Genomic DNA, 276,395 nt, shown 5'->3' with positions numbered 1-276,395 from the left:
ATTTAAAAACACGTGTGGTCAAGCTCAGTGAAGGCTCACAGCTCCCCACTCCCCTGGGCTGAAAATCCCCTGTCCTCTCTCCCTTAATCCCCACATCCTGTCCATTCTCTCTCTTGGAGGCCTGAGCTCTGGTCCCCTTCTCTGGATTGCTCCTGGCTTAGGCTGGAGCCCTGAGCGACCCTTGCCTGGACTGTCACCTCACCGCCCCTCTCCCCTGCCCAGGCACCTCCGTTCTGATGCTGGCTTTCAGGGTGATATTTTTAAAAAGAGATGGGGTTTCCTCATGCCTGTTTCAAATATATCCGTTGCTCCTGGGGACCTAGAGGAAAAACCCACACTCTTCAACCAGGCTGAAATCTGTGGTCCGTGTCCCCCTCTGGCGTAGAGTGCTGACCCCCACACCCAGCATCGATGGTCAGGTCTCCTCCCACCCCAGATCAGTGAGTGTCCACGGAGAGATGGGAGCAGAGGTGGGGGCGGGAGAGTTGGAAGGGGCCAGGGAACAAGGCCAGCTACACATCTCCTGCTCCCCTACCCAGCCAAAGCTAAGTTTACATCCGAGCTCTGTTACCAAAGCTGTGTGGTCTTGGTCAAGTGCCTTCTCTTTCTGTTTGGAGACTTTGTTCCTTCATTTGATTTCTCTCTCTTTTTTATTTTAAAGGGTGATTTATTTAAAAAAAATTTTTTTTTTTAATGTTTATTTCTTTTTGACAGAGAGAGAGAGACAGAGCATGAGTGGGGGAGGGGGAGAGAGAGAGGGAGACGCAGAATCCGAAGCAGGCTCCAGGCTCCGAGCTGTCAGCACAGAGCCCAACGCGGGGCTCGAACCCACAGACCACGAGATCATGACCTGAGCCAAAGTTGGACGCTCAACCGACTGAGCCACCCAGGCGCCCCTCCTTCATTTGATTTCTTGTATGTCCAAGGAGAATGTATGGGAAGGGGCCCAGGCTCCTGATCTCATTAGCTGCCTCAGCCCCTCACCCTGTCTTGTGGCAACAACAGGCCCCCAAGCCCTGCTCTGGTTTGATGGCTGTGCCAAGAGCACGTCACACTTTCTCCGGGGGGGAGGGGGGGTGGCAAGAACAGAGGGGACTCCGGAGCCACGGCCGCCCCTCCAATCCTAGTCCTTTTCCTCTCCCCAGCCCCCTCCACATTTGCACAGTTTATTTCCAGAGGGCGTGAAGTTAAAATGAATAGGCTCATCCTGACACTACGTACCAGAAAGAACCTCAACCCACTCCAGAAAAAGCCAAAGCTTGCCCACTTTCAGGGATTGTTTTTTAATACAAGGTGCACTGCCCTCCTCCCCAACCCTTTCCACTCAGAGCAACGCAGCACCTGACTGACCGGCTTGTGTTCCACTTCCACATATTTTTAAGAACTAGAGTTTCAGATGGACCAAACTCTGAAGTTATTTTTCAAACGGAGATAGGAGACTAGCCACTTCTCTGCCCATGGGAACCAGGCCCGCTGTGGCCTGACCAGCATCCTCCCCAAGCCCGGGGTACCAACTCACTGCGCGGGGGTGGGGTGGGGTGGGAAATGGTCAGATTGGTGAGGCTTCTCCAGCTGGAGGACTGTCGTTTTCTTAGAAACCCTCCCCATCTGGCCAAGGTTTGGTGGGTCATCACGGACAGGGCTCTCAGGGCAGACTGAGGGGAGTCTGGAGCTCCAGTCCTGGGCTGTGCTCTGTGGACTGTATGTGCGGGGCCCAAAGCAGCTGTGGGCACAGGAGATGGCGGCAACCTTTCAGCTACAAAGAAGACGCGTGCGGGGGGTCCTCAAGTCCAGTCTGAGGAAGCAATGGTGAGCCCCATTCTCAAGCCTGTCCCAGTCTAGTCTGGTGAGACACAGGAACACTACTCACCACTGGGCTTGGGGCAGCCCCCCCCCACCCACCCAGACCTGGACCCCCAGCCTTGGATGGAAGAAATGGCAGGGCTGGGACAGAGGGGAGGAGTATGGGCTTAGAGGCCCCAATCTTAACTGAGCTTGGGAGAGGTGTGAGGTAGAAGGCACCCAGTTTGTAAAGCCAGAGACCTACATATCTGGATGAGTGAAGGTCAGAGCTTGAAGAGCAGGGAAATGCTTGGGCCCAACAATGGCGGCAGAGGCAGGGGGAGCCAGGCAGGAAGCGTCAGTCCTCACCTCACACACTTTGGGCCCTCCAACCCCAACCTTTCCACTCAGAGAAATGGTCTTTTTAAAACTTATCAGTTGAATAACTGGTGGGGATGCCTGGGTTGTCAGGGGCAAAAAGGCCAAGAATAACTCCTAACCCCCCAATACCCTGAATCTTCTGAATAAATGGGTGGTTTAGGGTGCCTGTGCGTACGTGTTGATAATAAACCAGAGAAGGGAAAGACTGCTGAGCCGGTCAAGAAGCTAGGTGTCAAAGACAAACAGACATTAAAGGGGCGAAGACAGATTTTATTCAGGAACCACTGACAGTGGGGCAAGTTTCATTCGGTCTGTGCAGAGGAGACTGGGCATTTCGAGGGAGAATGAGGGAGGAAGGAGGGGGCGAGCAAGGGCTCCAGTAGGCAAAGAAGTGAAAAATTACAAAGGATTGGCCAGTGTAAATGCAATGAGGCATCAGGGGTGCCTGCTAGCTTGCAGTGATCAAAGTTGGATCCTGTCCTCCCACAGAGCCTGGGAGACAGGCCCCAGCCTTCCTGATGATCACATTTCAAAGGAATGGCTTCCAGGTCCTTGAGGAAGACACTCCTGAGTGTAGGAGACACGTGTATACCTCAAAGGGACAGAGGAAGGAGTCATAATTATAAGCCCTTTCAGGTAAATGCTCTAAGAACGGTAAGTCAGGAGCCCCTCATCAGGTGTTTGCGAGGAACAAACACTAAATTCTCCAGGCAGCACTGAGCTCTCTCAGACAGGCATCTTAAAGGGGTCTCCTAGGGACATTCTAGGGACACGGCCCTGTGCTTCTGGAAGCCGTGCTGGAGTTTGGTGAGGGGATTGGATTGATTTGTTATGTGCTGGGTTCTGCCACTCTCAGGGGCACTTCACGTTCCCTCCTTGAGATCAGGGTGAGGGCCTGATCCCCCTGAAGCTGGAGTGCCTGTTTAGGGCGCGGAAGGAGGCCAACAGGCCAGCACTTGCCTCCCTGCTGAGGTGGATGGGGTGGGGGCTTTCCCCCACCCGCTCTGCAGCAGACAAAAGGCAATCAGTGGGGTCAGTGGTGGGTGCCTACAGCCCCTGACCCACGCCATGGTATAAAATCCTCAGTTTGCAGAAAGGACCCCCTCCATATACATCAGGGTACTGGAAGCATCTTTAGCAACCTCAGGTAAGTCCAAACCGTTGTCACTTTGCCCCATGATGCCCGGACCCCGGGGATGCTGGATCTTGCTGGTTCCTAATATGACAGGCCTCTCAAAATGATGGGTGGGCTGGGCTATGGGAAGGGTGTGAATAGAAGAAGAAATTGGATTAGGCAGGAGAGAGAATGGGGATGAGAGTTGGCTTCAGAGTCTGGGCATCTAGGACCAAGGCGGTGAAATTCTTCCAGCACCCTCAAGAGGGCGCCTGCGTCTCTTGAAAGGACCAATTCAGGCACATCCTGAGCCCACCTGGCGGATGCCTGCACCCACTATCGGCTCAGATTCAAAGGCCCCCAAGAATCTGGCAGTGTCTGGGTCCCAGCTGGGCAGTGATAAACAACAGTGGAGACACTATCAGCCCACGTTCCTGCGGATTGTCAGTGTGGTCAACCACTGCCCACCTACACTTTTCAGACGACACACTGGGGCAGGAAACTCCTTCTCTGGGAGACCCAGGTGTCCTCAACCACTCCTAGAGACTGCCCAGGAGGGCCGGGGGAGGGTGGTCAGGCTCCGTTTGCCTCCTCTCTTGCCAGGTAACAGCCGGTCAAGGACAACGGGTCCAGGATCACACTCCCACACCTACACACACACACACACACACACACACACACACACAAAGCCTTCACAAGAGAACTTTTCCCTGGGTTTCTGCTAACAGCCCTCCTGCTTGTGCAGCCCCCAGAGCTATCACACACTGGGACAGGAACCATGATGGTGCCTCAAGGGGCTAGGATCCGTGGGTACCCGGAATTCCTGACCAACTGGCTTCCAGGTCACAGCGCAGGTATCTTTCCCAAGTACACCCTGCCGGAGATTGTGCCGGCCACTGCCTTTACCCCCTCCCAATGCATGACAGACATGGGGGTCAGCCATTGGCCGGGGGCCAGGTCTCCCTGCACTGGCCAGGAGCTCAGAGGAGTGTGAGAATTCTAAATTCCAACCAGGCTTTTCAGGTCCTAATGAAGTTATATTTTGCGAAGGCTGGAAGACAGAACCTATTTTAAGCTATTAGCTTGGTTTGTAATCTTTAAGTATTTAACATATGGTGTATGGGCTCGTGTTTGTACTCCTATCCTGGGCCCTCCAAATGTTAGGGGCAGGGAGGGAGGAGAAGATTCTTTGCCGTGTGCTTCTGAAGGGTATGGAGGCAGGGGGAGCGGTCCACCTGTGGCCTCCCGGGAGGGATGACATTGGGAACGAGAAGGAAGTAGGCCACAACCAGTTTGGCAAAGAGGTCTTGGCTGATGTGGGAAGCCATCTCACAGAGGGGCCCAGGAGGTGGGAAAGGCAGGTCCTATTTGCCCTCTCTCCCTCCTCTGTCATTTAACAAGGCACTCCAGGCCCAGGGTAGCCTCTCCCCTCCTCCCTGGACCACCAGAGGTCGCCATACTTCTGTTCTGCTACCTGCCAGGCAGGGTGGTCTGGGAAGAGCACTGGACTAAGAGCCAGGAGATCTGGCTGAGGCCCGGAACTCAGCTCTCCCGGCTCTGCCGTTTCTTCCCTGTTTCCCCCTGTGGGCATAATCCAGTGGGCATAATCCACTGCGCAGTGGAACGACCAACAAAGGTGGCTTTAGAGGATGTGGGCTGGCGTCACCACGGGCTCTGCTGCCCCCACCGGTCCCGCCTTGTAGGCAGGTCCTCCTGGAGAGAGGGGAGCAGAATTGAGGGCGCGAGTGTGCAGACACCAGCGGGTGCCCTAAGTCTCCCAATACTTTTTTTGCCAAAAAAGGAGTACAAAGTATCTCCCCAAATGGTGAGGGGGTTCACACACCGGTCCAGGGGTGAAGGGGCAGCACCTTTCATCTCTGTGGTCCCCTCACCATCAGTCCCTGAGACAGAGCCCAGCATCCTTCTGTGAGCTGACTCATCCCCTCCCTAGTTAAGGAGCGTCGGGGCGCGGGAGCTCCGGCCCCACCCGCCTCACAAGCACCGGGAAACCTGGCAAAAGGGGCCAGAAGGTCCTCGAGGCCAGGAAGTCCAGGCTGACAAAGTTGAAGGTCGGGGGAAGGGGCGGAAAGGGGCCTGCGCCCCCAGGCATCGCCTTCACGCGCGCTCCCGCGCCGACCCCGGCGGGGGGCGGGGGGCGGGGGGGGCCGGGCTGGCGGGCGGCCGGGGAGCGAGCTGACTACCGACTTCGCAGGAGCCCGGGGACCGGGGACCGGAGCCGCGCCGCCCAGCCAGGCGATCGGCTGCAGCGGGCCCGGTGGCCGCGGGGCGGAGCCCGAGGACCGGAGACGCGCGTGCGCGGGGCCTCGGCCGCGGGGTGGGAGCGAGCGCGCCGCGTCCTCTGTCTTCTCTGCCCGGAGCTGCGCTGGCGCCCCGCTTCCCATTGACCTGCACTGCCGGGCTCGGGACGCGTCCTCAGACCCGGTGGCCCGCTGCGGGGAGCCCTCCTGGGACGCGGGACGGGAGGGCGCGGGGAGCCCGGGCTCCGGGGCGGGACCGAGGGGGCCGGAGTCATCTGCGCACACCAAGGCGGGTCCCCTCCCCTGCACGGGCACCCGGGACCCTGCCCCCCCCCCCCCCCAGCCTGCAGAGACAGCAGGCCCCGGGCACCCCTATCCTGGATGGCCTTCCCCAACACAGCATCCTCTGCCACTAGCCGCCTCCATCTCAGTGGGTTTGCGATGTTTCAGGGGATAAGTATCTGGAAAAAGGTGTCTTGGCTGAGCGGAGGATGGAGAAGGGGAGGCACGGGACGGAAGAGCCACAAGGGGTGAGAACAAGAGGCTGGAGGCAGGGATATCTGAAGGCAGAATAATTTAGGGCCGCGTGTCTGGAGAGGTGGTGACTAAGTTCTCTTCCTAGGTTGTCAGTTTCTCCTTGTATTTCTTTAAAACAGCATAGCACACGGGGGTGGGAGGGAGAGGGAGGGTGGGTGATGGGTATGGAGGAGGGCACCTTTTGGGATGAGCACTGGGTGTTGTATGGAAACCAATTTGACAATAAACTTCATATATTGGGGAAAAAAAAACAACATAGCACAAGTTTTTTGTTTGTTTTTCCCCTCCTCGTCCCTGTTAAAATTAATGCATGTTCATTGTTGGACAGTTACAAAGTAACAAAAAAGAGTAAAGCAAAAATACAAATGGCTCACAATCCATATCCCAGGGACTGACTTTCTTTCTTTCTTTCTTTCTTTCTTTCTTTCTACTTTTTAAATTTTATTTTTAAGTAATCTTACGCCCAACATAGGGCTAGAACTCCCAACCCGGAGATCAAGAGTCAAAAACTCCACTGACTGAGCCTCCCAGATGCCCCCAGGGACTATCTTTCAAAGATTAACATTTTTTTCCATAAATGTTACATGATCACACCGTATGTGGTTTTGCACCCTACATCAGGATCACATTCCCACATCCTTCAAAAACATGATTTTTAAAGTATGTGGAATATTCCATTGGAAAATAAGAGGCTTAGACTTATAACCTTTAAAATATATCATAATATAGCAATGAAAGTCCTTGAAACTTTGTCATCTGATTTTTTAGGCTAAATTACTGAAAACAGAATTATTAAGATCTAATGCAGTGGGTTTCAAGCCTGGCTGAACATTCCATTGCTCTGAGAACAGGTTTTACAAAGACCATGGCCAGAGTGGAGCCAGTTGTCACATGTTCTACTGACTGAGCCAGCCAGGTGCCCCTGGGCCTTGCTATTTCCAAAATGTTCCTCAGGGCACTGGGCAGCTCAGTCAGTTAAGCGTCTGACTTTGGCTCAAGTCTTGATCTCAGGGTTCTTGAGTCCGAGCCCCGCATCTGACAGCTCAGAGCCTGAAGCCTGCTTTGGGTTCTGTGTCTCCCTCTCTCTCTCTGCCCCTACCCTGCTTGCATTGTCTCTCTCTCAAAATAAATAAACTTAAAAAAATGTACGTGATGGGAAAACGGCATATCAGGCAAACAACAGTGCCCCCCACCCTTTATACAAATAAACAAATAAAAGAATACATACTCATTATAAAACAAATCAATAGTATATACAAAACAATATAACAAGCAATATAATAGTATAGTATAATACAGTGCACCCCGAAAGCGATAGATTCAGGCAGCTGAAAAACTGAGCCCATTACTGTTGAAACGAGACCACAATTTCAACCATTATCAGAATTGCATTTTGAACACTGGGTTTTGTGAGAAGGAGTGAAGGTGGACCACAAAGGTTTTGGGGAGAGCACCAAAAAAAAAAAAAAAAAAAAAAAAACAGAAAAAAAACAAGCTGTACTACTTCCGGCAAAAGCTAACACTCGCTTGGCTGGTGCTATAAACTGAATGTTTATGTTCCTTCTCTCCAAAATCCATATGTTGAAACCCAATCCCCAGTGTGATGGTCTTAGGAAGTGGGGAGGGGTTAGCCCCTGGCTGGTTCAGTCAGCAGAGCGTGTGATTCTTGATCTCAGAGTACTGAGATGGGGCTCCACTTTGGGTGTAGAGATTACTCAAAAAAAAAAGAAGGAGGAAGAGGAGGAGAAGGAGAAGGAGAGGAAGAGGAAGAGAGAGGACGAAGAAGAAGGGCCTTTGAGAGGTAATTAGGTGGTAAGGGTGGAGTCCTCATAAATAGGATTCGTGCCCTTAGAAAAGAAACCTCAGGGGCGCTCGGGTGGCTCAGTTGGTTAAGCGTCTGACTTTGGCTCAGGTCATGATCTCACGGTTCCTAAGTTCGAGCTCCAAGTCGGGCTCTGTGCTGACAGTGTGGAGCCTGCTTGGGATTCTCTCTCCCTCTCTCTCTGCCACTCCCATGACTTGCACTCTCTCTGTCTCTCTCAAAATAATCAAATAAACTTAAAAAAAATGCTGCGATAAATATATGTTCCTCATTTGTGCTTTTTATATGGGTAGTTTCAAGATCGGGGTGCCAGAGTCAAAGGGTACTTCTCTCCATGAGTGAGTGAAAGGCAGGGGTGAAGCTTCAAAGCCTGAGGGACCTAGTGGGAATGAGTGCTGTTGGGGACAGCAGCAGAGCTCTCCTTTGTCACCCCTCAACCCCCACCCCGCTCCCCAACCCCCCGCCTTGGAGAAAATCAAGACTTTTCCCTATTGCCTGTCTTACCCTAGTCAGGCCCAGAAGTTTTAGTAACACTGACAATTAGTACATTTGCTGCAATTAAAGTAACATTCATAACGTTTTAGCGCTTCTGTAGAATATAAAATTTTACATCACTATGACCCCAGCAAGGAAAAATGAATGCACTAAATGGAAAGAAATTACCTAAAAGGCAGCGTTTATCATGGTCTTTGGTGGCAGGAACATGAATGGTCATTTTCTCTTCTATGCATCTCCACATTTTTCTATATATTAAGAGAATCAGTGGGGCGCCTGGGTGGCGCAGTCGGTTAAGCGTCCGACTTCAGCCAGGTCACGATCTCGCGGTCCGTGAGTTCGAGCCCCGCGTCGGGCTCTGGGCTGATGGCTCGGAGCCTGGAGCCTGTTTCAGATTCTGTGTCTCCCTCTCTCTCTGCCCCTCCCCCGTTCATGCTCTGTCTCTCTCTGTCCCAAAAATAAATAAACGTTGAAAAAAAAAAAAAAAAAAAAAGAGAATCAGGTTATGTTTTAAACCATGGAATAAATGAAAAGTTGTAGGCAAATTTATAATGGAGACTTTGAGCTGTTACCAACAGAAGCCACAGGTCAATGTTGGCATCACTAAGAATCGGACAATCTGACATAATGTGCCTTGTGGGGACATGTGATGTGAAGTACTTAGCACCACCACTCAGCACCACCGAAATATCCTTATCCAATAGAAAAGTTAAACATTAATCGTCTTTTTTCTTTAAGTTTATTTATTTTGAGAGAAAGAGAGAGAGAGAGAGAGAGAGAGAGAGCAAGCAGGGGAGGGGTAAAGAGCCAGACGTGGGTCTCGAACTCATGAAATGAGAGATCATGACCTGACCCAAAATCAAGATTCCCACCCTTAACCTATGGAGCCACCCAGGTACCCCGCTCATCAAGCCTTTAGATCTAATTTCATGTTCACAGGAAATACAGAAGATAAGGGACAAGTTCAGTACCATCACAAAGTCACAAACAGACAAATCTAGAATATGGGACATTGTATAGGAAAACCAGCCTGATGTCTTTAACAAGATAATAGTATGAAGAAGCGTGAGAGCAAGGAATACTCTCGATTAAAAGTGTGTGGACTTAGGGTGCCTGGCTGGCTCAGTTGGTGGAGCATGAGACTTGATCTCAGGGTCATGAGTTCAAGCCCTACATTGGGTGTAGGGCTTAAATAAATAAACTTAAAAAAAAAAAAGACTATTTATCACCTCCAAAAAATTAATTAAAAAAATAAATACATAAAATAAAAGTGTGTGGACTTGACCAGACCCAGATTCAAATGGGCCAACTGCAAAAAGACATTTTTGGAAAATTTGGAAAATCAGGAAAGAAATGGACTAGGTGTTAGATGGTTAGGTGATATCAAAACATTATTATTATTATTATTATTATTATTATTATTATTATTTTAGACATCATAATGGCACTGCGGTTTTGAAAAAAAAGTCCAGATGTTAGAAATGTAGGGTTGAAAGATGTAAGTTCTGGAGTTTAAAACAATAATAACAGGGGGGCGCCTCGGTGGCTCAGTTTATTGAGTGTCTGACTTTGGCTCAGGTCATGATCTCGCATCGGTGAGACAGAGAGAGACAGAGCACGAATGGGGGAGGAGCAGAGAGAGAGGGAGACACAGAATAGGAAGCAGGCTCCAGGCTCCCCGCTGTCAGCACAGAGCCCGACACGGGGCTCGAACCCACGAACTGTGAGATCATGACCTGAGCTGGTCAGACGTTCAACCGAACGAGCCACCCAGGTGCCCCTATATGGTCTGTTTTATATTTGCACAAGGAAAACATTTTATTTTTAAAGGTTTTTTTTTTTAAGTAGGCTCCATGCCTAACGTGGGGCTCAAACTCACAACCCGAGATCAAGAGTCACCCACCCCACCCACTGACCCAGCTGGGCGCCCCTATACGTTAAAAATTTGTGCAACAGGGGCGCCTGGGTGGCTCAGTCGGTTGAGCGTCCGACTTCAGCTCAGGTCACGATCTCACGGACCGTGAGTTCGAGCCCCGCGTCGGGCTCTGGGCTGATAGCTCAGAGCCTGGAGCCTGCTTCCAGTTCTGTGTCTCCCTCTCTCTCTGCCCCTCCCCCGTTCATGCTCTGTCTCTCTCTGTCTCAAAAATAAACGTTAAAAAAAAAATTAAAAAAAAAATTTTGTGCAACAGGTGGTTACATCGTGCAGGTCACAAATAGCTGGCGGGTCTCCTGGGATAAAATTTCCAGGAACACCGTCCTACGTGATGCAAAAATTGCTTATTTTCAAGTTGCTCAGATGAAAGTGCTCAAATGGTTAGTTCCAGTGGTGAAAACAAGAAGCATGATACCAAAGGAACAATTTGGATCAAATAGTTTCATAGAACAGGAGAGCGACAAAGCAGTATTTTTAAATGTCTGTAATACCTTGCCTTATTCTGTGTAGTGTCTTGCAATAAAAAAGTGTAGTGAACCTAGCAATAGAAATTATGAAGCTACTTTAAAAATGTATATGGAGGGGCGCCTGGGTGGCTCGGTTGGTTGAGCGTTATGACTCTTTTTTTTTTTTTTCAACGTTTTTTATTTATTTTTGGGACAGAGAGAGACAGAGCATGAACGGGGGAGGGGCACAGAGAGAGGGAGACACAGAATCGGAAACAGGCTCCAGGCTCCGAGCCATCAGCCCAGAGCCCGACGCGGGGCTCGAACCCACGGACCGCGAGATCGTGACCTGGCTGAAGTCGGACGCTTAACCGACTGCGCCACCCAGGCGCCCCGAGCGTATGACTCTTGATTGCAGCTCAGATCGTGATCCCAGGGTTGTGGAATCGAGCCCAAAGTTGGGCTCCGCACTGGGCTTGAAGCCTGCTTGAGAGTCTCTCTTTCCCTCTGCCCCTGTTCTTTTCCCCTGTTTGCTCTCACTCTCTCAAATAAATAAAATGAAAAAAAATTTTTAATGCGTATGGAATGGTTTTGAGGTAAAGACTACAGATTGAATATATGCACATATTTTTCTCCTTGCCAAAGCACTGCTAAAGGAAATGAAATGGATTTATTTTCGCAATATTTGGTTGAAGTGTAATTATCATACAAATTTACTCTTTTTAGATACAGTTCTGTTTTTTTTTTTAAGTTTATTTTTAAATTTATTTTGAGAGAGATAGAGAGTGAGGGGAGGAAGGGGCAGAGAGAGAGGGAAGAATCCCAAGCAGGCTCTGTGCTGTCAGCACAGAACCCCATGGGAGGCTCAAACTCGCAAACCGTAAGATCATGACCTGAGCTGAAATCAAGTCAGACGCTTAACCGACTGAGCCACCCAGGTGCCCCGCAGTTCTATTATTTTTGACAAATGCATACAGTTGTGAAACCACCACCACAGTCACCTCCCAGAATTCTCTGTGTGTTTATGTTGTCAGTTTCCCCCCAGCTCCCAACAGCCACTGATCTGTTTTATGTCCCTATAGTTTTGCCCAATAGTTATCCCGAATGTCATATAAATGGAATCATACAATATATAGCCTCTCGAGCCTGGCTTCTTTCATTTAACCATAATGTGTTTGAGATTCATGCGATTGCATATATCTACAGTCGATTTCTTTTTGTTGCTGGGAAGTTTTCCCTTGTATGGGTGTGTCATAATTTGTTTATTTATTCACCAGCTGAAGAGCATTTGGGTTATTTCCAGTTCTTGGCAATTGTGGATGAAGCCACCATAGACATTCTTGTACAGATATTTGTGTGAACTTAAACTTTCTCTTCACTTGGATAAATACTGAGGGGAATTGCTGAAACTTACACTAGGTGGGTGTGTGCTTAGCTTTACAAAAAATTGTTAAGTATATGTTTAATCTTATTAGAAACTGCCAAACTGTGGTTTTTAGCTATTTTATTTATTTGTTTTTGTTTATTTTTGAGAGAGTGCAAGCAGGGGAGGGGCAGAGAGAGGGGGACAGAGGATCCAAAGTGGGCTTTTGCGCTGAGAGCAGCCAGCCCGATCTGGGGCTCGAACCCATGAACCACGAGATCATGACCTGAGCCATAGTGGGATGCTCAACCAACTAAGCCACCCAGGTGCCCCTGTTTTTAGCTATTTTAATAGACATGTTAGTGGTATCTCATTGTGGCTTTTTAAATTTGCATTTCTCTAAAGAGTAATGATCTGCGAATTTTTTCATGTGTTTGTTATCATGAATACATCTCCCTTACGGAAGCACCTGTTCTTGACCCTTTTATTATTAGGCTGTTTGTTTTCTTATTATTGAGTTTGGAGACTTATTTACATATTCTAGGTCCAAAGCCTTTATCAGATACATGTTTTGCAAATATTATCTCTCAGCCTATGGCTTATCCTTTTTTTCTCTGAACAGTGTCATCTGAACAGCGTAGGTTTTTAGTTTTGATGAAATCCAGTTTTATCAATTTTTTTTTTCCTCTTATGGATCATGCTTTTGGTGTGGTGTTAAGAAGATTTCTGCCTAACCTAAAATCAAAAATATTGTCTCCTGTGTTTTCTAGAAGTTTTATAGTTTTACACTTAGGTCTATGATCCGTTTTGAGCTAATCTTTATAGTAAGTCTCTTTAGAGAGATTAAAAATAAGGAAAAAATAGATTTTACTGTCACTTTCATTTTTACCATCACCACCACACTTGATTTCTTTAGGTGGAGCCAAGTTTCTGTTTATCACATCCAAAGGGACATTTACAGACATTAAAAGACAAGCATGGTGATTGAGATAGGACACAGGATCCACAAAATTTTGGAAGCTGGAAACAAATGGTGAGTGATAACTGACCTGAAGAAGCTGCCTGTGAACCTAGTAGTGGAAAGAGCCTAGGGCAACCCTGAGTTTTACATGGTTCCCTCTGGTATGGAAGGTGCCAGATACGTCTGGAAATGGGGGAGAAGGTAAGGTTGGAAAAAAAAAGGAGGGGAGGAAGGAGGGTTATTTAAGATCCTTTTTAAGAAACAGGTTCGTCCTCAGACTCTTCCCATTCAACACAGCTGAGCAACCTTCCTTTCCAATTCCCCAAAGAAAACTGGGGGTTTATCTGATGGAGAGGTTAGAATACATGGTCTCTGAGCCACAAGATGTCAGGTGTAGCTAAGGGCAGGACCACTGTTCAACAACCAGGAGGATAAGGGATATTTACATAAGTTAAATTTTAAGACCACCTTCCCAAACCTCTTCTTCCACTTAGTGCCCAAACTCCGGCCATGACGCTTCAGCCCCATGGGCGAGAGGTCAAGGGGTCCTTCTTAGAGAATCCAACTAGCTCATGAGGAAAGATGCACAAAAGATCCAGCCTGACTTCTACACGAGTCCACTGGAGATAAGCCCACTCATGAACTCAGCTATTCCAATACGTTTTTAGTGCCCCATTCTCAAACATAAGCAGAAAGGGTCACTCGCTCTCTGCCCCCCCTGGTAACAAGGCTTTCCCGAGCGATAGCCCATCGCCAAATGTGGATTTTGAGCATTTCCGGTTGGAGCGGACCACAAGCTTTCAGAAGAGATCTCTTCAGCAAAGATAAAATAGATTCATATCAAAGCACAGCATCACAAAACGCAAATACTAGTGATCCAGAGAAGACCCTACAAGCTTCCCACGAGAGAGAGAGAGAAAAGTTCACACATGAAAGATCAAAAACCAGAAAGGTTTAGACCTCTCAGGAGCAACACTGGAAATTGGAAGACCGTGAACCATAACTTCTCTGAGGGAAAGTTATTTCTTAGATTTTTTGTGTTTATTGTGTTTATTGTTGTGTTTATTGACCAGGAAGCATTTCTATGATTTCCTCTTGAGTAAGAAAAGCAAATTTCATAAGTAATGTCAATTGTATGATCCAATATTCATTATTATAAAGTGAAAAGAAAAAATCATGACTCTGGGTATATATTTTTATGTTTCTAGAAGCATAACGAATGGTATGCAAGGGTACATACTAAACTCTAAACAGTGGTTGTGTCAGTGGGATGGAAGAGAGGGAAATTATTATGATGCCTTTTGCATTGTTTGACATGTTATTATGAACAGATACACATATTACTTTTGTAACAAAAAATGTTAATGGCATCTTTGCAACTTGACAATGTGATTCTAAATGTTACTGGTATTCTTTTTTAAAAAAAATTTTTTTAACGTTTATTTATTTCTGAGACAGAGAGAGACAGAGCATGAACGGGGGAGGGGCAGAGAGAGAGGGAGACACAGAATTGGAAGCAGGCTCCAGGCTCTGAGCCATCAGCCCAGAGCCCGACGCGGGGCTCGAACTCACGGACCGTGAGATCATGACCTGAGCTGAAGTCGGACGCTTAACCGACTGAGCCACCCAGGGACCCCATAAATGTTACTGGTATTCTTAAAGAATAAGCACACGAGACCATATAAGAAAAAAAATTGAAAAATACTTTTTATTTTTTAATTTTTTTAAATGTTTATTTATTTTTGAGAGACAGAGACAGAGCATGAGCAGGGGAAGGGAAGAGAGAGAGGGAGACACAGAATCCAAAGCAGGCTCTAGGTTGTCAGCACAGAGCCCGACCCGGGGCTCGAACTCACAAACCATGAGATCATGACCTGAGCGGAAGTCGGACGCTTAACCGACTGAGTCACCCAGGCGCCCTTGAAAAATACTTAAAAAAAATTTTTTTAAGTTTATTTATTTAAAAAATATATTTAATCTTTATTTATTTTTGAGAGAGAGACAAAGAGTGCGAGCAGGGGAGGAACAGAGAGAGAGGGAGACACAGAATTCGAAGCAGGCTCCAGGCTCTGAGCTGTCAGCACAGAGCCTGATGCGGGGCTTGAACTCACAAACTGTGAGATCATGACCCGAGCCAAAATCAAGAGTTGGGTGGTTAACTGAGCCATCCAGGTGCCCCTGAAAAATAGTTTTTTGCCCCCAACCAATGTTTAATTCCCAGGCCTTCTGCGTGTGATGTTATCTTGCACCCTGTTTCGGTCTTTCGCTGCGGTTTAACAAACTACCCGAAACTAAGTGGCTTGAAACAACTATGGCTCGTGGCTCATGGTTCTGTATTCTTGGCAGGCTCAGTGGGCGGTTCTGTCGGTCTTGCTGGTGGCCCATATAGCTGCATTCAGCTGGCAGGTCAGCTGAGGTGGGGTCAGCCGGGACAGTCAAGCTTCTCTCTCTCCGTGTAGTCTAAGGGCCTGTGTGTTCCGTCTCTCTACTTCATCTGGCCAGCAGGGTACCTGGACTTCTTAAATGGTGATTCAGAGCTGCCAAGAGCACAAACAGAGAACATAAGATTTAAACCTGGAACTGGCACACTTCTGCCTCCATGCACCAACTGAAGCAGGTCATAGGCCAGCCCAGGGCCAACGTGAGAGGGGACCACCAAGGACACGGACATCAGGAGGCGTGGGTCGTTGGGACCTGCCCACGTGTCTCACTGCCGGTCATCCTAATTGAACTAATTGTACTCCTTCACATGTCTCATGTTTGCTCAGTTAACTCTCAGGACGTTAGAGCTTCCACTGGCAGGACGGTGCACCGCCAGAAGGGATGAGCTGGGAGTTCGTCTTCTGCGTGCGAGGACATCTAGATCCTTCCTTCCCAGTCATGGGGCCCACCCTCTGTGAAAACATTTCTGCGAGTGTCGCTCACAGCCTGCTGCTCAGCAGCAGTGACTGAGGGGAAAGCCAGGCACCGCTCCCTGCTCCAGAGGCAGCCACCCTGACTCATGCTCCAGAACAGTCTTCTACAGAAATGTGTGTTGTGATTTTCTTCCTCGGGAAGGCCGTTCTTGACTGATCTCCGTATTATAGGAATTCTTCGGCATTTCTGTTTTTGACATAGTATGAAGCCGGCACCCCACCTTTCCTGTCGGTCTGTGGGGTTTGGTGTGAAAGAAGGAGCAGAAGCGTGCTTAATCTACCATGCCGGTGCAAATCCAACGCACAGATTTGCCATAATATATGTGATCAGTTTCCTCCACAAAGCCCTGGCTACAGGGACCCCTGGGGCAGTCCGTTTCTCAGCCACATCTGGCCCAGCCTTGAATCCTGATCCCTCCTCCCACTCTCCCTCAGGAGGGACAGAGATGTCTAAGAGGATGGTGATACTGACCAGAATATAAACTCTGGGGTGCCAGGGGCGCCTGCGTGGCTCATTCGGTTGGGCATGAGGTCGGAGGGCATAAGACTTCGACTCAGGTCATGATCTTGCAGTTTGGGAGTTCCAGCCCCACATCGGGTTCTGTGCTGACAGGTCAGAGTCTGGAGCCTGCTTGGGATTCTGTGTCTCCCTCTCTCCCTGTCCCACTCCTGCTCATGCTCTGTCTCTCTCTCTCTCTCTCAGAAATAAGCATTTAAAAAAAGAATTTTTTTTTTTTTTTTTTTTTAACTCTAGGGTGCCCAACAAGCAGTAAGTGCGCTTTAGGAGACACAAGACTGAAGATCTTCGAAGCCTGGCCAGTGCTCCGTTCTGCTGCCCAGCACGCCTCCCCATCAGGCTCCCATTCCCGCTGGTGGTCAGGCAGGGGTACCCAACCCCGGCTTCAACACAGTGCGCTCCACGGAGAAAACACAACATCCTTCCTCCCAATATCCTAGTTTGTCCTCTCCCTAGTTAAGGAGCCTCGGGCCGCGGGAGCTCCGGCCCCACCCACCTCACACGCACCGGGAAACCTGGCAAAAAGGGGCCAGAAGGTCCTCGAGGCCAGGAAGTCCAGGCTGACAAAGTTGAAGGTCCGGAGGGCGGAAAGGGGCCCGCGCCCCCAGGCATCGCCTTCAGCGCGCGCTCCCGCACCGACCCCGGGAGCGGGGGCGGACTGGCGGGTGGCCGGGGAGCCAGCTGACCACCGGCTTCTCGGGAGCCCGGGGACCGGAGCCGCGCCGCCCAGCCCGGCGATCGGCTGCAGCGGGCCCGCTGGCCGCGGGGCGGAGCCCGAGGACCGGAGACGCGCGTGCGCGGGGCCTCGGCCGCGGGGTGGGAGCCAGCGCGCCGCGCCCTCGGTCGCCTCTGCCCCGAGCTGCGCTGCCGGGCTCGGGACGCGTCCCCAGATCCCGTGGCGCCGCCGCGGGGGAGCCCGCCTGGGACGCGGGACGCGAGGGCGCGGGGAGCCCGGGCTCCGGGGCGGGACCGAGGGGGACGGAGTCATCTGCGCACACCAAGGCGGGTCCCCTCCCCAGCACGGGCACCCGGGACCCTGCCCTCCAGCCTGCACCCCCCCACACACCCCCCTGCAGAGACGGCAGGCCCAGGGCACCCCTGCCTGCCGCTGGGAGTGACCAAGGCGGGTGGGGAGACCATAGGAGGACACGGAAAAGGCACCTCAGGCGCCACAAATTAAAGGACGACGGGGCAAGAGGCGGTTGGATTAGGGGAGCGGGGACTTTGGAAGAAAAGGGCGGTGGGGTCGGTGGGAGGCGTTGGAGGCGCGAGCCACTGCAAACATCATTTTATGGAGGGTCTGTGGACCCTTTCCGGGCTTCAATTCTCTTTGCGTGCGTTTGATTAAATCGCTGCTGGTTGTTTCTTGCAGATAAAAGTGATGCGAATCGATTGTAGAAAGTCTGAGAATTTGCAACACAATTCAGAAAATTAGAAATGGCTCCTAATGTTATCATCCAGGGACAGTCATCTGTAACCAAACTGTATGTAAATGGGTATCCTGCTTTTAAGCTGTAGCATTCTATCAAGGTCGCTTTCCCATACCCTCAAATAATTTGTGAAAGCATTTTTGAAGTTGTATCATGTTTAAGTGGAAGAGGACATGCCCACTCGTTCAGCCAATTCTTTATTTGCTGGAAGGTTAGGCTGTCAATCTCTAAATAGTCTTCCCAGGCTGCAGCCAACATCCTGGCACAAGAGTCTGTGCCAACACATGCTTCGTCTTTAGGATCAGAACTAAGAGTAGAATCATTGAGTGAATATACAAATTCTTTTTCTCAAATGTATTTGAATTCTAAAAGAAGCACCAGGTCCTTGCAAAAGATTAAAGCAGTCCTCAGGATACAAGAGAGAACACTGAGCTCCTACCCCCACTCTGTCTGGCTGCCCTCAGGTGACACTCACTGTTCCAAGCTTTTTTTTTTTTTTTTTTTTTAATGTTTTATTTATTTCTGAGAGAGGTGGGGGAGAGAAAGAGCAGTGGAAGGGCAGAGAGAGAGGGAGACACAAAATCCGAAGCAGGCTCCAGGCTCTGCGCTGTCAGTACAGAGCCCGATGTGGAGCTCGAACTCGTGAACCTCGAAATCATGACCTGAGCTGAAGTCGGAGCCACCCAGACACCCCCACGGCTCAAACTTTTGTACTGAAGGTTCGAGATTTTCCCATATGCACTGAGAGAGAAACATACCCTAAGGTGAATATGTGTATAGCATAGGGGAACAGCAAATCACACAACCAAAGCTCAGATTTGTTTGAAATCAAATAAATCACTGTAAGAAAAATACATATTCCCGGTAGACAAAACCAGCTAATCAAATAATATTAGGAAAGAAAAAACATAATTGTTATGATAATGATGAACACCTGAGCACTTAATTAGGCACAGACTGAGACTTTTAATCACATGCCCTTTCATGTGCTTCGTTGTGGGGGGGGGGACCCTAGGGGTTCACTGGGGGGATGTCAACTCTGCCCTCAGATCTAAGGAGGGAGGGAGCCCACCTCATCAGACCCGCGACCGTCAACAGGCAGTGTGAAAAACACATCTCTGCAAGCACTGTCATAGGCATCATCTAAAAGTCCCTTAAGTAGGAGGTGGAAAAACATTCCAGAAAAGGAACTCACTGGGGAGGGGCTGAAGTACCTTACATGACTTGCTGTTTCCAATCCTTGTAACAGTCTACATGGTGAACACTATTGCCCCCTTTTACAAAGACAAAAGTATAAAATCAAGGCACCTGACTCCCAGGCCAAGGTTCTCTCCCCACACCCGGGACTAATCCATCTTTCTGTATTGTTATCCGTCTTGGCACCTCACCAGAATATAAGACCTGGGTGGCAGGGCCCTGCCATCCCTGAGACCAGAGATGATGTTGTCCCATCTGTGATGGAACAGGGCCAGGCAGGGACACCGGGGACCTAGTGGATAAGGGGATTCAGTGTAGGCTTCTACGAGGATTTCTGGCCTGAAGGATAGGTTGGGGTGTAGTCAGAGCCGGGGCTGAGAGGGCTTCGCAGGACATTGCCTTCTGTACTGGCAGAGGGAATGAGACCCGAGGCACCCTACTCAGCTCTCCACTGGTCCAGAGCCAGGCCCTTGGAAAGGCCTGTGGGAGGGCGCTGTCCTATATGCAGTGAGGCCTGGGAGAAGATGGGCACTCCTTGCATAGACACAGACACCGACAGTCGCCACCCCCACCATGTTAGAAGCCCAGACTTGCCTGTTGAACGTGGGCCCACCTGCACCGACACTCAAAGCACAGGGTGCTGGGTAGCCCCTGGCTGAGCTCCTGGACATCTGCTTCCATCCCGGTTCCTTGATGCAGATCCTGAGGTCAGTTCAGGGTGCGAGAGCCTGGGGGTCCCCTTCATTGGTGACCCAATGCTTCGGCCTTCCCCAGGACCCTGCTACATGATCTCTCAGACTTCTGGCTCATCTCAAATGATCTGTAACCTTTCTTTGCCCACATGCACCAAGCCCTGTGGTTTCTCTCAGCTCAGCTCTGAGGGCTGGCGTCAAGAGTGTCTTTCTGTCTGGGGGAAGTGGAGGAAGCCTCCGGGCTCTCATACTACCGGGGGAGGGTGAAAGGAGAGGCAGTTACCCCCAGCCATATGGAGGGGAGCTCTTCAATCCAACAGGGCCGTGGGAGTCAGGGATGGCCAGATCTGGGCAGGGAAGACACCTCTTGGCTTGGAAGGCTAGGCTCCCAGGTAAGCTGAAGACCTCAAGTCTTTGCTCCAGGTCCCATCAAATAGGCCACTCCTTCCTCGGGCCCTTGGGCCCCTGTCCTCCGGAATCATGGGCTGTAATGGCACTGGCATCAGGGCTCCCATTCAACCTGCACCAACCCACTCTGGGGCCTCCCAACCTCAAGGGTCTGAGGGCTTTCCGCTCACAGGGAGTACGCCAGGTTTTTATCCCTGTGACCACCAAAGCAGACATGGGGACAGTGGGAGACAAGACCAGGCCCTCAGTCCCGACATCGTTCCTGATGTTATTTGATTAGCTGGTTTTGTCTACCGGGAATGTGTATTTTTCTTACAGTGATTTATTTGATTTCAAACAAATCTGAGCTTTGGTTGTGTGATTTGCTGTTCCCCTATGCTATACACATATTCACCTTAGGGTATGTTTCTCTCTCAGTGCATATGGGAAAATCTCGAACCTTCAGTACAAAAGTTTGAGCCGTGGGGGTGTCTGGGTGGCTCCGACTTCAGCTCAGGTCATGATTTCGAGGTTCACAAGTTCGAGCTCCACCTCGGGCTCTGTACTGACAGCGCAGAGCCTGGAGCCTGCTTCGGATTTTGTGTCTCCCTCTCTCTCTGCCCTTCCACTGCTCTTTCTCTCCCCCACCTCTCTCAGAAATAAATAAAACATTAAAAAAGAAAAAAAAAAAAAAGCTTGGAACAGTGAGTGTCACCTGAGGGCAGCCAGACAGAGTGGGGGTAGGAGCTCAGTGTTCTCTCTTGTATCCTGAGGACTGCTTTAATCTTTTGCAAGGACCTGGTGCTTCTTTTAGAATTCAAATACATTTGAGAAAAAGAATTTGTATATTCACTCAATGATTCTACTCTTAGTTCTGATCCTAAAGACGAAGCATGTGTTGGCACAGACTCTTGTGCCAGGATGTTGGCTGCAGCCTGGGAAGACTATTTAGAGATTGACAGCCTAACCTTCCAGCAAATAAAGAATTGGCTGAACGAGTGGGCATGTCCTCTTCCACTTAAATATGATACAACTTCAAAAATGCTTTCACAAATTATTTGAGGGTATGGGAAAGCGACCTTGATAGAATGCTACAGCTTAAAAGCAGGATACCCATTTACATACAGTTTGGTTACAGATGACTGTCCCTGGATGATAACATTAGGAGCCATTTCTAATTTTCTGAATTGTGTTGCAAATTCTCAGACTTTCTACAATCGATTCGCATCACTTTTATCTGCAAGAAACAACCAGCAGCGATTTAATCAAACGCACGCAAAGAGAATTGAAGCCCGGAAAGGGTCCACAGACCCTCCATAAAATGATGTTTGCAGTGGCTCGCGCCTCCAACGCCTCCCACCGCCCCCACCGCCCTTTTCTTCCAAAGTCCCCGCTCCCCTAATCCAACCGCCTCTTGCCCCGTCGTCCTTTAATTTGTGGCGCCTGAGGTGCCTTTTCCGTGTCCTCCTATGGTCTCCCCACCCGCCTTGGTCACTCCCAGCGGCAGGCAGGGGTGCCCTGGGCCTGCCGTCTCTGCAGGGGGGTGTGTGTGGGGGTGCAGGCTGGAGGGCAGGGTCCCGGGTGCCCGTGCTGAGGAGGGGACCCGCCTTGGTGTGCGCAGATGACTCCGTCCCCCTCGGTCCCGCCCCGGAGCCCGGGCTCCCCGCGCCCTCGCGTCCCGCGTCCCAGGCGGGCTCCCCCGCGGCGGGCCACGGGATCTGGGGACGCGTCCCGAGCCCGGCAGCGCAGCTCGGGAGAGAGGCGACCGAGGGCGCGGCGCGCTGGCTCCCACCCCGCGGCCGAGGCCCCGCGCACGCGCGTCTCCGGTCCTCGGGCTCCGCCCCGCGGCCAGCGGGCCCGCTGCAGCCGATCGCCGGGCTGGGCGGCGCGACTCGGGTCCCCGGGCCCCAGAGGCCCGTCGCTCCTTAACTAGAGAGGGGATCCGTCAGCTCACAGAAGGACGCTGGGTTCTGTCTCAGGGACTGATGGTAAGGGGACCACAGAGATGAGGGACCCGGTCTTTTGAGAGGGAACTTAGGTTTGCACTCTCGGCTCTGTTCCCGCCCCAACTACACTGTTAGGTCGTTTTAGGAACTCTTTCCATTCCCACCTATGGCTGGCAGGATCCCCGTTCTTCTCAACCTTCCAAGCGCGGTTCCATCTCCTGCAGGAACCAGTCTGCCACTGCGTTGCCCGCCCGAGCTGGGTGGCATCGTGATCCCCACCGTACAGATGAGGGAACAGGTCAGGGAGATGCCTATGCCAGGCATAGAACCCGGGTCTCTTCTAGAGCCCAGGGGTTTGTTCCCTCCGTGTGGGGGAGTCCTGCCCGGCAGGGGGCGGGAGTGATTCTGCCCTCTCTGCGCGGGAAGGCTGCGTGCTCACATCACTGCGGGAAAGGTGGCCTTGGGCCTGGATGGTGGGGAGGAAGGGAGAGGAGAGTTTGTGCGACTTCCCTTCCCTGTCCTCTGCCTTTCTTACCCGTTACTAGGGCGACCCAGGGGCAGTGATGTCTCTGCTCTACAGAAGCAGGCGCTGGGCATGTTCTCCCCCCACCCCAGCTGTCACCCTCTCAGCTGGCAGAGGGAAGTCTCTGGTCCCACTACCTCCCCAGCTCCCTTACATTTCCCTCTGAAAAGCCATAGGTGAGGATCAGAGCTAGACTCAAGCGACCAGCCTAGACTCTGGTCAGGCTGGGGTAGCTAGGGGAGGGGTTGGAGAGGGATCCACCATGGTGTGAGTGTTGGTACCATTTGAGGGCCCAGTGGGTGATGCTAGTGTGTGTTGGGGGGGTGGGCAGGGGGTCTGGCTCCCAGGGGTGGAGGTCGGGGTGAGCGGACGAGCGTATCTAGGCACAGAAGCACCTGACCCTCCTTTTCCTGAATATCCAGACAGTCCTCAGAATAGCAGATGCAGGGACAGCACAAAAGGCTGGGGATATCTGGGTCTCTGAGGAGTAAGAGGTGGTGTTTACTGGGGCACACACAGCCTGAATTTGGAGATGTTTCCATATGAGTCATTCATCATTACCGGGCAGCACTGTCAGCCATTATCACCACATTTGTGGTCTGGGTCTGACCTGTTTTGGTACAGATCCTCAAACCCATGCGTAGGCTCTCCATCATGAAGTGGGTTCTTTTGCACCATTGGGTGCCCTCTTGTGGATACTTGAGAAATTTCACTGTATCTTTTCCACACACCCGCCCCCTCCCCCAGCTGCTTCCATGACCATTTCCACCACCGCTGCCTTCACTCCACCCACAGGGGTCTCTTTATGAAGGGGGAAAAAAAAAAGTGTTCTGGGATCCCAAAGTTGGATTGCAATGCCTGAAATTCTACTATATTCTAAATAAGCTTGGACACAGCGCTTATTATCTACTTTACAAATATCAGCTCATTTATTCCTCACAGCTACCCTATATCATCTCTACTTTCCGGATGAGGAAGTTGTGGCCCAGAGAAGTCAAGTGACTTAGCTAAGGTCACACAGCTACGCTGGATTCTAGACCCTCGTCATGTTGCCCCTCACTGGTGTGGGAAGCCTCATGCAGCAACACAAAGGCACACTCAGAGGACGTGTGTGTGTACAACAGGGAAAATCTCCCCAGGCTTCTTCTCCAACTCCCCCAAAGCTCACCGCGCACTTCCTGGGGATGAGTCTGCCCCACCATGGGAATAGAGGGTTGGGAGATTTCCAAGAACCCCCCCACCTTGTTTTTTTAACCTTATTGGTTCTTTCTAACACTACTGGGAGGTGGAACGCGAGGGAGGAGGCAGGGCTGCTCAAAACTCAGAATCTCGCGGAGCATCAGAGTTCTCTAAAACACTACAGACCCATCACTGAACCAGAAGCCAGTGTAGACGCAGGCCAGTCAGGTGGCATCCACACTGCCTTCCCACTCTCCACCCTCTTAGCATGGAGTGGGTCCTGTTGAATGATCATAGGACTTGCCTCTCTTCCGAAACCTGAAACGTGGGGGTGTGTGGGGTCAGAAGAACTCTCTTCCTAGCATTTACAGATAAGGAAATGAAGCCTCGTCCTAAGACCTTCACTCACTCACCACATGTTAGCTGATAATCCACCGTGGGTAGGGGGAGACAGGGCTACAGAAGTGGGTGAAGAGCAGCCCTCTGCCCTTAAGGAACTCTGTCTAGCAGGGGAAGGAGAGATGAGGAAATGATCATTACAGTCAGTGTGCTGGTGTATAAGGTGGTGACTGCTACAGCAAGTGAGGCTGGACTCTGCCTCGGTGGGCCAGGGAGGCTGGAAAGGAGGTGCCCCTTGAGGTTGGTCTTGGAGGGTGGATTGGGATTCACGGAGGGTAACGAGAGCAATCCACGTTGGGGCTCATACACAGATGCAGCAGTCTGAAACGACAGGGCATGTGCAGACAGTGGTGAACGAGCATTTCTCTGGCACAGAGGCTGCTGGGGAGGAGGGCAGGACGTTGGCTGGGAGTTGGGGTCAGCTTGCAAAGGTCTCACTTTCCAGGCTAAGGAGTTCCAACTTGACACCCTAAGTTCAGGCCAAGGGTGGTATGGCCCTCTCCAAAGAACATAGAGGAGGAGGCGTCTTGACATGCTCAGAGGGAGTGAAGGTCAGGGAGAGGGGCACTGGGGATGGTCCGCCTTGTTTGTTAGGGTTTTCATTAAACTGCTACAGAGTTCTCCATTAGTCAGAACTAAGGTACTGCGAGAGCCTAAAGGAGTGAGGGAAGAAACACAGAAGCCAACAGAGCTGGAACTCGGGACTCAAGGCCACCAGAACTTCATCCCTGCCCTTGTCTTTTCTCCACTCATCTCTGCCTGGCTCTGTTCCGCAGAGACTCTCTTCATGTAGAGGGAAGGTGGCCACCCACAGCCCCGGGCCTGTTTCACCTCAACTAGCAATCCCAGCATGAAGGGGACCTCCTTCCCCTGTCCGTATATTAACCCCAAGGAAGGGTCTGATTGGCCCCGCTCAGGTCAATGACACCTATTGCCAGGGATGTGGGAGACTGTGATTGACTCTGCCCGGGCCACACATCCACCTCTAGTGAGGAGGCAGAAGCAGGATGGAACAGTCCAGCTTATAGCTCCTCAGGAACATGTGGAGTAAAGTAGGGAGTTCCCCCAAAGGAAAAGGGGTACAGTTATCAGGAAGTATGTGGGGAATGAGCCAGACAGCATAAAATGGAAGATATACCACTTCTGTGTGCCAAACGCTCTACTAAATGCTGGGGATTCAGAAACAAGATCTTGTCTTTGCAGTCAGATAACTCACAATCCAGACGAAGGTTTGGATAATTCGAAAGCATCACGATGATGATGGGATACAAGGACTCTCCAGATACTCTGGGAACCCAAGAAAGGGGCACCCCTCAGAGACTGAGGAAGAAAGAACCCAAAACGTGTCCCTCAACCTAGTTATGTAAGATGAATGGGAATTAGCCAAGGGAAGAAAGGAAAGAGGAAATTCAAGAAGAGGGAGGGACATATAGAGGCATAGACCACACAAAAGTGGCAGGTTTCTATCATGGGTGAAAGGGCAAAGTGTTGTGCAGTTCCTCGAAAGAGGGACACAGAAGGACGTTCCATGCAGTGAGAGGAAGTGGTGAGTTTAGATTGGCACGTGGGGGTGGGGGTGGCTGTGGGTCACTCATATCCGTAGATGATTAGATTGTTTTGGATCCAGAGGTTGAAGAAAAAGATTAAGCCATGGAGATAATTGGGATTCATCCCAACTGGTGGGAGCCAGAGCCACAGGAGGACACCGTCACCCTGGGAGAATGAGAGGGAGACTGCAGACACAAAGCTGGCAAACACCCACATCGGCTGAGCGGGTGAACACGGAGGGCACAGGAAGGAAGGCGTCTGATAAAAAAAACAAGTGCAGGTTAGCAGCAAATGATTTGTCCTCTGCATGTGTAATTCTCTCTCATTTGAAACCACCCAGGGGGAAAGAACAGATTCCCTTCAAAGGAATGAAAATCAGATCGTCATCAGATATCTCATCAGCAACCCCGTTGCAAAACCTGCAGACGGCGAAGGGAATGGCAAGACTACTCTTTGTCTCCAGCATCCGTTCCCCCAGAGGATGGGGAACAGGAGGGCAGACAGCCACTGCAACATACATGTAACTCTTCCTCAGTAATAGAACCTTGGGATTTTAGCTGGGCGCATAGCTATCCAGAATCAATGTTGCATTTCCAGCATCCCTTGAAGCTAAGTGTGTCCATGTGATTAACTTCTGGCTGTCGCTTCCTTCTTTGCACCTTCCTCCATCCATCCTGCTGCTGGAAAGCCAATATGACCCCATCAGTTTGGACGTGAGGACAAGGACCATATCTTACATGTAGCAGAGTAGAAAACTGGGAGGAGCCTAGTCCCCAGAAGTCTTTTACATGAGGGAAAAAAAAAAAAAAACCACTTCAATTTGTTTGAGCCACTACTATTTTGGGTCTCTTATTTATAGCTAAACTTAATCCTAACTGATATTAGGGAGAAATCATACCCAGCTAAAATATCAGTCAAGTATGAGAATAAAATAAAGTCATTTTTACACATGTAACAATCCAAAGAAGTTGGGAAATAAACGTTTAAATATATTATTAAATTCCTAAAAGTAGGGGTACATGCACTCCGATGTTTATAACAGCATTATCAACAATAACCAAACTACGGAAAGAGCCCATCAGCCCACTGACTGATGAATGGATAAAGATGTGGTATATATATATATATATATATACACAATGGAATATTATCCAGCCATCAAAAAGAATGAAATCTTGCCATTTACAATGACAGGGATGGAGCTAGAGTGTATTATGCTAAGCCAAATAAGTCAGTCAGAGAAAGACAAATACCATATGATTTCACTCATATGTGGAGTTTAAGCAACAAAACAGATGAACTTATGGGAGAGGGAAGAAAGAGAGAGGGAAACAAACCACAAGAGACTCATAATGATGGAGAACAAACTAAGGGTTGATGGAGAGAGGTGGGTGGTGGATGGGCTAGATGGGTGATGGGTATTAGGAGGGCATTTGTTATGATGAGCACGGGGTGTTATACATACATGAATCACTGAATTCTCCTGAAACCAATGTTGCACTGTATGTTAACTAACTAGAATTTAAATAAAAATTAAAAAGAAAAAAAAGCCCTAGAGGTAAATGGTAGAAGAAGTAAATAAATATGTGACTGGCAAGGATTAGGGAAAGAAGGGAAACAGTGGAAGCAAGCTAAATTCATCACCTTTCATTGCAGTGAGTCAGGACATGCTGTTTAAATTTGATGAATTAGGCACAGAGATATTAACATATGTTCTGGCATTATGGAAATACTATCAGAAGGTTAAAGAGAGAAGTGGTTGAAAATGATTCCTTCTGAGGAATGGGCCTCAGTGTTGATAGAGGGAGACCTTAATTTTTCAATTTTACTCTCGTGTGCAGTTTAGGTGTATGTTTGTACTTGTATGTATGTAGGGTAACCTCTGAAGGACACATACCTAACTCTTTAATGGATTAACCTTCTGAGAGTAGGAGTAGACCCAATGGGGGTGGGTCTGGGAAACAGACAAAGGTCTCACTTAATCTTTTGTTTATTTTATTTAGTGTTATAAAAGTGAGCACTTAATATTTTTGTAAGAAAAACTTTTAACATATTTTTTAAAGAGAATGAGGAAAGGAAAATAACAGAGGTCTACAGTCTAGAAAATACCACAGGCAGAAGGACAGGACCTGCAAGGACTCACTTCCTTGGCAGTGAAATCAGGTGTCTCTTAGCACTTCTGATTGCCCCTAATTTTGGCCGCTGCCTGGATATACCTCATCCGTTGTCCTTCATGGCCAGACCTGAGAGGAGTTTAAAGAGAATTCCCCTCTCGGGAGGTGTCCTGCTCAAGTGCCCCACTTCCTGCTGGCATAGTTAGAGTTGGAATTATCTCAGGGCTGAGCAATCAGAGGCCCCCATTTGCCAGGCTTGGGATTTCTCTAGTGATACAACTCCCTTAAATCCTAGTTGGCTGTCTGCCATTTCAATTCCTAGGGATGCCATGTGCACAAGTCACCAATGCCAGAAATCCTGCCCAGTCATGAAACTTGATTCTGAGCCTGTCTCTTGTGGTTTGTCTCTTAGCAATGGGCTCTGACTGTCCATCTAGGCCTTTTAAGATTCTTCCTTGGTGTGTGGACTTCTGGGGTTCACTATCCAGCATCCATTCTGGACTGAGACCTTGAATTTCGTTTGGGAAACATCTTCCTCCCCCAACCATTCTTTGCCAAGACATTTAATCTTGGATTGCTTTCTACTCTCATAGCTAGGTGTGCCAATCGGTATGTTCTAATTTACCTAGTGGAAATGATTGCTCAGGGAGGGGTACATGATCTATAGCATCCCAATCAGAGTGACTCACAGGACTTTTGCTGAAAATGCTGGGACATTGTCTTGCTCTTTCTTGATGATATTGAACAAGGAAGCTTGTAGCACCAGGAGTGGCTATCAGCCAAGAGAGCTGTCGGGACTATGAGGGGAGTTACCCAACACTGAGGTAGCAGAAGAGAAAGATGGGAAAGGTGGGGGAAAAAAACAATCAGATTACAGTTATAAAGTATTGTTTTCTCTGGTTCCTCCTAACTTTAGCATAGAAAATAAAATTCAGGGGCACCTGCGTGGCTCAGTCAGTTAATCGTCAACCGACCCAGGTCATGATCTCACAGTTCACGAGTTTGAGCCCTGCACTGGGCTCTGTGCTGACAGCCTAGAACATACTTCGGATTCTGTGTCTCCCTATCTCTCTGCCCCTCCCCTAATCATACTCTGCCTCTCTCTCTCTCTCTTAAATATAAACATTAAAAACAATTTTTTTAAGAAAAGAAAATTCAGCTTTTGCAATTACATGTAGCACAGAACTGTCTCTCAGTGGTCTTAGGCCATTGGTCACAAAGACACTAGATCTTTCTTAACAAAGCTAATTATCCAACTTCCTCCGATGGGCCAGTTTAAAAGAAAGATTTTTCAAAGGATATAGGAGTGTTGTTTCAAAGGGGCACATGCACCCCGATGTTTATAGCAGCACTATCAACAATAGCCAAACTATGGAAAGACCCCAAATGTCCATTGACTGATGAATGGATAAAGAAGATGTAGTATATATATGTGCAATGGAATATTACTTGGCAATCAAGAAGAAGGATCTTGGTATTTGCAACGACGTGGATGGAACTAGAGGGTATTATGCTAAGCGAAACAAGTCAGTCAGAGAAAGAAAAATATCATATGATTTCACTCATGTGGAATCTAAGATACAAAACAGATGGACATAAGAGAAGGGAAGCAAAAATAATATAAAAAACAGAGGTAGACAAACCATAAGAGACTATTACATACAGAGAACAAACTGAGGGTTGCTGGAGGGGTATTGGGTGGAAGGATGGGCTAAATCGGGCAAGGGGCATTAAGGAAGACACCTGTTGGGATGAGCGCTGGGTATTATAAGTAAGTGGTAAATCAGTAAACCCTTATTACACCATATATTAACTAACTCGGATTTAAATTAAAAAAAAAACCAAAAAATAAATAAAAGGAAAGAAATATTTTTATCTTGTAACACCATACTGAAGACCACCAGTAGTATATCACATTCAATATCTAATGTTTTTCTATCAAATCTCCAATGACTTCAATACCATTTGGCACATAGTCTGAGCCCTAAAGTACAACAGGAGATTAAACTAGCTGATCCAGGAGGATGTGTCTGGCTCAGTCAGTAGAGCATGTAACTCTTGATCTCAGGGCTGTGAGTTTGAGCCCCACATTGGGATTACTTAAAAATAAAAAATCTTAGGGGTGCCTGGGTGGTTCAATCGATTAAGCATCTGACTTCAGCTCAGGTTATGATCTCGCGATTGGTGAGTTCAGCCCCACGTCAGGCTCTTTGTTAGCAGCTTGGAATCTCCTTGGAATTCTGTCTCTCCTTCTCTCTGCCCCTTCCCTTCTCTCTCTCTCTCAAAATAAATAAATAAACTTTAAAAACAACAACAACAAAACCAAAGTAATTTAAAAAAGAGGGGGCTTATTGGCTCATGGGATAGGAATGACAAGGGTATATTGGAAACAAACACAAACACTGCTCTCTCTCTCCGTCTCTCTCTCTCTCTCTCTTTCACTCAATTGTCTTAGTTTCAATACTCTGTTTCAGTTTCATTGTCTTCCAAATTAGAATGGCTTTTCTATGCAATTAGAGAACATCAGCTACTAGTGGCATCCACAATTGTATCTGATAACTCCATGATCAGAGAAGAAACAAACCTCTTCCCTGTCAACTAGAGCCAAAAACTCCCAGAAAGGGTCTTGATTGGCTTGTATTGGGTCATGTGCCCACCTTTCATCCAGGAACCTGAGCATGTTGTGATTGACTTGTATCAGATTACATATGCACTTTAGAAGTCACTCAAAGAAATGAGGTGGGGAGTTACCTGAAAAAATGTTACCAGAAGAAATGTGGGAGAGGGGATGCTTGGTAGAGGAAAAAGACAATAGTCAATGAAAGAATTACAGAAGAGTATAAATAAATACATAAATAAATAAAAGGAAAAAAGGAAAAGATGAGGGGCACCTGGGTGGCTCAGTCGATTAAGCGTCCGACTTCAGCTCAGGTCATGATCTCATGGTCCGTGAGTTCGAGCCCCATGTCAGGCTCTGTGCTGACAGCTCAGAGCCTGGAGCCTGCTTCAGATTCTGTGTCTCCCTCTCTCTCTGTCCCTCCCCCATTCATGCTCTGTCTCTCTCTGTCTCAAAAATAAATAAACATCAAAAAAATTAAAAAATATAGTTAAAAGATGAGTACAGTGGCCAGATATAAGATAAATATACAGAAACTGATGATTCTATATACACTAACACTTAACAAAGTGCTAGTTAATATGCCATTTACAATAAAAAAAAAAAAACCTGTGTAACTATGTAAGAATAAATCTAACAAGAATTGTACAAGAAAACTATGAATTTTCAATGAGGGACATGAAATACAGCATGAATAAAAGTAGAGATCTTGGTCTTAGTTGGAATGACTCAATATTCTAATGTAGTACATACTTCCCTCCAATAATCTATAAATTAACATAATCCCAATCAAAATCCCAATGGGATTTAAAAAAATTTTTTTAATTTTTTTTTTTTTTTTTTTTTGAGAGAGAGACAGAGAGACAGAGTGCAAGCAGGGTAGGGGCAGAGAGACAGGGAGACACAGAATCTGAAGCAAGCTCCAGGCTCTGATCTGTCAGCACAGAGCCTGATGAGGGGCTTGAACTCACAGACCATGAGATCATGACCTGAGCTGAAGTTGGATGCTTAACCCACTGAGCCACCCAGGCACCCCACGATGGGATTTTTAAGAGGGAATGTGAAGTGCTGAGTCTAAAGTTAATCTGGCAAATATGTGCATGAGTATAACCAAGATAATTTAAAAAGGAAAGGAAAGGAAAGAAAAGGAAAGGAAAGGGAATGGAAGGGAGGGGAAGGGAAGGGAAGGAAAAAAGGGAGGAGTTGCTACCATATGTCAAAACATAATATAAAATACTGCAATTAAAAGTATGTTATTGGGGATGGTTCCATTTCCAGGTAGATGGAGGAGACATACTTTTCTTTATTCCTCCCACTAAATATAGCAAAAAACCGCTGGATCTTATATATAAAACATACATTAAAAGGCTCTGAAAGATGGAAAGAAGAAGGCAGACTAGCATAGGGATATTGTGGCCTGAAAAACGACACAGGGGTGAGGTCTCTGGGTTTTCTTTTTGTTCCATATATCCCAGACTAGGTGCTGGAGAAGCCAGCAACCTGAAATGGAAACACCAAGAGACACAAACAAACCCTGTGAAAGCCTGTTCTCTTCAGTGAAAGGCTATCAGGAAAAGGATAATTTAGCAATGCAGATAGTTGTGGGCAAATAGTCACTTTACTAGAGCCAAACAGTACAGTAAAAAGTGTGGCCTAATTCCCACACATGCCAGCAAAGACCAAATGGGAAGTCTAGACTTCTAACCTTGCCAGGCTGTAAAGAGGTGACTGACTCTCCCTTCCTCCAACCCATTGGATTGGTGTCAAGGCAAAGCTAGATATAGAGGCAGAAATTTCATCCCCACTGAGGGCAGTCCCACCACCCACCCCAACACACAGTGTCAATGGAAATGACAATCTGGACTTTCACCTCCATTTGGAAATAAGGAAGGGATGCCACCTCTTTCCTTGCCTGAGCAGTGTTAGAAGGAACCAGATAGAACAAAAAGTTTAAATAAGATCCAGAGTATCACAACATGATGCCCAAATGTAGGTATTTCAGGGATGTCCGGGTGGCTCAGTCAGTCAAGTGTTCTCTTGATTTTGGCTCAGGTCACAATTGCATGATTTATGAGTTTGAGTCCCATGGGGCTCTGCACTGAGAGTACAGAGCCTGCTTGGAATTCTCTGTCTCCCTCTCTCTCTCCTCCTCTCCTGCTTGTGCATGTGGTCTCTCTCTCTCTCTCTCTCTCTCTCTCAAGAATAAATAAAGAAACATTAAAAAAAGAAATTACAATACAAAGTCACTTGTCATATCAAGAAGCAGGAGGTTGTCAAATTTAATAGAAAAGGAAAATCAATAATAGCAACACAGATGACAGGCATGTTAACATCATCTGACAAAGATTTTAAAGTGGTCATAGTAAAAATGGTTCAACAAGTACACTTGAAATACATGAAAAAAATAGAAACCTTCATTAAAGAAATAGAAAGTTTTAGCAAGAAATAGAAGACATGAAAAAGAACCAAATGGAAATTTTAGAACTGAGAAATATAATAGAAATTCTAAAAACTCAATGGATGCATTCAATAGTAAAATGGAAGGAGTAGAGGAAAAATCAGTGAACTGGAAGATAGAAAAATAAAAATTATCCAACTGTACAACAGAGATAAAATAGACTGAAAACAAAAAAACAAACAGAACCTCAGGGACCTGTGGGACTATAACAAAAGAGCTAATGCTCCTGTCATCACAGTCTCACAAAAAGAGGAGAAAAAGGACAGGGATGAAAAAGTACACAAAAAATAACAGCAAAAATGTCCCAAATTTGTCAAAAGCTTTAAACCTACAAATTCAAGAAGCTGAGTGAACTTTGAATAGGAAAACTCAAATGCACAGCAAGACACATCACAGTCAATCTTCTGAAAACTAGACAAAGAAAATCTCGAAAGCAGTGCAAACGAAATGACATCTTTACTGCAGGGGGAAAACAACTCAAATAGCAGTGGATTTCCCATCAGGAACCATAAAGTCCAGAAGGAGGCGGTATATTTTCTAAGTGCTGAAAGAAAAGAACTGTCAGCCTAGAAACTTATTAGTCAGCAAAAATATCCTTCAGGAATAAGGAAGAAATCAAAACATTCTCAGATAAAGAAAAACTAAGAGAATTTGTTACCAGCATATCTGCCCTAAAAAAAGAAAGAAAGTTCTTTAAACAGAAAGGAAACTAAAAAAGAAGGAATTTTGGAACATCAAGAAGGAAGGAAGAACACAATAAGCAAAAATATGAGTAATTCAGTAATCTTTCCTTCTCTGCATGAATTTTCTAAATTATGTTTGATGGCTGAAGCAAAAATTATAACACAATCTGATGTGGTTCTAAATATACATAGAGGAAATCTTTAAGACAATTATACTAAAAATGGGAAGAGTAAAGGGAAGTAAGTTTTCTAGATTTCATTCTTTTTTTTTTTAATTTTTTAACGTTTATTTATTATTGAGAGAGAGACACACACACACACACACACACAGAGCATGAACGGGGAAGGGGCAGAGAGAGAGGGAGACACAGAATCTGAAGCAGGCTCCAGGCTCTGAGCTGTCAGCACAGAGCCCAATGCGGGGCTCAAACTCACAAACTATAAGATCATGACCTGAGCCAAAGTCGGTCGCTCAACCAACCGAGCCACACAGGCGCCTCTAGATTTCATTCTAACTGGTAAAATAACACCAGAAGACTGTTACAAGGCATACATAATATATAAGGTAATAATTAGAGCAACTACTAAAATCAAATTTATAAAGAGATATGATATAGACAGCATAGATCAATCAAAATGGAATTCTAAAAATATATTCAAGTAACTCAGGAAATTAGAAAAAAGAAAGCAGAGAAATGAAAAAAGAGAGAATAATCCTACAGCAAAAGATAAAATGGCAGATTTAATTCACAACATATCAGTAATTACATTAAGTATAAATGGTATAAATACACCAATTAAAGGGCAAAGATTGGCACAGTGGGTGAAAAAATATGACTCAACCATATACTCATATGAAACCTGCATTTTAATAACACTTTAGTAATGCTTAGGAATGACAGGATCAACCTTCTCATGGATCATAAAATAATTTCCACAGGGGCAAAATGAGGATGTGGTCTCTCTCCCCCCACCCTAACCCACTCCTACACCTTTTCACCTTTTTTCCTAATCATCTGATATTACTTTGGTGTGAGCTGGATACACATCCTCCTACTGTAGGAACTGAATGTGCTGCATTTCTTCATCCTCTTACTCACAATGACGTGATTTGCCTATTATAATTGGAAATGGATGTCTTAATCAAAGCTCTCTTAGTAGTCCCAGACTCCCACTCCAAACTAAACGGAAACTATCATTAACACATGGGTGTGGCTCAGAGGAGAAAGAGAGGAAGTTTAGTAGGAACTTAAGAGGAACTAGAACTAGGAAGTTCTTCCTCACTCTCACTTTGGCTCTTGCTATCACTCACTCCCTCTCTCATATTTTATTACTTTATCTCTTCACACATCTGCTCCTGTCTTCCCAAAACTGCCTTCTCTGAATCTTCATATACTTGGCTGCCCCACTGCACCACAGTTTATACAACCCAAACTTAAGCAATATCCCAAACTTAAGAATCCCAAATGATTCTTCAACCCAATTCCTTCATGTATCAACCTACTTCCAATCAGCTATGATGAGGTATGAAGCAGAGCAGGGCCACATTGTATAAACATGGTCTTCAGGGATTGACCCCTGGAAAGAAGAGGGTGTGGGTAGAGTTTTCATAAAGAAGAGTATGGTCTAAAAACACAATATCTATTATTCTACCCCCAAAGTGTTATAGTTCAACTATTCATTTAACTGATTTATAGCTAATAATCCCAATTAGTAAATTGCTTCACACAATTACCTTGCCATTTCAAGATCCAAAAGAAAACTCCAGGGAACTTTCCAGCATCCTCAAAGAAATAAGAAATCTGTTAAGAGAGAATTGAGATACAATAATATAGGCCAAGATGAAGGGGAGATAGATGAGATAACATGAAATTGAAAAGAAAACTAAAATCCAATGGCAGAATTTAAACTCTCAATGAGGGTTCTAAAGAGCACAATTGAATTGAAGGAAAACCAAGTTAGTGTTGTGAAAGATCAATCTGATTTGGTGTGTTAGGATATGATTCAGCCACATATCTATGCCACAATTTCTCCTTCATCACATAAAGATACTTATCATAGGGTGCACCTGGCTGGTTCAGTTGGAAGAGCATGTAACTCTTGATCTCAGGGTCATGAGTTTGAGCCCCATACTGGGTGTAGAGATTATTTAAATAAATAAAACTTTTTTTTTAAATAAAAGGGTACTCGTCATATAAGGATATAAGCATAGGCAGTTGTGTGTGTGTGTGTGTGTTTAGATATTTCCTGAAATAATTCCTGTGTTCCTCTTCCCTACTTGGAGAAACCATTGGTAATTTAAGTATGAGTAACACAAATAAGCTGGGTTTTGCTGAGTCTGAGAAAAGATTAAACTTGTGCTTAATCAAAATTCACATCTTAACCCCAACAGTTACTTTCAAACCCAGCTATTTGTAACTCTTGTCATTATTAGCTCTTATAAAACAACATATAAGACATAGCTGTAGGCATAGACTCTCGCAAAGCATTCATGTAAATCATAAGTACAAGTATTTAAACTTCTGGATCACTGTCTCCTTAGAAATTAGTCTTCAATCATCCCCAAGTTAATATTCCATTACTAAGATAAATTTGAAAATTTTTCCCAGAGCACATAATATATGTTTTAAAAGATAAAAATAGGAAGCGAACAAAGGATAGAGACAAAGCCAAAGAATTACACACATCCTAGAAAAATAAATACTAACTGAAGGTAATCAGAGATAAAATTAAATAAAAATTTTCCTAAAATGAGGAGAAAGGGTAGTGCCTGGGTGACTCAGTCGGTTAAATGTCTGACTCTTGATTTCAGCTCAGTCATGATCTCATGGTTCATGAGTTCAAGCCCTGCATCCGGCTCTGTGCTGACAGTAAGGAGCCTGCTTGAGATTCTCTCTCCCCATCTCTCTCTGCCCCTCCCCTGCTTACTCTCTCTCTCTCTCTCTCTCAAAATAAATAAATAAACTTTAAAAAATAAAATAAAATGGGGAGGGAGGGAGGCCAGCTTATGATGACTAAAAGATTTACAAGTTTTCATTCAAAATCAATGAAGAGTATTTAGTTTAAATATGTATATTAGTTATTAACATGATAATATAGAGATTTTCTTGGGGCGCCTGGGTGGCTCAGTCGGTTGAGCGGCCGACTTTGGCTCAGGTCATGATCTCACGGTTTGTGAGTTCGAGCCCCGCGACGGGCTCTGTGCTGACAGCTCGGAGCCTGGAGCCTGCTTCGGATTCTCTGTCTCCTTCTCTCTCTGCCCCTCCCCCACTTGTGCTCTGTCTCTCTATGTCTCTCAAAAAATAAATAAATGTAAAAAAAAAATTAGAGGTTCTCTTAATGCATAGAACCACAGAAGCAAAGAGAATAGCAGAGGAAAAGGCAGACAACACATTTCAACAATTTTTTGGGATATAGGAAGCAGAAGGAGGAGGAGTATCTGATTAAGCAAGATGGAATGACAACCTAAAATGCAGCTGTACCCTGAAATGCCTACAAACAGGATTAGCAATAGGTGAGCTGATTTACCACCAAATAACCTAAAATAGACTCAGGTGTTGGGAGTATCAAACACAATGGCAGGTGGCATTGAGGCATGGTGTTGAAAATTGGTGGATTGGCTACAAATCTGAAATCATGGGTATTGAGCTTCCCCTGACTGCTTCCTACCCTGAGCAGTCGCATATGTCCTGAAAGAACACTGTTGTGGGGTGCCTGGCTGGCTCATTCAGAAGAGTGTATGACTCTTGATCTCAGGGTCATGAGTTTGAGCCCCATGTGGGATGTAGAGATTACTTCAATGAATAAAAAGAAAAACAAACCTTAAAAAAAAAAAAAGAACAGTGTTATTCTCTGAAGAAAATGAGAATAGACATGGGACTTGGGTATGTCACAGACAGTGGCTAAGAAAGGTGAGGCAAAACTAAAGGCAGAGAGCGTGTAAAAGAAAAAAATTGGACCCCAATTTCTCTTTTCATATCCCATTCTTAGAATGCTGTCAGCCAGGGAGAAATTTGAAAGGAGAACTTAAGAGAACTGAATAACATCCTAGGAGAGAAGACCTCTCTAACTCCTCTCAGATTTCATTGTGAGTGCCCCAACTTAATAAACCAGCTTCCAGTGGTGTGGCAATGAAGGTTTAACAAATAGCAATCTGGGAAGAAGTGCACCCTCACTTGTGGCACTTGCCGTACCCGTTGAAATGTCCCATGGACAATTTCAATCTACCAACATGATGGTGAAGGGAAGAAATCCTAGAATAATGGTTAGGCAGTACATGCTACCCCTATCATCCAACTGAAAAATGATTCCCCCTCTCATTATATATGGGCTGGCCTTGACCAATAGAATGTAGTAGAGTGATGTTCTAAAGGGTAGGCCTGGAAGCTTCTGTCTCACTCTTTTGGAGCCCTGAGCCAAGAAATTTGACTACATTGCTAGAGGGAAAAGTCCAGCCATAATTTGGTGTTCCCCATCTGTTGAATCAGAGGCAACATCTGTGGAAGAAATTTTCCCCCAAGTTAATCTTACAGGACATCCATGGGTTAAAAATCAAACATGACCTTACAAAGACACCCACGTGTGCAAGAAGGCAAATCCATTGTGAGTGATAATCAGAAGAATCAACATGTTTAGACAACACTACCACCACACCCCCCACAAACAACCTCCAGTATTATCTGGAATTGTCAAATACAAAATACAGAATGGTTGTGTGTAGAATATTTACAGAAATAAAGAATGTAGTTATAAGGGAAAACATACAACAGGAAATTATCAGGATTGTACAATTTGGAAAAAAAATAGAACTTATAGAAATGCGAAGCATGAGGTGCTTGGCTGACCCAGTCAGAAAAGCATGAGACTCTTCATCTCAGCATCATGAATTTCAGCCCCACATTGAGTGTAGAGATTACTAAAAATAAAAATAAAAATAAAAATAAAGAAATGCAAAGCATAACATTAAAAAAACTTAACGGAGATGCACAAAATAACTATGAAAAGTACTTTGTAAACTGTGAAAAAAAATTTTCAGTGAGTCGGCTAATCAGCATTTTAGATTCTGTTGAAAGTAGAATTAAACTAAAAGATATATCTCAAGAATTTATACAGAAAGCAGCAAAGTGAGACAAAGAGAAAAAACATAATAAAGAGTTGAGAGACGTGAATAATAATAGAATGAAAATCTCTGACATCTATCTGATTAGAGTCCCAAAGGGTGAAATTGGAAAGAATTAATGTTTAGAGAGATAATAATTAAGAAATTTCAGAATTGATGAAAACTATGAATGCACAGTTTCAGGAAGTACAATATATCCCAAATATGATCAAGAAAAATAAATTCATACTTTGTCACATCATAATAAATCTGCTACACACCAAATATAACTAGAAGATCTGGAAAGCAGAAAGAGAAAGACAGATGACCTACAAAAGAATGACAATTAGCTGGGGCACCTGGGTGGCTCAATTGGTTGAGCCTCTGACTTCGGCTCAGGTCATGATCTCACGGTTTGTGAGTTCAAGCCCCACATAGGGCTCTCCACTGTCAGCGCAGAACCCACTTCAGATCCTCTGTCCCCCTCTCTCTGCCCCTCCCCTGCTTGCTCTCTCTCAAAAATAAATAAACATTTTTTTAAAAGAATGATAATTACACTAGTAGCAGATTTCACAACAACAGAAGCCAAAAGATGACGGAATAGCTTCTATAAAATAAGAAAAAATTACTATCCACTTAAAATTGTTTACTCAGCAAAAAAACCATCCAACAACAAGGAGAAAAATAATAATCTTTGTAAGAAACAAGCTTTTAAGGAATTTACAAAGATACCTGTTTAAAAGAAGTTGTAAAGGATTTAGTTGAAGAAAAAAAGAGGCAGAAATGAAAAGAGGAAAAGTGAGCAAAAGAATGCTGACATAAAATTAAGCCCAAGCAAGTATTATCTCAACAAAGTAATACAGGAGTATCATCTGTGTGGATGAAAAAAGAACTGAAGGGGCACCTGGCTGGCTCAGTCAGTAGAGAATGGGACTGTTGATCTCAGGGTTGTGAGTTAGAGCCCCACGCTGGATGTAGAGTTTACTTAAAAATATATATATGTGAAAAAAACAAAACAAGCAAACCAACCCCCCCCCCCCCAGATAGATATGTGTGTATATGTATTTGGAAGTGTTCAAAATCAGTAAATTAGGAGAGAAAACAATAGTAAATCAAGAGGGGGGAAAACAAGAGCTAATCTAAAATTGTTTTATTGAACAGAACACAGGGTAAAATATCATTCAACATTAGGATTTTATTAGGTTAAAGGCACCTATTAAGATGTATGAAGTAGCCACTAAAATAATAGAGATGTCAAACCAATATGAGGGAAAAAGTGGAATAAATAGGAGGGAACGAATCCCCCAAAAGGCAAGAAACTAGCACTTGAAGTTCTAGCAGGTGCAATAAGCTAAGAAAAAGAAATTTGAAGTATAATGATTAGAAAGGAAGAAATAAAACTGTCATTATTTTTTTTTAATTTTTTTAAACATTTTTATTTATTTTTGAGACAGGGAGAGACAGAGCATGAACAGGGGAGGGCAGAGAGAGGGAGACACAGAATCTGAAACAGGCTCCAGGCTCTGAGCCGTCAGCACAGAGCCCGACGCGGGGCTCGAACTCACGGACCGTGAGATCATGACCTGAGCCGAAGTCGGACGTTCAACCGACTGAGCCACCCAGGTGCCCCAAAACTGTCATTATTTGAAATAATCCAATTGGCCATAAAGAAAGTAATGAATTTATAGCAAACCACTAAAAAATAATGAGAGTTTAGTAAAATGGCTGGATCTTACGATTGGCTTACAAAAATCAGTTATAATTAACAATTAGAAAATACGTATTTTTATTTTTTTTAATGTTTATTTATTAGAGAGAGAGAGGGCATGAGCAGGGGAGGGGCAGAGAGAGGGAGACAGGGGATCCTGAAGCAGCCTTTGCACTGATAGCAGAGAGCCTGATGCAGGGCTTGAACTCACGAGCCCTGAGATCATGACCTGAGCTGAAGTCGGATGCTTAGCTGACTGAGCCACCCAGGCACCCTGAAAATATGTATTTTTAAAAAATGCCCTGTATAGAGAAAAAAACCTTAATACTTAAGAATAAATATAAGATATACAAAAGCTATACCTGTAAACTATAAAACTTTACTGAGGACCTTAAGAATGACCTAAAGAGGGTCATCTGGGTGGCTCAGTTGGCTGAGCGTCTGACTTCGGCTCAGGTCATGATATCACAGTTCGTGAGTTCAAGCCCCGCGTTGGGCTCTGTGCTGACAGCTCAGAGCCTGGAGCCTGCTTCGGATTCTCTGTCTCTCTCTCTCTCTGCCCCTGCCCTGCTCACGCTCTCTCTCCCTCTCTCTCAAAAATAAATAAACACTAAAAAAATTAAAAAAAAAAAGAATGACCTAAATAAATGAAGAAATGTCCCATGTTCATGCATAGAGAGATGTATTTTAGTATTTTCAGTATTTTTTCTTTTCAGTAAAAGGTACATTTAGTAGAGAAGGAATAGTAGTAATGAACCTTTATGAGTCAAATAAAAAAGCATCAAAACATATGCCCCCACACTTTTGGAAAAAGATAATAGAGGGTGTAAATATATCTAATGAAGTGAACAAAATCATTTAAAAACAGTGTGGGATGGGGCGCCTGGCTGGCTCAGTGGGAAAAGCATGCAACTCAGGGTGGTGAGTTGGAGCCCCGGGTTGGGTGTAGAGATTACTAAAAATAAATAAATAAACTTAAATAAAAATAAAAACAGTGGGGGAGAAGAGTACTGTAATTACAACAGTTCCCAGAAAAGGAAATAGGCCTAATTTTATACCAACACTTAATAACTCCAGGGAGTGATAGCCTAAGGGGTGGGAGGAATAATCTGCACTTAGCGCAGGATGACAGAACCACTCATGTCATTTACAAAATTATGAGCTTCCAAATCCAAGGAGGATGGAAACAAATATGTCTTATCTTTTCCTTCTTCTAACTAGAAGGTGATGAAAATGGCCTCTGGATAGAGACCAGGAAAGGAGGGGATGTGAACTGTGACAGAAACGGAGATTTCCAAGCTCCAACAGAAGTGAGAGAACACCCAAGGGCCCATGGTGACACCCGCCTCCCCCATTGGAGTGGGGGATACCCTGGATGGGACTAGGCAAATGGAGTAATTTTAACTTCTGGACATTTCCCATAAGCTCCTTTCTTTTTCTTTTTCTTTTTTCTTTTTTCTTAAGTTTATTTATTTATTTTCAGAGAGAGAGAGAGAGAGAGAGAGCATGAGTGGGGAAGGGGCAGAGAGAGGGAGACATAAAATCTGAAGCAGGCTCCAGGCTCTGAGCTGTCAGCACATAGCCCGACGTAGGGCTCGAACTCACGGACCGCAAGATCATGACCTGAACCGAAGTCGGACGTTCAACCGACTGAGCCACCCAGGCGCCCCAGTTTTTTTTTTTAAAAAAGCATTTTCAGTATGATTCCAACGTTATAAAAATATACTTCTGTCTAGCTATCTAACCCAGTTAGCATTTAATGATAATTATTGATGGGTGGTAAGATTTGGGATAATTTAGTGCTTTTTACTTTTATGCATTGCTTACATTCTTTAAAAGAAGCAGGTGTTATTTTACAAATACAATTCAGTATGTGTATAAAGAGAGAGGGAAAGAGAGAAACAGAGCTAGAGAATTATAACAATAATTTACAGATTGAGTGCTTACTGTTCATCAGATACTGTTCTAAACCCTTTACATGTGCTAGTTCAAATCATATGAAATTGCCATATTTAGCTGTTCTTGACCTACAAAAACAGCAATTTCATGTGGTTCAATTTATATTTACTCCTTTAACCTTTGAATAACCCTAAGAGGACGATGGAGAACCAAAGCTGCTAAAACTACAGAGGTGCCCCTGCGTGGCTCAGTTGGTTGAGTGTTCAGGTTAAACTCAGGTCATGATCTCGCAGTTTGTGAGTTCGAGCCCCACATCGGGCTCTGTGCTGACAGCTGGGAGCCTGGAGCCTGCTTCGGGGTTTTATGTCTAACCTGTCTCTCTCAAAAATAAATAAACATTAAAAAAAAATGTTTTTTTAGGGGACGCCTGGGTGGCTCAGTTGGTTTAGCCTCTGACTTCGGCTCAGGTCATGATCTCATCGTTCGTGAGTTCGAGCCTCGAGTCAGACTCTGTGCTGACAGCTCAGAGCCTGGAGCCTGCTTCAGATTCTATGTCTCCCTCTCTCTCTCTCTGCCTCTTCCTCGCTCGCACTCTATCAGAAATAAATAAACGTTAAAAAAAATTTTTTTAATCTTTAAAAAAATGCAAAGAGAAATCAAGGCTTCTCCCCACAGAGCTCCCAGCCCCCACCCAGCCCTGTCCTGGGGTCTCGCCCTCCCACCCCTCCTCCGCAGGTCAGGCAGAGGAACCATTCATTCTCTGTCCCAAGGTGCCCTACAAGGTGGAATCAACCATCAACCTTCAGGACATGTGGTCTTGCTCTGTTTATCCCCTGAGTGAAGCCACTCTGGGTTTCTAGAAGCAGGCACAGGTCCTTGGGAACTGCAGCTGCTGTTGGAGAGCTTCGGTGCACCTGCAAATCCCAGCGGGGTGAGTCCCCATCCACGTCCCCCTCCAGGGCCCTGAAGCAGGACACATTCTCCAGTTTCATGTTTATTTGCAGAAAGTGATGAAGACAAAAGAAATATATCCAGACACCACTCTCTGTACAATAAATAGCCTCCCCATTCCAAAAAGGAAAAAGAAAAAAGCATGCGTGCCCCCATAATCACCACCCCAAAGACTTCGCTTCTTGAGGTGTGCACCAACCCCCCCCTTCCCCGCCCTTCCTGGGGACCCCACTGTCTCTGCGCAGGTGGGGTCCGGGCCAGCCGCCCAAAGTCCTCGGCGCAAACGAAACTGCGCAAAGTTAGTTCTATAAAGGAAGACGGTCTCCAGTTCCCAGCCAGCCCCACCGGACCCCTACCCAGTCCCAGAGAAGAGCGGAAAGCTCCTTTGTGGCCAAGACCTTCTTGTTCTCCGTTCTCTGTTCTCCAGCTGGGAACCCACAGCCAGAAGCAGCACCAGGGAAATGATTGTAGTTGGGGCCGAGGAAGGGGCAGGGGACACTCCTCTCAGGTTTCATCGTGGGCCGGAAGCAGCAAGTGAACCCCAGAACCCCCTCTTCCTCAACCAACTACAAAAAGGGAGGAGACAGAGGGAGCTGGGGCCTCTCAGTCCTGAGTCTGTTGTCTGCATTAGTTGGTGTTCTCCAACCTGATAACACTGTTTCTGTGCCTTTCCCCATGTCATCCCCTCAGTTGGGAAAATAGCTATAAAACTGGCCTTCGGTTTCCTTATCAAAAGGAGAAGGGGCCCCAGCAGGGGAGGAGCTATCACCACTGGAAGGATAGGGGGACACACGCCTCCTCTTAGAGTCTCCTTCACCCAGTCCTGAGTCACTGGACTCCGGCCGCAGCGGGGTGATCTCAGTCCACACGGAGGGGGAGCCCTGGTCCTCCGGGCCCCGTCCCTCTGAAGCTCCGGGACCGGGTTCCACGGGCAGAGTCCGCATGGGGCGGAACCAGCTGCCTGGGCCCATCTTGGGAGGGTACTGGGGGGCCACAGGCCAGCCAGCTCCAGGCGTCAGGACCTCTTGGCCTCGGTAGTAGGACACGGTGGGCCCAGGGGCGGAGGGCAGGAATGCAGGCTTCATGCTGACCGCTCGAAACTCGGCCTCATAGCTGTGGTCCCGGGGGGGCCCCAGCCAGTAAGGCTGGGAAACCACATCCTTGGCTTGCCCAGGAAGGTCGGAGTAGAAGCGACTGGGAACGGGATACTGGTTGGGTAGGAGAGGAGAGTAGTGGTCTCCCCCAAGCAACTGACAGTTGGGTCCAGGCGGGGAGGGGACGCTGGTGTCAACAGAGGCATACATGCTAAAAAAAAAAAAAAAAAAAAAGGAGGCAAGAAAAGCGGTCACAAACAGAACCACTGACCTGTAAGCCTGCCTACTGCACGTCCCTCCCTGGACCCTCTCGCCCTGCCGGCCCTCCAGCATCCACCCCACCCCTGCCCACCCCCAGGGAAGGAGACGTGCTCAGCACCAGTCTAGAGTCAAGTCCCAGGAGGAACCAAGAGGAGGCCCTCGGCAAAGGTGAGCTGAACCCAGTGGCACTTACGACTCAAAGTTCTCCCGGAATCCTTTGGCAAAAGGGTTATTATCAATTTTCAGCTGAGTGATCTAGAGAGAGGGGAAATAGAGGCAACTGAGTCCCGAGTCTGGTGCTAGAGAACTTCCGGACTCCCCACCAAGGAAGCCTGTGGGCCTCCCTCTCCCCTCCTGTCCCTCAAGGCTCGGCCCCGCCCGGCAGCCCTCACCTCTGCATTCTGGTAGGCGGTCACGGCAATGAACTGGGTCTCTTGGAAGGTGAAGACATGCGTGTTGGAGGTGTTGCAGGCCGCCTCCGGCTCCCCATCGTTCACCTCGACGATGTGTAGCCGAGGCTGGTACTTATGGAGGGACTGGAGCACGATCATCTGAGAGAGAGCCACATGCTTGTGGGGGTCTATGGGTCCTCTACCCCCACCCACGGCTGGTCCTGTGGCCAGGCCAGAAGGGACCCTGAGGTCATAGCGTCCATTCCCCTGCCCTGCTACCACGTAGCTTCCCCCAGGCCTTCTAGCTCCGGTGCCCAGCCTCTCCAGGGCACCACTTCTGCCCTCTTGCCCTGTGTCCTACCCACAGATGTCCGTTGTGACCAAGGTACTAGCACAAGCAAGGCTTCTCAAGGCTCTGTTCAACTTAGACTCCGCGCCCATTTCCTGAGGCCGCGGGCACCAACCCTATGCCCAGCATGGCACACAAGTGATGGCGGCCTCGGGTTTGATGAAGAAACCCCCAAGGCCAGCTCGGCCCATGTCATCCTGAATGCAACCCCGTGTCTGCCCCTGAGACGCAGCTTCCTCCCACCTCATCTTCCCCGCACGGTGCATGGAAAAGAACCAGAGTCAGAGAGGAAGAAAAGTGACTTTCACAGAACAGAATCAGCCAGGAGGGGTGGGGCGTGGCGAGGAATCCCACCTGGGTCACATTGTTAGAGGCCCCTTTGTTGTTCGTGAGCTTTAGTTTCCCGAACGAAACTTCCTGGCGCATCCAATGGGCTCCGGTATTGGGGGAATCTGGGTGGACGTACAGGCGGTTTCCTGTGGACAGTTAACCTCTTTGGCATGCAGCCCCCGGGGGACCAGAGCCCTGGTGAGATGGGGCTTCTTTGCCTGTTCGGAGGGGGATGTCAAAAAGGCTGCAGGGGCAGGACTAGATGGGTCAGGGCAAGGGGAGGTGGGCACAGAGGACTGAGCAGAAGACAGGCTAAGGCAGAAGAGAGAAGAGAGGACAAACAGAACGGGGGGTGAGAAGTGGGAGGGGACAAGGGTGGGATGGGGAATTAAGGCTTAGGTGTAGCGGGCAGTGCCTCGCGGGTTCCTCCTGGGTCCACCAGGGGGCGCTCAGTCTCGGCGAAAAAGAGCATCCAGGGTTCTCCAGGGGGCTTCCTACCTGGCATGTTGCCCTCAGCCTTGCCACACTGCACCCACTTGCCGCTCTGATACCGCCAGTGGTGCTGGTCCACCAAGACCACGTCCACGAACATCCGGTAATGGCTGGTGGGCTCCAGCCCCGCCACAGTAAATGACAAGAACGGGAACATCCGCCTAGGGAGAACAGAAAGACCCACCAACATCCATCAGCCCCCCAACGTCGCAGACAGCCACCCCTGTGCCAAGGCTTTCAGCCATGTGCTGGAGTCAGTTTCCAACCCTCAAGAGAGCCAAGCGGAAATGCCAGCCAGTCGCTAAACAATGCCATAACTAAACTGAAATTATATCAACTTACAATTAAATACATTATCAGCCGAGGTGATAAATACTCAAAACTCATCGCTTCTCAGTTCGTTTACTACATTTTCCTGTTATCTCTGCTCTTGAGGTTACTTTTTTTCTTTTTTAAAGTTTTTAATGTTTATTTATTTTTGAGAGACAGAGAGCCAGCAGGGGAGGGGCAGAGAGAGCCGGCGACACAGAATCCCAAAGCACACTCCCGGGTTCCGAGCTGTCCGCACAGAGCCCGACATGGGGCTCGAACTCACCAGCCGTGAGATCATGACCTGAGCTGAAGCCAGACGCTTAGCTGACTGAACCACCCAGGCGCCCCGTCTTGAGGTTGCTCACATCTCTTGTTCCCATCTGGCGGAAAATACTAGATAACCGTGCTACGGCACGTCTCCTCCCAACTCTGCATCCAGGGATACCACAAGCGTAGCTTGAAATCAGCCACCATAGGGATAGTTACACCACGGAAATCAGCAAACACTATGAATCAGGGCTTTTTCGCTGTTCTTCTTTCAGAGGGTCAGTTGATAGACACTGTCTCGAATCTTAGTTTGCTTCCTAGCCGGGAGCAAAGCCACAAGCCAGCCCCCCAGAGGCACTTGCCCATAGGCCCTCATGCCTCAGTCTCCCAAGCCCTCGTCCGGTCTCAGTCCCCGCCCCATCCTCTCCACTATGGTCCTCACGGTGCCATGATGCTCCCAGCCCTGTGGCACCCAGGCTCCCCCTGCCCCCCCAGGGCCAGATGTCTGTGGATGGCCTGCCCCAGGCCTCAGCCTTCAGAGAAGTAGCTAAAATCCTAGGTGGAACTTCCCAGCCACCTGGAAGAGGACTCTGTTGAGCACAGTCCCCACTCTCAAAGGCCTGGCTCCCAGGAAAAGTGGAGGAAGTCGAGGTTGGGATGCGGTATTATCCTCTATCGCGCCAGAGCAAGAGAGCCGGAGAGGGAAGCAGTTTCATACAACACCCATCTCGCCACTTCCACCGTCACCCATCCTGATGGCTTGGCTTTTCTTTTCCAGCCCAAGCAGGAAGAGCAGATTTTGCAGGATGGCGGAATCACACCCTCATCAGAATCACGTTTCATTCCCACACACCTCTCCCCTCCTCCTACAAGAAGTCATGCAGGGTGGGAAGAAAGACACCAGTCCATGAGTCAGGAGACCTGGGGGAGGGAGGGTGCCAGAGACCTAGGAACACTTTTGGGGGGCATCCTAGTCCTCAGGCATTCCCAGAACGACACCCTTAAGAACCTTGGGAAGGTGTCCCGACATCCCTGTCTTCTCCGGACTCTCCTATGCTGAGAAAAAAAAAAAAAAAGAGGTTTACTGGCCCTATGACCTTAGATAAGTTAATTCCCAAACCAAACCTCAGTTTCTTCACCTGTAAGTGGGGACAGTAACTCCTGTTCATTTTTCCTCTGAGAGCTGTTAAGAAGTTTGAAAGATGCGAAACTCAGCTCATCCGGTCCCTCCTCCACCCCACCCTCTCCCAGGCCCCGAGCTATCAAAGCCCTCAGGCCCTCAGGCCGGGCTGAAGGACCCCAAGCAAGCGTCCAGAGTTCTGGAGCCCAGGGGCTCAGCAGGCCAGCTGACTTGAGAAATCAAAGGTGACGGATGAGGCCTTGAACAATTAAGGTTGGGGCGGTATTTTCAGCTCGTCTCTACCACCAACTCCTTCTATGACGCAGTCAGGTCGCACACGTTTTTGGTATCATAACCAGCTCCCCTTCAAACTTGTAGGAATAAAGGAAGAGAAGGAACGTATTCATTGTGTCTCTACTTAGCAGTAGCCAGTCCTTTGAAACGTAATAAAAATTTTTTTTTGTTTGTTTTTTATTAGTTATTTTTGAGAGAGGGAGAGCGTGAGCAGGGGAAGGGCAGAGAGAGAGGGACACAGAGGATCCGAAGGGAGCCCGACACAGACAGCCAAGAGCCCGATGCAGGGCTCAAACTCACAAACCGCGAGATCACGACCTGAGCCAAAGTCGGATGCTTAATCCACTGAGCCACCCAGGAGCCCCTGAAATGTAAAATGTTACTTCCAAGTTTATACTTGAAGCAGCCAAGGACTGGAGAGCCGTGTTGACGGATCCTTGGTGGGAGAACAGTGTCGGGGGCTCCTGACTGCAGCATACACGCCCTGGGGTCCATCTCTCTACCCTGCTTGGCTCTGGTAGAGGGAAATGCAGGAGAAGCGGGAAGAGAATGGGGGAAAGGGAGAAGAGAAGGGAGGTCTCATTTCACCCTGAAAGTCTAGAATCGCCACCAGCTGGAACCCCAAAATAGCCCCTGATTTACATGACACTTTGCTGGGAAGGAACACGGTCTGATGCCAAAGGAAGCCCTTCAAAAAGACCACTTATGGGGCGCCTGGGGGGTCTCAGTCGGTTAAGCGTCCGACTTCGGCTCAGGTCAAGATCTCACGGTTCGTGGGTTCGAGCCCCACGTCAGGCTCTGTGCTGACAACTCAGAGCCTGGGGCCTGCTTCGCATTCTGTGTCTCCCTCTCTCTCTGCCCCTGCCCCGCTCGCGCTCTGTCTCTCTCTCAAAAATAAAGTAAACGTTAAAAAAAATTAAAAAAATAAAAAACCAAAAAGACAGACTTACCATCCATCGTGCCCTCAGAGGACAGGGCCCGAGACTCTAAATTCCTGAGCTAGGGCTCAGGACTATCCCATCTTGAAATGACTCGCAGGGTCACCACACCCTCCACCCCATCCTGAACACCTCTGATAAGTTCCAATTCACCGTCATTACGTACAGATTAAAAGGAGGTGATTTTTCGTCAGTCACGTTGGCAAAGTGGTTCACAACTGATATCCATCGCTGCTGAGTCTGTGGGGAAAGGGGTCCTCTCACACACTACTGGTGCGGGTGTAGATTAGTATCACCTTTTAGGAGGATATCCCAGCACTACCTTGTACCTATCGAAATGCAAAATGTGCTCAGGCATCAGAGGATCTCCCCTCCCCCCCCCCCAACCTCAGATCCAACTTCATGGAAATTAGACAGTCACTAGCAAACAGCCGATGGAAAACAAAGCTGTTTTCACCTGCCCCAAGGGAAATTAAGCCAGTGAGTCCAAAAAAAAAAAAAAAAAAAAAAAAATTGTCTTAGGGGCACCTGAGTGGCTCAGTTGGTTAAGCACTGGACTCTTGGTTTCAGCTCAGGTCATGATCTCACGGTTCGTGAGTTCGAACCCCGCGTCTGGCTCTATGCCGACAGCTCAGAGCCTGGAGCCTGCTTCGGATTCTGGGTCTCCCTCTCGCTCTGCCCCTCCCCTGCTCACGCTCTCTCTCTCTCTCAAAAATAAATAAAACATTAAAAAACATTTTTTTTTTTTTTAGTTGTTCTAAAGATCTAAGAAGTTCTCCGAGTCGGGAACGTAGAGAAGGGAAAACCACCATGGCTAGGAGGCCAGTGATCCAGGATCGGTTAGCACTGAAATTGTTTTATCAACCCCTAAATTCACACATACATACACAAATGCAAATTGAGCTCCTTAACAACAGAACTACCCAGAGTTATCTTAATTATAATAATCAACTAATCACACCCAGAAAAGTGGGGATTGCCAGCAATGAATGCACACCCACACACCCACACACACAGACACCGGCCTCTCTCTTCCTCTGCTGAGAATATCTACCATCAACTATTCTCTGCACACCAACACATTCACAGCACACACACACACGCTGCCACACAGAAATACAGCGCAAGTCCGGTGTAGGCACCCCGAAACTTCACAAACACACAAACTTCAACTCCAACGTCTCCACTTGGTCGGTCCAACATTTTATCTCACTTTCCCCTCCCAGTCCCACCCGAGAGGCCTGGGTCAGTCTCTGGCGCTGGGAACTGCCATCCCCACCCCCACTGCCGCTCCCCACCTTGCTGTTACTGCCCATGGAGGAGAGAGTGACTGTCGCTTGTCCATAGTGCGAGGGATGGGTCTAGGGTGGGTGGGAGAGGAAGGATCTGGGAGGGAGTGAGTCAGCCCAAGGCAAAAGGCTGTGGGGCTGTGGGTGGGCCTGGGCTGGAAGGATTTTTCAAAAAGGAAGAAGGCCGTGGGTGATGCGGTGGTGACTGGCAGGTCACTGGAACCCACGGGGGGACAGGCCAGCTCTCCAAAGCAGGATAGGAAGGGTGCCGTTCTCTGAGCCCAAGGCTTACTTTTCAGAAGTCAGTAGCGCAAGGAAATGGCCGCCGACTTCCCAGATCGCTGGAGCCCAAGTTCAGGTACGGGGCTGAGTTGGGGCCAGTGGGACTGAGCTGGGGATGGTATGTTCTCTGTCCCTTCCACCCCACCATGGGACCCCTGAGGCCTGCTCCAAGGGAGGCATCAAAGGAGGTGGTGAGGTCCCCTTCTAACAGGGACCTCAGAGTGTCCGAAGCTGTCCCTCAGGATGGATCGAAAGCGTGAGGATTGTGACAAATACAGTCACACACAATTACAAAATGATCTGGGAAATTTGATACTGTGTATGAATTTCTTCTCAGGTTTGCTAATAGTATCGTGCTCGCTTTTATTTTATTTTTTATTTTTTTCAACGTTTATTTATTTTTGAAAGAGAGAGACACACAGAGCGTGAGTGGGGGAGGGACAGAGAAAGAGAGAGACACAGAATCCGAAACAGGCTCCAGGCTCTGAGCTGTCAGCACAGAGCCCGATGCAGGGCTTGAACTCACAAACGGTGAGATCATGACCCGAGCCGAAGTCTGACACTCAGCCGACTGAGCCCCCCGGACGCCCCGTGTTTACTTTTAAAAAGCCATTTTTAGACGCGCATCGAGAAATTTGAAGGATGAACACTCTTCCGTAGTGTCTAGGATTTACTTAGTAAATACTTAACACCATCACTGATAAAGCTGCAGACTGGGGAGTGGGAGGCGGAAGTGAGGTGAGTGAGAATAAAGAAGAAACAAGATTGGACCAGGGGTGACAAGGGCTGAAGCTGGTGATGGGTAGGTGGAGGCCTGTAAGGTTTTTCTCTTTGCTTTTGTATATATTGGAACTTTCGTAATAAAAGAAAGTAAGCGTATGGATCTCGAAGGGAGACAGCAAAACTCATCAAGAGAGAATTATTCAGCAAGAACATGAAGGAAAGAAGGAGGCCACAGGGTAGCGATGGGGACCCGCAGAGACACATCCCTGTGAGACACCTCCCTCGCCAGGCCGCGGGCAGCCCGCCGCCAGTCCGGCGCCCATTGGGTCCCTGAAGTTCTGGCCAATGCTCCGTCCACCCCAGCCCTCAAGGCTGGAAGGGCCAACTGTAGGGAGGCCAGGGCCTTCCCCCAGGGTGGGAAGGGCTTCCTGACCATCTGAGGAGAGCGGAGGCCTGAGTTCAGGTCTGCTGGGTGACAGAGTGCGAGCCACTCGGTCCCTAGGCTTCAGCACCCCTACCTATAAATGGGGAGACGGCTTGACCTACGTAGCATACTGTAAAATAATGGAAGTGAAAGCACTCTGAATGCATCAATGCCTTTGGACAGTATAGGCTGCTGTTTTTACTCCTGGCCGTGAGGGGCCGGAGAAAGAAAGCCAGGCGGGTACCGTCTGGATTCTGGTGCCAGTTCTGCCAGTGACGGCTAGGAAGAGTCTCTTCGTGTCTCTGAGCCCGCTTCCCTGTCTGTGCAGGGAGGGGACTGGACAGGATCTTCTGGGTCCCCTCCAGTTCAAACTTGATGGGACTAGAAGCCCGGGCTGTGCCTGGGAGCACTCACAGCGGGCCCGGGTTGGGGAGGCACAGAGAGGAACCATCAGAAGGTTTAGGGGATGAAGGCCAATGCCATAATAACAGACAATGCCAACTTCCCTGGGTTCATCCCAGAGAAAGAGAAACAACTCAGCAACTTGAAGCTGTTTGTGATTGGTGGACAGGTCCCTCAATCCCAGGCCACCCCACAGAAATCACTGGGAGGGAAGACTATCCCAGCAATGTCTACATTGAATGCCAACCCCCCAACCCTGGCCCAGCATGGTGGCCTCTCCCTTCTCCCTCCCCAGGCCCCACACCGGGTATCTGCCCTTCAACACCTCCCGGGCGCACTGATGACACAGCCCCTCCACACAGAGGTCCTCCTTGGTCCCCTGCCCACACAGGCCCCCACTGGGAAGGGTGGGTGCACACTCTCACATGCCAGACTCAGGCCGGGCCCACTCGGTGTTGCTTACTAAACAAATAACGCACTAACAGCAAGTTTCTCTTTCTTTCCTCACGCAGGAGGCTCTCTCCGGAAGCAGCACCCTCAGCCCCAAACCCTACCCCGCATGCTCTGGGCTCATAGGACACTAAGCCATGGAGCCAGGGGTTCCCCAGGCTGGATGGTAGACTGGAAAGCATCTGGACAGCGATGAGGCAGACTTTCAGGGGACAGACCTCACGGGGAGCAGAGTGGGACTGGTGGCCAACTGGGACCTGGGGGCTCAGCGTCACCTGCTCAGGCCCATGGGTATGTGTGCTTTCCGTCAGGGCCTGTGCCTGGAAGGGATCTGTGCCCCCCACACACTTTACCACATCCCCCCCCCCCCAAACACACTCACACCAGACATATGATCTCAAAGTACTACCGGAAGGGAAACTTGGCGACTGCTTCCCCGTGTCACCAAATCCCAGTCTTACCCACCTCCCAAAACTGACCTGTGCACAACACTGGCAAAAGGGCTGGGAGTGGGTAGGGAGCGGGGGGAGGATAGGAGGGGTTGGGTACAGGAAGACCCTGCCCTCTCTTCCATTTCCCCACACATAGGCGCTAAGAGGGGTCCTGCCCTGTCAAACCCAACACACATGTCCCCCTCTGCCCACCGTGACCCCCACTGAGGCAGAGAGTGATCCAAGGGCGCACCCCAATTCTGGGTGAAACCATAGGTACCCTCCCCCCTAACCCACGACAACTTCTCATTGCACCCACTCTCCATCTCCCTTCTGACTTCTATGTCCTAGGAGAAAACAACACTCAGACCTTTCCTGTCCCCACTACAACTCCCTCCCTGCTACCCCCAAAGTCTAAGCCAAACTGTGAAGGGCTCCGACGCGAGAAGGATAAAACAAAACAAAACAGAACACTTGTTCCGGGCGCGCGTCTCACTCACCGTCCCTGCTTGGTGATGATCATCTCCGTCTGGTGCTGATTAAACTTGGACCACAACAGGTGGTTGTTGAGCGCGACTCTCAGCTTCCCGGACACCTCCAGCCCGGCCGGCAGCGCGTAGTCCTCGCGCGGCCCCGGGTAGAGAACCGAGCGCGGGTCCGGGGCCCCATAGCCGTCCCCAGGCTGGTAGCCCTCGGCGCTCGCCGTCGGCGGGAAGGGCTCGCCCACCCCGGGGAAGCCGGCGGCCTGGGGCCGGGGCGGGTAGGCGTAGGCTCCGAGGAAGCGGCCCGGCGGAGCGGGCACCAGGGCGCCCCCGGGGTACGGCGCCCCCAGGCTGGCGCCCCCGCGACGGTCGGCCGCGTCCTGCGCGCCGGGCTCCGGGTAGAAGTAGCGGTTCTGCGGGTCGGCGCCGGGCGCCCGGCCCTCGTCGCTCGCCGGCATCGGCTCGGTGCCAGTCAGCATGTCTCCGCAGCCCGGCTCCACGATGCCCATCCGGGGCGGGCTGGCACCTTCCCGCAGCCGTCGGGGACCGGCCCCTCTCCGCGCGGGGGCAGGCGTGGGGGGTCTCGAGAGTCGGGGCGGGGCCCCGGGGGCGGGGGCGGGGGGGGGCCCCACCGGAGCCCGGGCTCGGACGCCTGGGTCCTGCGCCCGCGTTTGGCGGGCGCGCAGCTGCTCCCGGGCTCCCTCTCCAGCGGGCCGCTGTCACTAGCGTCGCGGCGCCTTTGCTGTGGCTTTATGAAGCTCTCTGGGCTCCCCCCCACCCCCCCACCTCGGCCCCGCCCCGCCTCACCCCGCCCCCTCGTGGCTAATCCTCGGCAAATTCGAAGCAGCCGCCGAGGACTGGAGGCCCCCACGGTGTGGCGGGTCCCCGCGCGCCGCCAAGTTCAAGCTTAAAGACTGCCTTCTGGAAAAGTCCACCCGTCCACCCGAAACGCCAGCCTGTTTCTCTCCTCTGGAGCCTCGTGGAAATTCCACCCATCCTTCCAGGCTCAGCTCAAAGGTCCCCTCCTACAGGAAGCCTTCGGTGATGGCCCAGATGCGACTCACAGGGCCTTGCGGCCGGCCGCACTCGCCGCTCGGCGCAGCAGCGGGGTCTGCACCCAGTCCGAACTGCTTAGACCGCGAACATTCAGCAGATCACTGATGCCCACTGTGTGCCCAGGCTCTGTGCTAGGTGGCTGTGCCTGAAGTGTTTGCGCTCTTTCTCGGGGGGCCAGAGACCCAGCTGGGCTGTGTCCCATGAATCTCGTCCCAACAGCCCCAAGGCGGAGCTGGAAGCTGGGGGCAGCGGGAAGAGCTCCTTGAAAGGGATTGCACCCGCTGCAGCTTCAGGTTTGCAGGGCCGGCGGGGGCGGCCAGGGCACTGGAAGCAGCCCTGGGCTGCCCGTGCTCAGAGTCTCGTCCCTGGCTCTGCCTGTCACTCAGGTATGTGTGACCTGGGCAAGTCACTTCCCTTGCCTGAAAGGCAGCCTCCCAACCATAGAATGGGGGAAATAAGCTGATTTCCTTTTCAGAGGGGCTGTGAGCCTTACCCTAGAGGGTGGACCTGTGCAGCACTCTCCAGTCTATTCTTCCCTCTGCTGGGAAGGCTGCTGGGAACAGGTTCAGAGCCCGCTGACGGGGCAGGATGCCCCCCCCCCCCAACTTGTTCCGCAGGACTGCCTGCGAGATAGGACCACTACTAGGGCTTTTCTTTCTCTAGTTTGTTTTTCTGTTGAGTAACAGAGTCGTCTTAGGATGAAAACAATCCTTTCCCCCCCAGTTGAAAACAGCATCATTGGGAGTTTTCTTGCACATACGGATAAAGCACACTCCTAGAAAATGTAAGCAGTAAAAATGGGGCTGTTACAATAAACCACCCCAAACTCCATCCCGCAGAGGCAAACAGGATTCGCATTTTGGTGAACACCTTTCCAGACGTCACTCCCTGCACACAGCCTTTCTGTCTTATGCGTGAACACACACACACACACACACACACACACACACACACACACATTTTATATAAACACCACATGTGCTGCTTTGTAATGTGTTTTTTTTTTTCACTCAATAAGGTGTCATGGAATTTTTTGCATGTCAATATATAGATGAAGATTTACATTTTAAAGAGGGTTTTGAAAAATACTTTCATATTTTCATCATGTTAAAGGTTAACCTCTCCTCTCCCCGCACCCTCCCAGCCCTCCTCACTTCTCCCCTGGGGGCTGGCCCCATCTCTATATCGCTGTCCCAGCCCAACAGGGCTCCACCCTTAGGGCTCCATGGGGACTCTCTGCTCCCAACTAGAGCTGAACCGAGAGGCAGGTTGGCAGGTGAAGGAGAAGCTGGGGACCCCAGGAGGCGGGCATGACCCAGGGAGGGTGGAGGGAGGGAGAATCAGCACATCCCCTGAAAATGGAGACCCGATAGGAGACAGCACCAGAACTGGGGACTGGCCCCTCCCACCCCTTTACCCACCATTTCCCCATGCTTCAGGGAGGCGGGAAGTTTCTGCCTGCTGTTCCGAGTGGGGCAGCATTGTCTGAAAGAGATGGTGACCTTGGGACCCCTGGCTACTTTTTGAGAAACACGACACATTTCAGTAACACTTCCCTGAATGACTAATTTCCCCAGGAGACTTGAATGCTGACATCTCTTTTGGGGGACGTTTTTTGCTAAGTACCTGACTGTGGAAGGCCAAATGGAGTTTTGTTCCTCCTTGTCTCTCTCCCTCCTCTCTTCCACGCCAATCCTCAGGTCAAGAGATCCATCTCCCTGCCTCTGAACTGGATGACCTGAGCTCCCGCCCTGGTTTCCAGGGCAGAAGGGATTATGAATCTCAGAGTCAGGTGGACCTGGGGACAGTCCCTGGAGGAAGGAGGTGATTGGAGGCAGTCTCTCTGTAACTTGATGGGCCGTTAGGGGGTCATCAACCCCAGATTCCTCACCCCCTCACTCCAATTTCTTCCAAAAAAGAAAGTGCTTGTGAAAAGCGGGGGCCGAGTGGCCCTGGCGTCACCACCGCCAGTCCCGCCCCTCTGCCAGCTTGGGTGAGAACCCTGGCAGTGACACCTCCTCCTCCTGTTGCCACCTCACCCTCTTCCCAGGCCCTGAGGCTGGAGGCGTGGGAAAGGGGGTTCAGGACACCAGGTCCCCTGGGATCCCCTCACTTCCCCATCACTGCCCCTCCCAGTCCCTCCCCCATCCCATGCACCTGCTGAGCATCCAGAAGGCTGGCCCTGGGGGGGCGGGGTGGAGGCGGAGCAAAGACACACAGGGTCTGTGTCCAGGATTTGAGAATCATGGTCTCCAACAAAGATCCCATGTTAGGAGACAAGCTGGATGGTGACTGTGGGAAACGGAATGGCCCGCCAAACTCACACATCCCGTTGGCGGCCAAGCCAGGGCTGGAGCCTTGGTGTCTTGACTCCTGATCCAGTGTCCTTCCCACAAGAGTGTCTGCCTTCCCATTCTGAGACAGAACAAGAACAACAAATGAAAAGTCCGTGCAATCGCACTGGAAAACAGAAAAGAAAATTGCCCCTAACCCGCCAGCTTGGACACTAGTTTTCTTCACCCTGTTGTTCCCTGCATGTATTCAAGGTTCCTTGTCAGGCCGTTTCAAGACTCGCCACACCTGTGGGTCAGGAACTGTGCCAGAAGTCCACACGTGCCCCACTGAGGAAATCTCAAGTCAGGCAAGGGGGGGTGGGTGCGTGCAAGACAGAAGAGAGGGCAAGGGGCGAGTGAGAGGGAGGTCTACAGAGGCAGAGCTGCCTGTGGGTGCTGGGGGTGGGGCAGAGGGAAATGGAAACCCCAATTCCAACCCTTGATGGCTGTGTGGCCTGTTCGAGCAGCTTAACCTCTCTGGTTTCCTTGTCAGCAAAAAGAGCCAGTAGCCCTTTTCCAAGGACGAGCTGGGTGAACTGCACCTCCAGGGAGTTGTGAGGTAATGTAAAGGGGAGGGGTTTGCCCGCCCCGAGGCAGGCACAGATCTGAGGCACCTCTCTTCCTCTCTTCCAAGCTGTCCTCTCTCCCCTGTGGTATCCGTGGGTCCCTCACAAAGGGTCCTCAAATCCAGCCTTCAGCCTTCCACTAAGGGCCCTGCCTGAGCCTAATGAGAACCTCTCCGTAAGACTCCAGCTCAGAGGTGACAGGTTTCCCCTCCTGAAATGCCCAGCCACCATTCCCTGGAGACTCATGTCTCTGAGATGGGCCAGACCCCAGGGATCCTGGGGTCCCAGAGATCAATTAGGCTCAGCCACTGCCCCTGAAGAGCTCCTAGCAACGTGATCCCAGGGCCAGAGTTCTCGAGCCCCTCATCCCACTTGCCCCTCGCAGCCCAGCAGCCTCTGTGCACATACATGACCCATGTGTGCACCCACACACAGCACACAGGGCCATGCTGCACAAACCCTGTGACAGTCCCCACAGCCACACCTCTTCTCTTGTCCCACATCCAGCCTCTCTGGGCTCCTTGGGTATCTGCCTCTGCTCACCCCTCACCCGCCCTGAATGCCCTCCCCCTTCGGCCCAGATTGCCAGTCCTTCAGAGAGCACAGCCGGAACCATCGGATTAACAGCCAGGGAGGGCAGAAGGGGAGCACCTGTAGAACCCCTCCCCCCATGACAGCTGCAGGAGTTGTGTGTCCCCAGCACCCAGCACCCAGGGGTCAGTGTGGGCTCATCTCAAGGTCGAAGGCTCTGGGTTCTTGCCCCCAGGCCGGCTCACCCTTCCCTGCCCCACACCCCCTCAAGGCTGGACAGCCCTTACCCTTTGGCTCCAGGCCATGCCTGGGTCTTTCTCCATTTCAGTCCTTCACCCTCTATGGGCACCTATCAGGGACCATCTCTTTTGGTCGCTAACTGTTCTCACCCCCGCCCCAGCTCTTCACACAATACCCACACCCCACACACCCCACCCCCGCTGCTGTGCCTCCATACAGCACCCCCACCCCCACTGTGTTCCAAGGCCTGGGCTCCTGTGTCTTTCTGAAGGGACGCTAAGATGTTGGGTACTTGAGCAACTCTGTAATCACGGGGGGCAAGCCAGGTTATGGATGGGCAAGCCCAAGCTTCAGGGAGGCCCCGGGGGAGAGGCTGTGTCACCCCCCCCCCCTTCCCGGGGGGAATCTCAGCAGACAGGCCCTTAATCTCAGGCAGGAAGCAGGGTCCGGTTACCAGGAGGGGAGGGGAATACCCTGGGCTAAGGGTAAAGGGAGCTTGGGGTGGGGGGGCACTGCCACAGGGAGGAGAGGGAAGAAAAAGAAGGGTGAGTGGGATCTAATCAAGTTAACCCCTTCACAGCCAGGCTCTCCTCTTGTCATCCTGCGCTCTTTGGGACAGCTCCTGGTCATAGGCTCTGCTGGGTGAGGTGTCTCTCATATAAGGCCACCCCCAGGGCCTCTGACCATAGGACAGCAGACTCCCTGCTGGGCCAGGCTCTCTCCAAGGCCCTCTTCTGGCTTCCTGTGAGCCCTAGGCATCCTTGTTTGTCCCACGACTCTCTTTGTCTTTAGGGCTTCTGGTCTCTGTTGCTCTGGTATGTTTGCCTGATTCTGGGCCCCTCGGGGTCCCTATGTCTCTGCCTGCGTTCCGGTGGGTCTTCCTTACATCCACCTCTGTCTCCAGGATCTGTCAAACCTCTGTGTGCTTGTCCTGAGTGCAGGCTCCATATCTACCTCATCTGCTATCTTTGGGCCTCTGAGTCTATCTGTCTCTGTTTCTCTACATCTATCAGGGTCTTGAGGTCTATCTCGATCTCAGTGCGCCTGCTACACGTCTCTCTGTCTGTCTGTCTGTCTGGGACCGGGCCTCCATCTGTGAGTCCGCTCTGGGCCTGTCGTCTCCGGCCTGAGTCCTTTGGCTTGTCCCTCTGCTTAACACTGTAGGGTGGAGACGAGCTGGGGCAGGCTGATGGGCTGGACCAGGGATGGACAAAAGAGGAAGGGAAAAGGGGACGTGGGTGGTAATGGGGGTCAGAGATGAGGGGACAAGTCCCATTCTTAAATGGTGCCGAAAGCAAGCTGGATAGCCCTGAAACACCAGATGCAGCTCTGCCAGGCCACGGCAAGGGACATGGCAGGGGACACACCTGGTCAGGGGTAGGGGCAGAGTTGCACAGAAACTGAAACAGGCATCAATGGAGAGGACCCAGAGGCAAATAGAAAGACAGATGGGGAGCTCTGGGTTCTGATCCGGGCTCCACCACTAGTCCCCAGTGACCCTCTCTGTGGGGCGGAAGCAGGGGTGGGGTGGGGAGCACAGAGGAAGATTTCCCTAAACCCGGCACAGGAGACTGCTCGGCCCTTTCGGTCCCTCAAGGGGTATCCCAAAGTCCCATCCGTTACCAGCACCCTCTGTGTCTGTGACTGGGCTAGGGGCAGGTCAGAGGGAAGAATGGAGGTTAGACAGACGGAAGGACTTCCTGTTGCGCAGCAGGAGGGTGAGGAGGCCCAGATTCTCCTCCCAGCGGTCCTGGGCCCCTGTGTTGGGGCTGGGACTGGAGGGGCAGGGGGGTAGGGGCTCAGCAGCTGGGTAATTAGCCATCGCTCTCAAGCCCTGGGGGAGGGGCCGGCTGGACTGAGAAACCAACGCAAAGTGACAGGGGCAGTTTTGACACGCCGTGGAGCTGACGGGCCCAGGGGGCCAGGGCTTTGGGTTGGGGTGGGGGGGTGGGGTGAAATCCCATCAGATGATTAAAAAATAGGTCAGAGGGAAGAAGCTGCAGCCGGCACTGGGTCCGCGGTGAGAACGCCATGTAGCTTCCCCCGGGGGGCTTTGGGCCAAAATGGGGTGGGGGAGCTGGGGAACATTTGCAGGGGCGGGTGAGCTAGGAGTGAGGACAAGAAGGCTTCGGGCCCAGCAGCTGGCCCTCTGTCTCCCTCAGCGCTGTGTCATGGGGACACTTTGGGACCCTACCTGCAGTCTACCTTCTGGCCTTCCTGGCCTTCCTGTTGCACCATCTTCTTCCTCGAAGGCAGGAAGATGCAGCCTCTGTCCACCCCACCCCGCCCACGACATATATACACATTCTATTCTAGAAACCGAGACTGTGGCCCCCTCGGGAAGCTGTCCTTACCTTCTGGCCTCAAGCCCTCCTGCTACAAAGGCAGCCTGCTGACTTATCCCACGTCTCTTGCCCGGCTGAACAAATTCACCTACCCCTGCATCCTGCTTGGGGTCCACTTGGCCCTCCAGCCTGTTCTCAGAGCTTCCATTTCCCTCTTTCCGTCCTTTTCCTCTTTCCCAACTCCTGCCATGAAGCGTAACAGTGTCCCAGGAAAGGCACAAGACAAAGAAAGGGCAAGGAGGAGTGAGGTAGGGGACCCGGGAGCCCGGGACAGGTTGATGATCTCCAAGCACTTAATAGATGGAAGATCGGTGACTGCCTGTATCAGACAGAACTCGGAGACACCACTGAAGTGTGTTCATTCCATGGAAGCAGCTTAGAGCCACCTCCCACTCCACCTGCTTACGGTTGGGAAGTTCTTTCGGTTGTCTTCCCACAGCCCCTCGGATTGCAGCTCAGTCCCATTTCCTTTTCTGAGATCCCTCCAACCTATGCAGTAGCCCTGCACTGTGGGAGTGGAATGGTGGCTCCCCGTGCCCTGCTCTGTTCCTCGGAAACCCCGGGCACAGGCGGAAGCCGGCCAGGAACCGGTGTCCGAGCGGAGGGACAAATCAGGCATCAGCAGTCCCATCCTCAGCTCAGTGGACACCTGGGTCCCTCCCACGGCAATGGAGGACACCCGAGGCCATGTTGGCATGAAAATGGATTTGGCTGGGTCTGACCTTGAGTTTAACCCCACTTACCACCCCAGACAAAGATCCGCTGTGACACACAAGTCTGAGATTTCCCCGGGAGCCTGTCGTCTGCTGCCCACCCCCCTCAGTTACCCAGAAAGTGTCACAAGGCGTCCTGCCAACCTTCTTCCACTACGGCCATGGGCAGCTGGCACTCTGTGCGGGGCCCTGAGACAGCCCCTGGACCCGCATCTCCAGCCACAGGGGGCACGAAGCTGGTGTGGCCGCCCATCACTGCCCCCCTCCCATGCCTGCTTCCATTTCTTTCCAATCACTGGACCAGAGCCTGACGTGTTCTGTGGGTTGGGGAGGGATGGCTATGGTCAGGCAAGTCCTTAGTAACTGGACAAGAGGCTGTGAATCGAGATACTGGGTCCACTGTTTTCACCTCTCCCTCTCTCTCTCTGTCTGTCTGTCTCTCTCTCTCTCTCTCTCTCTCTCTCTCTCTCACACACACACACACACACACACACACACACACACACTGACCTAAGGCCACCACCCAAGGCTCAGGGCCCCAGGAATGAGCTGTGTACCAGGGTTCCCAGGCTTCTGCTACCCAAGACATTGTGCTGAGTCCAGCTTATATCTTGTCCCATCCCTGAACTTCCAGTGAGTTTGGAAAGTGGAAAAACCTGAGTCCTTCCTGATTATCCCACTCTCCACACTGTTGCTTGGGGCAGGGAGGATGAGACAAGGGGACACCCCAAGCAATTCATGCCTTTGATTTCTTTAGCCGGCACAATGCTATGAGGTCAGCTGGGCAGGGATCATTGTCCTTGTTCTGCAGAGAAGGAAACTGAAGTAGAGAGAAATTAAGTACCTTGTCAAGGTCACCCAGCTAGTGACCCGACCGCCTCTGCAAAGAGGATACTGTAGTTCTGCCCATTTTACAGATGAGGAAAACCGATGCTTAATTTCCCCCCAGGCTCTGCGTTGTTTTGATTCCTTATCCTTCTGTTCTCCCAAGGTATCCTACCCAGCCCATTTGTGGCTCAGAGTCCTTTCCCTTTCTCTGGAGAAGGGCGAGACCCTAAGGCTTCCCCAGTCACCTGGTGGGCGTTCCCCTGTACTTTGGGAAGTCAGTCCTTGTGTCCTTTTCTGTCCGATGACCCTGCAGAAATGAACCCCATTCCTCAGCAAATCCCATCCCACTTATGTTCAGAAGGGGTGGGAAGCAAGACTTAGGAACTGAAAGGGGCAGGGACCGGCTCAGATGCCCAGCCAAGGCCGGGTTGGGCCTGGCAGCAGTGGAGGAAAACGGAAAACGGGTCCAGACAGGAAGAATCCAGGAGTCCTGGTTTCCAGGTGCAGGATTGGGGAGCAGGGGCATGCTTCACTTCTCTGAACTCCCTGCCCCTGGCAACCGGGCCCACTGCCAGACATCCAAGCTGTTAGGTGTTTCTGTCTGAGTTGGGAGGGGACCTGGGCAGCTCTTAGAAATGACGGGAGGACTCCACTGCGCACGCTCCCTGCCAGGCAGTGCTGTCTCCCGCTCTCTGCCGGCTCCGAAGTTCGTCACACCTTCAGCTCTGCCCTTCTGCTAACAGAACCCGCACTCACTCTCCCTCCTGCTCTCACCTTGGGACCTGTGAGCCAGTGGCTGAGAGGGGGCAGCAGAGCCAGCTGGAGCTGCCCCCGCTCCTCCTATGTCACCCCGACTGTCTATGGTTCTAGAGAGCTCCGCCACAGCCTCGGCAGTAGCTCTGAAGACAGTGAGTGTGACTTAACAACTCCTGTTCTGGGGAGCCTGGGTGGCTCAGTCAGTTGAGCTTCTGACTTTGGCTCAGGTCATGATCTCACAGTTCCTGGGTTCGAGCCCCTCCTCCGGCTCTATGCTGACAGCTCAGAGCCTGGAGCCTGCTTCGGACTCTGTGTCTCCCTGTCTCTCTGCCCCTCCCCTGCTTGCACTCTGTTCCTCTCTCTCTAAAATAAAAACATTAAAAAAAAAAAAAAAGGGGGCGCCTGGGTGGCTCAGTCGGTTGGGCATCCGACTTCGGCTCAGGTCATGATCTCGCTGTCCGTGGGTTCGAGCCCCGTGTCGGGCTCTGTGCTGCCAGCTCAGAGCCTGGAGCCTGCTTCGGATTCTGTGTCTTCCTCTCTTCTCTGCCCCTCCCCACTCATGCTCTGTCTCTCTATCTCTCAAAAATACCTAAACATTAAAAAAAAAAAAAATTAAAAAAAAAAAAAGAACTGTTCTAGGCTGAGAGTGGGGAGCGGGCTTTCTCTGACAACTTATTTGGGGAAATCGAGGGTCCCATCCTCTGGCCCCAGCTCTTCTCAAGAGCTAAACCGCCCTGAACCTGCCACCATCCTTCTTTAACAAGCCCAGGGAAGATTTCCCAAAAGATAATCTGAGGCAGAGTCTCTTCCTTGCCTACACTCTTCTTCGAGTCTAACCTTGGTCCCTTGCAGAGGGGTGGAAGGGGACAGAGATGAATCGCAGTTTCTTATAAACCTGGTGGCTTCTTGTTCCCCGACGACAATATAGCAGAGGAGCTCTGTGGTTCTGGCTCTGAGTCAGGACCCACCGCCTGGGCGTCCCCAGTGCCATATCCCTCCGCCCCGCCCCAGACTGGAAAATCAGGCTCATGCCTCTGCCCGAGTCAGTGCTTCCCCTGCTTCCCCTCACGATCTCGCTTTCCCCTAAAGGGAGGTATTTCCTCGAAGCTGGGAAAAGTCAAGGGGGCAGAGACCTTGCCAGCTATGGGGAGATGGGGAGGCGGGGAGGCGGACAGCGGGCATGGGGCATGGGGTGGGGGGTGGAGCTAGCCTGCCCTCCCTGCCCTGCCCCTCCCCCACTCAGCCCAGCTCCCCGGTCCGCTCCTCTAACTCAGGATGTGTGCTCCAGAGCACAGAGCGTTTGCGCGCGTGTGTATGTGTGTGTGTGTGTGTGTTCACACACTCAACACACGTCTATGGCTGTTTCTGGGGGTTGGCTCCGCGCTAACCTCCAAGGGTGAGGATGGGGTGGAGGAGGACACATGTCATGCTTCTGGCGTGTCTATGCGTGACACACATTTTTTCCGTGCATGTCCTTCCTATGTTTCTTGTCCACATGCACTCTGCATCCCTCCCAGAATCACACGTCCTCGGTAGCCTAGGTCAGGAAACAAATCCCCTCCCCCTCCTAAAGTGAGAAGAAGCCCCCCCCCCCCCCTTGGACCTCCCCAGAAGTTGGGGGATTCAGGAATAGGTGAGGAGGTAGGCACTTCCCATTTCAGAAAACTGACTTGTCTTCCGCCCACCAGGGGACCCCCCCAGCCCTCAGCCAGTGGGGGGGGGGGGGTCTGTTCCCAGACAGGCTGTGCAGACCCTCCACCTTCCCACCTGCATAAAGGCTCAAAGGGACAAGAACTGGGGTCGTGATGACCCGGTTCCCAGACCCTAGGTGAGGACAGGGGAGTTTGGGGAAAGCGAATCCTGGGGAGAGTGTGGTTAGAATGGCCTGAGTCAGCAATCTAGAACTCACGTGTGCCCACCCCCAGCCTAGGGCAGGCGAGGGGAATGCAGGCACCGAAACAGAAAGAGAGAGATGGGGAGGCAGAGTGAAAGCAGGAGACAGAGAGAGACTGAGACAATGGCCAGTCAGAAAGAGAGTGAGGGCCAGGACGGGGACGGGGCTGGGCACTGGGGGCTACGAGGACCCAGGTGATGGGGTGAGGGCAGAAGGGTCAAGGGTACAGGTACAGTTGCCCTTTCTCTTTCTTCACTGGCATCACAGAAGTGCAAAGGGTCAGCACTGAAAGGATCCAAGCCTTTCATCTCAAGAAGAAGAAATCAAGTCTTAATGAGAAAGTCACCAAAGAAAGAAAAAAGAGCAGGGGTAGGACCCACCCGCCTGCCTCCGGTTACTTGGCTCCTTTTCTAAGCCAGGAACCGGAATCCGGAATCGGGAGGACCAGGCAGCTGGGATACTCCGTCTCACCCTTCCTCCATAGGTGAGGCTGAGGGTGGCATGGGGTTGGGGGGAGGGGTCTGGATACTTGTCTTGTATTTGCATGGCAAGTGCACTTCTTCCTTTGGGATGTTACAGATCAATAAAAATAGCAAAACTTTCTAAAGGATGCTTTAACCTCACTTTGCATAACATTGAGATGAAGGGATGCCACTTCCTCCCTTGTGGATGCACAGAAAGGAGGAGGGAGGAAAGGGGGCCAAGAGTTTTAATAGCCAAAGGCAGGAGCGCCTGGGTGGCTCAGTCGGTTAAGCATCAGACTTTGGCTCTGGTCATGATCTCACGGCTGTGAGTTCAAGCCTCTGTGCTGACAGCTCAGAGCCTGGAGCCTGCTTCAGTTTCTGTCTTCCTCCCCCTCTGCCCCTCCCCTGCTTGCTCTCTCTCTCTGTCTCTCTCAAAAATAAAAAAACATTACAAAAATTAATATCCAGCTCTTACCTGCCCTACCTCCACCTGGAACCCAGGATCACCTGGGTTCTCTCTCCCTGACTCTGGGAAGGATGGAGAGGTCAGACCCTGTCCAACTCCAGAACTATCTGTCTACATGACACTGACTGCGGGCCCGGGGCTGGGCGTTTCCCTTCTCAGCCTGGCCTCTCCCATCTCTACCACCCTGCCTGAAAGACCCTCAGCAGAACTTGGCCCAGAGAGCAGAGGGGACTGTTTCCAGGTCACATGGCCACCTGGGGGTGGGGGCAGGGAGGGGAAATTCCAACTGAGCACTCTGGTCCCAGGCCCAGGCACCACCTGGGCCGCCAGGCTGATACCCAGGCCCTGCCCAGAGGACCACTGTGCTCTGTCCTGCCCTCAGCAGCAGCTTGGCTCCTGGCTCCCTTGAGAATTGGAGCTGGAAGACGAAGATTGAGAGGACACTTTTAGGGGCCCTGAGTGTCCTCATCCTCAGCCCCTCCCTGCTCCAAGCAGTTGGATGAAGCAGCCCAGGAATTAATAATGTTACCTCCTACCTTGGTGACCCCCCCCACCCCTGCAAACCCCAGGGCCCACAGATATGCTGGGACACAGTGCCTACAGCCCTGCCATGCGGAAGCTCGGATCCCAGCAAAAGTTTCCAACACAAACCACATTTCCATCTCTGCCTCTGACTCCTCTGAAGATTTGGGGGGCTATTAAGGTGGGCTTCCAACCCCTTTAGTCATCCTAGGAAGCCAAGCTGAATAGCAGTGACTGATATTCACCCAACCGCAAGCCAATTTTGTGGTTTGAGTTGTTTTCAGAGGAGCAGCACTGCAGGGGCAGGAGGCCCCGGGCACAGGGAGGGGGTGCCTCCTGGACCCCTGCCCCTGCCCCTGCCCAGGGCACTGACAGCCCAGCTCAGGAGGGCCTGGTACTGCCCCCACTTCACAGATGCACATGGAAGCCTTCATCAACCACCAGGAACACCTCTCTCTCCTGTCACCTTCATGCCACCTGGCAACTTTACTGGTTAGGTTGGCTGCTTCCCTGGATCCAGGGTGAACACTTTTTTTTTTTTCCTCTTCCCTTTTCATTTTGTTTCATTTCATCTTTTTTCTCCATTCCCTTCCCTTCCCTTTCCTTCCCTTCCCTTCCCTTTTTTTCTTCCCTCCCTCCCTCCCTTCCTCCTCCCTTCCCCCTCCCACACCATTTCCTCACCCCATTTCCTCTTATATATTCCTCTTCCTCAGGAATAATTTAGGAGCTGTAGCAAAGGCAGCAGAGCCTGCTGGAAGCTTCCCCAAATGTACATGGCTTGCCCGGCCCCAAACCCAAACCTACAGACACCCAGGCCCAGTCTCCAGCTCCTTCGGCTGTGGTACCCACTGTCCCCCGGTCCCGAACCACACCTCTTCTCTTCCCTCATGAGCTGGGAAAAGATCAGGATTAGCAATAAGGGATACTTCCCACAGAACGGATTTTAGAAGACTGTCAGAAATACAGAATGCCAAAATGTCAGAGCCAAGAAGGAAATTAAAACCACCTGGTCCAGACCCTTCCTTTTTTTTTTTTTTTTTTTTTCCTTCTCAAATTGAGAAACGGAAGCTCTGAGGAGTGATTCAATGTTCCCAGAGCACGGTTAGATGCGGAGGTCCTCACTCTCAGAACACTCTCAGAGGAGAGGCTCTCCCCACCGTCATAGGCCCGCAGTTGGGCAGGTGGTGGTGTAGGTGTGGGTGTGTCGATCAGACCCTTTGTCCTGATGACAAGGGAGAAGAATAAGTCAAAGGGGGGCAGGCCAGGCGCAAGGAGGCAGAGAGGTTTGTGTTTTTCTGGAAACACAGGGCATCTCCTTGTCCTCCTCCTGGAAGCCTGCCTGAATTAGCTATGGGCCTGTCCCCCTCCACATCTGGTGGCCACTGCCACGGGAGGGAGAGGGGGGAGCAAAGGTGAAAGTTGTGTGCCTGAGTGCCAAACACAGCCCACAGCCCCGGGGTGACAGAGAAAGAGGACAAGTGAGGGGACAGGAAGTGGAATGTGGACAGGAGTGGAGGGGGTGGGAGAAGGGAGGGAAAGGAGGCACCCCCATGGGGAAAGCATCTGCCCCAGGGTGAGTCAGTGCAGCTCAGGTGCAGGCCTCCTGGGGGCTGCCCATTTGTGGTTAAGCTTTATCATGTGATTTCTATGAAGGATAACAGGGTGGTGGGCCTGTGCTGGCTCTGGCCCAAGCCAGCCTGAAAGAGCAGATTATGTTCACCCCTCCCCAGGGCTCAGGGCCGGCACAACGGCAGCTTGGACTGGAGAGCCGGTTGTTAAACACAGACCAGCACACCACGGGGTAATGGGGTCAGCTTGGAAACCAGGAGCGTGCGTGTTGGACCTCACGCGTGTGCTGGCGCGCACCATTCCCAGGGGCCACGTAGGTCATATGTGAATGCGAGGCAGTGTGTGACTGTGTCCCTGTGGCACCCGGGACATACCCGTGTGGCACTGTGTTCCCGGTTGTGTGAGATTCTGTGTGTGTATGCCATGTGTGTTGGGAGAAGTGCGTCTCTGCGGGTGGGTGTCGCTGGGGGCCTGGGAAGTGAGGAAGGGTGTGTGTGTGTGTGTGTGTGTGTGTGTGTGTGTAACTGGGACGGTCATGTCCTTTGTGCACCTGGAGCTAAGCATGACAGGCTGTCTGCTGGCTGCTGGGGAGGAGACCCACACGTGCTCACTGCAGGGGATTCGGACAGTGCCCGAGACCAGAGACACATAAATCCCAGAGTTCTGAGGACTCAGGGTGGGTGGTGGCTGAGAACCCCTCTGCCAAGTCCCACTCGGCCCTCTGCCCCTTCCAGTCCCCGCCTGCAGGGAGTGGGATGCCAAGGCAGGCAAGGGGCTCTTTGACCCCAGGGGGAAACTGTCCTCTTCCCTGCCCCTCACCCGTGCTTCTGGGTGAACTATCCCCTTCACACCATCTCCCCATCCTCCCTGTCACCTCCCAGCCACAGTTTGCTTTTGCTGTCTGGGGAGAAGGAGAGCTCAGCGCCTGCACTACCCACAAGGCCCGGGGTCCCAGGAAGAGGGAGGGACACGATCGATGGGCACACGATCAGCCCCATCCACCTACTTCCCTTCGGGCGGGAAGACTGGGCTGGGTGTCCCTCTGGAGCAGGGGGCTCTGGCTGGGCCGACACGGGCTCTCTGCCTCCCCCTGCCCCTCTGCTGAACACCTCCACCCAGTCAGTCCCTCTACCCCGGGGGAGTTTCGCTCCCCCACCCCCTCCCCCTGCAGGCCTCTGGCGCGCAGGGGGATGGGGCCAGTGCCCCTTCACCACAGCCACTCTCCGTCCTCCCGTCCCTCCCTGGTCTGAGGTCAGAAGGAGGAAAGCGACATAGGACAGGGTGGGGGAGGACTGAGGGAAGAGACAGGTTTTCTTCACCTGTGGCTCTCTAACTCAAATCCCATACCCGTAGTCTGGCTTGAGGACATATGTCTTCTGCCCCTGAACTCACCCTCATCCCTGGAGCCTTCAGACCCCCACCACCTACAGTGGCTGATGGCTCATCTCCTGCCTCTGGCCTGCACTGCCCAATGCCAGCCCCAGCTCCCAGGCTCAGAGGGAGGGCGGCATCTACCGTGGAAAACATCTAAGGGACCAGATCCCTGGGTTCACCTGGGAAACGTGGTTCAGTGTCTTCACACGGGGTTCTTCCTAAAGTCTAACCTAACGTTCCCTCTCTTGTGCCCTCACTGTGCACCTCACTGGCTACAAGTCGGGCCTTCCTCCCGTCTCAGCCAGCCTGGCCCCTTCAGGTGAGGCTGGACTGTCAGGCAGAAAAAGAGCCAGGCTCCAAAAACGAAAACAAAAGTCTCCGCTGCTCGCCAGGCTCGCCTGCTCTGTGCACCCTGTCCGCCCCCTGCCCCCAGCCACCACAGAAACCCACAGGGCATTGGAGCCTTCATCCCAAAATGAGTCAAGGCCCCTCAGAGGGGTTGAACCGGGGCGCAGGAATTTCCCTTCATGTCAAGCAAGGGCTCTACTTGACATCAACCTCTGTCCAGTCTTCTTGGCCCAGAAGGGGCAAGACTGGCTCCCGCACCTGGAGGGGTCCGCTCGCGCCTTCTGCCCTGGTCTCTTTTAACACCAAGTTCGCTCCCTAAGTGTGAGGTTGGGCGGTGTGTGTGTGTGTGTGGGGGGGGGGGGATCCATGCAGAATGCCTAAGTAGGGGCTTGGGGGAAAGAAGTGCTGAGGCCCACGAGCTATACTGGTCCCCTGCTTCACAGTACCCTCCACATTTTCTTTCCAAGGAAGGACTGGAAATAGAAGCTTCTCCCTAGGTCTGAGGCCTCAGGAGACCCTCAAAGGGGTACCAAGGGGCCAGCTGCTAATCTCCTAGCTGCTGCTTCTTTCTCTTGTGTTCAAGAGAGCAAGAAGACTTTTCCGATGGGGAGGGAAGTGCTTGGAGGCGGGGACGGGTTCCAGGGCCAGTGGAGACAGCTGGCAGGAGAGTGGAGGCAGCAGGTGGTCTGGCTGACCCTCGTGGAAGCCAGCAGACTCCCCCTGCCTTGCCCCCTGCACTGCATATATATTCTCTCCCTCCAAAATAGCATCTCTGGAGGGGGGGAAGCGGGGGGAGTTCTCAGTTCACCGTTCGCTCCTTCCCACATCGTGTTCACAGCTCTCTGGGCTGTCTCTCGCGACCTGGTTTCCCTGCCAGGCCCTTCTGCTCTGCCGCCACCCTCACCACTTGGCTCTTCCAGGTCCAGGACCCCTCTGGCCGAGAGGGAGCCTCCTTTCCTAGCTCGGCCCGTCTCCCACCTTCAGGCTGTGGCTGCCACGCGGCATTCCCTATCCTGTTTGGGACAGAAGTGAATTCAATGCACATCAATGAGCACCAAATGCGCTTGTGTGTGTTGGGGGGGGGGGGGCGGGGGGGGACGTTTACGCAGTACTCACTGAGGTGGGCGAGAAATATGTCTAGATGCCACAGTCCTGGTCCTCTTCTCCAAGGAACTCACAAAGGAGAGGTCTGGCACGGAGACTCCCTCCAGGTAAAAGTGGACCACGGGCCTCTCACAGAGCTGGGGGTCCCCGCTCCCTCCCACCCAACAGCCCTCGCACTGGACCCTGGTCCACCTCTGGCCACTGCTAGAATCTACTCACAAGCCCCCCTGCTATTGTTGGGACTATTTGTCATGCAGAATGTTCCCTTGAGCAGTTCCCAGGATAGGCCTGCCCTGGGAAATGCCCAATCTGACAGGGTAGCAGGACGCAGACTGAAGAGAACAATGAGGGCAGAGCTCGGCTCACGATGTCTTTGAGAAGGGCCCCCAGGGAGAGGGTTCCTGGAGGAGGGAAGGGTGAGTGGACTATGCTCCAAAGAAGGACTGAGGCAGGGCTGGGTGTCTGGGGCATCTGGGGTGTCTGGGCCGAAGGAAGTGGGAGGTCAGGATGGGGTGTCTGCCCACTCTGAGGAGGAAGGAGCTACAGTGGGTGCACTACCCCCACCCCCAACAGGGGCCAGCTGTGGGCCTGGAAAAGGCCTGACCTCCTGCCTCCCTCCCTGCACTGTGGGAGTGATGGAGGCAAGGAAAGGGAACCTCAAAGAGCCCCCCAGGGAACTACCTCCCCCCCCCCTTGTTATTTCTAGCTCCATTTTCTTGGTCAAGAAGGGTGTCAGTGGTAATGCAAATTAGGAGGTGTTGGCCAACACCCATCCTGTCCCCACTCCCAGCCTCTCCCCTCCCTCCCCCCATGCCCACACTCTCACAGCCAACTGGAACATCTGTGAGGCACGCCTGGTGCCCTTGCCTTTGGCAGAATTGGCATGGACGGGCGGGGGGGGCGCGGGTGAAGCTGTGGCTTCTCAGGGGCTTCTGTCTCTGCCACAGGGACAGGGCAGCCAGCTGATGCCCGGGGCCTCCCCTCTGCCCCAGCCCCCTCTTGCCCTCCCCCTGGCCAGGCCTCCCTGGGTCATTAACATCTGTATAGACAGTGCCCCAGACCAAAGCCTCCTCTCCAGGCTGCCTTGGGAGGGGGCGCTGCAGGCTGGAACCTCCTCACGGCCCTGGGCCTGCAGACACAGCTGGACCTTAAAGGCACACGGGCAACTAGGGGCCACAGCCCCGAGAGCCAAGAATTTCTCTGGAATCCACCCAGAGAAATTGGAGGAAGGGCAGGAACAGGGGCAGGGTGCTGGAAGATCCCTCAGTTTTCCCCACAAGAGCTGGCCTCTGCTCCCAGACACCCTGTCCCACCCTGTCCCAATGAGAGAGCCCTCCTTGTGTTCATCCTTGCGTCTGACCTCAATTCTTCCTGCAGAAGCCAAGGTTGCTCTGCTCCTGTCCTTGCTGAGGGAGAAACGGGACTGCGGGAGCTGGCCTGTTCACCCCTACCCTATAAAGATGTCATTGAGTGAGCCCCCCACCCCCTCTGTTCTGCATTAGTCCTAATCAGCAGGGTGAGTCGTTTCTCATTAACACGGCTGACTCACCCACACACCCCTCCTCTTTGTCAGCGATCAGCTTCTCCCCTGACACACACACACACACACACACACACACACACACACACGCACCCACACATTCCCGCACATGCACATGCGTGCACGCACACACACCACCAGCTTCTGAAAGGAGCTGTTTCGTTCCTCAGGGGATCACCTGACAGCCTCCACGGGGACCCCGAAGAGGGACAGGGGTCTCCATGGCCTGGAAGGTCTGGCTAAGGAAATCCTGGTGGGGGAGGGGCAGGACTGCAGGGTCCCCAAAGACGAGGCAGGCAGGTCGTGGGTGAAGGAGGGACTGAGGGCAGAGCAGCTGGAGCTGGAGAGAATGTTGTTGGGCGCTGGACCTTCACTGGGCAGTTGGAGACAGACCCACGGCAGCTTGGTTTCTGTGAAGTCCTCCTGACCCCTATCACATCTGGCTCTGGGTCTGTGCTGGCGAGAGCGAGCGGGTCCCTTGGGCGTCTTCTCCAGACGCGGCGGGGTCTTCCCTCCACTTTGCCCCTATGAAAGTTGTGTCATCCTCCTCACTTTTCCAGAAGCCTGGTGATCTGGATCCCTTGCCCCCACACTCTCTCAGCCCCTCATGCCCCCCCCGCATTACTCCCACAGAGCCACAGGTAGCCAGAGCAGCCAGGGTCCTGTCTGATCACCATCCCACTTGGGAGGAGAGCGTTCTGGGCAGGGCTTCTCAGTCCTCCTTCAGCACCACCCCCCACCTCTCACGTCCTCTCCTGTGCGGGGAGGGGGGGGGTCATTAAATGAAAGCCTGCAGTTCTGAAGGACCTGGGCTGGGGACACTAGCTTTCCCCCCTTCCCTCCCAGCCCGTAGCAACTTTCTGCCCTGTAACTGAGCCAGCCCCTTCCCAAGTCCCTAAAAATCAAGGAGACAAACTGCCAGAATATGCACCCTCTGTCCCCATGCACCCTTCACCCCAGTGACCCGGAAGATGTCTAGGTGTGGGATACCTGGGTTCCCTTGCGCCTTTAGACATGCCAAGGACCGGAAGTGGCTACCTAGGTCATGCCCCTACCTGTAGCTCATTCCGGGTCATCCTTTCCCCCTTTCCTCAATGACTGGGACTTCTCTTTGCCTCGTGTCCCTGTACCACCCCTAACTCACTCATGCCCTTCTAGCAAATGTTTCCAGAGATCCAAAGAGGACCCAGACCCAGAAACCTGGGTGCTGCCTTCTTCCACAGGAGCTGACCGAGATGGAGGAGACCCAGGTTGCACTGAGTGCCTATGTTCCACAAGTCTCCGGAACCTTCTTTCCTATGGCTTATGAAGCCATGTCCCATAGGGATGGCTATTCTCACCTTTCCTGGCACTCAGGATTTGGCTGCAGATGGAATCAAGGCTGGAAGGACTTTTAGAAGCCAGCTGTAGTCGTTAACTGCAACAGAGGAGCAGGGGAAGCTGGGCCATCTCCCCACTGGGGTCTGGACCTTGGTGCTGAATGGGGAGGAATCCTGCATCTGGAGCTGAGCCTTGGGACTTCGATGAGCAACTGTTCCAGCCTTTTAAGTGAATCCTGGGCCTGAAAGGGTCACATGGAAATGAAAGGCACCCAGAGTTGGTGAATACAGCTGAGGCCTTTCCTGCACACAGAGGGCACCGCCCCGTCTGGGGCAGAAGTCACAGGTTCATGGCCTGGCTTTGACCTCCCAGTCTGTGGGGCTTTCAAGGCAGCTGCTGAGCCTGGGGTCCAGTCCCTCTCCTGCTCTCAGAACCACGAGGACATGGAACACGGATGTTCTTTCTCTTAGAGGCCCAGCTTGGTTCCTGGCATGCAAAAATCATTTGATGAAGAAACAGCTGCTGCTGAAGCCCCCAGGCTTCAGAACCTCTACTTGCCAGACCTGCTGGGAGGGAAAACTCGAGCCCCAGACAACTGCTCAGGGCTGGGTGGCTGGCTGCATTGTCACAAAGACACCCTCTACTGCTCCGGATCTCTTTTAAATACACTCCATGTCAGGGTGCCTGGGTGGTTCAGCCAGTTGAGTGGCCGATTCCTGATTTCAGCTCAGGTCATGATCTCCTGGTCTGTGAGTTCGAGCCCCGAGGCGGGCTTGGCACTACATGGAGCCTGTTTGAATTCTCTCCCTCCCTCTCTCTCTCTCTGCCCCTCCCTTGCTCTCACTCTCTCTCAAAATAAATAAACATCAAAATAAAGAAAACATGGCCCACCCTGCCATAGTTGTGGTTCCTGGGGTTTTGCCAGACCTCCCGCGACCAAGGGTTTTCTCCCCACCCCAGCCACGGAGGGCACAGACCAAGAGCAGATGGAACAGGTAAGTTTTATTTGGACTTTAAACTTGTTCAGAGAGCTCAGGGGCCCCCACCTCCCCTCTCCAGGCCCCCTTCTCATTTCCCCTCCCTGGGGGAACACTCAAGGTACAATGCCATGTGTCTCTGGAGTCCTTGGCCCCTTCCTGCCTGATACACCTCTTCACTCCCCTGCACTGAGGAGGGGAGGGGTGTGAGGAGGCGGGGGTGCCTGGAAGTGTTGGATCAGAATGGTACATGCACTGACGGTAGCGCCCACTGCCACCAGCCCGGGGCTGAGACCTGGGAAAGGCTCGCAGTGGGGGGGTTGGATTCATCGTGGGGCAGCAGGCTCTTGCCATAGGAAGCTCCCCACCTCAGCCCTGGGGACCCCCTGGCCTCCTGCTTACCCATCCTTCTGAGGGTACGACTCTGAGGTAGATTTCACAGAGGGAATGTGGGTCGCTGGGGTGTGGGAAGGGGGTTAGCTCTTTTGAAGTTGATCTCCAACAGCACCCTGGGCCCATCCACAGGTTCTGGCCTGGGAGGCAGGGATGATGACACCCACCCAGCTATCAGAGGCCGAGTCACACACGGGCTCCAGGGCACCTGTGGTGTCAGGGACTCGAGAGGGGTAAGGGTGAAGGGGAGCATCTGTCTTAACAATCTGTGTCTTGGTGCTAGGGGCTCCAGGGGGAGGCAGGGGCCTGGGAGGCTAGCACAGATACTCCCCTGGCCTGAGGGTCAAGTTGCAGGATGGCCCCCGCCTCTCATCCCCACCCTCAGGGCAGCCTCTTTAGGCTGAATCCCTCCAGTCCTCCAGGGTCTTCCCTCTCCTCTCCCACCCTCCTTATTCCCCAGGGGAGCAGAGGAGAACAAGACCGGCCTGCAGGGAATGGCAAGAAACAAGATGCCTCCTTCCCCCAAGGGGGAGGGGCCCATGCCAAGAGCCCGGAGCTGGCCATGGGACGGAGGAACTGGCATCAGTGTGCAAGGCAGGCTCTGGGACCCCACAGGGAGGCGCTCCCTGGACAGAGCACAGCCTGAGAAAGATGGACATCCGGGGAGTGGCTAGGGGAGCTCCTGGAGTCCTCTGATACCCTCCCCCTCCCCCAGGCCCAAGCAGCGGGCAGGCGGGCAGGCGGGTGGCGACGGATCCAACCCTGTCTGAGAACAGAAAGGCAGAGAGAGAGGCTGGGTGGGGTACGCCCCTCCCCATCTCAGCCCAGACCCCCACCTCCCCAGTGGAAGCCAGGGAGCTGGGGACAGCCTCGGCTGGCCTTCCAGGAAGAGCCAGGGCTGAGTGGTGCCTGGACCAGGGAAGACGGCACACACGTTGACTCGGTAGCTAGTGGAGGTATCTGGGGGTCGCAAGGGGCAAGGGCCCCCCACGAGATTCATGCAGCATTCAAAGTGAGTGAGTGAGTGGGGGTGATGAGAGAAGATGGAGAAACAGCCAGGGGGTGGGGGAGGCACCCTAGATCTTGCTGTTCTCCAGGTGGGAGTCAATGTGTTTGATGAGGGCATCATCCGGGTACCCAACAGGGAAACCTAGCTGGCAGAGGGGGCAGCTGCGGATGTCAGAGCCCACTGTCTCCATCAGCAGCTGTGGAGAGAGAGGGGAGTCACCTAGGGTCCCCAGCCCTCCCTCACGATCCCCACAGCCCAGCCTGCCCTTTCCCGAGACCCAGGGCAGGGAGGGCTGCAGCATGCAGAAAGGGTCTGGTCACCCTCTGTCCAGCACCACTCCTCCTTCTCCCCATTCCCTGCCCACCTCCCACCAGCTCAGCATCCACTCCCCCAACCCAGGGCCTATGGCCCCAGGAGGTGCGTATGCTGAGCCTGCCAGGTCATCTACGGTAATGAGGGAAGCCAAGACCCAGACATGCCCCCAGAGTGACTAAGACACAGCTCCCAGATAACTCAAAGCAATGGATAATCCCAAACAATGTACAACCCAAAAATAATTTTCTGTCTGGCTTTAGAATATATTTTGGTCCTTCCAGGTGGCAAGGGTTGGCTCTGACATTCGGGAAACTCATTATTTCAGGGAAATGATAGAGCCCTGAGATAGGCTGTCTTCTAGGACAGCCGGAAAAGAGCAGGGGCTCTGAGACCAGATGGAGGGAACTGGATGAGCAGGCCTGGCCCTGTGTGGGCCCCAGACCTGTGGCAGTCAGCACGGCCTCCATCACCAGTCTAACAGGAGAGGGCTTCGGGCTCACTGCCTCCCTGTTAGGAACCCTCCAATGGAATTAGATCATATAATCACTGCCCTCATTTTGCAGATACGACAACTGAGGATCAGGTGGGATAAGTGACCTGTCCGAGGTCCCACAGCTGCTAAGCGGTGAAGTCCCGGATCAAAGCTGGGACTGTCACTCTGAAGCCCATGCCCTTAACCGCCGCCCTGAGAGAGAGGTAACGGTGCAGGCCCCACCTACGCAAGCAAAAGGCCCGGAGAGAGAAGTAACGGGCCTAGGCTGCCCCTGAGAGGCGAGGGGCCGGGGGCCGAGGCAGGCGGCCGGCCCTCAGGTGACAAGCGGGCGCCCCACTCACGTTGATGGACGGCCAGGACTGCGCGTGCTCGGCGTGGGCGTAGGCGGTGGCGGCCGGCGACTCTGGGATGGGGAAGCCCGCGCAGAACGAGGCGCAGCGGATGGTGCCCGCCTCGGGGCTGGGCGGGCTGGTGGGCACGGCCCACTCCTCCTCCTCGGAGGGCTGCTTCTCGAAGCGCAGCCGGATGCCCTCGAAGGCGCGTCGCGGGCTGAGCGGCCGGCCGGGCCCGTAGAGCTCGCCGCCGTAGGCCCGCGGCTTGGGCAGCGTGGCCGCCTCGGCCTGCAGCCAGGGCGGCGAGGCCCCCGCGTAGCCCGCGCCCTCCGCCATCTCCGAGTAGCTGCGCCGGCCCTGGAAGCCGGCCTTCACGTGGTGGCTGGGCGGCTTGGCGTAGGCGCGCTCGGCCGGCGTCCTCTCGCCCGGCGGCGGGGGGCGGCGGGGGCCGGGGCTGCGGGGCGGGGCAGGTGGGGGGCCCCGGGGAGCGGCGCTGCGGGCTGGGAGACTGGCACGGCGGCGGCACCGGCGAGCGGCGCTGCGGGACGGGCGACGGGCAGGAGGGCGAGGCCGGCGAGCGGCGCTGCTGGGGCGAGGGGCACGGGGGCCCGGGGGAGCGGCGCTGGGGGGCGGGGGGACTGGCACGGGGGGCACGGGGGCGCCGCTCGGGCGGGCGGGGACGGGGAGGGGCACTGGGGGGCCGGGGAGTGGCGCTGCGACAGAGGCGAGTGCCTCTGGCCTGGAAGAGAAGCAAGCCGAGGGGAAGGGCAGTGGTGGGGAGAGAAGGCGTCAGCACTGGGGAGCCATGGGCGTGCCGGCGCCCGACGCCCACCCTACCCTCTCTCCTCGGAACGCGAGCGGGTGAAAAACGACCCGGCAGGGAAAGGAAGGCAGGGGTGGCCCCAGGACGCGAGATGGTAGCCACAGCTACCCCCCCCCCCCTTGGGACCCAGCTCCGGGCCGCCCCTTCCAGGCCCCCTCTCACCGCCACTCCGGGCCTGCTCCTGCAGCAGAGTCCTCAAGATCCTCCCCTGCAGGGAACTCAACTCCCGAAGCCGGCCCAGCTCCTCTGTCAGCTCCGTGTAAGCCAGCGCCAAATTCACCCTGAAGGACACCCCAGCCCCCGCCCAGTCAAGGCTGGACGCCAGCCTGCCCTGACCCTGAGGTCAGAAGGCAGCGGGTGAAGAAGAGGAGAAGGGAAGGGGGCTTACTGTCACCGCGTGGAGGGAGAACTGGCTGTGCCCGAGCAGCTGGCTCTCCCTTCCCTCCAGGGCTCTCCTACCCCAGCTGCAGAATTCTCTTTGGCCTTAAGTTCTTACCTCCAACACGACCTCTTCCAGGGAGCCTCCCTCTCTTCCCAGTGAACCTTACCTGGGGCTAGGGCAGTGGCTCCCAGACTATAAGGCTGAGGCTGGGGAGCTCAGTGATTCCAGGGGGTCCCTGAATCCATGTGTTCATCAAGCATAGTCTATGGCCTGAGCACATCTGATTCAGGGATGTGTGAACATTTTTCTAATCTGTCCAGAAGCTGTGGTGACGAATAAAACACAGATTCATCAAAAAAAAAAAAAAAAAAAAAAACTGCGCCGAATTTATAGTAGCTTTCGTTACTGTGAATTTTCTCAAAGACCAACCAGTAAAAGTGTAGGTGCAATCTGTGGTGTTGGGGGGCAGGGGATCCATGAGGAGTCCTCACCTTGGGAAGACGGGGGACCAGTGTTGTACAGCCTAAGAGGAGCCCCCGTTCCATAAGTGAAGACACAGCCTTCTGGTTCGGCAGAGGAACCACCTGGTAAACTTGAACCCAAGTCAGCCAAGTTTCAGGTCCACTGCCCTTGCTTTCACCTCAGAGCTGCCTCTGAGTGTTCAGTCTTGCACCTCCCAGGGCCTCCAGGGAGCCCTTTAGGTGGAGATCTTTGTGAACAGCCGCCGTGTACTGCACACCTCCAGAGGGCGCCCCCACAATAAGCACTTACAGAAGTTGTCTTGTTCTGGAACTGCCCTGGGAGTTCCTCGAAAGGGAGCATTATGTGGCTGTATTTATATTCCCAGCGCCTTGCCCAGGCCTGGTACCCAGTAGATGTTCAGGAAGTGAAGAATGAATTGAACCTCCCAATCCATGTGCCTTTCTGCTTCCCTTTCTTCCTCCCACTTCCTCCTGGGCACCCACCTGCATGGAGCTGGAACAGACTCTGAACTTAGCCAAGACTTAACCCACTTCCTTTTCTCTTCCTTTCTCTGCGGGTCACTTTGACCCAGAACTACGGAAGGTAATCTCTCTCTGCACTGCCCCTCCCCTCTCCCAGCCTGGGCTGCATACCTCCAGGGAGCCCTTCCAGACCTCACAGGCAGCTCTGCGTCGCCTTGGGTCACTGCTTTCATCTCTGTTCAGGGCTTGGACAGAGCCTGGGAGACAGCGGTTTTTGTTTCCTCTGATGTCTCCACCCCCTTACCAAGTCCAGAAGGGACTCCAGAGCTTTGTGGAAGTTGGAGCTGAGCTGGAGGGGAGTGGCAGGCAGAGACTCAGCCACTCTAGATGGATCTCCTCCCAGGGGAGGCGCTCTTGCTCTTGGAGCTGTAGGGTGCTGGGCATGAATGGAGGGGCAGGTGTCCAGACCCTGTGGGCCCTGTCCCCATCCTGAAGATGGGAGAGAGGATGCATGTGGACAGGAGGGAGTGCAGGTAAGAGCGAGGCCAGTATGAGCATGAGGAACAGTGTACTAGAGGGTGAGAGAGACAGAGAGAGACACGGGGGGGGGGGGGGGGAGAGAGAGAGAGAGAGAGAGAGAGAGAGAGAGAGAGAGAGAGAGAGTGTGTGAGAGAGAGAGAGAGAGAGAGAGACCCTGGAGGAGAGCAGGGGAAGTCATGAGGTTAGGGCTTCAGAGGGCAGGAAAAGCCGAGGTGCAGAGGGTAGATAATGACCGAGCTCCCTTGCTCTGCGCTGTCTGCTTGCTGGCTGATTCTTGCTAATCCTGGGGTGAGCTGGGTGATGGGGGAGACAACAGCCCCTCCCACAACAAAACTATTTTTAACTCATTTGGGCCAAAGCCAAATTACTGCAAAGAGGCTGGGATTCTGGGGGGCAAGCCCACTTCCCAGGGAGAGGGAGCACTCATTACCCATCTGAGGGTACACAGGGATGGACAGGAGCAGAGAGGAAGGAGTCCCTTGGGGGACGAACTCTGGCCAAGACGCTGCAGCCCTCAATCCCATCATATCTCAGCCCTTGTGTTATATGTCCTGTGTTCCCCGCATCACATCTCAGCCCTTGTGTTATATGTCCTGTGTTCCCCGGCTTTGATCTCATGTGTCTGTGGGAAGAAATGGCATCTTCCCCATCAGACAGGAGGATCTAGCCTGTGTGTCCCACATTAAACTGGGGACTCTCCAATGACAGGCTCCCCGCTTCAGACTGAGTGCAGGAGCTATGTCTCCCCTATCAGACTGGGGGCTTGAGAGCATCATACTGACCCCTGAGTGGTGGGAGCAGGAGGGGCTCTTAGGGCACTGATGGAGCGCCCTCTCTGGCCAAGCAGCTGCAAGTTTCTCTCCCCATCCGCCTTCACTGCTGTATCTCAGGTGACAGATACAGGTCGTCGCCTTCACACCCAGCCTTAGAGATCTCACCTGCCACACTCAGTTCCCAGGCCCCTATCTCTCCCCTACATGCCTTCCTCCCCTTGTCAGGAGCTACCCCAGTTTCTACCGCCCTGCTCCTGGCACCCTCCTCATGGAAAAACAGGACAGCAGGAAATGGAAGGAAGAAGCCCCTGGCCCAGACCACCCAGACCTTCCCCCAGCTTTGACCAGGTGTGGGGCAGGGGGAGTGGGATGGGGGAGGGCAAGTGACTATTGTCCTCCTGGAGCCCCAGGCAGCCTCACAAAGACCCCTAGGACCCTGGGCCAGGTGGTGGGGCCCTCAGGACCTCCCCCCTTCATCAGGCGCCTCTTCCCACCTCAAGATGCTCAGGCCCAGGGTGCTAAATACACTAACGACTTGAATGACTCACATTAGAAAACACTGCCAATTCAATGGAAAAAATCTCAACTGCACTACACAACCAAGGGTTGCACACATGCACCTGAACACACATTCCATTTCCTGGCTTCCTGGCCCACACCTGAATGCTATTTTCCACCATCGAGACTGTCTGGGAAGGGTCAGGTGAACGGCAGCAGATGGCTAAATTTGGGCACTTCCCGATTGCTTACATTATGAGAGAAAGTTCTGAGTCTCTCAGAACCTGGGAGAGACCTAGAGAGAAAAGAACGGTAGATAGCCTTTATGAGCGCTTACCATAGGCCAGGCATTATGCTAAAGAACTTTTCTGAATCTTCTCAACAACCCTACAGTGTTGCCACTATGATCTCCATTTTCTAGATAAGAGACCTGAGGCTTGCAAAGTCATAAAGCCTAGTAGCAGTGGAGTTGCTGAAACTGGGCCCTGGCCTCCTGGACTGTAAAGTCCAGGCTACTGACCATTAGGCTATATGCTGCCTTCCAAGATGATCAGGAAAGGGAGGAAGGAGAGACAGGAAGGTAGCAGAAGGGAAAGAGAAAGAGGAGGAGGAGGAGGAGGAGGAGGAGCAGGAGGAGAGGGAGCTGGGGAGCTTTACAGTAGCCTGGGCATCACCACCCTTGCCCTGGGAGGGGAGAGGAAGGTGCCAGACATATGTGGGGGATCGGAGCTGTTAAGAAGCTGGCTCAAGGTCACAGAGCGGAGATTCAAACCTGCTTTTGGCACCTCAGCCTGCTGAGCTGGCACCTTCGGAGGAGCCAGAGTGCAAATGGCAGAGCTGGCAGGAAGGAAGGCTCCCTCCACTGCAAGTCTTTCCACCCTTCATTGACTTATCCTTTCATTCATTCTTTCCATGAATAATTCGGGGATCTCAAATTTTCATCTAGAAACAATAATCTTCACTGTGATTGATAAAGCAACTGAGCTGAGGAAGGTTAGAGACCGAAGCACCCTGCTCTGGAAAGGGGCTCTTTCTACCCCGAACCAGCTGTGAGGCACACAGACCCTGTGGCATCTTCCCCAGGGAAGTTCACTGGGTGCCTCTGCTGGGCTGGGCCACAGTGAGGGCCAGTGGTTGGGCCACGGGATTAGAACTAGGGATGGCCTTGAGGTCAGGATCGAGGCTGGGGTCAGGGTCAGATGAGGGCTGGGGTTGGTAGTTCATTTCCTGTCAGGATTGTGGACACTGCTTGGGACAGGATGAGGGGCAGGGTTCAAGTCTCGGGGGTGGGATCGGCATTAGGGTTAGGATTGGGGTCAGCATCCGAGCTGGTCATGTGGTCAGAATCACCAGCTGACTCAGAATCAGGAGGAAAACAGAAATCCAGCATTCCCGGCTCTTCCCTCTTTGCCCATTGCCGTCCCCAGCTGTCCCCGGCCACCTCACTCTCGTGGGGGAATTTAGGGACCAAACTTTCCACCACCCACGGGCACACCCAGCAGCAGCCTTCCCGCCCGACCCTCGGGGAGGGAACCACAGGCACCGGGCCGTGGAGCGGACTTGAGGTTGCGGGCCAGGGGAGGAGGAAGTCACTCTGCAACAACCCACTGCTGTACCACTTCCTTTTAGGCGCCTTGAGCCCCTCCACTCTCCTCGACCAGCTATGACTTGCGGTCCCCAGAGCCCGGCTCTTCATGGCAGCCCCTGCCATGCTCCCAGCACAGCTAGAAGTTCACAGTGTCAAGAAAGCCTCCCCAGACACAGCCAAGCTGAGCACTCACAGTGGGACTGGGAACCAAGGTGGGGGGCCGGGGGGGTGGGGAGGGGGGGAGGCAGGCATCCCAACTTGCCCCGGACCGTCCTGGCTCCCACTAGCGGCCCTGGCAGAATTACTAAGATTCTGACATTTTAACATACTGAAATTTCCACTTTCAAAATTGAGCAGGTTGGGCCAATAATTCACTGGTCACCCCTCCCAGAAGGGCCCTCCTACCTGAGGAAGAACCTGAACCAGAGAAACACCACAGAGGTACTATCGCCCCATCTGCTGAGGGCCTGCGGGGTATTCGCACTTAACTTCGCGCTGAACTTCTCTAAGTACTTCACTTCTTTGTACCTCAGTTTGCTCAGCACTAAAAGGGGACAGAACTGTCACCACATCTTCTGTGAGAAGGAAATGAGATGGTGTAGGTAAACCGCCTTCCGTGGTGTCTGGCATATGGACGAAGAGTTGGGAATATGCCCAAGAGAAAGAAAGAAACCCGTTTTGATCCTTCTTTGGAGACGCCAACCAGCTCAATGGCTTTGGTTTAAGAACGAGGAGGAGAGGATGTGCAGTTTCCCTTCTAGGGAGAGAGTGTGGGTAAGAGCTGCTCTCTGCCTTCCTAGCAAAGGAAGAAGCAGAGGCAGAGGCAGATTCAAAGCCCACCAATCCCTCAGACCACAATCAGGTGGGAGTGGTGGGCCTCACCTTCCGAGCCCCTCCCCACCCTCGGGGAGTCCCAAGGCTGCAAGTGCTCAGGGGTTAATTCCTGTGAGCACCCCTGCCTTGGCTGAAGGAAATTTGAAAGAAAGGAAGTAGGGAGGGTGAGAAGCGTGAAGGGGGAGGCCCTGGGTCTGCTGGTTCTGGGGCATGAAGTTAAGCTCAGGGTACACGGGGGTCTCCGACTTCCGTCCTGACCCACCCCACACTGCCCTTGACCTCTGTGCAGAGTTTCCATCCTCTCTCTCCGAGTTCACACTTCTCCCCCACCACTAACCGCAGCCCACGCAGAGGCTTGTGGGCGGAGAGAGGGGTGGGGGGGGGGGCGGAAAAGGGCCAGGGCTGCAACACTGAGCCCCCCACGTTGGGGAAAAAAAGCAAGCCCTATCGTTCTCTCCCTCATCACTCATACTAAGCCCCCGTCTTCTCACAGGGGGGCTCCCCTCCTTCACTGGGCCCTCACCCCCTTCACTGAGTCAGCCCGCCTGAGCCCTCAGCCCCCTTAAGGAACCCCCTCTCCACAATTTCCCCTCCACCCTCAGCACTAGCCACACCCTCAGAAAGGCCACACTCAGGACCTGTGACTCTGAGCTGGGCTCAGAGGGGAGGGGGCCGTGGGTTCTGCACCCCCCCACCTCGGCTGAGACCCCCCCCCAGGGTCCTTACCTCCCTGCACATCCTAAGGAGCAGGCTGGTCTCCACTGCCTCTCCTCCCTCATCCTTGCTTTTGGCCCCTGACTGGCCTCCAGCAGCTCTTCTTCTGGGACAATCTATCCCCTGGGCACCAGCCACCAGGTGCTGGGCTGAGCAAACAGCGGGGCAATCTTGCCCAGAGGTCAGCCATGGAAGGTGGCAGAGTGGCCTGGTCGGGGTGCCCACTTTTGGAGGAACACTGACGACTGGAGCTGGTGGGCTGGGGGCTGGGATGGGAGGGACTGGAATCCTTGGGGCCAGGGCTGCCTCCCAGGCCTGTCCACTTAGTACCAGTAGGACCACTGTGCGGTGGGGTGGGGATTAACAGGGGCAAGGGCACTACGAGGGGGGCCTTTGTACAGCCAGGACTCCCACAATAAAACTGGCTGCCCTGGAGGGGTCCAGACTGAGACAGGTAAGTACTTTCAGGAACACACACGACTCCCACATTAGGGGTGGCCTGGATTCAGGAATCTCTCTGACCCCCTCTTCAGCTGTCTTACCCCGATCTGGATAACCCAGCCCTGCATTCCTCTCCTGGGAAAGCCCACAGGTAAAATTCCCACTCGCCTGGAGGGTCTGGACCAAGTCGAAGAAAGAGGAGGGGCTGGTGGGGGAAAGTGAGCTGAGAGCAGGTGACTGAGGCCTCAGGTGGGAGGACAGGGGAGGGAACACTCGGGAAGCAATTACCAAAAGGAGCTGAGTTTATAAGAAAATAAAACTGCCGGGGGAGTGAGGACTTCCTCTGAGAATTAACTCTTGCCAAGCTGGGGCTGTCCAGAGATGCTCTGCCTGAAAAGTGTGAGGCGGGGCAGGCAGAGCCTGACTGGCACCGGGGAGAGAGGTCCAGGAGGCACCCATGCAGAGTCCCAACGGTGAGGACGGAGGGGAGGAGCTGGAGGTCACCTCTGGTAAGAGTGGTCTGGCCAGCCCCTGGGCAAAGCCACTGTGGCCAAAGGAGCTGGGTGGAGCAGGTGCCTTGGGGGTGGGAAGGGAAAGAGGCTGTTCTGGCCCCAATGGCAGCATGGATGATCCAACCTCCAAAGGCACCTTATGGGAGTTCTCCTTCACTCACTCACATACAGCTTTGGTCCCTTGGGGTCCTCCACTCCTTCTCTGGCCCTCCACCCCCTACGCCTTCCTCTCACACCTCTCATTAATGACTGACCTCTGAGCCCATGAAGGATACCTGGGGCCACAGAGGTGAAGTCATTAAAGCAAAGCCACTCTGCATCCCTGGAAGGATTCAAAGTCTGGCTGTTCAGATTCCAGCCCTGCCAAAAAAGTCCTTTCTCTGGGTTTAACCGGTTGGAGGGAGCCTTCACTGCCGGTCTGCTAAGAGGGGGCTGGACTCAGTGACCCATAAAGAGCCCTACAGTATAACTTCTGAGGCAAGCTAGGGTTCTAGAATGTGTGTGTGTGTGTGTGTGTGTGTGTGTGTGTGTGTGTGTGTGTGTGTTCTGGGTCTGGGCACATGGGCTAGGATGGGCTCCGAACCTCAGCCACGAGCTAAGGCAGACCCTCTCCACAGGAGCCCTCAACACTCCTCAGCAGCCTAGCTGAGGGATCCCACCCACCACTCCCACAAACTGGTTCTCACCGCCCCCCACCCCAACTATCACAGCTCCACCCAGGCCCTCACCCCAGGGTGCAGAGGGAGGTGAGGGGTATCCCCAAGTAGCCAGAAGCTGGGAGGAAGGTGAGAAGGAAGCCCGCGGGAAGGAGGACCCTGGGGTCCCATAGCTGCGTATACTGTGTGACACAGGGTTAGTTCCTGTCCCTCTCTGGGCCTCAAGCTTCCCCTCCAACGAAAGTAGGGAGTCTGTGCCACACAACTGGTCTCAGGGGAGAGGGCTTAGGCGGAAGGAGGTTTGCTCTCTATTTCTCAGAAAGTGGGAGAGGAGGAGTTCAGGGTGCGGATGTGAAAAGCATCAGGCTCACTGATGTCAGGCTGCCGCTCACCCTCTCCCTTGCTGCCCAGTGCTGCCCCAGAGGCCACTGCTATTAGACTCCCCACTGACATAGCTCCCTCCCTCCTTCCTGCTGCCCTTCTTTCTCAGCAAGATTCTACAGGGGCCACCCAGTGGAGCCTGTCCTAACCCCCCTCTCGGCTGCTGTAGAACTCAGGTAAGCCCCTGTTCTCGGCCTCGGCTTTCTCCTGAGGTGGGAAACAAAGCACAGACCCTGAAAGACGCCACCTCCTTCCTCCTCATCAGTGAGGGGGCAGTTAACCCAACTAACTGGCCTTGTTACTGGCACAGAAAAAATGGGGCTTCAGAGAGGCCCAGAAACTCACCAGGGGACCCAGAACATAGCAGCAAAGCAGCTGAGGAAATGCCTCAACCCCTGACACCTCAAGGAGATACGAGCTTGGGTGTCAGAAGAAAGCGGGGGGCACATCCCAGAACCTCACCTCCTTCCTGTGAAGGATGAAGAGCCACACAAGCAAGCCAAACCCCACAGGCCTGATGCTGGAAGAGGGGCCCTCCAAACAACAGAGGGGAGAACTGACCCAAAACAGGGACCTGGGAAATGCCACCCTCAGGGCACAGGGGTTAAGATGGAGAGGATTTCAGATGTGACTTACTGATCATCCCCGACTCTTTTCACCCACTCCATGTCCCGCTCTGACTGGTTGGAGGCGAGATCCTAGGGAGGAAGACCGGGAGGTCAGACGCCAATGTCACCTTGCCCAGACCCCCCTCTTTACCGTTCCCACAGCCAGTCGAAACCCAGGGAGGACGTCCTGGGACTCTAACGGCTATTTCCAGCAGCTCTCAGACCTCCGGGGAGCGCTGGCCGGGGTCCTTTACCTGGGCCCGGCTCTCCTGCAGCTGCTTCAGCTCTCCCTGCAGCCGCTCGCACTCGGCCTGGAGCTGCTCTTCCCGAAGCTGAGCCCCCCGGGCCTCACCCTGGGCAGCCTCCAGAGCCTCTTCCAAACGCCGTCGCTCCAGCTCACTCACACTGGGTGTGGGGCCCGGCCAGCCTGCTGGCAGGAGAGAGGATAATGTCAGGTTGGGTCCAGCTGCTGGCACCCTCCACCGACTCCCAGATCAGCAAAGACTGAAACCGGTGAGGACTGCCCCATCAGAGATCCAGAAGATAGCCAGAGGACAAATACCCCGGGGAGGCCTCTACTGAGGGCAGTGTGGGAGGATGGCCTGAGCTGCTTTTTTCTCATCTTCTAGGAGACCAAGGACAAAATAAGATGGCCTCCTGAAAGGATTCCCTGGCCACATTCAAATCTCCAAGCATCCTCTGGCCTCCGCTAATCACCACTGTTAAGACCGGCTGGGGGACTCTGAGTGGAGGTGCCCTCTGCTGACACACATAGGAATTGCATGGGGGTAGCCAGAGAAAGCAGGTGGTAGAGGGGGGTGTCAGTGGGAGAAACCGCGTAAGAGTAGATGAAGTGAGGGAACGGGTGGCAAAGAGGCATAGGGTAATTATGGGAGAGATTTAATAAGACATTATAATGGGGTGCTCACCATCAATTCCAGAGTAGTACTGAAATGGGGGTTAGTCTAGGGGACGCTGGGGTAGGGATATCAGGGGTCGCGGAGATCTCACCGTGACTCAAGCCAGATCCCCCTCTCAGTGCCAAGTAGTGCAGGTCCAGATCAGTACAAGGTGGGGCAGGGGCAGGTGGGGGGCTCGGGCTGGGGAAGGCTGCGTCCCGGAGGCCTTGCTGCTGCCGTAGCTGCTGTTCCAAACCACAGATTTGCCGCAAGTGGGTCTCCACCAGGGCCCGCTGCAGGGTGAGACAAAGGGGTAGGGTCTGCACAGGACCAGGGTACCCCTGTGGGCCCCCCAAAGCCAGGACTTCCCCATGTCTGGGAAGCCATCACCCCTAAACGGAGCAGAGGCCCCAGGTCACACATCCCAACTGCACTCTCAAGTGGCTATGAGTGTGAGGTCTCCTCTCCCAGCAACTGCAATGCAGATGTTTCTGGCTATTGCCCCTTGCAAGGTCAGAGTTAACGCCTCTTCCTTGCGGGACACTTCTAAGAACACACAGCCCCTCAGTCCAGACATAGCTACGCCCTCAGAAGCATAATAAGTTCTATTTGCACATGTGACAACCACTCTGGGCTTCACCTACCTCTCATCTATAACACGGGGATAACCACACTTACCTCTTAGGTTTGTTGCAAGGATTAAAATGAGTAAATATATCTAAAGAGATAACAACAGTGCCTGGCACATAGTTAAGTGTTATGTTAAGTGTTTATGATTATTAAGGCGAAGCATTCTTACACAAACGTCCCACAACAACTCAGCAGTATTGTTATCGTTTGCCCTTTTTCGGAGGAGGGACAGAGGCTAAGTGACTCGACCCAACTCACAGGTAGGAGCTGGCAGAAACCACGTGTCCTGATTCTGACACCTGCTCACGCGCGTGGCCATACCCCTACTCAGAATCACACACATGCCAGGACCAGTCCCAGCAGCCACAGAGACCTGATTACCTCTACCCTCACCCACACAGCCTTCCAGACGCAGTGTATACGCACGGACTCGACCCAGCACGAGACACAAACATTCGCCCGGAGACACGCTGTCGACAGGGTCACTCACATAGTCACCTACTGTCACCAGCGTGGCCAGGGTGTCCTGAGGGTCACTCACAACTTGTATGACACACTCAGCCCCCCCTCACAAGGGCAAACGGGCACTCAAACCCACTGGGGTCCACACCACAAACACACACACATGGGGTCACACACAATCACACAACAAAGGTCCCAGCCTCAAGCACCCCCGGCTCCCTGGGCCTCACCATCTCCCCCAGCTCTGTCTCCAGGTCGCTCTTCTCCACGCAAAGTTTCTCATAAGCCTGGATCATCTCCCCAAGCTGTTCTTCCTGCTCCTTATTCTTCTGCAACTGAATGGGGCCCAGAGAGGATGGAGAGCACACCATGGTCAGGCCCATCCTTGACTTGGGGGCCAAGCAGCTCCCCATACCTCCCACCCACACATCCAGCACCCAATGGAAGAGGGGTGGGAGAGGCTGCAACCCATTCTAGGGAAGACTATGGCCATCGCTGACCAAGGAGACAGAGGCTGGGGGGGGTAGAGAGAGGGGACTGTCAGAAATACACTGGAGCAAGGGGTCCAGGAAGCCCAGTCTGGGCTGGGAGGCCAGCGAGGGACTCACCTCATGCTGGAACTGGTTGAGCCGTTGCTGCAGGCTGACCTTCTCCATCTCCAGCAGGGAGCCATCCTTGATTTCATACAGAGAGAAGCCATGCTCCTCTCCAAAGTCATTGATCAGCGGGTACTGTGGGCAGGCAGGTCCTCAGGAGAGCTGGTGCCCGGCTCCCTGCCCAGGCTTCAGCCTCGATTGGGCTCCCACCTCACAACCTGCCTTGAAGTCCTCGCCTCTCCCTCCCCTTGCTCAAGTGGGATCCACACGGCCTGGAGGCATCTCCCGCCAACCAGATCTTTTTTAGATGCAAGGTCCCACCCTTTGGCTCAGGATCCTTTCCTGACCCTTCCCATCCAAAGCAGCCACATCTCTCACGGGGGACCCTCAGGTTCCCAAGAGTGTGCATCCTGATCCCTCTTTGCGATTCCTGGGATCCCCAACCCCCACAACACACACACAGCCAGACCCCCATCTTCTCCAAGTTCTGACCTTGATCTCGTAGACTTTGAGACGGCGGCGGAGGGTGGCATTCTCCCTCTCCAGGCCCCCCAGCCGCTCCTTGATGTCCCCATAGGCTGTGATGAGGGCAAAGTGGGAGGCAGAGCACATGTCCCCTCCCAGTGAGGGGTCTCCTGGGGCATCCAGCCACACCTCACTGGGCCCCAGTGCCTCCTGGGTCAGGATGCTGATGTCATCTTCAAACATGGACTCCATGGCAAGGGCCTGGGCCTCGGCCCCCACTGGGCCTCCTGGGAGAGCAGGAGCAACAGTGGAGAGGGCAGCCTGGAGGTTGTCCCCCATACCCCTCAACGTGGCCCAAGGAATGCTATGACCAGCTGAGAGGAAACTTGGAAGCTCCCACCCCTGCCTACCCGCAGACTACTCAGCCCTGTTTTCTCTTCTCTGCTGCCTTTGGGGGAAGGGGCTGTAACTAGATGAAGACTTCTGGCAGGGAGGGCCTGACAAGTAGGGACAAGTAAACCAGGCCAGCAGCAGAGAAGAGTTCCTTCCAGAACCCAGGGAGACCTGTGGACAGGAAAGGACTGCCTTCCCAGGCTAGGGCCCAGACGGGGCTGCCTTGATTCACTCCTCAGCCCCTCTCCACCCCAGGCCTTGCTTCCCCAAATACCTCTCTGCCACGCTCCTCATCCCCGGCCTCTGGCACCCCTGGCTCCTCACTAAGGCCCAGTGCTTCTGGGAGAGTCAGCCCCACCACTGTCAGCACGTCCTCTGTGGGGGCCCCCGCCCAACTTCCCAGCTTCTTCCTGCAGGATCCCAGAGTTCAGGAAAAGGAAGTGCCTCCCCCACTCAGACCAGGGTTGTGGCAACCCTCCAGGCCCTCCCGGCCCCTGATCTGGGACCCACAGGAAGTCCTCACAGAGCGTCAGAGGGAACACACAGAGGGTGGGGGGCCCTGGAAAGGGTCCACCGAAGAATTCCCCAGCCCGCCAATGTGCCTGCACACAGGGAAGTGAGGAGCCCTGGGAGGGGGCAGGAATGACTCAGGGCTCCGAAAGAGTACGCGCGAGAGGGTGCGTGTGTACTTCTGGCCCTGTTTATGAATGTGTGTCTGTGGTTGGCATGTGTGGGGGGGAGTGTGTGTGTCTGTGAATGAGTGTAGGTGTGTCACAGTCAATGAGTGCCTTCGCAGGGCTGCGCTGGGGGTGGCTGGGGGTCGGGAATGGAGTTGGAAAGTGGCCAGGAAGCCGTGTGTGTTTGTGTGTGCGCGTGTGTGCACGCGTGCGTGAGCGTGTGTGAAGGGTGGGCACGTTCGGGGCCGTGTGTCACGTGAGGCACTATGGGAATGTCCGAGGTGTGTGCGCGCGCGCCGGAGCGTGTGTGCGCGTAGGAGAGGGGGCTCGGCGTGAGGTCTGAGTTGAGACAGCGGGGTCCGCGACCTCCCAAAGCCGGGCAGCAGGAGCCTGGAGTGAAGGTGGCTCAAGCCCGGGCCCCAGCACCCCCCCCAAACCTCCCCCATTAAGTGCCAGGGAGACGCGTGTGACCGGGTGTGAGTAAGGAGTGTGTGCGCGTGTTTGTAGGGCTGGCCCCACCTTTAACCCCTTCCTCTCCAGGCGCATCCCCTCCCCCCAACTCCGCCCGCCAGCGCTCACCACACCCCCCCAGACCCCCAGCCCGCCACCTCGGGCCCAGCCCCAGTGGCGGGGGCTCTGTCCCCTGGGCCGCCCGGACAGACGCTCCCTTCCTCCGCATTCCCCCCCGGCCCGGCGGCCCCGGGTGAGAGCCGCGGAGGGCGGATGGGGAGGGGGTGCCTCCTCCGCCCCGGGCCCCTACTGCGGCCCCTTTAAGAGCCGCCCTTTAAACCCCTTTAGCTCGGCGGACAGAAATTGTCGCCCCTCCCCTCTCGGGGGCCGAGACCACGCAGCCCCCTCCCCCACCGCTGGCCAAGCCCCGGGCCCCCAGTCGGCGGTCCCCGGGCCGGGGAAGGGGCTCCCGAGGCGGTGCGGCCTGAGCAGCGGCGGCGGAGGGGGAAAAGGGGGAACGCGGGAGGCCGGCGCCGGACCCTTCCCCTCTCGGCCCGCCAGGGCCAACTGCCCGCCAACCTCCCGTCGCCTCCTCCGGCCCACCCTGCGACCCCGGCCGGCCCCGGGCGCCGCTCCCCTCCCCCCCCCCCCCCCCCCCCCCCGCCCCAGCCCCGCCGGGGACTCACAGCTGCTGCCGGTTCCTGCTTGTAATCGCAGCTTACCCCCTCCGCCTGCTCCCTCCCCAGACGGGCACCGGTGCCCCCACCCCCCTGGCACCGCGCTCCGCTCTCGCCCTGTCGCCGCCGCCGGGTCTCTCCCCACCCCCCACCCCTCCCCCCAGCCCCCCTCCCTCCCGCCCGCCCCGCTCCTCCTCCGCCGCCGCCGCCGCCGCCTCCTCCTCCTCCCCGGCTGCTCCGGGTTTCTCCAGCTGGGAAGGCGCCCGGGACCCCGCCGCTGCCACCACCACGTGGCGAGGGGCGGCCAGCCCCCGCGGTGCGGCGCGGCCTGGCAGCGCGCCCGGCGCCCCCCGGCTCCCCGCCGCGCCCGGCCCGCGCTCCGCGCCCCCTCCCCGACGCCTCCCTAACGCAGTGTGGCGTGGCGTGGCGCGTGTCGGGGCGCCTGCGGGCCGCGCAAGGGCTCAGGTGGCGCTTTGGGGTTTGCTTGGGGGCTGTGTATTTGGGGGGAAAGTGAAGCTATTTATTTGGATTTGGATTTGGGTTTGGGTTTTGGTCTTTGCTCTCTCGAGAAGGAAAATACTCGAGTTACTCTTCCTTGCTCTTGGGGATGGGGGCATTGCTCTGATAATAGAGACACGGACCATAGGGTCTAGTCGGAGAGATTAGAGTTAAATTTGGTAAGTTCTTCGGAAGTGAGAGTGAACTAAGGAGGTCAGAGGTTCGTTTAAGAAGGGAAGCGGCTTTCCTCCCCCTGACACAGTCCCCTCACCCACAGGCCAGTGAAGTGAAGGAATAACACATTTCACCCTTTCCACAAAGATGATTTGAGCACTTGCCAAACTGCTGGGCAGGAGGCACAAGTTTTTGTGTGCGTTTCCTTTCGTTTTGTTTTGCCACTTTCCCACCGTGTGACCTTGGGCAAATTACTTAACCTCTCTAAATAAAGTTGGAGATCTTTCCCAACCCAGGCACCCCTGGGGGAAGAATGGGGAATCAGAACTAAAGGTGCTGGGTGAATCCTCAGGAGGTGTTCATGAGTCATTTTGATTATTCCTTGGTGGATTCAACACCGTGGGCAGAGGCATGGTCAGCCTTGGCTGCAGGTATTGAATGATGAGAGGAAACTCTGAAGGACTCTGGCTAACTTCTGACAGGCCAACCAGGGAAGCAGGTTTATAGGCTTGGGGTAGGCTCAGCATTTAGCTGTGAAGCCTCCCATCTGGAGGGAAGGTTCAGGCTGCTGGGAACTGGAGCCTACTTTTCTGGCCCCTGGGGGGAGGAGGGATGAATCTGGAAGCGGGAGAGGAGGAAAGAAAAGGCGTTTTCCTTGTTGTGAGCTTTGAGAAGCCGCGACAGCAGCCATCTTGCCCCACTGTAGCGAGAAGATGGCTTTAGGGGTGAGCTTCCCCTCCCAGGAGAGCCTGCAGGGACTGTGAACTCTCTTCAAAGAAGGGGATCCTCAACTGGCTTCCTTCCTCCTCTTCCTGATGGGTTCCTTCCTAGTCCAGAACAGGAAGGCAGGTCAGCCACTTGCTCTCTGAGTCACAAGCTTTGTCAGAGCCATGTGGAACAACCCACCTGTCCTCTAGATATGAAGGCTACCGGGCTAGGACATCCATCACCCCACTAATCCCCGGGGGTAGACAGGTTTCACCTTCCTTACTGCTGCACAAGTTCTCTTCTAAAGCAGAAGAGCAGGCAAAAGATCAGAGGCTAGGCTGCAAGGTGTGGGGTTGTCTCTGGGGACTGGATGGGCATGAGCTTGACTGTGAAATGGGCACAGCCTCCCTCACTGGAAAGGGTAATGGTTCCAGGTACCCATCTGAGCACTCACTCTACAGAATAAGTTTTCCGCCCTTGCTGCTTCTGGGCCGCTCAGGGTACAGGCCTAAGTGACAGCCAAAAGGTTTATCCTGGGCTCTAGATGGCTGGTGGCAAAAGCCCAGCAGAGATTAGGCCTGGTTTAGGTGACCCTAAAATACACCCTCCCACCCGCCCACCCCCGCCAATCAGGACCTGATCTCATTGCGTTCTCCCTGTTTCCGGTTCTGTTATTCCAAACAGTTCTGAGAGCAGGGACTGTATCCCATCCATCTTCATATCACAAATGCCCCGATGGTGATGGTACTTACCCACCATACATTTATTCATCAAAGACTTCTTGGACACCTGTCAAGGGCTGGGTACTGAGACTAGCGATGAGCAAGGCTCTGAGTGACAAACATGTCTTTCTTGCCTTCACGGAACTTCTATTCTAGTGGGAGAGTCAGACCAAAAAAATAACTTAAAAATTATGGATTATGATAAAGGGTAAAAAGGCACAAGGGGGGAGCAATGGAGAAAAATGGGAGTCGGATCTGCTTTAGGTAAAATAGAGGTCTCCGGTGAGGTGACGTTTAAGCTAAATCTTGTTTTCTTCTTCTTTTTGAAGCTCCACCCTGCATATAAACCTCATAATGGCCTATCTTTTCTTTACGATGCACGGTTTCTATTTTTATTTTTATTTTTTTAAATTCCAGTGTAGTTCACATACAGTGCTATGTTAGTTTCAGGGGTACACTATAGTGATCCAACCGTTCCATACATCACTCCATGCTCATCATGACAAGTGTACTCCTAACCCCTTCACCTGTTTCATCCATCCCCCCCACCCCCACCTCCCCACTGGGAACCATCTGTTCTCTATAGTTAAGAGTCTGTTGGTTTGTTTGAAGATTTTACTTTTAAGTAATCTCTACACCTAATGGGGCAGAGGGTTTTTTTTTCTTCCAACTTACAACTCCGAGCTCCAGAGTCACATGCTCCACTGGACTGAGCCAGCCGGGCACCCCAAGAGTCTTGTTTTTTTGGTTTGTCTCTCTCCCTTTTTTTCCCCCTTTGTTCATTTGGTTTTTTTTGTTTGTTTGTTTCTTAAATTCCAATATGAGTGCAATCGTATGGTATTTGTGTTTTTCTGGTTTATTTCACTTAGCATTATACTCCTTAGATCCATCCATGTTGTTAACAAGTGGCAAAATTCCATTCTTTTTTAATGGCTGAATAATATTCCATTGTGCGTGTGTGTGTATGTTTATCTATATACACACATATATATACATATATATGTATGTATGTATATGCATGTATATGTATATATATATCACATTTTCTTTATCCATTCATCTATCAATGGACACCTGGACTGTTAAGCTACATCTTTAAGGGTAAGAAGGAGTGTGCTTGGTTGAATGAATAAATGAATGAGGCAGTGACTTTGGATTAATTAGCTCACCTCTCCAGGCCAGTTTCTTCATCTGAGAAAGCTAGAGATTGGTCTGAATGATCAGGGCTCATCATAACAGGGACAGGAAAAGGTAAAAACCTTTGGTGAAAGGGGAAGTGAGGTGGGAGAAGGAGAGAAGAGGGTGTGGTGGTCAGGCAGGAGTGGTAAAACATTTCTACATGGCATTCACAGGCCCAGCAGGAAAGGACCACAAAAGCAGGGCCGAGTCGCCCTTGCATGTTTCCTCCGTGGAAACCATCAGGGAGAGCCTGTCTCCCATTCCCAGGACTCTTGCTCTGGAGAAAAACTTTGTCATTCCTGTCCCAACCTTGCCTGAAAAGAGTAGGAGGAGGTGGCATTAGCAGCCGGCAAAGAGAGTGAATCAAAATAAAACCCAGATGACTCAAATAGAAGCAGGCAGGCAGGAAAATTGATTAGACACACGTGACAGACAGTGCAGGGTCTGGGTGCCACCTTAGCCCTCAGGTTCTAAACCTTAGAAAATTAGGGTTTGCTGCAGAACCATCCAGGGACTGGTCTGCCATCAAGTCAGAGGTTTGGGCAGTGATGGAAAGACTCATTCCTCTGGGGCACCTGCCTGGCTCAGGTGGAGCATGTGACTCTCGATCTCTGGGGGGTTGTGGGTTCAAGCCCCATGCTGCGGGTGGAGATTACTTTAAATTAAAAAAAAAAAAAAAAAAAAAAGACTCATTCCTTCAACAAATTCCCAAATTCCTGTGGCAGTAACACACGTCCTGTAATCACATTAAGCAAGACTTGAGTGGAAATAGTTGTGTGTGGTTTTTGTTTTTTGTTTTTTTTTTAATGGCTTCATATTCTCCAAGACCATGTTCATATCTGCTCTTTCCCAAACAGAACTTTTTTATAGAATTTTTAAAATTATTATATTGAATTTTTGAATACTTAATATTTGTCGCTATTCATTAGACCGTGAGCCCCATCAGAAGGAGATGGGGCTCCTTATTTGCTTCCTTCACTGTTGCATCCCCAGTGCCTTGAACAGTGCCTGGCACATAATAATAGCTGTTGATCAATTAATTAGTGCATGGTAAGTCACTGTGCTAAGAACTTTATATGGGCTACCTTTCACTGGGATCTCTGTCTTACAAATGACAAAACTGAGGGGTGCCTGCGTGGCTTGAGCGTCCAACTTTGACTCAGGTCATGATCTTGCAGTTCGTGGGTCCCAGCCCTACGATCGGCTTGCTGCTCTTAACGTATAGTCTGCTTTGGATCTTCTATCCCCCTTTCTGTCCCTCCCCTGCTCACACTCTCTCAAGAAAAAAAAGAAAAAGAAAAATGACAAAACTGAGGCTCAGGGAAGTTGAAGAATTTGCCCACGGTCATACTCAAAAGACTGTACAATATTTTGAAGGGCAAAGCTCAGAAAATAACAGGGAGAGATTATTCATACAGAGTCATTTCTTCATTCTCTTTCCCTCAGGATGGTGACAGGCTGCCCCCCTGCAGCCCGAGCTCAGTCCGGGTGCCAGAGCTGAGATGTACTTTCAGCTGAGGTCCTTTTCACGTGGAGGAGAGCTCAGCTCAGGAACTTACAGCCTAGGGGCTCCTGGGAGAGGGAACAGCTCTGGCTGTGCTGCCCAGGATCAGCTGACAGCGCCCGGGTAATTCAGATGTAGAGCTTACTCAGCAGCCCTGTGGCCTTTCTGGCCGCCAGGCACCTCTAACACCCTTCCCCCAACCCTGGTTCCCAAAAATCTTCTGGCTCAGTGGGAAGACGGGTAAGTACGAGGAGACGGTTCAAACTCCCAATTGGGAGGAAAGTTGATTTTAGGAGAAAATGCCACCCCTGACCCCTAAATTAAGACTTTGACCACCGTCAAAAGGTCAACAGCGGACCTCATTATTGAATCAAGGCAACGCGGCTTTGCTGTTTAATTCCAAGAACGCTTCATCCAGGGATCTCCCTGCTCGCACGGTGTAAGCTCGCTGGGAGCAGAGGCTCCACTGCATCCCACGTGGTTTGCAGCCGCCCAGTGGGACAAGCACCGCCTTAGCCCACGTGACTTGCGGCAAGGTTCTTAGCCCCTCCCCTGTGCTTGTTTCTTCATCTATAAAATGGGACTAAGTTGGTACCTTGGTTACAGCGTTGATGAGGATTACTTCTACCACTCTACATAAGATGCTTATTATAAGCCTGGCACTGGGTAAGTGCATGAAACAGACACCATATAGCGACTACTGACTAATCTTGTTCCCATTCCTCCAGCTAATTCAAGGCTAAGAGGCTAGCCTGAAGTCATCCAGCAAATGAGGAGGGGGAAGAGCTGGGAGCCTGGTATCCTGAGGCCCTCCTTTCTCAGGTTTCTGGATACTGCTAGGTGATGCATTTCCAGCAACTCCCCGAACTGTACTGACAATTATTTATTGAAGGTCTGCTATATGTCAGGCACTGCTCTAGGCTGGGGATACAGTGGTAAGGAAGACAGCCAAGGTCACTGCATCAGGGAGCTTACGTTATAATCGGGAAAACCGGCAATAAAAAATTTAAAATAGACTTTTAGATAGTGCTGCGAAGGAAATGCATGGCACATTACAAATATGGACAGCACAGACCCTCGTTTTGTATCGCTAAGGCACTGACAGCATCTGTCTAGGGCAAATGTGAGACAAGCTTGGGTGTTGGTATCTGAGACACCTGGCTTTGAATTCGAGCTCCACGTGGTCTGATGAATGTCTTCCTGCGCCTCTTTTCTCATTAGGAAAATGAGAACAGTGATTGCTAAAGTTGGTGTGAAAATTGATACAACGGGACACATAACATTTTCTCAGTGTTAAGTGTTTTTCACCTCCGGCAGGTCGGAGCTGGAACCCTTAGTGAGGCCAGGTGGAACCGTAGCCTCGTACTGTGTGTGCTTCTTGGGTGTTTGTCGGGGAGGGGTATGTGGGAACGGGGAATTACCTGGAGAACTCCTGAAAAGGAAGAAAAAAATTCCTGGGAGAAGCAGCCCCTCCCTGCGCCACGAACCGGTATCATTCTTTTTCTCTCGGTGCATGTTCCCTGGAGAAATGTCCTTGGTTGACTGCCATTGCCCAGGATTTAATGTCTTAGAAGAATTAGAAGTTACCCTTTATAACCCAGTAATCTCCAAAATTGGGCATAGAAATAAAATATTAGAACTTCTATTTATGTATTTTTCATATAATCGCTTTTTAATATCTATTTTTGTGTCTTATGTTACACAATATAGGGGTACAGTAGTACAGGTATATAATTTATAAACACATGGGGGTATGCATGATCAAAACTTTCTGACGGGGGTGCAATCAGAAAAGTGGAAGGCCACATGGAGGCTAAGGGAGGAAAATTACGGTCAGCCCTCAGTTCACTTGCCCAACATAAACCCAGAAAGTAGCCTGCAGGCATCACTACGCTAATAAGCAACAGTGAAGAACGTACCTAATCTCTTAAATCCCAAGTTAGTGTTTTTCCCTCTACAAATTTCGGGGGGGGGGGGGCGGGATGTGGAAGTAGAAATTAAATACACACTGCGAGCCATGTCAAAAGCCAGTTTTGGAGGAGCCATTAAACCAACCAGATTCGCCTGAAAAATATGCACAAGACAGAGACCATCTCCTGCGGGTTCAGAAGCACTCGGAACAAAAACCTCCTCCCCACCGCTTTGTAGGCCAGTTATTTTCACTCATTTCCCATCACACTACGCAGTGTCTGTTTTTAAGACCGATGTGTCCTTCCTTTCCCCAACTCACACGCACATCACCACCACACGTTCCAGCTTCTTTCAAACCATTCATTTCGCCTCCAAGGTGACACCATGTGGAACCAAAAATGAAGCAGCAAAATGTTGAAAATAAAAATAAAGCGGACTTTATTTAGAAGATAAAGATGGTGGTATCAGTTTTGGTTAATAAAGTTGGGCTCAAGTGTTTTAACAGGTCTTTAATGCCATCACAGACTGGCATGCCAAGGGCATTCTGAATGCCAATTACAGACTGAAGTTGTTTCAAAACCAAGATGCTATCAAAAGCTGATGGAGTTGAGATTTCTCATAAAAGTCGGACTAACACACTTCTTAAATATCAGAGTGACTAGATTACTTGGTTCTGAAAGTGAAAACACTACACTGAGCATTTCCCCTCCCTTTCTCCGCAAGTCCCTAAGGCAAGATTACAGTTGCCTCCGACAGTCCAAAGTTCAACATTTCAACAGAGGGGAGCTGAGGGGAACCAGGAAAATGAAAAGCAAAATTAATAAATGTAATCGTAATTGATATAGGCAGCTGCCACTTACGGCAAACCAAAGCCTAGTCCGATGCCCATTTGCTTCACATTTGCACTGACATCTTCCCAAGCAGACGGTAACTACATTCTTGAAGGAATGTGCCAAGACTAGGGTGGGGAAGGCCCAGACAGTGAGTGGACTGAATGCATTTTGCACCCAGTTACCTTAGGTGGTACAATCGATTAAGGGTAAAAAAGCCCAGACTCTGGAAAACCCACTAGCCAAAAGTAACTAGGAAAGAGGATTAAATGCATAACCAGTGTAGAACGCCTGCAAGGCACCAAGACCACAGTCCAACCAGCCCATTTTCCTCCTCTCCATCACTGAATGGATCTGGGAGAAAGCGTTAGTAACAGCACTTGTCAACTGCTTCCCTGGAACAAAACATGACAAAACACACGGAAGGTTTTGTTTCCATTATGGTTCTCGGTGTACTTTATTCTCCTGCTGTCTAGCTAAGCAGCCCACACAGGACAGAAATGGGTAGCACTGAGGAATGATCAGATTTTTTTTCTCCCCAACATTCCTGCCCCCTCCCTAAGCCCTGACCAACCCCTATCTATCAGGAATGGTTAGTGTATCACCCTCTCCTCAAGGGACAACTAACATTTAAACGGGATTAGAGGGTCAGGTCTCTTCTTAGTAGGGCTTAGCAGGTGGTACAAACTCTCTATTCACAACGGAGTCTTTCCTTCAAACACCTGTTTTTTGTGTTTTGTGTTTTCTTTTTTTTTTTTTTTTGTACACTGGTTCATAGATCGGCACTTGACTTTGAACCTGGCACCAAAAGGCACAATATCTGATACCCTGTACAAGAGCGATTAGAGATGCTGCCATATGGATGAGCAAAACCGAGCCAATCCCACTTATGAATGGAAGGCTTGGATGGGGAGGGGAAAATGGCAAAGAGAAAAATGTAAGCCCACATTTTTTTTTTGCTAGAATGGAAATGAAAGTGGGAATTTAAGGTCTTGTTTTTTAATCCTCCAAACACCAGGAAGCAATTAAAGATCTTCCTTGGTGTTTTTGAAAGCAGCATATTCAAAATGCCAGCAAAAAACTACTAGTAACTGCAAAAACCAAAAGGGGGTCAAAGCTCACCGACATCCCTCCTTATTGCTGAAAGATTCTAAACCCAAAATTCCGGGTGCCCTGTTCCCTTGTAAAAGGGAAAATAGCGAAGTCTGCTTTATGGTTCTCATAGCACATCACACTTTTAAAAAAATATTAAAGTGTGTGACCAGGGGAATGTCTGACACCATTTTATTAATCTTCAACTTCAGTGGAAAAATAAAACCTTTTTCAAGTGCCATTTTCATCACAAGAGTCCTAGTATATATATATATATGTATGTATATATATATACTTTTGTTTTTTAAGTTTTATTTTGTTGATTAGTTGGTTTTGAAGTGCAGCAAGAGACCAATACCGCATTGTAGTCAATCAAATAAAAGAGAACAGAAGGCCAAGCAGTTTCCAAATGGTTATTTTATCAGATTGTTTGAACATTAAATTTATCCTCGTTTGCAATCCAAAATAGTTACCTGAAGTTTGCTCTGTGTGTGTGTCTGTGTGTGTGCGCGTGTGTGTTTACTTTTATTGTGTATTTGTTTTTAAACTCTTTGGCACAATTTTCTGGGGGTGTTCAGACTGCCACCATACATGTCAGGAGAGACCTTTTCTTTTGTGCTGCTACTTCTGAGCATCTAAATTTTGGTTTGTTTGGGTTGTGGCTTTCTTTTGTTTTGAAGTCTGCATTCTTTATTTGTAACAATTGTATTTTAATTTTTTCTAGATCCTCTAACTCCAGAGTTTTCTTTTTCTCCCCCCCTCCCCCCCACTTCTACATTCACAGTTGAACCATATTATTAGGAAAGGCGCCTTGATGAAAAGATCAGGATACGGGAGCTCTGACCATTCGTCAGTGTTTTCCCTAGAAGGTAATTAAAAAAACAAAACAAAAAACAAAACCTAAAGAGCGTCTTTCCTTTTTTTTTCTTTTTTTTTTTTTTTTTTTACACATCTCTTGTGCTGCATCAGTAGACAGGACTTCGGTTAGTTTTATGAAATGCAACATCTAACCCCTTTTTTTCTGGGAAAAAGAAACTGCAATGACTTGAAGTTGAGAATGTGGATACCGCCTCACTCACACACACTCATTCTCAGACCGTAAAGAATCCCTCACCCTCCTTTTAGCCGGCACGCGTACAGTACCGTGTGGCAATGGTACACCAAAGGTGGGCTTGAGACCCAGGCTCCATCTTTCTTGTCAGTAGCAAAGGCCAGACTGCCTTTTACAACAAAGCACCACAGCTGAACCCAGTCCCTCCTCCTCTCCCAAACCAGTCACTCCACTCGGCACCGGCCAAAAGACAGAAAAGCTAGTTCTAGCCTGTCCTGGGAAGAGAGAACTTCCTTTTTTTTTTTTTTCCTAAGCAAATACATCCATCGTTTTTCTCTTTTCCAAGATGGCCGACGTTATGGTTTTCTACGAAGTCAGTGCTTACTTAGCTCACTAACAGCGCTGCTGTTGGCGGCTGCGGCTGCTGCTGTGGCAGGATTTTCAATGTGGTGTGTTTTCAAGCCTCACTCACTCATCCTCTCATTCCCAAACATTCAGCATCCGTGCACACTCCTCACTTCCGGGTTTTTCAAAAGATTGGAGATTTCCAGTGGGGGTCTCAGGTTATCATCCCAATGGTAACAGATCTAAAAACAGACGGAAAACAAGTCAACTTTGAGATCACATACAGTCGGAAGAGTCAAACGCTTCTGATTCCCACAATGAAGTGCTCACCAGCCTGAAATGAATCGGTCTAGTTTGTCCTAATAAAAGGACTAATTGTTTTTCTTGTCTTCCTATGTGCCAGCTACCTGCTCTCATTACCACCTATACTAAGAGGGTAGGAGGGAAGCTAACAAGATAAAACTCAAAATAGCCAATTTTATCGAGATCTTTGGAGTAAGACAATGAGTATGTTGAGAGTTGAAAAAATAAAGACTACATCTGAAAGCAAGGGTCAGGGGTGCCTGGGTGTCGACTCTTGATTTCAGCTCAGGTCATGATATCACAGTTAGCGAGCCCCTCTATGCTGACAATGCGGAGCCTGCTTGGGATTCTCTCTCCCTGCCTCTCCCCTCCCCTCTCTCAAAAATAAATAAAAAATTAAAAAAAAAAACAAAAAACAAAAAAGCAAGCGTCACACAACTCTTGACTTTGGATACCTTCTGCAGAGCTATGCAATGTCTAAAAGCGCTGCAGTAAAAAAAAAGTATAAAGAGCAGGAGGAAGGGAATAGCGAGTAGAAAAGAAAATTCTGGGAAAATGCCATTACCGATGACTTTATTAGGACCCAAAATCATGCGGGGCCTTCACTGAATTCTAGTTACATAAGTGCTGCTCTTCATCACCACAAGGAATCAAGTATTTGGCTCAAGGAAAGATTGAGGATGCCCGACCCTTCCACTAGTACAAGCCTGAGGAACAAAGGCTTGGCTCAAAAGCACTTATATGGGAAGGGATACAAAACAAAAGGCCATGAGACAGGCAGCCCTTGTCGGAACAGTCTGAAGAAACTGTGCCTCCTCCCCAAGAGAGTAGAAGGAAGAGGGCAATGGAGATGAGCTCTTACCAAGCTTGGTTCTTCAGTTTTCTCAGTTCTTTTGTTGCCCATGTAGCAAGGGTTTTTGCTTTGTTAGTCTTCGATCTCCGTCCTTCAGTTAACAGTTCATGGATCATTGGCCTAGCTTCTACTAATTTCAGTACGTCCTTCCCAAATGCTGTACACAAGTCCCTGTGCAGAACAAACACACCTGACAATGAGCTCCTTGGCCCGACACTGCTATCACGTTTTGAGCCTTCCAAACCAGTGCTAAGCAAGTTGTGGGTTTCTTCATATTTACCTGCTTTTTAACGTTTATTTGAGAGAGAGAGAGTGAACGCGAGCAGGGGAGAGGCAGAGAGAGGGAGACAGAATCCCAAACAGGCTCCAAGCTGCCAGCACAGAGCCTGACGCAGGGGTCGAACTCCCGAACCGTGAGGTCACGACCTGAGCCGAAATCAAGAGTCGGACACTTAACCAACTGAGCCTCCCAGGTGCCCCTGGATTCACTTGCTTTTTAAAGCTGGAAGAAATTTTAGGGATAAGTTGAGCACCTACCCTCAACAGATGCACAAAATGAACTCTAAAGAGAGAGGATGACTACTGCAGGTTCCACAACTAACTCATGGTTCTCTCTTCTAATGATGCCTCAGAAACTCTCAACAGAGGAGGCTAAACATAGGCAATCTGTTGCCCAGCCTCAGAATATGGGATGGACACAGATCTGATGCTGCTCCTATACCTCTGAGAACTCACTTCATAGTTTAGCGAAAAGAAATTAGAAACCTGGAGTCTGGAATAAGACCCAAGCTAAGGTTTGGAGTAAATTCTCACCTGTGAGAACTCGTAACAGGACACCATGGGTTCTATTAAAGAAATACCAGGACGCCTGGGTGGCTCAGTAGGTTAAGCGTCCCACTCTTGATTTCAGCTCTGATCACGATCTCATGGTTCATGGGATTGAGCCCCATGTCGGGCTCTATGCTGACAGGGCAGAGCCTGCTCAGGACTGTTTCTCTCTGCCCCTTCTCCCTCCCTCTCAAAATAAACAGACACTAAAAAAAGAAATATCCATGTCAAAGAAGTACACAATCACCATCCAGGCTACCCTCAAAATTCTTTACCACATGTCTTCGGATTTTCCAAAAGTTCTATTTAGCTACTGGAAACAGGATATAACCTACCCTATCAGTCCAGCAGCACAAGCTACTACTCCGTCTGTATGATCCTCATCTCCAGCAATGTGGTCAATGAAAGACAGAATAAATTCTACTCTGGGTTGTACCAGCATCACATCCGCTATAAAAGAAAGAGAAAGTCTGATGAAACTGTCCCACCCTGGCAGGACTGTACCCCCCATTTCAAAGTTTCCAAATACACTATCCCCCTCACAAGGCTGGCTTCAGGTGGGAGAATTAGCTGCACATAGTTATACCGAACTGTCCTTTCGCAGATTAAGATGTCATTCTTCACATCAACACAAGAGGCAGACAGTCCTTTTATTACAAGCAGAAATAATACAGAAGAGACTAATGGGACCTTTCCTCTAAGCCCATGGTATCAAAAGAGGTAAAGGACAAATACTTCCCTAGTCAGTAACAGAAATATCAGGTGACAGAGGAAATCTGATCTCCCAGTCCTTCAATTCAATTGCACTAGGGGTGTGTATGTGCTCACAGCTGCCACTCAGGGTTGGTGTAGACGCCAACCAGCACCACAGCCTTGCCGGATCCCATCCCTTACAATGCCCAAGAAAGGGGAGACAAAGCAGCAGAGGAAGAGGGAACAGAAATACGAAAGGCCATATTCTCTCCCAAAGCAACTCTCTTCATCAGGGCGCTTCCTTCTCCCCTTCCTTTCCATTCACAAGTGACAGAACTAGAGGCACAGCCCCTTTGGCTAAGTGAACTCTGGACTGAGTCAAGTGGGTTGTATACTCAACGGTGCACGTTCTCCTGGTCTCCCTTCAGTCCCTGGACAATTCCGGTATAGGCTTCCAAGCAGCCTTCCCTTAGCTCATTCAGGTAATCCACCATGTCATAGTCTGACTGTAAGAGACAAAACAGCACGTCCATCACTCCAAGAGCCTTTAGTTGCACGACTGTCAAAAATCCCCCTCATCCAATCAGGGCTGGACTTAAAGATAGCTTTAAGCCTACCTTGTCCACCTGGGCTTGGGAGGCCTGCTGAAGAGTATTCAAGACGACCTCTAGATATTTTTTAAACTCTCCACCAATAGCAAGGGCAATATCACCAAACACTGACAGAATCTGTGGCTTCACAGACCTGTGGACGTTTTCATTCTGATAAAGAGAGAAAAGCAAATGAATAAAAGTCACAACGTGTCCCGCCCAAAGGCTATGACGACTACTAATACGCTGTGTACAGACCACATAATCTCTGAAAAGAGGGATTATGTATGCACTTTACTGGCTTCCCTGCACCACCCCCACCCCTCCCCCCATTCCATGCAGCGAGCACATGCGTTCCTTTAACTTTACAACCTTACTTTATGGAATGACTTTGTGAAAACGAACAATTCCTTTCTTCCTAAGCCTACAGCCAACATTCCAGCAACTTAAAGAGTTCCCTCTCACTGAGTTTTTAACCATGTTTCCAACTGACGATTTCTTCAGATCCTAGTAGACTGGCTTGTGCGTGCAGACACTCACCCCCAGGTTCTCCAGGAGGAGCTGCATCACCTCGTCACAGAAAGGTAAGATGTTGGACTGCAGGGCACGGCATAGGTCTCCCACTAAGCCCACAGCTGCCAGACAAACCTGCAAAGAATCCAGGAAATGATCTTCCGAGCGGAAAAGGCCAACTGCGGGGTAAGGCATTATTTTTACTTAGCTGCTGCTCCTTTTATCACCTGAGCCTAGAGTGCAAGAAGAAAACATCCTCCCCTCTCTGAGATCAGTTCATTTTAACAACCAGTACATCAGGAAAAAAACTAAGGCCGTCCAAGGTTATCATTAAGAAAGGACAGAAATGACAGTATTCCCCAGGAACGATGGTGGCAAGAGCCAGGTGGTTTAAAAAAAAAAAGAGAGAAGGAAAAAACCCGGCTCTTAGGGCGCCATGCTGGTGCAGCTAATATCTTGGTTTTTTTCACGGACTACTTCTGGGGAGTTGCCCTGAGTTCAGACACTCAGGGCAACAGAATAAGTTCACACCCAGGGCCAGTGCACCGAGACTGTCTGGACTTTGTACCGCAATGACTGTCCGGTATAAGCGAGAATATAAACGTGTTCTATTGAAAAGCATGGACTACCTGGTACTCAGCATAGTTTTTCAATCCAATGCCCAGGAAGGGTTTAAAGGCCTCCATGTACTTTAGGAACTCACCACCCAACACTGCAAAGAAGCAAACTGTTAGCACCACAGGATATCACAGAAGTGAGCAAAAATAACCATCCTGGCTCTCCCAAAATGTATTCGCTCCACACAACACGTTGGGTGGAGCGTGCATTAATTACCAATTCTCCAGTGAAGATGTTAAGGCTGTCTCAGACAAGTCAAATTCCTAAGTGCTGGAAGGGCCTAACTCTTATGCCCCGAAGATAATGCCAAATCCCCACGGAGCGGGATTTCACTTTGGCTGAAAAAAAACCCAAGTGGTTTTTTTCACGGAACGTCAGGGTTAATTTTGAATTGGATGAGCTAACAATGCTGCCTCTTGGCCACCTCTTCACCTGGTTATAACATGTCTTCTCTGGCAGCCAGGTTTAAAACAGGGTCCATCCCTGGGCAATCCCATCAAGGACTTATTTAACAAGCCAGTCAGGGAAAGCAGACCAGGCTTCTTTCCGAATTCACCGCTCCGGGAGCCATAATGAACCGCCAGGTCCTGTCAGGGTGGTTACATGTGGCCAGATCAGTTGAACATATGCTTCTTATGCTAGAAATAGGTCTGCTCCTTGGAGAAGTAGTCCTCTGGTAATGGCCTTGGTAATACACTTTACAGGCCATCCCTGAAGAAGCATTCCAGGTTTCTGAAGTGCTCTTTAATGTGCTTTTAAATGGCCGTTCGAAGAGTCTTAAGCAGACGTGGCTCCCCCAAAGCAATTTTGTATAGTCAGACATATAACAACCAGAAAACCAATTAATTCCTAGAACCCTCAATGTTTTACTCCATCCCATACAAGGGACCATGCATGATGGGTCAACCCGGAGTCTGAAGCATTACAACTTGAACCAGAAGGTAGCAAGTTCCAGCAAAGAAAACAGAAACCTTTCCTTCCTCCATCCTTGAAAGGAACCAAACTTCAATAAAGCAAGTAGACTTTCAGGGTTAAAAGGAACCTGACGAACACGGGGTAGATGATAATAGTTTCTTCCCCAGAACAGTTGCCAATCTGAGATGCAAACTGGCCCCCCGTTTATTTCAGTGAGAGTGGCAAAGCAGTTATACACAAAGTTATGCTTATATTCAACCCAACTTTGCACTCCAGTCATGCCCCAGTAAATGAGAAGACAGGACTATGCTTTCTCTGGTCAAAAATTTCCCATGGCCATTGAAACTCCCATACCCTAAAGACACTCCCTGCCCAATCTTGGCTCACTGACCTTCCACCAGTGTGCTAACTGCCATTAGGGCATCCTCTTGCACTCCCCCAGACCCAGCTGTGCTTTGGAACATCCTTAACAGGGAGGCCATGACCACATCAGAGATCTGCAAAGCATCTTGATGTTGCACTTTCCGGAGAACATTCTGTGAAATGAACAAGAAAGAGTTCAGGATCTGTTGATTCTAAACCTTCCAATCAGAACACTAAACATACCTTCCTTAAAAAAAAAAAAAAAAAAAAAAAAAAAAAAAAAAAAATTAATTAAATTCCTTGACTTTCTAGCTTTCTTTTTTTTTTTGGAAATGCCAAATACACTTTTTGTAATCAAAAGCTTTCACAGTGTAAATCACCTGCAACAAAACATGCATTTTAAGATCCCTTCTATTCCCCAATTCAGAATGAACACAAGATGATCTTCCATGGTACATAAACTCATTTCTTCTGCATTTCATTTATGTCTGATAAACCCATCAGTAGCCTCCATATTCCAATCTTCCTGGAATGGCACTTGAATTTACTTCAGCTTTAAAGAAGAACAGGTTATATTATAGTTCCTACTCATAAAACAAAAAAGCAATCCTTCCTATATCCTAACCTATTTACAGATGATAGGAAAGAAATAGCTTTGATAAAATAAAGCCAACTGAATTATCCTAATTCAGTACTCCTCAAACCTCCCTCCTTAGCCTTTAATTTGTTTCAACTAATGTTACCAGATCATTCCTGCATTTGTCGGATAACTCAAGAAAGACCTTAACAGTCAAGCTTAAACAAAAAAAATTAAGTTTGGCTAAGAAAGAAAAGAGAGTTCATAGGGAAGATGACCTAGTTAGCATCACTGAATACTAAAACCTAGTACCTATGTAAGCATTAGACAATTTCCAGGGTTTTCCTACCTTTGGTTAAAAAAGGGAATAGCACCTCAGCCACTCCATGAGCCCAGTCATGAATGGGTGATGTTGGATTTAAAGATTCCCGGTCTCCCCTCAAAAGACTACTCTGAGTAACAGGTACTATAAATGACATAAATTATAATAAAGCTTCCAATAGGAACTGTTGTTTCAAAAGATGATGGCAGAAAAACTCAAGGCTTCATTTTTTTAGCCGAGTGAACCACAGCTGGGAGCCAAATCTGGCTGGGCTGCATTTGGACAACCCACTAAAAAAACCAAGACTGGAAGCTGCCAACACAACATAGCTGTACAACATCATAAAACGAGCAGTTTCCTCCCCTAAACTGGGCAAAAGACAAATCCTGTCTTTACGGACAGAGAAGAAAAGAGAACACTTTCTGATCGGCCTCAGAACTGGTAAGCGATAAAGCACCACTGTACCTGAAGAGTTGCGCAGAGCAAAGACTGAAGGTCATTGAACTGGATCCTATCCGATGTGCTCTGGATATGTGACTACAAAGAAAAGAAGATCATCATATTCTGAATAAACACCTTCTAAAAGAGCGCTGAACTTCCTCAATGCTTCCATTTTTGCTGGGTTTAGCAAGACCATTAAATAATCTTTACTGATTCTAACGTAGGAAATAAAAAACTTACAGATGTATATGATGTGATGTGTCTAAGTAACTGGGATGAGCAATGCAGATTTAAAGAGGCAACATTTTTTGTATAAGCCTTACGTCGTTCTGAGAAAATATATATTTACACGTAAATGCAAACACCAAGAAGAGAGGATGGGCCTCCCACCTCCGACCCAGCCAGGAAAGCCCAGTCTCACCTCCATCTGGAGCACCTGCTGCAGTCGCTCCATGATAACCAGAGTAGTCTTCTGAACCGCAGGGTAACAATCCTTGGCACTGTTTTTCACAATTTCCATCAGAGATTCATATGCAGAACTCCTCAGGTTGTTCTGGTGTCCATCAGGTCTGTAAGGAAGACACAACAACAATCTTAAAGTCTCACCTGAGAAAAAGAATAGAGTTGTTATGACATAGACCTTGTTGCAAAGAAAATAAGGATCCTATGGGGGGCGCCTGGGGCGGGGGGGGTGCTCAGTCGGTTAAGCATCTGACTTCAGCTCAGGTCATGATCTCATGGTTCGTGAGTCTGAGCCCAGAGCTGTCAGCACAGAGCCTGGAGCCTACTTCAGATTCTGTTTCCCTCTCTGCCCCTCCCCCACTTACAGTCTCAAAAATAACATTTAAAAAAAAACAAAAAGGGAAGAAAATAAGGATCCTAGAACTGGTACGGTAGCAAACGTGGTTTGAGTTTGACAACACAATACAACCAGGAAATAAATTTTCAACTGTGAAGCCAACGGCTATCTTCATTATGGGTCTCCAGAGCTGGTTAAACTTTAGAATAACTCTTTGGAAATGGGCTGAAATTATAGGGAAACAAATTAGTTTAAAATGCTGAAGGGTGCCTGGGTGGCTCAGCCAGTTAAGCATCCAACTTTGGCTCAGGTCATGATCTCACCGTTCGTGGGTTTGAGCCCCGTGAGCTGTGCTGTCTGTGCTGACGGCTTAGAGCCTGGTTTAGATTCTGTGTCTCCCTCTCTCTCTCTCAAAAATAAACATTAAAAGAAAAAAAAAAAAAAAAAGAATTTAGGTTTATGGGGGGAGGGGATAAAAATAAAATGCAGACGAAAGCATGTGGACAAATGAAGACGTTGCCTGAATAGCTAAGAAAAAGATAATTTTCTTCATTCATCTGTGAAAGATTGTATTATATATACTCTTGATCAGAGAGGTAAAGATAAACTAAGGAAGCATGGAAGAGTTTAAACCCAGCCTTCTTCCTAATGGTTTCTTTTGAGCATGGCTTTAGGTATAGCTCACATACAACCAAAATTAAAGGTCGTTCCAACTTATAACCCCTTAGAACTACATTTCACGGGCGCATGGCTGGCTCAGTCGGTGGAGCATGTCACTCTTGTTCTTGGGGTTGTTAAGTTCGAGCTGCATATTGGGGGTAGAGATTACTTAAAAACAAATCTTTATTTTTTAAAATATTTTCTTTTAATTTTTAATGTTCGTTTACTCTTGAGAGAGACAGAGCACAAGTGGGGGAGGGGCAGAGAGAGGAGACACAGAATCTGAAGCAGGCTCTGGGCTCCGAACTGTCAGCACAGAGCCTGACATGGGGCTCGAACCCATGAACCACAAGATCATGACCTGAGCTGAAGTAGGACACTTAACCGACTAAGCCACCCAGACGCCCCTAAAAATAAATCTTTAAAAAATTTTTTTCAAAAGCTCAGTTCTAAAACAACTGCATTTTAATGCCAAGTTCTTCACCTATTTTAAAAAGTAGTAATTAATGATCTGGTGTGGCAATTAAATCCATAATAAGAGCTACGATTTCCTTTATACCATAATCAAAGGCTCCTGTTACCAGTAGACACTGAAAAATGAAGGGACCTCTCTAGACCAATTCCTCTTTATATGAGACTATTTTCTGACTTCACTTGTAACCTCAACATTCTAAGGTAGACATAGTCTGTATTTTCTTCTTTTTTTAAATGTTTATTTTTGAGAGAGAGAGGGAAACAGAGTGTGAGTGGGGGAGGGGCACAGAGCCCAATGCGGGGCTCAAACCCACAAACTGTGAGATCGTGACCTGAGTCGAAGTCAGACGTTTAACCGACTGAGCCACCAGGGCGCCCATGTATTTTCTTCTCTTATTTTTTAGCCCCAACATGGGGCTCAAACTCATGACCCTGAAATCAAGAGTTGCATGCTCTCACGATGGAGCCAGCCAGGTGTCCCTTTCTCTTATTTAAACAAATAGTGTACCAGAAGACTCTTTTAATGTTTCCTGTTACTATGTTCCCATGATTAGGTTATACAGAGGCGCCCCCCACCACACACAAGGCAAAAGGATTTGGATGCAAAGATACCACCCACTTCTGTATATATCAGTCACCTGTCTGTAGTTTCTAGAAGCTTCTGAACTATGAGTTCAAAAGAAGAAGATAAGCAATAGGTAGCTGGTTCTTCCTGATCATCAGCCACATCTGCAGCTTCATAAGCAGCTTCAGCCAGACTGGAGAAAGCCTTAAACAGAGACAGAGTCAACATTAGTCCTGAAAAGAACCCCTCCCCAGGACAACCTCATTTCTCCTTAACATACTATGGGCAGTGTTCCTTTCCAACTGACCTAAGAATAAATCAATGCTAGTGAATCCTCAACTTTTCCTGTCAAAGTCCTAAGACAATCACTTAACAAGAGGTATCCTTAAAATTAAATATTTATGTATTTGTTTATTTATATTGTTTGTCCCACCCCAAACTCTCTCAGCAGCAGAGTTCTTTCATCTGCCACAAATACCTGCCACTACGTCATTTCTTTTTCCACTTACAGAAAGGCTTTTTAGCCCCACTCCTTCCTTGTCTGAACTTCCTCCCCCACACCCCCAAAGGTCCCTCATGAACTACCTTCAGCCTGCACTGACTCAGCACTTGGGCCGCCTACCTTCCTTCTCTTTTGCCCCCTTCTCAGCAATGGTACTTTTCGTAGCTAGCAACTCTCTACCTTAATCAAAATTTCTTGTTCCCCAAGCAACTGAAGAAAGAAAACCAGGTCCAGATAGTTTTCCCACCGGGTTAGCATGACTGTTCTAAATGGTTTGGGAACCAGTTCACCATGAGTCAACAGCTCCCACTGGCTCATGCAATTGGCATCCCCCACATTTTAATTGAAGAAATGAGAAAGGAGATGCTATTCAGAAAAGGCCTTCCAGTGAGGTAGACCCATTTCTCTCCCACACTTCCTACCTCCTTGCCCATGGCTCAGCCCAGCTCCATATCTCAGTGGAAAGAAGAGCCCTTACCCAGCACACGTTTGAAGCCACTCTGGGTTCAGCACTGAGGCCCTCAATCAGACACTGCAGCAGGGGAGTTAAGTAGACATCATTGATGGCAGCTTCAGGGAGCAGTTCACAAATTCGGCCCACAGTCCACGCGGTTGTATCTCGAACAACTACACTGGGGTCTTTCATTAATTCTATTAGGGTGGGCATAGCCTGCAAAAATAGCAATTAGCAAAGCGAAGCAAAGATTAAGATTCATGTCGACTGACACCTCGGAGGGGGAAATGCCGATGGTTGGGATTTTTCCTTAAAAATTTTTTTCAGTACTCTCTACACCCAACATGGGGTTCCAACTCACGACTCCAAGACCAAGAGTCCCACGGTCTTCTGACTGAGCTACCCAGTGCCCCCTGATGGTTGGGTTTTAACCCAAAGCATCAAGACAGTGTGTCATTTTAGAAGATACGTCTGTCCTGTATCCAACAGTGTGATCAAAACAAAAGGAAAAGTGAAACAGTCCTCTCTTCACCAAATCCCAGCAGAGAGTTTTATTAGAAGTCTAGCAAGAAACGGGCGCCTGGGTGGCTCAGTCGGTTAAGCGTCCGACTTCAGCTCAGGTCACGATCTCGCCATCCGTGAGTTCGAGCCCCGCGTCGGGCTCTGGGCTGACGGCTCGGAGCCTGGAGCCTGCTTCCAATTCTGTGTCTCCCTCTCTCTCTGCCCCTCCCCCGTTCATGCTCGGTCTCTCTCTGTCTCAAAAATAAATAAAACCTTAAAAAAAAAAAAAAATTAAAAAAAAAAAGTCTAGCAAGAAAAAGCTTCCAGCAGACTTCCGCCGAATCTCTCAGGTGGTGCACCTCCACGCAGTGGCGATGGCGTGTGGCTCCACTGGGAGAGGCCGAGTTCCACCGCACTGCGCTCCGATCCAATGGGCTCTCGTAGCGCTTTGTAACAGTAAAATAAACACCCTGTTTCCACAAGACTTTTCGTTACACAGATATCATTGTGTCCCAAGGACAGAATCATCACATAAAAATTACGGGGAAGGTTTATGACACAGCAGGTAAGTGAAAACACAAGTCCTGAGACTGCTGCACAGGAAGATGCCCATCCTGCCGCACACACATATGTGCACACAGAAGACAGCGACACAGATCAACGCTAAGAGTTAAGAATGTTATCCTTCAGCACGTGATTAAAGGGGACTTTTTCTGCCTTTCTGTCAAGTCCTGAGTTTTGTTAACAATCCAGAAATTACCTTTGTGGAGGACTACGTACAGTTTCGTTTTTAAAATAAAGGCACACTCTCAAGTAAAAAGCTCAAGTAATAAATATCCCATTTAAAAGCCCCCAGCCTCACCTGTATAACTAGTGGTTTGAGCTGATTGGGCTCTGGTCCTTCCAAGATACAGCCAAAAGCCATTACTGCTGCATCCCGGTACCGCCAATCCGGGTTCTTGATGTGTTCTTTAATGAAGGGGAGGACATGTGGGACGATGTCATCTTCACAGCAGGTGGCCAGAAGCATGAGGCACACGCCTGCTGCTTTGCAGGGGTTCCAGTCGTCGTCGTCGTCATTTTCGTCCTGATGAAGAGAATGTGGCACTAGTTCAGTTTTTGTTCAAAGAATCACTTCAACTCAAAAAAAAAAATCCACTACCTCCAAAGGTCTTCTGACTACTCCCAGATGTCACTGGAACTTAAGTTTTGCGGATGTACATAAAATATAAAACCTTTCCACGTACAAACGTATATATACGTATATACAATATTAAAGTTTACTTATTTATTCTGAGAGAGCACACAGGCACGTGAGCAGGGGAGGAACAGAGCGAGAATCCCCAACAGGCTCCACGCTGTCGGCGTGGAGCCCAACGCAGAGCTCGATCTCATGAGCCAGGAGATCGTGACCGGAGCCGAAATCAGGAGTTGGACACTCAACCGACTGAGCCACCCCATGAAAACCTTTCTGTTTGAATCTCTTCTATAAAGACTCATCGCAGCATAGCCTGTGATGCAGACAGAGGGAAGTCCCACTTCATACTACACAAGGACACAGACGACTCGCGCTACATGCAACAAGAAGGATGAAACTGGGACACACGGCAAGTGAAAGGCAAAGCAAGAGTATATGCCGTATGATTCTAGTTATGTAAAGCCCAAATTCAGTCAAAATTAATTTACGGTAGTAAAGGTGAGGGAGTGAATGACTCGGAAGAAGCCGTGAGGCGGCTTCTGGTGTGCTAATAATTATTACAGTTCAATGAAAAGTTAAACCAAAACCAACGTCAAAACCAAGATTCCATTCGCATTTCTCCGGAAACTAGAATTCAAGGCCTAGCTTCCTGACTGTGGCTACTCACACCACACAATCAATTTAAGGTAGGCTGCCTTAGGCACCTTCAGGATATTACACACCTAAAGAATGATTTGTTCCCAAATGCGAAAAACACAACAAAAATGTACAAAAGCGAAGACACTAAGGTCAAAAGATAAAAAGTGGCTGTAAAACTCAAAGATGAGACGAAAATTTGAGAGAGAACCCAGTCCACTTCAAACCAAATACGTCTCTACTTATCTTTTGAGATTGTTGTATTGAAAGTCACGTACTTTCCTAAAACCAAGTAACCTCCCTGCTTCCAAGGAAATTCTGCAGTGCTCAAAGTGACAACAAGGTTTCCTCAGAGCACTCCCAGCCCTCTGGTAATATTTTACATGTATCAGGAGGGAGGAGATACACAATCTTTCCAAACACCACACCAAGAAAGACTGTCATGCCCCAAATCAAAAGGGAACGATGCCAAGATACACTCCTTATAAAATACACTTCTGTATATATCCCTTATACCCCCATCTTTATGAAGTCATTACTTTTCCTTTGTCCTGAATCTTATGGATGTTAATAATCATGAAGGATCAGAAATTTCTTCCACGGGTTGACGTCCTTCACTGGGATGTGAATAATTCTCAGCCAACCTCACCAACATTTGAAAAGTGTACACACGTACTGTGAACTCATGAGAACAATCCAGATGTTAGCAGATAAATTAAGTGGCCTAAACTAGTACATCTCTCTCGCTAACCTTCACTGCAACTTTCGTAGCGTAGGTCCCCCCGCACGCCTTTGGACAAGGCTCAAATCAGAGCAGCAGCGGATGTAGCTCGTCTGCCATCAAGACCGAAACGGTCAGACCCAGTCCTCCCTCACAAACAACTCAGAGTCCAGAGGATCTTAGAGATCTGTTTGGTTGTTCCCGAGTCAAGCGGAACAGAACGCCAACCGGCTGCAGAGTTGCCGAGTTCCCTCACGGAAACTGTTCCGCAGCAAATCAATCCTCAACAAGGTTTCACGGCTTCCCCGGCTAGATCTGTGAGGTAACTCACCTGTTTGGTTAGTGTCTGTGTGAGGATGGGAACCAGGTACTGGAGTGCTCCCTTGGCATAAAACTTGCTGGTGTGCTCAGGAGGTCGTCCTTGTTCGGCTGCCTGAGGAAAAACATAAAAGCAAATTCTGGACGGCGGCAAACAGGCGGATACTAGAGGCATACAATAAGAGGTGCCCAGGGGTCTGTACAGAAATACACCTAGCAAATGTAACATTCGCTGTGATCTCTGGAGGCGCTCACTTTTTGGTCTACTTCAATGGGATTCTTTTAGGCCATACATATAAATCCACCTTAAAGGGCCAAGGCAATCGTAAGAACTACATTCCTTTTTCACAAGCTCAATTCATATTAACAAGATGTCATCTAACTAACCTTTGGATCAAGAGATGTACTAAGTTTATGTAATGATGCCAAAAATAAAACTGTTTCTTAGTGTGCAAGACAGTGAAGGCTGGAAACAAAGCTTGAGTTCAAAGACTGCAAAGTGCAGAACTAGCCCCTCTGTCTAGATCAAATTCCTTCACCAGAGTTAGTAAACTGGCAATTATGCATCCCGTGCTTGCATAAGGACTTCCAAAAGGAAATAATTCGGCGTCAGACATCACCTCATTAAATGGTGACTGCCAGCTGCCCCCTTGTGTTCACGGTACTAATACCAACATTTATAATAAATCCTGTCTGGCTGATTGGTAAAAGCATGACATGCCTCACTAAGGGTCTGTCTCCCTCCTGAGAAGCTTTGGCTAGCAGAGAAAGCAAAATCTCTACAAATGGAGACGCCCTCTAAGCCGAGTCAAAATAAGGCCTTCCCAGAGGAGAGTAATGCCCATAAAGGAGCTACGTCCCGAAGCCCAAAGAGAAACAGCCCTCTCCCCGCGGCACCGACTTTCTCCCAGGCTCACCTCAGAAGCCTCAATGGCCAAGTCCATTTCCTCATCACACACATTGGACCAGAATTCTATCCCTTGTAGGGCCACCTCATCAATGTCACTTTTCATTGCTTCAATTGTGATCTTAAGAGGAAAAAAAAATGACACCGCAGACCCCGATTAAGTGCTAGTTCAAGTTAGACCCCTGCTTCTAACCACAGACACTCAAGTGTCAAAAACGTAGATTTATGAACGCTACGTCTGGAAGGAAAGGTAGAAACAGGAAACTGATTTAAAAATACACTCTTTACCAGCACAAAGATAGTACAAGTCTGCTTAGTACATTAGTGATGAGCGTCAACATTAACACTCAGGACTCCAGGAGTTTTCTTGATTTCAGAACATTAAGTAAAAAAATTACAGAAATAACAAGACAGCAAAAACGATGGGCTTTGCAACTAGCTACATGCTGAAATACATAGAACAGAAATACTTACAGCAAAAAGAGCAGGACCCATATACGTCTCCATGTACTGATAATATAAGGACATTATCTTTACCAGATTTTGTAAGGCAGCCACTCGTACCTTTTAAGAAGAAAAGATTACTTTGCTATTTAGTTTAACAATGTAGTCTGACAAAGACATAGAACTACTTCACACAAATGGGACAGTAACCTAAAGGGTCAGTTGAGGTACATTTGGGTAATGTCATCATTTCCCAAAAATCAATCTCTTCCCTTAGTTTTTTTCACTAGCCCTATTTATTTTTCCTCTTTCCTTTTTCCTCTTTCTTTCAACTTTAAAGGTGCCTGTGGAGCCTATGGTGGGACTAAAGTCACAAATGCCACTGAGACTGGATGTTACTCCCACCTGTCTCGAGGGTCAAGGTTTAGGTTACAGCAACAGCAAAAGCTGTTTCAATGGCTACAATGGAAAACAATCACTTGTGTAATTACAGCAATTAAGTAGCAAAGGGGACCAAAAACCATTTCTTCTTAAACCTTTTATAAGACCATAGCAACTTACATTATGTTAACTTTCCAAGTACTGTTTTTCCCTCTTTTACTAAAAACAATGTTAGATGTCAGCCAAACCTTATTTCTGAAATCACCTGATTCCCAACATCTATTTATTTTTTATTTTTTAATGTTTATTCATTTGTTTTGAGAGGGAGAGAGACAGTACAAGCAGGGGAGGGGCAGAGAGAGAATCCCAAGCAGGTTCCGTGCTGTCAGCACAGAGCCTGACGTGGGGCTCAAACTCACGATCCAGGGGATCATGACCTAAGCTGAAACCAAGAGTCAGACGCTTAACCAACTGAGTCACCCAGGTGCCCCTGATTCCCAACATTTCAAACTACTATGCTAGAGACGGCATTTCCTAGGAAAGATGGAAGACAGATATTATCTGACCTCATACTTACCCTTGTATCTGGACACTGTGTGGCTTCACAGACCACCTGCATAATAAAGTGCCTCTCGGACTGTAGGAAGAATAAAAAGAAGAGAATAAGATTCTTCACATATATGAAGATCCTAGACTATCTCTTCAGGGAACACCTAGCACTCCCATAACCCTGACCAACTGAGCAGCTTTGCCCTGACATAGTAATGGCACTGTGAAAGCTATAAAAGAGTTTGCCCCCAGTGTCTATTATATGACCTGCCCTCTAAAGAGGTCCCTAATCTTTTAATCCCCAAAATGACCTTCACTAACAAGACTCCAAGGAGGAAGTAGAAAGGAAAATGTAGGTCACAGAGTTTAAATAAAAATGGTTACAAACAAAAATCCCTACATTAGGAAAATCCATTTCTTTATATTTAAAATTTGAGAATTCAAAACATCTGCTTTACTTAGGGGACAAATTTGTTTTCCGGGAGGTGGCAAATCCCCATCAAATGTGGTACGATACCGGAGAACAGAGCAATGAACTTATTTGCTACTATGCTAAAGCTTCTGAAATGTGGAAGGAAAAAGCCTACTTCCTAAACAATTAGAATTACAATTTGCTTTGTCTTCTTGGACCTCCCTACTTTGTCCACAAGACCAAGAAATGGCAAAAAGCACAGCTGAAGTGTCAACACACACAGATACAAAAAAACTTTCAGATCATATAATCCAGCAATTCCACTTGAGTATATATGTCCCAGAGAACTGAAACCAGGGCCTCAAAGACCTAGTTGTATACCCATGCCCATAGCAGCAGTATTCACAACAGCCAGAAGATGAAAGGAAGCAGCCCACATGTCCACCGACAGATGAATAAACAAAACATGATGTATACCCACAACAGAATATTATTCAGCCTGAGAAAGGAAATTCCGACACACGCTGCGACATGGATGAACCCAAGACATTATGTTAAATGAAGTAAGCCGGTCACCAAAAGGCAAATCAAATACTGTATGACTGATTACACTTAAATAAGGTATCTAGTGTAATCAAATTCATAGAAACAGAAAGTGAAAGAGTGGTTGCCAGGGCCTGGGAAGGGGAAAACATAGAGTTGTTTAATGCATACAGTTGCAGTTTTGCAAGATCAAAAAGTTCTGGAGACTGGTTGCAAAACAACGGGAATATGTTTAACACTACTGAATTGTACATTTACAATGGTTAAGATGTAAATGTTAGGTTACTATAGATTTTAACAGAACTTAAGTAATAGGGGGAAATACTTTCAGGCAAGATAAACTTTCTTTATATATTAATTTTCAAAAGCACCCTTCTAAGGAGGTGTGAAATAGTTCAACTTCTATAATTTTTTTTTCAAGTACATTCTATGGCCAACGTGGGGCTCAAGCATGTGACCTCAAGATCAAGAGTTACATGCTCTACCAGCTGAGCCAGCCAGTTACCCCCCAACCCCCTGCTTTCTTTACAGAGAAAGAGAGAGAGCGAGAGAATTTTAAACAGGCTCGACGCTCAGCACAGAGACACCACAGGACTCTATCCTACGACCTGGGATCATGACCAGAGCTGAAATTAAGTCAGATGCTCAACCCACTGAGCCACCCAGGTGCCCCCCGCCCTTTTGAAGTAAGCTCTACAACTTCAGTCGTATTTTTAAAATCTCAGAGCACATCCACATTTTGATCTGCAGAAGGAAAAACCTAAGCTTAGAAACACTTCAGATCACATTTTCCCCAAAGCCTCATGAAAAAAGGCAAACACCTACTCCAAGACCATTTCTTACATAACACAAATCTTGAATGGAAATGAGTGCACCTAGTAGTGCACTAAATCACAAAACTTAAAACAAAACAAAACCAAACAAAACCAAAAGCCCTTTCATTTGATTGTTACTCCGCACCTTCTAAGCCTTTTTGTCGAAAGAGACTCACCTCTTTGTCAAAGTTTGCTTTGGTGAACTCCAATGAGTTCAGGAGTGCATTAGTAGCCGCCAGCTTCACATTATTACTGGGCTCCTCTTTCCTCATCCCCTGGATTATGGCAGTCAGAATCTCATTGGATTTATCCTGTAGCTGCTCTGGGTCCTGAAACGAGCAGAGAAGCGCAGTGAGTAAAATAATGAGCTCATGACTAATCAGCAGTCCTTTTAACTGTGAAATCACTCGAGTGAGTATCATGACTTTCTCTGATCTCTTTCCACACATTTCCATTTAGGGACAAATCACCTGCAAAATATCCCAAGGTCTAGTCGTCCAAAATCAATCTGAAACAAGTTAAACTCATCAACTTCATCTGATTTCTTAGCACGATGACTCTGGACATGAGGTAATGCTGACTTTTTCTTCCCCCTCTTGTGAAAGGGAAATGGCAGGCTGGTGTTTTTTCTAGTCTATCTGTACCGACTGAAGTAAAGCTTCTGAGGACCAAGGATCAATACCTAGGCACACCATCTAGGCAGTCTAAGTCCAGGTAAAGTGCTGTGGACGTCTTTGCTTCATCAAGTCTGTATATGAAAACAGACACCAAGGGTGGTAACCTCAGCAGCAGCCAGAGTCCCAGGAGGGCTGCATTTCACAAACTATGCTGTGCCTATGGTGGCTAAGCCAACTACAGCAAGGGTTGGCAAACTGTTTCTGTAAAAAAAAAAATAAACGAAGAAAAATAACACAGCATCCTTGGTACACTGAGGATCTTGAGAAAGGGATCCAGGTCAGGGATGTTCTAAGGCAGAGAATATCTTCCTTTAAGAGTCTAGAATCTATACCTCTCCAAGCATACAGATTTCTACTTTTGAGTTTGCAACCCTCAAGTCTCTTTACGTTAGGGCATGATTAGCAATATGAGGATAAGCCAGCTATCCAAATATAGAAGTCTAGATTACAAAAAAGCAGTCCTACTTGCAAAAACACTCTGTAGTAGCTTGGTTTCCTCCATCGTATGATAAAGAACAATCGTAGTACCATGCATGGGACAACCGGGGGAATCAGAGCTATGTATGTTAGATACAGAAGGCAGTACTTACTATATCTTGGCAAATGTAACCAATAGCTTCCAATGTCGACTCTTTCATGTGCTCTGTGCTGTTGGGGTTTGTGACATTGGCCACCAGCTGAGGAATGAGCTCTGGCCATTGGTTCACTGGGATCTCCGCACAAGCAATACCAGCCACACATTGTGAGGCAGAACTAGGCCGGTAAGTTTCTGTGCCCAAAGTCTGCAAAACCTGCACACACACACAAAACAAGATGAAAGATATCAATTTCTAATAATATTTGAACACATTTTGCCTACCGCCAAACCTCTTATATCAGTCTCAATTTTCTGCAACATGCGAAAGTAGAAAAGGCCTAAGTGGTATAGTCAGCTGTCAAAATACAAAAACAAAACCAGCCTCAGTACTAATACCTGCATAATCAACATTGTCCCAGAGCCTAGAAACAAAACTAACCGCCCCCTGCTTCTAAATGGAATTCTCCAAAGCCAGACAGACACCTCACGTCAACGTTCAATGCAACGTAAGAAAACAACAAACAGTCAGAAGGGAGACAACGTTAGAAGGCAAGGGATGACAAAATTCACCTTCCAGGCTCCTTGTCGGTGGTACAATGGGAGGATGCTCACGGCCTTATTTTGTGGACACAAAATGGGGGGTTTTAGAATGAGGCTAACTCTGGGGCATTCAAATGGGTCTGATTCACTGTAGATCATGGTCTAGCCTGATTCAGGGAAGAGAGCTTCCCACTCGTGAAACATGGAACATAGCCTCTTCCCTCTGGTCATTGACAATTTAGCACCCGGGATGACTTTCATAGAAAGGCCTTGGTCAGGGAACATCACTAAGCGCAGACACAAAGTTAATGATGTTACCAACACCTAAGAATGAATCCTTCTTTAACTTCCAATCTAGAAGGATTTGTTTTGTTTGCCCAAGAATCAGAGAACTCTTCTCTCCGCTTTCAACAGATACCAAGAACTAGTTAGATACGCCAATTAAAAGGAGATCTGCTTATCATTAAACTGGTCTTCTTTGAAATGATAATCATACAAGGATTTATGTAAAGGGTAAAGGCACAGGTACAGATAAAGGATGAAGCCACAACTGACCCAGAGTTAATCATTACCACAATCAGCTAATTCAGTCAATGAACTCACTAAGAATCACCAGTGCACTCAAAAGGCAAACAGTTAACTGTTCCTGGCATGAACACAGGACAAAGACTAGCTGCCAGATATTCAGGCCAGCTCTGCTGACTGGGTCAGGTCACTTAGTATCCTGCTTTGTAGCTAATAATAATGAACTCCCCATCCTTCCCCTATACAGTATATCATCCCCTATCCCCACTGCCAACAGCTCTGCCCAGTAACAAACTGTTCTGATTGATTCTAAAGGAAGGCTTTGCTCTCTAGGGTTACCAGAGCTGGAATGGCACGCCGAAAAACTGCACACCGAAGACATGGAGTGGGCGAGTGGGGATGAGACGACCGGTCCAAAACAGCAGGGGCCGAACAGGTATCAACCCAAGTCCGACTAAGAGTTCCAGTTCAAAGTGCCTTTCCACTATGCCACACCGTCTCCTAGTACAGATGCAGAGAGCACCGAATCCCATTGTAACTTTATCTTTTCTCCTTTAAATTGCTTCTGGAAAACTCTTAATTAATACTACTTGAGGTGATTTAGGGGTCACAAATGTCCAACTCCTAAGTACAGAAATTTTTTTTTTTTTTTGACCTGGGGTAATCCTAATGATTATATTCATTATCAGAAATAAGAAGAATAACGAAGTAGCTCTCAACTGTGTCCAAGACCCACATTTCAAAAAAGAAATAACCATCAACACTGAGAAAGTACTAATTACCAGAGGTGCTACGAAAGGGAAAAAAGGCCCTATCAGCTGGTCTTTTTTTTCCATGCAGAAGGGTTCAACAACGCATATACAAAATTCACCCAAATTTAAAAAAGTGTTAAAGGAGTGATGTGCCAAAAAGAGTCAATTACAGTTCTAATCAGGTCTCCTCTCATTTACTACTGCGTAATTCAAGGAAGAAGAGAAACTGAATGGGCACTACACGCACCAAGATTTCCAGTGACTGATGAATGAGCTTCATTTGTATCAAATTACTGAAGGGAAGATTATAATGTTATTACATAAGCAGACCCAATGTGGATAGAAATAGCTCTACATATTCCAAAAAAGATTCAAAATAAATTGGCTTTCATAATCTAGTTCCCAGTCATAAGTACCTTCGTGTAAGACTGGAGAGGGAAGGGATATATAACTTGAAAGAGAGCTCATTGCCTCAAGGGGCACATATTTACCTAATGCTGACACCTAAAACCAGGAAACAGTAAATATGATGTGTAGAATCATGACATGTACAAGCACACATTTAGGAATCCCGCCCCCCATCCCCACCCCCACCGGTTTCCCCCTAAATACCAAGGACCAACTGCTTGACTTACCGTTTTTGGTGCCTTATCCACATTAAGACAGACCACTAAGAACCTCATTAAGTAGGGTGGGTGGGGAGGACATCTGGCCGTATATTTTGAATGTTTCGCTGCAGCTAGAATTATGGATTTTAATTCAACAACAAAGTCACAAGAACTCCATGATGCAAGGGACATCCTACTTTCCTCAAACCTCATCAGTCCACTCTTTGAACACCCTGATTAAAGGCCAGATGTTTCTTAAGGAAGTTTTCCTAATTTGCTAAGTAGATAAAAGCATCATTAACATCATATTCTTATTTTGCCAATTCTTTGGGCTTGAAAGGCCCAGGACACCATTTAGTTCCCCTTTGAACCCCACACTGTGTCATGCCTTATATCACCAAACAATGAGAATTATCTACAGCAGAACTTCAACACGAGCAGGGGCTGGCTGTGAAAAAAAAAAATCATGTTGGAAGACAGGAATATTTACAAAATACTCAAGCCTAACTCCAAAACAGAATCTCTGGAGGGAGCTTGGAAATATACTACTGTTATACATTCCTAAGTGATTCAGATAGTTCAAGTTGAGGAACCACCAATTCATATACTATGTCAATTCACAGATTCTACAAGTTGTGGCATCTAATGCAAGTTCCCCAAACCGCTACAGTTTACCTTAGTTCTGAAAAAAATTCCAATGCATTCATTAATGGGAAATGATGGCACAGTACAGACAAGCTGAACTGAGAAAGGAAATTTTAATCACATACAATTTTTATCTTTAAGTGAGGCTTAGATCTCAGAAACCTATTACACTGTCAGCTCCATCCTATGTAAACGACAGAACTGATCAAGATGTTTCTTGCAGGGGGTCCAGGAGGAAAGGATGGGGTGGGGGTGAAGGGATGTTTCTTGTTCCCAAGGGCTAACACAACCAAAAGGAAATGAAGTTACTTACGTAATTCTTGACTTCCCGTCGAGCATTAGCATCAATTGCAAGCCACCTCTGCTGATATTGTGCCTTGATATCTGGGTCTTTAGACGTCAAAGAGTTCTTGATTTGTAGACCAGCTGCAACTCTGGCAACCTGACTGTTTCCTGGATTTGCCAGCACTCTGGACAGTTCCACAAGGAAAGTGGGCTATTAAGAGAAGATGCACGTGTGAATGAAAATCTCTTTGGGGAATTTCACCGATTGAGGATAGCTTCCAGAGCACCACAACGCTGGGGGAAACTTAAGTTTTTCAGGACATATCACGTCTCAGAAAATGCTACAATACTACTTCAAGATTTCTATAAAAATGTTATATGGTACACAAGGAAGTCATCCATCTTCCCTTGCAGACTCAGCACTTAACAAGAGTACAGATTTTCCTACCAACATAATTCTTACTGCCTGAATCTTCCTATTAGGTCTCCCAGAAAAAAATAAGTTTGACAGTCTAGTAGTCAAAGGATTCTTCTAGGTAATAATGCCTGATACTCAATAAACACTTATTAAATGAACCAATATGTTAGGACAGGGTAGAAAGTAAAATTGTCTCTCTAAATCAAAAAAAAAAAAAAAAAAAAAATCTTAGTCCAAGATGAATATTCAGGGTGGCTTTTGATCTCACATAGGCAGGTAATCTTGTATAACAGAGGTAAATACTTAAAAACCTAAAACACAGATTTAGAAGGCTAGTCCTCTGTTTTATAGCTTGAAGTGCTCAGCAAGAGGGGAACAATGAAAAAAGACAACTTGGAAAATCTCACAATATTTGGAAACAGGAGAAAACTGAAAGATGAAAATGTCAAGGCAAATTTGCCAAGAAAAATGATTTTATGTTTAAGAGTCAACAGTTAACACACGAAAGGCTCCTATATATTTTGGACTTGAGCTGTCCACCAAACATAGTGCATTTCTGAAAAGCGTACTCAATCTTCTGTAACGCATAGGACCCCTAAACTACCCCCTGTTTACAAATTTTAAGACACACTCCTCTTCCCTACAGAGAGCTCTGTCCAATTGGAAAAGTTTTCCAATAGGAAAAACCAAAGCAGACAATTTCTTACCACTAACAAGTTCTGCAGTCACAGCAGAAGATAATTCTTAAAGGTTTTATTAATTATATACCACTAAAAAATATTAGGAATGTCGGAAATAAAATGTTAGGAATAAGACAAAACGCTTATCAATTAGCAGAGGCAGAAACAGGAACATACCCCAAATGGACGTATTATTACTGGTCTTGACTACTGAAAAAAACCCTTTCTATGAAAAATTTAAGGATAAAAAGAGTAGTAAAAACTAGCACATAAGGGGGGGGGATTTAAGACAGTTTGTATAAAATAAGCCTCGTCACTTTTTTTGCTTATATTTTGTCTGAACAACAAAGGAACACATTTGGTTATGGCGTTATTTAGGCTTATTTTCTATTACCTTTAAAAGATGTCAAGTATCAACTACCTTTCCACCTGCTCCCCATCCCCCCCAGTAAGAGGGACATCAAAGAGAATCGTTACTGCCACAGAGGCTGTTTCAACCCCATCCATCACACGTTTTTTATGCAGAGATCCAGTCTAGTGGACTCATCTTCATTTTTTCTATACCCCTTAAACTTGAAAATATTAAAATGAGGAACTTTCCTCTGTGATTTCATCTGGAAACAGGCCCGATCAAGGATGAGCCTCAGCCCGCTGTATGGATACAGATCAGTCTCTACCGATCGAAGTAAAACCAAAAAAACCCAAAACCCCCAACCCCCTCCGAACCCAAAACTAAATAACCCATGGAGGAATAACCAGGCAGAAAAGGGAGAAACATTGCCGGAACGGGTTAGGAGGTATTCGGGTACCAGGCCTGGCCATGAGCACACAACCAAGGGACATAGGAAAGGGTAGACTCTGGGAAGTAGGTGGAGAGAATCATAGGGGGCACGGGACTGGAAGGAGAAGCCGGCCCGGGTCAGAGCAGGGCGGGCAGCTGGGCTCCGATCTTCCACATGGCCCCTAGGCCCGGCTCCCCCACCCCCACCCTTGCTGAACACGCAGCGCCGCGCAACCTAACTTCCCTTCTCTCCCTCTTTCTCCCTCCCGCTGCACCGCCGCCCTCAGGCCGCGCGGCGATTGGGCGGCAGTCACCCCGGCGCGCCGCGCCATTGGCCAGCTGCCGGGGCCCGGGGCGGGACACACCCACCGGCTTCCCGACGGCGGGGTTAGGTTGGACGGGGGGGGAGGGGGACGGAATGGGGCGGGGTGGGTTCCCGAGGCCTGGGCCTCCGGGAGGGCGGGAAGGCCCGCACGCAGGGGATGGGTGGACGGCGGGATGGGGGACGGCGGGGTGGCACGCACCAGGTTTTCCACGGCCGCACGCTCCAAGAACTTCTGCGCCGCTTCCAGTTCCAGCCGATCTGGGGGGGAAGGAAAGCGGGAAGGGGACAGGGTCAGAGGGGCCAGGGTTTCCCCTCCCCCCACCCGGTCACCTCAGCCCGACCCCCGGCCCCCGCGTCCTACCGGGAGACACGGTCTTCTCGAGGATGGTGATCAGCTCCATGGCGGAGGTGGTGGCGGGGATTCCTCCTAAGATGACGGTCCGGCCTCTCGGGCGGCGGCTCTAACTGGGGATGGGGGTTGGGGGTCGGGTGGGAAGGGAGGGTGGGGTGGGGGGCGGGGGTCACCACAAGCCCATTCACCGGCTCCCTCTTGGTAGTCGCCCCGGCTCCCTTTCCTTCCTCCTTTCCTTCCTTCCTCCCTCCTAATTTGCTGCTGGCGGCGGCGGCAGCTGCTCCTCTGGCGGCGGGGGAGGGACCCCGGGGGTAGCTCAGAGCGCGGCTGGTGCTCGGGTGGCGGAGGGAGAAAGAAGGAAGGGAGGCAGTAAGTGAACGGCGGCTCGCAGGGAGGGAGAGAGAGGGAGGGAGGAAGGCGGAGGGATATTCGGGCCGGACCTCTCCGCGGCGGCACCGCGCTCCATGTTGATTGGCTGCCCTCCTGGCCACGCGGAATCCCCAATTGGCCAGGCGGTCAGCGTTGAAGGGCCGCCCTGCGCCCATTCGCCTGCTGGTTTCAAGACCCGGGTTGGCTGGGCGGGCAGCGGAATGAGGCGCGCGGGTTGGCTGAAGAGAGGGAAATTGGGGTGGGGCAGGCGAGAGCCAGCCGCTGATTGGGTTGGCCTGGTAAAGGCCTTGAGCTCAGACCGGCTGAGCGCTGGGAGGAGGGTGGACCAAAGGCGAGACTCTTGGCCCGCGTGATTGGCTGGGACACGAGACGTTGATAGGATAGGGCGCCCGGGAGAACTGGGGAGAGGAGTTCGGGGTCGGGGCCGCGGAAAGGCGGGAGGTGCCCCGCTGCTTTAGGAGCCCGGCGCGGGGCACGATGGGACGCCCCCGGGAAGGGGCGGAGCCATGTTCGGGCTGCGGTTGGGAAAGCGCCGTCACTCCAAGGGGCGTGTCGAGGAGGGTTTCGCGGGCCCTAGCGGGGGAGGCGGGGGGGACCGTTAAAGCCCTGCACCGCGCCCACAGGAAGCTGCTTTCTTGGCCAGGCCTACTTGGTACCAGGCTCTCAGCTGGGAAGGACCTTGAAGACCATGCAGCTCAACTTCCAGTTTGCAGATGTGGAAACTGAAGCCCAGAGAGGGTATGCAACGTGTCCAAGATTACGCAGCCGGTTAGTGGCCTGCTGGGGACTGACCATAAGCGCTCCTGACTGCCCTTGGCCTTACACGCAGCCTCCCCTTCCAGGAGGTGAATGCTAATCCAGTTCCCTTAGCCTTATGTATAGGTTTTGAGGCCTAACTAAAGTGGGGTGGGCATTTGGATGCCCTTATTCTTAGCTACCAGGTGTTTTAACCTGGGAAGGTACCCCTATAAACGCACACTCTTGAACCAGAAAGAATGTATTTGCAGGCATAAAGGATTGTAGTTCTTAGCCTTTTTTAGTTCAAATCCTGCAAGAAACTAATGAAAGCCTTTCTGTAGCAAATGCACATAAAGAAAACGTGCATACACTGACTCCTGGTGAAGAATTTCCTGAATTACTACATTTTCACCATATTGAGTTTGGGCTCATTGGATGTAGCTAGTTTGTGGAGCTCTTTACCATATAGCTTGAGCTTGCGGAATAATTACCCTACTCTAGCCAAACTGGGAAAACCTAGGAGGAACTCTATCCTTCCTGAGAGGTTCCACCCTAGAATTAGGGAAGGTTGGTTAGCTACCTTTAATCCCTAAAAGAAGAAGAGGTCTTTCTCTGCTAGAGCTATCTTTGCAGTTCAGAAGCTGAAAGTGTGAAACCAACCAGTCACCCCATCCTGTGACTGGTTGGTTTCCTATGGCTTAGCAGCCCACCTGGCCCCAGCCTTTGCTTTATCTGTTAACTGAAGGAGAACTGTACTGTGTGTGTAACTTTATTAGGAGTCAGTGGAGGTTAAGTAAGACAACGTGCATGAAAATCCTTTGAGTTGTCCTTATGTGGATTATCCATACTGCAAATGATCCACAGTTTTGCCTCACTCCAATCCAACTTTCTCCTGCCCTCCGGCAGTTTGCTCAATATGATAATACCAGTGAGGGCAAACACATTTTTAAAGTAGCTGGAATAAAATGCTGGGAAGCTACACGTTTTGCCGCAAAGTTCCAGTCGTTTGGTAAGATCCTTACCAAAACCCAAGTGAAATAATTTTTTTAATTGAACTAAGGTTACTGATGGCGCTGTCTAGTCCCTATCGAAAGCACTCCACACTATCCTGCATTCAGCAAATACTAGTGAGGCACCATAACATGAGAGTTTAGCACACAGACTCCAGAAACTTCGTGCTGCGTTCATATTCCCAGCAGTGCCACATTTTCGCCTATGTGACTTACTTTGCTTATATGTAAAATGGGGCTAATCGTTGTACCTACTTCATATAGGTTTTTTGGGAGATCTTAAGTGAGTTAATACGTGTGAAATGCTAGGAACCCTGCTTGGCCTGTTATATATGTTATATATGCATTGGCTATTACCTATTAAGCATTATTTTGTATTAAGCAAGCGGTTCTTGGTCTTTGGCTTATTAGGAAAGAAAGACTTTAATTAATGAATCTCATAAACAAATGTAAAGTTGGAAGAGTGATCCAGTCAGAGGCTCAGGGAAAGCTTACCTGAGAAAGGGAAGAGTTACTCAGATGGAGAAGGGAGGAACAGCATGTGCAAAGGCCCTGTGAAAGGAAGGAGCACGGGCATTATAAGGAACTGCAAGAAGGCCAACACCCCCAGAGCACAGAGAGCAAGGGATTGAGATAAAGTTGGGAGTGTTGAGTAAAGGAAAAAGCATATGAGACATTGTGTGCCATGCGTATGATTTTGTCTGTATTCTAAGAGCAAAAGCAGCTGTTTTAAGGTCTTAAAATCAGTGGTTATAATGTGGAGATTAGACTGGAAGGAGGGGAGAGGAGATGCAGGGAGACCAGTTAGGAGGCCATGGCCATAATCCAGATAAGAGATGATACATGTAGAAGCGAGAAAGGGAGGTTGTAGTGGAAATAGGAATAGATATCAAGATTCATTGAACTTGGTAATTGATTGGAAGAAGAGGGAGGGAGCACTGGTGCCTACTTGACTTCTGGCTTACACTAGGGAATGGATGATGATGTGATGGCATCTGCAGTGTTTCCCAAGTAGGAGAAATCGGAGGCCATGTGGTCTGGTAGAATGGAGAGGTACACAGGGGCTTCAAGTTTCCTTCCTTCCTTCCTTCCTTCCTTCCTTCCTTCCTTCCTTCCTTCCTTCCTTCGTTCTTCCTTCCTTCCTTTTTAACGTTTATTTATTTTTGAGAGAGACAGAGACAGAGCATGAGTTGGGGAGGGGCAGAGGGAGACGCAGACACAGAATCCGAAGTGGGCTCCGTGTTCTGAGCTGTCAGCACAGAGCCCAGCGCAGGGCTCGAACTCACAGATTGCAAGATCGTGACCTGAGCCAAAGTCAGATGCTTAACTGACTGAGCCACCCAAGCACCCCATTCGAGTTGTATTTCTTGAGCTGTACTTGGTGTCCGCAGGTTTTAATATGTTATTCTGTGTAACCATTTGAACGCCAGGAATATTCACGTCCGATGGACAAATTCTGAAATTAAAGAGAACTGGGTTTTCGTCTTACTCTGCCACTTCCTGCCGTGCGCTCTTGAACACGTTACTTAACCTCTTGGATCCGTGAAATGGGGGGAATCTGTGCGATTTTGAACATAAATGGGAACCTCTCCTCAAAGTGCTCGTTGCAAGTGTCTTGTGCCAGGAGACGCTAACCGGCGTCTTTGAAGCAAGTGTGTTCGTGAAGGGACAGACCTGCTGGCGTGTCCCCACCCAGTCACGCAGCCCACGGTGCCTGTGGGTGAGAAGACTGGCTGCAGGGGGAGAAGCAGTCAGGCTGTGGCCTGATGCCCTTTCCTCCTGAGCAAAGCTAACTGACCTCAGAGGGGTCAAACCGTGGCTTCCTCAGCACTGAGAAAGAACAGAGGTGAGTACAACCCCTGGAGAACTGAGTGCCCCCTGCTTAGTAATGGGGCAAAATATTATTGCCATCTTCCTGACTTGCCACATCACACTTCTTCCAAGTACTTTAGAAAAGAGATCATTTGCACGGAAAAGCAGGGCAGAAATACTATTATCATAAAACACCTCTCTTGTTGCCTGTGGCCGGGCCCTTTGCTCACTAGGCTCTAGCCTTCTTGTGGTTCTTTGGACACACCTTGATCTGCGAGTGTCAGGACCTTGGCATTTGCTGTCCTTCTGCCTGGGTCACTCTCCCCCGGTCGTTCCTTCTCGTTCTTCTCAGTTCAGATGTCACTTCTTCAGAGAGGTGTTCCTTGATCACCCCATCTCAGGTAGTTTCCAAGATACTCGTGACAGGACCCTACTTGATTATCTTCAGAACTTCTCGATACCCGGAATGATCTGTTGCTGCTATCTGACCCCACCCCCGCCAGAATGCGTGTTCCACAAGAGCAGGGATCATGTCTGTCTTGTTTGTTGCTTAAAGTTGTGTCTCATACTGTGGTAGGTGCTCAAATATTTACGAAATGGATGAAGCATGCAACATGTTCTTCTGGCCTGTGAGAAGTGACTGTCTAGTTGTGTTACAACGTGCTTTATAACTTACCTCACCCTCTTTTCCAGTGTTACTCATACTGGACCGCATGCGTTACCTTTGGTCCAATCAAGCCAACCATGTCACTGTATCCTGCAGAAGTAGCTCATCACTGTCGCAGGCCTGTCCCAGGCCTGTCCCCCACCTGGAATTCCCTCTTCGTCCCTCTCTGTCTTCAAGGTGGTACTCTTGTTAATTTGTTCATTGGACTACATTAATTTTGGGGCTCCCCTCCCCTGGGCATTTCAAGTTTAACATGGGACTATGAAAATGGCCATAAGAACTGTATGGAGCTAAAGTCTCAGAGAAGGAAGAGAGATGTGTTTCCTGGCTTAGTTATGAGAACGCTTAGTAGACAAGGGAGGATTTGAGCCAAACCTTGGAGGGTTGGAGAGGATTAGAGGGTGCAAGGAAGCCTTCCCTAGCTAAGGTTGCTCTCTCTGCTTAGTGATCTTGGGAATGTTTACTTGAGACCTCTGTGCCTCGGTCTCCTCACCTGTAAAATGGGCGTAAGAGTCTTAGCCGTGGGCATGAGACCTGTACAGTCACACAGGCACTTACAACGTCTGGCCCCTCACTTGGTTTAATGCTCTGTTGTCACCATGTGAAATTCTTAATGATTTTTGAACAAGGGGCCCCGCGGGTTGTGTTCTGATCTTGCCTCCTAGAGTTACTGAAAAGTCCTAGGAAGTAGATACGTGTACATTTTTAGAACAGTGAGGGCCTGGCATATAAAGAGGGTTTAGTAAGTGCTAGCTGTTATTATTGTTATTGGTATATTTATTCTCAGAACTCTTGTAACAGTATAGCTCACCGCGCACCTCAGGTTAGCATTTAAGCAACCAACAAATACTTTGAGTGCCTGCTCTATTAAGGTACCAGATGGGTCACCAAGATAAATAGTGCAGCACTTCTATCCTGGTTCAAAGAACAAAACATGTATTTTAAACATACTAGTGGGGTCCCTGGCTGGCTCAGCCAGTAGAGCGTGTGACTCTTGATCTTGGTGCCATGGGTTTGAGCCTTATGTTGGGTGTAGAGATTACTTAAATAAACAAATATTAAAAAAAAAAAAAATAGGGGTGCCTGGGTGGTTCAGTCGGTTAGTCTTCTGACTTCAGCTCAGGTCACGATCTCACAGTTCGTGAGTTCGAGCCCCGTGTCGGGCTCTGTGCTGACAGCTCAGAGCCTGGAGCCCGCCTCCAGTTCTGTGTCTCCCTCTCTCTCTGCCCCTCCACTGCTCATGCTCTGTCTCTCTCTCTCTTTCTCAAAAATAAATAAACTTAAAAAAAAATAAATATACTAATTAGTAATAAGTAATACATGATATGTGTCAAATGAAGACTATAAGAATTTTTAAAAATCGAATTTGGGGGCCCTACCTTCAGATAGTAGCTCTGGTGTGGGGCCTTAGATTCTGTTCCCCAGGTGATTTTATTTATTTATTTTTTTTAACGTTTATTTATTTTTGAGACAGAGAGAGACAGAGCATGAACGGGGGAGAGTCAGAGAGAGAGAGGGAGGCACAGAGTCTGAAACAGGCCCCAGGCTCTGAGCTGTCAGCACAGAGCCTGACGCGGGGCTCGAACTCACGAACTGCAAGATCATGACCTGAGCCGAAGTCGGTCGCTTAACGGACTGAGCCACCCAGGTGCCCCTCCCTAGGTGATTTTAATGAACAGGCAAGTTTTGTAACCACTGGCATGAACTCTAGGGAGGCCTTGTGGAACAGAAGTGAAAGTCTGGCAATGGAATCTATCAGACCGGGGCGGGGGAGGGGTTCAAGTCCTGCCACCTGCTAGCTCTATCACATTGTAGAAGTTCCTTAGCCTCTCAGTTGCCTCCTCTGTAAACATTAAAACCATACTTTAAAGATTAAATTTTAAAATGCTTGAAAAAGCTGAGTGTACATGTACAGTGGATATTTAATTATGGGTTACTTCCTTGAGAGGGGGAGGGGAAAGATGGTATCCTAGGAAGGGGCAGTCTTAGAAGGCTTGCTGAAGAAGATAGTTCCTCCCTGCAAGCATTGTATTTGGATGGGAACAGGGTTTCTGATTACACACTCCAGCAACAGTCAAGAACAGTCAAGATATTAGGTGGCCCTATTAGAAGAATGCTAAATCCCTAAGTAATTGATGGGATTTAGTGGCTTATTAGATACAGAGGAGAGGAAAGATGGAGGTTGAGTCCTGTGTCTCCAGCTTGAGCGAGAGCGGGTCATTTTCAAACCAAGGTCAGGTATAGAAGCTGAGTTGGTGTAGCAAGGTGGGGTAGAGGTTGGAGCAGGGGTCGTGAGTCCAGTTTTTTTTTTTTTTTTTAAACACCATTCGTTTTTAAATTTTTTTTTAATGTTTATTTATTTTTGACAGAGAGAGAGAGAGAGACAGAGCATGAGCAGGGGAGGGGCAGAGAGAGGGAGACACAGAATCCAAAGCAGGCTCCAGACCCTGAGCCATCAGCACAGAGCCTGATGCAGGGCTTGAATTCACAGACCGCGAGATCGTGACCTGAGCCGAAGTCGGATGCTCAACCGACTGAGCCACCCAGGCGCCCCAAGTCCAGTTTTAAAAACATTTAGTTTTTAACATGAGGAGATATCCAAGGGAAACTAGACATTCTTGATTGGGACTTTGGGGAAGGGCTGGTGCTTGGGGTTAGAAGTCAGTAGATCAGAAACAATCATTGAGGTCCTAAGAGTAAATTATGTCTTGAAGGACGTTGCGTAAAGACAAAAGCAAAACATTTGGGGAATGGAAATGGGGTTGCAAACTAGTAGTCACTAAAGTAAGGGAGAAGAAAAGGAACACCAGAGGTAGGAAAAGAAATGGGTGAGTGGACTGTTGATAGTTGTAGGAGTCTGAATAATGTTCCCCCAACGATGTCCCCATGCTAATCCCTGGAACCCGAGAATGTGTTAATTCATGTGGCAAAAGGGACCTCGTCCATGTGATTAAATGAAAGATTTTGAGACGGGGAGATTTTCCTGGATTATCTGGGTGGACCCAGTTTAATCACAAAGGTCCTTACAGGAGGGAGGCAGGAGGATGAGCCAGGCAAGGTGACGTGATGACAGAAGTAGAGGCTGGCATGATGGGCCATGAGCCAAGGAACGTTGGCAGCTTCTAGAAGCTGCAGGAGGCAAGGAGCAGCTTCTCTCCTAGAGCTTCTAGAAGAAAACAGCCCTGCTGACCCATTTGAGACTTCTAACTTCCAGAATGGTAAGAAGATACTTTGTGTTGCTTTAAGCCACTGCTTGTAGCAATAGGAAACAGATACAAGAATAACAAATAGAAACAATCTACATCTCTAAGAATGATAGATGGATTAAGCAAGCTGCTATATGTTGGTATGATGACCGCTATACTGGTAGTTAGCCATTAAAAATTATGCTGTAGGGGGCGCCTGGGTGGCTCAGTCGGTTAAGCGCCCAACTTCGGCTCAGGTCATGATCTCGCCGTTTGGGAGTTTGAGCCCTGCGACGGGCTCTGTGCTGACAGCTCAGAGCCGGGAGCCTGTTTCAGATTCTGTGTCTCCCTCTCTCTCTGACCCTCCCCTGCTCATGCTCTGTCTCTCTCTGTCTCTAAAAAATAAATAAATGTTAAAAAAAATTTTTTTAATTATGCCATAGAAGACCATCTAATCGTGTAGACAATGTTCACAATAGATTGCCAAGTACAGAAAACAAGTTATCATATTATAGGTATTTATATTAAAAATTCATCAAGCTGTACACTTTTAAGACTCGTGCATTTTATGCACTTGACTACAGGCATGATATATGTCAATAAACACACTGAATATTTTTTTGCACATTGAATATAGATGTCCGGTTTTGTTCAAAGAAGAGAAGCACATGTTCTGTCTGTGTATCCATGAATAGGAAAAAGACTGGGAACGTATAAACCAGATGTTAATAATGGATGTCTCTGGATGGTAGTACCAGAGATGATTTTTATGTTCTTTTTTGAGTCTTCTGTGTGTATTCCAATTTTTCGTCAGTGAACAGATGTTACTTATTTTTGATCAGAAAGAAAAAAAGTCTTTCAAATTAGTTTGTTTGTTTTTTTTAAATCGAGGATAAGGGGTAGGGAGAAAGTTTGAAGGTGTAAGCCCATGGGCACGGCCCCTGTGGCACCTGGCACAACCAAGCCTCTATAAACAGTTTCTGAAAATAGGTGATGGTTTTTTGCACTGCCCCCCCCCCCCCCCCCCCGCATCCACCAAAGCAGAAAGGGACTCAGTATAGGAGACACGGAAGGAAGAAGGAGAAAAGCATGAATGTAGAGGTAGAAGCTTTGTGAACCCTGAGTCGGAAGGGCCTCAGAGAAGGGTGGAGGGGGAGCAAATTATTTAATCAGTTTTACCCCTGCCCCCTACTGTGTCTGTGGGCACACTGGACACCCGCACCAGACAGCCTCTGCCGCTTTCCCCTTTCATTTAGTCAGTCCTCCTTTGTTCCTTCCTTTTGTTCTTTTTTTGATTACCAGAGTAATACATGCTCCTCACTAGGGAAATTTTGAAAAGCATCAAAAGATAAGCAAAAACCACCTGTAATCCCACATTCTACCCACTGGTAAAACATTGGCATATTTTCCCCAACATAGTTCAGTTTTAATCGAGGACCAAAATATTACCATGTAACTTTTTTTTTTTTTTTTGTCACCACCTAAAAATGTACTTTCAAGATTTCTAAATTGGCTCAACTCTTTATCAGGTTGCATTAAAAAATAGTAGGGGGCACCTGGGTGGCTCGGTCGGTTAAGCATCCTGCTTCAGCTCAGATCACGATCTCACAGTTCCTGGGCTCCACATCGGGCTCCACGCTGACAATGCAGAGCCTGCTTGGAATTCTCTCTCTTTCCCTCTCTCTCTCTCTGCCCCTCCCCAACTTGTGCTTTCTCTCTCTCGAAAATAAATAAGTTTAAAATAGTATCACCTGCATGTATCTGGACTGGCTCTGAATGGGTTTTCACACTGATCATGTAATGCAGAAGTTAGTGAAGCCTTTCAACTTTTAAAAGCTTTTGACTTAAGCTTTTGAAATACCAATAGAATAAGCTAAAAATTGAAGATCACTGAAGTATGCCCACTGGGTCACAAATCCGGAAGCTCACTGAGGCTTCTCTTCCTGGCCAGGTGTTCCGGGGAATCCTGCATTCTGGGCCCAGACTCTTGTAACCTTCCTGTTCTTGTCTTTATTTGAGTACGTACTTCAATTTTGATTATCTGCTTTGTTGTTTGGGGGGAAAACCCGGCTCTTTTCTGCCTGCGTGTGTCCTTTATTCCCACATGACTGCCACACTCACAAACTTCTGACAGCAGATGTGGGCTCCCCCCCCCCCCCCCCCAGCAATTCTCTGACACCAGCGGGGTGTCCTACAGTTGAACTCCATTCTGACACTAGCTAATTGGAGACGCTGTCAGACCCCACAGGTTAAGGGCTCAGTCCCACGAGCCTGCCCCCACCCTACTTAGATGCCAATTTGTAAGGATAGGTCCCCAGGTTACCCTCAACTTCTGTTTGGCTACAAATCAAAGGTTCGTTCCCACAGTCCCCTCGTCTGGTTCAATTACTTTGCAATTACAGCTCAGGGAATTGCATACATTAGCCACTTCATCAAAGGCTATGACAAAGGATACCGATGAACAGCCAGATGAAGAAATGCATAGGGCAAGGTCTGGGAGGATCCTGAATGCAGGAGCTTCTGTCCCTGTGCGTCATGGATGTGTTCACCCACGTGGAAGCTCCCTAAAGCCCCTGCTATTGGGATTTCTAGAGAGGTTTCCTCATGTAGGCATGATCAATTATTAGCTCCATTGCCAGCCCCTCTTCCCGCTAGAGAAGGGGGAGGGGGCCAAGGCTGAAAATTCCAAGCAGCTTCTTATGTAAGGCTTTCTCTTTCTGGTCACCAGCTTCCATCCGTGAGCTCATCCACAGGGTACTAGTGCTCCCATCACTTAGGCATTTACGAGGGTTTTGGGGGCTCTGTGTGGGGAACCAGGAGCAGATACCAACAACATGTTTTTCCCTATTATCTCACATTTGCACATTTTGTATGCACATATCTATCTTTTTCCCCTGTTGGGCCCTAACTCAGAGTTGCTCAGTTACTACCGATACTTTGAGCCTAATAATTATTTGTTGGGGGGGGGGGGGGGGAACCGTCCTATGCACCGCAGGATTTTTTAGCAACATCCCTGGCTTTTACCCACTAGATGCCAGTAGCACACCCTTCTTGAGTCATGACAATCAAAAATATCTCCGGATATTTTGCTTGATGGTCCCTGGTGGCAAAAATTGCTCCTTGCTTCACCGCCCTACTCCATCCGCACCCCCCACCCCCCGCGCCGCCCTGGCAACTGAGAAACAGTGCTATAGCTTCCTGAGGTCAGAGTGTATGTCTTATAAATTCCCGTATTCCTGGTCACCTGGGTGGCTCAGTCGGTTAAGCGTCCGACTTTGGCTCAGGTCGTGATCTCACGGTTCATGAGTTCAAGCCCCACATCAGGCTCTGTGCTGACAGCTTGGAGCCTGGAGCCTGCTTCGGATGCTGTGTCTCCCTCTCTCTCTCTCTGCCCCTCCCCTGCTCACGCTCTGTCTCTAGCTCTCTCAAAAATAAAAAAGCACTAAAAAGAAAAAAAAGAATTGGACACTCAACCGACTGAGCCACCCAGGCGTCCCAGTGCACATTTTTATTGTCCAGACAGTATCATTGTCTCATGAAAATAATAGCTAACGTTTATAAAGTCCTTACTATTTTTATTGTTCTAAGCTCTTCACCTGTATTCACTTAATCCTCATGACAATCTTAGGAGATGAGTACTATTATTATGCCCTTTCTATAGTCAAGAAACTAAGGCTCCAAGAGGTTAGAGCTCAAGGTCACCTAGGGAAGTAACACCTCAAATTTGAACTCAGGCAACAGGCAATCCAGTGGAGATTCTGGGTTCTAAACCATTTTTCCACTGCTTTAAAAAAATTTTTTTTTTTTTTTAATGTGTGTGTTTGAGAGAGGGGCAGACAGAAAGGAAGGCCGAAGATCTGAAGCAGGCTCCGTGCTGACAGCAGAGAGCCAATTCTGGGCTTGAACTCAGGAACCATGAGATCATGACCTGAGCTGAAGTCAGACGCTTAACCGACTGAGCCACCCACGCACCCCTCTATCTACTGCTTTTAAATATACACACACAAAAAAAATCAACCCACTTAAAAAAAAAAAAAAAAAGCTGGACATTATCCATCTGCCTACAGAATTTGCATAGGCAAACACATGATAAAAATAAAATTTTCTGTTCTGCCTTTTTCACAAAACATGATACAGCAAAGCATTTTTGCCATGTTGCTAAAATCTAAGTTGTTTGAATGGCTGCATCATAACCAGTCCCTTCTTATTGGGCACTTTGGTTGTTGTTTATATTTTATTTGAGACATAATCAAATAAATGTATTTTTTACAGTATAATTTACATGTAATAAAGTGCACCCATTCTAAGGGCACAGTTATCAAACTGTTCTGATAAGTGTATAAACCTATGCTCCCACCAGTACAGTCACAATACAGAACTTTTTGTTTATTTTTGAGAGAGTGTGTGAGCGGCAGAGGGGCAGAGACAGGGGGACAGAGGGTCTGAAGCAGGCTCTGTGCTGACAGCAGAGAGCCCAGTGCAGGGCTTGAACTCACGAGCCGTGAGATCATGACCTGAGCCGAAATCAAGAGTCCGATACTCAACCGACTGAGCCACCCAGGCGCCCCAAAAGTTCATTCCTTGTCATTGCATTACAATGTATGGATATACAGCACGGCCAGAGCCTCTGTTGTGGCTGACCCAGGAAGGAACAGAGGAGAGAGGTCAAAGGGGTTTAGGATTGGTTAGTTTAACAATTTCAGTGGGCCCTGGGTCATAGGGACTGTCTCTAATTGTCTGCTGTATGGCCTCAGGTGATTAGGGCAGAGGAATAGTGGCCCCTGTGGGAGCAAGGTAAAGTAGGTAGTTGAGGTAAAGGTTTTGGATTGGTTGGCTTGTAGATCAAAGGTACACTGGCAGGAGGATAGTTTACTGTGTCTAAGAATTGGCTAGCCTGGGAGGGGCAGTCTGTCCAGAATCAGCAAGGCCCCGAGATGTCAAAGCATCAGGAAATGCTTGAAACAAAACAAAACACGATGAATACACCTTCTTAAAGGGTTAATCTAGAAAAACTCCGAACTCTGGGATGCTAAGCATAGCTTAGACAAAGTACTGTGCTGAAAAACAGGGAATTAGGTAAAGACGACATAGGGGATGGTGAGACCTCCTGGCCCCCTTGTCACCTCGGCGCTAACATCCTCCTAGCCAAGCTAATGGCCTACCACCAGTAGGCTGGAGGATCTTTCTTTGGGAAGACTGACCAGCCCAGGAGGACATTCCTGTGGACAATATATTCGTTTCCTAGGGCTACTACTGTGAGCAAATTACCAAAAACGTTGTGGCTTCAAACAAAAGAAATGTATGCTTCCACGGTTTGGGAGGGCAGAAGGTTGAAAGCAAGGGATCAGCAGAGCCATGTTCCCTCTGGAGGCCCGAGGGAGCATTTCTTCCCTTGCGTCTTCGGGCTTCCGGGGTTCCAGGCGTTCTCTGGCTTGTAGATGCAACCGTCTTCACAGAACTTTCTCCTCTCCTCTCTGGGTCTCTTGCAGACACTTGCTATTGTATTTAGAGCCCACCCAGATAATCCAGGATGGTTTTATCTCAAAGTCCGTAACTGACAGCGGCCAAGATTGTTTTTCCAAATGAGGTCATATTCACAGGTTGTGGGGATGAGGATATAGACATCTTTTTGAGGGCCCAGCGTTCAACGCGTGACAGGTACTAAGAGCTGAGAGTCCCCAGTGAAAATTAGCCCTCTATGGTAATGCTCACCAACTGAGAAGCCTGTTTCGTGAACTGTTTCATGAACACGAGACTTTCAGACAATTTTAGTGCCTCAGTCTTTTTTTTTTTTTTTTTGAGAAAGAGAGCGCATGTAAGTGGGGGAGAGGGAGAGAGAATCTTAAGCAGGCTCCATGCTGAGCACGCTGAGCACAGAGCCTGATGCGGGGCTCAATCCCACAACCCTGGGATCATGACGTGAGCCAAAATCAAGAGTCAGACGCTTAACGGACTGAGCCACCCCAGGTGCCCCTAGTGCCTCTGTCTTAATCATGAATGCACTGTCAAGGATCACTAGGTAATTGAAGAAACTCTAACGTGAAAGATAAAAACCAAACAAATAAACAAGATAAAGGGAAATCAGAGTATACAGAAATGGCACAGAGAACAGAACAAAACAAAATCTTAACGTAAAAAAAAAGATGACGGGGGGAGGGGGGGGGCCCAGGTGGCTCAGGCGGATAGGTGTCCGACTTTGGCTCAGGTCATGACCTCTTGGCTCCTGAGTTCAAGCCCCGCATTGGACTCCGCGCTGAAAGCACAGAGCCTGCTTGGGATTCTCTCTCTCTCTGCCCCTCCCTGACTCAAGCTTTCTCTCTCAAAATAAATAAGCTTAAAAATAATCTTCAAAATATGAAACCAAGAACTTTAATCAAAGTGTTGGGGAAATATTGAGGAAATATCCTTTTTTTAAAAAAGCCAGAAAATAGAGGCATGAAACGATTTTTATTTTTTCAAATGTGTGTTTATTTTTGAGAGCGAGAGTGCGCGTGCACGGGGGAGGGGCAGAGAGAGAGGCAGACAGAGGATCCAAAGCGGGCTCTGTGCTGACAGCAGAGAGCCAGATGTGGGGTCAAACTCACAAACCTGTGAGATCATGACCTGAGTCGAAGTCGGCCACTTAACCGACTGAGCCACCCAGGCGCCCCAACATGAAATGATTTTTAAAATTAGCCCAGGAGGACTAACTAATATGCAGCTCAGAAGAGTTATAGAGAACAATGGAGGGAAGGCAATCATTGAAGGAATAATTTAAGAAATCATCTATCTCGGAACTGAATGGCCTAGATCTCCAGAATAAGAGGCCCACTGAGTGCCCAACATAATGGATGAGAAAGAAGTTATGACATTTTAGATCATTGAGTAAATAGAGGAAGGTTACCAGAACCTTCCAGAGATTTAAAACAACAACAGGTCACGTTCGAAGGAACAATCATCAAAATGGCAGGCGCTGTTCATCAGCCATGCTGGAAGGCAGTGGAGGAACACTTTCCAGTTATTTGTGACCTGTGGTTTTACATATTAGCCAAATTCCAAATTCAGTGAAGTAAGCACCTTTTCAGACATGTGAAATCTTACAACCCTTACTTCCTACCCGTGGATGCTTTCTCAGGAAACCTCTTGGAGGATGTGGTACATCAATATGAGAGCATCAACCAAGAACCACGTGATCCTGGAAACAGAATATTCGACACAGGTGAGAAGTGAAGAGAATCCCCAAGATGATGATGATGAAGGGAAATCCCAGGGTGACAGGTGGCTTGGCAACAGGCGTAGAGAGTAATCAAAGATTGGGGCAGGAAGACAGAAGGCCCCAGAAAGGATACCTCCAAGAAATAAGATGAAAAGAGTAGAAGGAAAACTTACACTTTTTGTGATGGCGAAGAATGAATTCATTAGAGGGACATGGAAAATGAAACAAATAGAAATGTATTTGTTTTCATTAATAATTAACTCCAGGAAAGTTAAAAGAAAAAAAAAAAAAGCCCTGAAAAAGAAACAAAGCTTAATCACAGTCGACTAAATAGCTTGGCTGTGAATAATATTTATGGAGGCATGATTGTGTAAACAGAGAGTATCGATCTCTACCAACCCCAGCATGCATGGCCTTTCTTCCTTGCAGACTGCATTCCAGCCAGCAGGAAGTCTCTTTGCTCCAGGTATCCCGGGGTTTCTTTTGGTTAAACAGGAAATGAGTTCGTTAAATTCAGTTAGTAAATTAATACATTCACAAATTAAATTGTTGAATTAAAATGGCTGTAAGAAAATTGGGTCTAAGCAAAAGGCTGTGGACAAAAGTATACACACACACACACATTTTTTTCTTTTTTAAGCTAAACACTTGGAAGAGATCGTCTGAAGCTTTAAATTTATATTCTGCTAACTCATTTGAGAACTTTTTAAAAATATTTATTTATTTATTTATTTATTTATTTATTGACAGAGACAGACAGAGCATGAGTGGGGGAGGGGCAGAGAGAGAGGGAGACACAGAATCCGAAGCAGGCTCCAGGCTCTGAACTGTCAGCACAGAGCCAGACGCGGGGCTCAAACCCACAAACCAGGAGATCATGACCTGAGCCAAAGTCAGATGTTTAACGGACTGAGCCACACAGGAGCCCCTTTTTAAATTTTTTTTTTTTAACGTCTATTTATTTTTGAGAGAGAGAGAGACAGAATGCGAGTTGGGGAGGGACAGAGAGAGAGAGAGAGAGAGAGGGAGAGAGGGAGGGAGACGCAGAATCCGAAGCAGGCTCCAGGCTCTGAGCTGTCAGCACAGAGCCCGATGCGGCCCTCAAACTCACACTGTGAGATCATGACCTGAGCCGGAAGTTGGAAGCTCAACTGACTGAGCCACCCAGGCACCCCAAGAACTTTTTTTTTTTTTAAAGTAAGCTCTGCCCAAACTGGGGCTTGAACTCACCACTCTGAGATCAAGTGTCTTATGCTCTACTACTGAGCCAGCCAGGCACCCCTAATTTGAGACCTTTTGATTTATCCAAACAATATATCACTGTGTATAACCAACCTTCATCCCATTATAGGGAAGATAAGTCATATTTATTTGAATTCCACATATGTTAGACTGACCCTTAACACATTATATTGCAAATGTTTTTCTAGTTCCATTTTTATTTTTCCAGTAGACTGTGAGCAATTTTTTTTGGCTGTTCTCTATTTGTTTAATTTATTTTTTTAAATTTACATCTAAGTTAGTTAGCATATAGTGCAACAATGATTTCAGGAGTAGATTCCTTAGTGCCCCTTACCCATTTAGCCCATCCCCCCTCCCACAACCCGTCCAGTAACCCTCTGTTTTCCATATTTAAGAGTCTCTTATGTTTTTGTCCCCCTCCCTGTTTTTATATTATTTTTGCTTCCCTTCCCTTATGTTCATCTGTTTTGTGTCTAAAAGTCCTCATATGAGTGAAGTCATATGATATTTGTCTTTCTGTGACTAATTTCGCTTAGCTTAATAATACCCTCTAGTTCCATCCACGTAGTTGCGAATGAAAAGATTTCATCTTTTTGATTGCCGAGTAATACTCCATTGTATATATGTATACCACATCTTCTTTATCCATTCATCCATCGATGGACATTTGGGCTCTTCCCATACTTTGGCTATCGTTGATAGTGCTGCTGTACACATTGGGGTTCATGTGCCCCTTCGAAACAGCACACCTGTATCCCTTGGATAAATGCCTAGTAGTGCAATTGCTGGGTCGTAGGGTAGTTCTATTTTTAATTTTTTGAGGAACCTCCATACTGTTTTCCAGAGTGGCTGCACCAGCTTGCATTCCCACCAACAATGCGAAAGAGATCCTCTTTCTCAGCATCCTCGCCAACACCTGTTGTTGCCTGAGTTGTTAGTGTTAGCCATTCTGACAGGTGTGAGGGGGTATCTCATGGTGGTTTCGATTTGTATTTCCCTGATGATGAGTGTCGTTGAGCATTTTTTCATGTGTCGGTTGGCCATCTGGATGTCTTCTTTGGAGAAGTGTCTATTCATGTCTTTTGCCCATTTCTTCATTGGATTATTTGGTTTTTGGGTGTTGAGTTTGATAAGTTCTTTATAGATTTCGGATACTGACCCTTTATCTGATATGTCATTTGCAAATATCTTCTCCCATTCTGTCGGTTGCCTTTTAGTTTTGCTGATTGTTTCCTTCGCTGTGCAGAAGCTTTTTATCTTGATGAGGTCCCAATAGTTGATTTTTGCTTTTGTTTCCCTTGCCTCTGGAGACGTGTTGAGTAAGAAGTTGCTGCGGCCAAGGCCAAAGAGGTGTTTGCCTGCTTTCTCCTCAAGGATTCTGATGGCTTCCTGTCTTACATTGAGGTCTTTCATCCATTTTGAGTTTATTTTTGTGTATGGGGTAAGAAAGTGGTCCAGGTTCATTCTTCTGCGTGTCGCTGTCCAGTTTTCCCAGCACCACTTGCCGAAGAGACTGTCTTTATTCCAGTGGATATCCTTTCCTGCTTTGTCAAAGATTAGTTGGCCATACGTTTGTGGGTCCATTTCTGGGTTCTCAATTCTGTTCCATTGATCTGAGTGTCTGTTCTTGTGCCTGTACCATACTGTCTTGATGATTACAGCTTTGTGATACAGCTTGAAGTCCGTAGACTGTGAGCAGTTTGAAGGCAGGCTCTTGTTCTTTCCTCCGTAAGGTTCTGGCACCTAACACAGACCTTGGCTTTTTTTTTTAACCTAAGATTTACCTACCATAACCTAACCTAAGTTTGAGATGGTGACCATTTGTATCCAGAGTGTCCAATTACTCACACAGCACTGTCCCATCTGTCCACCCGGCACCGAGATTGGTGTTCTTATCATTATCTCTTCCACCGTCCCATTTCGCAAAACAGGACGTGAGTTCCAGAGAGTGTCTTGCCCGGAGGTCTTCTAAGTCAGTGTTGACTCAGCCTTCTAAGCCTTCTAGGAGCCTTCTAAGTCAGCCTCTAGGACAACCTGGGTCTCCTGACACCTCGGGATGCACTTTAAATGCTAATTAATTAATTAAAATCGAGGGATTTTTATGTATTATTTTACGTAAATTTTTAAAAGTTGAAGTGTAGCTAGCTGACATACAATGTCGTTTTAGTTTCAGGTGTAAAACATCGTGATTCAAAAGCCTATATACATTAGGTTGCGCTCACAAGGGTAGCTACCACCTGTCCCCCCACAACACTATTACAGTACCATCGACTGTATTCCCTGTGCTGTGCCTTTGATCCCCGTGACTTATTCCGTAACTGGAAGCCTGTATCTCCCACTCTCCTTCATCCGTTTTGCCCATCCTCCCAGTGATGCATTTAAAAAAAATTTAATTATGGTTTAAAAAATTATCGTCTTGGGGCATCTGTGTGGCTCAGCCAGTTGAGTGTCAGACTCTTGATTTCTGCCCAGATCATGATCTCCTCGTTTGTGAGATCACGTCAGGCTCTGAGCTGACAGTGCGGAGCCTGCTTGGGATCCTCTCTCGTTCCCTCTCTCTCTGCCCCCTCCCCAACTTGTACGTGTGCATGCTCTCAAAAATAAACATTAAAAAAAAACTTAAAAAAAAATTTTTTTTTTTAAATGCTGGTCATATAAGTCATTACTCAGCTCCCGACAGTTTGCAGACAGATCTTCTGATTATTCAGATAAACTGGAAATCTGGATTTTTTTTTTTAATGTTTATTTATTTCTGAGACAGAGACAGAGCGTGAATGGGGGAGGGTCAGAGAGAGGGAGACACAGAATCAGAAACAGGCTCCAGGCTCTGAGCTGTCAGCACAGAGCCCGATGCGGGGCTCGAACTCACAGACCACGAGATCATGACCTGAGCCGAAGCCGGCCGCCTAACCGACTGAGCCACCCAGGCGCCCCAAGGGAAATCTGGATTTTTATGTAAAATGCTCTGATTTTTTAAAAACTGGCGTTTAAATTTCCAAAAAGATTTAATGTGTATTTATTTTTGACGGAGTGGGGGAGGGGCAGAAAGAGACTGGAGACACGGAATCGGAAGCAGGCTCCAGGCTCGGAGCTGTCAGCACAGAGTCCGATGCGGGGCTTGAACTCACGAACTGTGAGATCTGAAGTTGGACGCCTAACTGAGCCACCCAGGCACCCCATACATTTTCAGAAAGATTGAAAAAGCATTTTATAGGCCAAAGAGAAAATACAAGTTTGCAACCCCTAGCGTGTAATACTGTGGAGCGCTTATGGTAGTCATTTGCCTCTGGAGAAGAATTGTGTCTGATTTGTTCCAGCAGACCTGGGAAGAGGGTTGTAGGAATGGGGCCTAAATCAAATGCCTACACCTGCAGAAGTTCTGCCCTTCTGTACTTGGGTAATAATGTGTCGCAGACAGATAGGAAGTGGCCCCCCATAAATCAACCATTGAGTCCTCCATGGTAGTATATCAATGCCGGTCACACCGGAGAGGTGAACCCCAGGTTTTGCATCCGTTCTGAGGTTTCACTGTACCTCCTTCGCAGACCCTCCGGAAGAATGAGACCTCACAGATTTGGAAAGGTGTTGAGATTTTCCTACACCGTAATGCAGGTGCTAAGTGGGGTAATTAGTTTGCCACGAACAGCTCAGAGGAGTTTAATGTTTTGGAATGATGGCAGTTTCTACGAAAGCTACCCTGGGAGATGCTGGGCCCAAGCGCTGACCGGAAGAAATCAAGAAGAAAGGACGTCTTAGTGGTGCTGCTCTGGTGGGTTTGAGGAGGCAGAATGCTGATCTTTTCTGGAAGTGGTGTTGGGGAGTTGGTATGGAGTGGGGAAATACACATGGCCATAAATGGTGTGATCCTGCTCCAAACATCTGAGCTCATCCCTAGGCTTCCTGAACCTCATGCTGGAAATTTCGACCGAAATAAACTTCTGACCTTTCCATCAGTTCCCTTGAGTAAGTCAGGGTTTTATGGATTATTTCATATTCCCACTCAGAAGGAGGGCTGAACTATTAGTTATTTTACTTAAGGAGGCAGCACAGCTCATTAGTGCCACTGCTAATATTCTATCAGTAGTATTCCTAGAATGTTTTGTAACTGACAGAGACCTTTCTCATGCATTGTTCATTTTGTTCCCTGGTGACTCAATGAGGGGGTATTATTTTTCTCATTTTACAGAGGAGGAAACGGATGGTCTCCCATTGTATTTTACCTAAAGTATTTACCTAAATATTTTTTCTTCCTTTAAATACTCTCTACGCCCAGCGTGGGGCTCGAACTCATGACCCCAAGACTCCACTGACTGAGCTGGCCGGGTGTCCCAGTATAGGATATTTAAAAAAAAAAAATTTTTTTTAATGTTTATTTATATTTGAGAGAGCGTGAGTGGGGGAGGGGCAGAGAGAGGGAGACACAGAATCTGAAGCAGGCTCCAGGCTCTGAGCCGTCAGCACAGAGCCCGACGCGGGGCTCGAACTCATGAGCCGTGAGATCATGACCTGAGCTGAAGTCGGACGTTTAACTGACTAAACCACCCAGCTGCCCCCAGTATAGTATCTTTAATATGGCATAAGTCTCTCCCTAGTCTGGCCCTCGCCGGCCTCTCCAGATTCCTCTTTCATACTTTCCCCAGAGTCCTCTTTGTTCCAGCTCTTCTGGATTACCTTTGGTTCCTTAGATAGGTCAGATTCTTTTCAGCCACAGGCCCATTGCACATGCTATTCCTTCTGCTTAGAACACTTCTCCCTCTCCTCTTTGCCTGGCTAGCAACTACTCATCTTCCAGGCTTGTTTAACATCATTTCTTCATGGGAGCCTTTCCTGAATTTTCGAGCTACATTGGATTCCCTAGTAATGTCCTCTTCTACCGCCCTGCACTTCCCATTCCAAAGATCCATGACACTTAGGAGTAACTCGTTCACTATTTCTTGTTCTTGCTAGATTGTAAGCTCTACGAGGCAGAGACCAAATCTGCCGTATTTAATTCCGTAGCCTCAGTGCCCAGTACAATATCCTTTTATACTGAAAACTTCTGTAACCATTGCCCGATATCTGGACTCCATAGGAAATAATGCATCAGAATCTTTCCTTGAGGGGCACCTGGGTGGCTCATTCGGTTAAGCGGCCGACTTGGGCTCAGGTCATGATCTCACGGTTCCTGAGTTCAAGACTCGAGTCAGGCTCTGCGCTATCAGTGCAGCTTGGGAGTCTCTCTTTCTGCCCCTCCCCCACCCCCTCTCTCTCATTCTGTAAATAAAAAAAAAGAATCTTGCCTTGAATTCTGCCCTTAAGTTCAGTTCTGGCAGGCTTTCCTGATAAGCTTCTTCTGATATTTCCAAAACCAATTTCACTAAGACTTCAGGGTATTTCATTGACCCTTTGATTCGTGATCAAAACACACACGTCCCGCATCACATGGCAGGTCGTGAGGTTAGCACACAGTGTCACTGTATTATTTGATGGTTACTGGGAAAGGCTGGTGCTGTCGTCACCTGTCGTGTTGTTTCTCTGATGCTCAAACACCAACGAGAACCTGTGTCCACCACCCTGGGTGGGGTGGTCGAGCGGGGATCACAGAAGATAATATGGATATTCAAAAGCGCCCGGACTATTCCTGTCTCAGGTCTCCCCTTCGTCTGGCGCACACTCGGGTCGTCTGCAGATGGGTGGCACGTTTATTTACTGGAAGCAGGGAGGTATGGTCAGATTAATGGCGACAGTGGAAGAGTAGGAGGTTAACAGCGCTGCGCGGGCTCACGAGGCGGGCACTCGACAGGTAAGCAGGGCCCAGTGGGAGGCACTCACGGCCTCATTTCAACAACTGCCCTAAGCTGAAGTCCCTGCAGGTTGCAGTCTAGGAGAAGGGCATTTTTTTCCTTCTTTTCTCACCCTAAGCCAGCTATATCTCTCCCCATCAAAGTGAAATCCGTCACCATGTAACTTCCTAAATCCACCGAAGAGTGGTAACAACCAAAATCTGTCACGAAACACCCAGGCAGCAGTGCATAGGGTTGCAAATGTTAGTTCCAAATATAGTGCCAGTTCACATCTCCAGTGAGGAAAGAACACTGAGTGAATTCATTACACGAACCACTTAAACTAATTGAGCCAGGAGCTTAAAGCCACATTCTTCAAATGTGTGCACTCTACAAAACTGGCATTTAACATCAGGCAGCCAGGCTGGAAAACACTCCCGAGCCAGTGAATCTAAACAAGGAAGAAATGCTCCTCAAGGTATGCACTTGCCAACCGTTAATTTGTGCTCAAGCGATTTCTAGTGATTAGCCTCGTGACTTAGAGCATGACATCAGGGGTCACAGGTCTGAGCCGAGCACACTTAGCTTCCCTAAGGCAAAGACGGAGAAAGCTGGGCACCGGTTACAAAGGGGAACAACAAAAGGGGCACGGCCTGTCTTCGTTACTAAAAATAATTAAATGCATACGTTAGGGGGACGCCTGGGTGGCTCAGTCGGCTAAGCGTCCGACTCTGGATTTCAGCTCAGGTCACAATCTCGCGGTTCACGGGTTCGAGCCCCGTGGCAAGCTCTGTGCTGACAGTGCTGAGCCTGCTTGGGATCCTCTCCCTTCTCCGACTCATGTCCTCTCTCTCCCAACAATAAATAAATAAACATAAAAAAAAATGCATACACTAGGGTGTAAAAACATAGCTGGAAGAAGACCTCCCAAACGCATCTGTAATCATGACGGTCTCTGGGAGGCAGGTTTTTAAGATGAGATGGTCACTTTTTTTTTTCTTCTTTAATTTTTCTTAACGTTTATTTATTTTTGAGACAGAGAGAGACAGAGCGTGAACGGGGGAGGGTCAGAGAGAGGGAGAGACAGAATCCGAAACAGGCTCCAGGCTCTGAGCTGTCAGCACAGAGCCTGACGCAGGGCTCGAACTCACGGACCATGAGATCATAACCTGAGCCGAAGTCAGATGCTTAACTGACTGAGCCACCCAGGCGCCCCTTCTTTTTCTTTTTAAAATATAATTTAGTATCAAATTGGTTTCCATAGAACACCCAGTGCTCGTTCTTCTTTTTTTTCTTCAAATTTTAGAAAATGAGTATGTATCACATTCCTAAACAGAAATAAAATTTAAAGTGGATAGGGGTTAGTGATACAATGTTCTTAGATGAGTAGCAACGTTACAAGAGGTTGGTAAAGAAGAACATATTATGTAACTATTTGCTACCTTAAATAAAAAATACACTTGCACATACTCCATGTAGAACAGGGGGTCCAGCAGAACTTTCAATGACGGAATATGATCTATACACCTGTGCTGCCCAATACAGCAGCCACTAGCCATATGTGGCTAATAAACACTTGAAACGTGGAACTTAATTTTTAATTAATTTTAATTTTTTTTTTTTTGAGTTTTAAATGTCTATTTATTTTGAGAAAGAGAGCGTGAGTCGGGAAGGGGCAGAGAGAGAGAGGGAGACACAGAATCTGAAATAGGCTCTAGGCTCTGAGCTGTCAGCACAGAGCCCGATGCAGGGCTTGAACCCACGAACCGCGAGATCATGACCTGAGCTGAAGTCCGACGCTTAACCGCCTGAGCCACCCGGGTGCCCCTACTTTAACTTAATCTTAAATAGCTGCATATGGTTAGAGGCTACTGTATTTGGACACACAGCTCTAGAACCTTCCATCTGCTGGAAAGAAGAGTGTCAGCGGGGCAGGGAGAGTAGACCAGATTTGGTAGGCAAAAGACCTTATAAGTCATGTACTGTTTTGTTATCTTTCCAGTTAGAGATCATCTGTGTACTCTATTACCGGTAGATGAGGGAAGTGAGAAACCCTTGAATGGCCACAGCAATCTCAAGAAAGAACAACACTGGACGCACCACCCTCCCTGGTTTCAAACTCTATTACAAAGCTATGATAATTAAAACAATATGGTATTGGCATAAAAACAGACACGTAGATCAATGAAACAGAATAGACAGCCCAGAAATAAACCCATATATGTATGGCCAATTAATTTATGACAAAGGAGCTTAGAATATACAACAGGGAAAGGACAGTCTGTTCAATAAATGGTGCTGGGAAAACTGGCGAGCCACATGCAAAAGAATGGGACTTGACCACCGTCTTTCACCGTACACAAAAATGAACTCAAAGTGGATTAAAGAATGTAACACCTGAAACCATAAAACTCCTAGAAGAAAATATAGTTGGTAAGCTCCTTGACATAAGTCCTGGCAATGTTTTGTCTTGTTTGTTTGTTTTTAACCTGACACCGAAAGCAAAAATAAGTGGGACTATATAATATTAAAAAGGTTCCTCACACCAAAGGAAACCACTAACAAAACAAAAAGGCAAACGTTACTGAATGGGAAAAAATATTTGCAAGTCATATATAAGGGGCTAGTACCCAAGATCTCTACAGAACTCCTACAACTCCATAGCAAAAAGCACCCCGCAAATAATTCAGTTAAAAATGGGCACACGACCTGAATAGACCTTTTCCCAAAGACAGAGGGCCAACAGGCACATGAGATGATGCCCAGCATCATTAATCATCAGGGAAATGCATATCAAAACTATAACGAGCTGTCACTTTACACCTGTCAGAATGGCCAGAATCAAACAGACAAGAAATAACAAGTGTTGGTGAGGATACGGAGAAAAGCGAACCTTCACGCGCTGTTGGTGAGAATGTAAATTAGTGCAGATGCATAGTGGAAAACAGTATGGAGGCTCTTCAAAAAATTAGAAGTAGAAATACCATATGACCTAGCAAGTCCTCTTCTGGGTATTTATCTGAAGAAAATGAAAATACTAACTCAAAAAAGATATGCACCCCCACATTCATTGTAGCATTACTTACAATAGCCACGATAGGTAAACAACCCGTGTCCACCAACGGATCGATGAATAAAGAAACTGTAGCATGTACACATGCACACACACACATCACATGTGCACACACGCTAGAATATTATTCAGCCGTAAAAAGAATGAAGCCTGGTCATTTGTGACAACACGAATGGACCTCAAGGGCATTATGCGAAGTGAAGTCAGATGGAGAAAGACAAAATACCAAGTGATGTCTCTCAAGTGTGAAATGTTAAAAAAAAAAACAGAAACAAAAAACCAAGCTCACAGATACAGAGATCAGATTGGTGGTTGCCAGAGGCCCCGGAGAGTGGTGGTGAAGGGGGCAGAGGAAAAGAACCAAGTGAGAGAAGGCACTTCTTCACACTCTAAAAGGCCACAGCATGAACTTCATCCTACCACACCCCTTCACACGTCCCACTTTCAAGTGCTCTATTCCTAGAAGCGGAAACTGATCTATCAAGAAAGCAACAACCGTGTCATCCATCCTCACTCATGTCAAACGTTTTAAATATTTTGTACTTTTTCTTATAAACTGGTTCTCCATCTCTCCTTCATTGTCTTGTATTATTTTCTTGAGACTTCTATTAAACCATTAGCCATTCAGTTATGTGGCTTTCTTCATCTTAACTGCCTTAGTAGAAGTCTAAATAGCATTAAGAAGAGAGTATCTGTGGGGCGCCTGGGTGACTCAGTTGGTGGGCATCCACCTCAGCTCAGGTCGTGATCTCGCAGTTGGTGAGTTCGAGCCCCGCATCAGGCTCTGTGCTGACAGGTCACAGCCTGGAGCCTGCTTCGGATTCTGTATCTCCCTCTCTCTCTGCCCCTTCCCCACTTGCACTCTGTCTCTCTCTCTCAAAAATAAATCTAAAAAAAATTTTTTTAAAAGAGAATATCCATAAGATCAGCATATACAATACAAAGTAGATAATCAGCCGCCTAATAGAGTGAGCTGAAATTAAAGTGCAATGTTACGGGGCGCCTGGGTGGCGCAGTCGGTTAAGCGTCCGACTTCAGCCAGGTCACGATCTCGCGGTCCGTGAGTTCGAGCCCCGCGTCAGGCTCTGGGCTGATGGCTCGGAGCCTGGAGCCTGTTTCCGATTCTGTGTCTCCCTCTGTCTCTGCCCCTCCCCCGTTCATGCTCTGTCTCTCTCTGTCCCAAAAATAAATAAAAAACGTTGAAAAAAAAATTTAAAAAAAAAATTAAAAAAAAAAAAATAAAGTGCAATGTTACATACCTGCACCATTTGTCCAACTGATGAAAATGGTTCAAGTTGGCTGGGGGTATGGGGGGGGGGGGGGGCAGATGGCTCAGAGGGCCATGCTGGCATGGTCAGCCAAACTATGGCAAGATTTAATTATATTTTTCTTTGGTTGTCATCTTAATTGGTATACAGTATGTCTCCTGTCAGCTGCTGGCAACTTCCCCGAGAAAGCGTAGATCGATAGTAAGCTATGTTTCTGTCGTTAACTCTACCCCAGTGTTGGAACCAGAAGTTCAGTGCTGAAAGCTACACCTGCCAGATACCAGCAGCGGAAATGCAGGACCGAGCAGACTTTTTTTTTTTTACAAGTGACACAAACAGCCCAATAAACCTTCCCTTCTCTGACCCTGCCGTCTATCACATTTGCCATCAAATGTCCTGGTACAGCAACCAATCCTCTGATTTGGTTTCCCAGGGAAGGCAGTTGTTTGGCCTAACATTTTATTACCATCAGGGTCTCCTGTCTCTTGTGCTTGTGTTGGAAACCAAGCACCTTGAGCAGTCTGTGCCCGCTGGGGGCGGTGCAAGAAGGCACGGTCCACCTTGGGTGAATTTCTGCATTATCTCAAAGGAGAAGACAGTCTTATAAAAAAATAAACATTAAAAAAATTTTTAATGTTTATTTTTGACAGAGAGACCATGAGCGGGGAGGGGCAGAGAGAGAGGGAGACACAGAATCCGAAGCAGGCTCCAGGCTCTAGGCTGTCAGCACAGAGCCCGACGCGGGGCTCGAACTCAGGGACCGCGAGATCATGACCTGGGCCGAAGTCGGACGCTCAACTGACTGAGCCACCCAGGCGCCCCAGTCTTATAAAAAATTTAAAACCACGCACGCACGCACGCGCACGCGTGCCTGAGTGGCTCAGTTGGCTGAGCTTCCAACTTTGGCTCGTCATGATCTCGCGGTCTGTGAGTTCGAGCCCCGCCTCGGGCTCTGTGCTAACAGCTCAGAGCCTGGAGCCTGCTTCGGATTCTGTTGTCTCCCTCTCTCTCTGCCCCGCCCCCACTTGCGCTCTGTCTCTCCCTTTCTCTCAAAAATGAATGAACGTTAAAAACACACACACACACACACACACACACACACACCAAAAACCTGGAGAGCCTAAAATCAGTATGTAGTAAGAAGAGATTAATTTCTCATCAAGTAATTTATTCAGTAAAAAAAGAGGCTATCTCTTAAGTGTAGATTCAGTGCCGTAAGTAGATTACCAAAAGCTTGTTTATTTTCTGCCCTGCTAAAAAAAATAATCACTAACTGTACAAATGTGGCTCCAAGTCTTTCTGATCACATTCTAGGACCTGTTTGGGTAACAGAATTGAAAGAATCTTTTCAAAGCTCCAGAACTCCACTCATTCCCCCTAAATCGCACACTACAGAGATCTATTCTTTACCAATACTTGCGAGGGGCTCCTTGCTCCCTGAAACCCATCCTCAGAAACTGTAAGTTTAAGAATTCATGCAGCACCATGTAGTATTCCAAAATGGTTTACTGCTTCCCATTAATAAAAGATAATATCAAATTCCCTATAGGAAGTAACACATTCATCTTTTTTTTTTGAAAAAAAATTTTTTTAACGTTTTATTTATTTTTGAGACAGGGAGAGACAGAGCATGAACAGGGGAGGGTCAGAGAGAGGGCGACACAGAATCCGAAACAGGCTCCAGGCTCCGAGCTGTCAGCCCAGAGCCCGACGCGGGGCTCGAACTCACGGACCGCGAGATCATGACTTGAGCCGAAGTCGGCTGCTTAACTGACTGAGCCACCCAGGCGCCCCTGAAAAAAAATTTTTAATTAGCTCTATGTGGGGCTTGAACTCATGACCCCAAGATCAAGAGTTGCATGCTCTACTGAGCCAGCCAGGTACCCCACATTCATCTTTCTTTCCAACCTTCTGATTTCCACTAAAATCTTTAACCAAGGAAAAATCATTAAAAATCTTTAAAGCTGTTGCCTGGATCCAGTCTGACTGTACGACCTTTTAAATGTGAAGACATGACAATTAGTGAGAAGAAAACAGGTTTTAGAGGCTGGTGATCTTGGGCTGACCACTGGTTCTAAGTTGTTTTTTTCCTTTTTTTTTTCAAGTTTAAGAGGGAGGGAGAGAGAGAGAGAGAATGAGATCACGACCTGAGCCAAAACCAAGAGTTGGACGCTTAACCAACTGAGCCACTCAGGTGCCCCCTAAGTTATTTGTTGTGTAACTCTTTACCTAATTTTTCTGAGCCTGCTTTCTCACCTGTAAAATGAATATATTACCCGATAGGGAGCTACTTGGAAGACAAGCAGTAAATCTAACACCAAAAAGGCTGATTTAAGACCTTTAGAGACCCGTTATCATCAGGACTCTGGTGCCAGAATCAGTCAGGATATTAGTAGAGAACAGAGAACACACTTGAACTAGGTAACTTGACGAAGGTTTAATAAAGGGACTATTTACAAAGATGTGAGCAAAGTTCAGGGGAACCAACAAGGAATAATGGAATGATCCAGAGCTAGTAAGGGAATAATCCTTTCCCTAGATTTGAAGGGGCAAAGTGACGGAGCTAGAAGCTAGAGAGGGCTTCTGAACAGGAGTCGTGGCCTTTGGTAGAGGGTCACAGACGACCCATGTGACCTGGGGATGAGGAAGCCTGGTGAATAAATACCCTGACCGTCCTCTCCTCATGCCTTTTGATCTTGAAGGTATTACAAATTGGATCAACACAACCTGAAGTCAGAGGGCAAAGGACCCTGTCAGTGCAGTCCGTGTGGGCCAAGCCCTCCCGGGGCACAGAACGGGATGGGAGCGGCTCTGAAGGGGACACAGAAGACACCCTCCACCACCTGTGCCGCAGCATAATTCAAGCCAATTAACTATTATACACAAAACTTGTATATATGCTGAAAATGAAATTACTTCTTTCTAGAATTTCTAATTGTAAAATGAGAATACTAAGCAGATTTCTTCTCAGTCTTTTTGGTGTCCCTACTTTGCTGGTGCCTTAAGCACATGCCTAGATGGCCTCATGGCCGCCCTGCGTGTGGCATGTGGACAAGAGAGCCTCAAGAAACGGGAACTGGCAAGTGTCAGGTTAACTCCTGAATGCTGACTGATCCAGAATGAATTTAGAAGGACTCTTAGGATTTTTCTGTTTAGGTCTTAGTCATTAAGGAATTCAGAAACTGGATTTTCTTAGACTCAAAAAATCCCATGATAGCAAAACTTCTTATAATCCTAGTGAATGATAGGAAACGCTTGTAATTTCTTATTGAAGAGAATAAAAGAAATCAGGACATCAATTTCACATTGACATTTTTATTAACGCCAACTGTTTTTTAATTATTATTTTTTTAAAACAATAGCACAAAAATGTTTCAAGGAAGCAGTCTCACAATCTGATGACCTTCTGAAATACAGTTAAGCCACACCAAATATGAATTCCTGTTAATAACACAAAAAATATTTTTAAAAAGAAAAATAAAAAGAAAAGGAAAAAGGGAAGAAAAGAAAAAAGGTAGGGCCAGAGAAAAGGAAAGAGGTTTAGAGTTAAAACTCGCTGGATTAGTTAGGTGAGGCTTGTTAGTAGGATACACTGTTAAAGCGAAGAGTGGCACACAGGCTTACAGTTTTTGTTTGAACCAGTTACCACTAATATGCGGCCCCTGCAGCAGTTACCACGGACTTCTTACATGTCCAGAATGAACCAGGAGAAGCCAGTGTTGACACTGTTGGAAAGAGGCTTAACAGTTGGCCTGTCAGACAACTAAGACCGCTGTTAGCAGAGTGACTCCTTCAGGATGGCCTGGCTGAAACCCCTTTCATCTCTATGTCTCACCTATATGCATTTCAGGGTTCTTAAAAGTTATCTTAAAAAAGAAAGAAAAAATAATGTATATCAGTTTCTCTTATTTAATGTGGCTATAAAAGATGTTTCCTTATTATTTCTTTATCTCTAAGAAGGACACCGGGGGTGGGGGGGTGGGGTGGGGGGGGGAGGAGGTTGGGGGTGGAACTAGGAGGAGGAAAAACCCAGACCAGGATAGGTTTGGTTTTTTTAACTTTTTTTGTTTTTTTTGTTTTTTTGTTTTGGCCAAGGGGGTCACACAGAAGGGAAGGCAAGGAGGAAAACTACAATCCTTGGTTCAGATTGAGTTATGCAGGAAAATATATCTTCCTGATCAGTCCCCATGCCCAAAAAAAACAAAAAAAACAAAAAAAACAAAACCCCAAAAACAAAAAACCAAAAAACACTTGGAATTATGCACAGACTCTATGTTATACCAGCTATCAGCCTTTCACGTTTAACCATTCCCAGAGCAATGGACACTACCCTTGGCTTGTAGGCTGCTCGCAGAACCCACTTCACAAAAAATCTTCTTCACCCAGAAGCCTCTAGTTTCCTTTTGGTAGGTTATAAAAACAGAACATCTGTCATTAACAGGAGAGTGTTAAATACTTTTAACCACTGACAAGGCTTCAGGAAGTTTCACAGTTTCGTTATGCTCTATTTTATTACTATCATATTTACATTTTTTATTTTTTATTTTTATTTATTTACTTATTTTTTTGCTGAATTGCTGATTTTCCTTTTTCAATAGAATTTAATTCTGGAGTGTGAGCAGGAACCAGTTAACTACATTCATCGTCCAACCCCCACTGGTTTGAAAGAAGACTCCAAATTCTCGGCATATGAATCAGCTGTTCGGTAGCCCCACCTCATCCCTGCAGCCAAGCAGCAGAACCGCGGTGGCGGCGCTCAGGGTTCACGCCGTAGGTGGCGAGGCCTTTCGCTGAAGGAGGTACTGGTGAATGCTCTCAGCATCTCGCTTTAGCCAAGCAGCATTCAGCAGGATATTTTCACAACACTGCTGGATGGTGCGCTCAGCTGAAGGAGCTGGGTGGCTCTCGAAGAAAGCCTGGTATAAAACAACCCAGAAGGTAGGATCATTACTAGCAATGGTACGAAGTTAGAAGTATCACAGGTCATGAGAAGTTACCCACTGTTCTGTAAAGGATTCAAAAGCTTTAATCGTGAAAATTTACCGCTGCTACTCCCAGGCTAAAAGAAAACAAAGCAGCCCCTTAGACCTGCATACAGGAATTCTTCCCCAAATACATGCTTCAAATCTAATCAAAAGGTAACAAAGAGGCAGAACCTCTGGCCTGTCTTTTAGGTTCATTATCTAGTGGTTAATGTAGGGCTTTGGAATTAGGTTGGGACTCAAATCTCGGTTCGGTCATGTATTAGCCTGTGAGTTTGAGTACATTAATCATTCTGTTTTCTCATTGGTAAGAAACTATTTAGTCCAGAAGTTTAAGAGAAAATCCATAAAAACTGTTAGCACAATACTTGGCAGGCAGAGTCCTTAAGGACGCACACATTCCGGCTGCTTCAAACAGAGATTAATTTGTGAAGGCGATAAGACCACAAAGATTAAATTGCTGCTCCACAGACTCACATCTTTCATACAACAAAACATTTCTGAGTTTATTATAATTTATCCAAAGCTTATTGATTAAAGATTCAACAAACTACGTTCCAATGAAGTATACCAACATTCATAGTAAACAGAGCAACTCTTAAATACCAACCAACGAAAGGATAGGGGTCTTTACTTTGAACCAGTCGTCACAGGTGTAAAGGAAAGAATGACTAATTCATCAGATTAAGTCTAGAACTTTTGGAAATCAATAACCTCGTTCACACAAACAACAATGGCGCCTTCGCTGAGGCTCGTTCTTGGGGCTGGGTTCTTAGGGCCCAAGTACAATACAGAACTGCCCCTCATTCCATCTCCACAAATAGCACCACTATTTACATATAAGAAACCCAGGAATTATCGTTGATTCTTCCTTCTTCCTCTGCCAGGTACATTCACAACACAGAGAAGCCAATCAGTAAATATTTGTTGAATTAAAGATTAACAAACCCAAGCCCTTGAATTTCATAACTCCATCTCCTGAAAGCTACTCTATCATTCTTGCTTGCAGTCAGCATCCCAAAATGTTTCTCTTTCCCATACTGCAGCCGGACTGAAATTTTTATGGTACAAATCACATCAACTCACTCCCCTGTTGACAAGCAGTTCAAGGGCTTTGCACTCTTAGGAAAATTCATATGGCCTCCAAGGCCCTCCAGTCTGGCCTCTACCTATCTTCCCGGTCTCAGCTTGGCCACTCACTGCCTTTCCCCTCCAAACCAGGTATATGTACTTCTCCTTCAGAGTACTTCTATCCTTTACGGTAAAGTAACTGTTTCCACAGCATACAATGTAAGTTAAATGAAGGCGGAGATCAAGTGTTTCACTGTTTTCTCAAGACCTGAAACCTTAAAATTCCAAACAATGGCTCACAGAGTGAGTGAAACAACACAACAGCCCTCAGAGCCTCCACATTCACACCTCGTAACCCCACTGCCTTCAAGAAGTAAAGGTAAAAGTGACACTTCAAAAATAACTTCACAATTAAATCCAATGGAAGGCTTAACATTAAGATTTCCCTCATCAGTGTAGATCTGTTCCTCACATGCTGAACTTTACCACTAAACTGAAGATTCTCCTTTGTAAGGGCTAAGAGGAGATTCCTTGCATAGCCATCTTGTCTCCTCGTGCACAGGACAGACCTATGAAGGTTGTTATTAGAAAGGAAAAAAAGAACCATTATCAAGGACCTACTACTCTGTTCCAGTCCCACTACATTACTTAAATAACAATCTTATCATCATTCCATTTTATGGATGAGGAGACAGGCTCACAGGGATTAAAAAACTTACTTGAAGTCCCATAGCTAACATAGGGCAGAGCACAGATTTATACTCAGATCGACTGATTCCAAGTTCCACCACGTTCCTTCAACCATATTGCAAAGCGCTCAAAGATGATTCCAACCCTAAATTCTTCAAGCATTAAAGACACAACCCAAGCTGTCTTCTTCCAAGCAAAAACAAGGATAAATACAGCATTACCCCAACATCGTATCATTACAATTTGGCTCATTAGTGTTTTTACTTACTAGATTGAAAAGTAAAAAGGAAACAGTACTTTGCTTACCTTAACCTCTCCAGCCATTTTATCAACTGCAAATCCCTCAACTGATAGCTGAAAAAAACAATGGTTTAAATAGTAAATGTAACTAAAAGACGCTAGGAACAAACTTCCATTTACCTAAAAACCAAATCATTTTATATTCTCCCAACTTCAGAATATTCTAGAAGGTGCAGGATGGGTGATGGAGAAGCCCTTTAATAAAGCTAATAATTATTTAAGGAACTTTTGTGGGTTTTTTTGGAAGAAACCCTTAAAGAGCAAAGACTATAGGCCTAGTGAATCAGGGATGTCTCTAAATAACATCTATGATAAGCAAGCTACTCAAAATAAAAATCTTCACACACCTTTATTAGTCTGGATATTAAGAATCCTCCCTGGTATCGATTATAAAGTTCTTCCCAGTTGTCTTTTATAAACTTCCAAGCAGCCTTCCTTCCATGCTTGCTGCCTCCTGCCACTCCACCAATTACTGACACAGTGTCCTGTGGGCGTACCTCTTCCTAGAAATAGAAAGAGAACGAAAAGTCTACTGTACTCAAAACATCTTCTGGTGCCAGAAAGGGCAAATGCTGTTGAGGTACCCAAGTAATCACACTGAAGACCCTCATTCCTTATTTTAGGAATAACTGGCACCAGAAAGCTTCCTAAAGATCAGCCAAATTGAGAATGAGGCACTGAGACAGGTAAAAACAGGCTGCTGAATAGATGTTTGCTTGGGTTCCTACAGGATAAAGAAAGGAAGAGACGGAAAGTAGGCACAGGGGTAAGATAAGTAGGCTTGCCAGTTTATTCCTGCTTCCAACTATCCCGATTCCCACCGTTAGAGGCAGATATAGATAGAGGTCAGTAACAAAAGCCCATTCCATTTCCCCCAGACTAAGAGGAAGGGGTTAAAGCAGATCAAGAGAATATGGAGTCAAAGACAGCTGCCACAGATTGATAGGTTACAATTCCCTCTAAAAGCAGTTTTCATTGTAACTTACTGAAAGTGCAAACGTGAGGACTTTTTGAATCAATTCAGGTGAAAGAGTAGCCCCAAGGACCCTTTCAATTCGGTTTTTCTCTTCCTGCATATCTGCTTGTTTGTGAAGCTATAGTGAAAAAATACAGATCGAGATAGTTAACTGTCCCCTGGAAGTCAGACACATGCTTATATGAGCTTCTCCCCCAGTAAGGTGAAACTTCTGTTCTATATTCTCATTGGCTAGGCGCTCAGGGCATAAAATTAACAGAAGATAAAACTTTACAGGATGTTCAGGCACTAAATTTGTGATTTGCCATTATAGTAAGTCACTAAATGTAAGTGAGTACTATGTGAATGGCTGGTCATCAGTTCTGAGCAGTTTAAATTCAAGATCTGAGGGGTATGATGTCTGACTAATGTTCTGTGTTAAATGAACAAACTGGTGATTGCCAATACCATTGAAGGTCATCAATTTAATTTCTAATAGTCAAAAATGTATGTTAATATTAACGATGGTCTCTGATCAGTGGGATTCTGTATCATCAAATTTTTCAACTGCAAAAGCATCGCATGCTGAATGCAGGAAATTAGGAAAATGAGAAGCATAAAGAAAAAATTATTACAATATGTACATTACCAAATTGGATATCAGATCATCTTATACCAATTTTGTGACCTTTTTAAACATTTCAAATTACAGGTAAGTATTTTCTTTATACTTTTCTAGTCTCTAAATCTTCCACAGTGATTATACCGAGTCTTTTTTCCACCATCAGAAACAAAACATTATGCATACAAAAATTACAAGCATATATGAGATATCTCTCCAAGACAACTTAATCGATAGACTCTGTTGGCTTTTTTTCTCACTGAAGGTTTTACACTGACCAGTGTCCGCACACCCCATCACAGGCCCCCATTTCCTCTTCTTTTCCTTTGATTTCTTTTGAGCAGCAGTGTAGTAAAATAGATAGAAGTCAGGAGACCTGGGTTCTAGTCCTGGTTTTGTGTCTAACTAGCTGTGTGACCTTGACTAAGTCCTTAACCTCTTTGGATCTCAGTTTCCCCTTGTGTAAAATGAGTGGGATGGAGAGATAATTTCTAAGGTCCTTTTCAGCTCCAGGACTCAAGGTCTGAACTCTGGCTTTCAAGAAGCATGGTTTTCCCCAAGGAGAACCTGTTAAACTAGTCCACTAGATGGCACCACAACACCACATTCCAAATATACTTTGAAATCAAAGTTCTTTATTAGCAGACCTCATTATTCCTAAATTACCAACAGAAGACAATCCTCCTCATCTCCCATCAACTGGTTTCTTGAAGAAACCTAATTTGGCCTTCATTAGAGCTCTTTCGATAGTAAATCAGAATTATAGTCAGCTCCCTTACATTAAATAGATGCCAACACTTATTAAATATACATACTAGAATAAATTCTTAAAAGTGTGCTATGACATGAAAATGTCAAGGTATCTGTCATGAAAATTTCAGAACCCCTATTTTGTTCCATACTGCTATGGAAAAGACAAAACCCACAAATATCTGATTTCATATGCAAAGAAATACAGGATTCATAGTGCACAGTTTCACAGAATATTAAGACTGAGAAGGGACCTCAATGTCATTTAATTGAAAGTTAAGTTAAACCCAAAGTATAATTTTGATATTATTAGAAAGGTAACTCGTCCAAGATCAGTAAAGTGGCACATTTTGAGTTTCTTAAAGTTTACATTTTTCAAAATATTTTAATCATTTAAAAAATATGATTTGGGGGCGCCTGGGTGGCTCAGTCGGTTGAGCATCTGACTTCTGCTCAGGTCATGATCTCGCGGTCCCTGAGTTCGAGCCCTGTGTCGGGCTCTGTGTTGACAGCTCAGAGCCTGGAGCCTGCTTCGGATTCTGTGTCTCCCTCTCTCTCTGCCCCTCCCCTGCTCATGCTCATGCTCTCTCTCTCTCTCAAAAATAAACAAACATTAAAAAAAAAAAACAGGATTTGTTTAAAATGAAATACTAGAAATTGGATTTGCAATTTTGATCTACTTGAGGTCAGAAAAGTGTTCTTAATCCATTAAAGATGGAAGTAGCAAAGCACATCCCATTCCTGTTCTGTTTGTTCCCACTAAGAGCAGGTCTTTGAACGAATGGGCTTTGCAGATTTGACACGTAATTTGGGTATTTAGACACATTTTGCACATTTTATTCGATGGTAATAAGTTCAGCTCCCCCTACCTGTCAAGTGATTTCTTAGATTGACAACCGCATGGACAGGGACTGGAGAAGTACAGTATCTGTATTAGAGTTTAATTACATGCCAACCCTCTGGGGAAACTACAGAGGCTACGCAGGCAAGTCAGTTAATTTCCTGTCCATTCATAAGAGGCACTGACATAACTCAAACCCTGGAGACACCTGATTCTCTCTCCCCTAAGCACAGACACAAACCTTTTCTTCAAAATGGGAAGGATCCTATGTAAGTTTACACAGAAGGGAAAATTTTAAGAGCTTGACTTGTTAATCAAAATGAACACTTCATTTTTTGGTTTAAGATACATAAACTTACAAATTAAAAAAAGTGAGAACACTAGATGACTTCTGGCATTGTATTGGTAGTACACGTGAACAGACATGATATCTCTCTCCCATAGTTTCTTAATATTTGCCTGTCTGCAACATGCATATCTACATATATTTCTTTCGCCAGGACTTTTTTTTTTTTTAACCACTTAAAGCTTGTACTGTGTCAATCCAAGTTTAACAGCAGAAGATGGAAACCCTTTCCGAATGTACTCACCTTTAGCATAATGTCTAAGGTAGTGCCATCACCATGCTTCAAAACGGTCAGATAAACCTACAAGAGAATACAGGAACGACAAAGAAGGCATCTGATTAACTGTATCTTGTTCCAAATATTCTAATGTTAAGGCAGAAAGCAAGTCAACACGATTGTACACAGCTGTGTGTGGATGTTACGTACAAACTGTGCGACAAAGAGCTTCGGAGCCCATACTGAAAACCAGACAGGGAGACGGCATGCACACCGGCTCTCTCAGGGGAATGTGCACAGATAATCAGCTTTAAGCACAGTGTAGTCTGAGAAACTTGAAACAAACGAGAAGCTGGCTACAAACCACCTAAATGGCACATATTAACACAGAGTCAGACACAATGTGTGGGTCAGTGTCTAGGTCATTTCTGGTTACCATTAAATACATCCCACACTGTGTGCAGAATGATGCAGTCACCTAGAAATCAAGGTTATTTATCATGAAAACCTACAGGACTCCTCAGATCAGCGGAGAGAATCTGTTTCCCTTCCACGTGGTCCTTAAACCGACGGCGGGCTTCTTCTAATGTTGCCTTATGTCCTGCTTTTCCTAGTTTGCCCAGAACCAAGCCCCTCAGGAGTGCATCTAGATGACCTGATTAAGAAGTAAAAGAGACACAACACTGCTTAAAAATCCCATTTTCACAAATATGCTACTTGGATATCTTATACCATGTCTGCCATCTTGAACAAACACAATCAATTACCCTAGTACTTGAGAGGACACTGATTTATACTGTTCAAATCACAAGAGTGAAATGAAGTGCTAATAAACACGCTAGACAAGCAAATGAATTTGCTGACTTTGTCTACAAATGCCAATGATCTGAATTGACTAAATGTTCACTCCATCTAGGTAATTACATTGCTAAGGATTATATGTGAAAGAAACAGGCTTAGATCATGCAGTTTTGACCCAAGATTCAGAAAAAAGGCCACATACTGAACTAGTACGCTGTGTATAACCAATTGAAATCTGAGATTTTTAAAAATCGAAATCTGATGGATCGGTTTACTCCAATAAGCACATAAAGAGATGTTCAACTTTGGTCATTAGGGAAACGCAAATCAAAACCACTATGACATCTGCTTCACACCCACCAGGATGACTAAAAAAGACAGACAATAACAAGCACTGTCAAGGACGCGGAGATGTTAGAACCCTCATACGTTGCTGGCGGGAACATAAAATGTTGTGACCACTTGGAAAAACAGTCTGGCAATTCCTAGAGAGGTTAAACATGGGGTTACCGTATGATCCGGCAAGTCCACGCAATAGAAACGGAGGTGTTACGTCCACAAAAATTTGTACACACATGTTCACAGCAGCATTCACAACTGTCGAAAAGTAGAAACCATCCAAACACCCACCAAGTGATGAAAACACAAAATGTGGTACATCCATACAGCAGAATACTATTCAGCTATAAGAGGATGCGGTACTGACAGACACTGCAACACGGATGAACCTTAGCAACATTGTGCTAAGTGAAAAAAGTGAGACACAAAAGGCTACACGGGGTATGATTCCATTTACAGGAAGTGCCCAGAGTAGGCAAATCCATAGAGACAGACAGCAGATTAGTGGTTACCAGGGATCGGGATTGCCAGGGGATGGGGAGTGACTGCCATGGGTAAGGAGTTTCTTTTGAGGCTAAAGAAGTTATTCTGGAATTGGAGGGTGGTGACGGGTGTGCAATGCTGTGAACAAACTAAAAAAGACTGAGTTGTATACTTTAAAAGGTACATTTTATTATATACTATGTCTTAAAAAAAAAAAAAGTTAACACTAGCAATGATGGATTGCAATACCAAAACAGCTAAGTTGTGGTACATACAATGAAATACCACTAAGCAATAAAATGGAATGAACAGCCTGGATGTATCTCTAGCACATTATATTGAAAGAAGCCAGATGTAAGAGCAGGAAAAATATATTAGGATTCCATTTACATCAAGTTCTAGAAGAGATAATATTAATCTAGGGTGAAAAAAGGCAGAATAGTGTTAGCCTGGAGGGGATGGATAGGGGAACCGGCCTGGCAAGGACTGACTGGGAAGAGGCCCGAGGCAACCTCTTCAGTGTATTTTTTGTCAAAAGTCGCTGAGTTGTAACATTAAATTTTTTTTTAATGTTTATTTATTTTGGAGAGAGCAGGGGAGGGGCAGAGAGAAAGAGAGAGAGAGAGAGAGAGAGAGAGAGAGAGAGAGAGAGAGAGAGAGAGAGAATGAATATCCGGAGCAGGCTCCAGGCTCTGAGCTGTCAGGACAGATCCCGACCCGGTGCTCGAACCCATGAACTGCGAGATCATGACCTGAGCTGAAGCTGGATGCCTAACTGACTGAGCTACCCAGGCACCCCAAGAAATGTAACATTGAATTGTGCATTTTGCTACATTTAAATTATAACTCAGTAAAAAAGTAAGTCCAAGAAAACAATAGGAGATCAATACATAACACAACAGGACACTAGTGAGGTTCTTAGAAGAACCAATTTGTAATTCTGACTCTGGTACTCACTTGCTGTGTGACACAAGGGAATGTTTTATTATTTTGCTGTTTGATTCTTCTATCTATAAAACTAGAAAACTAAAGATATTCTCCCTATTTCATTAAGGTGTTTTTGAGCCGTGAAAGAGAAGTACAACATCCACCAGTCTGCTTGGATCTGACCCCACACACCCTCTCATGTTTTGTTTCTAGGGCTCTGTGCTCCTGTCTAAAGCACACTCCTCCGTTGGGTCCCGACTCCTCTCCATCGCTTGGCCATTGCTCCAGGAATTAGCCCCCGTCTCTTTCACATCACGGATTTTTCTATTACTACTCTAGCATTGCCATCAGCACAAAAACATGTTACAAAATCTTCCTCTTTATTAAAAAAAAAAAATATATATATATATATGCCTCCACTGACTCTACATCTCTCCCCAGACTATCCCCTTTTCTCTGATTGCCTTTTCAGCAAAAACTCCTTGAAGAAGTTGTCTGAATGTGGGGCGCCTGGGGGGTGGCTCAGTCGGTTAAGCGTCTGACTTCGGCTCGGGTCGTATCTCACGGTTCTTGAGTTCAAGCCCCACATCCAGCTCTGTGCTGACAGCTCAGAGCCTGGAGCCTGCTTCCGATTCCGTGTCTCCCTCTCTCTCTCTGCCCCTCCCTTGCTCATGCTCTGTCTCTCTCTCCCAAAAATAAACATTAAAAATTAAAAAAAAAAAGGTTGTCTGAATGTGCCCTTTGCTTACCCCCTCCCGCTCTGGAGGACCACTAGTGCTCTCCACCGCTCCACAGAACTTGCTGATGGCCTCACCAACCCCCTTCATCTCGCCGGACTCAGAGCACCAGCCGTCACAGTGGGTAACGCTCCTTCTGCACAGCTTCTTAAGACGTCTGGAACATCTCCTCCCTCCTGACTCTCCCACCTCAGTGGCCAGTCTCCCTTGCGGACTCCTCGTCTTCCACTCAATCTCCAAATCTTGGCCTGGCATCGGACCTAGCCCTCAGACCTCTTTTGTCCGCCTACACTCAGGCCCTGCGTGATCTCGTCCAGTCTCGTGGCTGTAAACACCATCTACACACTAAATGCATTTATTCAGCCTAGACCTCTAGGCTTGACTCTCCACCTGGATGTCTAAGTTGACATGTCCAACACCCAGCTCCTGATTCCCTCTGTTCCCAGCCCACTTCTATGGCCATCCTGTTCTGTATCTGGCAAGGTCACCCCTCCGGTCCTCAGGCCAGAATGTGGTGGCTCCTCCTCCTTCCCCTTGCAGTCAGTCCACCACCAAATAGGTTCAGTTCTACCTTCAAAACACGCCCAGAATCTGCCACCTGCAAGTGTAAGCTGCATCTGGCACCTCAACTGGATTACTCGAACAGCTCTGTAAGGTCTCCCTGCTCCTGTCTCTTGCCTCTCCACTCGTCTGGGTCCCACACAGCTGAGTACGTCAAGTCACGTTCTTGTGCATCAGCTCTCAAGTCACTTTCTCATATCACTAACTGTGAAAGTCGAAAATGTACTAGGTCCCACAGGTCCTATAGGAGCTGCACCGCTTCCCACTCTGTCCCCCTCACTTACTCCGTCCTGATGTATCTAGCCTCCTTGTTATTCCTCGAACAACCCAAGCCTGCTCCTGCTGCAGATCTCCTGCACTGGCTGTTCCCTGTCTGGACCATTTCCCTCTAGATGGCCTCACAGCTCTCTCTCTCAGGTCTCTGCTTATGCTCATATTATCACTTCATCATGAGTGACTGTTGCCCTGACCAGGCTAGGGCGTACCGGCCTACCACTCTTTATCTACCTTACCTAACTTTATTTTTCTTCATGATACTCGTTGCCACCTAAATTATCGTATGTTCAATGGTTTGCTGTGTCTCCCACTAGAATGTAAGCCACACAGGGCAAAGCTTTCTTCACTGCTGTACCACCAGCTCCCAGAATAGTACCTGGTATTTACTAGGCGCATAAATATTTGTTGAATCCACAAGGGGAAAACATAGAGCTCTAGGTAATTGTTACTGTTGTTCTTATTGCAAAAGACTCTGAGATCAAGACTGCCAGGATGAAATACCACCTTTAGTTATTTGCAGATGGTAGAAAACAATTATATATAAAACCACAAGATCACCATTCCCAACATATGATGACGGCAAAAGAGTAAATATACAATTATGGAAATAATCAGAGGAGAGAACACATGTAGAATGTCAGTAACTTCCTTAATTCACTTACTGTCTCTCGGTATCCTTCCAAGTTGTACACATAAGGTGCCTGATAGTTATGGCAATAATAAATAAAATCATCTAAAATTCCCTTTAGCTTTTCTTGACTATAGACAGGCTTTTGGAACGCTGTAAAAGGCCTCTATTTCTACCATTTGTGTTGTTTACGAATCGTATTTAACAGTGAATACACATGACCACCACTGTTTTTAGGTTGGTGACCCATGTAACTTCACCAATAAACTTACAAGACCTAAGATTTAATTTCTGGGGAGCTGAAAACATAGTAACACCCAACAGATACCACGATGCTACCGGTACTGTTAACCACAGCTGAGTAAAAAGGGTCCAATTCCTCATCAATTCTTTCCCCATTCCGTGCATCCATTACCTTCTCCAGGTTTGGGGTCCCAGCCTAGTCTCTCCCCTATGGGTGAAAAGACATCTTTCACAAACTCCTGGATTTCCTCATAGAAGTCTGTGTGGGACAAGAGAGTTGAGAGAATCCCCAGGTTACAGCTCAGGTCGCTCCATACAGTATAATTGGGCTCATTCACAAAAGCCTCCATGACTTTTAGAACCTCTACAGTGCTAATGATTCCAGCTCGAGCCTGGGATAGGAAAAAACATAAATTAATCTAGTCTTCAGACAAAAACAAAACAAAGAAACACAAGCATGCATTTTCAGCATTATCTACTGCTAGTCAGTCATTCCTTTGGTTGAAAGAACACAGGGGATTATGAGAATAAACCTCCTATCATGACAATATCCCTTATTTACTTTTTGTTATTTGTGAGAGAGCAACTTAGGTACACTTTGTCTGGTGACAGGTGGTATAGCTACACTTGTGGTGAGCACGGCATGAGGCACGGACACGTGGAATCACTATGCTGTCCACCTGAAACTGATGTAACACTGTGCATCAACTATACTTCAATGAGAAAGAAAGCAAGGGAAAAAAAAGAAAGCAAGAAGGAGAGCCGTTAACTTCCTATTTCTATCCAGTGTCTGGGGCCTTGGCTTTGTTTTTATTTTTAAAATTCTCATACTTTCAGAAAAGACACAACAATAGTTAGGGCTTTGGTTTTTGACAGAGGCTCTTTCAAAGCTGGACCTGCCAACTGTGTCAACTTCAGTCTGTCCTTTACTCATTTGTGAAAGAAGGCAAACTGGAAGGCCTTTTAGAATTAACTAACAGAGCTAGGAAAAGGAACTCGTGTTACAGCAGCCAACTGCACAAATACACCACTCTCCTGGGACAGGTCTCTCTCAGCAATGAGATCAGCAGATGTGAGGTTTTGTGCATCAGTGCTAATCTGTGTTTATACAAAGGAGGAATCCAAAACCAGTTACTGCAGAAGGGAGGGAAAACTCAAGTCCACTTTAAAGGAATAGTAGGAGGAATCTGACAATTTTATCACAGACATCTGGAAATTATCTAACCTATGTTGGAGTCATAAAGATAATACTACTAATTGCTGATTTAAATCCTTTCTGGAACAAAGCCAAAAGAAATATAATCCTTTTTTTTTTTTTTAAAGTAGGCTCCACGCCCAATGTGGGGCTTGAACTCATGACCCTGAGATCAAGAGTCGGATCCTCTCCTGACGCAGCCGCCCAGATACCCCACATAAATATAATTCTAAAGCTAATGGACTATTATTTGAGTAGTAATGGAATGTTAAAAAATTCTAGATGTTTCCAGCCAAGTACAATCACTATTTTAGAAAAATATAAATTATTCTGAATTATTAAAAAAAACCAAACAAACATCAATAGGGAAATTTCTTCAAGGCTCATACCTATTTCTACCGAAAAGAATTTTTGCCTTACGAAGGATAGTTTTCATTGCAAAAAGCTGGCTTAGGAGTAGTGACATGGGATTTGTTTCCGGTAAATTATATAGGTTCAATCTTGTCATGTTAATTAATAATTAGTCATTTGTTCTAGTCCCAAAAGGTGTTCAACCTTCAGGAAGAGCCATATTCTTCTAATTATGTTTCAGTCAGATACTCCAGGAAAAACAAAATCCTTTAATCAACAAAATCCATTATACTACTTGAGAGAGGCTCACCAAGGAGAAGAGGTCATTTTGTAATCCAAGTCGATCCACAGGGGGCAGAGAAAGGTCACGAATGCCGGGTAATAAACTTTCCAGCATGGCTGAGCTGTACTGGGTCCGATAAAACCCAACTGTTCCCAGGTTTAACTGAAAAGATACCCAATGGACATTATTAATTAAACAGTTCCATTTGTTTTGTTAATTTTTAATTTTAGTGTTTATTTGAGAGCGAGAGCACAAGCAGGGGAGGGGCAGAGAGAGGGAGACAGAGAGAGAGAGAGAGAGAGGGAAGACACAGAATCTGAAGCAGACTCCAGGCTCTGAGCTGTCAGCACAGAGCCCAACGCAGGGCTTGAACTCATGAACCATGAGATCATGACCTGAGCCGAAGTCGGAGACTTAACTGACTGAGCCACCCAGGCGCCACATCCATTTGTTTTTTAAAGCAGTCTTTTGCAGGTGTGAAAGGAGTTTTGCTTTCAGTATATCTGAGTGAAAACAACAAAGATCACATATGCAGGCAGGGATTAAAATGAAACAACACATAAAGATAGAAAGCGGTTGTCAAAGATGAAAACAGGTGAAAGAAAACAGAAACTTGACATAGTGGGGGACAAAGTGAGAGACAGTAGGAAGGAAATGGTTGGGAGGGAGGGAATCACACGGATCGGTTTCTGTCTACTCTCGGTGGATGGTTTTAAGTTCACAGAAAATATTTACTATATGTAAGAACACGGGGACAGTGGAATCTCTGAGGAAGACTAAACCTTTACAAAAAGACTCATCTACTCAGCCCACAGTCTCACCAGAATAGCAATGCTCAGGTCCTAGATTTTAAAGAATTGCATGGACCTTAAAGGTAATTTCATATAATTTGTGGAATGAGATAATCACGGACTGTTATTCTCTGTAGGCTAATGACTGACAGGCAAAAATATTTTTGATAATATTTATATACCAAATACCTTAAAGGTAAAATAAGGTAGAAGATACAAGTACTTCACTATTTATGTTTTTACTTTTACTACTTACATGTAAGTATTTTTTTAATTTTATTTATTTATTTTGAAAGAAAGAGAGAGTGAGCATGAGCAGGGAAGGAGGGGCAGAGAGAGAGAGGTGGAGAGAGCATCCCAAGCAGCCTCCACACTCAGCACAGAGCCTGATGCAGGACCGATCCCAGAACCATGAGATCATGACCTAAGCTGAAACCAAGAGTTGGATGCTTAACTGACTGAGTCACCCAGGTACCCCTGTGAGTATTTTTTTTAAATCACCTCACGATAATACAACTGCTATTTTATTGATTCCCTCTACCTTTTACTGCAGGAATAATACCTTTATTTACCCAGTTACAATCACAGCATACATAGGTTTTTCTCATTTATAAGAAAAATTTCATATAGCTACATAATCTTCCAGATGTAATTTCAAATGGTAACACAGTATTCTACTGAGTATGTATATGTGTGTATCTATCTGTATTTTTAAAGTTTTTATTTATTTATAATTTATAATTATTTATTTATTTATTTATTTTTATAATTTTTAAAATGTTTATTTTTTGAGAGAGAGAGAGACAGAGTGTGAGCGGGTGAGGGTCAGAGAGAGAAGGAGACATAGAATCCAGAGCAGGCTCCAGGCTGTCAGCACAGAGCTCAATGTGGGGCTCAAACTCACAAACCGTGAGGATCAAGACCTAAGCCGAAGTCAGCCGCTTAACCGACTGAGCCACCCAGGCACCTCTTAAAGATTTTATTTTTATGTAATCTCTATACCCAATGTGGGGTGTGAACTCAACCCTGAGATCAAGAGTCTCACACTCTTCTGACGGGAGCCAGCTAGGCACCCCTCCACTGAGTATATTTTTAAAAAATCATATATGTGTATGTGTATACACACACACACACACACACACACACACACACACACACACACACATATACATATACAAAAGTCTGAGATAATGTATGATTCCTATTAGGAACCTATAATTGGGAGAAAAGTTTATAGTAGATACTTTTATTACGAATGGTACAGAGTACAGAATAATGGGAAATAATCTTTACCAACTGTTATTTTTATGAAATGATTTTAAAACACCAGTTACAGGAATTTCACATTTCAGTGACACAAACTCATTATTACATGTGTGGCCTCGCTTGACGATAGCTGTGCATACACAATGACAGCACATCGTGGAGGTTAACATCTTGTTACAATGACAGCGCAGTTGGAAGTTGCAAGACCACAGACCTTTTGATTAATGTGACTTTACACATAATCTACTATTTTTTCCCCTTTGATCATATCCCTTTTTATCTGCTTATGTACCACTCCCTTACCTAAGGGAAGACATCAGATAATATTATTTGAAAATTGGCCCTAAATTTCACACAGGACAGTTTAGTAATGTTTTTGTCTTTGCAAGTCCTCATCTAAACTAAAGCAGAATTTACAGCCGGCCATAAAATGTATAAAGGAAGTGAGAGAAATCAATTCATTTAGGTAAGATAAAAATGGCTAGGCCATTTATGGACTCACCTTTACCCACTGGTCTGGTTTGACATTTTTCAAAACCACATTCATCTCTGGCTTGTCCATCAGAATTTTCAGTTTGGCATGGTTGGGGTCTTCACTAGTAGAGATTGTGATGGGAACCATCCACTGGGGACAGTCTTCTCCTTAAGCAACAGAAGAACAAATAGAAAACTTGAAAAATAATTTGTCATGGGAAGAAATAGAAGGTAAGGTGGAGGGAGAGGACTGGTATCTTACATATGAGCTTGAGTCTGTTAAGCCAATAGCTCATTTTCAATGGTACATAAACTCTTCCATAACCTGAATAATACTAGTATAAAGGAAGAGAGAATTTATTAACAAAAATCACAATAGCCTAAAAGAGAAAAGGAGAACAGTTTATTTAGTGTTTCTTAATTAAAATTCGTGTTAAATTAAAACACAGTGATTTTAATTTAATCATTTCCCTTTATAGAGTAACAGAGACAGTAATAATTTTACTGTAAAAGAAATTTCAAGTAGGTCAAAGTCTTCATATAGCATTTAAAAACATTCTAAGGTGCAGTCCTTAACAAGTATACGTAGTGAAGGGTTGACTTAATTTCTTAGACAGGATACATCCTAGAACTGACGGATTCCATCACTAAAAAGTCATAGCTAAAACTCAAAGCTTTTGCAAGGCAGATGACATACCTGTCTTTTAGGGATCCGACAGAAAAACAGACTTTGAATTAAGATGCCAAACAGAAGAGAGTCCTTTGCCCATTGCCCAGTACATTTAACTATAGTTACATTTAACTATTTTACTAAGTTATCTAGTTTTGTGCTATCAGGTTAAACCACAAATTAAAATTTCCTAACAATGGGACATTTCAGGTTTTAATACTGCCTATACTGGTCAGTCACAGAGTATTTGAAAAAAACTGCAAAACCTCTCAGTCCTACGATGCAGATTGTGGGTATGAGGCAGAAAACAGAAACTGTGACCCTTAGGGATTTATTTTGGATAATAACCTTGTCATCTGACTTGTCAGACAGCTTTACTTAAAAAGTAATTCCAAATGCTAAGGAAGGTTAAGGATGAAAGGGTATATACCTCTTAACCCTAGTAGAGTGTGCCCTATTTTGGAACATGAAAAGGATAGGTGATTCTGATATACACCTCCCCCTACTAAGAATTGTTTTAAAGGAGGTGAGAAAGGTACTTTTAATTTCCTGAGCAAAAGAATCTACTGACCTGTAGAAATAATTTGAAAAGCCAGAGTCGAGTGGTAGTTAAGGGTATAAACTCATGGAATCCAACTATTTTGTCTGAATTCCTACTCTTTAACTCATCAGATAGGCGACCTTGGGCAATTTAACTAACCCAGCTATGCCTCAGCTCCTTCATTTGTAGAAAGGAAATAATACTACCTACCCAGTAGGGTTGCTGAAACTATAAAATAAGGGTCAGTGATACTGCCTTAGCACAGTAAATGGTACATGATAACTGTAAATAATCTTTGTGCTTTATTTACTTGTTTACTTACTTAGTATGCCCAAGAATTAAAAAGAAGACAAAGAATTAGCCACCCACACAAATGTGCAGCAAGATTCTTGTAAGGATAGAGACATCCTTCTTAGGTGTTCCTATCCTTCTTCATTCCTTGTAGCCTCCAATAACATACAGAGACATGGAATTTCAAAAAACTGAAGAATATCAAAACACCACAAATACCTCATGAATCTCCTCTTTTGATTTCCTAGATTTCATTTGTATTTTATTACCGTTTCCTTGTTTTTATTTAATCCTATCAAAAATATTAAAAAATATGTAATTACTTCCTGTTAATTGGAACACTACTGGAATGGTGTCCACATTCACTCATCAGCTCCCGCTTACGGCCATTTGCTTACCAGCATATGGTCCACTGGCACAGAACTTTCTTTGGGACAACCTCAATAATCTGTCGTCTTCTACCTAAGAAAGCATAAACAAAGGCTATTAATAGTAGTATCAACCCTTTTTTTTCCCCTTCTTTTTGGAGGGGCCAACACTTCTGTGACAAAGTAGAAGGTGAAACCAGTACAGCCAAATGTCTCATGAGAACACAAAGTGCAACAGTGAGGAAGAGGACGATAGTATAGAATGGGAGAAAAGGCGCTGTTTCTCATTTAGGCCCCAAAATAACAAGCCTCTAAATAAAAGGCCATGTTCTATGTAATACGGCCCCTCAGAAGGGTTATGTATACAGACAAGAACTTTAAAATGTTACCATTTTCACAAGGATACGTAACAATAAATAATACTGCAGCCAGTTGTTTTAATCTTTATAGAGGGAGGTTATGTCTTTAGACTCCTAAGCTTCTAAAAAGTGGCAACCTTACATTAGCACATGGACTCAACGTTCAGAATTCAAAGGTTTAGAGTGACTGCTAAACATGAAAGAGGCACACATTTTGTTTCAAAGGATGAGCTTTGCAATGAAGCACAAAAAAAGTGGTGGGGGAGAACTGCAAAAACAATTTAAAACAACCGAAGTGCATATTAAAAAAAAAAAAAAAAAAACTTTGCAAATATGCAATCGTTTGCTTTACTTATCATTTGTTAATACGTCCTAGAACATTTTAAATAACATAATATATAACAGATTCGTATCACCCAAATTCAATGTCAAATTAGGCCAATGACCTTTATGGATAAACTGACTACACAAGACAGAACTGAAAAGCTAAAAAATTTGAGTAAAGAAGCAATGACCGGGGGCACCTGGGTAGCTCAGTCCTGCTGGGAAGAAAACTCATTCTGAGGTACAACTTTCTGAATTCAGGTAACAGTTCAACTAATAATAGTGCAATTCTGATCAAAATCCCATTGCCACCCAACCAACATTAAAACTAATTTTAGGGGCACCAGGCTGGTTCAGATGGTGCAGCATGTGACTCTTGGTCTTGGGGTTGTGGGTTCGCGCGCCACACCGGGTGTAGAGATTACTTAAAAAATAAATCTTAAGTGGTGCCGGGGTGGCTCAGTTGCTTGAGCGTCCGACTCTTGGTATCAGCTCTGGTTATGATCTCATGGTTGTGAGATTGAGCCCTGGGTTGGGCTCTGTGCTGAGCATGGAGCTTGCTTGGGATTCTCTCTCCCTCTGTCCCTCCCCCACTCATGCTCTCTTTCAAAATAAATAAATAAGCATTTAAAAATAAATGAATAAAATATTTTAAAAAGTGCTGATGTTTAAGAATGACATTATAAATGGGTGTTGAATTTTCACAAATGCTTTTCCTGCATCTTATTGGAGTGATTATGTGGTTCTCCTACCTATATTCTGTTAGTGTAGTGTTTATGAATCAAAATACTGATAGTTTTTTTTAATGTTATATCAACTTTGCAGTCCTAGGATAAACCTGACTTGGTCATTTTAGAATTCTATCAAGGGGCACCTGGTTGGCTCAGCTGGAAGAGCATGCAACTTAGTGACCTCAAAATCATGAGTTCAAGCCCCATGTTGGGTATAGAGATTACTTAAATAAACTTAAAAAAATGAGTTATATCAACAAGTTTACAGTGTTTTCCTTGGGGACAGTAAGAGTAGACAACATTTTGTTTTCTACTATAAGTATGTATGATTTTAATGATGGCGGAGGGGGAGGCAAACCATTTAGTATACAGATAAGAGATCACCAAGAAAACAATGCAAGGGCTAGTTTAAATGTAAGTACAGAAAAGCAAATGAGGGAACACCGCCTGAATTCCATGTAGTACAGTAGCAGACAAATTGGAGGACTTTTTATAAGGTTACCTGTTCTGCTTCCACATAAATGAGGGGAAATCCCATTTGTTTGGTCCAGGTATTCATCACCGCTGCGATAGGTTTACCACTAGCATTTTCTAAACTTTCCCAGAGGTCCTCTAGAAGGTAAACACGAACAATGAAAATCTAAAATGTTTACATTTTTATTTTCTGAAACAAACCAGAAATTTTATATAGCTCCTGACGCTATCTTGCTAACCAATTCTTTGGTTCTTTCAGGTTCGGGAGATAAACGGGGGGTCAAGTTAATGTCCACTTGCCTCTCCATTAAATAAACTCTATTACAAAAACCGGTCTTATAGTTTAAGATGCCCCTAATTGTTCCAGTTTAATAGAAAAAAATCACAAATTATAGGAGTGCCTGGCTGGCTCAGTCAATAGAGGGTGCAACTCTTGATCTCAGTTTTTTGAGTTCAAGCCCCATGTTATGCCTAGAGTTTACTTAAAAAAAAAAAAAAAAAATCCATCACAAATTATAGTAAAGAAAAGACAAACAGGGAAGTTCAAACAAGAAGATAACAGAAACAAACAAACATATTCAAGATCACCACTAAGCATCACCTACAAACTTAAAACCATGATATCCATTCAATTAACAGAGGTTTAAAAAACACTCAGTGCTCTAAGGCTGAAGTAAAACTCATATGGTCAAATGGCACTGGTGGCATGGTAAGCAAAACAGCAATTCAATGAGATACACGCTATAATGGGGGCATGAACAGAGGAAAAGCCCTTTAAGGAAAAATCCAAGGAAGGGGCACCTGGGTGGCTCAGTTGGTTAAGCATCCGACTCTTGATTTGGGCTCAGGGCATGATTTCACAGGTTTGTGAGCTGACAGTGAGGCACCTGTTTGAGTTTCTCTCTCTCTCTCTCCCCCTCCCTCTCTGTCCCTCTCTCCTGCTCGCACTCTCTCTCTCTCAAAATACATACGTAAACTTTAAAAAAAAATTCAAGGAAAATAAAGGCTTCACAAGAGTTGGCTTCTGGTCTGCATCTTGAAGAGGAGTTGTTCATTAGGCAAAGGGAAAAGGGCATTCCAGGTGGACAAATAAATGGTTTATATACAAAGAAAAAGTGTAAGAAAGACACAAAACATTACTAATAGCAAATGTTCAATGCGCTGAAGCTAGAAGGCATATCCAGCAATGAGGCTGAAACAGTAGGCAAGGGCTGACCAGCTAAGACTACGTGTGGCTTGGGGCACCTGGTTGGCTCAGTCAGTTAAGCGTCCGACTTTGGCTCAGGTTATGATCTCATGGTTCGTGGGTCCAATCCCCACATCGGGCTCTGTGCTGACAGCTCAGAGCCTGGAGCCTGTTTCAGATTCTGTGTCTCCCTCTCTCTCTGCCCCTCCCCTGCTCACATTCTGTGTGTATCTCTCTCAAAAAAAAAAAAAAAAAAAAAAAAAGACTATGTATGGCTTAAAAAGAACAGACTACACTGTGAAGGGACTGAAGTATCTCAAATGTTTTTAATCAGTAGGTGATGCAATAATCAGTAGGTGATGCAATCAAGTATTTGCTTTAGAAAGATAACCCTGGCTAGCCTCAGAGTGACAGGGAGAACTGCAGAGAGTGGGGCAGGCAAGAAGTAGTGAGTTGGTAGGCAGCTGTGGAATTCAGTAGAGATTGTGAAGGCGTGAATTAAGCAAAGGGTAGTGAGGACAGACAGGATAAAAACCATGGATGGTAACTGCAGTGTCTTTGAACTGCCAACTGTCTTTAGAAGTAACATAAACCCAAAAAAGGTACATGGTAGGTGTTGCTTTTCAAAGTGTGGCCTAAAGACTAGTGGCACTGGCTTCACCTGGGAGCTTGTTAGAAATGCAGATCCTCCGGTCTCACCCCAGATCTACTGAATTAGAAACATTTTCAGCTCTGGGTTCCTGCATGTACATTACAGTTTAAGAACCAGAAAGCTCTTTCCTCATGTATTATGTATATATGCATGCTAAAGACTCAGAAAATTTGCAAGAGCACATTCTTCTTTGGCTCTGTTTTAAGGAACAGAATGCCTCTCTATTTCATAAACTGAGATGGACATTTATGGCCAGGGGAATGGGGCGGGGTTGGGGGGGGTAGAAGGGGAGAGTGTCAGGATTACATCGTGTCCTCAACAGAGAGGCAGATAGATGTATGTATTTTTAATTCACAGGTCATAAACCTCAGGAACAGCCCATGGCCGGGCCTCTCTAAACTTTTGTCATTCTATTAGATACTAATGACATTACATAAATCTTGTTTTCTAAACTTTTTGTTCACTAAGAACTCAAAACTCCAACCCTGGTTCTTTGTCATTTTCAATCAACACTTACACCTTTATTCTTTCTTTGGACTCCCATTCACAATAAATCACAGACCACTATACACTAAAAATCTTAAACCTTACTTCATTGAAACTCTGTTATTCCATAAGTTTACTCCTAAAAATGGTTAATTTGTAGCAATTTTAATGGCCAAACAGAACTCTTCAGACTCTTGGAAGTGGCAGGACACCGAGCCATGGAGAGCAGACTACCAGAGGGCACCGGAAGGAAGGTCCTGATTCATGCTCATCCGTGACTTAACACATGGCACCAGGTAAGTCAACTTGATTTCCTATGTTAAGCATTTAGGAAAAATTAAATGTCCCACTCTGGATTGAGAGCCAACACCTTCTCTCCACTCGTATCTCAAGCTATTAAAGATTACCTGTGGCAGCATTCTTTTGTTGGAACTTGGTTAAATACATGTTCATTCCTTTCTTAAAGTCCTGAGAAAACACAATTTTTAAAATCCGGGAGATTAAGACCTTGGAATTTATAGTGTATCTGCATATTAGTACTCAAATTACCTGAGTGTCAGATTTACTGAAAAACACATATCCCTCGAACGTCTACTACCTTCTATTTAAGAATGCATACGCTCTGCTTTCTACTTTTGCTTTTAAGTTTTATACCAGCCTCCCACACATCCCCCAAACACATTTACACGTCATTCATCTAAGAGACCACGAGAGTCAATATATATAAAAAGAAATGGAGGTATAAGCCAGATCAGAGTATATTCTTCTAGAATCTAGAAAAATTACTTAGGAACTTAATTTAAATGAAAGCAGACATTTTTTTTCCATGCAAAACTCTATGATTTCACCATAAAAGAATGGAAGATTTTTTTAAACTGCTTTTTTACCTTATCCCCAATGTAGTCATGGAGCATTCGGATGACAGATGCACCTTTGCTATATGATATAGCGTCAAATATCTCATCGACTTCAGAAGGATGTCCCACACTGACCTGGCAGACAGTGTGATTCAGGGTTATAACAGGAAGCAGACAGCCTGTAATACTGAATTACATAAAAAGCTTTCTAGGAAAACCCTCCTAACTCATAAGATACTTTTCTGCCTTTAGCTCACTGATAAATGCATAATGATGATCCTTAAAAAGCATGTAGTAACTAATACTAAATAAAGTGGAATATATGACATGATCCCCATCGTCTGAGGGTCCTGGCTCCGCTTTGCTGGGAGGTAAATCACTATGGATCTATTTACTGGAAGACTGGAGAAGGAAGAAAGGAGAGATGAAAAACATTTTATTTCTTGCAGCTAATCGTAATGGCTTACAATTATATAGGATCCTCGTTAAATACATCAAAGTAGACTGTAAGTCTAGTTCTTTGGAAGCAAAATTAATTCATATAAACTAAGCTGAAATAAGTCAAGAGAAATAAAATATACATAAAAACAGATAATGACAACAAAAAAAATACATTCAGAATTTTCTTTGAAACAAACAATGGAATCAAAATGTTCCCTTATGCATGCTGCCCAATAGGCATGGTTCTCCCATTCTATGCAATAAAAATGTACTTAGTGAATGTTTATGGGTACATAGCACTTACTTCTACAAAGATCAAACTTTTATACTGCTTACCTTAAAAAGAAACATAATTAGAACTTAACCTTGTGAGATTTTCAAGACTGAAAATATAAGCCATAAAAACAAGTGAACTGCTCATGTAATTTTCTTTTCAGAGTCCTAAGTATCTCCAAAACAAATTACTTATTTCATTAAATATGAGAGAAAGGCCGATGGTTGAAAAGTATGGCTCACTTCAATAGGATGGCTGTTATCTAGAGCGTCAAGTTCCTGGGCACGGGTGTAATCAGCAGAAACAAACTGAGTCCAGATATCATACTCTGGGAAGCAGTGGTCTACACACAGATATTCAATCCATGATGCAAAGCCTTCATTTAGCCAAAGATGAGTCCACCATTCCTAAAAACAAAAGAAAGAAATGTGTAAGGAAAACAAAATGCTTTTCATTCCACTAACTTGAAAAAGTCACATGTCTCTTCCACTATACTCTACAACTTACAACTTAATAAACCAAAATTCAGTGAAAAACATTTAGTAAGTCACATGTCTGAACAACAAAAAAAGTGTTTAAAAGAGATGCTAAGAAAGGCCTACTGGTGATATTGGCATTATGCCTGAGGGACATTTCAAAACATAGCTAAGTCACTTTTTATTACCAAAGGTAGAAAAGATGTAAGGAGAAAGGTGGGGCGGGGGGGGGGGGGTGCTTATATGGAAAAGGGGAAGAGAACAGATAAATGTAGGCAAGAGCCTAAATTGTCAGGTAGAAGTTAGTTTGATAAACCAGAAAGCTACCAGGACCAAACACAGAAAACTAGAAAGGATTTTTATAATGACTGAGAAAAGTTACTGTCAACTGACAAATTTTCTAGATAAACAGAAAAGCAGTACTGCTTATATAAATATTAGGTAAAATGAACAGAAATATCATGGCAGTAAGTAGTTCAGTAACGAATGTTGTTTTAAGTATTTACGGAATACAAAATTCTCACCTGTTAATAAGAATTAATAGTAGAGTGGACAAGGAATATAAGTGAGTCACAGATAAAACCAACTTAAAAAAAAAACCAACTTTTTAGAAAGAGATCTTAATCAAGTTTCATTAAAGCTGATTAAATCTCTTAAAAAAAGAAATCAATATAAGAATCCACGATAGAGATGCTAAAGGACGAATGCAATGGTGAAAAACAAAAAAGGCATTAAAATTCTGGAAAGATCAGATGTTTTCAATACTAGGTGATGAAAGGCTATTTGTCTAAGTGCTCTGTGCACTTATTTAACTAGTAGCTCCCACGAAGATAAGCTGGTACAGAGCTAGCTATTCACCAACCTATCATGAAGCCCTTACATTTCACTTAATGAAACAACTGACATCTAACAACTAGAACAGTTACTCAAATCCAGTAAAAAGTTGTTTAAAAGCAATATGAGAATGTGCACATATCCCCCCACTAAAATGTATTGCTGGTAGTTTACTAGCATACTTAATTCCACATGAAATTATATGTCAAAAATTTTTTTTTTACTCCTACGTAAAATTTTAAACATCCAAAGCAAAAGGAAATGGTTTAATCTCAAGGGCTGGCTTTCTTTAAAAACTCTCTCAGACATGTAAAAGTTGTTAAATGCCGTACTTTCTTGCTTATTCCTGTGACATATGGACTCAACTAACATCCAAGTCAGGTTCTGCTCTTTGGCAACCTAAAATGCTATCAGGGAATCTGGCTGGCTCCAGAATCTCCAGTTCTTTCTTTGCAGAGGTACTTCCAGTTCACTCATTAAACCCTGTGCTCCCAAGCTCTAACATAGTTGGCTGCCATAGATAGCACTTACTTAGAGTAAGAGGGGAAAGGTCAAGACTTGAGGACAGAGATCATTCACTGTAAACATTATAATAAACAATAATCTCAATGGAACAGTTGGAAATTTTAATATACTTTATAGTTATTCCCTACTTTCTTTGCTTCCGTTTCTATTAAATTTCAATGTAATATTTTAGTCAATGAGACAACTGACCCCCAAAAGCATTTCAGCCTAATCAAAGATCATGTTGTTATTTATCAGGTTATTTTTCAGCTACTGGACTACATAATAAATATTCTCAAGAAACTAGTGTCAGGCTGGCATCTCACTGCACAGAATCTCTGTACCTAAAAGGAACCCCTGTCACCCAAATTAGTATGGCTTCCCATTTGTAGGCAAACCCTACAACAGTTTAGGAAGTGTTTTGTGTTGAATAAAGACTGTCCACGTGCTCCTGGTTAATACTGAGATTCTGATAAACACTTTTCAAAGTGGACCTTCTAAAATAAAGATTTTCTATGATTCATTTATTTTTTAGCACAGTGTTCCAGTCAAACCTGAAATACTATGTAGCCAAAATAATGTACAGCAGGATGAAGACAAATATATTTGAGCACTTAAAAATATTAAATACCATAGTAACAAGATTTCCAAACCATTGATGGGCGAGTTCATGTCCCACAACCAGAGCAACCCACTGGCGTGATGAAGAACAGGAGTTTTTTGGATCGATAAGCAATGCAGTCTCCCTGTGTTTAAAAAAAAATTTTTTTAAACAATAAAAGTATTGCAATAAAAGCAGGCATGCACAAGTGGGGGAGGGAGATTCAAATAATACTAAATAAGATGGTCAAGTTAGGCTTTAGAGATATCAAGAAAACACTACCTCCGAGTATACAAAGGAGAAAAAGTTCTGGGAAGATTAAAAGCTATTCCAACAGAATTCATACAACAGAAGATCAAAGGTGTGACACAAGTTAAACCATCAGTTTGTAAATAGGACAGCTGCCTGAAATTCTTAAAGAATTTAGTCTGAGGGATTAGACTATTGTGCTAGACAGAGACAAGACAGTCCTTCCATTAAAAGAAGGGGACTGGCAAATTGGGAGAAGATGCATTCCACAGTCCGGAAAAGAACACTGAGCAGGCTGTCCAAAACTTAACTCATTGAAGCAGGCAGGGCAAAAACTTGTTTACAGACCCTGCTTTAAAAATTATACAACCCACATGTTTGTATTGTGGTGACAGACATGTAAAAACCTGGCCAGAAAATATTAAAGCAGAGAAGGTTCTTCAAGCTGGAAAAATAACTATGAAACTTCTGGGAGGAAGAGAAGGCACCGAAATGAGAAACTCAGCCAAAAATAGATCTAAAAATGTTACTAATGCCAGATGCTCACTTTAAAATCTTACAATCTCAGATAGTAGCACCAGAGGGTGTTCATGTGCATTCCTGAAATGTGCACAGAAGTGGGGGAGGTAGGAGAATTTACCGCAGATCATAAGGCAGAAGCTACTCAACCGCAAGTAGGTGTGAACCTCTTACGAAATCAGTGATTGAAAAGACAAGGCAGGGGAATGTGTCATTAACATACCTATAAGTAACAAGGCCCCAGTTCTCCATGGCACCTTCATAAAATAAATACAAACATTTATTGATATATGTACATAACTCTTCCTCAAAAATCACAAAATTCAAAAAAGTTATTACAATTCAGCAATAAAATGAAATTTACTTTACCAGCTGCAAAGTCTGCAATAGCAATGAGATCAATTTTAGGTAGAGGATAAGGAACATTGAAGTAGTCCTTATAAAAAGGCAGGGTTTTAGCAGCAACCTACAAAAGTATAAACAAAAGAACCACCTGATAAATATTTCATTGTAGTTCATATAGAAATCCACACAGGAATCCTGTTGCAAGCCAAAGCACCTCAAGTTACTAGAAACCAACCCTGGGGAGCCCTACCTCCGAAGACTACCTTAGCCCCAAGCTTTGTTAAGGTTGGCCATTTAAAACTTGGTATGAAAAATATATTACTTATTTTCCCACCCACTGTCTGGATAAATAAATTCCGCTCTAATATTCTCTTCATCATTATCTTGTAAAATGTTAATATAACACCAAGGTTGGTAGTTCCAAAATTCTCTTAAAAATAAAATCAACGTAGCACAACAAATTTCAGACTAAATTATAAATAATTGTACTAATAATTGATCAGAAATGTAAATTCCCCAACCTGGAGTTATGGACTGTTGGAACAATCCTCTTCAAGTACATTTACCTCTAACGCAAATTTTCCTTGCTCTGCTTTGCCAACAGGGGTGTAAACACGGACACACACACCATCTTTTGACCTTGTTTCTACAAAGTCATATTCACCCACAACAAATGCCACCAGATATGTAGACATGACAGGTGTGCGGGCAAACTTCACTTCCACTACATTTTCATCATCAGGGTACGGTTTCCGATCAATTACATTCTTTAAAAAAAAAAAAAAAAGAAAGAAAGCAAGAAAGAGAAAAAGAAACAAAGAAAGAAGTAGAAAATTTAAACAGGTTTACATTAAATACCTTAGAGGAAATACTAGCCATAAACTGTGTTGCCTCTCCTTCCCCCTTTCCAGTACTGCTTACTTATCTATCCCAATTCAACCACTGCTTTCATGCTGTCAAAATCTCTCCCATTAAGAAGGATAGGAGCACCTGGGGGGCTCAGTCGGTTGCGTGTCAGACTTCGGCTCAGGTCATGATCTCGCAGTCCATGAGTTTGAGCCCCACGCTGGACTCTGGCTGACAGCTCAGAGCCTGGAGCCTGCAGCCTGCTTCAGATTCTGTGTCTCCCTCTCTCTCTGACCCTCACCTGCTTGCGCAGGAGCACGCATGCTCTCTCTCTCAAAGGTAAATAAACATTAAAAAAAAATTTTTTTTAAAGGATACATTAAGAGGTTGGGGGCTAAAGTGTTGAAACTACCAAGGATCTGTGAGAGAAAAGCAGCAACTTTTCCTGGATACCTATTATATGCCAGGCACTGGGATGTAAGACCTCAATGCTTTTCAAGTGAAAGAGGGATAGAAGGCAAATAACTATTAATGAAGTGTAATTGTGAAATCTACATTTCAAAGGGTACAGATTTCTAAATTTAGCGCATTCTCTATACCAAGGCTGGTTCTAAGCAAATTTGTGGAAGAATCTCCACTTTTATCTACAGAGTTCCTCGTTTCTCTTTTTTGTTACCCCTCTTTTTCCTATTCAGGCTTTCCATTTCCTCAAGATCTCTCTATTCTTTCTTCCAAGGAAGACTTACTCAAGAACAGACCTGATAATTTCATTCATACTAAACGGTAAAAGAATATCTCAGTTTAATGTATTATTCTCCTTTTAGGAATATTCGAGAAGAGAATGGCATTCTATCTATGGAATTCTCTCTACCGATAAAGGAGGCAAAAGCCAGTTATTTTCAGGTACAGTAGGCTTTTCCAGGTTCCCCAGATTCATATTATAGGCTATAGGGTACTCTCTGTCTTAATCAATATACTTCATGTAGTAAATGCCTACTCTATTTATGAAAGAGATCAATGACATCAGTGAAAAGAGCATATTCCAAGAGTACAATCAACCAGAAACCTCAATACACACTTCATTATATGGCTATATCTTTTGGCATTATTAACAAGAAAGCCAGATTTTTTTTTTCAGGTAATATTTATTAAACTCATCACTTATTTAGTTTTCCAAATTAAAGTTTATAAGGAATTTCTTCCATGAGGAGGGAAATTCCAAATAAGGCAGTTTAAAAAAAGAGGGCTTACTGGAAATAAGAAAACTAACATTTATGTTCCCATTCTGTATCAAGCATTGTGTGCTACGTGGTTTCATGCTATTCCGTCTAACCAGCAAACTACATATTCTAAACACTTATTCAAAATTTAAATATACTTACAAACACATACATACCATATTTGATAAAGCTACTCTGTCTTTAGGAACAACCAATGAGATATCAAAAGTTGCTTTGATGGCAGGCTCATCCCAGCAAGGGAAAGCCCTCCGAGCATCCGTAGCCTTAAGAAAAGAATATGAAATCTAAGTATTACTGAATTAACCTAACCAACTATTTCATGAAGTAACTGCCATTGTCTTATTTCTATCATCCATTCCTTCACTTGTTTAAATGTTTACTTTCTACTCAGTGTCAGGCAACAAGCTAGGCAGTGACTACAGGGAGAACATAAGGCTTACTATCACTGCCCCATCAGCAACCCCAAACAAACAGAAACAAACAATAAACAATAATCCAGGAATTAGGTCTGCTACAGATCTTAACAGTCTATAGTATTAGACTATTTTAGAATATTTTTAACAAAACATTTCAACATTTCAAAAATTCAGTGTAAATGGCTTCAGCAGTAATGTTACAAAACACAGAGCATAGGAGAGTCAACAAGTACACAGTAAGGATTCAGAGCTGGGAACACAGGTTGCCTCTCTGGATTTATTAACCCCCCGCCCCGAATCTTCGATGTGCTTTGTTCTTCATCCGAAATGACAGCAACAGGAATAAAGACAGATGCCCTCATCAGTTCTAAACAGGTCGTTCGTTTAATGGCATTTCCATATACTACACATAAAACTGCCACCACTTGACCTACTTAAAGAGACCTCATTTTTTCCTTTAAAAATAAACAAAGAACAAATTAATTTGTTTTTTAAGAAAGGCACCTGGGTGGCTCAGTCAGTTGAGCATGTGACTCTTGATTTCAGCTCAGGTCATGATCTCACGCTTGTGAGAATGAGCCCCACGTTGGGTTCCACACTGAGCATGTAGCCTGCTTAAGATTCTTTCTCTCTCTCTCTCTCCCTCTGCCCCTCTCCCTCGCTTGTGCTCTCTAGCTCTCTCTCTCTCTCAAAAAAAAAAAAAAAAAAGATCAAACTTGTTAAGCAAAATAACGTTTAGTGGTTCAGTTTTGAAAGAAACTTTAACAAAACAGAATGAAGTAAAAAAAAAAAAAAAAAAAGGAACCGATGACAAGATGCTGTATCTTGAAAAGAAGGAACAAAATATGCAGAAGTAGAGGAAGCACATACTTTTGGAAAAAAGTTTCCCCAATGAAAATGTTAGATGGCTGGCTGCACTCTAAAAGAAGTTAAATAAATGATGAATTCATTCTACTTACTTATTTGAAAAGTAAACAGGGTATAAGGAAAGAAATGGTAGCACAGAAAACTTTTAGATTAGGAGCAGCAGCAGTAGGTAAATGAATCTATACTAGAAGAAATTAAATGAATTAACATGGATAAGATTTAAAAGTTTCTAAAAAAAAAACAAACCAGTTTCTCAAATATCTAAAAGACAAAGTGATGAAAGCTCTCAAAAATTCATTTGAGGGACAGACATTAGACATAAACCAATATGAAGGGAACAGAATAATCATGCAAATAATAGAACAGAACTTTGTCAGAATGTTTATACATCAAGATCGTAATATTTTAGAGAAGAATACCATACCTCAAACTGTGTGACAGCAGCATAACGCACCTCTCCAGAAGGGGTAGTATATTTACTTCTGTAGAAGCCTTTCATTTTGTCATTCAGCTCTCCAACAAAATCTATCTTTAAGGTTCCTGTACCTGTGATTGAAAATGAACGAAAACCACTTTAATATAGATATTAGTTCAAGTTATTAAAAATATGTCCTTAAGACACTAACTTAGTTGACCTGTTACAATGTTCAACTCATTCTTTCCTTTCTCAAACACTTCTCCCAGCAAAGGAGAGAATACAGTATTTACTAAAGGAAATGGCAGACTAATCCTAAAGTAAATCTTAACATTATGTTTAGGGTGACTGCTTATAAAGTTGCTTATAAAGTTGCTTATAAAGTTCTTTAACTGTATTGGGGCACCTGGGTGGCTCAGTCAGTTGACTGTCCAACTTCGGCTCAGGTCATGATCTCACAGTTTCTGAGTTCGAGCCCTGCGTCGGTCTGTGCTGACAGCTCAGAGCCTGGAACTTGCTTTGGATTCTGTGTCTCCTCCTCTCTCTGCCCCTCCCATGATCATGTTCTGTCTCTCTCTGTCTCTCAATAATAAATGTTAAAAAAAATTTTTTTAAGTTCTTTAACTGTATTAACTTCATCTCAAATCACCAATACATAAAGATAAAAACAGAAGAGGAAACGAACATTTGTTAATAAATGTATGACATGTTACTGTGCATGGTGCTTTAAAAATATTTAGAAACTTGAAAGTTGGTATAGTCTCCATTTTTTTCAGATGAGGAAACTGACTTCAATAACTTGTTTGAGGTCACACGATTAGTAAGCAGCAAGAATGAGATAAAAATTTAGGCCTGCTTAATCCAAAATTCATGTCCTTTGCCAATTATGCCATATAAATTGGTCCATTTAGATGAATTCATGCCAATTACTCTATCAGTAAGATAAGACCTTATCTGTTCAATCCAAATGGAACACTGATTCCCTACTTTTGTAAGGAACTATATATGGAAGATCAATGATTTGGCTAGCAAAGGGGCATAAAAACTCTTATAGTCACCTCAATCATTTGAAATGATAAAAGAAATACATTTAATCAAATAATTACTAAATGCAAATAAAAATGCAACTTGAATATATATTCTATTATTGTATAAGGGTAAACCAAATTAGACAAAATGGGAGTTTTTGTGAGTATATATACTTTCTTTCACAACAGAAAAATTATTATCTATAGTCATCTATGAAATTCAGATGCATGACAAAACAATAATCCCATTCTACATTTTACAAATTAAACCCCCCCAAAAAACCAACCAGAAAAATGTTGACTTTTACTTGATCCTTTTAAAAGTGCCTATTTATAACAAGAGCTAGAGCATGGGAATCTAACAAATCAAAGACATAGTATGATTATAAAGTAATTAGGCAATCATTCTAAAACATTTTATACCCTAATGTTTTAAACTGTCATTTTGGAATGCCACAGAGCAATGCCACTGACATTGTTTAAAATGTTCTTGACTCTATCTTTCTGACATATCCTTTCGGATGTTCTCAAAGTCAAATCTTCACCTTGCAAAATTCAACTTTTTTAAAAAGGTCCAAAAGTCACGAAGAGTCCAAGTCTACAGAATAAGTGAATGACAAACTGCGAACTGTTTCTGGACAAAACACTGTGGTCTATTAAGTATGTCAATTAAGTAATTAAACTGATTTCCTTACGTACCTCAAACTCATTCTGAAAGGAATTTCAAGTGAAAATTTCAGACCTTTGTGGCAAAGTCATCACTCAACAAAGTGCCATGTTCTATTTTTTTTTTATTTTTTTTAAGTAAGCTCTGCACCCAACGCAGGGCCCGAACTCATGACCCCAAGATCAAGAGTCACACGCTCTCCTGATGAGCCAGCCAGGCACCCAAAAGTGCCACATTCTTAAAATAATCATGCTGGGAAAAAAACTGAAGTTTATTTAAATAAATGTTTGTGACTCTGATTTTTTAAAAATCAGACATTCTGTCTGAAGGGGACAATGAATACTTTCTTAAAGAGAATGACAGATTACTGGGACAGTAAATAAGAATACAATAAAAGAATGTGAAAGAATTCTAAATGAGTGATACCAAATGATATGTATATATAGTATTATATACTAAAGAATTTAATTATAGTATAAAATTTGTTTTCTTTAGGAATTCACTAATCTTTAAAAAAGCAGATATAGTCACATTAATAAAGTTTATAAGGAATATCTAATAGATTATAAAAACCCACTACCTTTAAAGGGAAGTTGTATGATGCAATGTTATGTTGCAATTCCCGTAAATGGAAACTGCCAGTCTGTTTTCACTAAGTCAACTGTTAAAATATCTTTTATGTAATTCATACTCCATGGAAAATCTACTTTTGCCTTTTCCTATTTGGAATACAAATGGATTTAAAACTCATAACTAAATAAGAAAGGCTGCTTACACTTTTACTCGGTTTTAAATCTCCAAGGCCATCAAACCATAACAAGATACTGATAGTGACCACTTCCAAAAAAGTGGCATACTAAACAAAATACAAAGTATTGGAAAAGGTTATTACCTGAAATTCAAACAAAACACAAGTTAAAGTTTTAAAAAATCATTAATAAATTTAAGTAGTGTCACATACAATACTAATTACAAAATGCTTACACTAATATAGAATTTTAGGGCAAAAACAGGAGAGAAAAGACTTCTTAATAAACGTCAGCTTATCAAATTTACAGCATACTGAAGAACTGATTGCCAGACTGTCTAATTTTATACCTGTTTGTGTACAAAATTTACATTGTTCCTCACATTAGACACCTTATTTCAATATCCAGTGTATGCAATACTTATCTGCTTGGAATGGTAAACCTTTTAAAACATACAATAAATTCATTTATAAAGTAAACAACAGAAAAATTGCAACTTCTACCAAAAACTCTATTTGCTATCCTGCTTAGGATAGAACTGCTATAAAACCTCATGTAGACCTTGAAATACTTCAATAAAAATTTAATGAGCCTACTAAATGCTAAAAAATTAAAGACAGATTAATTTGTATGAAAAGAGAGTAAAGGTCTCTGCCTTCATGCCACCATTTCCTGTGAACCTGTTTTTCACTCTTCGAAATGTCAGTATCACCCGGTATTTCTCCAAATACACACACAATTAAGGGGAAAAGAAGGGTACAGAATATGATGCGTGGCATGCTAACCTTTATGGGTTTTTTTTAGGTTTGTTTGTTTGTTTATTTATTTATTTAGAGAAAGCCAACAAGGGAGGGGCAAAGAGGGAGAATCCCAAGAGGACTTCACCCTGTCAGCACAGAGCCGGATGCAGGGCTCAAACCCACAAATCATGAAATCATGACCCAAGCCGAAACCAAAAGTCGGACATTCAACCAACTGAGCCACCCAGGTGTCCCTAACGTCTGTGTTCTTAAACAGTATATACAGACATGTTTACAAAACTATGGAATAGTTTTGAAAGGATACATAGGAAACTGTTTGCTTTTGAGTAGAGCTGAGTTAGAAAGGACTAGAATGGCAAACACATTTCCACTATATATCCTATGAATTTTATTTTTATTATTTTTTAAACTTTTATGTTTTATTTATTATTTGAGAGAGAGAGAGAGAGAGAGAGAGCAAGCGAGCTTGCATGAGGGAGGGGTGGGAGGGGATTTTTCAGAGAATCTGAAGCACGCTCTGTGCTGACAGGCTGACCGCGGCAAGCCCAGTGCAGGACTCAAGATCATGAACCTGAGCAGAAGTCAGACACTCAACCGACTGAGCCATTCAGGTGCCCCTTTATTATTATTTTTTAATGTTTATTTATTTTGAGAGAGAGAGAGAGAGAAAGAGAGAGAGAGAAAGAGAGAGAGAGAAAGAGAGAGAGAGAGAGAGAGACAGAGACAGAGACAGGGAGAGAGACAATCCCAAGCAGGCTCAGAGCTGTCAGTGCAGAGCCCTATGCGGGACTCTATCTCATAAACGGGAGATTATGACCTGAGCAAAAATCAAGAGTCAGAAGCTTAACCGACTGAGCCAGCCAGGCACCCCAACTCTGTGATTTCTAAATACCTTGCTTATACAGCTATTTCTTCATTTTTCAATTTTACATATTATTTTCTTTTTACTATAGAAAGTAAAGTTTTAGTTAAATTACATCTCCCACTCCTTTATCTTTTACAAAGAGTTAATTTTTTTTTTTATGACCATGCAAATCTGAAAATATCTTTATTTTACCGTCTTTAAATTCACAATTTGGCTAAGCACAGAATTAATTCTAGGTTGAGGATCATATTCATTCATAATTTTGAAGGAATGGCTTCATTAGGGTCTAGTTTCCATTGTTCCTGATGGTCTACTGCTATCCCTTTTTAAAAAAAAATTTTTCATTCATTCAAGTATAGTTGACACACAATGTTACATTAGTTTCAGGTATAAAACATAGTGATTTGGCAAGTCTATAAGCTTTGCAGTGCTCATCCAAGTGTAGCTACCACCTGTTACCATACAAGCTATTACAATCCCACTGACTATGTTTTTTATGCTGTACTTCTAATCCCCCCCAATTTATTCTATAAAGGGAAGCCTGTATCTCCCACTCCTTTTCACCCATTTTACCCACTCCCCAGTCTACTGTTATTTTGATTCCTGAACTTGGAAGGTAACCTGCTAGCATTCCCTCCTTCCTCCCAACCCTCTGACTTTGGGGAGAAACTCTTTGAGAGCCTCACTTTTATCCCTGGAAGTTCTAAGATTTGCAATGATACGGCATTTTTTACATTTATTAAGTTAGTCCCTCTCGGTGGTGTACCTTTTCAAAATGAAGATTCCAATCCCCTCAGTTCAAAGGAATTTTCTTGTTTGTGTCTTTAATAATTTTCTCTTCTCATTTTCTCTGTCCCCTCTTCTACTAGATGGATGTTGGTTCTGATAGAATGGTCCTCAAATCTTCTTCCCGTTTGTAAGATTCCTCTATTTCATTTTCCAAAACTTCTATTGAGTTTTTTCTTTCTTTTTTTTTTTTACGTTTTTATTTATTTATTTTGAGAGGGCACAAATATGTGCGCGAGAGGGGGCGGAGAGAGAGGGGGAGAGAGAGAATCCCAAGCAGGCTCTGCACTGTCAGTGCCCAGCCCCACACAGGACTTGAACTCATGAACCATGAGATCATGACCGGAGCCGAAATCAAGAGTCAGACGCTTAACCGAATGAGCCATCCAGGCTCCCTAAGTTTTTTTATTTCTACTGTATTATAATTTCCAAAGTTTTCTTGCTCTAATTCTGTTTGATAACATTCTGTCCTGTTCTTATTTGATGAATGTGCTATTAACAATATCTCTAAGGATATTCATTTGTTTTGTGGGGTTTTTTGTGACTTTATTTTTGTCTTCTAGCAAGTTTCTATATTTCTATTATTGTCTGGTTTTTGACTCTTTCATAGAAGTTTAATCAAATATCTGGTAATTGTTGCCCCAGTGACTTTGGGCTTGGCCATGCTATTTGCTTCAACCAGTGAAATGAGAATGGACATCAAGTATACCACCATTCGTGCAGAAGCGTTATATGTATCTTTATGGTTTGTTTCTGTCCCCATCCCTGAGCTGCAGAAGCTGCTTACTACAGGTCCTAGAAAGAGAAGAGTTGTGAGTTGAGTGGAGCTCTTAGGCAAAGGTGGAAAGAAGGCTGCAGCAGTCCACAGGGCTGTGTGTAAGCAAGAATTCTCTGCTATAAGCCACTGAGATTTATCATCCCATTTGTAGATGAAAATGTATGTATATACTTCTACATAGATGAAATATTTCTTTATTTTTTTTTTAATTTTTAAAAAATGTTTATTTATTCTTGAGACAGAGACAGAGCGTGAACAGGGGAGGGGCAGAGAGAGAGGGAGACACAGAATCTGAAACAGGCTCCAGGCTCTGAGCAGTCAGCACAGAGCCCGATGCAGGGCTCGAACCCACAAACTGTGAGATCATGACCTGAGCCGAAGTCAGACACTTAACTGACTGAGCCACCCAGGCGCCCCTAGATGAAATATTTCTTGAAGGATTCACCAGATGATGGAAGTGGAAGGGATCAGAGGAAGAGAAATCTCAATTTTTATGTTATATTATTCAGTATCTTTTAATACATGTTCATGGCAAAACATTTATTTTTATGATCATTTCATACAAGAAATCCTAGTTAGAAAAAGGCAAAATGAAAAGAGGACTGAAATAAAAAATAAACCTTCTCCGATTTAAAATTTTTCTAGGGGTGCCTGGATGGCTCAGTTGGTTAAGTGTCTGACTTCGGCTCAGGTCATGATCTCATGGTTTGTGGGTTCGAGCCCCACGTCGGGCTCTGTGCTGACAGCTCAGAGCCTGGAGCCTGCTTCGGAGGCTGTGTCTCCCTCTCTCTTTGCCCCTCCCCCACTTGTGCTCTATCTCTCTCAAAAATAAATAAATGTAAAAAAAGTTTTTTTTTATTTTTTCTAAAAATACTAGGCAATATATTATCAGTATAAAAACTATGGAAACTGGGGCACCTGGGTGGCTCAGTCGATTTAGCATCCGACTCCTGACTTCAGCTCAGGTCATGATCTCATAGTTCATGAATTCAAGCCCCACGTCGGGCTCTGTGCTAACCGTGCAGAGCCCACTTGGAATTCTCTCTCTCTCCGCCCCTAACCTGCTCACAGTCTGTCTCTCAAAATAAATAAACATTTTTAAAAATTACGGAAACTAAAAAAAGGTATAAATAAGAATAAAAATAGTCAATATGTCAACAACCAGACATATCATTTTATTTGTACAATTTTAGGGATATGATTCATCACCCTGTATATGTAATTTTGTATTCTGCTTTTCGATTTTACACTATAACAAGCACATCACAGCATTAAGGATTCATAACCTCACTTTTAATTGCTATATATATTCCACCATACTGATATGTCATAATTAGCTTAATTATTCCCTTACTGTTGGGTAAATATACTCATTCTTATTTTTTACTACCTTAAGTAATGTCTCAACAGACATTTCTAAGCATAAAGCATTTCTTGCATTTAGGATTTTTCTTTATATTCAGAACTGCTGAGTCAAAAGCCATGAACATGTTTAGACATGTTTTTTTAAGTTTATTTTTTTCTGAGAGTGCAAGAGAGAGCACGACCAGGAAAAGAGCAGAGAGAGAAGGAGAGAGAGAGAATCCCAAGTAGGCTCCATGCTGTCAGCACAGTGCCTGACAGGGGGCTTGATCTCACAGTTTGTGAAATCATGACCTGAGTCAAGATTAGAGTCAGAAGTTTAACCAACTGAGCCCCTGAGGCCCCCCAGGCTTTTGATACACATTGCCAGACTGCCTTCCAAATACACTGCATGGATTTGCACTCCCACCAGTAATATCAAAGTAGTCAAATCATTAAGAATCTTTTTTTTTAACTTTAGCTTACATAACAGACAAAAACTGGTGTATCAGTAAATGCTGTTTTCATGTTTCTCATTACTAGGAAGTCAAATGTCTTTTCACATATTTTAGTCATTTGCATTTTCTTTTATACAAATTACCTGTTGCTTTTTTTTTTTTTTTAACTTTTAATTCCAGTTAGTTAATGCACAGTGTTATATTAGTTTCAGATTTTCAATACAGTGATTCAATACTTCCATACAACTCTCGGTGCTCATCACAAGTGTACTTCACCTGCTGCTTTTCAAGTTGATCATAAATCAAAGTCATATAGTGCTTTACCAATTGACTTGTATGTAATTTCTTACACTACATTAAGCTCAGTCTTCTTTTTTCTTTGTGTGTGTGTTTTTTTTAATGTTTATTTATTTTTGAGAGAGACACAAAGAGAGTGCTAGCGGGGAAGGGACAGAGAGAGAGAGGGAAACGCAGAATCTGAAGCAGGCTCCAGGCTCCGAGCTGTCAGCACAGAGCCCGACACAGGGCTTGAACTCACAAACCATGAGATCATGACCTGAGCCGAAGTTGGACGCTTAACCACTGAGCAATCCAGGCACCCCTTTCTTTGTGCTTTTATATCTAATAATAGTCTCGTATCAACAAATATTTCCTTTCATACCCTCACTTGCATAATATACATCAAAATCATCTGTGGGAAATTCACCTCAGACATGTGGATTCAAGTATGGAAAGACAGAGCTGGGTAACTGTATTTTTTTAAAGGGTGAAACTAAAAAGGTGAAAAACAATGCATTATGTTCTAGGATAGGATGATCATTAGTTTTGGTCATCTTTTTTCCTGGTGGCCCAAAAGCTGTAATGAACCTCTTTCAAAAGCTTTGTCTTAATATTTAATCTGCTTAAAACGGTGAGGGGATTGAGGAGGGCACCTTTTGGGATGAGCACTGGGTGTTGTATGGAAACCAATTTGACAACAAACTTCATATATTGAGAGAAAAAAAAAAAAAACGGTGAGGGGAAAAAAAAGGCACACAACAAATTTCTTTGGAAGAAGTAAGATGTCACTATTCATCATGGGATCTTACAAAAGCCATGACTCTTACCTGTTTGGAGAGTGCTAGGAAAAGACAAGGTGACTTTTTCATCTTCATTCTGATAATTAAATCCTGTAGCATGTATTTCTGGAATGGAAATAAAAAACATTACTTCACATATCTGACTGAACTAAGACAAATCTAGACTGCAACAATTAACTTTTTTAAGAGCAAAATCTCTACTAAAACTAAATATTCTTTTTTTTCTTTAAGTAGGCTTCACACTCAACGTGGGGTTTGAACTCACAACCTTGAAATCAAGAGTCACATGCTCTATCGACTGAGCCAGCCAGGTGTCCCTAAAACTAAATATTCTTAATTTAATAAATTAAATTAATAAATTAAGTTTGTAGTAACAAAAGTATCATTTCAAACTAACCTATTTTAAGCCACATCCTGAGTTAAAAAGGCTCATGAAAAACAATTATACATCTGTATTAATACACAAAACTTTCATAACATAAAGGAAATAGGGCTAATATAAATGTGAAAAGGTCTTCTACCAGATTCCCAGACATGCTTCATTCACATCTTTGTGTGACTAAGATATTTAAGTTTGCTTTTATTTATTGAGAGAGACTGAATGAGCGGGGGAGTGGCGGAGAGAGAGGGAGACAGAATCCCAAGCAGGCTCTGAGCTGTCAGCACAGAGCCTGATGCAGGGCCCGAACCCATGAACCATGAGATCATGACCCGAGCCGAAATCAAGAGTTGGATGTACAACCAACTGAGCCACCCAGGCATCCCTGGCCCAGACAAGATACTGCTTTCTATGTTGTAGTTTTACTCACGAACGTTCGAAAGATACAGCAAATTGCCAAGATTTCGGTGTTAAAATATATCAATGAAAGTTCTGTCCCCTAACCAAAGATAGGTAACAATTCCAACCAAAATACAGGTCATACTGGGGTGCCTGGGTGGCTCAGTCGGTTAAACATCCAGCTCTTGATTTCGGCTCAGGTCATCATCTCATGGTTTGTGGGTTCCAGCCCCACATTGTGCTCCATGCAGACAGTGCAGAGCCTGCTTGGGATTCTCTGTCTCCCTCTCTCTCTGTTCCTCCCCTGCTGGTTCTTGCTCTCTCAAAAATAAATAAAAAATTAAAAAAAATCAAATGTAAAATACAGGTCATACTTCCAATAAAATTCTTTGTTGTTGCATTTTACAGAAATACAGGTGAAAACAGATGCGTGGATTAAATTACAGCTTTGATTTACTCTCTACCAGTAGTAACAAAAGATTGCTTATTTGATACTTCAGAATGCTCAATTGACACTTGAGGGAAAAGAGCTAAGGTAGATCAACCACATCACATTCCCAACATCAGAAGTCAGCCAAAGAGGTAGCCTTAATAAGCACATGAATAGATGCTCAACATCCTTCAACGTCAGGGAAATGCAAAGCAAACCACAATGAAACACCACTTCACACCCACTAGGATGCCTAAAATCAAAAAGAGAGAAAATACTAAGTGTAAGGGAGGATGTAGAGAAATTAGAATCCTGGTACATTCCTGGTGGGAATGTAAACCGGCGCGGCCACTTTGGAAAACAGCCCAGCAGTTCCTCAAATAATTATTAAATAGAATAACCGTAAGACCCAGCTCCCACTTCTAGGTATATATCCAAGAGAAATAAAAACATATGTCTACACAAAAACTTATACGCAAATGTTTGTAGTAGCATTATTCACAATAGCCAAAAAGTGGAAACAACCCTAATGTCCATCAAATGATGAACAGATAAAATGTGGTATACAATGGAATACTGTTTGACAACAAAAAGAAATAAAGTGTTGATATATACTACAGTAAGGATAAACCTTGAAAAATATTGTATTAAGTGAAAGAAACCAGACACAAAAGGCCACATATTTATAAGAAGTGTTCAGAATAGGCAAATCTATATAGAGACAGAAAGTAGATTAGGGGTTGCCTAGGGCTGGGAGTTTGAGGAGAAAGGGAAAGTGACTGCTTACAGGTACGTTCTTAATGGGGTAATGAAAATGTTTAAAATTGATTCTGGTGATGGCTGTGCAATTCTGTGAGTATACTAAAAATTACTGAATTGTACACTTTAAATGAGTGAATTGTATGGTATGTGAATCCTATCTCAATAAAACTGTTATTAAAAGAGAGGGTAAAAAGACAGAGAGGTAGGCTTATCAGTCATGGACTTAAGTTTGATATGGGTAACAATGATTCAGATTTAATAACATTCTGTAAGCCAGGCCAGATGCCCACAATCCACTCCTTTTTATGAATCACCCTGATTGAATTTTCAATGTTTTTAATACTATTATGGTTCAAACATGTCTTTATAAAGCTAAATCTTCACAAAACCATTAAACTATAATTTCAGATTTTTTTTTAAAGTTTATTTATTTTCAGAGAGGAAGGGAACGCAGGGGTGGGGCAGAGAGAGAGAAGGAGAGATAGAATCCCAATAGGCTCCATGCTGTCAGCGCTGAGCCCCATGTGGCTCAATCCCATGAACTGTGAGATCATGACCTGAGGTGAAATCAAGAGTCAAGCCTCAACCAACTGAGCCACGCAGATGCCCTACAATTTCAGATTTTAAAAGAACTTTAATCAAATATTTGTTTTAAAGATGAAGAAAATGATACATAAAAGTTAATGATTTGCCTAAGGTCACATAGTTGGACTAGAACTCAGTTCCCTTCCTACTGCCAAAATTGTTTCTACCGTCATAAACTAGCTCCTAAATTTGAAAAGAACTCATGACTTGGCATATATACAATACTGATGAAATCTTCACTGAAATGACTTGCTGGCAAAAACTCGAGATTTGCTCTAACTTGATTCCTATATATAGAATCATACTTAGCCTAGAGGAAAACCAAGAATCACCTTAATGCTTAAGAATGTACCCCTCTGGGGGTGCATGGATGGCTCAGTCATTGAGCATCGGATTCTTGATTTCAGCTCAGGTCATGATCTCATGGTTCATGGGATCAAGCCCCACAGTGGGCTTCGTGCTGACCGTGCAGAGCCTGCTTGGGATTCTCTCTCTCCTTACCTCTCAGACTCTCTCCTGCTCACTCTGTCTTTCTCTCTCAAAATAAATGAACTTAAAAAAAAAAAAAAAAAAAGAGTCACATGATCCACCAACTGAACGAGCTAGGTGCCCCAAGAATAGCAGTTTTTAAATTGAAACAAGTTTTGTGGGGCACCTGGGTGGCTCAGTTGGTTAAGTGTCCTACTTTGACTGAGGTCACGATCTCGCAGTTCATAGGTTCACGCCCCATGTCAGGCTCTGTGCTGACAGCTCAGAGCCAGGAGCCTGCTTCGGATTCTATGCTTCCCTCTCTCTCTCTCTGCCCCTCACTCTTTCTCACTCACTCTTTCTCTTTCAAAAAATTAATAAACATTAAAAAATTAAAAAACAACAATCAAGTTTTGTATTGCCGTATTCCATTCTAATACAGGCTTTCAAGTGTACATAGCAACTATATTACATGTGTAAAAAAAAAGAATAAACCCTCCTCTAAAATTCTCTTAGAAAAAAAAGGGTAGTATGGGGTGCCTGTATGGGGTGGCTCAGTCCGTTGAGCATTGGACTTCTGCTCAGGGTCATGATCTCTCAGTTCATGTTCAGCCCCATGTTGGGCTCTGAGCTAACAGCTCAGAGCCTGAAGCCTCCTTCAGATTCTGTGTCTCTCTCTCTGCCTCTCCCCAGCTCATGCTCTGTCTCTCAAAAAAATAAATAAATAAAGGTTAGAAAAAAGAGTAGTAATCATATATTTGAATTCTTAAAAAGTCTCTTGTATTATGGGACACTCTTCCAGTCAGTCAGTCGAATTGGGGGAAGGGGGCTGTGGTTTTTCTTTTTGAATACTTGTTGTAACAGTGTCCTTCTAGTGGCTGAGGCAGTTTCATTTTCTTTAGACATCATTAGGCGCTGAAGCTCTCACAGGACAACTTTGATGCTATATGAATTCTGCCATTTTGCTAACATTGATATGTCTCTTGGGTCCACCACTCCATTAGAACTCTTAACTCCATTCATATTAATTTTTATTACAAATCTTACAAATGGGGGTACTCCTGGGTATTTATATTCACATTTAATTTTAAGACTGTATATTTGATTTTCATAAATTGTCCAAGGCCATAATGGCTGCAATCTTATGTCACTAATACTAATTCTTTTTTCTTTTCTATTTTAAGTAGGCTTCAGGCCCAGTGCAGAGCCCAATGCAGGGCTCGAACTCACGACCCTGAGATTAAGACCTGAGCTGAGATCAAGAGTCAGATGCTTTACTGACTGGGCCACCCAGGCACCCCTAATATCTTTTTTTAATAAGCGCATACCACTATGAGGGAGCCTACCGTTATCATTAAAGCCAATCTGTATTATCAGTGGATAACACAATCGGTAATTATAAGGTAACTCCTGCTTTACTTAATAAAATCTAGATGAGTTTTTCTTAATTGAAAATTTGCTAAATATGTTCATATATGCTAACAATCCTATATCTCAATTTAACCTTTTATTCAACCAGTACTATGCTACATAAATAATAGATATAAAAAATAAAGAATATATAAAATAGCTTCCTTCCTTTGTGAGCCACAGGCTTCCTGTAGGTCTCACTGATTCTCTGATCTCTTGCATTCACAATGTGAACATAAAACATTATTTACATACTGAAGTATCTCATATTTTTCTTGACTTTAAAAAATATTAGTAGTCATAAAAATCAAATCTATTTTTACTCAACACCCCAAAAGCAAATAATCTAATATAAAAATGGGCAGAAGAAAAAGAGGTTAGAGTGGGAGAGAGCCAAAGCATAAGAGACTCTTAAAAACTGAGAACAAACTGAGGGTTGATGGGGGGTGGGAGGGAGGGGAGGGTAGGTGATGGGCATTGAAGAGGGCATCTTTTGGGATGAGCACTGGGTGTTGTATGGAAACCAATTTGACAATAAATTTCATATATTGAAAAAAAATGGGCAGAAGACATGAATAGACATTTCTCCAAAGACATACAGATGGCCAACAGTCAGATGAAAAGATGCTTAACATCACTTGTCATTGGGGAAATGTAAATCCAAACTACCACGAGCTATCACCTCACACTGGTCAGAATGGCTAAAATCAAAAACACAAGACACAAGTATTGGCAAGGATCTGGAGAAAAAGGGACCCTCGTGTACTGCTGGTGGGAATGCAAACTGGTTCAGCCACTGTTGAAGACAGTAAGGAAGTTCCTCAAAAAGTTGAAAATATACCATATGATCCAGGAATCGCACTACTGGATATTTACCCAAAAAGTACAAAAACACTAACTCAAAGGGATACGCGCACCTCTATGTTTATCGCAGCATTATTTACAATAGCCAAATTATGGAAGTAACCTACATGTCCACTGATAGATAAATGGATAGAGATGTGGAATATATACATACAACGGATTATTATTCAGCCATAAAAAAGAATGAAATCTTGTCATTTGCAACAGTATGGATGGTGCTAGAGGGTATAATACTAAGGGAAATAAGGCAGTCACAGAAAGACAAATATGATTTCACTCATATGTGGAATTTAAGAAACAAAACAAATGAACAAAGAAAAAAAAAAGAGACAAAGAGAGAAACCAAGAAACTGACTCTTAACGACAGAGAACAAACTGAACAAACCAGAGGGGAGGTGGGTGAGGGGGATGGGTGAAACAGGTGATGGGAGATTAAAGAGTACACTTATCAGGATGAACACCGAGTAGTGTACAGAACTGTTGAATCACTATACTGTACACCTAAAACTAACATAATACTGTATGTTAACTATACCGGAATTAAACAAAATTAAATTAAAAAATAAAGAATCAAGTCTATTTTAACATAGTACTAACCTCACAAAAGGTTGACCAAAATCTTAATCAACAAATACTAGAAGTATCAATTACATGAACTAGCAAATGGAGCACTACAAAGCAGTGGGGAAAGGATAATGTTCTAGTAAGTAGTACTGAGGCACAATTCCCTTTGGGGGTTAGAAACCAAGCTGGACCTGGACTCGTACCATACCTTAAGAAGTACATTATGTAAATCAAAACAAAGCTTTTCAAAGGTAATATGGATGGGGGCACCTGGGTGGCTCGGTCCACTGACCATCCGACTCTTGGTTTTGGCTCAGGTCATGAGCCAAACTCCCCCCCCCCCCTCAGTTTGTGTGATTGAGCCCCATGGGGCTCTGCGCTGACAGCAGAGCTTGCGATTCTGTCTCCTCATCTCTCTGCCCCTCCCCTGCTCATGCTCATGCTCTCACTCTCTCTAAAAATAAATAAGTAAACTTAAAAAAAAAAAAAGATAATAGGGGCACCTAGGTGGCTCAGTTGGTTAAGTATCCAACTCTTGGTTTTGGATCAGGTTATGATCTCAGTTTGTGGGTTCAAGACCTGCATCCAGCTCTGCACTGTCAGTGCAGAGCCTGCTTGGGATTTGCTCTCTCTCCCTCTCTCTGCACCTCCCCTGCTCGCTTGCGTGCTCTCTCTCAAAATAAATAAATATTTTTTTAAAAAAGGTAATATGGATGATATCTTCATGATATTAGAGTTGAAAAAGGTTTTGTTTTGTTTTGTTTTTTTAAGACAAAAAGCAACAGTCACAAAGAAAAAGAAAAGGGGAGGTGGGTGGTGACTGACTGGCTCAGTCAGTAGAGCATGCGACTCTTGATCTCAGGATTGTGAGTTCGAGCCCCACACTGGGTGTACAGATTATTTAAAAATAAAATCTTTAAAAAAATTTTTAAAAAGAAAAAAATGATAAATTGTATTTCTCATGAAATAAGAATTTCTGTACATTAAGAGGCACGATTAAGAAAGTTAAGATGCAGGGGCATCTGGGTGGCTCAGTCAGTTAAGTACCTGACTCTTGATTTTGGCTCAGGTTATGATTACACGGTTCATGAGTTCAAACCCCACATTGGGCTCTGCACTGACAGCATGGAGCTTGTTTGGGATTCACTCTCTCCCTCTCTCTCTGCCCCTCCCCTGCTCTCTCTCTCTTTCAAAAAAAAAAAAATTAAAAAAATTAAACTTAAGATGCAGAAGATATTTGTGACACATAAGTGGCAAAGAACTTACATCCAGAACATAAAAAGAACTCCTTTAAATTCCAAGAAAAAGACAGAGAGCTCAGAATAAAAATAGGCAAAATACTTTGACACAATAAAGGAAATATGTATGCCCAATATATATACAATAAGGTAACCAACTTCATTAAAATCAGGAAATGAAAATTAAATCCTCAGTCAGATACCATTACATACCTACCAGATTAGCTAACAGCAAGAAGTCTAAAAACACCAAGTGTTAATTAGAATGTGAGGCAGCTGGGGTGCCTGGCTGGCCGAATAGAAGAGCATGGAGCAGTGAATTCGTGAGGGTCATGAGTTCTAGCTCCACGTTATATGTAGAGATTACTTAACTAAATAAACTTGGAAAAAAAAAAAAAAAAGACCAAAGACTGTGGAGCAGCTGGAACTCACTCTTGGAGGTAATGTAACTGACATACCTTGAAAATAATTACACCCTATAGCACAGAAACTCCACTCCAAGGCATATACTTGATGGCAAAGTATGCCTATGTGCACCAGGCTGAACATTAAGAAAATACATAGCAGGGCATCTGGGTGGCTCAGTCGGTTAAATGTCCGACTTCAGCTCAGGTCATGATCGATTTGAGTTCGAACCCCACATCCATTTCTGCACTGACAGCGTGGAGCCTGCTTCAGATTTTCTCTCTCCCTCTCTCTCTCTGTCCCTCCCCAGCTTGCTCTCTAAAATAAATAAACCTTTAAAAAAAAAAAAAAAAGTATGTAGCCGCATTGTTCCCAATAGCCTCAAACTAAAACAATACAGATGTCCATCAATGTCCACCAATGGAAGAAAGGATAACTATATTTTGGTATGTTTCTATAATGGAATGCAGGGTAGTGACAAAAAAGAATAAACTCCATGGGAATGCAAGCTGGTGCAGCCACTCTGGAAAACAGTATGGAGGTTCCTCAAAAAACTAAAAATAGAACTACCCTACGACCCAGCAATTGCACTACTAGGCATTTATCCACGGGATATAGGTGTGCTGTTTCGAAGGGACACATGCACCCCCATGTTTACAGCAGCACTATCAACAATAGCTAAAGTATGGAAAGAGCCCAAATGTCCATCGATGGATGAATGGATAAAGAAAATGTGGTGTGTGTGTGTGTGTGTGTGTGTGTACACACACACACACACACACACACACACACACACACACACACACGATGGAATATTACTCGGCAATCAAAAAGAATGAAATCTTGCCATTTGCAACTACATGGATGGAACTAAAAGGTATTATGCTAAGTGAAATTAGTCAGTCAGAGAAAGACAAAAATCATATGACTTCACTCATATGAGGACTTTAAGAGACAAAACAGATGAATATAAGGGAAGAGAAAAAAATAATATAAAAACAGGGAGGGGGACAAAACAGAAGAGACTCATAAATATGGAGAACTGAGGGTTACTGGAGGGGTTGTGGGAGGGGGGATGGGCTAAACGGGTAAGGGGCATTAAGGAATCTACTCCTGAAATCATTGTTGAACTATATGGTAACTAATTTGGATGTAAATTTTAAAAAATTAAAAAATTAAAAAAAAATAAAAATAAAAAATAAAATTAAAAAAAAAAAAGAATAAACTCCAGCTGTATACAACATGGGCAAATCTTAAAAACTTAATATTGAGCAAAAGAAGCCATACAGTATTTTACTGTGTGATTCCATTTATATAAAGTACAAAAAACATAAACTAAGCTATATTATTCATGAATGTGTACTTATGTTGTCACACTATAAAGCAAAAGAAGAAAATCATTACTTTGAAAGTCAAAGTAAGGTAAGATGGGATGTGATCAGAAAGAGGCATGGTAATAGGTCTTTAGGATTATAGTACTAAGCTGTACAATTGCCATAGGCACTTTTTTGAGGTACACAATATTTTTCACGATAAAAGATTTAAGAAATTTAAGGAAATGCAGGTCATACTAAAAACAGATGGGTGTCATCTATCCTAACTCCAAAACATTTCTTATAGTTGCTTTAAACACAACTAAACTAGTTCAGTAAAAACAGATTAAGAGAAAAAAATAGTTTACCCTATAGATGCTGAAAACATGATTAAACATTCATCAGCCACTCTTGGTAAAAACTTAGTAAGTATAGATAAAGCTGTATCAGTTATGAGACTGTATTTCAGGAAAATCCAAGAGAATCAAGTGAAAAGAAATGATTTTTAAAAAATTCAGTAAGGTAAAACAAGATACAAAATTAACACAGAGTGGAGGTGCCTGGCAGACTCAGTCAGTAGAGCATGTGACTCTTGATCTCAGAGTCATGAATTCAAGCCCCACATTGGGCATAGAGTTTACATTAAAAAAAAATTAACACAGAGAAATCAAGAGCCATAACTAGAAGATATAACAAAAGACTTCATTCATAATAGCAACAAGAAGTATAAAACACCTAGGAATACATACAGTAAGAAATGTGTAAAATCTTTTTTTTCCTTGGGGGGGGGTGCAAGTGAGTGAAGGGCAAGTGGGGGTGGGGAGGGAGGGGGGGGAGAGAGAGAGAGAGGGAGAGAGAGAGAGAGAGAGAGAGAGAGAGAGAGAGAGAGAGAGAGAGGGAGAGACAGAAATGCAGCTCACCTGAAATGGGGCTTGTGCTCACCTGAAGTGGGACTCGAACTCATGAACCGTGAGATCATGACCTGAGCCAAAGTCAGATGCTTAACAAATGAGCCACCCAGGCACCCGAAATGTGTAAAATCTTTATGAAGATAATTTCAAACACTACTCAGAGACACAAAAGACAAACAATGGAAAGGTAAAAAATAATCTTAGGGATAAATCTCATTGTTATTAATTGTCTTTAGGTTACATATCATATGATCCCAATAAAAATACCAATAGTTTTTCTTTTTTAATGGGACAATCTGACACTGATATTCATATGTAAAAATAAATAAGAAACTCGATGAATTCAGAACAAGAAATGTAATGAGAGGGCCTGTTCTACAGCTATTAAAACATATTACAAAATTACAATAATTGTGAGTATGGAACTACACTTAGCAATACAGAACATTCAAAAAGGAAAAAGGAAAATCAAATACATATGATTTAACATACAATAAAGGTGGCATTTTGAATATGAAGGAAAAGACGGATTATTCCATAAAAGATGTTGTGGCAAAAATTTAAGTTGGATTCATATCTTATATCTAATATGAAAATAAATTCCAAGTGGAAGAAAGACTTATGTTTAAAACCAGAACTATAAAAATACTGTCTTTTACAAATAACCAATGCCTGGAAAAACCTTTCTAAACATGCCTTAAAATCTAGAAGTCATAGGGGCACCTGGGTGGCTCAGTTGGTTAAGGCGCCAACTCTTGGTTTCAGCTCAGGTCATGATCTCATGGTTGTGGGATCGAGCCCCACATTGGGCTCCGCACTGAGCATGAAGCCTGCTTGGAATTCTCTCTTCCTCTCCTTTTGCCCCTCTTCCTGACTCACACACACACACTCTCTCTCTCACTGATAGAAAAAGGGTTACTCTCCCTTAGATTTAGTATTGATTTTTTTAAAAAATCGGTAAAAAAGGACAGCATCCAATTAAAAATGGGCAATGATATGAGCAGGCACATCACAGAAAATTCAAACAAGAATTGTTTTAATTGTTTATTTATTTTGAGATAGAGAGAAAGCATGAGCAGGGGAGGGGCAGAGAGAGAGAGTGACAGAGAGAGGCTCCCAAACAGGCTCCATGCAGTCACTGCAGAGCCTGATACATGACCATGAAATCATGACCTGAGTTGAAATCAAGAGTTGGATGCTTAACTGACTGAGCCACCCAGGTGCCCCGAATATGAATGGTTTTTAAAATACACAGATTCTTAATTTGATAATATAAAGAAATACAAAGTAAAGGTATTATAAGATTACCTTTTACCTATCAGATTACCAAAGATAAAAAAATTTGAGATGATACGGTACTGAATAGAGTGTTTGATTAACAAGTTTCTGGATATTAGTATAGTCTCTATAAAGTGCAATTTGACAATATCAATCAACATTACAAATATATATACCTTCTGAACCAATAATTCAACTTCCAGGAATTATCCCAAATACCTTCTCATATATGCAAAATGATGTGTGATATATACAATACTATTCACTGCAGCATAGAATTCCATTTAAATATCCATCAGCAGTGGACTGGCTTAATGAATTATGATAAATTCATTTCACAGAATACTAATTAACCATTAAAAAATGAGGAAGCTTTTTATGTACTGATTTATAACAAGCCCCAAAATAAGCAAAGTTCAGTTTTTCATGAAATACTACTTTTGTATTAAAAAGTAAGTTTCTGGGGCGCCTGGGTGGCTCATCCGACTTCAGCTCAGGTCATGATCTCACGGTTCGCAAGTTCAAGCCATGCATTGGGCTCTGTGCTGACAACTCAGAGCCTGGAGCCTGCTTCAGATTCTGTGTCTCCCTCCCTCCCTCCCTCCCTCTCTCTCTCTCTCTGCCCTTCCCCCACTTGCACATGCTCTCTCTCAAAAATAATAAACATGAAAAAAATTTTAAGTTTTCAATTAACTAAAGTTGGTGTTTCACCAGGAAAATTCAGCAGAAGCAATAAGTATTAAGTTTAGGACAAAAGCACCTCTTCTCCACTCCATTTAACTTTTTCATGTTAGCCCTCTATATATGCCCTCTCTGTCTGCATCAAAAAACTCTTCCTATATTAATATTTGAGCATGAACATCATGCACTAAAAGGTAAAACATTAGTTGAACCATGCAACACTTTTTTCCTCTTTATGTTTAAACATGATGAAATTTAATCACAGGAAAGGAAGTACAAAGAGAGAAATACAAGAGAGTATACTCAGAAAGCCACATTTTTAAAATGATTGAAATAGAAAAAAAAATACATAAAGTCAGCCAAAATTGTTATAGCTTACATCATCTACACAAGCTTCGAGTGGATTCTGTTCTCGTATTATACTGAGATACAAATATACAATCTTCTAAAAATGCCAGTAACAGAAGTTCCAATTCAACTGTACTTCAAAAGTTCCTTTATATTTATCCAAGGGATACAGGAGTACTGATGCATAGGGGCACTTGTACCCCAATGTTTATAGCAGCACTCTCAACAATAGCCAAATTATGGAAAGAGCCTAAATGTCCATCAACTGATGAATGGATAAAGAAATTGTGGTTTATATACACAATGGAATACTACGTGGCAGTGAGAAAAAATGAAATATGGCCTTTTGTAGCAACGTGGATGGAACTGGAGAGTGTGATGCTAAGTGAAATAAGCCATACAGAGAAAGACAGATACCATATGGTTTCACTCTTATGTGGATCCTGAGAAACGTAACAGAAACCCATGGGGGAGGGGAAGGAAAAAAAAAAAAAAAAAAGAGGTTAGAGTGGGAGAGAGCCAAAGCATAAGAGACTGTTAAAAACTGAGAACAAACTGAGGGTTGATGGGGGGTGGGAGGGAGGGCAGGGTGGGTGATGGGTATTGAGGAGGGCACCTTTTGGGATGAGCACTCGGTGTTGTATGGAAACCAATTTGACAGTAAATTTCATATATTAAAAAAAAAAAAAAAAAAAAAAAAAAGTTCCTTTATAAATGGTCATTTGTAGACATTTTCCAAAACAAGACATGCAGATGGCCAAGAGACACATGAAAAGATGCTCAACATCACTCATCATCAGGGAAATACAAATCAAAACTACAATGAGGTATCATTTCACACTAATCAAAATGGCTAAAATTAACAACACAAGAAACAACAGGTGTTGGCAAGGATGCAGAGAAAGGGGAATCCTCTTACATTGTTGGTGGGAACGCAAACTGGTGCAGCCACTCTGGAAAACAGTACCGCAGTTCCTCAAAAAGTTAAAAATAGAACTACCCTATGACCCAGCAATTGCACTAGGGAGGTATTTACCCAAAGGATACAAAAATACTAATTTGAAGGGATATATGCACCCTGATGTTTACAGCAGCATTACCAACAAGAGCCAAAGTATGGAAAGAGTCCAAATGTCTGTCCATTGACTGATGAATGGACAAAGATGTGGGGTGTACACACATCTGTCTGTCTGCCTGTCTTCTCTCTCTCTCTCTCTCACACACACACAGACACACAGACACAGACACACACACACACACACACACACACACACACACTATGGAATATTACTCAACCATAAAAAAGAATGAAATCTTGCTATTTGCATCAATGTGGATGGAGCTAGACAGGATTATGTTAAGTGAAATAAGTCAGTCAGAGAAAGACGAATACTCATATGTGGAATTTAAAACACAGTGGGAGGAAAAAAAAGAGAGGGAAACCAAGAAACAGACTCTTAACTATAGAGAAAAAACTGATAGTTACTATAGGGGAGGTGGGTGAGGGATGGGTTAAATAGGTGATGGGGATTATGGAGGGCACTTGTTCTGATGAGCACTAGGCATTGTATGTAAAACTAAATTCTATACCTAAAACTAATATTATACTGTGTGTTAACTAACTGGAATTTAGATAAAAACTTTAAAAAATAAAAATAAATTAATGGTCTATTTGGAACTCAGAATATCATTTCTTCCAAGCCACATCTGTATGTAACCTAATTAGGCAACCTAATCCACATAACTCTAGATAACCCACATATGCCTATATAGTTCAATACTAAATCAAATGTGATTAGGTTTTGTTTTGTTTATTCAGATGGCAACCTATCGACCATAGTGTTTCTGTGGTTTCAGAAAGCAGTTCATGGTGCAATGAAAAAGAATTCAAAGTTCAACAGAGGCTTCCAATAGCCACCTGCTACTTGCAACATACCTTGTTTTTTCATAAAACCAAAATGGTTTTGCACTGGGAAAAAAAAAAAAAAACACCATTCTGGAGGAATTACAGGGGAACCTACAGAGAACATGGAACCAAGAACTAAGAGAGTGTGAGGGGAGCGCTGTTGTCAAAAAAATAATAGCCTAGAACTGACTTTGTAAGGGTAACAATGGAAAGAGGAAGACAGTGGAATAAAATAGCCAATGTACTGAAAGAAAATAACTGCCAATCTAGAATTTTGCAGCAAGGAAAAGTAATTCTTCAAAAATGAATGCTATGGAGGTGGGGGGTGACGCTTGGGTGGCTCAGTCAGTGGAGCATCCAACTCTTTGATTTCAACTCAGGTCATGATCCCAGGATTGTGGGATCAACCCCCATGTCAGGCTCACGTTGAGCATGAAGCCTATTTGGGATTCTCTCTCTCCCTCTGCCCCTGTCCTCTGCTCAAGATCTCTCTCTCTCTCTCTCTCTCTCTCTCTCTCTAAAATTAAAAAAAAAAAAAAAGGAATATTATGGGGCACCTGGCTTGTTTAGTTGGTAGAACATGCAACTCTTGAGGTCATGTGTTTGAGCCCTACATTGGAAGTAGATTTTACTTAAATTTTTATTTATTTATTTAATTTTTTGAGGTGGGGGAGGGGGAGAGAGAGAAAGAAACAGGATCCCAAGCAGACCCCTCACTGTCAGTGCAGAGCCCAAAGTGGAGCTCAAACCCATGAGCCATGGACGAGATCATGACCTGAGCTGAAACCAAGTCAGACGCTTAACTGGCTGGGCCGCCCAGGTGCCCCATGTATTTAAAATTTTGTTTTAAGGGGCGCCTGGGTGGCTCAGTCAGTTGAGCGTCCGACTTTGGCTCAAGTCATGATCTCACAGTTCGTGGGTTCGAGCCCCACATCAGGCTCTGTGCTGACTGCTTGCTCAGAGCCTGGAGCCTATTTCAGATTCTGTGTCTCCTTCTCTCTCTGCCCCTCCCCCGCTCACGCTTTGTCACACAGTTTCTCAAAAAATAAATGTAAAAAAAAAAATTTTTTTTTTTGTTTGAAAAAATGAATATTATAACACTGGTAATACACATCTGTCAAAACTCACCAAAATGCAAGATGAACACTAAAAATTAATAGTGTTAATAATATCTTAAAATTAACATATTATTGCATGTGAATTATACTTCAATAAAGTAGGAATTTATTTTTTTAATGTTTTATTTATTTGAAAGAGAGAGAGAGCAAGCAGGGGAGGGGCAGAGAAAAAGGGACAGAGACAGAATCCCAAGCAGGGTCCGTGCTGCCAGCACAGATCTCAACTTGGGGCTCAATCCCAGGAACGATGAGATCATGTCCTGACCCAAGATCAAGAGTTGGAGGCTTAACCAACTGAGACATCCAGGTGCCCCAATAAGGTAGGAATTTAAAATAAAGGCTAAAAAAATAAAGCAAAGATATGCTCAAAGAAACAAAATCTGAGACTTTGCCATCAACAGACCCATACTAAACATTGTAAAAGGTATTCTTCAAACAAAAAAGAATGATTCTAAAAGGATTGCTAGGATGAACAAGACAACAAATATTTTGGTAAAGCTAAAGAAATATTATACTATATATAACAAAATAATGTCTTATGACTTAAAATTTTTTAAAAATGGAGAGAGGAAAATTAAACTATACCACAATGATACCATGTAAGTCAGATGGAGATACATAGAGATTAAGTGCTCCTAAGATCCTTGTAGCATCCAGAAGAAGGGTGAAATGATCAATTACCACTGGATTTTTTTAGTTAGGGATGGCTGTTGTAATTCCAGGGGTACTGACATACATCCAAAAAACAAGCATTACTTTTAGGACCTTTCTAATTAAAAGAATATGAGAAAACACATAAAATATGGTAGATTTAAAGAAAAATAACAGTAATTACATTAAATGTAAATGGATTAGCAGCTTTATTTAGAAGACAAAGGTTTTCAGATTGTAACTCAAAGAAAAAAAAGTACAATGAGCTGTTTACATGAGGTATACCTAAAACACAATCATTCAGAAAGGTTAAAGGTAAAGAATAAGAAAAATCGTGACAAACACCAACCAATAATTCATAAAATAAGCAGGGAAAAATCAGTAAAAATGAAGATTTAAACAAAATTAACAAACTTGAATTGGTTAAGACATATATAAAACAGTGCATCCAACAATTACAAAACCACACTCTTTTCAAGCACCCACGAACATTTTAGAAGTGACCAAATCTTGGTCCATAAAGCAAGAGCAAGTCTTAAAGTCCAAAGAAGTAAAATCATATACAGGCATACGTCATTTTATTGTCCTTCACAGATATCATGCTTTGCTTACAAATTGAAGGTCTGTGACAACCCTGTGTAGAACAAGTCTATTGGCCCCATTTTCCCCCCAAAGCATTTGCTTACTTTATGTCTCTGTGTCACATTTTGATAAGTCCTAAAATATTTCAAACTTGTATATGTTATGGTGATCTCTGATGTAACTATTATAATTGTTTTGGGGTGCCACAAACTGCACCTATGTAAGACCACTAACCTAATCAATAAATGTTGAGTACACTCAGAATGCAGATGTGATGGAAACAGCAAAATAACTAGAAATGGAGCCTGAAGGTGTGAGTAAACTGCTGCAATCTCATAATGAAGCATGAATGGATGAGAAGTGGCTCCTTTTTTAAAAAAAATACTTTAATGTTTGTCTATTTTTGAGAGGGAAAGAGACAGAACACAAGTGGGGGAGGGGCAGAGAGAGAGGAGGAGTACACAGAACCCGAAGCAGGCTCCAGGCTCTGAGCTGGCAGCACAGAGCCTGACACAGGACTCGAACCCACGAACCGTGAGATCATGACCTGAGCTGAGGTTAGATGCTTAACGGACTGAGCCACCCAGGTGCCCTGATGAGGAGTTGCTTCCTATGGGTAAGCAAAGAAAGTGGTTTCTTGAGATGGAATCAACTCTTGGTGAAGATACTTTGAAAACTGTTGAAATGACAAGGGCAATCTGGAATATTACATAAACTTCACTGATAAAGCAACAATAGGATTTGAGAGGACTGATTCCAATTTTGAAAGAAGTTCTACTGTGGGTAAAATGCTATCAAACAGCATCACATGCTACAAAGAAAGCATTCAAGAAAGGAAGAGTCAACCAATGCAGCAAACTTCATTGGTGTCTTATTTTAAGGAAATGCTACAGGGGCATCTGGATGGCTAGCTCAGTCAGTTAAGCACTAGACTCTTGGTTTTGGCTCAGGTTTGTGAGATTGAGCCCCAAATCGGGCTCCATGGAGCCCACTTGGGATTCTATCTCCCCCATCTCTCTGCCCCTCCTCTGCTCACATTCTCTCTCTCTCAAAAATAAACGTTAAATAAAAAAGAAAATGCCACAGCCACCTCAATCTTTAGATCAGTCAGCATCTATCAACATCAAAGCAAGACTCTCCATCAGCAAAAAAAAAAAAATTGCGATTTGCTAAAAGCTCTGATAATGATTACCATTTTTTAGCAATGAAGTATTTTTAAGTTAAGGTATATACATTGTTTGGTTTTTTTTAACCACATAATGCTACTGCACACTTAACAGACTATAGTATAGTGTAAACATAACTTTTATATGCACTAGAAAACTAAAAAAAACTCATTTGATCCACTTTACCATGATTATTTACTTTATTTCAGGGGCCTGGAACCAAACCAACCTGTACTATCCCCCAGATATGCCAATAGTGTGTTACCTGACCCTAATACAATTACTAGAAAAGCTCCAGGTACATCTAAATATTCCATGAATCAGAAAGTATTTTGAACTGAATTATAAAGACACTATATGTCAAAAAACGTGGAAGCAGATCAGTGGTTGCCTGGAGATGGGGAGAGAAGGAGAAGAATGGATCACAAAGGGGCATGAGGAAACACTGCAGGGGTGATGGATAGGTTATCTTGGTTGTATCCATTGGTCAAAAAGTATCAAGTTATACATTTTATTTATTTATTTTAAGAGAGAGAGAGAGAGAGCACGAGTCAGTGAACAGGGAAGGGGCAGAGGGAGAGAGAGAATCTTCAGCAGGCTCCACACCCAGTGCAGAGCCCAACAGGGGGCTGGATCTCACAACTGTAAGATCATGACCAGAGCTGAAATCAAGAGTCAGACACTCAACCGACAGACCCACCAAGGTGCCCCCAAATCATACATTTTAGTACACATGGTTTATTACATGTCCAATAATACATAAACCTTATAAAGCTGTATTTAAAAAAAGGAAAGAAAAAAAGAGGAGAAGGCAGGAGGAGTTGCAGCTGCATCAAACCACAGTCACTGCCTGGAGAATTTTCCCCAAAACAAAAAAAGTGTGGGATGCACCTAAAAGTGGTATATTTTTAGAAGGAAACTTTTTAGCTTTAAATGAATGTACTACTACAAAAGCAACTAATAAGCCAAGCAACCATCTCAAAAAGTTTAAAAAAAAAAAAAACAACTGCAAAACAAACTTGAAGAAAGGAGAAGGAAATAATAAAGAGCAAAAGTTAAGGAAACAGAAAATAAACATGCAATTGAGGACTTAAAATCAAAAGTTGGCTGGGTGGTTCAATCAGTTAAGAACCCGACTTCGGCTCAGGTCATGATCTCACGGTTTGTGAGTTCAGGCCCTGCATCAAGCTCTCTGCTGTCAGCACATAGCCCACTTTAGATCCTCTGTCCGCCCCCTCCTCTGCCCTTCCCCAGCTTGTTCTCTAAATAAATAAACAAACAAACAAACAAATAAATAACACAAAAGTTGATTCTTAGACTAATAAAACTGAAAAGACTTGGGGACTGAAGGGGAAAAAAGAAAAGTCATGAGGAAATAAAATACGGTTGACCCTGAGCAACACGAGTTTGAACTGTGCAGGTTAACTTCTACATGGATTTTTTTAAATAAATACAGTACTGTAAATGTACTTTCTCTCCTTTATGGTTTTCTTTTTTTATTTTCAATTTTTAAAATTGTATTTTAATTCCAGTACAGTTAACATACACTGTTATATTAGTTTCAGGTGTACAATATAGTTGTTCAGCAATTCTATACATTCTCAGTGCTCATCAAGACAAGTGTGTTCTTCGTCCCCTTCACCTGTTCCCCCCGCCCCCCTGCCCTGTAGCCATCAATTAGTTCTCTACAGTTAAGAGTCTGTTTCTTGGGGCACCTGGGTGAGCATGAGCCCCGCTTCAGGTGAGCCCCACTTCTCTTTACCTCTTTCTCTGCCCCTTGCTCACTTGCCCCCTCTTTCTCTCTCAATAAAAAGAGTATGAAAGAGTTTGTTTCTTAATTTCTTTTTTTCCCCCTTTGTTTCGTTTCTTAAATTCCACATAAGAGTAAAATCATATGGGTTTTGTCCTTCTCTGACTTATTTCTCTTAGCATAATGCTCTCCAGCTCCATCCATGTTGTTGTCAATAGCAAGATTTCAGTTTTTATGGCTGAGTGATATTCCACTGAGCGCACGGGCGCGTGCGCGCGTGCACGCACACACACACACACACACACACACACACACACACACACACACACTACATCTTTATCCATTCATCCGTTGATGGATACTTGGGTTGCTTCCACAATTTGACAATTGTAAATAATGCTGCAATTAACATAGGGGTGCATATATCCTTTCAAATTAGTGTTTTCATATTCTTTAGGCAAATACTCAGTAGTGGAATTACCGGATCGTATGATAATTATATTTTTAATTTTTTGAGGAACTTCTATATACTATTTTACACAGTGGCTACAACAAACTGCATTCCCACCTTATGGTTTTCTTAATAACATTTTCTTTTCTTTAGCTTACTTTATTGTAGAAATACAGTATATGATACATATAATACACAAAATATGTGTTAACTCTAGGTTGCTGGTGAGTCTTCCAGACACAGTATGCTACCAGTACTTAAGTTTTGGAGGAACCAAATTATATGCAGATTTTCAACTGCACAGGAGGTTGGTGCCCCTAAATCCTGCAATGTTCAAGGATAAACTACTTATAAAAAAGTACAGTAAATTTATAAAGTTATTACTTATGTAAAAAAATATATAAATAAATAAAATGATATTTTGTTATATGAGATTTGGTAGCTAAGATCCTTTGTAATGTTAATATGTTGAAACAATTTACAGTAGAGTTTTTCAGTGTTTTGTGGCAGCTCCAAATATGAATTACAAGTCTGCCAAGATGCTGATTTCCTTGGCCCTTGGGTCCGCCAGATAGTGCTTGAACAATAAGATACTTCTGTCACCCTCCTTGTGTGACACTCTTCTTTCCAGTGTACCAAGAAAACATTATCATTTTCTATGAATGTCTTGGGGAAAAAAAGTTAAGAAGCACTGATTTGGAGAATAACTCTTCCAGCTTTGCCTTTAAGAACAGCATACATACTATCAAAAAGACAAAGATAATAAATAGGTGGTGGCAGGATGTGGAAAAAAGAGAACTCTTGTATAGTGCCAGTAGAAATGTAATTGGTACAGCCATTATGGAAAAGTTATGAAGGTTCTTCAAAACATTACAAATAGGGGTGGCCTGGGTGGCTCAGTTGGTTAAGTGGCTGACTTTTGGTTTTGGCTCAGGTCATGACGTCACAGTTCATGAGATCAAGTCCCGAGCTGGGCTCTGTGCTGAGCCTGCTTGGGATTCTCTCTCCCTCTCTCTCTCTCTGCCCTTCCCCTGCTCATGTGTGCATACATGCTCTCTCTCAAAATAAATAAATTTTAAAAACTTAAAAAATAAAAAATAGAGCTATCTTATGATCTTGCAATCCCACTTCTAGATGTATACACAAAGGAAATGAGATCAGTATCTCCCACATTCATTGCAGCATTATTCACAATAGCAAGACATGGAAACAACCTAAGTATCTGCCCCTAGATGAATGGATAAGGACAAGGTGGCGGGGGGCGCACGTGTGTGTATGTACATAATGGAATATTATTCAGCCTTAAAAAAGGAAATTCTGGCATTTGAGAACATGTTTAAGAACAACATGAATGAACCTGGAGGACATTATGCTAAGTGAAACAGGCCAGAAACAGACAAGTACTGAGCAATTATTACTTGTATGTGGAATTCAAAATAATCAAACAGAAGCAGAGAGTACAATGGTGGTTGCCAAGAGCTAGGGGGATGGGGAGACATTAATTAAAATGTACAAAGTTTCAGCTATGCAAGATGAATACTTCTGGAGATCTAATACATAGCAATGTGACTATAGTTAACAAAACTGTTTTGTATAGTTGAAATTTGTAAGAAGGTAAATCTTAAATGTTCTCACCACACACACAAAAAAAAGAAATGAAGAAAATTAACTGTGTGAGGTGACAGATATGCTAATTAGCTTGTGATGATTACTTCATGATGTTATGTATCATAAAACATCAAACTATGTATCTTAAATATATATATAATTTTTATTTGCTAATTATACCTCATTAAAACTGGGGGTGGGGAACTCAGCAAATACAAAATTATATTATAGAATCCATTTTTCTTTTCCATTTAATCCAAAAATTACATAATTTACAATTTTCATGCTCTTCATTGTCTTAATATTTAAAACACTGGGGATGCCTGGGTGGCTCAGTCAGTTAAGCATCTGACTCTTGATTTCAGCCTAGGTCATGATTTCATGACAAACGTGGGTTTGAGCCCCACATCTATGCTGTCTGCACAGAACTTGCTTGGAATTATCTCCCTCTCTCTCTGGCCTTCCCCCACTCACATTTGTGTGCTCTTTCTCAAAAACAAACTTAAAAAAAAAATGAAACACTATACAAAATCATCTTTTTAACTTTAGGGACAATCTTTTTTTTAATGTTTTTTTAATAATTTTTAAAATGTTTATTCATTTTTGAGAGAGAAAGCACACAAGCAGGAGACGTGTAGAGAGAGGGGGACAGAGGATCCGAAGCAGGCTCTGTACTGATAGATGTGGGTCTCAAACTCACAGACCACAAGGTCATGACATGAGCCAAAGATGGACGCTCAACCAACTGAGCCACCTGGGCACTCAGAGAATCTTAAGCAGGCTCCACACTCAATGCAAAGTCCCATGCGGTGCTCAATCCTCTGACCCTGGGATCATGACCTCAGCTGAAATCAAGAGTCAGACACTCAACTGAATGAGCCACCCAGGTGCCCCAGTACAAAATCTTTACAATTAGCAGATATTTTGACTGTATTCCTCAAAGGGAATAAAATACAAATTAAAGTTAATGACAAAATAATCCCAAATATAATGTAATTTTGTTACCCATAAAAGTCAATACCATAAGCATATGAAGAAATTCAGTCCTAACAAACATGACACTCCATCTCTTTAGATTTTACTTCATTTTACTAAATATTTACCTATTATATATCAGATACTATCAAAGACCACAGAGGAAAAAGAAGGAATCATGGCTCTTGGTCCTTAAGGAACTTAGATTCTAATAAGTATGGACACAAACAAGTACTTACAATATGGTGTCGTTAAATTAATAACCAGCAACAGACTGTAGACCCTAGAAGCCAAACTACCTGGATTTGCATCAATTACCAGTCTTATGACCTACCATACATCACATGACCTCTCTGTACCTGAGGCTGTTGTCTCTATGAATATGTAATACACTCTGCCTGGCATACAATAAACCATGAGTTCTCCAGTATTTTTATCATTACTACTAAACATGATCATTATTATGAAAAATGATACACGTGACTGGGCCCCTAACCTGGTCTACAGATTATAGGGAACCTAACCTAATTTAGGAAGCCAATGTATCTTTTATAATCAAATGACAAGTTATCTAAATTCTTAAAAACAACAGCCACTAAAGCAATCCATATCACGTTAAAGCTGTTTAAATAACGTTAAAAACCCACTAAATACAAATAAGATAAATTTTAAAACTATGATACACTGATATACTTTATATTCGTACATAACCTTATGGAACCTGGACTACTCCTTATCAGAGTTTTCCATTACCGTTCAAAACCAACTAAAATGAAAGCGAAAGAATTTAAGTGTGCACAACTCCAAACGTCATGTTTCTCATTTCTGACTTGTACTAAAAAGGAAGAAAAGGGTTGACTAGCAGTATCGTTTGTCCCTCCTTTTTTTAAAAAAAAAAAATTATTTAATCTCTACACCCAACAGGGGACTTGAAATCACAATCCCAAGACTGAGTCATATGCTCTTTCAACTGAGCTGGCTCAGCTGGCACCCCCAATTTGTTCCTTCTAATGCAAGAATATATTCAATCTGACGCCAAGTTGAGCTAATCGTACTTACAGATTACTTATTTTAAAATGCATGCATTTTGTATAGAAAGCAAAATACAGTTTCATATATAAACTTAGATATCCCAATAAGATCAGGAATTAGAAATTTAAGATTTTATCTTGGGGCGCCTGGGTGGCTCAGTTGGTTAAGCATCCGACTTCAGCTCAGATCATGATCTCACAGTTCTTGAGTTCAAGCTCCAAGCTGGGCTCTGTGCTGACAACTCTGAGCCTGGAGCCTGCTTCAGATTCTGTGTCTCCCTCTCTCTCTGCCCCTTCCCCATTCACATTCTGTCACTCTCTAAAAAATAAACACTAAAAATGTTTCAATTAATTTTGAAAAATGTTTATTTATTCTTGAGAGAGAGAGAGAGAACCGTGAACCACCCAGGCACCCCTACTGTGTCAAATTTTTAACACATATCAAATTACCTGCTGTAGATATGATTATCAAATATCCTCCTAAAGAGTTGCTTCATTTTATATGTCTAATGAAGAGTACGAGCCTGTGTTCTGCTTTTTATGAACCCGTTAGTAGTAGGGTTAAATATTTTTTCATCTACTTATTGGCCTTTTACTTTTTGTAACAATTATAAATCTGTAGTATTTCTGTCCAATTTTATATTGAACATACATTTTATATACTGTATTTATTTATACAATAAAATGTTCAAATAAAAATATTATTTTTTCATTTCTTAGAGTAGAATAGAAAGACTGATAATAACATCCAGTGTGGTGACAGTATAGATTGATAACAATACTCAGGATAAATGGCAATATAAGGAAATGAACAGTCCTGGGATGCCTGGGTGGCTCAGTTGGTTAAGCATCCAGCTCTTAATTTCAGCTCAGGTCATGATCTCAGAATTTGTGGGTTCAAGCCCCGCATCAGGCTCTGTGCTGATGGTGTGGAGCCTGTTTGGGATTCTGGCTCCCTCTCTGTCCACTCTTTCTCTCTCAAAATAAATAAATAAACTCAAAAAAAATTTTTTTAAAAAAGGATATGAACAGTCCTATATTCTTGACAGGCATGTAAAATGACACAACTTTTTAGGAAGGATACTTGATAATCACAGCTACAACAGATAATTTGATATGTGTTAAAAATTTTTAAAGTACTTTTTTATGCGTAATACAATTTATAACTATATTCTCACTGGTACACAAGATATCCTTTGCACTACCGTTTACAACAGCCAAAAAAGGGAGGGATAATGTGCATTAAGAAATGGCTTTAGGGGGGGCTCCTGGCTGGCTCAGGTGGGAGAGTATGTGACTCTTTATCTCAGGGTTTTGAGTTCGAGATGCACGTTGGGTGTAGAGCTTACTTTAAAAAAGAAAAGAAAGAAATGGCTTGTAAAATGACACATTTATACCAGGTTTTTATGAGACAGATCTATGTATATTGTCCTAAAAAGTGAATATCACCTTAGTTTAAAAAAGCAAGTTCTAAAGCCCTGTATATCAAAATCTCACTTCTGTAAATTAAAGGGAAAAATTTGCACATATAAAATAATTCATATGACATTATTAACAGTGCTTACTTCTGGGGCTAGAGGGTAGGTGGTACAATGAAGGGAGGGAAAAAAAGGACTTTTTATTTTATATTATTATTTTTTTAATGTTTATTTTTTTATTTTGAGAGAGAAAGAGAAAGCAAGCACAGGGGAGGGGCAGAGAGAGGGAGAGAGTCCCAAGCAAGCTCCATACTGTCAGCACAAAGCCCGACATGGGGTTCAATCCCATGAACCATGACATCATGACCTGAGCTGAAATCGAGTCAGATGCTTAACCGACTGAACCACTCAGGCACCCCAACTGTTTATTTTATATTCTAAGTTGTTTGATTTTATGACAACAAATATAAACTTTCTTTGTCATTAAAAAAAAAAATAAACAAAATAATATATTAAACACCATGTTAATGAAGATAACCCATAACTGTTTTGTAATTGTTCACATTTTAAAAATTATTCGTATGCAATGTTTACAAAGTATTTTAAGCTTTAATAACCATCTTCAGATCATTAAACCATCATCTTAATACTTACTGATGATAATGTGTATCCGGATTGAGGCCAATAATTGTACCTACAAGTAGCTGAATGAGGGGCACCTGGGTGACTTAGTCATTCAAGTGTCTGACTTGATTTTGGCTCAGATCATGATCTTGTGGTGTGAGATCAAGCCCTGCGTGGAGCTCTGTGCTGAAAGCACAGAGTCTGCTTGGGATTCTCATTCTCTCTCTCTCTCTCTCTCTCCCCACCCCTCCCCCACTCATGCTCTCTCTCTCTCTCTCACTCAAAATAAATAAAACATTTAAAAAATATATTTTAAACACAACTAGTTGAATGAAATACCGTCTTCTACAGATCTCATAATGAATTGTTTCACTTTTTTTTTTTTTAAAGCAAGCTCTTAGCCCAATATGGGGCTTGAACTCACGACCCCAAGATCAAGAGTCACATGCTCCACCAACTGAGCCAGCCAGGCCCGTTATGTTTTGCATTTTTAAATGATGCATCTAGACTTCTGCTTCTGGTTATCACAGCTTAGGTGGTATCAGAACAATTATAAAAATCGGATTAAAGAACTTTTAAGTGTTTGAATGGGAATCACATAAAGAACAACTCTATATTCACAGGTTCTTTATTCCCTTGCTGCATTTTCTGACTCCTAAACAGAACACAGAGGCCAATGAAGAAAGGAGAGCCATAAAGCTTGCAGCAGTCTTGCTGGGCTGAAGACACAAAAATTGGAATTCAGAACTACCAAAGCAGCCAGAATTCAAATGGCCAATATCCCAGAAAAATGGAATAACAGATTGTCTAACATTCTTTATTCAATTTTCCCTCAAGACATTTGGTGACTCCTAGATTTCAGCAGTTTTATGACGGGAGGGAACTAAATACTGAATTTCAGGGCCCAAAAGGGAAAGGAAAACCTTAGTAAACACCCCTGACCAGGCTACAAACCCGGAATAAGAGCAGTTTAGAAAAAACAAACAGATTCAATTGTATCAAGATGATCTTGCTTATTAATAAAAGATTGAAAGCTTTCCCCCTAAGGTCAGGAATAAAACAGTATGGCTGCTTTTGCCACTTCTATCCAACAAAGTACTAGAGGTTCTAGACAGAGTAATTAGGCAAGAAAGAGAAATAAAAAGCATTCAAATTGTAAAGAAAGAAGTAAATGTTCTCTGTTCAGAGAAAAATGACCTTATATATAGAAAATCCTCAGGGTTCCAACAAAAAAACTGTTAGAATAAGCAAATTCAGCAAAGTTGTAGGACACAAAATCAACATACAGAAATCAGCTGCATTTCTACACACTAACAATGAACAATTTCAAAAGGAAATTAACAAAACCATTCCATTTGCAATAACATCAAAAATAATATAAACATACTCAGGAACAAATTTAACCAAGGAAGTGAAAGACTCATACACTCAAAACTAAAAAATGGTGCTAAAAGAAGTTAAAGAAGATATACAAACAAATGGAAAGACATCCCTTGTTTATGATTAAAAGTCAATATTAAGGGGCGCCTGGGTGGCTCAGTCGGTTGAGCGTCCGACTTCGGCTCAGGTCATGATCTCGCGGTCCATGAGTTCAAGCCCCACATCCAGCTCTGTGCTGACAGCTCAGAGCCTGGAGCCTGTTTCGGAATCTGTGTCTCCCTCTCTCTCTGATCCTCCCCCGTTCATGCTCTGTCTCTCTCTGTCTCAAAAATAAATAAAACGCTAAAAAAAAATTAAAAAACCAAAGTCAATATTAAGATGCTCATAATCTCCATGGGGCACCTTGTGGGCTCAGTCAGTAGAACATGTATGACTCTTGATCTCAGGGTTGTGAGTTCGAGTCCCACGTTGGGTGTAGAGATTACTTAAAAATGTTTTTAAACTTAGAGGCACCGGGGTGGCTCAGTCAGTCAAGTGTCCAACTTCAGTTCAGGTCATAATCTCATGGTTTGTGAATTTGAGCCCCATGTCAGACTCTCTGCTTGTCAGCATAGAGCCCACTTCAGATCTTCTGTCCCCCTCTTTCTTTGCCCCACCCCCGCCAAAAATAAACAAACATTAAAAAAATGTTTTTAATTAAAAAAAAAAGATGTTCATAATATCCAAAGCAATCTATAGATTCAGTACAATCCTTCTCAAAAGCTCAACAATGTGTTTTGCAAAAATTTAATAACCCATCCACAAAAATCACATAGTATCTCATAAAGACCTTTAGAGCCAAAACAACCTTGAAAAAAGAACAAAGTTGGAAGTTTCACATTTCCTGATTACAAAGGTATAGTAACCAAAAAAAAAAAAAAAAAAAGTGTGGTACTAGCATACAGACAGACATACAGACTAATGGAATAGAATCAAGAGCCCAGAAATAAACTCTTACATATATGATCAAATGATTTTCAACAAGGGTACAAAAATTATTCAATGGGGAAAGGTAATCTTTAAAAAAGAAATAGTGCTGGGGGGCACATGCACCCCAAAGTTTACAGCAGTGCCACCGACAATAGCCACAGTATGGAAAGAGCCCAAATGTCCATCGACAGATGAGTGGATAAAGAAGATGTGGTATATATATACAATGGAGTATTACTCAGCAATCAAAAAGAATGAAATCTTGCCATTTGCAACTACATAGATGGAACTAGAGGGTATTATGCTAAGAGAAATTAAGTCAGAGAAAGACAAATATCATACGACTTCACTCCTATGAGGCATTTAAGATAAAAAACAGATGAACATAAGGAAAGGGAAGCAAAAATAACATAAAAACAAGGAAGGGGACAAAACATAAGACTCTTAAATACAGAGAACAAACTGAGGGTTGCTGGAGGGGTTGTGTGTGGGGAGGTGGGCTAAATGGGTAAGGAGCATTAAGAAAGGCACTTGATGGGATGAGCACTGGGTATTATACACAGGGGATGAATCACTGGAATCTACTCCTGAAATCATTATTGTGCTATATGCTAACTAACTTAGATGTAAATTAAAAAAAGAAGAAGAAAAAGAAAAAGAATAGTGCTGGGAAAACTGGATATCTACACGCAAAATAATAAAGTTGGACTTTTTAAAAAATGTTTATTTCTTATTTATTTTGAGAGAGAGAGAGAGAGAGAGAGAAAGAGAGAACAAGCAGGGGAGGGGCAGAGAGAGAGGGAGAGAGAAAATCCCAAACAGATTCCACTCTGACAGCTCGAAGCCCAATGTGGGGCTCCATCCCACAGTCTGTGAGATGGTGACCTGAGCTGAAATTAAGAGTTCACACTTAACCGACCAAGTCACCCAGATGCCTCTAAAGTTGGACTTGTTGAATCACCATACTGTACACCTAAAACTAACATAACACTGTAAGGGTTCCCCCTGCCTTTTTTGGGAATCTCTACACCTAGCATGGGGCTCAAACTCACAACCCAAGATCAAGAGTCACATGCTCTTTAGACTGAACCAGCCAGGCACCTCTATAACACTGTATGTTAACTGTACTGGATTAAAATACAAAACTTAAAAAAAGAGCTCAGGGTGCCTAGATGGCTCCATCAGTTAAGAGTCTGACTCTTGATTTCAGCTGAGGTTATAATCTCATGATTAGTGGGATTGAGCCAAAGTCAGGCTCCAAGCTGAGTGTGGAGCCTGTTTGGGATTCTCTCTCTCCCTCTCTCTCTGCCCATCCCCCATTTGCACTCTTTCTCTCTCTCTCAAAAATAAAATAAAAATAAAACTTTTTTTAAAAATGAGCTCAAATCAATCAAAGACCTGAATGTGAGAACTCACACTACAAAACTCTTAAAAGAAAATGCAGGTGCACCTGGATGGCTCAGTCGGTTGAGTGTCCGACTTAGGCTCAGGTCACAATCTCACAGTTCATGAGTTCAAGCCCAATATCGGGCTCACTGCTGTCAGCTTGTCAGTGCAGAGCCCACTTCAGATCCTCTATCCCCCTTTCTCTGCCCCTCCTCTGTTTGTGCTCTCCCAAAAAATGAATGTGTTTTTTTAAAAATGCAAAAGTTTCAGGGGTGCCTGGGTGGCTCAGTCGGTTAAGCATCCAACTTCGGCTCAGGTCATGATCTCGAGGTTTGTGAGTTCGAGCCCTGCGTCGGGCTCTGTGCTGACAGCTGAGAGCCTGGAGCCTGCTTCAGATTCTGTGTCTCCCTCTTTCTCTGCCCCTCACCTGCTCACGCTCTCTGTCTTTCAATAATAAATAAACGTTAAAAAAAAAAATGAAAAAGTTTCTGGGAATGCAAACTGGTGCAGCCACTCTGGAAAACAGTATGGAGGTTCCTCAAAAAACTAAAAATAGAACTACCCTACGACTCAGCAATTGCACTACTAGGTATTTATCCAAGGGATACAGATGTGCTGTTTTGAAGGGACACATGCACCCCCATGTTTATAGCAGCACTATCAACAATAGCCAAAGTATGGAAAGAGCCCAAATGTCCATCAATGGGTGAATGGATAAAGATGTGGTGTGTACCTATATATAGATAAATATATATATATATGTATGTATATATGTACGTATATATATTTATATATAGTTATATATATAAATATATATATTATATATAATATACATACATTATATACATAATACATAATATAAATACATATATAAATATAATATATAAAATAAGTATATTATATATATTTATGTATTTATATTATATATATAAATTATATATATATTTTATAGATATAGATTTTATATATATTTTATATATATAGATTTTATATATATTATATATATAAATTTTATACATATAAATTTTATATATATATAAATTATATAGTAAATATATATAAAATATATATAAATATATAAATTTATATATAAATATATAAGAATATATAAATTTATATATAAATATACAAATGTATAGTATATAATATATTGTATATTTTTTAGATATTATATTTATATAAATATATATTATATTTATATATAATATACATATATTATATATAAATATATATTATATATACAGTGGAATATTACTCAGCAATCAAAAAGAATGAAATCTTGCCATTTGCAACTACATGGATGGAACTGGAAGGTATTATGCTAAGCGAAATGAGTCAGTCAGAGAAAGACAAAAATCATATGACTTCACTCATATGAGGACTTTAAGAAACAAAACAGATGAACATAAGGGAAGGGAAACAAAAATAATATAAAAACAGGGAAGGGGACAAAACAGAAGAGACTCATAAGTATGGAGACAGACTGAGGATTACTGGAGGAGTTGTGGGAGGGGGGATGGGCTGAATGGGTAAGGGGCATTAAGGAATCTACTCCTGAAATCATTGTTGAACTATATGCTAACTAATTTGGATGTAAATTAAAAAATAATAATAAAATTAATTTTAAAAATGCAAAAGTTTCATGACATTGGATTTGGCAACGACTCCTTGGATATTATGCCAAAAGCACAAGCAACAAAAGAAAAAGCTGAACCTCATCAAAATTAAAAACTGTTGCACATCAGAACACAATTAACAGAGTGAAAGGCAATGTACAGAATGTATGAGCATGCATGAGCCAGGAAGAGGCAGAGGAGAAGGAAGAGACAGAATCCCAACCAGGCTCCACGCTGCCAGCGCAGAGCTTGACACAGGGCTTGAACTCAACTGTGAAGTCATGACCTGAGCCAAAACCAAGAGCTGAACACCCAACTGACTGAGCCACACAGATGCCCCCCATCTCATTATTAAAGACCTATTTCCCGTGGTTCTTTTTACTCAGTACATCATGTCTGGGTCTCAAAAACTATTGGAAGGCATACTAAAAGGCAGAAAATGCAATTTGAAGAGACTAAACAAACATCAAAACCAGAGTCAGTTATGACAGGAATGTTGGAATTATGTGACCAGGATTTTTGTTTTAAACTATGATTGATATGCTAAGAGCTTTAATGAAAAAAGTAGACACGTGCAAGAACTGACAGATAATGTAAGCAGAGAGATAGAAATACTAAAAAGGAATTTAAAAAATGATAGAAATCAAAAACAGTAACAGAAATGAAGAATGCCTTTGATGGGTTGGTTGTTAGACTGGTCATGGCTGAGGAAACCATCTCTGAGCCTGCAGACATGACAAAAGAAACCTCCAAAACTGAGGGTAAAAGTGGGGGAAGGGACGAGGGGGGGAGCAGAACAAAATGTCCAAGAATTATGGGAAAACTTTAGGTGTAACCATGATGGGACTACCAGAGGGACAAGAAAAGTAAAGGAATGGAAGCAGTATTTGGAGCAATAAAGGCTGAGAATTTCTCCCAAATTAATGTCAGATACCAAACTACAGATCCAGGAAGCTCAGAGAAGACCAAGCAGGATAAATGTAAAAAAAAACAAAAACAAAAACAAAAACCTCTAAACCTAGGCATATCATATTCAAACTTTAGGAAATCAAACATAAAGAAAAAGTCTTGAAAGAAGCCACAGGGGAAAAAAAACACTTTATTTATAGAAGAGTAAGATAAGGATTACATTCAACTTCTCATCCATCACACTAGCAAGAAGAGAATAGAATGAAACATTTAAAGGGAAGAAAGAAAAACTAGAATTCTGTATCCTTGAAACTGATCCTTCAGTGGCATTCACTTTCAAATGCCCCCTCTCTGTAAAGAGAGCTTTCATATTATTCTTACTTTCTGTTCTTACATTCTAATATGCTTTTGCCGGCTGCTCATTAAAGAAAAAAAAAAAAACATCCTTCGAAAGTGAAATAGAATACTCCTCTCAATCTGGCTGTGAACCTAAACTGTTCTAAAATAAAATTAAGTCTTAAGGGACACCTGGGTGGTTCAGTAAATGTCTGACTTCAGCTCAGGTCATGATCTCATGGTTTGTGAGTTCAAGCCCTGCATCAGGGACAGTGCAGAGCCTGCCTGGGATTCTCTCCCCGTCTCTGTCTCTCTCCCACTGATATGCACGCATGCACACACGCGCTCTCTCTCTCTCAAAATAAATAAACTTAAAACAAAATTAAGTCTTAAAAACAAGTGAGGAAAAATAAACTTTCTCAGATAAACAAAAATTGAGGGAATTTGTTACCAGTAGACATGCTTCGCAAGATATGTTAAAAGAAGTTCTTTAGGGGCTCCTGGGTGGCTCAATCAGTTAAGCATTGGACTCTTGATCATGATCTCAGGTCATGATCTCACAGTTTATGAGACCGAGCCCTGAGTCAGGAAGCTTACTTGGGATTCTCTCTCTCCTCTTTCTCTGCCATTCCCCTGTGCATGCACTCTCTCTCTCTCTCTCTCTCTCTCAAAATAAACATTAAAGAAAAAAGTTCTTTAGAGAAAAGGAAAATTATATAGGTCAGAAACTTGGATCTATACAAAGGAAGAGCATTATAGAATGAATAAATGAAAGTAAAATAAAAATATTTTTGTTATTTTTAAGTGATCTAAACGATAATTTGTTCAAAATATTAATAATAACAATGTATTTGATTAGGTTGGCTTTTGTATGTGTGTGCGCGCGCGCATGTGCTTATGCATAAGGGAAATGAATGATAGCAATGATACAAGGCATGGCAGGAAGGAATTGGGAATATTTTGTAATTATATGGTGCCTGTACTACTTGGGAAGCATGATGGTGTTATATGAAAGTGACTGAATTAGTTATAAATGTACACTGCAAAATCTAGGGAAACCACTTAAAAAAATTTACAGATTAAAAGTAAAGGGATGGAGGGGTGCCTGGGTGGCTCAGTCAGTTGAGCGTCTGACTTCAGTTTAGGTCATGATCTCACAGCTTGTGCGTTCAAGCCCCACATTGGGCTCTGTGCTGACAGCTCAAAGCCTGGAGCCTGCTTCAGATTCTGTGTCTCCCTCTTTCTCTCTGCCCCTCCCCCATTCACACTCTGTCTCTCTCGCTCAAAAATAAACATTAAAAGAAAATAATTTTTAAAAATGTTTAAAAAAGTAAAGGGATGGAAACAGATACACTAACACTAATGAAAACAAGTGCAAGTAGCTGTATTAATTTCAGACAGAGCTGATTTCAAAGCAAAAAGAGAGGAACATTACATAACGAGAGAGGGGCCAATACTCCAAGAAGACATAACAGTCCCTACTGTGTATGTGTCTAACAACAAAGCATCAAAATACATGAGGCAAAACCTGACAGAATGGCAAGGAGAAATACATGAATCTAGTATTAGAGCTGGAGACCTTAACATCCTATCAGAAATAAATAGACTCAGCAGCAGAAAATCTGTAAGGATACAGTTGAACTCAACAGCACCATCAATCAACTGGATATAATTGACATCTATAGACTATTTCATTAAACAGAATGTGTTACACATTTTACTCAAGCTCATTTGGAACATTCATCAAGACAGACCATATTTTGTGTCACAAAACACACTTTTAACTAATCTAAAAGAATACACATCAAGGCGCCTGGGTGGCTCGGTCAGTTAAGTATCTGACTTTGGTTCAGGGCATGATCTCACGGTTCATAGGTTTGAGCCCCACATCAGGCTCTGTGCTGACAGCTCAGAGCCTGGAGCCTGCTTTGGATTCTGTGTCTCCCTCTCTCTCTGCTCCTCCCCCGCTCATGCTCTGTCTCTCTCTCAAAAAGAAACATTTTTTAAAAATTAAAAATAAATAAATAAGAGAAATCTGAAACCTCTGCTTTTTGACCACAAAGGAATTAAACTAGAAATCAGTAACAGAAAACTAGCTGGAAAAATTCCCAGATACTTGGAAATTAAATTACATATATATATAAATATATACATATATATTTATATTTTATATACATATATATTTATATTTTATATATATATAATATATTTATATATTATATATATATAAAATAACACACAGGTCAAAGAAGAAATCTCAAGAGAAACCTTTAAATATTTTTAACTAAATGAAAATGCAAATACAACTTATCAAAGTTTGTGGGATTCAGTGAAAGAAGTGCTTAGAGGGAAATTTATAGTACTGAAAACATATATTAGAAAAGAAGATCTAATTTCAATTATCTAGGGGTACCTGGCTAGATCAGTCAGAAGATACAACTCTTAATCTTGGGGTTCTGATTCAAGCCCCATGTTGGGTGTAGAGTTTACTTATAAATAAATAAATAAAATCATCTAAGCTTCCATGTTAGGAAACTAGAAAAAGTTTTTTAAATCCAAATTAAATCCAAAATAAGCAGACAAAAATAAGTAATAAAAATTTGAGCAGAAATCAATGAAATTTAAACTAGAAAAACAGGGGGCACCTGGGTCACTCAGTCAGTTGAGTGCCCAATTCTTGATTTTGGCTCAGGTCATGATCTCATGGTTTGTGGGATTGAGCCCTACATCAGGCTCCATGCTGACAGCACAGAGCCCGCTTGGGATTCTCTCTCCCCCTCTCTCTCTGCCCCTTCCCTGCTTGCACGTGTGTGCTCTCTCTCATTCTCAAATAGACTTTAAAAACATAATAAAGGAAAATAAAATAGAAAGTCAGTAGAGAAAAATCAACAAAAAAACACACAAAACTGATTCTTTGAAAAAAAAAATCAATAACCCTCTAGCCAGGTTAAGGGAAAAAGAGAGAAGACACAAATTACTAAAATCACAAGTGAAAGAGGGAACATCAGTACAGACCCCATGGACATTAAAAAGATAATACAGAAATATTATAAAGAAGTCTCTGCCTACAAATTTAAAAACCTCAATGAAATGGACCAATTCCTTGAAACACACAATCTACTAAAACTCACACAAGAAGAAACAGATACTCTGAATAGCTATATATCTATTAAAGAATTCAATCAATAATAATCCTCCAAAACAGAAAGCACAGGCCCAGATAGGTTCACTTGTGAATTCTACCAATCATTTAAGTAAGAAATTATATACATTCTCTATACTCTCTTCCAGAAGATAGAAGCAGAACTCATTTTATGAGTTCCTAACTTCCTAACTCATTTTATGAAGTCAGCACTACCATAACATCAAAACAAAAGGCATACAAGAAAACTATCAACCAATATCTCTTATGAATGTAAACACAAAAATCCTCAACAAAATATTAGCAAATCAAATGCAGCAACATATAAAAATATAAAAAGAGGGCCGTCTGGGTGGCTCAGTCAGTTAAGCATTCAACTTCAGCTCAGGTCATGATCTCACAGTTTGTGAGTTTGAGCCCCATGTTGGGTTCTGTGCTGATAGCTCAGAGCCTGGAGCCTGCTTCAGATTCTGTCTCCCTTTCTCTCTGTCCCTCCCCCATAAATCCCCCTCACTCAAAAATAAATACATGTTTAAAAAAAAGAAAAAGAAAAAAATATATAAAAAGAGTTATGGGCCATGACCAAGTGGAATTTATCCTAGAATGCAAGGCTGTTTCAACACTCAAAAATCAACTAATGTACTTCATCATAAGAGCCTAAAGAAGAAAAATCACACAATCATCACATGTACAAAAAGCATTTGACAAAATCCAATGCCTATTCATGATAAAAACTCTCAGCAAAGTAGAAATGGATGAATTTCTTCAACTTGAAATTCCAAGCTTTCCAGCTAAGATGAGGAACAAAGAAAGCAAAGATATCCCTTCTCATCACTGCTTTTCAACGTTGTACTGAAAATCCTAACACAGTAAGACAAGAAAAGGAAACAAAAGGTATACATACTGGGATGGTAGAAATAAAACTGTCCTTGTTCATAGATGGCATGGTCATGTAGAAAATTCAAAAGGATTAGCAAAAAACTGGAACTAATAAGCAATTATAATAAGGTTGCATGATATAAGATTAATACATATAAGTCAATCACTTTTCTATATGCCAGTAATGAATAAGTGGTATTTAAAATTAAAACCACATTATCATTTACATTATCATATTCAAAAATGAAACAATGAGGTATAAATCTAACAAAATATATAGAAGATCCGTATGAAAAAAACACAAAACTCTAACAAAAGATACCAAAGAACTAAATAAACGGAGAGATATTCCATGTTCATGAGTAAGAAGGCTCCATACTGTCAAGATGTCATTTCCTCCCAACTTGATCTATAGATTCAATCCCAATCCCAATCAAAATCCCAGCAAGTTGTTTTGTGGATATTGAACAACTGATTCTAAAGTTTATATGGAGAGGTAAACAACCTAGAATAGCCAACACAATACTGAAGAACGAAGTCAGAGGACTGACACTACCCTACTTCAAATCTTACCATAAAGTCTACAGTAATCAAGATAGTGTGGTTTTGGAAAAACAAAAGGCAAGTATATCAATGGAAGAGCATAGAGAGCCTAGAAATAGATAAATACATAATTTAAATACCTAAGTATTTAATGCAGTCATAAATACAGTCATATTGATTTTTGACATAGGAGAAAAAGCAATACAAGGGAGCTATCTTTTTGATATATGGTGCTGTTAACTGGACATCCACATGCAAACAATCTACACATAGACCTTACATCTTTTACAAAACCTAACTCAAAATGGATTATAGACCTAAATGAAAATGCAAAGCTACGAACCCCCTGGAAGATAACATTGGAGAAAACCTAAATGATCTTGAGTATTGTGATGGCTTTTTATTTTAAAAAAATTTGTTTTAAAACATTTATTTATTTTTGAAGGAGAGACAGCATGAGTGAAGGAGGAGCAGAGAGAGAGGAAGACACAGAATCTGAAGAAGGTTCCAGACTCTGAGCAGTGAGCAGAGAGCCAGATATGGCACTCCAATTCACGAGCTGTGAGATCATGACCTGAGCCAAGTCAGACACTTAACCGACTGAGCCAACTAGGTGCCCCAGTGATGACTTTTTAGATAAAACACCCAGGATATAATCCATGAAAAAGAAATGATAACCTGGACTTAATTAAAGTCTAAAAATTCTGCTCTGAGAACGACAATATCAAGAGAATGAAAAGACAAGCCACAGATTGGGAGAAAATATCTGCAAAGGACACAGCTGATAAGGACTATTATCCAAAACATACAAAGGATTCTTAAAACTCAACAATAAGAAAAAGAACAATCCAGTTAATATTGTGTAAATGATCTGAACTGACATCTCACAGAAGATGATACACAGATGACAAGAAAGCATATGAAAGAGTTTCAACATCATGTGATTAGGCACCTGCAAATTAAAACAGCAATGACATACCACTCTACACCTACTAAAATAGCCAAAATCCAAAACACTGATAACAACAAATGCTTGGGAGCATGCAGAGCAACAGGAACTCTCACCCATTGATGGTGGGAATGCAAAATGATACAGTTACTTTAGAAGACAGTCTGGCAGTTTCTTACAAAACTGAACAGTTTTGTTTTTTAAATAATCTCTACATCCACTGTGGGGCTCAAACTCACAACTTGGCAAACAAGAATTAGATGCTCTACCAACTGAGCCAGCCTGGGACCCCTAAATGCACTCTTATCATAGGATCCAGCAACCATGCTCCTTGGTATCTATCAAAAGGAGCTGAAAACGTACATCCTCACAAAAACCTGCACGTGGATATTTACGGCAACTTTACTCCTAACTGCCAAAACTTTAGAGTAACCCAGAAGTCCTTCAATAGGTAAATGGACAAATAAACTGGTATATACAGACAATGGAATATTATTCAGAGCTAAAAAGAAGTGAACTCTCAAGCAATGATGAAAAGACATGGAGAAACTTGAGTGCGTTAATACTAAGTGAAAGAAGCCAATCTGAAAAGGCAACATACTGCACTATGACTCCAACTATATGACATTCTAGAAAACACTATGGAGACAATAAAAAGATTAGTGGTTGCCAGGGGTTAGGAAGGAAGACTGCACAAACAGGCAGAGCACAGAGGATTTTTAGGGCAGTGAAACAGTTGTGTGTGGTACAGTAATGGTGACTACATTTGTTAAAACCCATAGAATGTATAACACCAAGAGTGAACCCTAATGTAAACTATGGACTCTGAGTGTTAATGAGGTGCTAATGTAGGTTCATCTACTGTAACAAATGTACCATTCTGGTTCAGGATGCTGATTATGAGGGGAAAGGGGGTGGGTGGGACAAGGAATACATGGGAAATCTGCACTTTTTACTTGAAACTGCTCTAAAAAAATTAAGTTTACTAGCACAAAAAATAAAATCAGAGGCGCCTGGGTGGCGCAGTCAGTTAAGGGTCCAGCTCTTGATCTTGGCTCAGGTAAAGATCTCACCGTTTATGAGTTCAAGCCCCACATAGGGCACTGTGCTGATGGTGCAGAGCTCGCTTGGGATTCTGTCTCTCCTCTCTGCCCCTCCCCACCTGGGTGTGCACACATGCTCTCAAAAGAAACTTTGAAATGAATGAACGAAGGGGCGCCTGGGTGGCTTAGTCAGTTAAGCGTTTGACTTCGGTTCAGGTCATGATCTCACAGTTCGTGAGTTCGAGCCCCGCGTTGGGCTCTGTGCTGACAGCTCAGAGGCTGGAGCCTGCTTCAGATTCTGTGTCTCCCTCTCCCTCTCTCTCTCTCTCTCTCTGCTCTCCCCGACTCGCACTCTGTCTCTCTCTCAAAAATACATAAACGTTAAAAAAAAATTTTATAAAATGAATGAGTAAATAAATAAAATCACCATTTAATTCAGAAAACAGGAGGTCCTGAAAGTTACCAAAGACCTGGGAAAATATCCGGTTCTTCAATACAGCCTGGAGTGGTGGTTAGCTTCTGCATTTACATACCCATTCTTCAGAAGAATAATAGCACATGATAGACTTTTATGTTCAAAATCCCCAAAACTCAGTATACTCAGGACCGGTAATTAAACCAGAGACAAAATAAAAATAAGAGCTCAGAAATAAGGCCATTTTAGTGCCCCCAAAAAGCTAGCTACCTAAGAAGAGGTATTATGCTAGATTCTGAATCTTTAAAAAGTATATACCACTGGAACACATACAGCAAACTAACACAGTTTGATGAATATATTTAATAGTAATACAGCACAGTATACATCAGTTTCAATTAAAAACTAGAAAATTTTCGCACGGGGTTTTTGCTCTTCTTTTTTTTTTTTTTTTAAATGTTTATTTTTGAGAGAGAGAGAGAGAGAGAGAGAGAGAGACAGACAGACAAAGCATGAGCAGAGGAGGGGCAGAGAGAGAGGGAGACACAGAATCCAAAGCAGGCTCCAGGCTCTGAGCTGTCAGCACAGAGCCTGACGCAGGGCTGCACCTCGTGAACCTCAAGATCATGACCTGGGGTGAAGTCGGATGCTTAACTGACTGAGCCACCCAGGGGCCCCAGGGTTTTTGCTCTTTTTAATGAGACTGCTATGCTCACGTCTTATTTTCATGTCCAAATGATAAAGAATATGCATAACACACCACAGTTCCCTGGGAGGCTGCAAATTCAAAAGAAATCAATATAGCTCACAAAAACGTTGCTGGCCAGAAAAGTTCTTTAAAATTTGAATATTTACGTGAGACGTGCACTCTTTGGTTTGGCCTCTGTTCCAACACACTTGTTTTCCTATATCCAGTCCAATTCATTCATGTTTTATTATTTGCTTAATCCCAACAGTAACTTTGGTTTGAGACTCCTACTCTACACTGTTATTTATAATTAAACTCATACTTTGATTCTTTATTTAAAATTTCCTTATGGGGGTGCCTGGGTGGCTCAGTCAGTTGAGCGTCTGACTTCAGCTCAAGTCATGATCTCGTGTGTCATGGGTTTGAGCCCCACGTCGGGCTCTGTGCTGACAGCTCAGAGCCTGGAGCTTCGGATTCTGTGTCTCCCCTCTCTGCCCCTCCCCTGCTCATGCTCCCTCTCCCTCTCCCTCTCCCTCTCCCTCTCTCAAAAATAAACAAACATTAAAAAATTAAAAAAATAAAAATAAAATAAAATTTCCTTATGAAATTCTGTATCATATTTCAATATATTTGTATTAAAAATGGGTATTTTCCCTTCTGTTTCAATTTTCCAGATTTGAGAGCTAGCACTTAATTGGTCATGCATGTATTTTCCGAATGATGACAAAAACAACTCTATTGCAAAGAAATGGTAGTTTATTAATGTTATTCCTCAACCACACTTAACTGTATGACAGAATATATATTACTAATAGGCTTATAAAGGCCTGTTGAAGCTTATGATCAAGTGTTAGGAACCATTCCTTTTTTTCAAGTTAATAGTTTTGTTCTGAATTATTAATATCTGGCAGTATTTCTGACTAAGCTGTTTCCTTTCATTAAACACATACATGTGCTCTTATGCACACACCGAAAAATAGAATTCTACTTCAAGAATAAATGTGTTAAAATTTACATGCCTTACAAATAAACCAAAGTGATACTAGTGGACCTGAAAGTATGTATTAGAACCTTCTATGAAATATTATGTCGCCAACGGAAAACTGTTTCCTTATACAGCTAATGCCACAAACATACCTGACAGAGTATACACTAAGGGAAAAGTTGGTACAAAACTTTCAAGTGATCATTCTCCATGTGCTTATGCCCAAGCCATCTATTAACGATAAATTAAAAAACTCTTTACCTGTCAGGACCTGAGTTCAGGCACTCAAAAGTTTCGTATTTCTCTTGCAGAAGCTGATGACAATACTAATCCCTGCCCTGTGTAGGGAGGTGCACTCCTTGTACTGGGGCTTAAGTGCTAGTGATTTCACCAACCCTTGAAGTGCAGAACAGTAAAAAAACAGTTTTCAGCCGTTTTTCTTACTGATTTCTCATTTTTTAAATACTATAAAGATCTCAATTAGGTTTTAAAATAAATTATTTCTGTTTAAAAGGCAGTGCCTTAGTTTAAGGAGACACATGCCAATAGGTCTTTCTGGGTTACTGCACATATCATAAGATGGCCTTTTCTCATCAATTAAAAACTTACACAGAGAAGCAACAATTTTGTGCTTTCAAACGATTTTCTGATTTTACCTTAAAGCACCAAGATTTAGTGGTTACAGATATGTAAATCAGTTTTGCAGAAGGCAATCTGTAAGTATTAACAAGTACCAGACTAGATGAGATTAGCTGGGTTTAAAAAATGAGTCCTATTGACTCAAATATTCCTCTGCCAACTCATACAGTCCTAGAAGGAGCTGGCAGTCAAATTTCCAACTACTAATTTCTAAAGAAACAACGTGTTGTACTCTCCCATAAGGTAAAAATCAAGAAATGCTACTCTGTCCAAGGGCAAAATTAAGCTGGGTATGTATCTAGAAGGCCAAATCTATCTGTTTCTGACTGAAACCTTAAAATACCACATTAATATAATTTCCCCTCTTCTTATCCCTTAAATTAGAGGTGCTTACACATGACCCTAGGTTTTTCCCATTGCTGTAGGAGAAATGAGTTGAAAAATATACCTTAGCTAGTTTTGAAGAAAATATTTTAAGTACCTAAAAAAAATTAATATTTTATCTGAATCTCTCTTCAAATCCCCTTACTTCCTATAAGCTTTCATTTCTCTTCTGACCCTCTTAGTGAGAACACAGACACTGCTTCCTTGATATTCAGGCTGGTATGAGCTTGGCACCATTCAGTTATGCATATTCGAAGCATTTAAGTTCTCTGAATTCTTTCCTGGCGTTTTAGCAGAGGAAGATAAAAACAAACCTGAGCTGAAACCATGCCAGCCGGAGGGTGCACATGTATTTTACTGGGCACCATTTAAAAACTCTGTATGAAATTTAAATGTTCTCTACCTGTAACAAAACATGTTTGCATTGATATGCGTGGCTAAGGTGCTTATATTTTTCTTCAAAGGTAAAGAAATTAAATCATCCCTCTTTCATTTACCAAACAATTGCTTTAATGTTGGCACTCACTCAAAGTCCACTGGAAGGATCTGTTCCTCTAACTTAAAATCACCGCAGTTTGATCTCATGTACAATCGAACATCAGTACTTCTTGGCAATGATCTGCTCAACTGATACTTTTTTTTTTTTTTTTTTTGTCTTTCTATGGACAAAACAATCTAAGAAAAACTCACGAAATAAATACTGCCTGGTCATAAAATGTTACTTGTATGCTTCTTTTCAGAGTAAAGGAGAGGGGAAAGAGCAATACTAAATGGAAATTAAAGGGTCAAATTCCTAACTTATTTGATATCAAATGAAAAGATTTTTTCTTTTGTTTTTAAAGTAAGCTCTACACACAACATGGGGCTTGAACTCACAACCCTGAGACCAAGAGTCACATACTCCACCAACTGAGCCAGCCAGCCAGCGCCCGGATATCAAATGAAAAGATTTTATGGGGCTTCTGAGTGGCTTAGTCGGTTAAGCATCCAACTCTTGGTTTCAGCTCAGGTCATGCTCTCGCAGTTCGTGAGTTCAAGCACTGTGTTGGACTCTGTGCTGACGGACTGGAGCCTGCTTGGGATTCTCTCTCTCTCTCTCTCTCTCTCTCTCTCTCTCTCTCTCTCTCAAAATAAATAAATAAACTTAAAAAAAAAAAAAAGTAAAAAGCACTTCAGTTCCAGTATCAATATACTTGTGAGTTTTTGCCAATCTTGACAACTTTTTAAAAATGTAGCTTATGTGGGAATAGGATTTCAGGCCAAAACTGACTACTCAATTTAATCCTTATTGTAATTACAAGGTCTAAAATAGTTCTCATTTTAAAGACGCTAACTGAATTCCCATGTGTTCTATATAATGTTTCTTCTTAACATATTCTTACCCTGTAACTAACTTGGTCATTTAGCATCTAACCTCCACATTCAATCTCATAAGGCCAATATTTTTCTCTCCATTACAAGTAAGATTTATTATCCCTGTTGTAATCTATTGCTCAAGAAGGAAAAAAAAACTTTTAAGAAAACCACATACGAACTAAGCCGCCTGGATGAACCAATCTTTCATGTTCAAAGTACTTATTTTTAAAATAACTCTTTGGCTTTATATGCATGTTACTATATTATATATATTTTACATTTATAAAAATGTAATCTGCCTAGAGTCAAAAAATAAGTTAATGTTTGAAGTAGAATTAAAATTGTGGCATTTCCTTAATCTCATAATATAGATTATTAAAATATTTCCCATGAACATCTAAAAATGTTTCCTACTTCTAAAGTAACAAACACTGATATCTTAATCTGAAAATGTATATATCCACCATACACACATCATACACACAGAGAGACAGCAAATCAAATGGAAAACAGCTCTTACCTTCATCTCCCTCTGGTGCATATGAAGCTGTAATAATGTCAATATCAGCACAATTCATCACAATCTGATTGGTTGCCTGCCTCACCTAAAGGGAAAAGAAAAACCAGCAGTGTCAGAAATAGCCTAGATTAGTAACATGTGCATCTTCCCCTTAGCCTAATGTATGTCACAGGCAATTTTTTAAAACCCAGACATCACTAAAACCTTGACTGAGTATTTATACATCACCATGGTAAAAATAAATGAGTTGTTTTAAGTAACCCAAGGCAATTTACACTTTCCAAATTATATTACAAGCAATAATAAACACAAGTATTTCACAGAATTTAAACATCTGACCAATGAGCGAAATAAAAGCAATTTTTTTCTACTTGAACCTTTATTTAAAACAATTATAATTTTTCAAATTAAAAAAAAAATCAGGAAACATTTCTCATAGGTTGCAATTAATTATGTATTATAACCTATACATCAAGCCCATCATAAGACCTTCTGTAAGGACAGAGGAAGAAAAGTGATATTATAAACCATGTCAAAACTTCATAAAACTCTTAAATTTTTTTCTTACCAAAGAAACATTTTGGATGTAACAGACACTAATGACTCACCATCAAGACCAAATAAACTTTTTAAGATTTTGTCTTATGTGCTTCAGATCCCCAAAATAAAATACAGACATAACGAAAGCCCCATCCTCTCTTCCTCATTCCCTGCAGCCACTCTCCAAAGGCTAATGTAGCTCTTTCTCATGTATGTATAGCACTTCTGCTACATATATAAATATCAGCAAGCAATGTTTTTAACTTTATACAAATAGTATCAAAGTGTATATAACCTTTGCAACCTGCTTTTTTCATTTAACATTGTTTCTGAGGTGGGTAAATGCAGGCAGATGTAGATCTAACTCATTAGTTTTAACTTCTGCCTAGTGGTATTCCATTCTGTAAGTAAACCACAGTTATCCATTTCTGTCCTGAAGGAAGTTAGTTTAGTTCCATTTTTTTTGTTGTTGTTATTTAAAAAATAGTGCTACAATACTCATCTTGGTCCATGTTTTCTTATCCACCTTTTTCTTTACCAAGAATTACCCAATTATCTTCTAGAGTATTTTCAATTAATACTCCAATGAGCAAAGAATAAAGAAATTTCACTTTCATTATCCTCTGAAAACTTAAAAATTTTTGACAATCTGATGAGTCTTAAATGGTATTCCACTGTTGTATTAATTAGAATGTCCCTTATTACTAGTAACACTGACTAATAAGCATCTTTCCTAAAAGTTTCTTTCTTCCTTTTTTTTTTTTTTTTGCCATTGTTTTTCCTCTGCAAATTGTCCATTCATAACCTTTGCCCATTTTTCAATTTGGTTGTAACCATGGTTTTACATACTTGTTGCATTAAACAGAAACTCAAATTCATTTTCAGACATTTGAAAAGTCTAAATTTAAAGCAATAAATATACAGATGCCCTAAATCATCAACAAATGTCTACAGAGGCCAGCCAAGCAGGTGAGTACAGTAGGCCAAGTGAAGGCTCTGTGTAAAAGTAAGGCGGAAGTAACCAATTCTTGGAGCCAACCAATTATTGCTATACTGAAAAGCAGACTTAGTAGTGACAGATCTTCCAATTAAAAAAAAAAAAAAAAAAAAAAAAAGCCACAGGGGTGCCTGGCTGGCTCAGCCAGTACAGCATGAAAACTCTAGATCTCAGGATCTGAGTTCAAACCCCACATCAGAGACAGAGATTACTTAAAAAAAAAAAAAAAAAGCCACAAATTTCAGATTTCATGTGCAATCTCCCAAATTTTAACTAATGGCAATGAATGCAAAATTTGCAAAAACACTGCACAGTCCAAACAAAATCCACGTGTAGGTCAATAGCGCCTTGAGATCACCAACAGACCACAGAACTAGGTAAGGACAAGAGAGTAGTGTAATATCTGTAGGGAAAAGCTATACCATAATCATTTTATTAATAACCAATAAACATGATTAATCTCAAGCTAAAATTATCTAAACTAAATTAGAGAGTATGTTATTAAGCCTGTAACACACTGTCAAAATCTCCAACATATAACATGAAACTATTTTGGTTCATTAAAAACAATCCTTTCCAGGGGTTTGACTTGCTCAGTTGGTAAAATATGGACTCTTATTCTTGGGGTCCTGAGTTCAAGCCCCACGATAGGTATAGAGCTTAGTTTTAAAAAAATCCTTTTCATAAGTCCGTTTCTAAACAAAAATATCATTTAATGAACTTTAAAAAAATTTTTCAAGTGGTAGAGGCAGCTGGCTGGCTCAGTCAGCAGAGTATGCGACTCTTGATCCTGGGGTCGTGAGTTCCAGCCCCACATTGGGTGTAGAGACTACTTAAAAATAAAATCTTAAAATAAACACACACATACATAATAAATTTTGCGAGTGGTAATATTCCTTCATACCATTTACTTCACCAAGATCATATCGTTCCCTTTTTTAATACTTATTTATTTTTGAGAGAGAGGGGGGAGGATGGGCAGAGAGAGAGGGAATCCGAAGCAGGCTCCAGGCTCTGAGCTGTCAGCACGGAGCCCTATGTGGGGCTCAAACTCACAAGCCATGAGATCATGACCAGAGCCAAAGTCAGACCGTTTAACCAACTGAGCCACCCAAGTGCTGCTACTTATTCATTTTGACAGAGAGAACGAACATGCTCTCTCTCTCTCTCAAGGTGGGGGGCAGGAGCAGAGAGAGAGGAAGATAGAGAATCCCAAACAGGCTCCTTGCTTTCCACTTGGAGCTGGATGCAGGGCTTGATCCCAGGAACAGTGAGATCAGGACCTGAGCCGAAACCAAGACTCGGACTCTTAACCGCCTGAGCCACCCTGGAATCCCACACCAAGAACATTCCTAAACAGCAGTAAAACTTTTGTGTCCCAACTGGCCATTTAATAACACATCTGAACAAAAACAAACAAACAAAACTTTGCCTATTTATAAAGTGACTTTAAAAAAATTCAGAACAGAGAAATGAAGCACTTAATGAGGCTGCGGTGAGGGGCAGGGAGGTATCTCCAAAAAGTTGAATGAATAAAAGTCTTCCAGAGTTTGAAGTTTATGCCAACAGAATGACAACAGTAGTTTAGTTACGCATCTTAATCTTTATCTAGGCAACCGTATTTTCATCCATCAACAGCTTTGGTGAATTTAATGGTAGCCAAGCAGTTAATCTGCCAATGTCAAGATACCTGTACAACACTACATATGCCAAATGACATTTATCTCACTACTACTGTAACATTCTGAGGGAAACTGCTTGCGTACTTTGGAAAGGCACAGTGTACAAAATCCAGTTACCAGTACATTCTAATTTCTCCTGTGTTGAAGGAAAACCCACCTGCTTATAAGCTGCTTGTTGAATAACTACTAATTTTTTTTGCAGGGTGGCAGGGAAGAACCAAAGGAACAAAAACACTTATTTTAATAATAGAAAGCTACTCAAATTTTAAAAACCAGACAGTATATTCTGCTTCATGTTAGACAATGCATTTTGAACAGGAAGGAAAGTGTTTGTTTTAGCCCTTAGTGCCTGATACACAGTAATTACTTAATAGATGTTATTATTAAGACACACACACAGAGGAGCACACAGCTGGCTCAGTTGGTAGAACATGGAACTCTTGATCACAGGGTTGTGAGTTCAAGCCCCACGCTGGGCACAGAGTTTACTTAAAAAAAAAAAAAAAAAAAAAAAAAGACACAGAGACCAAGATTAAATGCACTCTAATCATAAAAATGTTAACTCTGAATATCATCTAACAGCATTCACCCAACAGTTTATAAAGTGCCTAGGAGAATGATATGAAACTTAAAAACTATGTGCTATTATATAGCACCATGGGTATCAGCATACATATACTGCCCAAGGTTTAAAATATCTCCGTGGACTTAAGTGCTTGACTACCACACTATAACACTACTCTTTTTGATGCTTTCCCAACAGTAGCACTGACTGGATGATTCAGTATGTGATTTCTCACATATTAACATCACCATGTTAGTGAATGTTACCTGTGTGTTCCACTATTAAAAATATGGGTAATAATTCAAAGGAATTTCAGCATTAAGACCTTCACAATTTACAAGCTTAAAATAGAAGCAAAAAACTGAAGTTGGCATATATATTGTGTGGATAACAAACTCATTTTCAACTTCTCCATTTGATTCTACTAAAGAATGGAACAATAATATATCCTTTCCTTGTTTCAAACCTAGGGTTAAGTCTTCTTGAAGTTTGATATAGACTGTATTTCAACTGGACCAAACACTAATAGCTCTACTGAAAATACAGCTTGACCACTGGTAACACTTTTACAGTGGAAGTTTCCTATGAGCTAAGAAGGCAGCAACATGAGATAATTTTTTTTCCTGAATAAGTCTTTATTACAATCACCCAGAAATACATCTTCCAGGTACTATAAGACTCAAGAGGGTTTTTTTCTGATTACCAAAGTCCTCAGATTTTAGTAAAAGGAAATCTCCAGTGTAATAACTCCAAATACCAATCAGTCTGAAGCCTGAGCCACTTTGCCTCACAAGCAGTTTCATAGTTAAAATTCTGTAATAATCATTGCTTCTGCAGAACGGGGCTGTAATTTCTAAAGACAATAAGGAGCAAATAATTAGCAAACACAAATTGAGCCAAGTTTTTTAATGAGAGAGATTGACAAGAAAAGAACAAGTTGCAGAAAGTCAAATGTGGTAATGTTTTCGATTACCACTAATGTAAAAATTTTTAATGTACAGAACACTGCTGTGTGTTGTTGGTGGCTACTTACATATGTAATAAAAGTTTAAATAACAGTTGGTGGCTACTTACATATGCACATAGGAATAATACTCACCTACCTAAAGAGAGAAGTTACCCCTGAAAGTAGGGATGGGAAGAGATGGAAATGGACTTCAGTGGTATCTGTGACCTTTTATTTCCTAAAAAACATTATGCATAGTCTGAAGCAAATGCGGGGGGGGCATTAATATCTGCTCAATCTGAGTGGTGAGTTACTCTTCTGTATTTATAAAACATTTCCTAATTTAAAGTAAAATTTTAAAGTGATTACAAGTGGCCAAATAAACTGAGAACTACAAACTTAAATGATGTTCAAAACTGAATCTCCAAGATCTGGAGAACGAATCCCAGTTAGCAACTAAACAGCTATCTAGGAAGACTCAGTCCTTTGCCACTGACTCACATACAGATTAGAGTAGGATTTACCTTCCAATAAGAATAGGCTCATTTATGTAGCAAAGTTCGGAGAAGTTGCATAGATAATTTACTGCTCAAGATCACATGTGGCCAGGTTGTACTGGACAACACCAATTATCCAGAACCAGGAAGTTTAAAAAAAAAAAAAAAAAAAAAAGAGCCTGTATAGAAGCCAGAATAGATGATACAAAGTCCATACAATAAAGCTCATACCCTTCACTCAGAAGAGTCCATCAAACTCTCACTTAGAAATTTCTTTTTAAGCTCACAAAAGCCTGTTTATCTGGTTAGTTAGACCTCTTCAGATCAAGTTCAATAAAATAGAAGAGGGAAGAAATTGCACAATCGGCAACAACCAGGCACCAGAAGCAGCAAGAAGTAATAACCTAACAGTAAGAAAAACAAACAAAAAGACTTTATAGATATGAAAGTAGTAAATTATAGTAATAATTGGGTAAATCTGTGGTTACAAGTATCAGTGACAGATGTTCAGAACAACGTCCAGTATTTAAAAAAAGAGGAAAGCAACAAACCTAGATTATAAGGAACTAGAGTTTTAAAAAAATACATTTTTGGAATCTTTCCATCCAAATCAGTAAATATTTTTTTTAAGTGTAAAGTGCCTCAAAGGGTAAACTTCATTTATCCGGAAAATTCACTGCAAAATTCATTGCCAGATGATAGTAGATAAAGCTTAACATATAAAAGCTGCTTATATTTAGGTGTTTCTTCATACATATAATTCAAGAAATAAAAGAAAATCTGAACAACTTCAGTTCCTTATTACCAATCTTTCCAATTTAATTTCTTAAGACCATTTAGTGATTCCACACAATGCTGCACAAATTATTAATTTTATCACTTTTTTAAGTAATAAAACACAACCAAAATGACTGCATAGAAAATATGCAGGAGCGCCTGGGTGGCTCAGTCGGTTAAGCATCCAACTTGGGCTCAGGTCATGATCTCTTGATTGGTGAGTTCAAGCCCCGCATAGGGCTCTGTGCTGACAGCTCAGAGCCTGGAGCCTGCTTGGGATTCTGTGTCTCCCTCTCCCTTTGCCTCTCCCCTGCTCACATTCTGCCTCTCTCTCTCTCTCTCTCTCTCTCTCTCTCAAAAATAAATAAACATTAAAAAATTTAAAGAAAATATGCAAAATTTGGGCATAAAATTCCATAACACAGGGTTGACAATAACATCCATTTAGGTGCCAGGTTTTAGCCTGCCAAACAAACTACTATATCTGTAACTCTCCGCTAAGTGCCAATTTAGTCATCACCAACATGAGTATTTTGTTGGCAAAGACCAAGGATTGTCTACTATATCCTGACTTCTGGCCTTGAAGGATGAAGTTAATTTCTTTGGCACAGGTTAACTATTTCCATAAGAGAAAGCCCAATTACTGTATAAACCACAATACCCTAGTAACAAGAAAGTGTAGCCACTCACATAAACATCTTATCTATTTTTTATTAATTATCCACAAAGCAAGAGAAATCAGAATTTGAAATAGCTACAAAAGCTCTCAAGTATCCTAATGTAAAGGGGGATGGGGGCAGTGGTAGTAGAAATGTCCCATTTCTCTAGGCCCTTGATAACACATTTGCAAAAAAACCTGCTGACCTAGACCACACTCACTTATGTAAAAGACAACTGCTTTTAAAATTGGTGCATGTTGACTAATTTCTTCACCTTCCCCAGGAGCCCACACCCCAGACCAGGTTAAAAATCCACTAAGCTTCTAATATGTAACCTGTACAAATACTCTGAGCTTATCATAAAATTTTGCAACTAAAGCAACCAAGCAACTTGCATACTTTGTGTAATATGATCCCAACTGTTAGGAAACTGACCCAATACCAGTTATAAATCTAGATTTCTAGAGATATAATAATCTTGTCCACATTTTTAGATCTCCACAATAAGATACCATCTAACGCCACAATTATTGCTCTAAACCATGTATCTCAAAAACATGACTATGTGCTTTTTACTACTAATGCTAACTTTTACCAACATTAACTCCTTTCCTCTTCCAAAGGTGGCAATGTGTGCAATTAAAAAGTCCAATCATTCTGCAATCAAACTTGTTACAAGTCACTATCATACCATCTTTCATTCGTGTTACCACCTAGCCTGCAAAGAATTTCTGGAAAGAATTGCTTTGAAAACCTCCTGTTACGAACAAAGATCCATTTACTTCCTTGTATCAAATTCACAATTCCCCATTAATATCTAGTACGTTACCATGTGCTCCCTCAATGGCCCAAAGCAGTCTTCCACATAGTTTTCACCACTTTGGAAAAGCAAGTAGAAAGGCGGTAAGGAGAAGCATGTCACTGCATCTTGTTCTGTCCCAACACTTAAACAGAACTGTCACTTCACTTCCTAATAATCACTGAAAAATCTTTATTTAGATAGTCTTTTTCTGAAAAATTCCCTTCAATATGCATGCCTCTCAAAACTCAGAACCCATGTTGCCAACTAACGAGGTAAGGAAACAAATGATTTTTTAAATCTAACTCAGTCTTTTCACATAATGCGAACTCATTCATCATAGGTCCTTCTTCCCCCAGGTTTGCCAAGTCACAAGACACACTACTGTTTACAATCCCTCCCATCTGCCCCCTGCCAATATGTATCAAACACTCTAGTCACTTGGCTTAAACAAACAGTCTCCCAAATAACCCTCTCAAATCCTAATTTAGACCAAAGATACACTCATTCTGATTCATATTCTTAGTGGAAATTTTTTTAAATCACCTGACTTTCAAACGGGTTAAGTTTTGCCTTTTGAAACAGCCAGACCCTAGAGCCCTCGTGCTTTCCCACAAGCACTTCATACGTGACAGTATACTTTTTAATTCTACACTTTCAGACGTATTTTCAATCTGAGTACTCAGCTTTCAAAGACAACTTCAAACTTTCAATTCATTCCAGCACCATACATTCCTTTCATTTCGCTGCGATATACACCCTGTTCTTTAAGCTTGAGGCCTACTGGTTTTCCCTCTCTGACTGCAGTAGAGAAAGAACTGAAACAATATATTTACCATCATTCTTTTTAAAGATAACTGCTAAACGGTTCCCATTTCTCACCGCAGACTTCACATAACACACCATAAAACACGGTATATCACAAATGTCTATTGTTCGGGACCTTTGGAGGGCATCAGTACTAAAAGTCTCCAAGATCAAACAATACTTAAGATAATGTGGGGGGCGGGGGGCATGATTCACCAAAAACTGCAATGAAGAGTAATGGAATATTTTCAACAGTGGTATGCTAAAGCTAACAGCTTCTTTCAGAGGACTGTTACTGCTAAGCAACCATCGCGGTAACAATAAATCCACCTGCTTCACAGCCTGCAAAGCTAGAAGACGGGAGGAAAAGCGGAGATGGGGTCCTCCTTCAGCTTCTCTAGAGGTTAGGAGAGAACAAAGTCACTGCTGCACTGTCACTTGAGGGGAAGGGGGAGGGGGCGGATCATCTTGGAAACCCAGCCCCTGGGCCGGAGCAGGCGGGGAGAACTCAGCAAGGCTGCCCGGGATTAGCATTCTCCTTCTCACCCTCTCCCCCCCTTCTAGAATCTCCCGTCCACGCTAACGCGCGGCGGTCGGAGTCTCAGATGACCGCCCCTTCCAATGTGTCCTCCGTGGGGCGTAGGGAGAACCAGAGAAAAGAACTGAGTCAGGAGGGTGAGACGGAGCGTGGACTCCCATGACCCCTCTGGCCTCCCCCAACAGTCTCCAGCCTCGCCCAGAACACTACCGAGCCCGGAAGGGCCTGGGGTCGGGGGGAAGCCCGGCACAGGTGTGCTCGCCCGGGGCAGGGGTGGGGAGGGGGGGGTGCGGGCGCTCGGGCAGGGCCCGCCAGCTCCCTCGGCGCTCCCCGCAGCGCGGCCCGGGGCCCCAGCCCAGCAGGGCAGAGCACATCGGCCGGGGCGCCCCGCGGCCGCCCCAGAGGGGCGCGCCGCTCCCCGAGCCGGCCTCGCCAGCCCCAGGCCCGCAGCGCCCAGGCCCGCCGGCCTGCCCGCCCTCCCGGCCGGGCCCCCAGCCCAGCCCGCGGCCTAACTGCTTGCCCCACAGCTCGCCCCCGGCGCCCGAGGGTCGCCGTACCTGGGCGGCGGCCTCCAGCTTGCCCTCGAAGGTGAAGTCCAGCAAGTCGGGCTTGAGGCAAAGGCTGTAGTTGATGGGGGAGACATCGGCAGGCAGCCGCTCGAAGGGCCTCTTCTCCGGCATCGCGGCGCGGCCCAGGCTGTGGAGGCGGCGGCGAGAGGAGCGGCTGAGGAGGAGAAGGAGGAGGGGAGGAGGCGGAGGGCCGAGGAAGAGCAGGCGGCGAGCGAGGGAGGGGGCGGCGGCTGCCAGCCACATCCACCGAGCGCGGGCGACCGCCTGAGGAGAGTGACCGGGGAGCCTGGGGTAGGGGGGGGGCGGGGGAGAGACCCAGCCGGAGCGCTCGCGGCCGGGAGGGAGGCAGTGCGGGCGGGCGGGCGGGCTGCCTACGGGGAAGGGGGCGGAGGGGAGGGCAGGGGAGGAGGGCCTGCAGGGAGGGAAGGAGGCGGCGGCGGCGGCGGCGGCAGCTGCGTGCGCGGCCCCGCCGGCCGGGCGCGCCCCCACCGCTGTGCGCGCGCGCGCCGGGGCAGGGGGCGGAGCGGCGAGGGCGCGGCCGGCTGGGCGAGAGGGTGCGGGGTCGCGGGCGCGTGCTGGGGGCGGAAGGCGGCTCCCCGCGCTGCACCTGTCGGCGCCACTGGGGAGAGCCGGATCGTCGCGAGCCGAAAGGAGCCCAGAAGGGTTGGAGAAGCGGAGGGAAAGCCGCGTGAGGACCCCCCACACACACACACCCCACCCCCAGCTACATTTGGAAGTTGAAGTCTGTGCAATTGGCTGGTACATCAGGGTAAAATGTTAAAATATCAATTCAGAGCAAAACCCCAAACTGGATTTTTACCTCCAGATCAGCGGAAAGCCCTGACTGGAGGCTATTTGGCAGTACTTATTCCTGTTATTTTAAACAACTTGAAGGGATGATTATGAAAAAAAAATTGCCAGAAAACTTTTAATAATCCAGGTTACTTAAACCAATGCCATTTGGACCTTTGAGGGAGTGATTTCAAAAGTTAGGAAGATTTTCGTTTCCGTGATTTAATGTTCACAGTAAGATATGTTTTTCATCTTTTTTCCGTTTTCATCTTTGTTTCTTCTTTTTTAAACTAAAAGACCCTTTGCCAGTTGTGTCCTCTTTAAAGTTAAACTAGCTGTGGTTCCCTCAATAGATAGTAGTTCTGTAGATATCTCACAAATCGGGGTTATATATATTTTAATAGAAATGTATATTAATCATATATAAATATGTATTTATACATATATATAAATATGTATTTTTAAAGTGTCAAGGACAAAGAGATTCATCCGTAATCCCCATATTCCTTTATAGAACCTTCTCATGTAGTACCCCTTGATTTCCAAACTCAAATGCTGAATGACATACGGACCAGCACTGTACAATGGAAATATATTGGAGCCAACTAAGTGACTTTAAATTTTCTAGTAGCACATCAGAGAACGAAAGGGAAACAACGGAGATTGACACATCTTATTTAACCCAACATATCCAAAATATTTCCACATGTAATCATATAAAAAATAATGAGATTTTATTTCTCCGTACTGAAGCTCTGAAATCCAGTGTATATTTTACATTCAGAGAACATCTCAGTGCCGGCTAGCCACATTTATAGTGCTCAATTGCCCCGTGAGACCAGGGGCTGTTGTCTTGGGCACTGGGCCTGCCCTCTTGTTCTCTAAATCCTGCATAACTTTTAGGACAGACTGAAAGCAATCCTTTCAAACTAAGATGTGAGATGAGGCCTTTTGTTACATGCAGGACTCTCTGTGACCACTTCTAGGTCATAGAAATAATAATAGTAATAACTTAGTTATATGCTAATAATCTAACTAGTCACTGAATAATAATGTATGGAATGCTTACTACACACTTTTCACATATTAATTCGTTTAATCCTTTCAACAGCCTGTTTAGGTGGACCCCATTTTTCCCATCTTACAGATGAGAAAACAGACACACATAGATTCAGTGACTTGTCATACAGCAAATAAATGGCAGAATTGGCATCAGAACACAGCCATTTTTATTTCTCTCCTGAAAAATTTTGCGGCAGCTTCCCTATTTTTCTAACTCTTCAGTTTTGTTTTATTCCAGTCCGTCTGTATCTCTGCTTCTTAAAAAGTTATTCTCATTTTGTGAGTACCCATAAAACTCCCTCTTGTCTATTAAAGCAAATTTGATTTATAACCATTTAAGGCTCTCCATGAACTGTCCTTAGATTTGTTTTTTTCTCACCCTGTAACATAGATTCTCCAGTCTTAGCAAGCTAACCTGTTTACTATTTGGCCCTGATAGTTTGCTCATTCTCTCTTCTCTACCATTGCCATGCATTATTGCTGGAAAGACCTCCTTATCCTCTTTGCCCAACCCATGCTTCTTCCTTCAAACCTCACCTTTTCCAGAAAGCTCTCATTGACTAACTCCACTCAACTCTAACCCCTTTCCTGTCAGCTCCCAAGTACTGGCTTTTGCTGATTTGTTTGTATTTCGTCTGTTGTTCTGTAATTATATTTTTAATTTGTTTATATGGATATCTTTTCAAGATGTACTTCTAATTCCTTCATAACTGTAGGTATTGAGCCCTGAACAAATACATCTCAATTGTTATTGACCCAACTAACCGATTGATCAAGAGAGAATATTTTATCCAGTCTGTAGCCTTTCCTTTTTGTACAAGACGTATGCCCTATAGAGAAACTATGTGAACCTAAGACTAGAAGCAACCTTTTTTTTTTTTTTAATAAAATCACAGAAGCAATTAAAAAAAAAATCACCAGGGCCATAGACTTCATAGTAGCAGTAATTGTGAGGGAAAAGGGGAGAATCTTACCTGGCCCTCTCCCTAGTCCCATGACCCAGCAAGTTCCAATGTAGCAAGTCAGGAGTGAAGCCATACTTACTACCTATAAGTTGGGATTGGGGAATGGAAGGTTGAATTGGGGTATGGGCATACAGTTCTCATAAATAAGACTGGCTAACAATCTAATATGCTCCAGGCAGGCCTCTCTGGAATAACTGAAATGAAGAACACAAGGGCTCTTGGAAATTCATTTCTCTCCACGATGCTTCAGAAGGAATGGGGCGGGGTGGAGGGGTGGGAGATTCAGTAATGTCTCAAGGTCATTAGCCTTACTTCTAGCAGATCTCTAGGCTTCTGTTTAAGGAAGCCCTTGAAAATCTAAATCCCCCCCCCCCATTCCCCCATTCAGTCGTGGCTGCCACAATTAGACAGAAAGGGTGAGGACAATTTTTTTCTTACATCTGTAATGAGAACCTTAGCAGCAGACAATAACTGCTCCAGGTCTGTCAAATAGATGCATGAAAATCTAAATTTCAAAACCCATGCAAATTGTATACTTCAGTAAAAAATTAAGAAAGAAAAACGTAGGGGCATCTGGGTGGCTGAGTTGGTTAAGCCTCTGACTTTGGCTCAGGTCACAATCTCACAGTTCAAGACTTAGAACCCCGCTTTGGACTCTACTATCGGCAGGGAGCCTGCTTCAGATCCTCTGTCTCCCCCTCTCTCTGCCCCTCCTGCACTCGTTCTCTTTCTCTCTATCAAAATAAATAAACTTGAAAGAAAGAAAGAAACAAAGAAACAAAGAAAGAAAGAGGAAGAAAGAAAGAAAGAAAGAAAGAAAGAAAGAAAGAAAGAAAGAAAGAAAAAGAAAAAAACACCAAAGTTATTCTAGGGGCTCTTGGCTGGCTCAGTCAGTAGAGCATGCAACTCTTGATCTTGGGGTCTTGAGTTTAAGCCCCACATTGGATGTAGAGATTACTTAAATAAGTACATAAACCTCAAAAAATAAATAAATGAAGTCATTCTAAGACATTTTTGTCCTTAGATTTTAGGCACTAGCCTGAGTCTGAGGACATAAGTCCCAGTCTTACCACTGACTTTGTCTATGGCTTGGAGCAAGTCTTATAATTTCCCTGCTTCAGTTTCCCCATTCAGAAAGGAGACAAGTGCATGATGAATGCTTTTCTCGAAGAAAAATATTATGTTACCTGTGGGTTAGGAATTTCTAAAAGAAGTCTATCATGTTCTTAATGTCAGTATGGTCTTCATAGCAGGAATGCTAGATAAAGAGCTGGGAGAAATGATATGTCGAACAAACGTAAACCATTGGAAAACATGTTTTAAAGCAAAGATAATATAAAGGAGTTGGGACAGGAAGCCAAAATATTCAGGGAGGAGGGAAACACATCCTGGCTGTGGAACATTGAAAGGGGAAGAGAAAGATGTGGAAGACTTTGGGAGACCATTACAAAACCCACGATATTAGATCGAAACTAAGCATAACTATTAATATGTAACCTCCCTGATGTAGAAATTAAAGCCTTCAATGTCACTTTCAAGCATGGAAATTATAATTCTAATTTTGCTATTATGAGTCTTAACCTGGGGAAGGTAGTGAGGGGGTTCCAAACACTAGGGACACAAAAAGAAAGAGAGCAATCCATGGGAGCTTGGATGCCATGAGATCCCAGCTTTGACTCTTTGTAACATAAAATGGCTGTTGGAATGACTTGGAAAAGTGGGGAGTACATCTACCCATCCTGTGTTTTTCATGAAAGTAAAGCAGATTAATTCCATATGCTTTTAAATGTATACTATACCAATGGATACTGTGTATAACAGGTGGTGTGTATGTTTGCATGTGTATATAAATACAGCTGAACTTTGAAAAAGGCAGGGATTGAGGCACAGACCCCTGTGCAGTTGAAGGTGCATGTAACTCTTTGACTCTGACTTAGCTACTAATAGCCTACTGTTGACTGGAAGCCTTACTGATATCAGTCGATTAACGTGTATTTTGTGTGTGTGTGTGTGTGTGTGTGTGTGTGTGTGTGTGTGTGTGTGTGTGTTTATTTAAGTTTATTTATTTTGATAGAAATGGCACAAGTTGGGGAGGGGCAGAGGGCAAGGGAGAGAGAGAGAATCCTAAGCAGGCTCTGCATGGTCAACGCAGAGGCCACTGCGGGGCTCAAACTCAAGAACCACGAGATCATGACCTGAGCCAAAGTCGACTGCTCAACCAACTGAGCCATCCAGGTGTGTGTGTGTGTGTGTGTGTGTGTGTGTGTGTGTGTGTGTGTGTGTTTAAGTTTATTTATTTTGAGAGACAGAGCATGTATAAGCAGGGGAGGACCAGGGAGAAGGAGAGACTGAATCCCAAGCAGGCTCCCCACCAACAGTGCAGAGCCTGATGTGGGGCTCCAGCTCACAAACCAGGAGATCATGACCTGAAGCCGAGGTCAAGAGGCAGATGCTTAACTGACTGAGCCACCCAGGTGCCCCTGTTTTTTTTTTTTTTTTAAGTAATTTATTTATTTTAAGAGAGAGAGAGAGAGGGAGAGAGAATGAGTGGGGAAGGGGCAGAGAGAGAGGGGGAGAGAAAAAATCCTGAGCTGTTAGCACAATCCACACTGGCAGCACAAATCCTGATGTAGGGCTCGAACTCATGAACTGTGAGATCATGACCTGAGTCGAAACCAAGAGTCAAATGCTTAACCAACTGAGCCACCCAGACACCCCAATTAATATGTAATGTGTATGTTATATATGTATTACATACTGTATCCTTACAGTAAAGCTGAAGAAAGGAAAATGTTTTAAGAAAACCATAAGGAAGAGAAAATACATTTACTATACTGTATTTATGGGGGAAAAAAAATCCATGTATAGGTGGACCCTCACAGTTCAAACCTGTGTTGTTCAAGGGTCAACTTTATATATATTTGGTGGCAATTTGACATTATTATATATACATCCAGATATGGCCAAAGAAGGGTCCTCAGAGTCAGAAGGAGTTTTATTTCTTTTGGTATCTTTCCATCAGGAAGTTGAAAAAGTCATACATTTCCACCTACCGTCCTTCTTTTCTAGCTCCTCCCAGCTTTTTTTTTTTTCTTCAGTACTTCTGCTTCCTTTTCCCCAGCCACTACTCCAGGATTACTTACCAATCCCGAGTGACTGACAACTACAGGACTAAACCCAAGCCCTTTGTTGCTGATCTTCATACTGAGATGAGCCTTTCTGACTGTACTTTTAGGAGAGATTAGCCACCAGAGTCTCACAAGAAGATGAGTTAAGCAGGAACACCAACACCCTGTGCTGCAGGCGAGAATGCGTATGTCTGTGTCTGATGCGTAGGTCTCTGGAATGCTGCTGCAACATTTCTCATGGAATCCCGAGTCTTTAAAGGTTACAGTGTTCTGGAGCTGGCATGCTGGAATTGACTTAGCAATGTTGTTGCCTTGACCTCTCATCTAGAAAAATGAGTGATGGCTCAGCGGGAACCAGCCCGGTAGAGTAGCTGAGAGGATTAGAAGCCTCAGCAGCTTGGCAACAGTCAGATAGCCTCAGTTTCTCCACCCTTGGCTCTATTTCTGTTTGCTTTTTAAATCCCTGACAAAAAGAATGTACATCAGAGTTGGCCCTCACTCAGGACACTCAGTCAGTTGAGAGTCGGATTTCCACTCAGGTCATGATCTCATGGTTTGTGAGTTCAAGCCCCATGTCCGGCTGCTTGGGACTCTCTGTCCCCCTCTCTCTCTGCCCCTCCCCAGCTCATGCTCTCTCTCTCTCTCTCCCTCCACCCCCCCCAAATAAATAAACAATGGGGCGCCTAGGTGGCTCAGTTTGTTGAGCACCCATCTTCGGCTCAGGTCACGATCCCACAGTTTGTGGATTCGAGCCCCACGTCAGGCTCTGTGCTGTTGGCTCAGAGCCTGCTTTGGATTCTGTGTCTCCCTCTCTCTCTGCCCCTCCCCTACTCACACACACACTCTCTCTCTCTCTCAAAAATAAATAAACATTAATTTAGGGGCGCCTGGGTGGCTCAGTCGGTTAAGCGGCCAACTTCAGCTCAGGTCACGATCTCGCGGTCCGTGAGTTCGAGCCCCGTGTCGGGCTCTGGGCTGATGGCTCAGAGCCTGGAGCCTGCTTCCGATTCTGTGTCTCCCTCTCTCTCTGCCCCTTCCCCGTTCATGCTCTGTCTCTCTCTGTCTCAAAAATAAATAAAACGTTAAAAAAAATTTAAAAAAAAATTAATTTAAAAAAGATTGCAATTCTAAAATGATAATAATAATAATAATAATAATAAAACACTAAAAAAAAAGGAATTGGTCTTCACTCAATACCTGATGCCATGCCTACCAAAGAGAATACTCTCAACCTCTTTCCAACCCTGAGTTAAGGGTGAGGTGAAAAAAGAGACCCAAGACATTTAGGCCTGCCAACCTGGCGGGATCACATCTTATGGAGTGAGATTTTATAGGAGCGATTTATCTTGGAGTTTAAATAAGTGAGGATGAAAAAAATCTGCTGCCAGCTTCCCTACAGAATTTGCATAGGAACCAAGATTAATAAACACTTAAAAAGTGTAGAGAGAGCTAGAAATTGGCTTGTGGCCTGCTTATGCACAGGACTGAGCTGAAAGTCATCTTGTCCCCAGTAAACAAGTAATTCCAGAGCTGAAGAAAAACTGTAAATTATGCATCTAGGTCCCTTTCATTTTCAGATATTCTGTATTTTCTGGGAAAATGGTCTCAGTATGGAGGCTAGCCTTTGGGATATGGTGCCTCCCCCCCCCCCAAATAAATCTATATGGTAACATCTCTGTATTGTGAATTGACTCAGTAAGAAACCAAAGAGACAAAAAGCATTCAAACTGCTCACATTCTTTCGTCCTAGGAAGCCGTACCAGCCGATTTCTAGATATGATCTATTTTAGCTCAAAGTGCGATCACACTGTATAAAATATACATTCACTGAGAATGAGACCTAGCACAGATCACAGATACCCCAGGGACCTGACATCAGGAATTAGGACAGGCCAAAAGAAAAAAAAAAAAAAAAAAAGACAAAACTCTTTAGGCAACAAGGCACAATTCAAACATTCAAGAGAGATTTGTATTTTTGCCGCCCCAAAACATGCATTAACTATGAAGTGGAGACCACAGTTTTAGGAGCTCTGCATCAGGAAACCTGAAGTCTTGCTGTGCCCTATCCTGATGGGTCTCAGTGACAAGAGATGCCAGAATGTGGCATCTTTGTTTAGTCCTGTGTACTTTTGCTAGAGTGATTCATTACTGTCTTATCTCAATTTAAGAGGACATTAGTATATGGAGGGGAGGTAACAGGATCAAAGGAAATGAAGAGGTTGAGTGGAGAAAAAGGTGTCACTATTTCCTAGAAAATACTTTTCTTACTGTCTGAGGGGGTAAATTACTTTCTTTAATTTATAAACCCCTTTTCATTTTTTTCCCGGGAATGAGAATACTATGGCTCTATCCAGGTTAGGTTCAGACTTGAAGTTGACAAATGGCAGTCCTGAAAGCAGACGCAAGTTTCATTCTCCTAAACAAGGAAATCAAATGGTAAAATCTTTAAGAGCTTTGTTTTCCATAACTTCTCCCCTTTCATGGTAAAGGGAAAGAGAAACCCAATAAACCAAGTTACAAACACTAGGTTTCAAACTCAAATGTTAAGGCTAGGCAAAGTAAGTCAGAGATGAGTGCCTTTTGCTCTGTTCTTTTTTTCTTTAAGCTTGTTTTTATTATTATTACTTTTTTTGGTATAGGGGGCTTCAAATTCAAGGGGGTCAGAAACAGGACAGAGGTAGCGGCAGTAATTTGCCCAAGGTTAACTGCAAAGCAGTGATCAAAGCCGTGTTGAAAAGAATTCTGACTCTCAGTCCTGTCTCCTTTCCAAATATCCTCACCGTTGTGGGTAACTGTCAGAGGACAAGTGTTGAAATCTTGGGGAGACCACATGTCCTAGATTTTACAGGAAAAGTCCTGATTTCACATATTCTCTACTGTTGTTAAAGCCATGTAGCTGTCCTAGAAATTCTAATATTCTGGCATTTGAGTTTAAAGAAAATGAAAGAATTGTGTGTCTGGGAGTCAAGGCAAAGAGGGTACATGATAGCTGGTGTCAGGCCGGGTAACAGGAAGGAGACAGAAAGATCTGATTGCTAGAATAACCAGGCAGCTCAAATGAGGGTAACAGAATCCTGTGCTGCAGAGCATCAGCTGATGCTGAAAAGAATGCTCTCCCCAAGAGTGTTAAAACAGACTCAGAGAAATATTGCTGTTTGCAACCCACCTCTGGAGTACTGGTACTCCAGACTCCATCAGAAGCAGGCTCTCCTCTTGGAAACATAGTATATGAGACATCTCTGACATAGTGTAAGTCTTTTTTTTTTAAATTTTTATTTTAACATTTATTCATTTTTGAGAGACACAGCACAAGTTGGGGTGGGGCAGAGAGAGGGGGACACAGAATGTGAAGCAGGTTCCAGGCTCTGAGCTATCAACACAGAGCCCAATGCAAGGCCCAGACTCACAAACTGGGAGATCATAACCTGAGCCGAAGTCGGACAATTAACTGACTGAGCCACCCAGGCGCCCCTAATAGAAGCCTTATAAAGCAAAACAGTGTGGGCAATCCTTTAGTAAAAGGGGTGCGGGAATAACCTCATTAGAAAAAAAAATACTTTCATGTGGGGATTTGGAAGTCTTTAAATCACTTTACAAAGTCCGGTCTGTTCATTCCTTACTAGGAAAAGCAAACCTAGCAAGGGAAATGAGTTCTCTAGGTTTATAAACCCATATGGTAAATCCTAGGCACTTAGCCCCTACACAAACCGTAGAGTTCCAATATCAAGTGTATTTATTTAGTACAACCAATTCATTACCACTTAAAAAGATTGGAAATACATTTCAATGCTTTTCACCATATTTTTCAGTGTGACAGAGTAAAAAATCCAGGAGCACAAGAAAGGTTCAGGGGCAGCTGGCTGGCTCAGTCAGTGAAGCATGTGACTCTTGATCTCTGGGGCATGAGTTCCAGCCCCACATTGGGGGCAAAAATTACTTAAATCTTTAAAAAAGAAATGGTGGCGTGGGGGGGTGACACCTGGGTGGCTCAGTCGGCTAAGCGTCTGACTTCAGTTCAGGTCATGATCTTACGGTTTTGGGTTCAAGCCCCGCGTCGGGCTCTGTGCTGACCGCTCAGAGCCTGGAGCCTGCTTTGGGTTCTGTGTCTCCCTCTCTCTCTGCCCTTCGCCTGCTTGCGCTCTCTCTCTAAATAAATTAACTAACAACAACAACAAAAATAAAGTTGTGCCATTCCTTCAGATTAGATGAGAATAAATATTTAAAGAAAGAAAAGAAAAGAGAAAAGAAAAGAAGGGCGCCTGGGTGGTTCAGTCAGTTAAGCGTCTGACCTCAGCTCAGGTCATGGTCTCATGGTTTGCAAATTCAAGCCCCGCATAGGGCTCTCTGCTATCAGTGCAGAGCCCGCTTGGGATCCTCTGTCCCCCTCTCTGTCTGCCCCTCCCCTGCTTGTGCTCTCTCTATCTCAAAAATAAATAAACATTAAAAAGAAAGGTTCAGTTCTTCTTTTACCATAACCATCGTTAACCTTGTAATTCCATGTACTAACCGCAAAGGCTCATCCCCCTCAGCCTGGTGGGGCCTCTTGTCCTGCAGAGAAGTAGCACTCAGCGTTGCTGGATGAAGTACGGGATGCCTAGTTAAATTTGATTTTCAGATAATACATAGCTTTTTAGTATAAATATGTCTCAAATATGTCATGAGACGTGCTCATACTAAAAATATGCAATATTTGGAGGGAACGCTTCTATTAAAAACTGTTCATTGTTTTATCGGGAAGTCAAATTTAATTGAACATCCTATATTTTTATTTGCCGAATCTGGCAACCCCACCAAGTTTCTACTTTCAGATTTTGAAGATGGCAGCCAATGGCTTTTGAACTGTTTGATTTTATAAAAGGGAATTTTAAAATAGCTTTGCATGTTTGCGAAAATCTTTTTCTTGAGAGTCGATTGGCATTCTGTCATGTTTACTTTTTTAGGCTATGAAACCCCCAGAAGGATTCTCTGTCTCCCCTTTAATTTTCCTGTACCCCAGGGTATTAACCTTAGTGCAAAACAGCATAGGTTAACATCAGCTGGCTCCATAAACCTTAGCTCATCTCTTGAAACCTTTCAAATACTTTAAATACTTTTTTTTTGAGATTAAGTACCCATGTTTAAAATAGGGTGGTGATCGTGCCATATTTTATAAGAGAAATTGCTTTGAGAGTGATGTTGGCAGGATTATGTGGAAAAGCAGCCAAATGCTGATCTACCTCCCTGGGAAACCAGTGATGGTTTTTAACTTCTTTCTCTCACCGCTGTTACTACCTTGATAATACTTTTAGTGTTTCCACTCGCCTGCAAATGATGCAGGCAGACATCATAGACCTGATTCTGCCACTCCTGTAGATATCAAAGCTTACCCATTTTAATGGGGGGGGGGGAGGAAAAAAACTGCCGTGAAGAATAAATATTCACAAGCTTTTAATCAAGGGGTATCCCAAGAGACTCTCACATTTTACCATAACCCAGGAGAAGGAAATCTTTTCTATGATTATTAATAATTTGGTTTCCTTAGAAAAATCATCTCCGTTTGTTCATTAAACATTTGTTGAGTGTGTCTGTGCTACTCTTTGTGTATGTAAGCTTTTTAAGAAATATAATCTACATACAGTAAAATGGATAAATCATAAATGTGCAGGTCAGTGCCTATTGACAATCGTAACCACTATATAACTACCACACAAAATAAGATAAAGAATATGTTCATCACCCCGGAAAGTTTCCTCATGGCCCCTTCAGTCAATCCCCACCCCTGACCCCACTTCACCCAAGCAACTACTTTCTGATTTCTATCACCATAGATTTGTTTTGCCTATTCTTGTACTTCATATCAATGGAATCAGTCAATATGTGTTTGGGTGTGTGTGTGTGTGTGTGTGTGTGTGTGTGTGTGTGTGTCTGTGTGTCTGTGTGTGTGTGTGCGCTTATGGCTTTTTTTTTTTTTTATACAACACTGTTTTTGATCTAACCTGTTGTACATATCAATGGCTCATCCCTACATATTGCTGAGTAGTATTATAGGACTGTGGTTTATTTATCCATTCTCTTATTGATAGACATGTGGTTTATTTCCAGTTTTGGGGCTATTATAACTAAGGCTACCTATGAGCATTCTTGTACAATCTTATGGCTACATGTCCTCATTTCTCTTGGGTACATACTTAAGAATAGTCATAGGTTAAGTGTGTATTTGACCTTCTAAGAAGCTGCCAAACAATTCTCCAACGTGGTTGTACCATTTTACAGCCCCACCACCACTGTATGAGAGTTCCAGTTTTTCCATATCTTCATCAGCATTTGGTGTTGTCAGTCTTTCTTCAAAGCCCTTCTAGTGGATGTGAAATGGCATCTCCTTATGATTTTAATTTGCATTTTCCTGATGATTACTGATGTTGAGCATTGTCACAGTTGGGGTTCCCTTGGAAGCCGACTCCGAGAGGGAGATTAGTCAGCAGGAGGATTTTTTTGGGAGTGCACTTGGGTTCAACACCTATAGTGTGGAAGGCAAAAGGATGATTGGGAAGAGGAAAGGCGAGCTATGTAGTCTCAGAGGCTTCAGCTGACCCCACAGAGAGCACTGAAACTGGGATGACCCTTCAAAAATGTTTTGAGTTTGAGCAAGTGGCTAGGCCTTTATACCTCCATGTTGATTTGTCATTGGATACAGGCCACTGTGTAAAGAAAGAATGACCTTAGGCAAGTCAGGGCTCTTCAGCTGAGGCAATCAATCATTGAGATGGACTGGACAGTCGAGGGCTGTCTATTGGCAGCCTTTCAACACCTGAAGAATAAGTCCTTCGTTCCAAAAGAAAAATCTGGGTGATATATCATAGCATTTACCATAAGTACCCTTTCACGGCTTATTGGCCATTTATGTTTCTTTTTTTGTGGTGTCTGCTTAAGTCTTTTGACCATTTTTTAATTGGGTAGTTCATCTTTTTTTGTTGTTGGTTTTTAGGCATTCCTTATACTATCTGGGTATGAATCCTTGGTCAAGTAAATATACCATGAATATTTTCCCCTGTCATTTGTCTACTCATTTTCTTAATGGTGTCTTTTGATGAGTAGACATTTTTAATTTTGATGAAGTCCAATTTTTCAATTTTTTCTTTTATGTTTAGTGCTTTTAGTGTTCTGCCAAGAAATCTGTGCTTCCTTCAAGCTTGCAGTGATATTTTTCTGTATTTTTTCTAGAAGCTGTGTGGTTCTTGTGCTACTCACTTTCAAAAGCAGGGGTGCCTGCTAGGAATTTACCCAAGGGATACAGGAGTACTGATGCATAGGGGCACTTGTACCCCAATGTTTATAGCAGCACTCTCAACAGTAGCCAAATTATGGAAAGAGCCTAAATGTCCATCAACTGATGAATGGATAAAGAAATTGTGGTTTATATACACAATGGAGTACTACGTGGCAATGAGAAAGAATGAAATATGGCCCTTTGTAGCAACGTGGATGGAACTGGAGAGTGTGATGCTAAGTGAAATAAGCCATACAGAGAAAGACAGATACCATATGTTTTCACTCTTATGTGGATCCTGAGAAACTTAACAGAAACCCATGGGGGAGGGGAAGGAAAAAAAAAAAAAAGAGGTTAGAGTGGGAGAGAGCCAAAGCATAAGAGACTCTTAAAAACTGAGAACAAACTGAGGGTTGATGGGGGGTGGGAGGGAGAGGAGGGTGGGTGATGGGTATTGAGGAGGGCACCTTTTGGGATGAGCACTGGGTGTTGTATGGAAACCAATTTGACAATAAATTTCATATATTGAAAAAAAAAAACAAACAAAAGCAGGGGTGCCTGGGTGGCTTGGTCGGTTAAGCATCTGACTTCGGCTAGGGTCATGATCTCACGGTCCGTGAGTTCGAGCCCCGCGTCGGGCTCTGTGCCTGAGCCTGTTTCGGATTCTGTGTCTTGCTCTCTCTCTGCTCCTCCCCTGTTCATGCTCTGTCTCTCTCTGTCTCAAAAATAAATAAACGTCAAAAAAATCAAAAGCAAAGGTTATTGTGAGGGTGTTTCTGTTTATAAAAGTATTGCTTGATCAACACAGTGAATTAAGAGAATTTAGATGAGCATTAAGAAAACAAAAATGGCAGGGGGCACCTGGGTGAGACTCAGTTGATTAAACATCCAACTTTGGCTCAGGTCATGATCTCACAATTCGTGAGTTTGAGTCCCGCATCGAGCTTTGTGCTGACAGCTCAGAGCCTGGATCCGGCTACTGATTCTGTGTCTCCCTCTCTCTTTGCCCCTCCCCTGATCGTGTTCTCTCTCTTTCTCTCCCTCTCAATCTCTCTGTCTTTAAAAAATAAACATTAAAAAATTTTTTAAAAAGAAAAAGAAAACAAAAATAGGGTGCACCTGGCTGGCTCAGTCAGTAGGGCATGTGACTCTTGATCTCAGGGTCTTAAGTTCGAACTCCACATTGGGTGTAGAGATTACTCAAAAATAAAATCTTAAAAAAAAAAAAGAAAACAAAAATAACCAGTAATTCCATAAATATCAAATAATTGGTAATTCCATAAATATCACTGTTAACATTTGGTATACTGTCTTTTTTCTATGCACATATACATTACACACACACACACATGCACACACACCATACTGGGATCATAATATATTTTGCTTAATATGTTATTCATATTATTATGTTATTCATGTTATTCATGTACTCATGCTATTAAATATTCTTCAGTATGACTTAATGACTGTAGATGATCACATCTTAATTTAATCTGTTAATCTATAGATTAGTTAACTTATTTAACTAATTTCCTATTCCTGGATATTTAGAGTGTTTCTAATTATTTTTGCTGTTTTAGATATGATCCATGTAAAACCAAGCTGATAATAGCCCAAGCTAAGATTTTAAAGAAACATCACTCCAACACTTAAAGGGGCGCCTGGGTGGCTCAGTCAGGTGAGTGTCCGACTTCGGCTCAGGTCATGATCTTGCGGTCTGTGAGTTCGAGCCCCGCATCAGGCTCTGTGCTGGCAGCTCAGAGCCTGGAGCCTGCTTCGGATTCTGTGTCTCCCTCTCTCTCTGCCCCTCCCCTGCTCATGCTCTGTCTCTCTCAGTCAAAACTAAATAAGACATTTTAAAAAAATTTTTAAAAAGAAAAAGGGGGCACCTGGGTGGCTCAGTTGGTTGGGCGTTCAACTTTCGATTTCAGCTCAGGACATAATCTCACAATTTTGTGAGTTGAACCCCCATGTCTGGCTGTGCACTGACCTCACAGAGCCTGCTTGGGATTCTCTCTCTCCCTCTGCCCTTCTCCCTCCCCTACTTGTGTTCTCTCACTCTCTCAAATAAATAAATAAATAAATAAATAAATAAATAAATAAATAAAATATTTTAAAAATAAATGAAAAAGAAAAAGAATAATAAGAGAAAAGGAGGATGACAAAGAAGAAGAGAAGAGAGAGAGAGAGAATGAGAATAAAGAAAAAACAAAGGGGTGCCTGGCTGGTTCAGTCAGAAGAGCATGAGACTTCTTAATCTCAGGATCATGAATTTGAGCCCCACATTGGGTGTAGAGATTACTTAAAACAAATTTGGGGTGCCTGGGTGGCTCAGTCGGTTGAGCGTCCGGCTTCCGCTCAGGTCATGATCTCGCAGTCTGTGAGTTTGAGCCCCGCGTCGGGCTCTATGCTGACAGTTCAGAGTCTGGAGCCTGCTTCGGATTCTGTGTCTCCCTCTCTCTCTGCCCCTCCCCCGCTCATGCTCTGTCTCTCTCTGTCTCAGAAATAAATAAACATTAAAAAAAATAAAATTAAAACAAATTTTTTAAGAAAAGGAAAAAAAACAAGAAAAGAAAAAGTAAATTTTGACTCTCTCAAGATAAAACCAAAGGCAGATTGCATTAATAAGACATAATTAATTAGCATTGATAAGCACTTCTCAGAATCCTCTCTTCTCTCTCTTGTCTCTTAATACCTCACACATAGGACAATTATTTGAAGCTTCTGTCAGCCAGCCCCTTTTTTCCTGTTTCCACCTTCCCTTCCTTCCTTTCCCCATCATGTCTTCCTCCCTCTTAAAATGTTCTGATAAAATTCCTCTCACGTTCCTGTAAATATCTGCCTTCAATGTCAATTAAATCGAAGCTGTATCTAATTTTCTCCAGGACCTACTCATCTAGCAACAAAGCATTCTTCTTACCGTGTAAGAAAGAGGAAAGTTGTGAGAACTCATCCTTACTGTATTTCTTCCTATCCTATAAAGCATCTATATGAACTAAAACTCCACACGTGTAATTGTTTCCTTAGGCAAAATACCTAGAGTAAAACCCTGAATCAGAGAGCATAAACTTTTCTGCTAAATATTTTATTTATTTTTATTTTAAGTTTATTTATTTTTTGTAGTAATCTCTACAGCCAACGTGGGGCTCAAACTCATGACCCTGAGATCAAGAGACGCACACTCCCGCAACTGAACCAGCCAGGTGCCCCCAGAGCAGGAACATTTTTAAAGTTCTTAACACACATTGCCGAACGGACCTCCAGAAATGTACCAATTGACACTCCTTTCGGCAATATATGAGAATATCTGCTTCCACCCCTCCCCTCCAGTGTTAATTAGCTTTGTTCTCATCTTTGCCAATTTGGTGGGTGAAAGTGGTACCTCGTTGCTCTTTATTTTGCATTTCTTTGATTCATGGTCCGGAAGAAGTTTCGGTGTTCTTTTCCTATTGGCCTTTCTTACTGCTTTGGTGAATTGCTGTACACTTTATACTATGTATTCTTTCACTTACACCCCCAAGTATCATTTGAAGCAGATGTTACTATTCTCGTTTTGGAAAACAGAAACACTTGGATTAACTGATTTCCTGCGATCTCAGTGGCTGGTAACTGGTAGAACCCGTACAAGAGCCCAAGCTGGCTTGACTTAGAACAGGCATTCTTTTCTCATCTTCTCATGATCTTCTTCTGTAAACTCCAGAGCTGATTGATGTAATTCAATGCAAAGAATGGCTGGAGAGTACGCGACTCAATCTCAAAGTTATGAGTTCAAGCCCCCTATTGGGTGTAGAGATTACTTAAAAATAAAACCTTAAGGGGCGCCTGACTGGCTCATTCAGGGGAGTACGTGATTCTTGATCTTTGGGTTGTAAGTTCAAGCCCCACACTGGATGTGGAGATTACTTAAAAATAAAAAATAAAATAAAAATTTTTTAAAAAGCAAGGGCAGGGGCACCTGGGTGGCTCGGTCGGTTAAGCGTCCGACTTCGGCTCAGGTCATGATCTCACGGTCCTTGAGTTTGAGCCCCGCGTTGGGCTCTGTGCTGACAGCTCAGAGCCTGGAGCCTGTTTCAGATTCTGTGTCTCCCTCTCTCTCTGCCCCTCTCCTGTTCATGCTCTGTCTCTCTCTGTCTCAAAAATAAATAAACGTTAAAAAAAAATTTTTTTTAAATAAAAAATAAAAAAAAATAAAAAGCAAGGGCACCTGGGTGGCTCAGTTGGTTAAGTGTCCAAATCTTGATTTTGACTCAGGTCATGATCTCACAGTTCATGAGATCAAGCCCCACATTAGCACAGAGCCTGCTTGGGATTCTCTCTTTCTCTCTCTCTCTCTCTCTTTCTCACTTTCTCTGCCCCTCCCCTGCTCGTCCTTGCTCTCTCTCTCAAAATAAATAAATAAATAAATTTAAGAAAAAAAAGTAAAGAATGGCTGGAACAGTAAGACTAGAGCTTGAGTCCCCATTTTGCTTTTTGCAGTTCATATGAGTTTTCCTCACCTGTTTAATTTAAATTTCATTTAAAAACTTTTTTTCACTGTTTACTTATTTTTGAAAGAGAAAGAGAGACAGGGCGCGAGACGGGGAGGAACAGAGAGAGAGGGAGACGGAATCCGAAGCAGGCTCCAGGCTCTTTCTGAGCTGTTAGCACGGAGACGGGGATGGGGTTCGAACTCCATCCCGTGAGAGCCAAACCGCGAGAGCATGACCTAAGCCAAAGCTGGATGCGTAATCGACTGAGCCACCCAAATGCCCCAAAATTTCATTAAAAAAAAAAAAAAATAGGCTTCACTCCCGGCGCAGAGCCTATCACGGGACTTAAGATCAAGACCTGAGCTGAGATCAGGAGTTAAATGCTCAACCAGTTGAGCCACCCAGGCGCTCCTCGTTTAAATATTGAAAACTTACTAACAGACGTCATTTTCTCTTGATGGTCACCACAATCTCTTGGTTTTCCAGCAGCACCACCCAAATCCTTTTGTCTCTAGAACCTCTCAGTCTTTAGTTTCTTCATCTGTAAAATTGAGTGTTGGACTAGATCATTTTTTTTTTCAACGTTTATTTATTTTTGGGACAGAGAGAGACAGAGCATGAACGGGGGAGGGACAGAGAGAGAGGGAGACACAGAATCGGAAACAGGCTCCAGGCTCTGAGCCATCAGCCCAGAGCCTGACGCGGGGCTCGAACTCACGGACCGTGAGATCGTGACCTGGCTGAAGTCGGACGCTTAACCGACTGCGCCACCCAGGCGCCCCAGGACTAGATCATTTTTAAAATTCTTTCCAGGGGTGCCTGGGTGGCTCAGTTGGTTGAGCGCCGCACTTTGGCTCAGGTCATGATCTCTCGGTCTGTGGGTTCGAGCCCCCCGTCGCTCACAGCACAGAACCTGGAGCCTGCTTTGAGTTGTGTCCCCCTCTTTCTCCGCCCCTCCCCCACTCACTCTCTGCCTCTCCACCTCAAGAATGGATAAACATTAAAAAAAATTTTTAATAAATAATAAAAATAAAGTTCTTTCTTGTTCTTAGTTATAGTTCTTACTATGTTTCTATTAATTTTCTGTAGAAAAAGCTAGTATGTTCCCATCTATCAGCTTTGGCTAATGAGGGTTGCGTCCAACAGTCTGTGAAGTCTAGGAAATTCCCCTTAATAAAAGTATATACTACAAGCAGTGACAAACTTTGAAAGTTTCTTTCTTTAAAATATACTCACTATCTAAATCCAAGTTGGGCATGGGAGATCAGTGTTGAACATCGGGTGTTTTGTGTTTTATATTTATATTATAATGTTCAAAATGCAAGTATAACATTTTAATATTTGTCAGTTACTTTTACAAAAATAAATCCTAAATTACTAAAAAAAAAAAATGCTTTTTTCTTTCTGACCTCCCTTTCTGTCCTTCTCACTGTCCTTTCCTCCTGATCTGTTGCATTCTTTTCCAGAGGATGTCTCTCTCTTCCTATGTCTCTCTGTTCACTGGATTTGAATATCCCTCCCCCACCCCAGTTTTGTTTCCATGGTCACATTCTGTGTGTTTCTACTTTTACCCTCCATCATTCTCTAAACTCGTTACTGCTCTCCTTGCTTTACTATTTTTTACTATTCTCTGTGTTCCTCTCCATCAAAGCTACAAGATAACCATAAAACCTAGAAACATAGCAAATAGCTTAGTTTTTACAGATTGAAACCCCTTGATTACTTCTTCTGAGGTATGTAGGTTTATTCAGTGAAAATGAAAATCAGAGGCGCCTGGGTGGCTCAGTCAGTTAAGCATCAGACTTTGGCTCAGGTCATGATCTCACGGTCCCTGAGTTCAAGCCCCACATCAGGCTCTGGGCTAACAGCTCAGAGCCTGGAGCCTGCTTCAGATTCTGTGTCTCCCTCTCTCTCTGTCCCTCCCCCGCTTGTTCTCTCTCTCTCTCTCTCTCTCTCTCTCTCTCTCTCTCTCACACACACACACACACACACACACACACACACACACACAAACATTAAAAGAAAAAAGAAAATGATGGGGTGCCTGGGTGGCTCAGTCAGTTAAATGTCTGACTTCGACTCAGGTCGTGGTCTCACAATTCGTGAGTTTGAGCCCCACATTGGGCTCTGTGCTGACAGCTCAGAGCCTGGAACCTGCTTCAGATTCTGTGTCTCCCTGTCTCTCTGCCCCTCCCCCTCTCATGCTCTGTCTATGTCTCTCTTTCAAAAATAAATAAACGTTAAACAAACTTTTTAAAAAGTTTAAAAAAAGAAAATGAAAATCAAAGTTAAATTATATGAGACAAGGCATCACAGACTCATTTCAGGGATTGATAGAAACTCCATTAGTGTTTCATGCACTGTGGATTGGCACATCACATTGAACTAAGCATTCCTAATGCGGGGCATTCTATTGACCACGTGATGTAATGTTATTGAACATAGCATGTACGGTAATATCCATAAGCCTTTTATTATGTATGTTCGCCTGTGTTTCCAGATTTTTATGGCCATTTGTAGCTCATCAATGGATTTTTTCCTTGCCTTTTCTCTCTCTATGTGTTATCCATATTTCTTCATAAGTGTGCTCTTCATTAGAACTCGCCCTTGTTTTAATGATTTAGCTTTGAAGATACAACTGAATGCTTAAGTGGAGTCCACTGAGAACCAGAAGTTGTAGAATGGTTGAGTTCTATTTTGGCCCTTCTCATGTTTCTGTCAACTGCCAGAATTTCTGTCCCAATTAAGAGGAGGAAGTTACTCAAGAGAGGTCCCTTAGCAACTCTCAACCTCCATTTAAAAAATAGCATATCAGCCATGGTCTTTTTACTTTTCTGAAACAGTCTGAGAAATTATTAAAAACAATAAAATACGTCTCTACAGAGTACTATTTTTCCTGAGGCCTTTAAATGTGTATCTATGATTCCTCTCTTTCCTTTTTCACAATATCATTGGGAGACAAACATTTATTATTCCCACAGCACAAAAGAGAAACTGGATGTACAGATAGGTTTTGAATTTCCAAAGCTCTCAGTAAGTTGGACCAGATCTGAAACCAGAAACTGGGTGTCCCTGCTGGCTTAGTCTCTTGTCCAGAGCTTTTAATCCTCCCACAAGAAGCTGTCCGGTTCATGTAGAGGATGTGGCTTGCTTATTCATTGCTGTTGGAAAATGACCCTCTCTCTTCCTTCCTACCTTTTACCTCTTATTAAAAAAAAAAAAAGCCAATAATACCCTCACTTTATTAAATAAGAGAAAGAGAATGAAGAATCCATAGCAGCCTGCCATCTGGAATGGCCCAGGTGATAGCCAGCCACCTAGAGGCAGGGAAATGGCCATCGTCACTGGTGATTTCAGTGATTTTTTTTTCCCCCACTACCAGCTGTCATCACAATTTCCAGAAAACCTGCCAAGAAAAAACAGGAATTCGCATTTCATGGAACCCCCTCCCCCACACTATTATGAACCTTGGAACTTATTCTGACTGCTCCCTGCCCTCATACATTCATTCCCCCACCATTCGAGATAAACAGGCAAAGTATTTGACCTCACCTGCCTTTGAAGAACTTAGTATTTAGGAAGGTGCCTCCCTTCTGCCAGAAATACTTACCGAGACTGAGTTATTATTTCTTTCCCTAATCTAGATTGTTTTCTTAAAATAAATCAGAACTCCCAGGGATAAGCACCTTATCCACACTTTCCCTTTCTCCTCTTGTCCTCTCGCACGCCAGACAATACACTCAGGTATGTAGGTAACTGGCGGTTGGAGTGCTTATCTTTGCTTCTAAAGCATGTGACTTATTTATGTTGTACCCAAACACGGCACAGTGCCTGGCCCATTGTTGGGACTCAGTGAATGTTTGTTGAATGGAACTTGCCTAAATTGGCCTTAGGCACCTCTTGCATTTCACAGTGTGCTGAGTTCCAGGGAAAATCAGACTGACTAAACCAACTGCTCCCTTCCTGTCTGAGGAGACCCACCCAGAGACCAGAACAGGGAGGCCACACCTCTGCAAAGGGAAAGGGCTTGACTGGTGTCCCCTTCTGCCTGTGATCCCACCCGATACTTTTTCCTCTGCTGCAGGCTAAGTAAAGCCTTCCTGAAACTTGTTTTTTCCAGGCACCCTTGTGGGGCAGAAATGCCAATAGAACAGGCTGTGGGCTAGATAGGCGTCAAGAGTAAATACCAGAACCTGAATTGTATCACTGGCATTGCTCAGAAGGGTTAGAATTTGATGGGGACCTAAGTAGACTGATCTCCCAAGAGAGGTATCTGTCTGCAGTGGTTAAGGGCATGATCTTTAGAGACCTACCGTGCAGGTTTACATAATTTTTGCAATTTCTAAACTGTGTGACCTTGGAAAAGCTACTTCTATTTCAACTTTGTCACTGTGAAGTAGGGATAACAATGGTACCTGCATCATAAGGTTGTTGAAAGGATTAAATAAGTTAATATTTAATAATAAGTTATAATAGAGTTCAATATTGCTATTGCGAAGGAGGATGGCTTTGGATGGTAACAAATTTATTCTCTTGAGGTTTGCATGTGCAAATACAGGTCTGGGTCAGAGTTAAGAAGGGGAGTCTGGAGATAGCAGAGTTATTTTGCACAAATGAATGAGAAGAATTTGGAATTCAGGGTAGGGGGACAATCAGAGGAGGGCGTAAAGAGGAGAAATGAGGGAGAAGGGAAAGATTAAAAGCAATTCCAAATTTACAATAGTATAGCAAGATATCTTTTAAGAACAGGCATTTTTTTAAGTTTATTTATTTATTTTGAGAGAGAGACAGAGAGAGTGAGCAGGCGAGGGGCAGAGGGAGAGGGAGAGAGAGAACCCCAAGCAGGTTCCTCGCTGTCAGGGCGGAGCCTGATGCCGAGCTAGAACTCGGGAACCATGAGATCATGACCTGAGCCAAAACCAAGAGTCCATTGCTTAACTGACTGAGCCACCCAGGCTCCCCAAGAACAAGCATATTTAATTTGAAACTGGTGATGTTGCTGAGATCTGAACCACTGCTAAAGTAAAATGGTACAACTCCTCCGAGAGCAATTTGGCGCTATTGAAATTAAACTGTACATATCTTTTGACCCTTCAATTCTATTTCCAGGAATTTATCTTACCTAAGTACTTGCAAACAGATTCACGTCTTCTGTGTTTATAACACCAAAATCTTGGGAGTTACCTAAGTGCTCATTAATGTAGTATATGAGCTAAAAGATTGAGGCAAGGTTATAATACTATTTATGGTAATACCCAAACTAAAAAAACAAAAACAAAAAACAAAAACAGTTCTATTGTAGGCAGAGGGAGAGCACCAAGAGCCAATGGGAGGAGCCATGCCCAAGTCCAAGCCAGAGTCTATATTCTAGAGGAGTATAGAGACATCATGTTTGGAGTGGCTGCTAGGGGTGATTAGGGTTGGGTCACAAAGCCTCCCACAAAGTTGCACAGAGAAAAGATCCCCATGACAGCGGTTGGGGAATTATCAAGAAGGAAGGCCTTTGATGATTCCTTTTAAAAAACAGCTGGTGCAGAACACCTGGGTGACTCAGTCAGTTGAGTGTCCAACTCTTGATTTTGGCTCAGGTCATGATCCCAGGGTCATGGGATTGAGCCCCAGGTCAGGCTTCACTTTGGGCTCCCCACTGACCATGGAGCCTGCTTAAGATTCTTTCTGTCTCCCTCTGCCTCTTTCCCCCACTTGCACTCTCTCTCTCTCTCTCAAATAAAAATAAATACTTAAATATATAAATACATAAATAAGCAAGATGATAACACATTTTATATATATAAACAACAGCTAGTGCTTATGGCCCCTTATAGAAATCTGTAGTTGTATGGTTCCTGGGTGGGTTTGGTGCTTAATGGGCCAGGGGCAGATCAGAAAAAGGTAATCAAGGAGCAGGAAGATGGGGCTAAGAAAATGAGGCAGGGGAGTTGTGGGTAGATAATCAGTTATGTAGATTTTTAACTAGCCTTTCAACTGAACGCAAAGGATATTGATTAAAAGATTGATATCAACAAAGAGAGGCCTCATTGTCCGATTGAGCATTTTAAAAATCAATAACTTGCATGATCTAGCTGGGAAAGATAATTAATAGAATGGATGATAGTAGCAAGATTTAAAATCATCTTGACAGATTGGAACCAAGAGCCAAAATCAACGAGATGAAATTTGACAGGGATAAAGTGAAGACCTACATTTTGGTTAAAAAAAAAAAACAAAATCAATTGTACAGGAAGCAGTGGTACTGGCTTGGCAGCATTTTATGTGAAAAAGGTTTAGGCCTCACCAAACCCAGTGAGGTCACAGTTTCATGAAAAAACACAATGTCAAATCAAGAGAGACAATAATCTCACTGTGTTTTGAACTGGCCAGTCCTAGGTGCCCCATATTGAAAAAGACATTGATGGATGAGTGTATACCCATTGAGAGAACAGGTTGGAACAGGATCCAGTAACTTTACCAGGTGAGGAAGCATTGGGGGAGTTTAGAGATGTTACATATGGAGAAGAGAAGACTAAGGTGGAGAAGGAATAGCTGTCCTCAAATAGGTTACTTTGTCAAGTGTAAGGCAAACAATATGAAATCGACAATGTTCAGCCATTTTTAATATAGAAAAATGGCAATTTCATGTGGCTCAACCTGAATAGAAGATGTCAACTCATTTTGTAGTTCAGCAGAGGGCAAATGAGAATCATTGGGTGCAAAGGGGAAGCAAACATTACATCAATCTGGAAGGAATTTGTCACAATCAGACGCTCAACAGCAGGATGAACTGCCTTACCAAGTTCTAGGTTCCCTGTCACTGAGACAGCTCAGGTAGAGCTGGGCAACAGTCTGTTGGGGACATTTAGAATTTTCTGTATTTAGTGGGAGACTCTCCATGATCCAGACTGAATCTCCAGCTTCTCCAGCTAGGCACCACGGTATCGCGACAGCACACCAGAGTGCCCTGGCCATCCTACGTTCTGAGCTATCCATAGGGAGAGCACAACATTGGAACGGGGAGATACGTAAAGAACAAAGAATAAGCAGAATGTCCTGAATTGGGACAATCAGGACAGACAAGTACATGTGAAAGATGAAGGAATGGGGTGAAAATAAATCCTGGGGAAGGGTTAGGAGGAAGGAGAAGGTATCATACTGCTGAGTCAGGATTTTAAGCTTGCAGATCTGATTTTCTTTTCTGACTATGGAGTTTGGGGTTACAGCCCGGTAGCTTTCTTCTTCCCTCTCTATAGCTCATTCTCCCTTCCTCCCCTTAGGCAGCCCTTATGGAAACTCTGAAACTCTTTTTCTCTTTTCTTCCAGATGGGGAGCTCTGGCAGAATGTTCTGGCCTGTGTGCAATGACTGAATTCTCTCTGCCAAGGGATAAAGCTAAAATCTGCTTTCTTGGAAACCAGCTAATGTCTTTAAGAAGCATGACCCCAGTTAGGGAGAGATTGGGAACTTTGAATAAAGCGGAGGGTAAGAAAATAATTTTCAGCGTTCACAGGTACGGTAATTTACAAGGATATTAGGATCTGAATACCAAGAAATAATTTAAAAATAGAATTTTCAGTCTTGAAATCTAACCTCACACAGACTACTACATTGGTCTTCTTTGAATCTTAGATAACTCTAAGTGTTTTCAACAATCTGTGGAGGAGGCAAGAAACATATCTCACATTTCCATAGGACAGATATTGAAAGGGACACGTATGAAACAAATAAGCAAAATACAATTGATATCCTATTGAACCCTCAGGAATTTGCGGGCTTTATAAAGTCCAGAAAACCCAGAATATTGCTCGAGTCCATAAGTAAGGAGGCTGAAGGAAAAAGAATGGAATTTGGGGTGGGGTTAGGAAACCTGAGTTCTGTCCCTAGTTAGGCCACTGACTCACTATGTGATAATGGCCAGTCACTTCCTGGCTCCGTGTTCCAGTCTCCATCTCCCCAGCCCCTGTCCCTGTCCAAATAAAATAAAAGAACAATTTTATTCTTGCTTGAGAAAGTTAAGCATGATTGTTTCTATAAAGCAATCTGGAAAATAGCCATTCCCTTAGTGAGAAGATTGTTCATTTTATAACCAGTGCAACCTCCTGGGTGGCACATAAAGTCATAAAGACCCTACATTTCTTATTTGTTTTGGGGATCCTCAGATGGGGATGAAATAAGTAGGTGGTCTGATTTCCTCTTCTGCCTTCTGGGATGACATGGTCCTGTTCCTAAGGAAGGCTTCTGGAGAGAGATTTGGGAGATAACTGGGTAACACCCAACTAGGTCAGGGAGTGAGTCAGGGCTCAAGGACTCGATACCAACCTCTCCCACTCCTGCCAGGAAACCTCTGGGGTAAGACAGAGATGAGAGAGTTGCTGAGGGGCGGGCCTCACGGCAGCTTGCCCTGAGGCCTCTGGCTTGTGGTTTCACCCTGGTCTGCCCTGCAGCTGTAACGTGTCTGCTGACACGCAAGCCCTGACAGGCCTTCCCTCTCCCTTTCCCAGACTTCTGCTCAGTCCCAGAAACAGATGGCACATTCCACCCTAGAAGTGAGTATGGGAGAAAAGAGAGGAAAAGGGAAGAACAGAACCAGGAGGAGATGGGACGCTTCAGAACACACAGGACAGAACACAAGAGACCTTTGTCCAGGAGGTGAGTAGGAGGTAGAAACTAAACTCACCTCCAAGGAAACCAGGATAAGAAAAAGGCAGAAGACTACCGAGTACCGCAGCTGGGCTGACACAGAGGGTAGAACAGGACTGAGGGCTAA

General features: G+C 44.7%; 4 protein-coding genes, 3 long non-coding RNA genes and 1 pseudogene across 11 annotated transcripts; 2 read left to right on the top strand and 6 right to left on the bottom strand.

Moving 5' to 3' along the window:
• Positions 1–14,774: 14,774 nt before the first annotated feature.
• Positions 14,775–17,220, bottom strand: LOC128774218 (uncharacterized). 2 transcript variants are annotated; one of them, XR_008418700.1, is made up of 2 exons: positions 17,032–17,220; positions 14,775–15,629 (listed from the first exon to the last, which is right to left on the bottom strand). It is a non-coding gene; the product is annotated as an uncharacterized LOC128774218 (long non-coding RNA). The 2 variants fall into 2 exon arrangements; XR_008418701.1 differs by lacking the exon at positions 17,032–17,220 and adding an exon at positions 16,480–16,696.
• A 26,160-nt stretch (positions 17,221–43,380) lies between these two features.
• Positions 43,381–58,560, bottom strand: TBX21 (T-box transcription factor 21). Of its 3 annotated transcripts, XM_053892827.1 has the most exons (8): positions 58,459–58,560; positions 57,066–57,156; positions 53,704–56,552; positions 46,278–46,432; positions 45,804–45,925; positions 45,101–45,259; positions 44,902–44,963; positions 43,381–44,658 (listed from the first exon to the last, which is right to left on the bottom strand). In XM_053892827.1, exons 3-8 carry the CDS (start codon positions 54,192–54,194, stop codon positions 44,040–44,042), a joined length of 1,608 nt encoding a protein of 535 aa, XP_053748802.1. In that variant the 5' UTR covers positions 54,195–56,552; positions 57,066–57,156; positions 58,459–58,560; the 3' UTR covers positions 43,381–44,039. The 3 variants fall into 3 exon arrangements, with proteins under 3 accessions (XP_053748802.1, XP_053748803.1, XP_019271480.1); XM_053892828.1 differs by lacking the exons at positions 57,066–57,156; positions 58,459–58,560 and having other exon boundaries at positions 53,704–56,226; positions 56,368–56,900; XM_019415935.2 differs by lacking the exons at positions 57,066–57,156; positions 58,459–58,560 and having other exon boundaries at positions 53,704–56,900.
• A 16,076-nt stretch (positions 58,561–74,636) lies between these two features.
• TBKBP1 (TBK1 binding protein 1) lies at positions 74,637–92,257 on the bottom strand. Its single transcript, XM_053892525.1, is given in 12 exon segments — positions 74,637–76,229; positions 77,183–77,611; positions 77,613–77,807; positions 77,809–77,912; positions 78,159–78,277; positions 86,896–86,957; positions 87,122–87,297; positions 87,879–88,059; positions 89,089–89,193; positions 89,467–89,589; positions 89,947–90,206; positions 92,126–92,257. Coding segments are annotated over 11 exon segments (1,848 nt in total). The 5' UTR covers positions 90,172–90,206; positions 92,126–92,257; the 3' UTR covers positions 74,637–76,100.
• A 6,969-nt stretch (positions 92,258–99,226) lies between these two features.
• On the bottom strand, positions 99,227–127,586 carry KPNB1 (karyopherin subunit beta 1). The gene is made up of 22 exons (XM_053892853.1): positions 127,200–127,586; positions 127,038–127,096; positions 124,663–124,845; positions 121,293–121,493; positions 120,202–120,354; positions 118,284–118,343; positions 117,356–117,445; positions 116,892–117,002; positions 115,988–116,089; positions 113,964–114,188; positions 112,625–112,816; positions 111,718–111,848; positions 109,568–109,715; positions 109,171–109,242; positions 107,835–107,979; positions 106,540–106,622; positions 105,938–106,045; positions 105,425–105,568; positions 105,208–105,313; positions 104,450–104,564; positions 103,296–103,457; positions 99,227–102,372 (listed from the first exon to the last, which is right to left on the bottom strand). Coding segments are annotated over exons 1-22 (2,631 nt in total). The 5' UTR covers positions 127,240–127,586; the 3' UTR covers positions 99,227–102,371.
• Positions 127,587–127,633: 47 nt separating this feature from the next.
• Positions 127,634–156,492, top strand: LOC128774240 (uncharacterized). Of its 2 annotated transcripts, none has more exons than XR_008418755.1 (2): positions 127,634–128,318; positions 156,235–156,492. It is a non-coding gene; the product is annotated as an uncharacterized LOC128774240 (long non-coding RNA). The 2 variants fall into 2 exon arrangements; XR_008418756.1 differs by having other exon boundaries at positions 127,634–128,348.
• Positions 156,493–156,831: 339 nt separating this feature from the next.
• NPEPPS (aminopeptidase puromycin sensitive) lies at positions 156,832–250,296 on the bottom strand. The gene is made up of 23 exons (XM_019415939.2): positions 249,959–250,296; positions 240,595–240,679; positions 197,168–197,245; positions 188,638–188,759; positions 187,086–187,193; positions 185,410–185,610; positions 184,868–184,964; positions 184,722–184,755; positions 183,761–183,875; positions 181,558–181,722; positions 180,631–180,735; positions 180,151–180,211; positions 177,448–177,557; positions 175,562–175,625; positions 173,690–173,829; positions 171,158–171,292; positions 169,474–169,693; positions 164,819–164,961; positions 164,334–164,390; positions 161,562–161,669; positions 160,923–161,078; positions 160,582–160,629; positions 156,832–158,448 (listed from the first exon to the last, which is right to left on the bottom strand). The coding sequence occupies exons 1-23, from the start codon at positions 250,211–250,213 to the stop codon at positions 158,296–158,298; spliced, it is 2,760 nt and encodes a 919-aa protein (XP_019271484.1). The 5' UTR covers positions 250,214–250,296; the 3' UTR covers positions 156,832–158,295.
• LOC109247464 (ubiquitin-conjugating enzyme E2 variant 1-like) lies at positions 200,963–203,223 on the bottom strand (annotated as a pseudogene).
• A 6,812-nt stretch (positions 250,297–257,108) lies between the features above and the next one.
• LOC109247379 (uncharacterized) lies at positions 257,109–275,223 on the top strand. Its single transcript, XR_002071713.2, has 3 exons — positions 257,109–258,353; positions 264,747–264,844; positions 274,953–275,223. It is a non-coding gene; the product is annotated as an uncharacterized LOC109247379 (long non-coding RNA).
• Positions 275,224–276,395: the final 1,172 nt, after the last annotated feature.

Source organism: Panthera pardus, unplaced genomic scaffold, assembly GCF_024362965.1.
Source record: "Panthera pardus isolate Hobbes unplaced genomic scaffold, ASM2436296v1 HiC_scaffold_3, whole genome shotgun sequence".
NCBI classification, from domain to species: domain Eukaryota; kingdom Metazoa; phylum Chordata; class Mammalia; order Carnivora; family Felidae; genus Panthera; species Panthera pardus.
Note: the sequence above shows the minus strand (reverse complement) of the source record. Positions and strands in the feature narration are given on the sequence as shown.

What these genes read in the sequence shown, in the direction of transcription:
- TBX21 (XM_053892827.1), bottom strand. Translation starts at nt 54,194, where the DNA reads ATGGGCATCGTGGAGCCGGGCTGCGGAGACATGCTGACTGGCACCGAG. An exon ending in ATCATCACCAAGCAGGGACG is followed by an intron (nt 46,433 to 53,703) that starts GTGAGTGAGACG and finishes TGTTCTCCCTAG; the next exon opens with GCGGATGTTCCCGTTCTTGT. An exon ending in TTCCGGGAGAACTTTGAGTC is followed by an intron (nt 44,659 to 44,901) that starts GTAAGTGCCACT and finishes TTTTTTTTTTAG; the next exon opens with CATGTATGCCTCTGTTGACA.
- NPEPPS (XM_019415939.2), bottom strand. Translation starts at nt 250,213, where the DNA reads ATGTGGCTGGCAGCCGCCGCCCCCTCCCTCGCTCGCCGCCTGCTCTTC. An exon ending in TATTGCAGACTTTGCAGCTG is followed by an intron (nt 184,756 to 184,867) that starts GTAAAGTAAATT and finishes TATTTTATGAAG; the next exon opens with GTGCCATGGAGAACTGGGGC. An exon ending in ATGACTACATTGGGGATAAG is followed by an intron (nt 180,212 to 180,630) that starts GTAAAAAAGCAG and finishes GTGTTTTCTCAG; the next exon opens with GACTTTAAGAAAGGAATGAA.
- KPNB1 (XM_053892853.1), bottom strand. Translation starts at nt 127,239, where the DNA reads ATGGAGCTGATCACCATCCTCGAGAAGACCGTGTCTCCCG. An exon ending in TGGCCATTGAGGCTTCTGAG is followed by an intron (nt 116,090 to 116,891) that starts GTGAGCCTGGGA and finishes GTTTTTCCTCAG; the next exon opens with GCAGCCGAACAAGGACGACC. An exon ending in CCCAAGCCCAGGTGGACAAG is followed by an intron (nt 105,314 to 105,424) that starts GTAGGCTTAAAG and finishes TGTCTCTTACAG; the next exon opens with TCAGACTATGACATGGTGGA.